This window comes from Talpa occidentalis, unplaced genomic scaffold (assembly GCF_014898055.3).
Source record: "Talpa occidentalis isolate TD23 unplaced genomic scaffold, MPIMG_talOcc4v2.1 talOcc4.9, whole genome shotgun sequence".
Lineage (NCBI taxonomy): Eukaryota > Metazoa > Chordata > Mammalia > Eulipotyphla > Talpidae > Talpa > Talpa occidentalis.
Genome location: NW_023605305.1, coordinates 71,526,338 through 71,814,102, shown reverse-complemented (window position 1 = coordinate 71,814,102; position 287,765 = coordinate 71,526,338). Strand labels below are relative to the sequence as shown.

The following is a 287,765-nucleotide window of genomic DNA, read 5'->3' as shown; positions in this document are numbered from 1 at the left end:
CTTCTAGAAGTTGGGAAGGGCAAGGAAATAGATTCTTTCTAGGGTCTCTGGAAAGAAGTGTAACCTTGCTGATTCCTTGATGTTAGACCCATTCGAGCTTCTGAACCACAGGACTGTGAGATAAAAAATTTTGTATTATTTTAAGCCACACATTTTGTGGTAATTTTTAATAGCAGCCACAGATAATAAATACAGTCCTCAAGATTCCCATCTTTTGGTATACATGCTCTGAATAATACCCTCTCTCTCCTTCACTGTAAGATTTGTGAATATGATGGGTTATTGCCTCTGTGATTATATAATGTTATATGGCAGAAGGGACTTTACAGATGTAACTAAGGTCTTTAATCAGTTGACTTTGGGTTATTCAAAAGGAAGATTATCTTCCATTAGCCTGACCTTCAAAGAGGCTGCAAAGGTTCAAAGTGAGAGAGATTCTCTTGATTTTGTTACAGAGCAGTCCTGATATAAAATGGGTTGCCTGGCTGGGGGTCCTCACCCGCGCGCCTTAAAAGGGACTTATTAATACTCCACTGCAGGCACACACATAAGGTTAATAAAAGGTTTATTTACAAGGAAGGGGAAATGAGGAAATGTACAACTCAGGGAGAAAATAGGGAAATAAAATCTTAAATGCTTCCTACCCGATCAGCCGACTTGGAAACCCAATGGCACTCTGAGAGCTGGCCGAGAGCCAAAAGGAGCCCCCCAAGACCCACGTGTCTGGTTTTATACCAAACCTGGCTGCTTAACTCCACCCTCAGGTTCCAGCAACCTTCCCTTTGGTGGTGATGGGATTTGTCTTTCCTAATGTCCTGATGGCTTTGGTCTGGAGTGGGGGTGGAGTCCACAAAGCCTGTATGGAATTAGCGTTAGGCCATCCTTTTCCCCCTAACAATTTGAAGGAAAAACAGTCATGTGGAAGGGGCCAACTAACAAGTCTAGCAACTAAGGGCTTCAGTTCTACACCCTTAACCTTTACAACCTGAATGAGTTTGGAAGATGGGTCCAAGTTCCAAATGAAAATGCAGCCTGGCTTTTATTTTGATTTTAGGCATTTGAGACCTTAAATAGAAGACCCAGGTACACCAAGCTTACAGCTTCTCACATACAAAAATTTGTGAAATATACAATCATATATGAAACAATAAATCAATATTTTAAGTTGCTAAATTTGTGCTAACATGTTAGCAGGAATAGAAAAGCATCAGATTTCTCCATTACTTGTCTTGGCCTCTTTGCTGAAGATTGGTTGAGCTTATAATCCTGGTCTGTTTCTGGACCCTATTCTTTCCCATTAATCTTTGTGTCTATCTTTTTCTTTTAAACCAAAACTACTATCATTTGGATTACCTTTGTAGTAAGTCTCAGAAGTTAGATACTAGGAATTCTCTAACTTCGTTATTGTTTTATAAAATTGTTTTGGCTATTTTAGGCCTTGTGCATTTTCATTTACATTTTAAACCCAATTTTTTATTTCTTTAGAAAAAAACACTAGAATTTGATCAGTATTGTGTTGAATTGAAGATAAATTTGGGAAGATTTGACAGTTTAACAATAGTGAGTCTTTTGATCCACGAACATGGCATACATTTCCATTAATTTAAGACTTCTTAATTTCTTTTCAACAATGTTTCATAACATTCAGTGTTGAGGTCTTATGTATCTTTTGTTAAAAGTGTTTCTATATATTTAATGCTTCTTATGCTATTATAAACTGAGTAGTTTTAAATTATTTATTCAATTTTTCTATCTCAGGCCTCCCCTGGTGGCACAGGCGGTTGAGCGCAGCACTGTGAAGCTGTCCACAGCCTCAGGTTTGATCCTGGCCGGCCGGGCGTGGCAGACCTCCCCTGTCTTGCCCGCTGCTCCCCTCAGCAGTGTATTTCGTCAGTCTGCCTGTTCTGTTCCCCGCTCTGTCTCTGGTGAATCCTCTCACCCTCCCCTGCATCTGGCCTGTACCCTGGTTCTTGAATAAATAAATAAATCTTTAAAATTTTTTTTTCTATCTGCTAGTAGATCAATGTTGAGCTTGCACTTGCATTTCTTAGATAGAATCCACATGGTCATGATTTATTATCATTTTTACATATTGCAGGATTTTATTTATTAATATTTTGCTGAGCTTTTTTGCATCTCTGTGTGTCAGATTGGTCATTTCTCTTCCATAAATATTTGATAATACAAACCAGTGAAATCATCTAGTTTTGGCATTTTCTTTATGGGATGTTTTGGTTATGGATTTAATTTCTTTAATCAACTTTGTTGTGGTAGATGTCATCTGTTTCTTCCCTTTCTGTATGTGCATGCTTCTACATGTTATCACCCCTCCATGAATATGGGGTGACTTTACAACTTATGTTGACAAATGGAATACGGAAAGTAATCCTCTCGTCAGTTCTAGATTTATCCCTTAATATCCCCTTTTCTCTCTTGCAGTCATGCACTATATAAAAAGTCCAAGTACTCTGCAACCATCTTGCTATGAAGAATTTCATGTGGAGAGATTAGCTGGGGGAGCACTGAGGTACCAGACATGTGAATACAAGACTTGTAAATAATGCCTTCTTGGGCTTTCCAGTTTGATCCTGCTGCCACCTGAAAGCAGCAGAGTGAGTCATCCTAGGCAATACTATGTGAAGAAAGAATCACCCCACTGATATCAAATAATCTAGTACTAACAAAATAATTATTATTTTAAGTTACCAAGTTTTAGGATTGGTTATGAAGCAATATTGAATATTGAAAAGTGGGGCTAGTCACATTTTCTTTTTTTGGTGTTAGTTTTAGTAAAGTGTGTTTTATGAAATTTGTCCATTTCAACTAAATTGTTAATTTTGTTGCCATAAGTTTGTTTATAACATTTTATTATTCTTTTACCATCTGTAGGATATGTAGGGAAATCTTCAGATTTTGTAATTTGTGTTCCTTTTCATGGTCAGTCTCACTAGGATTAAAAAAAAATTATTAATCTTTTCAAAGTACTATTTTTGGAGTTTGCTATTTACATGTTTTATAAAAGTTCATTGGCTTTGGCATATTATTTATTTCTTTCTCCTTACAGTGGGATTAACATTGTCTTCCATCTTAGATTGCTAAGATGTGAACTGGAACTATTGATTTTCAATTTCTGCCTTTTTTTCTCCTATAGACAATTTGTATTATAAATTTCCTTTGAGGCACTGCTTTCATAGCATTCCATAAAATTTGATTTTTTTTTGTTTTCATTATCTTTCAGTTAAAATGTTCTTTTTTATCTCCTCACTGATTTTTTTCCTTGTTATATTAGCTATTTAGAAGTATATTGTTTACTTCCCAAGTGATTAGGGGGATTTTCTAGATGTCTTATTTGTTATTGAGTTCTAATTTAATTCCATTTGTGGGGTAAATAGGGGGGAAAAGCTTCAGGCTTTTCCGCCCTCCCACCGTGCATGCATACTCGGCCAACCAGTGTGGCGTGGCGTGGCATGCGTGGTGTGGCATGCGTGTCGTGGTGTGGCACGGTGCCGTGTGGAGCGGTGCGGAGAATGGAGTAGTGCAGTGTAGTGGATGGAGGTGCATGGCGGAGAGTGGCAGAATGCCATGGAGTGCGGCGATGAACAGTGGAGAGCATGAAGACACCAACACGGCTGCTAGAACCGGTAATGGACTTACCCGGCATGCGATGGTTGCACTACATTTGGGTTAGATGGCAGGACGGTTCAAAGCAGGACGGCTGGATGCAGATGGATATGGAATCCTTTGAAACCTGGGGAGGGATTGCCGGGTGGCCGGCCACAAGCAGATGGTACTTGGTAGCCAGCCTCCTCTCCCAGTGGGCACCTCCCCAGGAATGGCCAGAGGTAGATGGATTACTGGGGCAGTTGGAACAGGCCCTATACAAAATAGAAGAGACCCTGGAGAGATACAGTGTCCGCGAGGCGGCAGGGGCTATGGGATGGGTGTTTCTCACAGCTCTGCAAGAGTCTAGGCAAAAAAAGTGACCCAGAATCCAGCAAGTACATGATGAGATGTGGGAAGAGATGCAGGAACTGCAACAACATTTGAGGATTCTGGAGGAAGAAGTTTGGAGAAACCAAGGCACCATTCCGAAGACACCAGACTCCTTTTCAGGAGAGGAGAGGGAGGCTGGCCCTCTGCCCGAGTCGTAGCGGGTGGTGGCAAACCAACCTACAACTCCAGAGATGCCAGACTCCTCTAGAGAGGAGGAGGAGGCTGGTCCCATGTTCTGGGCCCGCCTTGTGGTGATTCAGAAAATGAAGCGACAGCGGCCCATGGCCCCTGGGGGTGAGGCTGCTGGACCACCACAGATGACAGAATTTACTACATACCGACCATATACCCAGGCAGAACTGGTGGACTTGGGCAAACAGTTCTGCCAGAAACCAGGGGAACCCTTGGCAGCCTGGTTGCTATGTCTGTGGGACCTGGGGTGGATGGGATTATTTGCATGGCACAAGAGATGGAGAGATCGGCCTCAGTGACTTTACACCCATCCTTGAGACAGAGGCTGCAGAACAGCCGGTGGTATGGCCAGGGTATGATCATACCCTGCAGGAGTGGATAACGGCTGCCATACGAACAGTATGGGCCGATGCAGGAGACGTGCTGGAGACAGTGAGCAGATGGCAGATGTACGCCGAGCTGGTACAGGTTCTTCGGGAATTGGGGATGCGGCAGGCCATGTTCAATGTGAATACTCGTGGTCCTGATGACGAGCGTTTCACAGCTGGGATGAGAGACTGGGTATTAAAGAATGCCCCCTCATCCTCATTTGGATCCCTCATGGCAGATCTAGCACCCTTTGTGGGACATCAAATACACGACGTCACAATGATAGCTAGCTGGGGTGAAGTCGAGAGCCAGCGCTCTCAAACTCAGAAAGGAATACGGGTAGTTGTTGAACAATCAAAAGTAATGCCAAGGAGGGCAAGGAAGCCTCTGGGCATCACAGAACCTGTGAAAGTTACATCTGTGGACAGATGTAGTGAGAGCAGGTGGAGATCACACTAAAATACCTGCGAAGCCCAGTGCATACTTGTTAGAATTATGGGAGCAACTGCAAGCAGCCCAGAGGTTCGCGCCCATGAGAAGGACTGTAGAATATACGCTTCATCTTGAATTCTTTGTCTTATTTTAATATAATCATACAAATTTTTTTTTATTTTTACCATTTTACTTTCAAACTAGTGGTATTTTTGCATTTTATATTCACACTGTTGTTTATTGCTTTAAAAAATCTATTACAACAACAATTCCTTTTAACTAGCTCATTTATGTTTAGTTAATTTATACTAAATTATTGATATAATTGGTTTTAAGTTTAATATCTATTTGTTTTCTATTTGTCCCATTTGCTTGTGTTCCTCTTTCCTGCTTGTAGCCTTTTGGATGAATCAAATAATTTGTTGTGTATATATTTTTTTACCTCTTCTACTTGCAGCTAAGCTATTTTTCTTTTTTATTTTTTAGTAATTGCTTTAGGGATTAAAATATGTGTTCTTAACTTATAGTTTACTTATACTTAAAATTGTTTGACTCCACACATTACTATTTACTCTTCACAAATGCAAGACACTAATAACAGTATATACTCTGTTTTCTTTATCATTTCTACTTTTGTATTTTTGTAATTTTTATTACATGTACACTATATAATTCCACTTCCACTTTTGATGTTATTCTTTTTGCTTTAAATAGAGACTTACCTTTTTTTTTTTAAGATTTATTTACTTTTATACAAGAGCTGGGGTACAGGCCAGAGGCACAGGAGGGTGAGAGGATTCACCAGAGAGAGAGTGGGGAGCAGAACAGGCAGGCGACTGAAATACACTGCTGAGGGAAGCAGCGGGCGAGACTGGAGAGTCTGCTGCTCCATGTGTGTTTCTCCCCTGCCAGCCGGGATGGAACCCATACTGCAGAGGCTGCAGACAGCTTCACAGCGCTGTGCTCCACCCGCTGCGCCACCGGGGAGACCCTAGAGACTTACCTTTTAAGGAAATCAATGGAGAAGCTAGTAGTTAGATGTACATGTCTAGCACTTCAGTGCTTGCCATTCTCTCCTATAGGTCTGTCTCCGTCTGGAGTTAATTATCTTCAGCCTAACAACTTTTTAAAGTGTTTCTTGTAGTGCAGGTCTGCTGGCTACCAATATTTTGAACTTTTGTTAATCCAAAATATCTTTTTTCATCCTCATTTAAAAAGATTTTTTGTTGAATATAAAATTCTTAGATTACAGTTTTTTCTTCATTTCAAAGTTGTTCTGTGATCTTCCAGTCTCTATTGTTTCTAATAAGAAGACAATTGTTATTTGTGTTGTTTGCACCTCCTGATTTTGCCATTTTGCCATTTTGCTCTTCACCTTTGGTTTTAGCAGTTTGACTATAATGTACTTGTGGTTTTCATTGTATTTTTTCTGCTTGAGCATTCATTTACTTTCTTGCATTGGCAAACTGATGCTTTTCACTACATTTGGAAATTTTTCAACCATTATCTTTTCAAAAATTTCCCATTTCTCTGTTTTTTTCTGAGTGCTGAATTACCCTTATGTTAGATTACTTAGTGTTGTCCCACAGGTCATTGAGAGTCTGTTTGTGTTTTAAAATTAGTTTTTATATCTTTTTCAGACTAGAAATTTTGTGAATAAGTCCTGAGTTTATTTTCTCATACCATTTAAAATTTGCTTTTAAGCAAATCTAACAAAAATTCATTTCTGATATTTCATTTTTAGTTATAAAATTTCCATTTGCTCTTTATAGTTTCTAATTCTCTACTGGAATTTCACACCTGTTCAGTCATTAGGACCATTTTTTCTTTAAGTCATGAAATATTTCTAATAACTCTTTTAAGATCCCTGTATGAGGATTCTAACATCTGGGTCATCTCAGGATCTGCTTCTATCAACTGCCTTTTTTCCCATGATTATGAGTAATATTTCCTTGCTTCTTTGCCTGCCTAATAATTTTTTTCACTATATCTGGGCATTGTAAATTAACCAGTTTAGGGAATCTGGATTATTTTTTCATCCTTTAAGGAGTTTTTTTTTTCCCGCCTTGGCAGATAATTAGTTTACAGATGGTTCTCCTTGACCCTGTCAAGGTTTGGTTTTAGCTTTACTAAAGCAGAGTTGTTTTAGTTATACATTGTTGTATAACAGATTACCCCCAAAACTTAATACTTTGAAACAACAAAATTTATTACCACACACATTTCTGAGGATCCGGAACCTGGGAGTGACTTGACTTGGTGGTTCTGGCTCAATGTCTCTCACAAGGATGCAGTTAAGTTGTCATTTTGCTTTGCAGTCCACTGTGCCTGAAAAATATGCTTTCGTACTCACTCACATGCTTTTTGGCAGACCTCTGCTTGTTGTTGGCTATTGGCCAGAGGCCTCTGTCTGACGTTCCCACTTGGCTTCTTCATAAGGAGGACTATACAAGGTTATGAATAACAGGAGGTAAAGCTCATTTGGGGAACATTTGACAGGCTGACTATCAGCTACTGCAGGGGTCTAAAGTAGCATTTACTTTAGGGTAGAATTCTCAACCTTGACACAAGTGACATTTTGGACTGGAAAATTCTTTGTTGTGGCAGACCATCTTGAGTAATCTAGAATGTTAGCAGCATCATTGGACCCTACCTATTATAGGTAGGATTATTCCCAGCATGATAGTAAAAAAGATCTCTAGACATTGCCAAATGTTCTTTAGGAGAGAGATAAAATCACCTCTCCTCCAACTGAGAACTTTTTATCTAGGACATAGTCTTTATTCATGAGATATGGGATATATATTATGTTTTATCTGAAAATCTTAAGGCAGTGTCTTCACTCTAATTGAGCCAGAACTCCATAGTCTCCTAGCATAGTTCTGTTTTCAACTGTGTTAACTAATTTGTTTAGTCTTTTGATCTTTCTCTCTAGGTGTGCTGCTCAGCTCTCAGCCAGAAATCTGCAATAAACCTCTGTACAGGTCCTTTCTCTATGCTAGCTAACTCTTTAATCTTCAGATACCTCAACAGCCCCAGACTTTAATCTCTACCTCTTTACTCATCATTTGTGCTCATTCTGCTAGATATGCAGGAATCCATCTTCTTTGCTATGATCAGGAGTTGTTCTTGGTCAAGAACCAGGGTGATGGGGTCCACCTGATGTACTTCCTTCTCTCAGGGGTTGCAATTCTGAACTGGCTGTTGTCCAATCCAATTCATGATAAAATTTGCATTATGGATTTTGTCCAGTTTGATAGCTGTTTAGGGCATAGGACAAGTGTGATGCCAATTACTCCATCATGACTGGAGGTAGACAATTACAACATATTGTTTTGTTCTTTTCAAAAGGACTAACATTAAAAAAATTAGATTTCATTTAAAAACAATCTCTCTGCTACTCTTGAAAATCATATCTGTCAACAAGGGATTGACAAATGGTAGCATTTTCCCAGACTTCTGTTGCCATTCGTTTTCACACTTATGCTATTGTTTTTCTCATTTCCATGAATCTAAGTATTTCTACTCATCTCTTTTACAAAAATAGAAATATATACTGAGTTGAAAGTGTGATTTTTCTCACCTATGTCCAACCTCACTTGCTTTTGTCACCAGTATTTGTCACTATTTTTCCTGAAGTCCAAGGGCCTTGGTAGCTGATGAGGTCCAGAGAAAGAAAACATCCTGATGTCACCTGTCATTGTCCCTAAATAAATCTTGGTAAGCATTTTATTTGAGTAGTGCATCTCTCATGAATTCATCTGTTTGGCCACAGAGTCACTAGTAGGCAATTAAATGAACAGACTCCCTGAGAGTTTGGCTCTGATGTAGTTGTCAGAATCCAGTCAGATGTTATTCACCCTCCTGAGGGTTGTGGTAAGACACCCTTCAGTAGCAAGTTACTGAAAGAAAGAAAACTAAGAGGAAAGGGACCTTGTACACACATGTCAGGGCCATCATTCAATTCCTACCCTACCCTGACTAGAGGCTCTTAAGGAAAAGGAGTGACCTCTGTCCTAAATGGAGATCGTGTGACTTATTTCCTATGGGGAACTATATACAAATTCAGACAACCATTATTGGATCTGTAAAGGCAGAAAGAGGCTTATGCTGTGTTTAAGTGAGGTTTGCACATTTAAATGCCCACAAAGGCCAGATATGTGATGTAAATCAAACTAGATGCTGAACAAAAGGCAGTAGTTTGGTCTGTGGCCATCAGAGAGCATGTTCCCTGGTTGGGCAATCTGTTTCCAGAAGGTTAAGACATATTACCAATCCAACAGAGTCACACTTAGGTTTGCCTGTGCACTACCGATTCACAGATTCTGGGTCAAGTTCAGTTAGTTCGAAGAACGACACCGTTGCTATCCCTGGGGATATCAGTTGTCTTGTCAGGATGCACACAGTGTGCAGGGACCAAGTTTCGGTAGCTTAGGCCACTCTTGGGGGTTTGGAGGCTTATACCCCACTTAGGCAAAAAAAAAAAAAAACCTAAGTGAGCTCTATGGTCTGAGCCTGATGGCCGCTCTGAGCTGCCTCCCTATCACATGGCTCTGCCCCCAGGCACCCTCTATAATCAGGAGTTTTTCTTTTTGGTTGGAGCTGTCAGTACTCAGTGAGTAAAGGGGACTGAAGAGGAGCGAAGGGAGCTCGGGGACCACCAGGCACTGTGTCAGGCATGAACTTTCCTGCATCTCACCCTAGTGGGTCTGCCCCCAGTCTGTGCCCTTTGGTAGGTACACAGTGATGCTGTAGTTATGGGTCCTACAGTGGGGGCTATGGGGACAGGAAATGGTCAGGACTAGCCTAGGGGCCCAGAGGAGACCACATTGATCCCCTCTTCCCCATTCCATTCCTTGATCACAGTAAATGGCCCTCTTCTACCCTGGCAGCCACCATTCCTCTGTCTGCAGTCAGATATGTCCTCTTTTTCTTGCAGTTTTATTGTAGTTCTTCATATTTAAAGGCATCTTTGCTTCTTCTGCACTGGGTCCCCAGAAGGGCTGGAGAAGAGCCAGTAGCACAGGCTGTCTCATCTCCCTCCCTACCTAATGGTATCCTTACAGTGTCTTCAAGATTCCCTTCAATTTGTCTAGATATTCATGAGAAAAATGTGTACTTTGGGTTTTTATATATTTTATTTTTAAGAGTGCTGATTTTAGCTTCTTACTAGATTCAGGAAAAACCAGTCTAATATCTATGTACAATTTTAAAAAACTATTATAAAATGAGGCACAGACAGAAACGTCCTTAACTTCATAACTACTGTTTTCCAAAAGTCTACCACAAACCGGAAACTTGGGAAAGGTATTTTAGACCTCTTTGCATTGTGAGGAGGACAGGGACAATAAGGCCCACAACATCCACACTGTTCAAACCACATCTGGGGTCTCGGTTATGGCTGTAAGGAATGGAAATGGCATAAAGCCTGTCAGGATTGGAGGAAAAGATTAAATTCTCATTATGTACAAAATATAACATCATGCATATGTTAAATTCAACTAAATCAGCAGACAAAATAATAGAACTAACAGAGTTTAAACAAGTTTTCTGAATACATGAGCAGTTACAGACACCAAGAGCTCCCCTTTATATCAGCAACATTCACCAAAAAACTAAGTCATGGGGGATTCCAGCAAGATGTGGCTGGAATGAAGATGCCAAGTTCATCTCCTGGATACTCACAGCTAAGTTGCTGTACTGAAAAAGCCAAAATACCCTTGAGGGTAGGAAAAACTTGAAGTGAACTTTGTTAATAGTGATAACAGAGTGGTACAACTCATGAGAGGGGAGGCTGCTGTGCAGAGGCCCCTACAGCTAGCTGTTGACTCAGGCACGCACTGACACCAGGCACTCCTGAACCCTGGAGCAGCAGTGGATAAGAGGTGCATGCATTGGCACCCAGGATGGAGGAGGCACTGTGGGAAAGCTGCAAGGTGCAGAGTGAGGACTACTGGCTTGAAAAGAGGCTCTCAATATAGAAGAGTTGGAACCTGAATGGGCAGGGAGAAGCAGGTCAGAGCACCTGATATCCTCATAGAAGAGGCCTAAGCTGAGATATTCAAAACATCTGCCATCCCCACCCCAGACTAAAAACAAAAGAAAGGGACACAAGACAAATTAGAGCTCAAGGAACTGTCAGTAACATGAGCAGACATCCCAGGATAAGGCTCTGTGCTGGAAAAGAAAAGAGAATGAAGAGAAAAGACAGTATTATTTCAACTATAATCCATGTCCAGTGCCCATCTAGTGCTTAAAAATAGCCTACAGTAGACGTGGACACAAGATTAAAAGAGACACTAGAACTGAGAAGTTGACCTAGAGGAAGGGGCCACTGTGGACCCGCACAACACAACCCCAGCACCTGCAGCATGGCAGGAAATTCAAATTTCTGCGTTTAGAGGTGATCCTTTGGTGCCCTGTTGCCCCGGTACTCTTTCATGCCTACTACCCATCGCCAGTACCAGACCTCACATTACTTCAACAGGTACAAAACAACAGTTTGGAAACATACTTCTGAAAAAACCAAAAATGGAAATACCACATGACCCAGTCATTCCACTCTTGGATAGCTAGCTACCCAAGACTATGGAACCATGAACAAAAAAAAATTCCAATATGTTCCACAATGTTCACAGCAGTATTATTTCCAGTAGCTCAGACTTGGAAGCAGCTTAAATGTCCATCAGTGGACAATTGGATTAAGAAGATATGGTATATCCACACCATGGAGTATTATATAGACACAAAAATAATGAAATGCAGCCATTTTCAACAAAATGGAGGATATTTAAGAGAATTATGCATAGCAAAGTAAGTCAGAACAATGAAAACAAGTACTGGACATTTACATAGACAACATGGTAATATAAAACATTAAAAAAAAATGGTGGACATCAGTAAACATCTGGCGGATCCGAGGTTGAGAGAGAGGGAGAGGGAAAGGGACAAGGGCATGTCAGGGAAGGTTGTGGTGAAAATAACAATAAAAAATAAGTCACAGAGCTTTGTGGTTGATGAACACACTGAGGTGCTGGGGTGGGGTAGAGTACCTGGAGAGGACATGGTAACTCCAGATCCTCTCCGCAGACCTTGCCCATTCTACCCGGATACTCTATCATCTGATAGTCTATCTCTTTGAGTTGTATTCTTTATAATAGACCTGTACATTGACTGAAGGCAAAACTTGTCTAAAAACAAGAGTTTTTAAATTTATTCAATTTTGGAGTGGAAAATACAGAAAAGATTCCTTGACTTATACATGGTTTATACATGGTGAGAGAATCAACTCTTATAGGACTATTGAAATTCCAAGTATTGAAGAACAGCAGAACTACTCTGGATTACAAGTTAACAGGGTTTTTCTTCAAACAATCCCAAACCAGCTGACTGTCCAGTACAAGCCCTTCACTGGTCTGATCAAGAGATGATACATTGACTACCTAAATTACCCTTTTTGAAAAAATAAGATGAAGAAACATATATGAAAGCAAATATAGTAAAAATGTTAATGTCAAAAAATACCATTAAAAAAGCCTTAGTGTAGAGACTCCCCAGTGGCACAGTGGTTGAGCACTGGGCTGCGAAGCTGCCCGCAGCTTCTGCAACACGGGTTCGATCCCTGGCCACCGGCGAGGGCCCCACATGGCGCGCAGACCTCTCCTGCCGCCCGCTGCTCCCCTCAGCAGTGTACTTCGGTCCTTCTGCCTGCTCTGCTCCCCGCTCTGGCTCTGGTGAATCCTCTCACCCTCCCGTGCTTCTGACTGTACCCAGTGCTTGTATAAATAAGTAAATAAATCTTTAAAAAGCCTTAGTGTAACACAGACACATTGATTTTCAGTGACGCACAGCTGAAACTTACACAATGTTATAATGCAATAGTCAATAAAATGAGAAGTTTGATGAGAACTCTAGAACAAAAAAATCAGAAAATACCTTATAGAAACAAATTATTAATGAAAAATACCTTATAGAAACAAATTATTAATGAAAAGCACCCAAGAAATTGAGAAAAAGTCACTAAGTCACTTCATAAGTAGCATTGTGAAGCCAACCTAATGAAGACTGCACAGAACCTTTCTGTAGAAAAAAGGGAGGCTTTAGTAAAGGACATAAAAGGAAACATTAAAAGGAGATTTACTGTGTATATGGGTGATATGTCTTAATGTTACAAGGCTTTTGAGTCTCCCAGATTTATTTAGGCATTAGATGCAATAAGGATCAAAGTTTCAGTTGGTGTTGTTGAAGTTAACAAACTTGTGAAATTTATATAAAAGAATCAAGGTATAACAGGAGGAAAGTCAATCTTTTAGAACTGATCTCATGGCATACACACAGGTTGTGGTCTTGGTTATAGGATGAACTGGTATGTCAATAGTGTGGAACAAAGAGCTCAATACAGACCCAGTGTTGGTGGAAACTTGGTGTATGATACACAGGTGGCACCACAGATAAAAGGGCAACCGATACATTGTTTAGTGGATGAGGGTGGGCAAGCTGGCTCCTTTTAAAGCTCACCTTTCACTTCATCCCAATGTCAAGGTGGCCTTCAGATGGATTAAAAGTCAACAGATGGAAGGGAAAGTGTTAATGTTAGCAGAAGAATATGTAGGGCAATGTCTTTGTGACTTCGAACTGGGGAGAGACTTCTTGAACAAAATTCCCTTACAGCAAACCAGAAGTGAAAAATGAATGGATTTGGCTAAATCAGAATTAAGGGTATATGTTCAATGAAGAACTCCATGGCTAAGTCAACAGACAGAGGATTGGGAGACATTTGTGATGGCTGCAACAGCCATGGGATTACTGTTCAGAGTACAGGAAGGTCTTCTGCCAATCAGTTAGAGAAAGACATGAGGCCTGATAGAAAAATGGGAAGGGAGGGGAAGAGGTGGTTCTTAGAGGATGATGATGTCCAAACAGCCTGCAGATGCCTGAAGAGCTTCCAGTACACCTGTGGTCAAAGAATACAAAGGGAATCAAGAGGGCAATGCTACTGTACCTCCAGCAGAGTAGTGACACTGAAAATGTGGAGGACACCAAATGTTACTAGGGACATATGCTAGAACTTTCAGGCATGGCTGGAGGGAGCATGAACAGGTATAGTCATTCTGGTGGGTCATTGCATAGTGTCTGGGAAGACTGAGCATACAGGAGTCCTAGAGGAGCTTTCACAGGGATGTTGAGGGGACCTGCATATCTGATGGCAGAACGCAGGGGATAGGCTCTGGGTTCATTGCCACTGCAAGCCTACAGGTTCAAGACAGCAGGTGCAAATTGCAGTGCAGGAAGAAACACTGAATAAATTGTTCATGCAGCTGTATGGACAGATTTCAAAATGGCGTTGACAGCTGAGAGTGGAAGGGAATGGAGGTTGTGACCGAGTGCTGCTTATCTAGGCCCAAGCCCATATATCTCACAGAGAAGCTTGCATTGTAAAGTCAGAGCAGGTACTAGGAAATGTGCCTAGAGAGGAAAGTGCTTGGAGGGGGGAGATGGAAAGAAGGCACAAATTAAGTAGAAAAAAAGTAAGTTGGAAACTAGCATGCATCTGTGCTAACAAGGCTGTGATCCGAGGAGCATGCTTTTAGCCCAAATCTCTGCAGCTGAGGTTCAAATAAATAAAAAGAAATGAATGGTCAAGCCAGTTCCCAGTTTTCAAAGAAATTCACAAAATTATTCCTAGATAGAGAAACCATTAAACAAATGTAGGCAGGAAAATTGGATTTTAATCTAGGGAAATGGAGATCCTAATCCAATCATATACAGAATCATGATGAATTCCTTATTATTTCAAAGGTAATTAAAATTAAAAAAAAAAATGGGGGCCTCCCCTGTTGGTGCAGGCTGTTGAGTGTAGCGCTGTGAAGCTGTTCGCAGCCTCTGCAGCGCGGGTTGGATCCCAGCCCGCGAGAATCCCACATGGTGGGGCAGACCTCTCCTGTCTCGCCCGCTGCTCCCCTCAGCAGTGTGTGCTTCACTCAGTCTGCCTCTTTTGTTCCCTGTTCTGTCTCTGGTGAATCTTCTCACCCTCTGGCGTCTGACTTGTATCCTGGTTCTTGTATGTATAAATAAATAAATCTTTTTAAAAAATTTTAAAAAATGGAAAAGCAGTTGTAAATCACCTTGACTTTGGAAGGAAGAAGATGATGTGACAGTGGTGATAATATGAAAATACAGATTTTTAAAATGCTTTCTATGTGTTAGGACCTAGGTACTATATGATGAATTTTACATGGGTTCTTTTTGTAGCTCCCAGCCCACCAACCACTCCTTCCGTGTTACAGAGGATGCTCTTGATTCTCAGAGGGAGATCATGGAGCCAGGAGTCATCACCTTGGAACTCAGGCTGCCGGCCTCAATCTGTGCCTCAACCTATGATGGGAGGAGGATGGGGCCAACAGAGGTACTTTCGAGCCATAAAATGAAAAGGCAGGCAACCAAGATAAAAAGAAGCAACAGATGGGAAGCAACGAGTTCATAAAGATGATGAGGAAAATTAATATAAATACAAAGCTTGTTATGACTTATTCTCCAGGACAAAGTATCCACAGCAAGGGAAAAAATAATTTATTTAAAAGGAACAAAAGCAGTAAACTGAGTCATTAAAGAAACGCTAAGCAATAATGCACTACCACCTCACACAGTTATTAAGTTATAAAGAAAGAAGAGCCTGCCATCAAACTGCACACCGGGGGTGGGGGGGACACATTTGTGCATAGCTGGTGCAAGTCAAATGTGTATACAACTGGCTAAGGAGCAAACACCCCTTAAAATGGGACTAAAAGGCAAAATTACTTTTCTCCTATTGTCCTCTAAAATGTACAGTTGACTTGGAAGACTAAGCATGCAGGAGATGCTCAACACAAAGATTAGGGACACTTGAAACAGGGCAGCAAGGGGCACTAAAACTGGCCAAGGATGCTGCCCAATTATGTTATATGCTGCCCATAGCTTATCGGTCACTGAGTTCTTCACCCGCACACACACTCAGGTTTAGAGAACAGCAACAATGGGATTTATTTAACAAACCAGGGAAAAACACAGAGTTACTGGGGCCAAAAATGGCCATCAGAGGCATCCTTCAGGTGCCAGTACCTCACCTGAAGCAGTGTTCAGTGTTTTCAAGTCCTAAGCAAAAACAGCTAAGATGGCATCTTTCCACCACCGAGGACACAGAGTTCCTCTCCTGAACAATAGCCATGTGCCCAAGATGGCATCTTCCTGTCCAGAGCACACAGCAGCCAGACTATAGGCCGGGATCTAATTCACAAAGACAACAGAAGACACAACAGGAGATGCTCCCAGAGTTGCCGAGATGGCCCAGCACAGACAAGTGACACTCAAGACATCAGCTACAACAGCTGAATGACCTGACAAACAGCCACACTCACAGCTCAGGGAGGCACCCGGCTCCGGGTCTTCACCTTCCCTGCCAGGCTGTAACCGCAGCAAAACAGGGAACAGTTTCACTCACTCAGCTAATTGCAAAGCCTCTGAACTTCTCCCCTCTGAGGTTGACTGCTGGAGACTTCCACCTTCAGAGGCCCACAACAGCCTTCTGGAAGATCTGTATGGTGGGGGCCGAAATCGCAGACCCCGAAAATGCTGAATTAGCTGAATCCAAGACACTGCATCCTCAAACACTGAAACTGGAACACTAAATGAATCCACGGCTTCTTCTGCCATCCCTTATTTCACCCCAAAATGCGATGCTTTTTAGCATTTTTCCCTGGGGCTGTTTATCCTCACCAGCACCCTCCTCCAGGGGGCACCACCTGTAATAGTCTTTGGCTCCAGCCACCGGTTACACACTGACCCCTGTGCAGCTGAAAATCTGCATATATTTTTGACTCTCTAAAAGCTTAACCTCTGAAGGCCTGCTGTTGACCAGGAGCCTTATTGATAACATAAAGTTAATGAGCAAATATTTTGTATATTATATGTACTACATACTGTATTTTTACAATAAAGAAAGCTAGAGAAAAAATGTTATTTAAAAAATCATGAGAAATACATTTATAGAACTATACTATATTTATATCGATACCATAAGTTTATATCATCTGTTTACAAGAGAAATCGTCTGCCAGTACATACTTCAATATTTTCTTATATGATGCATAATACTGTAGTTTTTATACCTATTACTAACACTAGGCAAATGAAAAGATAATGTGAACAACAAATTCATGTATATTTATAGGTATAATGATTTATGTGCTAATAATATTTATTGAAAACAATCATGTAAGTATCTGCAAAGTTCAAACCTGTGTTGTTCAAAGGTCAGCTGTGTTTTGTTGAAGGAGGTTTTGCCTTCTCCAGATGGAGATGTGGCAGGTCTCTCGGGAGCTAGACTCTGACAGGATCCATTTGGAAGTCAGCATGTCTAGTTCAAGATAATGACCAAACACCAAATGCAGCCATGTGCCCCATCTTTTGCCTGTCCCCAGCTTCAGGCTGGAGTCCTGGCCTGGGAATTCAGTGGGCTGGCCTCCTCTCCTACCCCACCCTGTCCAGAGACTCTCCCTTGCCCTCAGCCTGCTAGGGTAGGCTGGTTCCTGCTCTTGGCCTGCTGGGTCTTGGGCTGTGTGTTTCATGTGGGCTGTTTGATGGTTGCTGGGTGTTTCCTCACAGGACTCTTCTTAGCCTCCAAGGCCTCAGGGTTGCTGGGATGCAAAGTCCCCGACATAAGGGTGCCTCAGGAGAAAGTGTTGCTCTCCCTGGGGAAGGGTCAGGTGTGGACGGGTGTTTTCGGGAGCTGCCATAGATACTCAGCCTCTGCCAGCCCCTTCTGGTGTCCTCAGGTTCTGCTCTCTGCAGGTCACTGCATATAGATTCCCCATAGCCCCTCAGTCTGGGAGTTCTAGGCTGTAACACATCTGGTTCCCAGGAACATCCTGCACCCTTCACCTCAAAGGACTTGGGGAGGCAGCTATTCTCAATGGGGCAGTTCCCTCCAGGTTGTGCTCAGCTGGTGTTTGTTCCCTTGTGGAGTCCAGATCCTAATCCATGGTGTTCCACAGTGGCCCTATGGATGAACACTCACTAGGCTAGGGGTGAAGGAAGTGGTGCTCTATACCCTCAGAAGGGGGGCCATTTATAACATGGCAGTGACTTTTTCCAAATAAATGCACCTCAACCTTCTTCAAAATCCCTCTCAGCATCTTTATATTATCCCAGCTATGAGAGGGGTCAGTAAGAATTGTATGCGGGCTAACTTTTGGGTAACTATACTTTTGAATGTTATATCAATTCTGTCTGGGAATGACCATAAGTTGGGCTCACACGTGCCAGCACTCTTGTGACTGGGACACCACCGGTAGGTTCTGTGTATGCAAGGTGCCTGTGGTAAGGTCTCTGTCTTGAGCATTCAAGGAAGCAGAGAATGGAGTGGGCAAAGAAGGCATCTTCTAGGTTCCTCTGCCTACGAAAAATGAAGCTACCACACGACCCAGCAATTCCACTCCTAGGGATCTACCCAAAGGACACAAAAACATTGCTTCAAAAGAACACTGTACCCCTATGTTTACTGCAGCACTATTAACAATAGGTAAAACCTGGAAAAATCCAAATGCCCAAAAACAGATGACTGGATCAAGAAGGTGTTTATATATACACAATGGAATACTATTCAGCAATCAAAAAGGAGAAACTCATGCCATTCACAGCAACATGGATGGAGCTAGAAGGAAATAAGTCAGAAGGAAATAAGTCAGAAGGAAAAAGAAAAATATCGGATGGTTTCACTTATAGCAGGAATATAGGGGAACCAAATAAGACATCAGTATAAAAAAACAGTACAAAACACAACAAAGCAAAACTAGACAATTATGAATCAGGGACATCCTGCAGGGGAGGAGGAGGGAGAGGAATAAGTGGGAGGGAGGGAGGAACACAGGGGACTGAGGTGATGGTGCACAGGTGCATTGGTGAAGGAAACTCTATGGGGACTACACCTGAGGAGGGGGGAGAGCAAATATTGTTTAAAAATGAACAATGATGTATAAAATAAAATAATCATAATAATAAAAAGAAGAAAATATCTGCTACCTCCAAATGTCAGGTTCATCCTTAGTGTGGCTCCCACTATGGAAATAAACAGCTGCACTTCCCAACCATCCACTCTCCGTGGCCCTCCTGGAGAAGAGGTCCATGGCACTGAGGACTTTCCATTCCAGGAACCCTAAGGCTCATGCTGGGTCATCGAGAAATTCCTGTTATGTGCTGCCTGTCTAGTGTCCTACTTTGTCCAGACTGAGGGAAATCGGGGGAAGGTACCCAGTCAAATGTAAGGGCAGAGGAAGCAACGAGAAACCTTCCCGTGATGCAGAGGGGTGACTTTACACAGCATCACAGTACCTCTTGACCCTTCATGCAGGCAACTGCTGAGCCCCTGAAGCCTCAGTATTTGCCCATGCACTGCCTCTGAATGGGTCCCCGAGGGCCCACCAGTCTAGTCTGGGGCACAGAGGTCTGAGACCAGGGCACAAAGCTACTAGCTTGGAGAATATGCAGGCATGTGGAGTGGGTACTGGCGTGGAACCCAGGAAGGGTGGTTCAGGCTGGAAAACAGGCCTTAAAGGTAAGACTATGGCTCTTCATTTTGCAGGGTATGGTGAGTGAAGGGCAGGTTTTTTGGTGAGGAAGTAAAGGGATCAGTTTTAGATTTTGGAGAGAGCACCAGGGCGCTCAGTGGGAGGTGGGAGAGCACTAAAGGAGCTAGATACGAGAGCTACGGCGGCCCCTGGAGTACACACCTGGGCTGTTTCCACCCACAGCCAGCACCTCCAGTTTGCTCAAACAGTTTGGAGGCAAAGTCTTTGCCCAGCTGGACTCCATGCTGTGCTCTGGGTATGGGGGGTGTGGTGGGTAGGATCACTTGCCACCCGGTCCTTGGTATTCCACACACCATTGATGCCTGGGGCGTGCATGTTCCTTGCTAGCAACCAGGAGGCATCCTGCGCCCAGCTCATGTTCTGTGTCCTGGTTCTGCATCCAGTGTCCTGTGCCCTGTTCTATCAGAGTCTCTGCACACTGCCAGCCTGCTAAGTGGAGGAGATTTTTCCCAATCATGCAAGATCTAGCATGTATTCTTTCCTTTTCTCCACAGTGGAGAACTGTGGTCAAATTTAGGACATTCAATCCCTGATCAAAAAAAATTCCAGACAAAAATTCTCCCAGGGTGATGTCCAAACCCCTTAGACTGGCTAGTCTTCCCCCTCCCCCTCCCTCTTCTCCAGCTTCAGCTACAGCCCCATGTGATTCCATATCCAAGGCTTTCAAACTCACTCCCCTCCCTTACTAGGTCACATGCTTTGACACCTGCCCTTCTTGGCACAGGTACCCCACCAGAGAGGGACCCTGCAGGGTTTGTTCTCTTCTGAAGTTGCAGGTAGTTTTATGGAACACCAAGCTCCTGCAGGCACAGCTCTGCTTCTGTGATGAAGGTCTTCCTCCGTTATATAACTAGGAGGTGAGACATTTTCCTGGTTCTGGGACAGGAGTATGAAGACAACTGTTCTGAGAGGCTTAAAAACAGCTTTATCCTTTGTAGAAAAAGTTGGTCTCTAGCGAGGAAGGGAGATTCTGGGTTAATGAGTATAATCAAGTAAAGCTTTATCTTTCCAAAATGAGCCTGCTTCTAGAAGATCTCTCTGCAACCTCTGAGGGGGCCCCTGCCTGTGAGCACTGGGCCTGGCTGACACAGGTGATTTTGCCTGTGTGAGTAGTACTTCCCCTCTGCCCCCACAGAAAGGTCAGTCGCTCCCTGGCGGGGGTGAGCTGTGCTCTCTTGGCCTTGCTGGAGCATTGGGCAGAGGTCCTTTGACACCCACACCTCCGCGGCTGCTTTCTGGTGGGGCCTGCAGTGTGGGTGCCAAAGGCCAGGCCAGAGAGGGCTTCCCTTCGTGACCACAGCCCAAACCCTGTCCTCAGCTTGGCTGCCGGTCTTGTCGTGGGCTTGTGTCCCCACTCCGGACCCTGCCCCACTGGCGCCCCTCCCATTCCAAACTCACCCTAGCTGGCTCCTCTGCCTCCTCTTCACTGCAGCGGGAGGACTTAGGTCTGGGGGAGCAACGAGGACCTCAGCACTGGCCCCACCTTTGCCGGAGGAGTACATCTGGAGCGACGTAGCCCGGGGGCCTGACCCGGATGTTATCTGAGCTTAGAGGTGCCCAGCTTGGAGGAACTCTGTGGATAGTGTGCGAGGGGGCTTCATAACTAACCATGCTCTCTCCTCAGTGAAGGCCTCCCTGAGTCCCGAGGAGTAGCCTGAAGCTTTTCTCCAGCACTCGCAGTTTGCGAAGCTGAAGTTGCTGTGATGAAATTAAGGCGCCTGGGCTGCGCCTGGCACTGTGAGCATGCCCGGTGCGAGCTGCGGCTGCTCCCCGGGGAGTCTCAGCAGCCTCGGACCTTCCCTCCCGCCCCCAGTGCACCCGATCGCCCTCCCCCCCCCTCCCCCGGGGCTCCGGGCCCTGCTTCTCTGCCTTGCCTGTCCTTGCCGGTGGCCCCTTCCCTGATTTCTCACATCCTCTCTGGCTGCTGGCCAAGCATTCTGCCATCCATATGGAAGCCAGAGTGGTATTTTAAAAACGTATCAGGTTAGCTCACTGTCCCGATGAAAACCCTGCAAAGGCTTCTCAGAATAAACCTCAGCATAAACCCCAACTCCAGTCCATGGCTTACCGCACGGAGCTCGCGTGGGGAGCGCGGGGAGCGGCGCGGAAGAGCAGCCACTATGTGTAGGGCCGCAGGCTCTTGGGAGGGCTCTGGCTTTTATTCCGCATGAGTTGGCGGGGTTCAAGTAGAGGGGTGACAAGGTCAGCCCTACATCTGAGCAGTTTATTTCGGCTGTTGTGGGCTGCGTGGAGTAGAAATGCGCGTGGGATGGGAGGTTATCACTCCAGCCCAGTGAACAGTGGGGGTGTTGGGGTTTTTTGCACGGGTTTTTGGCTTCTTGCCATCAGGTAGGAGGCCCAGGTTTGGCAACACTTTCAGGGTAGGGCCAGTAGGATTTTCTGGTGGACCGAATGTGGGTATGAGAGGCCTCAATGAGAGAGAGGCGGACTTCAGGGTTCCTCTCCACCTTGTGGTGCTACAGCTGGAGCAAGCGTGGCTGGCTTGGACAGGGCGAGTGAAGAATGGCTGAGTTCTAGAGAATGCATGCAGACAGACTCTGACCCTAGTCACGGTGATGAGGGCGTGGCAATGGGGACAAAGCAGGCTCTGGGCTGGGATTAGCCCAAGGAGAGAGTTTAGGGGTGACTGTTGCACAGCTGGCGTGGCCTTCTCTTGTGGGCAATGACGGTGGGACACAGAAGGCCAGACTCTGGAGCCCCGAGTGAGGACAGGGCTCCTGGTAGCTGCTACCAGGCATCACAATCCCTTTCCCAGAGTGCCTCCTTCTCCTTACCGAGGACCCCATCCAGCTATGCTTCTACTTCAGGTTCTTAACTGGAAATAATGTCTCAAAAATAGTTAGTTTATTAGGTAATAAAATTGAAGATTAGAACTCAGGATGCTGTCTGACAGATTCTACTCCGTGAGAACTGTTGCAATTAACATAAGCTTGAATTTAATTTACATATGTGGTAACTGACATTGAGAATGTAATTATAATAGATAGGAGGGACTTCTTGCTCTAAGCTGTTCTGGCCTAAAGATATGCTGGTGTTAGAGGAAGACCATGTGGAATTCACTCACTTCCTTCCTAAAGAATACACTGCTGGACTCAAAGGCTGGGTGCCTACTGTTAAATCTTCTTCACTTGGCTCTTTGGTCATCAGTGGGAATGAAAAGACTGGCTTTACCTCCAGGCAGCATATTCTTGCATAGGCTACATGGTGGGCCTGATCAGACTTTACTTTATGAAAATGATTTTGCCTTTGGTCTGCTAGGGCTATGATTTGACGAGATGCAGCCCTTCCCTGTTCCAAGCTCTAGGAGAACACCCTGGTCATCATCTGGGGCCTGAGACTCAGATCATGCAGTGTTCTCACGGGCTACCTGGACATCCTTACCACCAAGGCCAGGAACCCTTAGCCCTGGGGGTGACCTGCCAGGGTGTCTCCCTACTTGGTTAAGGATGTGGGAACCCTCAATGGGGGTGGCTTATGGACAACTCAGAAGCCAGTCCATAAGGAGTTGGTGCTTTCCTGGAGAGAGAAACCAGCCATACCCTGTGGATATGGTCCCTGGGGCTCCCCAGAGTCCAACTGAAGAGGACATAGGGCTCAGGCTATGGGACTTCATCTTTGGAGATCTGGCAGAGCCATAAGTTTTCGAGCTAGGATTTCTGGCAACCAGTGTTAGAAGCCAGAGCAAACCAGCTCAAGGGCTCTTAGAAGCAAACTATTTCTGAACTTAAGATCCCCGGCCCCCCGGCCCCAGCACTGGCATGCCCGAACTCCTCTGTCCACCTTTGGGGACTGCCCCAGCACCCCAGCGCCAGCACTGGCATGCCTGAACTCCTCTATCCACCTTTGGGAACTCCCCCGGCCAGCTCCTTTTCCTGTAGGCTGCTGGCACCCGCAGACACATATTTTATAGGTCTTCAGGAAAAAAAGTTCTTGTGCTGTAGGTCCAGTTAAAAAGCACTGGGGAGGGCCTCCCCTGGTGGCGCAGCGATTGAGCGCTGGGCTGCGAAGCTGCCCGCAGCCTCTGCTGGTTCGATCCCCGGCCACCGGAGAGGGTCCCACATGGCGCGCAGACCTCTCCTGCTGCACGCTGCTCCCCTCAGCAGTGTACTTAGGTCCTTCTGCCTGTTCTGCTGCCCGCTCTGGCTCTGGTGAATTCTCTCACCCTCCCGAGCTTCTGACTGTACCCAGTGCTTGTATAAATAAATAAATAAATCTTTAAAAAAAAAAGAAAGAAAAGAAAAGCACTGGGGAAGGATGCTTGAGCCACATTTCCCATCCTGCAGCAGGACACTGTGTTAGATTGACAGTTCCTCTCCAGACCAGAGGTAGGCAGCTTCCCAGAGGGCACGGGGCAGGTTGGGAGAGTTGGACTGCCTGTTGACTGTGCCCCGCTCCTGCATGCTCCTTGGCTTGTGGGGAGGCCCTCCTCACAACTGCTGGTTTGTGGGGAAGAAAGACAAAGAAAACCACTGACCCCATAATTGTCGCAGACACACTGGAACCCCGGACTCCTGGTATGAGTGTTAATATCCACTGGCAATGACTGAGCGCAAGCATGAACAGACCCTGGGCTGGGTATGTTGGACTCAATGTTCTGGTACCAGCTCTATGTAGTACCTTCCCATAGGTCTGTTCTCCCCATTTTTCCTAGGAGGAAATGGAGGTTCAGAAACTTAATGTGACACTAACAGGCTAGCTCACCAGACTGACCAGAGTCATATCTGGGTTAGAATCTGCCAGGCTCTCAAACCTAGGAGCTCCCCTCCAAAATACTGCCATGGACAAGGCCAAGTCAAAGATTCTTGGAAATCAAACAATGAATTGTAAAGCAAAGAAAAGAAAACAAGTAAGCCAGATGAAAGGAGTTAGCAGCTTCCACAATAAACGGCTGAGATAAAACAGGAAAAGAACTAAAGATTTAAAAAATTGTAAGCACAGAAATAAATAGCATTAGCTAATGGAACAAACTAGACTGAAGAAATAGGAAAATTGGGTAATGACAAAGATGTGTTTCCAGAAGGGGAGGGCAGGAACTGCTTGCAGTCCAGTCCAGAGCAGCCCAGAGCTCCTGCTACCACCTCCCCCCACACCTGGCATAGTGCCAAAGGAAGGTGCCACTCCCTCTAGGCTACCTGTGGTCTGTGTGTGCCTGGCCACACAAGTGGCTGCCTGCTAGCTGCTCTGACCAGACAGGGAGGGGGGCAGGCCTGGAGTCTCACCCCTCTGGCTTCTCTCCACGCACGAGGATACCTTCCGATTAAGTAGCCGCATCTCCATAAAGCATCTGGCACTTGCATCTATTTACAGACTCTTGTTGAATCTTAGCTGCTCTCCTACCAGACAGGTCTCTCTGGTGCTTGCCCTGATCCCAGATTAACTGCTCTCCAGGAGGGCAGCAAATCCAGGGGCCGGCTTGGTAGGATCTTTGACCTGGAGGCCTTTCTCAGCCACCCCCTATTGGGGATCAGTCTCCTGCCCAGGAATTGAGCCTGGATAGAGAGGCTGCAGGCTCGGTGGCTCAAGCCAGGGCTGGCAGGTCCCTGGCGTCTGAGGGCAGCATCTTCTCAGGAATCTGCCGATGAGGGGATGTGCATGTCGTTGCTGGGATACGCTGGAGCCCAGGGAAGCTGGAGACCCAGCTGCTGGCTGGCCATGCCATTGATTTTTACCAAAGGGCTCTGCAGGCTTCTGTGTCTGGCCAGGCCTGGGACCAGGGGAGCTCGGGCTGGTGCCTGGGGGCCAGAGGGCTCAGTGCTGAGCTGATCTTTGAGAAAGGAGTCCATTGGAAGGCTGCAGTTCTTGAAGGGCAGGGAACATGTTCAGGCCAACATGTCTGGCCATTGCTCCCTCACCCAGCACCTTCTCTATGCCAGACATCAGGGAGGAAGCAACCCACTCTTACTCTCCTTCTACTGGGGTTGGGGGGCAGACAAGGCATGTGCAGAGACAAGGAGATGTGTAGGTCCTGAGAAGGCAGTGCAGAAAACAAAGTAGCTGCAATGATGGGATGCTGGTAGCACTACGGCTGAATGACCTTGGACTTGTCCAAGGTCTTGGATACTCCGTTTTCTCATCTGTGAGATGACATGTAGAGATAGTGTGCACCTCAGGGAGTTGTTGAGAGAATTAAATAAGAAATAAAGCACTTAGAATATTGCTTCATACACCAAATGTACTCAACATGTGTTATGGGCTACATTTTGTCTCCCCAAATTCCTAACCCCATCCAGTACCTCAGAAAATGGCTGTATTTGGAGGTCATATCTTTAAAAATACAGTGAAGTTAAAGTGAAGGGTTAAGGTGGGCCCTAATCCCATATGACTGGTGTCCTTAGAAGAGGACATGAGGACGCAGACACACTCGGAGGGAGACCACGTGAAGACTCAGGGAGAGGAGGGCCACCTGCAAGCCAAGGAGAGAACTCAGAAGAAATCAACCCTGCTGACACCTTGATCTTGGACTTGCAGCCTCCAGCACCGCGGGGAATCATTTCTGTTGCTTACCACCCTGGTCTGGGCTTTGCTGCGGCAGGTCTGGCAGACACCTGCAGCTGTCATCACACTGTTGTCAACATCACGCCCGGCACTCAGTCTCGGGGCAGACGGCAGCTGTGAGGCATCCATGGACTGGACCCTCAGGAGTAGATTCCCTGACAAAGGGACCGGCCTCAAGGATAGTGAACAATAGCCTGTCCTGGGAGCCAAGGGCTCCCAGGGGTGTGGCCATGTAGCTGGGGGTGGGGGGAGAGAGAGGAAGAAGGGAATGGGAAGGAGGAGTGAGAAAAAGAAGAGAAGGAAGAGGAAGAAGAGGAGGAAGAGAATGAGGAGGAGGACGATGAACAAGAGGAGGGAGGTGAGAGGAGGGCAAGGGGAAGAAGGAGGATCAGGCTTCTGTAGGTGCATCCTGACGCCCCAGCTCTGCTATGTGCGTGCTCTCCTGGATGGCATGAGTGCCCATCTGGGCTGGTGGGTTGCAGGCTCTTCCTCTCACTGTGGGGGTAGCGAATTCAGCTGTTGATTGAGCTTCTCCCCTAGTCCTTCACTATTACACATAACACTGACAAAAGCAGTCTTGACAGGCTCCCTTGGGCACCCCAACAGCATTTTCTCACCAAGATTGGTATGAAGAACTGCTGACTCATGGGGCATGTAGATTGTTCATTTTAATTTTAATGGGTTTTTCTTTTAGACTCATCTTTTTAATGACTTCCTAAAACTCAGAGTAGTGGGCCAGCAGGACATCTGGACTTAGCAGCTTGGTGGAGGAGGGCCCCCATATCCCCGAAGCCAGGCCACTGCAGAGGGTGCTAGGAGGGAGAACTGCCAGCCCCTCCCCAATTCTTTTTCTATGATCCTGGTGGTGGGGGACCCCAAGGGTCAGGGAGGCACCCCATTTCTTCCAGTACAGATAGGAGAGGAGAAGAGGGGCTGAGAGAAAGAAACTGCTGAGGTTCCTACCTCTACCCCTTTAAAATCTTCAGCCTGGCCTGCGGAGAGGGAGGCCCCACATCCTAGCCCCACCCCTTTTCCCTTCTAGCTGGGCCACGTTGAGATCGCCCTGCTCTGGGCACAGTGCAACCCAGGGCGGGGTCCGTAACTGCTTTCCTTTACAAGCAATCTGTCAGACTCCGCTCCTGAGCGGGTGAAGTAGGAGACACTAACCTGACCCCGATGGGGAGCCAGGCCTTCACCTCCTGCATCTCCACGTTTGTGAAGCCAAAGTGGGCAGCATCAGGGACTCCTTGGCCCTGGGAAAAACCGAACTCTCCGGATGACTGCATGTAGATTTAATAGGGGAACGTGCCCTGGTCTGTACTCCCCTAGCAGTTTGGGAGAGGAGACACTGCCCTGACAAAGGGACAGGCCACAACAACAGTGAACAGTAGCCTTTCCTGGGATCCAAGGGATCCCCGGGGTGTGGCAGTGGAGCTGAGCCTGGGAGGAGGAGGAGGAAGAGAGAATGGGGAGGAGGAGGGGCAAGAGGAGGAAGAGAAGGAAGGTGAAGGAGAGGAGGAGGAAGGAGCAGGAGGAGCCCAGGATGTGGCGATGCTTTTCCCATCTGAGGAGTGACGACTGCTGGCTGGTGATTCTTCCTCGCGTCTGTTGGCGAGGTCCTCCAGCTTTGCCCAGGTTTATGGCTGTGGGCACCCTCTCCAGTTGAGGGTAGGGTTGGAACAGAAGCTAGAGGTGGGAGTTCCAGGTGAAAGACACACCCCAGGCCAGGCAGAGCTGCAGGGACATTCTAGCTGTCTTCTGAGAACAAGGACAATGCAGAGGGCTGGAAGGCAGGGCGCGTGGGAGACACAGGAAAAGGTGGCTGCAGCCTGTAGGTCTAGAGGGACCTGGGATCAATTCTGAGGACAGAGGGAGTGTGGGAGAGGGGAAGCGGGTGGGCTCCAGGGCTGCTGTAGTGTGGGTTGTGGATCAGGAGCTGAGATGAGATAGTTGTGACAACAGTCTGCTTGGAATTGCCAGAACATGAGCAGACACAGCGACCTAAGGAGTGGCCTGAAAGGCCATCTGGAGGCAACCCCAGTGGACCAGACAACTGGCCTGAGGTTAGAGGTATAGGTGGGGGGTGCCTAGACTGGCTGAGACATGATAGTAATAGGGTGCAGAACTGGCCCAGGAGGTTGCTCTGAGCTTCCAAGACAGGTGCTATTTGGGCCATCATCTCCACTGGCCCCAACAAGGCCAGCTGTGGTGACTGGCAACTCCCGTGAGCAGCTAACATATACCCTCAACTAGACCGGCACCCCCTGCATGAGGCAGTCCTCATTCTTGCCCCAAGAAAAGGAGAGAGGTCCCTGCCAAGTCACCTCTGGCCTGTTTATCCAGCAAAAGGAAGAGGAGAACTGACCTGGTTGGCTTCCTTGGCTCTGTAAATTTCCCTAACCAGCAGCTGGGCCTTGACATACCCCTGAGTCAGACTCCTGAAGCAGCTATTTTCATTGGGGAGACCCTGGCGCTACCTAGTGAGAAGAAGTGGGCGTGAGAGAAGAAGCCATTTGGGGAAGGAAATGTATGTTTGGAAACTGCGTGAAAATTAATAAAGGGAATCTCATCTAAAACTAGTCAGGAAGCCCCGTAGCAGGACCACCCTCCATTCTTACTTGCCATTATTTGCAGGCATTAGCCTTCTTGTCACCCTCAGTAGGAAGTGTAGGACACCCCCTGGTGGTCTAGTGGTTAGGATTCAGCACTATTCCGCATAGTTCAGCGCTCTCAAACAGGAAGTATAGTCTACTCTACAACCCCAAAGAAAGATTTATCTGCTCAGGGCCTCCCTGGTGGCGCAAGGGGTTAAGCACCACACTATGGAGCAATCCACAGCCTCTGCAGCATGAGTTCCATCCCCGGGCAGGGAGCAACCCACATGGCGCAGCAGACCTCTCCTGCCTTGCCCGCTGCTCCCCTCAGCAGTGTATTTCGTCGGTCTGCCTGTTCTGCTCCCCGCTCTGTCTCTGGTGAATCCTCTCACCCCTTGCATCTCTGGCTGTACCACAGCTCTTATATGCATAAATAAATCAATCTTTAAAAAAAAAAGAAAGGAAGGAAGGGAGGGAGGGAGGGAGGGAGGGAGGGAGGGAGGGAGGGGGAGAGAGAGAGAGAGAGAGAGAGAGAGAGAGAAAGAAAGAAAGAAAGAAAGAAAGAAAGAAAGAAAGAAAGAAAGAAAGAAGGAAGGAAGGAAGGAAGGAAGGAAGGAAGGAAGGAAGGAAGGAAGGAAGGAAGGAAGGAAGGAAGGAAGGAAGGAAGGAAGGAAGGAAGGAAGAAAGAAAGAAAGATCTATCTGCTCAGCAACAGAAAGGCCAGTAAGTACTGCAGCCAATGAGAAATCACTGCCAGCCTGGAATCTTGCTCTCTTCCAATGAATTTTCATTTAGAAAAGTCTCTCCCAGCTCCCTTCTTTCCTCTATAAAAGCAACTTTCTCATCTGTTTCTTTGGATTTGTCTGTTGTCCATCATAGCACGCATTTCCTGAATTGCAATCCAATTGGCTATTCTCAAATAAACTCACTTTCACCACGAAAATAACTGGCTACCACCAGTCAATTGTTGGTGGTCGACCTGGTTTCACCCTGGGTATTCTGTGTTAGTGTCTTGCCAGAGCCCATGACATGCTTAGGGAGAGGGGCCTGGGAGTTCAATTAGGAAGCTCTGACAGGTGTGGGAGCCTCACCATGACCAGGCTTGGAGGCAAGGTGACCGTGGCCTGGGGACACAGAGTGACCACTGGCTGGGCTGGCTCCTGCTCCCTCCCACCTGTGATAGGCCAGCAAGGGGAGGGGGTTGTGGTAACTCTTGTTGTGGTAACTCTAACTCACCCTATGCTGCCCCTACATTGAATTCTGGAGTCACAGATTCAAAAATCCCTGGGGCCAAGTGGCCCGGGAGGAGAGCATACTACTTACTTGTCAGTAGTTCTAGAGCATTCACCCAGAATGTACTTCTGAACTCTCTCTCTCTCACTGTGTGTGTGTGGTTACAATGAGTCTGGGGTCCTGTATCTGTGGACCAAGTGACTGGGGACGGTGACCCCTAGGCTCTCCCTACTCATGAGTTTACACAGGTCCCACTCTCTGAGCCAGAGGACAGTCCTGGGAGCCGGCCCTGAGCAGTCTCTTCAGTGGACAGACTGTTTTCCTAACTGCCTCTGCTCCTCAGCACCCCTGCATATTGGCCTGGGCCCATAGGAGGTGCACTTTCAGATGAGGACAGAAAGTGAGACTCAGAAGGTTTTGGGGCTGAGACAGACCAAGTGTACCCTCAATCTACCTCACTGTTGGCATCTGGAAGGCAAAGGTGGAGTGTGCTGGCACCCTCACCCAGAGAAGAGGGAGCTGGGAACAGCTGTGATCAGGCCTGTGGTACAGGCTCAGGAAGCGCTTGCTGAGACAGGGAGGCTCCACAAGTCACCCACTGTGATATCCAGTCCCTCAGAGCCTGAGATGATGTTGGTGGCACTGTTCTTGCCTGGATCCCATTCCTACACACAGTGGGGTCTCCTGGGACAGCTCAGCCTCTCTCTGCCGGAGCTTGGGAGACATGGATGGAAGAGAATCAGCTGCCTGAAATGCTGTCTTTGGCCTATTGGGGGGATCCATTAACCTCTTCACCAGTGATCCGGGTGACTGAGGAAGACAGGTCCGAATTAGTCCACTGGAGGCCCTTCTGAGCCTCTTGTCAGAGAAAATGCCAAGTGGTGTTGAGGCTGGCTGGATGCAGTGTGGTCAGGTTTGCGGGCAGAGCCGGAAGGTCTCCACTTAGGAGAACCTGGCTTCTAGGTTCAGGTGGACACCCCACACTGCTGACCATTCAGTTTGTTGCCCTTTTTATGTTTTTACCAGGTGGATCCTGTGGTAACAGAGTCTCATGGTCACTTTATGTCTCAAACGTTGTGTCTTTTCAATACCTTTAGATGTCTGTCCAGTATAGTTGTCATTTTGATCTTGTTCAATAATGAAATGCTTTTCTGCCTTCCTGGGGGGCTTTCTGCCTGGGGTCCTGCCTGCCTGGCTGAGGATTGTGTTTTTGTGTCACTTGCTCTTTCTCTTTCAGTGGGGAGCAATGGGCATCCAGCACAGAGGGAGCAGGCTAGCTGGGAAGAGTTACTGCAGAATCGGCACAAAGTTCACATATTCTTGGAGACTCCCTCCAGACCCACGGCTCCTGTAGTCCTTGTGGCCAGAAGTCTCCAGGTCCTGCGCCCCCTCTGACTGGCCGACCACCCTCTGGGCAGGACCCTACCTCAGCCTTATGGTGTCCTGTGCTCTGAGGCCACACTCTCATAAAACCTCCCTTTAGAGTCCCACACATTCACACTCTTGAAAGAGCCAGTGAGGGACCCAGGAGTCACGGAACTGAGCCTTTGAAATCGGCTCGGTTACATGGTTTCCTCTTGAGGCTCCCGCGGCCTTTTAAAAATTATCCTAATTAGTATTTCTATGATGGGGCTGCTTGTTCAGGCTTTTTACTGGATGACTCAGAATATCTTGGAGCTAAAAGAACTCAGAAGATCAAGTGGTCCAGCCTCCTGAACCTACAGATGGGGAAACTGAGGCTCGGAAGGGAAGGGGGATACCTAAGGCGATGGGCAGTTGGGGACAGAGTTGGTGTAGGATGGAACCCCTGGCCAGCTCATTACACCAGCCCAGGGAGCCCGTTCATGACATTTAAATGGAGAGCCAGGGCCACAGTCCTTGGGCGCTGCTCCTCTTGAAGCCAGCTTACCTTTCTCCCTTCCAGTCCTCCATTGCACTCACCCACACTCACTGCTCTCCTGAGATCCAGCTGTGTCCTCTGGATCCCCCTCTCCCCCCTCCCCTGCCTCTCCTCCAGCCGCCTTCAGTTAGTGTGCACCAGAGCTCCTGACTCGGGGAGGACTTCTCTGACATTTCCATACCCATAGGGTACTGAAATGATCCTCCCTTCTGGAGATCAGGCTAAAAACAATGAGGTGCTATGGTGAAGAATTAGCAAGGATTCAAAAGAGTAGTGACATCCTGGGTTCCCCCTGGTGGCGTGGGCGGTTGAGCGCAGCGCTGTGAAGCTGTCTGCAGCCTCTGCAGTGCTGGTTCGATCCCCGCCGGATGGCGAGGGTCCCACATGGCACGGCAGACCTCTCCTGTCGCGCCCACTGCTCCCCTCAGCAGTGTATTTCGTCAGTCTGCCTGTTCTGTTCCCCCACTCTGTCTCTGGTGAATCCTCTCATTCTCCTGCACATCTGGCCTGCACCCTGTTCTTGAATGAATAAATAAATAAATAAATAAATAAATAAATAAATCTTTAAAAAAAAAAGAGCAGTGACATCCTGAACTATGGAATGTGGGTGAAGGGCCACGCCCATCCTTTGCTGATAGAAGTGGGGATTGCTCAGCGCTTCAGAAAACTGTCTGGTGAGGTCTGTTAAGCTTAATGCTCTGGCTTCAACCTGGAAATCCCACCTGGGATTTTATCCTTCCTATAGAAATAAAAGCACCAAATATAAGGAAATAAGGATTTTTAAAAATGCAATATAAATATTTTACATCATTGTTCATTTTTGTATAATATTTCATTTTGCCTCTCAGGTGTAATCTCCATAAAATTCCCACCACCAACTTACCCATGAACCATCACCACAGTCTCTTGTGCTCCTCCCTCCCCTGTGTTGGTTCCTCTCGCAACCCCTTCCCTGCTATATGTCTCCGATTTATAGTTTGCCTGCTAGTTTTGTCTCTCTTTTTGGCCCCTTCCCCAACCCTTGTTTAGTTCCCCTATATACCTCCTATAAGTGAAATCATTTGATGTTTTTCTTTTTCCTTTTGACTTATGTCACTGAGCATAATCCCTTGATCCATCCATGTTGCTGCTAATGGCATGAGTTTATCTTTTTTTTTTGATTGCTCTAGTATCCCAGTGTGTGTGTGTGTGTGTGTGTGTGTGTGTGTGTGTGCGTGTGTGTGTGTAGACCACATCTTCTTGATCCAGTCATCTGTTTTTGGACATTTAGGTTTTTTCCTATCTTAGCTGTTATAAATTGTGCTGCAACGAACATGGGAGTGCAGGTTTCTTTTGAGTTAGTGATTTTGTGTCTATGGGTAGATCCTTAGGAGTGGAAATAATGATATTTATTACAAGATGGCTGGGCGTAGCATGTGCATGTGTATACACACCCTTGCAAGCAACCTTCTGACAGTAAGAAACGTGGGTGTGATTGAACAGTCACAGCTTGGAGCTTGTCAGGAGTTGTTGTGAGGGCGGCAGAGCCCCTAACTTTCATCGTGGAGGGCAGCCCTGATGGGTTAGCTGGTGAGAGCTGTTAGTTGCTGGGATCACAAATGAATGTCTTTTTGACATTCAAAGACCTGCCCATGGTCATTAAGGTGACTGAGCCAGGGCCACCAGAGGTATGGAAAGAGGCAAAAGATGTACGTGGCTTTGAGGAGGGCAAGGAGACTCCAGGTTGGGCTTCTGGACCAGACTCAAAAAGGAAGTGAGTGCAGCCACTGGGCTGGGGTCAGGCCAGGGTAGAGACACACTGCCCCAAACACCCCTCTTTCCCAAGGCAGTGGCAGTCCTGCAGCAGGGCTAACTGCTGGTGGGTGTATGGGAGGATGGATGAGGCAGGCACAATCAAGGTCATCTACCTTGACCTTCATTTCCTATTTGCTCTGGGATGGTTCCTCACCTCCTTGTTAAACTGGTAGTTTGTGGGATTTCATACCAGAGACACATAGGATCTGATGAAGATAAAAATCAACTAACAAGGTACCATGCTGGCATCTTGACCTTAGACAGCCAGCTCCCAGAGCTGTGTGAAAATGAATTACTGTTGTTTAAGTTAACCAGTCGTGGTATTCTGTGATGGTAGCCTGAACTCAGTAAGAGTGCCACAGGGAACACATTGTTTTTTGGCCACTCATGCTTTTCTCCTATGGGTCATGAAGTTGGGATAAAGCTGACCCAGCCCAGGCTTAGGGCTGACAACATGGCCCGGCTCTAACTGCTCAGTGAATCTCATCCTCTTGGCCATGGGCTGGGTGCAAGGATGGGCACCTGACCTCATTTGAGCCCATTAGATACCTGGGAATCCAAGTGAACTCTTGGGGAAGTAGTCTGGTTTCTCACGGGGCTTGAGGTTGTGAGAATGTGAAACTGGAGCTGTGACAGCCCTCACAGCACCATGAGGAGACTTTATTTTGCATGTAGAAAAATATTACATTTAGGATTAGCCAGCTGGACTCAGTTTAGGTGAACCTGATTTTGTTGGTGACATCCAAAGCGTCATATAGTCAGGAGCCAGTGGAACAAACGCCTTGTTCTCTCCATCAGGTCTGACCAAGGTGTTGCCTTTGGCCCTGTCAGTGTCATAGAGTGTCTCCACAGCCCGCTCTATCCGGTGCTTGTTGCCTGACGTCCACCGTGAACTCAATGTGCCGTCATTTTCTCTCTTCTTCATGCCTGTCTCGGGGGTCAGGGGGACCTGATGATGGCAGAGTGCTCACACTTCTCTGTCCTGGGCTCTCTATTGCAAGGATATCTGGGTGGCCTTCAGAGCCACGTGCCTTAGGCCTCCGGAAGTGGGGGATGCATGGATTTTTCTCCTGAGCCTGTGGACACCTCTCAGCACTGCTTTCTTTTTCTCTGCCTTCGGCTTTGGGAGGGTGGCTTCCTTCTTTACTTTTGGTGCCTTCATGAAAAGGGTTTCCCATGGGGAGACGTCTTATTTGAGAAAGGAGCAACCCAAAGGAAGGCGAGATGAGGGATTCAGGGAAAAAATGGCTCTGGGGACATCATTTCAGATGTACAAAGCCAACCCATCCCTGCATTTTTAATTTTGTGAAACAATAAATTCCCTTATTTGCCCAAATTTCTGTCACTTACCATATAACGAATCGACCCATCATTTCTTGTCAACTTCTGATCCTTCATGTGGCTAGACAGGGTCCCTTCACTTTCCTGGGGCAGGTACTGGCTTGGAGTGAGTGGGTCTTGACCCAGCAGATGGCTTTCTGGCTTCCACCCCAGCGCTGAAATGAGCCTGCCAGGGAGAATTGTATCCAACCTCTGAGAGCTTTGCAGGAGGAAGATGCGTTGTGGGAGGCTTATCAGAGCATTTCCCTCCAGGAAGGGAAGTCGAGTATTAAGTCTCCAGGCCCAACTTTAATTTAACTGACAATTTAAAAAATCAAAACCAGCATCTGGGGCATTGAGAATATCTGTCTTCCCAGGTTAATTTCACAGGGATCATGTTATGGCTTTTGATAAAATGTTTCATTTTAAAGAACTGGTTTCATCAAAGCAGGGCTTTCCTATTACAGGGTCAGCTCCACTGATAAAAGACATTTTCATTAGGGAAAAGCAGTGCCCGGCTTGGATTTAATTGTAGGTTCAGAGAACAGAGAGAAAATGCCTGTGTCGTTTGGTGATTCCCCCTGGTCCCTGAGGAAGGAATGTAGCTGAAGGGAATAACTCCTTGAACACACCATGCATGTTTATGCCTCTTGCTTCTGCCTGTGCCACGGTCTCTCCCTGTGTGCCCTTCCTCTGTTTCTTTCAGGTAAGACCCCACCTCACTGACTTGCCTTTCTTAATTAGGGCATGGTATTAACTGTCTCCTGGATTTTGGAAGCGTTACCATATTTGGTATAAAAGTTCTTCACTCGTGATTAAATTAAAGCTTTTGGGGTGAGGAGATTCTCTGGGGTTATCCAGGTGGGCCTTAAATACAATTATGGAAGGGGCCAGAGGAAGACTTGACTACAGTAGAGGAGAGGGTGATGTGACCACGGAGGCGGGGACTGGAGTGATGTGACCACGAGCCAAGGGATTCCATCAGCCACCAGAAGCTGGGAGAGGTGAGGAAGGATTCTTCCCTTGAGCTTCCAGAGGAAGTTTGGCCCTGACAATTTTAGCCGCCAAAATCGAAAAGAATAATTTCCGTTGTTTTAAGTCACTTAGTTGGTGGTAATTTGTTTTGTTATAGCAACTTCAGGATACTAATACAGAACAGAAACCCATCTGGATGGTCATGAGCAAACCAGGGACTTTGTGTTGAGGGTAGTGTAAGGGTTTGGGGGTTATTTGTGCGAAGTCCCTTCCCACCTCCTCGGGGCTGGAAGCAGGAGACTCCAGAAACCTGGCAGCTCTTCCCCGCTTCCTTCTTGTTCCTGCCCTGGCTTACCTGTGTATTATCTGCTCCACCTTCTCTAGCCACAAGGGCAGACAAGTGAGATGCTCACAAGGAAGAGATACTTGCTTTTTCTTGTTACACTTGTTAACTGGTTTCACTTGTTACAGCAGCTAGTACTTTTGTAACGGAAAAATGCTGAAGGAAGAAAAGTAAATCTCAGATGTGTGGGATTGCATCAGCACCCCAGCCTTCACCTATCCCTGTGCCCAGCACCTTGTTAAGTTACTTTGTGGCTTCTCCCTCTGCAATGAAGTAGATGGCACCTGGCCCATGGGTGTGGGTGAAAATGCTTGTTTGGAGCCTGGGTCTTAAGTGGCATTGCACTTTCAGGATCATTTTTCTAGAGCGTCTGACCTCTTCCATGAGATGAGCTTCTCTTGGAGGTGCTGCCCCCTCAATCTGGGCCCCAGGATACACACCCAGGAGCAGTGCTGTGAGCCTGAGATGTGTGATTGTATTTCTAGGTTGCCAGGTCCTCGGGTAGCTTGTATAGTGTTGTGATGGCAGTGCACAACTGATACAGTAATTAAGGGCTAGAATAGAAAAATGTGGCATTACCTTTGGAGGCAGAAAAGTGTAATAGGAGGCTGAAAAAGTAAGAGCCATGTTACAGAGTAGGGGAAAATTTGATGGACCGTTTGCTAAAACGGTCACTTGCAGCAACTTGGAAGTTGGAAAGTGCATCCTTGCACTCATGGCCTTGGACTGGAGGTGTTGGGGAGGACAATGAGCCCACTGGAGGTTTCCTGCCACTTGCCTTTGATATGGAACTATAGAGAAGACACAGCTCAAGAGCAAGTAGGCCAGTTCTCGGAATTGAGAGGGAATAAATGAGTCTAAAAAATTCTAGGATTTGCTGGGTTGGAAAATAAAATTACTTCTGATCTTTATCCAATAAAAGATTCTCAAATTAAGTTGCAATCTGGAAAAAAAAGTCAAGTCAAATGAGTGGTTGTTACAAAAAAAGAAAACTGCAGGCCAATCTCGCTAATGAACACTGATACAAAAATCCTCAATAAAATTTTAGCTATCAGAATCCAACAATGTATCCATAAAATAATTCACCACGACCAAGTAGGATTCATTCCAGGGACACAAGGATGGTTCAACATCCGAAAATCAATCAACGTTATCCAACACATCAACAAAAAGAAACATAGAAACCATATGATAATAGCAATAGATGCTGAGAAAGCTTTCGACAAAGTGCAACACCCACTCATGATAAAAGCCCTTGAAATTCTTGGGATACAAGGAACATACCTCAACATCATAAAGGCCATATATGACAAGCCAACAGCCAGTATCATTCTCAATGGTGAAAAGCTGAAAGCATTTCCATTACGATCTGGAACAAGACAAGGATGTCCACTCTCACCACAGATTTTCAACATAATACTGGAAGTTCTAGCCAGAGCAATAAGACAAGAGAAAGACATAGAAGGAATCCAAATAGGAAAAGAAGAAGTCAAACTATCACTATTTGCAGATGATATGATAATATACATAGAGAACCCCAAAAACTCCACAGAAAAACTAATTCAACTCATCAATCAGTTCAGTAAAGTGGCAGGATACAATATCAACACGCAAAAGTAGGTAGCCTTCCTACACACAAACAATAAATCTGAAGAAGAAGAAATTAAAAAAAACCATCCCTTTTATTATCAAAACAAAAAAAATCAAATACTTGGGAATAAATCTAACAAAAGAGGTAAAGGACCTATACAAGGAAAACTATAAAACACTGTTAAAAGAAATAGAAGAAGACACAAAGAAATGGAAAGACATCCCCTGCTCATGGATTGGAAGAACAAACATTATTAAAATGGCCATCCTACCAAAAGCAATATACAGATTCAATGCTATTCCAATAAAAATTTCAATGTCATTCTTCAAAGAAATAGAACAATTGTTGATGAAATTCGTATGGAATCACCAAAAAACCTGAATGGCCAAAGCTCTCCTGAAAAAAAAAAAGAAGGGAATGGAGGCATCACACTCCCAGACTTCAAACTCTACTACAAAGCCATAATCATCAAAACTGCATGGTATTGGAACAAGAACAGACACACAGACCAATGGAATTGAATAGAAAATCCAGAAATAAACCTACAGATTTATGGTCAACTAATCTTTGACAAAGGAGCAAAGACTATGCATTGGAGCAAAGAAAGTTTGTTCAATAAGTGGTGCTGGGAAAACTGGGTTGCTACATGCAAAAGAATGACGCTTGACTACTACCTTACACCATGCACAAAAACCAACTCAAAAATGAATTAAAGAACTAGACATAAGACCTGAAACCATAAAATACATAGAAGGAAATATAGGCGAAACACTACATGATATGCACATCAAAGACATCTTTACAGACACATCACCCAAAGCAGTGATAGTGAAGGCAAAGATAAACAGCTGGGACGACATCAAATTAAAGAGCTTCTGCACAGCAAAAGAGACAATAACCAAAGCAAAGAGAAACCCCACCGACTGGAAGAACATTTTTGCACACAACACTCATGATAAAGGACTGATCACAAAAATCTACAAAGAGCTGATGAGACTCAACAACAACAAAGAAAATAATCCAGTCAAAAAATGGGCAGAAAAGCTAAAAAAAAAACTTCTCCAAAGAGGAAATGCAAATGGCCAACAGGCATATGAAAAAATGTTCAACATCACTTGTAATCAGGGAAATGCAAATCAAAACTACCATGAGATACCATCTTACACCAGTGAGAATGGCACATATTAAAAAAACTAGCAACAACAAATGTTGGTGAGGATGTGGAGAAAAAGGAACTCTCCTGCACTGCTGGTGGGAGTGCAAACTGGTCCAACCACTATGGAAAGCTCTGTGGAGATTTCTGGACCTACTAAACATAGAGCTTCCATATGATCCAGCAATTCCACTTCTAGGTATTTACCCAAAGGACACAGAAATATCAATTCCAAAGAGCACCTGCACCCCTATGTTTATAGCAGCACTGTTTACAATAGCTAAGCTTTGGAAAAAACCCAAATGCCCAAAAATAGATGACTGGATCAAGATGTGGTGCATATACATGATGGAATATTACTCAGCATTCAAAAAAGATAAACACATGCAATTTGCAGCAACATGGATGGAGCTGGAAGGGGTCATGCTCAGCAAAATAAGCCAGAAAGAAAAAGAAAAATACTGGACAGTCTCACTCATAGCAGGAATCTAGAAAACTTAAATAAGGGACCAGGAAAAAGAATAACTATGAGAAAGAAAATATCAAAATCAACAAACAACTATGAATCATGAACCATGAACCAGAGACACTCTATGGGAGGTTGGGGACAGGGAAAGGAGTGATTGGGGTCAAAATAAGGGGGTTGTAATTGTATGGAGAATATAAAAATAAAATTTAAATTAAAAAAAATGAGTGGTTGTTAAGACATGGATTGGGGTCATGGTGCCAATTAAAGACATAGTCCTCACACCCCTCGCAGGCCTCTGGAAGAATTAATTGATGTCTACTTGTTACTGGAGAGATTGGTGGTGTGATCTTGCAGCCGCCAAAGCTGCCTGTACTACCTGTCATTAGGTATATCAAGAAACATGTTTTAAATTGTATGACTTTTATTACAAACAATCAAATCACAGGAAACTCCAAATTTTTGAGAGAGCTGTATTGGCAAAGCCCACAGAGCCAAACTAAAAAAGACCGAGGGTTTTTTTTATTTTAAGATTTGTTTATTTTTATGCAAGAACAAGGGTACAGGCCAGATGCACAGGAGGGTGAGAGGATTCACCAGAGAGAGAGCAGAGAACAGAACAGGCAGCCTAATGGAAACACTGCTGAGGGGAGCAGCGGGTGAGACAGGAGAGGTCTGTCACGCCATGTGTGTATCTCTTGGGCCAGTGGGGATCTCACCGGCACTGCAGAGGCTGTGGACAGCTTTACAGAGCTGTGCTCCACTGCCTGCACAACCAGGGGGGTGCGAGACTGAGGTTGTTTAAGACAGAAAAAAATCTCTGGGTCACCAATTTTTTATGGGTAAGAAACAGTCTGAGGAAAGGCATATTTTCCAGTGTCCTCTGAAGGAGAATGATAGAGAAGGAAAGATGACCTAGAGAGTAGAGGTGAGAGCCACTGACAGCAGAGGACAAAGGATCCAGCCCCAGGGTGTGGACTTGGAGCCTATAATGGAACATTCCCGGCCCTGAGATGGCAGTCCCTAAAAAATGTTTTTCCAATAGGCCATGAGGACTGCTATGTGTTAGTGACTGTTTTGCGCTTCCCATCCTGTTCCCTTTTGAATGAGAAGGCTTATTGGGTGATTCTTCGCCTGTTCTACCATGGCATGCTGGGAGTGGCTGTGAGGTGCCATGGCAGGGTGTGGGGGCTTTCTGTTCCATAGACCTCTGGGACAGAAGATGCATCCAGATCTGACTTAGAATTCAAAATTCTGGACTTCAAGCCTGATGTCATGATTGGGTATCTTGTGTGGGAGTGAGTGTATTTTACAAGAAGTGTCTTGAATAATTGTGTCCATTAGGGCAGTCTGTGGGAGATTTTATCATTCCCAATTCTTCACCTCCCCGCCCCTGCCCCATACCAGTTCCCGAGGGCTGCAGTAACGAATCACCACAAACTTGGATGACTTAAAACAATGGAAATGGATTGTCTCACAGTTCGCAATACCTGCAGTCCAAAATCAAGGTGTCAGTGAGGCTAGTGCCTTCTCTGAGGGACTAGCATCCCTCAGAGGCAGGCTCCGCCTCTCCCCAAGCGTCGGGGGTTGCCAGCCGTCCTCACCACCCTTGATTGGTAGTCCTGTCCCTCCAGCACTACCTCTGTCATGGCACTCTTCCTGGGTGTGTCTCTCTCTTTCCGCTCCTGTGCTTATAAAGGCATCAGTCACGTTGGATTAGGGGCCTGCTCTAATTCAGTATAATCTCGTCTTAATCAAATACATCTGCAAAGATCCGGTTTCCAAATAAGCTCCCTTTTGGAGGTTCTGTGTGTATATGCATGGAGGGGGCACTGTCACTCCGTGTACCCATACCCTTTGCTATGTGACTGCAGCTTCTCTTTCAAGCATGCAGACTGTGACCAGCCCATTCACAAGGGCTGTGCTGTGATCTTGCCTGGCTAAGGGAATGTGGGTAGAGGTAATGGTGTGTTCATTTTGAGATCTGGAAGCTTCTGACCTCCTCTGTGAGAAGAGTATTCTCTGGGAGATGCTGTCCCTGCACCCCGGAACTGAGACAAGTAGATGTGGGGCAAAGCTGCCCCAGCTGTACCACAGACTTCATCAGGCGAGCTTTGTCAGGATGACTGTTTCAGTTAACTTGCAGCGCTGTGAGCTGGGGACAGCAGTGCTGCCTTACGCCACTAGGTCCCCACGTGACACTGAGAAGGTTCTGGGGAAAATAGTTAACCAACCTGGGTGAAGAAGGAGCAGAAATAGAAGAGGCAGCCTCTTTCTTTTTTTTACAGATTTATTTATTTATACATGAGCTGGGGTACAGGCCAGAGGTGCGGGAGGGTGAGAGGATTCACCAGAGACAGAGTGGGGAACAGAACAGGCAGACTGACTGAAATACACTGCTGAGGGGAGCAGCGGGCAAGACAGGAGAGGTCTGTCACGCCATGTGGGTATCTCCGCAGCTGGCCGGGATGGAACTCGGCACTGCAGAGGCTGTGGACAGCTTCACAGTGCGAAGCTCAACCAACCGCCTGCCAGCAGGGAGGACCCTGAGGCAGCCTCGTCTTGCCTTGTTTAGCTGCCATTTTGGAATGCAAGCCCAGTTTCGCCAGAGTATTTTATTTTATCAAAAGTTGCCAAGGGCCTCCCCTGGTGGCCAGCGGTTGAGCGCTGGGCTGCAAAGCTGCCCACAGCCTCTGCATTGCCGGTTAGATCCCCGGCTGCAGGTGAGGGTCCCACATGGCATGACAGACCTCTCCTGCCGCGCCCGCTGCTCCCCTCAGCAGTGTATTTCATCAGTTTGCCTGTTCTGCTCCCCGCTCTGACTCTGGTGAATCCTCTCACCCTCCCACGCTTCTGACTGTACCCAGTGCTTGTATAAATAAATAAATAAATCTTAAAAAAAAAAAGTTGCCAAGAACCTAGATTTGTACTCTGAAATTTTCTAATTTTTATATGTATGTATCTATCTCAATTAAAAAAAAATCACTGTTCTGTCCCAACCAAACATGTCTGCAGGCGGGATCCTGCCTCCCAGACTCCTGCTTATGGCCTGGGGTAAAGAATCCTGGGCCTGGTCAGTCCCTGTGCTCAGCTACTTTCTGCCACATGAAGCATTCTGGGCAGATCCTGGTTCTGGGTGGAGAGGGTTCTGCTGTGTGAAAGGAACCCAAAGGAGCCCAGTGGTAACCAGTAATCCCATAGGAAGGAAGTGCAGAGGCCCTCTCTCTGAGTTGGTTGCACAAACCATGAGGGTATGTAGGGATTTGTCATTTGATGGCTTTCTGGCACTTAAAAGGGTATCTTGGGTTACTCTGTTAAGAAATATTTGGCAAAAAGATGCCCACAGAGTTTCTTAAAAAAAAAAAAAATCAACAGTGGGGTTTTGGGTGTTGCTCTAAAAATAAAACACCAAAAACTACTGGATAAGGGAAAATCAAACACCACCAAGTTGAAATTGATTTTACTGGACGAATATCTCACTTTAAATTTCACTTGAGTCCCAGTTCATTTTCTATCCCAGACTTCTAGAAGGTGGCATTCAAAATGTTTACACTTGTTTCATCTGCCTTTTTGCTAAGTCCTGGTCCTCCACCTCCTTTTCTTCACTTCACACTTGTCGTTTCGTCGCACACATATGCTCAACTTTATATTTACATATATCTAATTTTTATATATGGCTTGTGAAATATGCCAGACGAAGAACGAAATAGTCCTGAAAACAGCTGGAAAATTATGCAACAGCGGGGAGATTGGGCACATGCACATTCTGTACTGCAAAGTTGCACAACAGACCAAGTTTGTTATAAGTGAGACTAGGAGGTTTTTATTTTTTCTTCAGGATGACAGCTTGCTTCGTGGAGTAGGGCTTCTACAGAAGGCATTGCACCAGGAGCTGCAGCCTCCCTGAGGGAAGACAAAGCAGGCTACAGTGGAAGTCAGAGCCTGGTGGAGGCTTGGGGGTGTGGGGTGTGGGGTGGGGGGTGGGGTGGGGCGGGCAGGTTGTGAAGCACCAGAGGCATACCTGGGACTCCTCAAGGCTGAAGTCCAAAGTCCAGCGGGTTGAGGCTCAAGGTCCAGTAAGGCAAGGTCAGGGGTCCAGTGAAGCTGAGGTCCAAGGTCCAAGATCCAGCAAGTCTAAGTCCTGAGTCTAGGGAGCTTCAAGCCCAAGGCCAACAAGGCCAAGGCCTAGTTTCTAAAAAGAGTGAGGCCTTTTGGGAGCGTCCATTTCCCTGCTGCCAAGTGTTGGGAAGTCTTGGTGGATAAGTCTCTCTCGGTTCTTGAGTTGAGGTGCCCCTCATGCCTGCTGCTGCCAGAACTCAGGGTCTCTGTCTGGCCAGGACTACCTTGGCTCTGCAATTCTCAGGCTTTCTTATGCTCCAGGAGAATTCAGGACAGTCGAACCTTCATCCTTCAGACTCATTTGAGCTCAGGCATAACAAGGTTGATATAATGTAATCTGCTTACTTTGAGTAAGTTGGGGCCATAGAGTCAAAGATAACATTATGGTCAACTCTGACCTTCTGTTGGGGATCTAGCTGAGAGGTTGTGAGGAATAGGGGGCCTGGCAGTTGCTGGAGGAGGGGATCCCCATCAGAGCATCTGCAGAGCTTGTCAGGTGGAGATTGGACACTATGGTATATAGCCTGTGGGGAAAGGGTCCTCTGTGAAGCTGTCGCTTGCCCCTTGGCAAGGGGCTCAAGAATGCTGATAGGGATGGGTGGGACTCTGAGGCTCAATAATGATGGGGAGAAGCTGGAATCCTGTGCTCTGGGCAGGGATTGGATAGCCCGGAAGCTGCTGGGGCTCTTGGCTGCCCTAGCGAGCAGGAGGGTGGCTCAGACCATCACTGTAATCCTGGCGTGTGGGCAGCTCCTGTCATTGCCTTTGTGTCCAGGACAGGGCAGAGCCCCAAAGGTCAGCCAATCGAGGGCCTGCTCAGATGCAGACCCTGCAGAAGGTTGCTGAGGAGTCCGGGGCTCAGCTGAGAACTCAGGCTGCCCTGCTGCTGAGGCCATTCAGATGGGAGATGGGAAATCGCTGTGGGGAAACAGCAGCTGCCTGAGAGTCATTCGATTTCCTCTTTCTCATTTTCAGAAATGCAATTAGGGAGGCCAGGGCTCTGTGTGGGCTCCAGGGTGTGTGTCTGTGTGTCTGGGTCTGTGAGTATCTGTGGGTTGGGGGTCAGCATGCCTCTGCATGCCTGTCCTTGCACATATATCAGCACACATGCGTGGCTCTGTGTGTGCATGTGCACATCATGTGCATGTGAACCCTTTCTTCTCATGTCCTGGGACAACTGCCAGCCTGCTGCCCCGAGTTGGCATCCTGCTTTGCATCATATGAACTTGAACCCCCAAATATTGAGATGGCTGTTCTCCTGTGGCACCCCCATATCTGAATCCCAGGTCCCTTCTATTCTACCCTCCCAACAGCTTGTGTTTCCAAACTCATGTTTGGAGGGTCCTGTATCCTCACTCTTGGGGGGGTCATTTCTTGGTGGGCAATAGGGGGCCACTGGTGTCATGTAGGACCCTCTGCCTGAGGGCAGAGGCCTGAGTGCCAGTCTCCTATCTGCAGAAGGTAGAGGTGAGCACTACTGTAGAGAGAGATGGGGGCCAGGATATCCCTCAGTGATGCCTACTGGATGGGGATAGCGAGGGCAGGAAAGTGTCTAAAGGCCCAGTGTGGGTAGATATGTCCTTTTTTTTTTTTCTTAGAAAAGTCAGAGATACATATTTTCATGGGGAATCTTTTGATTAAAAAACTCTTTATAATAATTTGAGTTAAGCCATAAGTTAAAAGGCTACCAATTGGCAGCCTTTTATGTACCAGTTACAATACTTGAACTTACAAGCCATAGCTAATGACTCTGAAAGTGAGAATGTTACGGTTCCAACTTTAGGACATCTTGAGGATTTTGGGAGAGCCTTTACCTAAGAACTTTGCTCATTGGCCACAGAGCTGCCCTGAGTCAAACCCATCCCAGGGTCTTCACCTGTACACTCCAGTGGGAAGAGGAAACTGTGGAGCCCAACCTGACCAGTCAGCTTTGACTGGGGTGGTGGGGGGAGGGTGGCCTTGGGGGTCGGATGTAGTTGGTCCTTCTCCTGAGAAGGAAACTGGGAACCCCCTGACTAGTGTCTAATGTGGGTCCCAGTTCCCAAAGCACTTTGAGAAGAACACAATCTTGCTTTGTTCTCCTTAAATTCTCCACTTAGAACATCGTGCAACCTCCAGGCCATGGCCTCAAGGCCGTGTCTCATCTATGATCCCCTAGTTATGTGTCCCACTTGCTCTTTTTCTCCTCTCTCCAGCTCTCTCTATCTTCCTATTTACTCTTCTTGCTTTCCCTGGAGCAGAGAAAGCTCTTTTCTGCTTCAGGGCCTTTGCACATGTTGGTCTCTCTACTTCAGACGCGCCTAGCTTAGACTGCCCATTCCTTATAATATCTCTCTGATTAACTTTCCTGGAAGCATTCTTTATACTTACCACTTTTTATTTGCTTCACAGCATCTATTTTTTAAAATTATCCTATTTTTTTGATTCAGGATAAAATTATCCTATTTTGTTCATTAGCAAATATTTACTTAGCACCTACTATGTGTTGGACTGTGTAAATTGCAGTATTTCCTGCAAGCTTTCAGCAAAAAGTTTGTTTATCAATCCAAAATTAACATTGGCTTCCCAACCACCAACATCCTACGGACAGCCAGAGTTTGGCTTTAAAATCAAAATCAGTGATTATATTAAAAAGGACATGTGGGCAAAATGCTCCACAAAATTTCCAATGAAAGCTTTTTTTTTTTAACTACAGCACAATACTGTATTATATGTACAGCTGACTACGGGATTGATGGAGAACAATACTAAGTAAGGTTTGAGGGTCTGCCAGGCTGTGTGTTAAACCACTTGATTCTCAAAACTACTCTGCAAAGGTGACATTTTTTAAAATTTTAATTTTTTTAATTTTTAAAATTTATTTATTTTTATATATTTTACATCATTGGTCATTTTTGTACAATATTTACTTTCTCTGTTCAGGTGTAGTCCCCGTAAAATTCCCACCACCAATTCACCCATGAACCATCACCATACTCCCTATGCTCTTCCCTCCCCTGTTTTGATCCTTCTCCCTGTCCCTCCCCTGCAGAATGTCTCTGATTTATAGTTGTCTGTTTTTGTTTTGTTTTGATGTGGTTTTATTGTTATTATTTTTTCCCTGGCCCCTTATTTACTCCCTTTATATTCTTCCTATATGTGAAACCATCTGATATTTTTCTTTTTCTTTCTGGCTTACTTCACTGAGGATGATCCCTTCCAGTTCCATCCATGTTGCTGTGAATGGCATGAGTTTATCCTTTTTGATTGCTGAATAGTATTCTATTGTGTATATATACCACCTCTTCTTGATCCAGTCATTTATTTTTGGGCATTTGTGTTGTTTTGATATTTTACCTATTGTAAGTAGTGCTGCAATAAACATAGGGGTGCTGGATCCTTTTGAATTGAAGTTTTTGTGTCCTTTGGGTAGATTCCTAGGAGTGGAATTGCTGGCTCATGTGGTAGCTCCATTTTAAGTATTATGAGGAAACTCCACACAGCTTTCCATAGTGGCTGGACCAGTTTGCATTCCCACATCAGTGTAGGAGAGTTCCTTTTCCCCCACATCTTCACCAACATTTGTTGTTTTTAATTTTTTTAATATGCACCATTCTCACTGGTGTAAGGTGGTATCTCATTGCGACCAGGCCCAAACTAGATCGAGTAGTAGGGAAGGGAGGGACAGATTCCAGGGCTAATGAGAAGGTAGATGGTGGTAACTGCTTTCATGTGGAGATCAGGGAAGGGAGGAGCCCTAGATGCCCACAGGGCCCTGGCTGGAGAGCACAAGCCAGAGGGTGAGTCCTCCAAGTTCAGGAAGATAGGAGTAGTGGTTGCGAGTTTGGTGGCTGGGGCCTGAGCCACTGGCCTCTAATACCTTAACGAGATGCCTAATGGTTACATTTACAGGGTGGCATCACAGGCACCTAAACACTTGAATTTGTAGGAAAAGATGAGATTTCTCAGAAGCCCTATATATGGAGACAGAGTAGCATCCACTGGATAGGCCCTGAGGAGTAGGCAGAGGCTTTGGGGACAGAGGGAGCTGGAATCAGATCTCTAGAGACCTTGCAAGAACAACTGGGCACATGTACAATTTATTTATTTATTTGTATTTTTATTTATTTTCTTACATCATTGTTAGTTTTTAGAGAGTATATGATTTCTCCCCTCAGGTGTAGCCCATTCTCCCACTACTATAGCACCCATGACACATCACCACAGTCCCTTGAAGGCACAATTTATTTCACCCAAACCAAACACTAAGACAAAATTGCACAAGCAATACAGGTATATCTTTTGTTTTTTTAATTTATGGAATGATTAGAGAAGGAAGGCTACACTCTTTTGTAGGGAGCAGATGTGACCAGCTCCTCCTGAGGATGTGCCCTGGAGACTTTATTTCGGAGCTCAGCATTTTTGCAGTGGAGGAAGGACCAACTGGAGCTGTTGGGAGGGAGGTAGTGAAGAAGGACCCCTTACCAGCAAGGGGGCCTAGGGAGAGGCCTCCTGGCATCCCCTGGAAGAGCCTCGGGGTCCCTAGGGGCTGCAGAGATAACCAAAATGCCTTCACACCTCTGCCCAGGGTCTCCTCCAACCATGTCTTGATCTCAGTGATCCCTGGTCAGCACCAGTGGCAGCACCAGCAGGAAGCTTCTGCCCTATCAAAGGCCCACACCCTAGACGCTGTGGACGACAATGTCAGGAAGGACTGGATGGAAGAATTTGACACAAACGAAGGGTGGCCTAGAGGGAATGAATCCCTGGGGTCCTGGAACCCAAGGAGGCCGGGCCAGTGCCATGGGCTGACATTCCCGGATTGTGCCAAGTGAGGAAATACCCAGTTAGGATTACAAAGGATTTGAAAACAAAGTCCCACAATGTAACAGGATTGGGCCTTCACAAATTACACACAGGATTTATTATTTATTTATTTATTTGTTTGTTTGTTTGTTTGTTTTTTGTGGGACCCCAGCGCTCAACCGCTGCACCACCAAGGAAGGCCCTACACACAGGATTTATACGCAGTTGACCCTTGTACAACTCAGGAATTAGGGGCACTGAATCCTGTGCAGTCAAAAATCATGTAAAGGGTCTGTCTCCCTGGTGGTGCAGGGGTTAAAGACAGCGCTATCAAGCTATCCTCAGCCACTGCAGCATGAGTCCATCCCCAGTCAGCCAGGGAGCCACCCATATGGTGCAGCAGACTTGTGTCTCACCCACTGCTCCTCTCAGCAGTGTATTTCAGTGCATCTGCCTGTTCTGTTCCCCACTTTATCTTTGGTGAATTCTCTCACTCCCTGCACCTCTGGCCTACACCCCAGTTCTTGTATGCATAAATAAATAAATCTTTAAAATAAAATCACGCGTAACTTTTGATTCCCTCAAAACTTACTAATGGCCTGCTATTGATTGGAAATCTTATTGATAACAGAAATACTTGATTTTATATGTTATATGTATTCAATACTATATTCTTACATTAAAGTAAACTAGGGAAAAGGAATATTATTAAGAAATTACAAGGAAAAGAAACTATATTTACAGAACTGTATTTATTAATACTATAAGTTTGCATCATCTTTTTTCAAGAAAATTCACATCTTAGTGGGCTTGCACAGTTCAGACCCATTTCATTCAAGGGTCAACTGTATAAAGAAATCAGTCCTCCTAATGATGTCCTTTGGGAATGGGGTGCGAACATAAAGTCACACGAGGATGGGCTCTTTCCCCAGCAGAGGTTAGCCTGGGGTGGTATGGTGCTGTCATTCGGAAATAAAGGCAAATGAGGTGCTGGGGAATTGGGGTGACCCTAATGTCACCCTACCCCAGACTGAGCTTATCCTCATTGTTTCAGCAATGAGCTCATGACTCAGCCTTGGCCCACAGAGCAGAGGAGAGTCAGCCAGCACTTCTGGGAGGGCAGGGCCCCTACAAGTGGTTTGGCCATCCTTCTGCTTGGTCAGGGGCAAAGGTGATACTCTCAGTGCCATGGTTGAGCCCTGGATCCCGAGACCTGCAGACCCGGAATGTGAGAGCTTTCATTCCAGCCTCATGGTTTAAGCAGCTGTATTACTTACAGCCAGGGGACTCAGAGGCTGTAGGGGCCCAGCGGGAGAACTGGGCCGCATGGTCTTCCTGCCTCTGTGACAGACCAGACACAGGTGGACCAAGGGGTCTAGATCCTGATCCAAGTGGACCCAGTACATCCCTACTGGCCACACCCACACATCTGTGTGAATTCTTGGGTCATGCTGCCTCCTGATAGGCTGAACATTATGCAAGTGGATACTCGCAAGCGGGCACTGAGCTTTTCTCCTTCTCTGGGTCTTTACTGTTTAGATTGAGCCTGAGCCCATCCGTCTCCACATAGAAGTGCTGACTGAGTCTGGATCTCTAAGCCTCCAGACCTCAAGTATTTCATCTTTCACTTCCAGACAGAGCTGATCCAGGGGTGGCATGACACCTGAGTGGAGCAGGGCAATAAAGCACACTGCTGCTGGATGCCACCTGTATTTCCTCTTATGCCTGACACAGCTCCCTGGGAGTGTGAGTGTGTGAGTGTGAATGTTCAAGACACAGCATGAACTCCCAAAAGGCTGCTGGGCCACCACATTCTGTTCAGTGTTCCCCAGACATATTGCTTACCAGGCCGCTCCTGGTTGGAATTCTGCCAGAGCATTGGACAGGACAGGGCTACTTTACCCCTGTTTGCCGAAAGGGGAAGGGGACAGAGGGTACTGTCTTCTGAGGCTCCTTGACAAGGTCACTAAGTCTCACAGCTTGTGTTTTCACACAGGTTCTCAGGGCACTGGAAAAATCTAGGTCCCGCCTCTCAACTTCTCTCAACCCCTGGGAGCTTGTTTGTAAAGGAAGAGGACAGTGAAACCTTACTGCCTTCATCCGCTAGTGGCGGGCAGCGTGGGAGGGCCTGCCAAGGACAATGACCTCATCAAAGGCAGGAGGCAGGTGATCAGGAAGTCCTGTCTTGTCTACAAGTGCTGCCCATGTAAAGGATTTAACTATAAATTTTGATGCTGTGTGCCTGATTTAGCCACTCAACCTTGTAGGATGTTGCGGGGACTAAAGGTTGGGAGGTAACCTGCCTCCGACTCTTGGTGGAATCTCTCTCTGGGTGGGGCCCCAGCAGTCTGGGGGTGATGTGGGCAGAAACAGTTGTCAGTGGTACTCTGAAGTGTCAGGGAGACAAACTGTCTTTTCAAAAAAAATCTTTGAGTTGGTATTCCAGAGCATTCAGGGTAATTTAGTTATGTGAACCATCAGGAAATATCATCAACTAGCAGGCTTTCCAGGCTTCTACTGTATCAAGGGAGAGAGCTCTGCTTCTGCTCGTCTGTCTCACCACTTTTGCAAAATCTGCTAATCACCTTCAGCCTTTGTGCCTTTTGCAAATGGTAGTCTTTAGAACTGGATCACAATTTTTGTTGTCATTTTATTTGGTAATTATCTTTGATTTATAGAAAGATATTGGGCTTTTATGGTAGTATTTTAAAAATCCCTTAAAAATTGTAAGTACATGATTAAGTACTGTATATAGAAATACTCATGGTGATAGGAGGATAACGCTTCTAAGCATAAACCTGGTAGGGAAGTAAAGTAGTAGAACTTGTCCCTTCAAAAGGTGAGCTGCTGTAGGTGAGGTGGGTTTCATTCATCTTTTGAGGAGGCTAAAAACATGGGTAATCACAGGAGGAATGAGTAGAAGGGTGTCATAGGTTCTAATATAGCACGTAGCTGGACCCACTTCATCTGCCTGGCTTTTTCAGGCATCAGGTTTCAACCTACACCACCTCCTACAGGAAGTTCTCCCAGATGACTGCATGTGAATCATTTCTCTTTCCTATACACTGATCACCCTTCACCTTTCTCTTTCTCTGAAACTGGCTATATCAGAAGTTACAAAAGGGGATATTGGCTGAGGGTAGAGGGAAGGGTCCCTTATAGCTAACTGCAGGGCATATACCCCTTTTAATGGCTGAGAAGCAGAAAAGGGGGCTCAATTGGTCACACTTTGTAATTTCTCAAGAACATTCAGAAATCTAAATTTTCACATGAAATTTTGTCATTTTAAACATTGACAAGTGTTCAACATGCATGAGGGGTGAACCCTGTCCTGGATACCCGCAGGTGACATGGAGGAACGCGTCGAGGTGAAGAAGGCTGCAGTGCCCTCACACTCAAGTCCTGAAACTATGGAACTGAGGATCTGGAATCAGAGTTAGAACAAGCTGTGTAAGTCATGCATTTCCCTATAAGATGGGGGTACTCCTGGTTGGCGGGGAGGGACTTAAGTCATCATGCCCTGCCTAACTAAGGTCAACCCCAAAGCCCTGGTCACATAGGCCTGGTAGGAAATCCCCAAAGGGACAGGTGTCTACCCTTCTGGGGAAGTGAGGAAGGAGTTTGGAGTCAGAGCAGAGATGTTCTGATAGACATGTGCCTGGAGAGGGGCGGAAGGGGGGCCTGGAGTGTTCTCGACAGGGGACCTGTGGAGGGAAGGTCACTGAGTTGGGGGAGAGCAAACTGGTAGGATAGTGACTCTAGGCAGTGGGAGGCTCAGGACCTTGCTGGAGAGGAGGGATTCCAGCTGGAGACGGCCTTTGATAGCAAACTTGCTCCAGTCTGGAGAGAGAGGCTTGGATGTGGAGTTGGGAAAGCTAGGCAGAGTGCAGAGAGGCTGTTTCAGGCCGGGCCCGGGGGCGGTTAGAATGTACGCAAGGGATTCAGAGGAGGTGAGGGCGAGCACCTGGCTTTGCCCTAGGAGCTTGGGTCTAAGGGTGGGTGGAGAACCAATGCAAAGAGGCTGCAATGGAGGGGCAAGCGGACTTCAGGCAGAGAAGCTGGGGGACTGAGGGAAACTCGCCCCTCCCTGTTGATGTTTGGAGCAAAAGTTGGTCATTGGGGTAGTCACTGCAGGGCAAGCACCATCCTATAAAAAACACCTTCCCGCCTCTAGGGTCCCCATCTGGGCAAAAGGCCCACGTGGGCCCCGAGACCAAGCAATCAGACCTCGCGGGCTGATCGCTCCCCCTCCCCCCGGGCCCGCCCCAGAGCGCACGGAGAGGGTGCGGCGGGCCCTGGTAGCCCAGGACTGGTGGAGGGGGACCCGGTACTCCAGGACTCTCGGGGTGAGGACGACCTGCCCGGCGCGGGCGCCGCTCCGCGAGATCGTGCGCTGAGAGCGGGTGGCGCGCGGCGGGGCTCCCCGGGTTCGCCCCGTGGCGTTTCTCTGCCGCCGCCTCGGCGCGTCTCTGCTTCGCCGCTAGTGGGGAGGCGCGGCGGCGCGAGGAGGGGAGCAGGCGGCGGGGCCGCGCCAAGAAGAGCCGGGTCACCGCAGGCTGAGGCGCCCGCCGTCCCCGCCCTCCCCCTCGCCGCCGTCTCCTCCCTCGCGTCTCCCTCGCGCGGGCGGCTTCGCTCTCCCCGCCCCCCCCGCGCTCCCCGCCCTCCCCTGCGCGCCTCGCCTCTCCGCCCCGCGCCCTGCGGTGCTGCAGCTGCGGGCGGCTCCAGCTGCCCCCAGATGTGGGCTGGGCGGCGCGCGGGGAACTTTCGCGCCGCCTGCGAGTGCAGGGCCTCGGCTGCGGTCCGGCTGCCATGGATCCGCCGGCGGGAGCCGCTCGCCGCCTGCTCAGCCCCGCGCTGCTGCTGCTGCTGCTGCTGCCGCCGCCGCTCCTGCCGCCGCCGCCTGCGGACGCCCTGCTCGCCGCGGCCGCCGACCCCCCGGGTAGGTGCGGCTGAACCCCGCGGCCCGCCGCCCGGGCCGGCCAGACCCCGCCCCGCGTGCCCCGTCGCCCCCTCCCCAGCTGTCGTCCCACCCGACTTGGGCAAACTCCGCGCGCCCCGCCCGGGGCCAAGTTGGCCAACTTCGGGGCCGGGTTGGTCGCGCAGGGGGCGCCTCGTGGCGCACCGGACTCCTCCGGCCGGGGCAGCCTCGCAGCGCTCGCGGCTCCCGGGACGCGGAGCGTGGGGGCTGAGGGCGGGGAAAGCCCGCGGCGAAGAGCGCAGCGCGGCTGGTCCGGGGATCCGGGGTTCGTGTCCAGGGCGTTCAGGAGGAGCCGGGTGCCCATTGCACCGCCTTGGGCCCTGAGGACTGGTTGTGGCGCCCCGGAGGGGATCCCAGAGATCAGGGACCCTGTTCCATCCCTCCCTGCCCTCGGCGCGTGGGGAGAACCGGCCGGCGGCGGTCTCACCGGGAGCTGGTCACCGAGGACCGGCTACCCGTGCCCGGGGGAACCGAGTCCTGGCCGCCCCAGAGGCGAGCGGTGAGGGCTCTGGGGCGGCTGGGGCCCGCGGAGTGGTAGAGGCGCACGTGTAGGGGTCCAGCCGGGAATGGTTTTTGAACAGACCCAGGTTCTGACAGGGGCGGTAGGTCTGGGCCTTTGGGGGCCCAGAGGGACGCTCTGACGGGCTGTCCCCGGGGCACTGTGAGGAGCCTGAGGAGCCCCAGCCCGGAACGGGGCGGGAAGCAGAGCCCCACTGTCAGGGTCCCGGAGGTGGACGGCCCTCCCCAGCTGGGAGGCTGCCTGAGCGGAGCAAGGCAGTGCTGAGGGCTGCCGGTGGAAGATGCCCTTTCCTTCACGGTGGAGTCTGGAGGGATGCTGGGCTCTGTGGCCCGGCTCCGCGACTCCACCATCTGGGCGGGTCTAACGCCCCTTTCTGTTGCAGGCGGGCCCCCGGGGCTCCCAGCGGAGCGCATCCTGGCGGTGCCGGTGCGCACTGACGCCCGGGGCCGCTTGGTGTCCCACGTGGTGTCGGCGGCGACGGGCCGGGAGGGGGTGCGCGCTCGCAGGGCCGCCCCCATCCAGACCCCTAGCTTTCCAGAAGGCAACGAGGAGGACTCTGGCGGCCGCCTCTTCTACAATGTCACGGTCTTCGGTCGAGACCTGCACCTGCGGCTGCGGCCCAACTCCCGCCTCGTGGCGCCCGGGGCCACGGTGGAGTGGCAGGGCGAGTCGGGCGCCACCCGCGTGGAGCCACTGCTGGGGAACTGCCTCTATATCGGGGAAGTGGCCGGCCTCACCGAGGCCTCCTCCGTGGCGCTCAGCAACTGTGACGGCCTGGTGAGTTCCAACTTCTTTGGCTCCTTCCTGTTCACAGCCCTTGCTTGGGTTTCAGAAACCATTACCTGGGGAGTTTCCTGGGAGGGCAAGGTATGCCTGAGGAACTTCTCTGCAACCCTTGTGCTTTGGAGCCCAGCAGAGGAGACAGCAATGGAAGGGAGTGGCTGGAAGGCAAGTTATTCGCATTGGGTGGAGAGCAGTGATTTATGCAGGGGGAGGACCAGGGTCCCCTATGTGCTTATCTGGAAGAAGAGTGGTTTCCTTTCTGCCGGCTGGGGAAGGTCTTTGTCTTCCGTGCAGGTGTGTGCACATCTCTGTGTGTATGTGCACAGCTCTGAGATTGTGTGCATGTCTCTGAGTGTGTGCACGTTTCTGTGAGTGTGTGCACATCTCTGTGAGGGTGTGCATCTGCACATGTGTTTTGGAATGTTAGTGTGCACTCCTCTGGGTATTTGGGCACCTGTTTGAACGTGGGAATGTGCCATTGTGTCCTATGCATATGTTTACCTGTTGTTTCCTGGGCAGTCATGTGTCTGTGGAGTGGGATGTCCTATGCATTGAGGCATGTGTGCTATGTGTCTGGGGCACATGTGCTCATCTTTTTGTGTGCAGGTGGTGGCAGCCCAGGGAGCGCTCTGTCCTCCGGTTGACTGGGTATCACTGATTTTTGTGTTGTGGTTTCCTGTTGAACTCGAGCTAGTCATTTGAAAAGTTGGTTTTCTCTATTTTGAGCACTTGGAAATGCAGACTTGGTGCCTATGGGAAACTCCTGAAGGACAAGAGACTTGGGGTGAGTTCCCTCCTGGATTGCATAGGCCAGCCAGTGTGCGAGGTCTTCTCCTTTGGGGGCCCAGAGGGATCATGGCTTGGCATAGGGGGCCCCGGAAGAAAGCCTGGATCGATGCCTAGATAGTAGGCTGACATTGGCGGTGCTCTGTCCGGCTTCCCAGGGGCCTGGCACATGGCAGAAGCCACTGCAGTTTTCTATTTTGGATTGGGTGTGCAGTGGTCAGGCTGGCTGTGTTGGCCAGACATCTGAAGCCACCCACCATGGGTTCCGCTCTAATTGCCGTTCAGGGCACTCCTGGCCTGAGTTAGTGGCTTCTCTTCCAGTACTTCCAGCCGGGAGCCCCTCGTTCTACCTGCTGCAGAGCCGGCAATTACACCAGAGCCCTACAACCACTGGGAATCTTTTTATGGAGACACAGGAAGTGTCACTTGTTGCTTAGGAAAATCACTGCCTTTAGTTGGATTTGGTTAGAACATGGGCATGTTGCAAACAACTATAAATGTCCTTGGGGGAGCTGGGTTAACATGGGGTAGCCCTCTAAGTTTGTTTAGTCTCTGAGGACATCCTGCGTCTCATAGAAGTGGCTCATTTTACTAGGGAGGTGGTATTCCTAAGTAAAAGGAAGTCACTGCTGGGGACTCAGAGGGTAGGGTGAGGTGGGGTAGGGGGCTTGGCCTGTTGGAAGGTCAATTCCTGTGTACTGATTAATTCCTCATGGAGAGCATTCGAGGGAGGCTTTTTCATGGTATCATTTGTTCACTTACTTATTTGAGACTCATTTGTTCAGCCAGCATTCCTTAATATGTTTATCAGCTGCACGGGTGCCCACCTGGGGCTCACATGCTCAGGGCCACTGACAGGCCCCGGGGGCACTCTGACCAGGGCTTGGAGACCATGCTTCTGGGGGCTTTTGAAGAATGAGTTGCCAGTAGGCAAAGGTGCAGGCTGGCAGTCCTGGCAGACGGACGGGCCTGTGCAGGAGTACCAGGCGTGCATCGGGCTGGTGGGGGCGGGCATGCTGTGATGGCGCGTGTATATGGCACACATCGGCAGAGACATGAGACAAAGCTGGAAAGATGTCTCGAGGTGGAAGAGGGGCTGGGCCTGCCAGAGTGGCCTTGAATATTCTCAGTGAAGAGTGACCTTGAGACAGTGGGCTGAATCACTAGTTTTTCTTTTCCCTCTCTCCCTGGCTCCCTTTCTTCTTTTCTGTCTGCTCTGATTTTATACCAATTAATTCCTTAACCCTTTAAATCCCACAGTGATAGGCCTGATTGTTAAGGACTTGGGTTTACAGTGATCCTGTGGGGAGGGATCCTCATCTCTGGTTTACAGCCAGGTAGGTGAGGCTCTGACTTTGTTCTCAGGTGGAGTCCTTATGTGGTGAGTCAAGGGTCCCTGATTATGTATCCCCTTTTTTCTGATAATTCCAGCTGAGCTGTGGGTATCACTCTGGCCAGTATAGAGTCCATTGTGCCTATGAGAATCAAGGTGTGGGGTTCTTAGAATAATGTAGATAGAAAAGAGAGAGGTCCTGCTTCCCCAAATGATAGAAATTGGTACCCTGGACCTGCAGAGTACAAATTCTGCTGTAATCAGGTAGTGGTGCAGACTCTAGAAATGCTACATGATGTCATACATCATAAGGTACGTCATACACCATATTTCCAGAGAGATGGGTAAATGTAGTTCCCAGGATCTTTTGCAGGTGTTCATAATAGTCACAAGGGAAGGTTGAAGTTTGCCATCTCATGATGTATGAGAAAATAATGCTTCATGAAGAATGCCATTTTTGCGTGCTCATTAAGAATCCGATGAGAAGCCTGCTGGCACAGAATTAAGAACAGTAAATCAGTTTGCTGTGCCTGACCTTGTGCCTGGTCTCTGCTGAGACCCTTCTGCCCCATTGCTGTGTTTCATCCTCACCACATCCGCTGGGGTATGTCTTCAATTTCATCCCCATTCTACAGATGAATAAATTGGAGCTCCAAAAGCTGAGATAGCTTGCCTCAAGCTTCACAGCCATTACTTGAAGGCAAACACTTGGAGTCTGTGTCTGACTCCAAGACCATGCTCCTACATTTTATTGCTTTTTTTTTTGCATGGCAACAGAAAGAATACGAATGAAGCAATGCATTTTTTTTTTAAACTTGTCCTACCTTTCCTGTTTGACTCCTGGAGACCTCCTCAATCACGGGCATGGATTGTTATCAGTGTGAGTGGGATTCAGGTCAGCAGGCTTGCTGACCTCTGGGCTGCAGCTCCTTCCATAGCAGCCAGGATTCCAGCGGGACAGAAGCACCCTGTCTCCCCCTGCAGTGTCACTCCTTCTGGGGACCTCTCTGGTCTGGTGTTTTTGGCTGGTCAGGCCTCGGAGCTGGAAGCCTCCAGGGGTGGGCAGTGGAGGGGTTTGGCTTCCAGGGCTTGGTTTGATTCTGCAGCCTGAGTGGGCTGTGTACGTCCTTCTCTTGCTATGTGGGGCAGGTCATGTCAAACTCCCTCAAATCTGTGAGGCAGATTCCCCTATTGCATAGTTGAGGTTCAGAGAGACCAAGGTCTCAGGGAAAGAAGGCAAGTAGGGGGCCTCCCTGGTGGTGCAGCGGTTGAGCGCTGGGCTGCGAGGCTGCCTGCAGCTTCTGCAGTGCCAGTTCGATCCCCTGCCACTGGCAAGGGTCCCACATGGCGCGCAGACCTCTCCTGCCACACCCACTGCTGCCCTTAGCAGTGATTTTCGTCAGTCTGCCTGTTCTATTCCCCACTCTGGCTCTGGTGAATTCTTTCAACCTCCCACGCTTTTGACTGTACCCAGTGCTTGTATAAATAAAAAATAAATAAAAAATAAATAAATAAATAAATAAATAAATAAATAAATCTTAAAAAAAAAAAAAGACAGGTAGGGCTGCTGCCTTAGGGGCTGTGGCTCCCTTGCTGGGCTGTCATCTTGACCAGGTGCCCATTATGACTAGCATTGGTGGGCATTAACAATTGCTAGGAGTCACAGGGAGAAGTCCATCACAGGCCTAAGGACTGAAATGAGTTTCATTTTTCTTTTTTTTTTTTTTATAATGTACTTTATTTTTTTTTTTTAAGATTTATTTTTATTTATTATTTTATTTATTTATACAAGCACTGGGCACAGTCAGAAGCACGGGAGGGCGAGAGAATTCACCAGAGCCAGAGCGGGGAACAGAGCAGGCAGAAGGACCGAAGCACACTGCTGAGGGGAGCAGCGGGCGGCAGGAGAGGTCTGCCCGCCATGTGGGACCCTCCTCTGGTGGCCGGGGAGCAGCCGGGGATCGAACTGGCGCGGGCAGCTTCGCTACCCAGCGCTCAACCGCTGCACCACCGGGGAGGCCCGAGTTTCATTTTTCCCAAGAGACTGCTGCCTGGGAGATCACACACTGAGCTCTGCCTGGTTCAGATTCTGGGTTGGGATATGCAGGTGTTGACAGGCTGTGGGACTGGAGGGGTAGGGGCTAGGGGTGCCTGGAGGTTGCATTTGCTACTTATAGGGCCTTCCTTCTTCCCATCCTACCTTGGCACTGCCTGCAGGGCAGAAGAGGGTCCCAAGAACACCAAAGCAGGACTGTAGAAACTTTTCAGTTCCCTAGTTGTCAGGGCTCTCCTCAGGTCAGAGGAGCACAAACATCAGCTTGTCCCTGCACTTGACAGTCTGCACAGCTTTCCAGGGTGGTCTCAGCTTCCCACATGGTTTTTCACTCTCCTTATTTTTTAAGACTCATTTAGGTTAAGTGATAGAAAACCAACTTTGCAATGGATGGAGCAAACAAGGGAAGTCACAGGTCTTGTTATCATGTGGTCCTGAGAAGGGGCAGCTTCAGGTATGGCTGGGTCCTGGGGCTCAGCGCCGGTGTCACTCTATGCCTGCCACAGTCTGTGTTTATCTCCTCATGGCCCTCTACATGTGGGGCCACCAGCAGCTCCTGGCTTAACTTGTCTTCCACAGTAGCAATCTCTTAGAAGTGGAGATTACTTCTTTCTGCATGACTCTAGCAAAAATCCTGGGAGTTAGGTTACAGAACCATCAGACCCATTGCTGTGATGTGGGCCTGGACTGGGCTTTTGCCTACCTTTGGGCTTGAGGGTGAGGGTCAGACCTCAAAGCTCCGGAGTGGACTGGGGCTCTGTCATGAAAGATGAAGAATGAGTGTGCCAGGCAAATGAAAATGGTTGCCGCCACACACCACCTGGACTCCAGGCCCTGATAGCCGGCACAGATCTCCTCCTGGGCGCCACATCAGCCGGCCTTGCTGTCTCTGGGGCACCTTGCCTGGGCCGCCTAGTGTCTCTGACACGGAACATGAGTATCTTCACTCTCGTCCAAGCCCACCCTTCATTTGGGTGGGAAACTCAGGATCACCTCTCCCATTCTCCATGACCTGCATGTCCAGCCAGTCACCATCCAGCTATTTCTGGACTTCATTCCTGTTGCCATCTCTCCACTAGACTTGACTCCCAGCCCAGTATTTTGCTTCTGTATGCCTAAATTCTTTCCTCTCTCCACAGCCAGACTGACTGCTATAAGCCACATAATACATCACATCACTTCATTGCTTGATTCAATGATTTTAATCATTCTTATTACCTTAAAAAATTCCATACCCACTGGTCTGGCCTTCAAGGCCTCCCATGACCTGGCCTAGCCACCTCATCTGTCGCATCTTACCTGTGCTCCAGCCACACTGAACTATTAGTTCTTCTAACACCGGACACTCCCAGTTCAGGACTTTTCCCACCTGGGCCATTCTTATCCTTCCTTCTTTATCTGACTCACTCTGCAGGTCCCAGCTAAATGGCATCTTATCCAGAAAGCTGTTCTGACATTTACATGCCATGCCTCACCCATGCTTCTTGGGAGCTTGTAGCACAGGTCACTCACACCCGGCTATGTCCACAGGGCCCAGCTTCTGCTGGGCAGAGCTCATCTGGGAGCCACAAAGTGAGAGATCCTGGGGAGTGAGTCTGGAATTCTGCTGGAGAAAAAGGGTGAGGAGCTTGCCCCTCTAGACTCTGTACTCCCCTGCCTAGGGCTGGTCGACTTCTCGTCTCCTCTGCTGCCGGTCGTGGAGCGTCCACATTTGGTGGGGCAGAGAGGAAGGTTATATTTTGGAGGTTCTCGCCATGGTGCTGAGCTTCACTCTGATTAAATGGACTTAGGCCAAGGGACCTTTCATAGCCAATCACTGCGGTCCAAGGAATGGGATGTGCTGGTTGGCTCTGGCCTGAACATGCTCCACTCCTGGCCTGAAATGAATATGGGGGAGCAAGGACCATCCCCAGAGGTTAGACTGTGGCTCCCCACCAGCTGCATTGGTATGCCTACTCTCAGCAGTTGGTGGTCAGAGGATCAGAATTTACACCATTTACCTCTCTGCGGCAGGTACCCAATCCCCACAATCGTCCTGTTGTTCTTATTTTACAGATGAGGAAATCAAGACTCCAGCAAATTACTGAGATCTATGAGTCTCTCCCTGTGTGTGGTCATCTCTCCCCTTGGAATTCTGTAGGGAGGAGCCAGGAGCTTGAATCTGCCCCTCTTGAAGACCATCAGAGTTGGTTACCAGTCTGTGAGCTGAGCCAGCTCTTCGTGGGTCCTCCCATCACCTGCTGCCCCCCATCCTTGCTCTGCTGCGTGGCTTTATGTGTGTCTGGTTCTGGTTGCCAGTGTGCCCATTCAGGTGTTGGCAGGTTTCAGATTCTTCTTGCCCACTGGTCAGCCTGGCCATCCTGTCTTGAGCCCCTGTGTCCCCAGCATTTAGTGAGTGAGGAGTGACTTCTAGGTCTTTTGGGGGTATCCTTGCCCAGGCCTGCTGTGAGGGTCACAGTGTCATAGCCAGCATGATCAGAGGATTCATGGGGGGGAATTCATCTGCCCTGAGTTACAGGGACCCCCTCCCATGACCTGGCCCGTCCAGTCACTGAGACTGGATTTGCTATGTGGTGGCCTGAGCTCCATAGGGCAGGTATGTGGGGGAACTCTCCTGGGGCCCTGGATCTGTTAATACAGGCAGGCACATCCTTCATAGTTCCTGCTCTCTCCTTGGGGTTCCTTTGCTACTGCCAGAACACCATGGGCTGCTGGGCGCATGTGAATGTGCGTGCATGTCTGTGCACCCGTGCCTGTGTGTCTGTCTGGAAGGTGTGCATGTGCACGTGCTCATTTGTATGAATGTGATGTGTGAATGTGGGCGGGTGTCTGTGCATGTGAGTGTGTGTATGAGTTTTGCGTGAGTGTGCATGCTTGAGAGCATATGTAGGTGTCCATGTGTGAGCATGTGCATTTGAATGTGAGTGTAATGTGTTCTTGGCAGGGGATTCCTGAGGACTGAAGGGGAGTGAGGTGGGAGGGGCATTTATGGAGAGGAAACTCCCAGCTCCCAGGATCTTAGTGCTGCCTTGGACCCCTCCATCCTCTCATCAGCACACGCGCTGGGATGGGAGGGTCCAGGTAGGAGCGCCTCACTCTGCGGTGTGTGTTTCATATTAAATGTCAGCTGTCTACCAGGTCTGCGTGCTGCCATTAATATGGAGAAGTTATTACTGAGCCCGGAGCTGGCTCCTCGGGCTCATCCACGAATTTCAGTTACAGTGAAGGTTTTCTCCAGGGCCTTGTGGGGTGCACAGCTTCCTCTGAGAGGCAGAGGAAACCCTGGTGTCCAGGAAGCAGCCAAGCTGGTTCTCCGCTGCCCCAAAGGATGGGTGCATGACAAGCACTTAGTTCTGGGGTTTGGGAAATGGCTGTGTCTGCATTTCATTGGATCTAAGGCACCATCAGTTATAGGGCACCTATATGTTCTGCCAAGAAGCAGAGGACATTCCCAATAAAACCATGTCTACCCCTTAGCAATAGTGTTGTAGAGATTAGTCGGGCACCCACCCCTGTCCCTTGTCGTGAGGTGTGGACCACTCGCCTGCCTTGCTTGTTTTGTTTACTTGGCTTTGTTCATCTCTGGGTATGAACAAAGGGTCTTCCTCTCTTTGGCGAAGTGTGGGCTTGTGGTGCTTCCTCTTGGGACATTTTCCACTGATGCCAAAGCTATGCGCTCCCTGGCTTGGCACCTTCTGCACATGCCATAACTTTTGCCAGCACAGTGTGAATTTTTGAAGATTTTTTGGGTGAAAGATTTCTCAACATGAAGAAGTGCCCATCCTACAGGCAACTCAAATGAACTGGGGGCAATGAGCGATAGCACAGCTGAGGTGCTCCGAGTCAGGCAGGCCTCCATACTATGGCTGTGGCTGGCTGCTGCCTGTGACGAGACCCTCTGGTTTCAACTTGAGTTCAGAAGTGATAAGTATGACAAGCGTATGAGAGTCCTGGACACACACTTCGATGCTGCTGCTGCTGCTATTGTTACAAGTGCCATCTGGGCCCTATCTGAGAGCCAGCATGCGAATCCCAAGCTGGGGCAGAGGGCAGCAGCAGATACCAGGTCCTTCCTACCAAAGCAACTGGCTCTGTGAGCAGCACATTTAAAGACTTAGAACTGGAGTATTTGTCCTTTGAAAGCAGGGATTGGAAGCATGTGGTAGAACAAGGTGTATTTATGCAAGCTTTGTCGCGGCTCAGTAGTGCTCAGTGTGACCCGGACAGAGCTTCTGAAGGTGTGATAAGAAGCAGCTCAAGAGCGGACATGTATACACACACACATGCATTTCTATTTATTTTTATATATGTTTTTATGGATTATGCCACCTGTGATCTCCAGTTGCAATGAGAACTCCAGTTAAACACTATCATAGAAAAATTGTATTTTTCTGTCAGTCTTTTCTTGCACCAGTGCTGGGTGGTGTCCGTCAGCAGAGATTTAAAGCTCTGATAGCTGGAGCATTTGCGTTCTCCGTGGTAGCTTTGAGCCCTGTGAGTCCACCGTGTGCGCGTGACTTCACTCCTCAAAATATGACTTCACTCCTCAAAAACTTAGCTGCAGTCGTCTCTTGGTATCTGTGGGGAATTGGTTCTAGACCCTCACAGATACCAAAATCTGAGGATGCTCAAGTCCCTTAGCTGGTCCCCCTGATATGTGGATTTTGCATCCCAGGAATCAATCCCGAACATCTGTGGTTGTTTGATTCTGTGAATGCAGAGCCCACGGATAGAAAAAAATCCCCATGTAAGTGGACCTGTGCAGTTGAAGCCTGTGTTGGTCACGGGTCAGCTGCACCTGAGTTGTGGCTCGTCTGAATTGAGCGGTGCTCTGAGTGTGAAATATGCATCAGATTCCAAAGGCTTAAATAGATGTTGAAATACTATTTTGGATACAATGGGTTAAATAAAATCCAGTGCTGATATTAATTTTGCCTCTTTCATTTTATTTTAAATTTTCAACTTAGCTACATGTGAAATTCATATTACATTCTGCTGGACAGTGCTCCTTTGAAACATCTGGCTGGATACTTCCCCTCTTGCTGTTATTCTGCAACATTTTCTTGGCTTGTCACATCTGTTTATTCTTTTAGATGAATTTTAGAATTGTTTTGTCAGGTTGAAAACCATCCCTTGTGAATTTGATTGACATTAACTTAAACTTAGAAGCCAATTAAAAGAGAAACTGACGTAATTTACAGTATTTACCAAGAAGACGGAGTATTTTTCGATAGATTTATTTCTGTTTTGGTATTGCTTAGTACGTGTTATACATTTTTTTGAATCAGGGTCGTTTCAAGGATTCTTTTTTATTGTTGCCATTGTGAATTGAATCATTTCCATCTCTCCTTGGTATACAGGAAGGCTATTGATTTTTATATAATTATCTTTTATCAAACTGCTTGATTGAACTCATTAATTCTAATATATCTCTGTGGATTCCCTTGGGATTTCTAGGCACACAGTGGTACTGTCTGTAAACAATGATAATTTTGGAGCCTCATTTCCAATCTGCATCGTCTAGAACCTTCAGAGTAATGTTAAGTACCAGCAGCGTTAAGTACCAGCAGCGGCTTTGCGCATTCCTATCTGTGCCTGGCTCTGCTGGGCCTGCCCCTGGCGTTTCTCTGCTTATTATAATGCTTGCTTGTGGACTAAGATGGATTTCATATGAAGGCAATATCCTCTGCATTCTAGTTTTCTAAGATCCCATTTTTGTCAGCAGAAGAGCTGAAATCTAAATAAAAAGTGTCTAACAACCTCTCCCCACCCCCAAAGCTGAAGGCATTGTAATTCCCAGAGACTGTGTCTCCCCCTGACCTGGGTCTCTGGTCTTGGGGCAGCTGCCAGGTGCTCTAGGTTGCTGACTTGCTGCCCCCCAAAGCAAACTGGCTCCCATATACAGCTGTCAGAAGTCTTCACTGGCCAGAGGCATTTGTGGGGTGCAGGGAGCCTTGCTGAGGAAGGTGGACGCTGCACCACTCAGCCATGCAGGTGGTTTCTGGCAGAGCAGGACACGTGCTTTGAAGGCCCATGGATGGAGGAGTTGCCGTCTTGATGCTCCTTCCTCCACTTTCTCCATGGCAAAGCCCTGCTGTCCTCCTCCCGAATCATAGCGAGACTGTGCTCATCTCCTGGAAATTTTGGTGCTGTGGACACAAGCCCCTTGCATCCACATCACCTTTATTTTCACAGGCTTCTAGACAGCCTATCTCAGACAAGACAGTTTTCTTCTTGGCGGAAATCTGTGGTCTGTTTTGCAGAAATTTAGAGCCTGGCAGAGGAGGGCAGCTCCTTGGACAATCACCCCTAGGGCTGCGCTGTCCTCATGGCAGGCGCCTGCAACTCCTTGGGGCAGGGTGAGGACAGGGTGGTGTCCTCTTGGGCTCCTCCGTCCCCCCCTTCCCTACTCGCTTGCTTGCTCTTAGCGTTGATGCCTGACCACTGGCCACTGTGCAAGTCTACTGGCCCACTGGCCTGCGCTGGGGCTACTCCCGGGTGGCACGAGCGTCGTGAGCGTCACAGCACACGGTACCTTGTCCAGGCCACGCACCACAGGGGGAGGTGAGGTCCTAGCCAGGGCCCGGCCACTGCAGAGGGAGGACAGCTGTCACAAGAGGTACGGAGGGATGGGAGGGCTTGGGGTGGTGCTAGAGCCTGGCTCAGACCTCCTCCCATGGTCTTCCTTCCTGCCTCTCTCCTCTTTTTTTCTACTCCTTTTCTCCCTCCTTCTCCTCTCTTCTCTCCTTTTCTCCCTCCCCTCCGTATTTCCCTCCACTTTAATCAACTAGGACTCTTGGGTGACCCTTCCTGGTGGTAGGCCCTTCATCTCTCCTATCTGCTTCTATCACCTCCTTCCTGTGCATGTCACCCCTCCCCTCCCATGCAAACAGGCACTCTGGGAATGGGGGGCATCATCCCATTACACTGGGAAGAAGGCAGGGCTCAGAGAGGGAGTGACCTACCCCAGAACCCGGGGTTCCTTCTGCTGCACTTGGAGCTCCATGTGAAACCTTTGTCCTCAGAGGTGCCCCCCTCCAGCACGCATGCCGGCAGGGTTAGTTACTGCTGTAAGCGGGAGTCCCTTCTCTCTTTGGTGGCAGCATTGTAGGAAACAAGGTCAAAGCGGAGTCCTTGTGCTGCTGGAGTACCCTCACCCCAGATGGGGTGACCTGGCCTTTGGGTGCCCTCTCTCCTGTCATGGGGTCCAGACCCTCACTGTCCATGTCCTTATTGGGGAGGCCACTTGGACCAGGCTATGCTCTGCCCCCAGACTGCCACAGAGCATTGTGCAGGTGTTGTCCAGGATAAGGGCACCTGGGCAAGTGGGTGGATGAGGCCGACTTGTGTTCAGTTTCTGGGAGTGGCTGGAGTGAGGGCAGAGGGTAACTAGGTGGGTAGAAGATGAAGGATACTGGAAGGGTGGAAAGGTTATGCCAGGCGTCTGCCCCACTTTCAAGCTCACAAGAGCTGCTGCATTCTTCTCCTTAAGGAGCTCCTGGGTCCCTGAAGCTTGGAACACAAAGAACCACAGCATGGGTGACGACAGGGAGGTTGCTGGCCTTGGAGGCTGGCTCTGGCGGTAAGCAGACTCTCACGGCCTGTGCACGGTGTGGGAGGCCAGTGGTGGATTGTCCAGTTGCCTGCCTGTCCTGATGGGTCCCTGGCCTGGGGCCCTCGCAGCCACCCCCCTGACCTGCAGGTGCTTCTGTGGTTCCTGTGGGTGTGACTCGGGCTGGGGGCTGTGGGACCCTCAGTCCCGGGGATTCACTTTTGGTGAATTTTGGTGATTTGCATGGGATCCTCTTGTTGTGGAAACCTGTGTTTCTGTGTTAACTGGTGGGCCCCTGCCTCCTTTTTTTGGTAGTATTTATTTATTCATTTTTTTGTGTTGAAGAACTGGGGTGTAGTCCAGAGGTGCCGGGTGGGGGTAGGGTGAGAGGATTCACCAGAGATAGGTGGACTGACTCAGGGCAGCAGTGGGCAAGACAGGAGAGGTCTGCTGCTCCAGGTGGGTCAGCTCCCTGTCTCGGATCAAACTCAGGCCATGGCGGTGATAGTGCTGAGACTTAACCCCTAGGCCACCAGGGAGGACCCCTACCTCCTTTTCTTCCTCTGAAGCTGATTGGTCCTCGTGGGCTAGACATTGGCCTCTCATTAGCTTGGGGTGGGCGTCTATTCAGAGACCGCCCTTTTTCACTTCCCCTTGCTCAATTTCATTTCTTCTGCTCTGCCATGCCTCCCTTGTTGATTTCCTCTGTTTACTCAGGCTGTGGAAAACCACCAACTTTCAAGAAAGTGCTCTTTATAGGTTTGCTTTTATTTTTCCTGTTTCGACTTTCAAATATTTAACTCCTTTAATTCAAGTGAAGTGTGTTCCTGAGCTATAGAAGGTGTTGGTTTCGAGTATTGTTTTGAAGTCGCCTCGCTTTTCTCAGCAGCGGGCATTTACTAAGTCCCACCTTGTGGGTGACTTTGGAATCTGCTCCCTCACGTGTGAAGCGATGGCGCTGGTTTGGCTCTGGCCTCTGTTCCTCTTGCACCAGCCCTTGGCTCTTTAATTGCTGTCACTTAACCATGTGCTCTCACCCTACTAGAGTAGGTGCCGCTGTCATGGCTAAACAAACGTTTTGGCTGTTTTTGTCCACTCTCCACATGGATTGTAGATTTGTTTTCCTATTACCTTAAACAGTGTCAAAAGAGAATCTTTATTTTGGATATTGTCACACTCCTAAAATAGCGTCCAGGGTACAGTAGGATCTCAGTAAACCTCCGCTGAGTGAGTGAGTGACATCTTCATGGTGTTTGATTTTCTCAGGGAAAGAAAAACATTGAAATTTAAAAATATATATCCCAGTAGCAGTAGGTTTATTACTAAAAGTTTTAGAATTTTACTGCCATTCAGGATAGGTTCTTTTTCATTATATAGTATAGCAAGTTATTATAAATACCTGGGAATAATTTACCCGAAGAATATGAACACTCTAATAGCGAAGGACTGATACACTCCTGTGTTCATAGCAGTGCTGTCCACAATTGCTAAGTCATAGAACAAACTTAAATGCCAATTGAAAAACAACTGGATAAAGAACTTTTGGATATATACTCAGTGGAACACTACTCAGCAATTAAAAAAGATGAAAGTGCCTTTTGGGGAAAAATGGATGGATGTTGTGTTTATGTGAAGTTTATGTGAAATAGGCGAGAAAGTGAAAGATACTAGACGGTTTCATTTGTCCATGGACTATTAAGTAAGCAGAAACATACACTGGAAAGTATAGCAGACACAAATCTTCGACTCGGTGAAAAATTCACTGGTTAACAGAGGGAATGGTGGTGGGAGGGGGAAGGAGGGGAGAGAAGGGATTGGGGCACCTGCTCGGGAGGTGTGGGAAGGGTGACTGCACATGTGGGAAGCATGTGCGCATGTGGAGGAGTAAAAATGCTGCCTGAAAGCTATATAGACATATAAATGCCTGAACACTGTAATAAAAATACTAAATAAATAAAAGTATGGAGAAATCATTGGAGGTGACGCATCGGTCCATGGCATGGGTGGTTTCATGTATGTAAACTTCTTTACACATTCAGCAAGTTGTAAACATTGATTACATGCAATCTCTTTGTGTCAGATAAATACAGGAAATTGTGTCTCAAAAAGTAAAAAATAAAAAATCTAGACTATGGTATAGCTGGTCCTGACTTAATGATGATTTGACTGAAGATCTTTCCTCTGTGCGATGGTGTGAGAGCAAGTAAGCATTCAGTGGAAACTATCTTGAAAATGAGCTAGGGCACTTTGTTTTTCACTTTCAATACACTGTTTAAAAAATTACATGAGGGCATCCCACTCTGTTTTATAAAGTAGGCTCTGTGTTAGATGATTTTGCCCAACTGTTAGTTAATGTTAGCGTTCAGAGAACTTGTAACGTAGGCTGGGCTAAGTTACCATGTTTGGTAGGTCAGGTCTGGTAAATGCATTACTGACTTCGGAGGTGGAAGACGTTGTGGGTTTATGGGGACATACCCTTGGTGCGTTGAGGGAGAGCTGTACATGACGATTTATTCAGTAAACTGAGACCTCCTTGTTCCTGATGAAGAGTTTTGAGTTTAGATGCCTCCATTCCCACAGAGCAAACAGAAGTAAACCCAGTGTGTTGGTGTACGTTGGCTGTGTGTTTGCACCGCGGCAGCCACCGGCTGAGAGCCTGGCGGAATAATCCCTCCTCCCACCTCCACGCCCTCCCCACCCATCACTCGCTCCCGTGACTCATATTCCCTTTTGTGCTTCAGCCAGGCAGTTTTTCTTATCTCAGAGCCTGGATCCAAAACATGGATCTTTTTAAAATAAATCTCTTGCTTGATATTTCCCATGTTTGCATTCCCAGATATTCAAATCACTATATTTATTTTGCATCTAGGAGTTTTCCGAACTTCATTATTAGTTTCCCCATTTGTGGCTTTCTTTTTATGGGGGAGAGGATTTTCTAAGCATGCAGGTGTCTCCTGCGCTTCGTATTAATTTTGTGTCCTTTTTTCAATATTCATTCATTTTATGTCTTACTATGTTATTTAGAGTATGAAATTGAATTTCTGGGGCTGCTGCTATCTGGGGTAGAACCAAGTCCTGCTTCCCTTCCTGTGAAGGCTGCTGGTGGAGACCAAAGCAGACAAGTGGTCCCAGGGGGTCTCCTGTCTTCAACTTTCCACAGGGGAGAAGCTCTTCTCTCCCTGGGCTGTTTCCTCAAGTAGAGCAGTGAACCCAGGACATACGTGTATGACGTATTTTTGGTGGGGGGTGAGCAGCAGTGACTGATGGGGTTCCCTCATTAGATCTGTCCTAGCCCCATGTGGCCTAGTAGATGTCCTGTGCAAACCAAGAGCAGTGTGCTTGGGCAGACGCGGATTGCTGGCAGTGTTAGGGGGAAATGATGTCCTGAGTTAATCCCATGCAGGCTTTGTGGACCCCACCCCCACTCCAGACTAAAGCCATCAAGACATTGGGAAAGACAAATCCCATCACCACCAAAGGGAGGGTGGCTGGGACCTGAGGGTGGAGTTGGGCAGCCAGGTTGGATATAAAAACCAAACACGTGGGCCTTGGGGTCTCTCTGGCTCGCGATCGCTCGCCTCCTGGCTTCACCGCTCCTGGCTGGCGGCGAACTCTGAGAGCGCCATTTTGGGATTCCTGATCGGCGGATCGGGTAGGACTCATTTAACTTTGTCTCCCACTTTTCTCCCAGAGCTGTACATTTCCTCATTTCCCCTTCCCTTGTAAATAAACCTTTTATTAACCTTTCACGTGTGCCTGCAGTAGAGCATTGATAAGTCCTTTTAAGCGCGCGGGTGAGGACCCACAGTCAGGCACCCCGTTTTGTATTGGGGTTGCTCTACAACAGTTGGACAACTGCTGCCTTTGACAGGTGGTCCAGAGTGTCGGTTGGGGATGTGCCTCAGCCTTTTAGGAGAGGCTGGTAAGTAGATCCAGTTGTACCACAGGAAACTCCAAAGGAGGGACTTCAAAGCCTGCCTGTCTTTGCCTTGCCCCTTCCCCATGGAACAGTTTCTGAACTTCAGTGTTCTCATGGCACATGGCGGAGTCCCACAAGTGAGTTTTCTTTGGTCTTCCCAGTGTTTGACGAATTTCTCACAAAGCTCCAGTTTTCTAGTTTCTCTTGAGGGCCTGGGAGGGCTGGGAGGCTCTGTTTCCTCAGGTGGGAGCTGAGAGGCACAGAGGCCTCCAGGAGCTGGGGTCTCTACTGCTCCCCATGGCTGCACTGGCCTGTCTCACGTCCTTTTACCTCCTGGGTCATCCCCATGTCACACCGAGATTTTCTCATATGGTGAGGCGGTTGCTGGAAGGACTTTGAAGTTGGTCATTTCTCCCTCCCCCTTTCTTCTGCCCTCCTTCCAATGATTTCAGCCTGTGAACAACCATCTCTGTGCGAGGCCGGTGCTGAAACTAGACACCATCCTGGTTCGGTCCCATCACCAAGTGTGTTGGATTGCGAGTCTTTCCCTCACTTGCCGAGCCTCCTGTTTCTCATCTGTGAAAGGTAAAATGTTAATGGTAGTAACTCTGGTAGTAAATACTCCAGTGGGTTAAATGAAATAAGGCCTTGACTGGCACTTAGTAGCCAACAACCCTTATTATTGTGAGGTAATATTTCCCTCGTAGTGCTGCTAGGAGGATTCAAAGTGTGAAAATAGTTGGAAATGTATGAAATACACTGCAGATATTGATCATTTTTGAGTCCTCTGAGGGCTGAGCTTGGGCTGGGTGTGGAAAGGGGGAGGCAGGACTGGGGGGTGGGCAGGCCCCCGATACGATAACTGCCCCAGGACATACTGCCAGACGAGGCCGTGACTGTTCGGCAGTGGAATTCCTGGGTCAGAATCGGGGGAACAGATGTTTACTGGATGAGGCCAAGAGCCACTGACATCACCAGGAGCCCATCAGGACACAGGCTGAAGCTGAGGGTTCTATGGCCCTTCCTGCTAGTGCAGCATTCCTGGAGCAGCCGCCTAGCTGGGGGATGGACACACACACACACACACACACACACACACACACACACACACACAGAAAAGTGCGTGTGTGCAAGTAATCTGTTTCTATTACCAGATTCTCCCCACCTGAACGTAATTAGCTGGGATGTGGAAAAGATTTCCAGCTTAGAAGAAGAGAAGAGAGTCTTGTTGGCAGGCAGACTGGAGAGGGAGAATGTAAGCCTGGATGTTGAATGGACTATGTAAGATGGAGAAGATGCCTTTGGGGTATGGAGAGCTGTCAGGAGATGCTGACCAGGGAAGGGAGAGCACATGTCCCTTCATCCCATCATTCCCAGAGAGGCAAGTCTGTCATCTGACTTTAGCCATAAATCTGGTGGGTGTGACAGAGGTCACTGGGGCCTCATCCTGTTAGTGCACCAACACCTGTGCAGATGGTGCCTGCCTCCCTCTCCCTCCCAAAAGGTCATCTTCAGGTCCAGATTCCTGCCACTGTAAGTGACAGAAAACCCAGAGCAAATTGGCTTGGGCCAGAAGGGCATGGCCAGGCCTCCTTCTCTGTTTAAGCTCTGCCTTGGCCTAACCTCAGCCAGATTTTCCCAATGCAGGGTTTCAGGCTCACCTGGCACCTGCTGGCAGAGCAGAAAGACCTGTCTTTCTGCAGGGGTTTCAGAAAGAGTCCCAGGGCTGGTTCTCATTGGCTTAGGCCAGGTCATGTGCCAAGGGATGAGGGAATCATTGTGGCCAGGGGAAGGAATACAAACTTCTGTTGGCCAAGCCTGGTCACATGACTACCCCCTGACTTCAGGAGGTCATGCACCAAGCTTTGAGCAATCCCTGTGACTGGGGCAGGGAGCAGGGCTTAGTTGGCCAGGCCCGTCCATGTGACCAGTGGAGCCAGGGGGTGCATTCTCATCTGGAATGTTGAGACCCAGCAGGAGAGGAGAAAGGCAGGCTGCTCTTTGTGGGAGAGCAGCCAGTGTGCACTGCCTCCTATATCTCCCAGACCTCTGCCCATCTCCTTCTGGAGGTTCTCTCCCGTTTTTTCAGTTCTGGTCCGTCCTACTGTGTGCATCTCTGAGTGGCTCTGTTTACCCACGGGGTCAAGCACAGGCCTTGAGATCAGCATTCAAGGTCCCTCCTATCAGTGAGCATTTCTGGATTATTCTACTGACCTTATCTTCCTTCCCCTCCCTCCTAGAGACCTGGGGCAAGGCTCTGACAGCAAATGTAAGGTCAATGTAAGGTCAATTGTCAAATGTAAGGTCAATGCTTGTTGAAAACACTCGTAGAGTAGGATAGGAGGGGACCTAATATTCTTGGCTGCTGTTGAACCTAAAACCATCTGGGAGTGTGAGGGAACTGAGACCTAAATGAGTGAGGAATGCAACAGAGAGGAAGCTAGGCTTCTGGGGCCACCTGGGGTTGTATTAGCAGAGCAGATAGAGTGGGGATCCCTAGAGACTTTTGGACTTTGTTGGCAGTCCTGGGGATTCCACATGCCAGGCCAGTTCCTTCTCACCTTCTCTCTTCCATCTTCCAGAAAGACTTCCCCATCCTCCTTGTAATAGAGCAGGTACCTCAGCTGCGTCACACCACCTGCTTGCTGCTGCCTCCCCTGCGCCCTTTGCGGGTCATGAACCCTTCTGGCAGTCTGGTGAGCCCATGGACCCCTTTTCAGACTGTTTTTAATGCAGAATATAAAGTATGAAGGACACAAATTCCATTCAAACAGAACTATCAACTTTGAAAAGAATTTATTATGCAGCAATACAGGTGCTCTAAGTTTTATCACCATGCCCTGTTTTGGGCAACAGTTTTATTTGATATATAATTGACATACCATACATTTTACCCATTAAAAATACAAAATGTAAAGCTATAGTATATTTATAAAGTTGTGCAACCATCAGTAAATCAATTTGAGAACATGTTTATCACCCTAAGAAAGAAACCCCATTTGCCCCATTGGCCTCCAGTTCCTGCAACCACTAATCTACTTTCGGTCAGAATAGAGTTGCCTCGTCTGGGCATTTCACATAAAAGAAATCACATAACATTTGTCCTTTTTTTGTCTGACTTCTTTCAGTTAACTTGATACTGTTAAGTTCCTTCATAGTATAGCATGTATCAGAGTTTCATTACTTTATATTGACAAATAGTGTTTCACTCTAAGGATATACCACAATTAAAAAAAAAATCCATTCATCAGTTAATGGACTTTTCGGTTGTTTAAATCTTCTGGCTCTTAAGAGATAATGCTGAACCACTTGCGGACTCGTGTTTCAGGAGCCTTTCAATTAATGCATTAAATAACAAGATTCAACGGTGTGTGTCACAATCTCCATAATTTAAGTCTTGCTGAGTGTAAACACCGCTTGTTCTCTACATCGGTGGTAGTGAGAGACACACCTTCCATCATGTCTGTCAGGGTGGGCGCAGATGCTGCTAAGCCTGCTGGGCTTGCTGCTCCATCCAGAGCGAAGAAAATACCAGGACAGCAGATAATGAAGATGGGGTGTTAGACCTTCCTCATTTAAGGAGCCTGGGTGAAGAGATACCTGGCTGGGCTTAGGTGGGGATTATCCAGCTCTGTTCTCAGCCAAAGGCCTGTCAGCAGGGGCCTGCTTATGAATTTTGCTTCAGATACATGGGGCTTAGCTCCCTGCCACTGGCTGGGCTAGTGATTGCCTCAGGATGGCCTCATGCCTCTGCTGCTTCCTACCTGCTCCCTGCCAGCCGTGAGCTTGGGGAGGGCTCCTTAGATCAGGGAGACCTGGGTCCTGCCTTCTGTCTGTCCTTGTGGGATCTAGTCCTGCTGGCTCCTTATGAGCCCTCAGGAGAGAGATGCCCATGACAGGAAGATGACCCGTTGGGCACCTTTCCATGGGGACACCTGCAGTTTGGGGGTCGGGCTCCAGTTTTTGTACGAGAGACAAATTGTTCCCTGACATGCCCTCTAGTACCCCTACTGGAAGGAGCTGCAGTCTCTCCAGTTGTCTCTTCTGCCATACTTGGGCGAATGCCCCACCTGGCCTGCACCCCACCAGCCCATGGAGCTGCCAAGGTCCTTGCCTGCCGCAGAGGGGCACCCTGTTCTGCTTCTTATATTTCAGCGGCAGCCAGAGGCTTCCCTGAATCTGTAGCTGGCAGTGGCCTTGCCGAGCCATCTAGAATCGACTCCTGGCCTCTGCATGTCTCCGGGGTGTCTTCTGTGGCAATGCAGTTCTATTTCAGGGCTTGTGGGAGCACCGGGGTTGCTTCAGAGCTTGCTCTGATTAAGGGGATGGCTATGGCCTGTAGCAGAGGCCTGGGTGCTGAGAACTGGACTCTGTGCTCATTTCTGTGTGGCCTTGGGAAGGTTACTGCACTTCGTGAAGCCTCCAGGGTCTTGGTCATGGACTGCCAGTGGGGAGTAATTCACGACACAGAGTCAGCATGGCCTCAGATCCTGTTCCTGCCTGTGCTGGGTCCCATCAGATCCTGGGGTGCCTGGTGCCAGCAGCCCCAGGGTGGTTTATAATGGTTTACAAAGTTGTATTCTGGGTGTCATAAATCCAAGCATAACTGTACATTGAATAATCCAGAGCAGATGAGTAATCCAAAGGAAGAAAACAGAAATTCCTGTAATCCCAGAATCATTGCATCTGTGTTTTTCACATATATGCAAACATTTATATAAAAGGGCCATATTGTACATTCTCTGATTCGCTTTTATTCACTGTAGATCTAATGGACAGCTTTCTGGATTATTTAATTTCCTTTGTAAAGTCTTTGACCAGGGGCAGCATAATCAACTCAGGAAATGTGGGGAGGTCAGGCTCTGTCATCATGCGGAGTTGGTGTGTGGGCCTGGGGATGAGGGAGACGCCGAGGGGGAGTACCTCAGGCATCTGACCTGGGTGGATGGGTGGATGGCAGGGAAGGTAGAATGGGTGCTGGGCAGGGGAGAGGAGCAGCCCGCAGGGAACATGGTAGCTGGGCGGTCTCCTGGGAGTTCTGAGGCAGCTGGAAGGCCGGTTCCATGTGCTGGAGAAGGTTCTGGGTGGACTGAGTAGGAGTGGCCTGTGCCAAGGTCTGTGGGTGCCATTGCCTAGGGAGGTGGGCAGCAAAGGCGAGAGCAGTGCTCCTTGGCCCTCTACCCAAGGGCGGTGATGGAGTGCCGGGAAGGCCTGCTCCTGTGCTGGAGCATCTGCAATTTAAGAGGGAGGGCTCAGCAGGATGAGAGGTTGTCAGGTAGCAGAGTGCACAGGGTCCAAAATCAAGGGATAGACATTAAGGTCAGGGATGTGGCAGGGAGTGGGGTAGGTTGTTGGAAGCTAGAGTGAGAAGGTAAGGGCCAATGAGAGACAAGAAAATGGAAGACAAGAGTATATCACAGGGACAGGTGCCACAACAGGAGAGACGTCCGTCAAAGAGGGTTTTTCCTCTTAGGAAGATCTTAGGATCTTTACGTACAGCTCTTCCTCAACTTTCACTGGGGTGACATCCAGATAAAACCATTCTAAGGCCAAAGTGTTGACTGGAAGCTGTGGTTTGCTGCCACTGCCCCGCATCAGGAAGAGCATCGTGCCCCGCTTCCACTGAATGTGTATCGCCCTCACACCATCCTAAGGTGGAAGGAGTGAGGTGAAACATTGTGAGTCGAGCGCTATCTGCACGTTACTATCTCCGTGTGCACACGTGTCTACGTGCATTTGATCTCTGCTTCTTCGCATGGAGCATTATAGGTGTGGAGTTTGTCCTAAGGCTAAAGACAAGGCTCAAGGCAAGGGCGATAGTTGAAGAAATGAAAGTGAAAGGAGATATAAGAGGTCCTCAAAAACATCACTTTGTTGAATTTTGTTTAGTTATAATGTTGATGAGGAAAAAAATGGTGATTCCTGGTGGGATCCCCATCCCTGTGGAGACGGCTTGCTCTGTCCACTCCGCGTGCGTCTACTCCCACATCCCAAAGATGTGCATGCAGGCCTCTCGGGAGTGCCTCAGCGTCCCACTGAGAGTGAGGAGTGTGTGTGCAAGTGCGCGCTTGAGAAGTCGTGCGTTGTCCATCCCCCCCCAACTCCCCGTGATGGGGTGGGGTCCTGTCCGCAGTTGCTTTCCACCTTCTGCCCTGAGCAGCTGGGACCCTGAACTGAAATAAGTGGTTGGGAAATGAATGAATGAGTACAAATAATTGTTTAATATTAGAAGTGTTTGGGGCCCTTATTTTAGAATTTTGGTGATGTTTTTGTGACCAGAAATGTGCCATAGGAAATTAACTCTTGTTTCTATCCATCAGCCTATTTGGTAAAGTTGGCTTTGTTTGATTAAGATCACAGTTCCCAAGAATCTGCCTTATGTGAGGACTTACTGTGTCAGAAATCTAAAATAAACTGGCTTAAACAAAAAGGAATTTATTGGTGAATAAATCTGAAAAAATATCCAAGGTTACATCAGGTCTGGCTGGATCCAGGTGCCCAAATAAATTTCCAGCCTATCAGTTTCTCCAGCTGTAGAGGCAGGATGGCCACTGAGCAGGTTTTCTGATCCGGCAGATGGGTAAAGGAGAGTCCTGGAGCCCTCCGTGGCTTTCTCAGGCTTTTATTGCGCTTCACATGTAGTTCAGCAACCAGGTACACGGCAGGCAGGGGTGCCGGGGGGCCAGGAGGCGGCCAGGCCTCCAGGTCCCCGGCACTTCTTCAGTCTGGGCTCCCCAGGCTTCTTTTCTCGCGTTCTCTCTCTGCTACCTCTTCTCCTGCTTTTGCTTCTCTTCTCTGGTAGCTATCTCTCAATGTTTCTTAATACTCTGCCCATGGCCCAGGAAAGTAAATAAGATAGTTTGCAACAATGTAACAACTGAGGGTGCCCCATCAGGCAGGGCAATCCTAATGGTAGGAGGGCAGAAAAGCCTGAAAAACAATTTACCCTACACCAGCTCTTAGCTTTTCTCTCCTGGATATTGATTTCATTCATGTTCTTCACATGGGTAAGAAAAAATGGCTGTAGGCAGCTGCCACCTTCCTTCTCACACTTTAGCAACCCCAGGGGAAACTGCCAGGGGCTTGGAGGCCAGCAGTTCCTGAGTTTAATCTGAAAGACTAAACTTGTGGCATGTCCTCACCCCTGCACTGTGTTCTCTGTGCCAGGTTGACCCGACTTGGCTCTTATGCCCCTTTCCCCTTGTGACTCCAGGGGAGGAGGGGTGGCTACCAAGGAACACAAGGGTTGTGTTAACAGAAGGAGGACAGTGAGCGCCTGGCCTCCCCAAGTTTCCCGAGGCGACAGGGGTTAGAAGCCCGGCGTGATGGGAAGACAGAGGTGCAGTTCTGGCAAGAAGAGAGAGGGTGTTGAGGCAGATGTTGGGCAGGAGGGAATTTCCTTTGTGGCCTGCTTCCCTCACTGGGCAGCGTGGGGATGCCAAGGCTGGCCACCAGGCTCTGGAGCTCTCATTGGGTTGGCTGGCTATAGGAGGAAAACTCAGGCTGGGAGAGGTTGACTGGCCACTGGGTTTTCTGGGAACCCTCAGGCAGCAAGAAGGCCCTGAATGCAGAAAAGGGAGCTCTGTGAGCTGGCAGGGTATAGAGTAAATGATTTTCAGGCTTTCCTGCCCTCCTGCCACTAGGATTGCCCTGCCCCATGGGGTACCTGCATTTTGTTACATTGTTATAAGTTGTATTATTTACGACTGTGGGCCATGGCAGCAGTATTGAGATACTCTCCAAGAGAAGCAGAGGCAGGAGAGAGAAGGGGAGAAGAGAAGCCCAGAGTGAAGACTTGCCAGGGGCTTGGAGGCCTACTGGCCTCCTGGCCCCCCAGCACCCCTGCCTGACGTGTACCTGGTTGCTGCACTACATGTAAAAGCTCAATAAAAGCTCGAGAAAGCCACCAAGGGCCCTAGGACTCTCCTTTACCCGGTCTGCTTGGATCAGAGAAAACCTGCTCTGTCCCATCCTGCTGCTACACAGGGCCATTCTCCTACCTTAGGAGCTGGAGGCCAGGAATAGTCAGGGCCCGTCAGAGCTGGTGCAGCCTGGTAGGAATGTGCTGGGGGGCAGACACGCAGGCCAGAGTGCTGGATGCCAAGCAGATGTCTGCTGTGCCCCAGAGACTCATTGGAACCGAGCCCCTGCAGACAAGCATTGTTTGGCCCACCAAACAAGTGGCACACGAAGGTTTGTGCTGGGTGTAAAGAGGGTCACAATCTTGACTTGGCAGAGAGTGTGTGATGGATCCTATTCTTCTAAATGGGCATGGCCAGGGAGAGGCAGAAATAAGTATCATTTCAGATGGTGGTAAGAACCATGAAAGTATGTAGGCATATTGAGGCCGAGAGCAGCTCCAAGGGTGAGGGTACTTGCAAGCATGTGAGTGATCAAGTGGCCCACATGTGTGCCAAAGCACACGTCACATACACTTGAGACAATGCATGTACACATGCATATGTGTACACATGTGCGTGGAGGATGAGCACACACATGTGTGTTGGGGTACATGCATGTGAACCCATGAGGCATGTGCCACATGCACACACAAGTAACTATATGGGCAACAGGTGCCTGTTGTCCACAAACACATGTGATATATGTGTGATGTATATGAGGGTGCGTGGCTCATGTGAGTGCGTGTGAGTGTGTACATAAGTGTACACACACGAGTACATGTGGAGATGTGTGATGTGTGGCGCGTGAGTATAGGTGTATAATGTTTGTGTGTGCACACGTGTGTAGGGGACATAGCTGCCAGGCACCCACTGTCACAACTAAGAAAAACCTGTAATCTCTCACAAGAGATTTCCTCAGTCACGGCTGGAGGAAAACACAGGAGAAACAACACAGGGTGGGGTGGCAGGGGGAGGAGGGGGAGTAGAGTGCATAGCTGAAGAGGCTTTCCTACCACACACTCCGATTTGGGTTGGGGTCAGACCCTCCTGGATGGCCCGCAGCCCTTCTTCCCCACAACAGACTAGCCTCATTATCTCAGGGCCCAAGAGAGCCACCTCGGTGGTCTCCTGGGGAAGTGGCCCCGGAAGCTCAGCTCTACCCTGTGCCCAGGGGTCCTTGGTGCTGCTCCCCACCCAGGTCCAGGGCAGGCGTCGTCCGCAGTGTCTCTATGGCCAGATGCAGACAGATGCCAGCTGCTGAGTGGTGGTCCTGGTCTCTTAACCATCAAGATTTTCAAAAGCAGAGGCCTGGTGACAGCGGAGCATGTGCTCCCCTGTCCTGGTTTATTCCACCCCTCCTCCTGTTGAGAGCAGCCTTGTTGCAGTAGTCTTATTGCCATAAAGTAGCAAGCACATTCTCCCAGAAAGGGCTTGCAGGGGGCCTCTTCCTCCTGGCAGGGCTGTTGTGGCTGTCCCCTTCTGCCGGTCTCTCCCCATTCGCTCCTTGCCTCCTCTCCCCAATTCCCATCTGGCTTACCCCCCATCACCCGCCTTCTCCCTCTCCGGGCTTCAGTCTCATGCCATTTTAATGAGGTCTTGGCCTCCTGCGCCTGTGGCTCAGCAGCAGCGCATTTAATTAATAATCTTACACTGCAGTTCTTCAGTGTAAATGCTGCCATTTTATTTCTCACTAATTGGAAGAAGCTAGTTAAGCTCGGAGATGAATGGTCCTTTCTGCTGGGGATGTCTTAGCCAGGGATCTCTGTTGAGGTGGCGGCCTGGGCCGGGTGATAAGGGCCCTGGGGTGGGGTGCTGGGCTGAAAGGCTGACATGGTCCAGGGGGGACCTTGTCACTAGTGGCTGGGATAGCCAGCTGGCCCAGGCTGTCACCCTTTCCCCCTCCCTGCTTGCATGTGGGGAGTCTGCTGAGGGGTGCAGACTTGGACTTGTGCCAGGCTCCATGCCAACCCTGGGCAAGGACCCAGGGGCTTCAGAGGCCTCAGTCTGGCTTTCCAAAACCTTTCCCCAGCCCCATCTGTATTTGCGGCCCAGCCCTTCCTCCACTCTGCACTCCTGCACCAGTCTCTGCGCCTGGCCCTGGCATCCCAGCTGGCTTTTGACCACACAGCAGAGACTCAGCTAGACCACACTGAACGGGCGTTTCCCTAACACCGTTACGCTCCGTGCACACTGACCATCAGGGCGACGCCAGTTGTCCCAGTGCTGCAGTGCTGTGGGTCTGAGCTGCGATGTGTGGGGGAGGAGCAGCTGCCAGGTGGGTAGTGAGGGAAGTTTGTCCACTGCTCCAGGCCTCGGAGTGTCCCCTCAATGCGATGTGCACAGCACCATCCTATGAGGTGAGACATCTGAAAGCACCCCATGGGCATCCAGAGGAGAAAGGCCAGGCAAACCGTCTGCTGTGAATTGAGTGGAGTGCCTTCCAGAGCTGAGGTGGAGCTGCGGGCGCAAGGCTGGACGGCAGGGTGAGCTGCAGGGGTCATGGCGCCCTGCCTCACTCTGCCCATGGTTTGTGAGGGCATGGTGTGCAGACCTGGTTGGGGTTAGTGTCCTGTTTAGATTTTTTTTTTTTTTTTGAGGAGAATCTATTTACATAATATTTTGTGTAATTAATGCCAGAAGTTTTCTCCTAACTCTTGGGGCAGGTGTGGGTGTTGCTGCTGACAGAACTCCATGGCAAGTCCTGGGCTGTGTTTTCAGCAAGTGAGCACACTCGTGTTCCACAAGGCTTGGGTCTGGGGCACGAGCTCCCTGCTGTCTTTATTTGGGCTGAAGGAATTTCTAAGACCTTCCCTTTGGACAGTTGGGTGGCAGCAGTGCCATGTGAGGACAGTGGGGAGGGATTGTACCCAAGTTCATCACTGACTGGGTGTGTCTTTCTAGACATGCACCTGTTTGTGTCTCCCCTTCAACAAGCTACTTCTGGGGTCCTCACGCTCCTTCTCTATGGCATTGGTGATAGAGACTGGGTCAGAAGTACACCCTTCGGCAGGCTGACCTTGCAGGTGACACTGCTCTTAGCTATTCCTCCAGCCGGTCTCCAGGGAAATGGATGCCTCTAACCAAAACCTGAGTATGGATTTAGCGAGGAATTACCAGGAAGCCATCAGGAGGCAGAGTATTGGGGGAGAAAGCTGCCCAGAGGAGTCGGCCCTGCTGTTTGTTGCAGAAAGGCTCCAGGGAGCCCAGGGGCCTCCGGGCAGAGCTGGTAGGATGGCTAAGAGCAGTGGTCATCCCAAAGCCCTAGGGCTGGGATTCTGGCTTGTGCTTGCACTCCTGCACTTGGGTGTTGCGAATCAGCTGGACTTTCTTTTCTTCCTCTCTTGGTTTCTTCCTTCCATCTTTGTCTTAATGTATGACCAAGGGACAACCAGGGACCCCAAACTATTAAGTGATGCATGCTCTAAAAAGGATTCTGTCATCCTCCAAACAAAGACAAAGGAAGCAGCCTCTTAGATCTTTAATAGAGTTAGTGTGCACAGAAGGAAAGGAAGAGAGAATATTCCTAATGATATGTTTCCTATAAAATCCCCCAAGTTACCCATGTCCTAGTGGGCAAACGCACAGCCGGAAAGGGTCAGCCTGAAGTGGGGCTGCTGAGATTTGAAAGCTTGCCACAAGACTAAGGTACCTTCTGGAGGGAAAGAGCAAGACGGGGTTTAGGAAGGTCTTAGGGAGCTGGGGCAAAAGGAGATTCCAGATCAAGATAGCACCCACCATTGTCAGCCTCCCCACCTCTCTCTCACCCACGTGTCTCTCTCAAGTGTCTCTCCATGTCTGTCCTCCATGAGTCTCCTCAAAGTCCCCTTCCTAGCAGTATCAAGTTACAAGTTGGGCAGCAGAAAACAGATTGTCAGGGCCCATCTGCCTCCCATGTTATAGAGCTTCACCTGGCCGCTCGGTCCACTCCTAGTTCCCAGTAGCTCCCCCACTCAGGAAGTCCAGTTCTTGCCACACTGAGTGAGACCTGTAGTCCAAACAGCTGGATGTAAACAGGGGCAAGGAAAATGGTGCCTCCCCTTCGCAGAGATGTATCTGTAACATTCCCTTCTTGTCTTCTTTTCCACCTTCTTTCTCTTTCTTTCCTTCCTCTCCACTCTTTTATTCGGGGACATTTCTCTGTCCTTACTCTGCGCAGATCTGTGGAAGAGGCAGACGAGGCTGAGCCTAGCCCCTGTTCCATGGGAGCACATGTTGTTCTGGGGAGACACATTAGGAGGGTCTGGAATGTTATTTCAGGGAATAGGGGGTATTCGGTGGGAATGGGGAGCCCCCAAAGGACATGCCAACAGTAGTGTAAGCCTCCAACACCAAGACTGGGGCACCCTGAAGTCCCCCACCCCAACCATTTTAGGTGACCCCAAAGATGTTGTCCCACTGGGCCAGTAGGTCTCTTCTGTGCTGGTGTGGCCTCAGTTTCTGCATGTCTCCCGAGGGGATTCGGTTGTTCTCCACTGTCACCGTGGCTTCTGGGAATGGGCAGCCTCTTCCCTCTAGGTGACACCCTTTTCTTGAAAGTTTTTGCGAATGTTACTTCTGGTGTTCTTGTCTCTTTCTGATAACCCTGATGTTCATTTCATGACCCTGGAGTTTGATGTCCTTCTCATGCTTTTCTCCATAGTGATGTGTGCTTCTTCTCTTGTTAGAACTTTGTCTTGGGTTTCATTGTAATGTGTCTAGATTTGAGGTTTCTTTTAAGCTGTCTTGATCAGCTTTCTGTAAGTCTGTTAAAGTTGAAATCTTTCATCTAATTTTGGGCAATTTTTAGTCATTATTTCTTGAATTATTTCTTCAAATAGTTCTCCCCCTTTCTATTACTGGCGTTCATCCATATCACTTAGCTTTTCTTTATGCTTTCTTTCTCTCGATCCCTGAACACCCAGAACAAGTGCTCCTACTGAGTCTCAACTTCTGAGTTGGTTGCTTGGCTTGTGCCGCGGACCAGCACAGCAGTAGACGAGGAGGCCACCTCAGGGTTGAGAGAAGCGTGCAGGATGGTCAGGGCGTCGGTGAAAGAAATGACAAACAGACACACTTCAAGAGTGAAAATCTGAGTGTAATTTAATTTGAGTTGGTGACCAGTATATATATGTTTTCTAAAGGCATAGGAATGGCGAACATCAGTGAAGAAATCAGCTTGCTTATAGGTTTAGCTTATCATTGCCAGGGCAGTGATTTACATCTGGACCCAGGCGCATTCCTAAGTAGTTAGGCTATTAATTTTTCTTTTTATTTTATGTGATTACTTTTTTGTTTAAACTACTCACTACCACTAAATTACTATTAATTAGCACCGGTGAGTTTTACTTTTCACAATGTAATGTTTTTATCATTAAGATTAATACTAACAAGGCTAAGCATACAACAGAGAAATTATTAAGCTAACAGTTCTATTAGCACACAGAGTTTAGTAACGTTTTATTTGAATTAGCCTAGTTATTAGATTTCGTATGTTATTTTTTAATCAGCAAACCAATGACCTTTTAGACAGAGAAAGAGAAAAGATTTTAGAGAGAGAGAAAAGATTTTAGAGAGACAGTTGTATTAGAATAAAGTTTGTGGGCCTTGAGAAGGCGAGATAAGTTTCCGTGCGGACAGCATTCCTGTAGTGGCTCCTGGTGGTCTTTATCTTTCAACAGGCTTCCGTCTTATCTATGTCTTCAGGGAATTTTGCTGTTCTCCCCCTGCGCGCTGGTTCCTTGCCCAGCCCGACCTAGGGATTCCTAGAGGTCACTGTGGGGGGAGGTGCAGCAGGTATGTCTTCAGGGGGTTTTGCTGTTCTCCCCCTGCGCGCTGGTTGCCCAGCTGGACCTAGGGACCGTGACGCAAGCCATTAGCCCTAAGGGTCACTGCAGGGGGAGGTGCAGCAGGCTTGTCCATTCTGCTCCTCAATTTTGTGACTGCGTCCTTTTCCTAGTAACAAACGTTTGTCTTACTCAGTTCTTCCTTAGAGTTGCTCATTCCTGCTCTGTGTTGCCAGCGTTGTTATTCATGTCTTTGAGAATAGGTGTCGTGTTTATTTCAGTTCTCCCCCTCTGCGATAGGTTCTTCAGGGTATAGACTTTTTGTGTCAGCACATGTGCAGCTCTGATGGGAGGGTCCAGGGTCTGGACTGGCCACATGGGGTGGAGGGCTCACATCTCATCTAGTGCGTGGGACCAGGGCAAGGGCGCAGCTCCTCCGCAGGCTTTCCTTCCGCCCCTGTGCATGCCCATTGACCCCCGCTCCACTTCCTGACCCAGCATCCATGGGATGGGAAATACATTGTCTCCACACTTCACCCCCACTTCAGCAAGAATGCAGTCACCCCAGGACCTGACACAACCCTTCCACTGTGATCTGTTCTCAGTGCACTCCACAAGTGGGGTGTTTAGTCTTGTCCACGGTCCCCTCATGATGGGTGTCTGAGCAAGCTCTCTAGGGTGGGGCAGAGTAGTTGCTAGATGGGAAAAGGCCTGAGTTGGGGACTGGGGAGAAGTAAGCAAGAAACATGTAAGACCTCTGGAAGGACAGGGGAGGGGAAGTAGGGAAGGGGACAATGAGACAGTTGGGAAGTAGAGGGTTGAGGCTTGGGGTTGTGGGTGGGAGGGAAGAGGGATCCAGGACAACCTCCAGGTTCCTCACCTGCATGGCTGAAAGGAGGGCTCGTGATTAGGCTCTGGGAGAAGAGCAGCAACGTGGAGTGGAAGAGTTTGAGGCTTGAGGCCTCAAGACAATGAGCTTGAGGCTGTCATGGCCAGATCGAGGGGTATCCTTGTGTCCCTATAAGGTAAGGTGTGGAATAAAAGAAGTAAAGGAAGGTGTGGAGATAGTGCCCTGGGGACCTCTACCCTTGGCGTGGAAAGACTGCAGGTGTAGAGGCTGAGGCAGACACTGCCTGGCTGTGTGGAGGCCAGGAGGCTGGACGGAAGAAGGCAGTCTCCCAGGGCCAGGGTGTTGAATGCCAGCCGGCCCATCACCTTTTATGAGCTCTGCAACTAGGCAGGCAGGTGGACCTCTGCAGCGTAGTTTGCCCAGCGTCCTTTCCCTAATCTGTGAAACGGGAGTATAGTCTGGCAGGATGTGGCAGTGTTCATGCTGATGAGAGGAGGGGCACAAGCTAGGGGCTGTAGAGGTGGGGCTGTGGTGGGGGAGAACAGGTTGGAGGCTTGTCAGCCCCGGAGGTCTGGTTTCTGGATTCTGAGTGAAGCATGGTAGATTTACTACTTTTGTTTCAAAAAGAAAGTGGAAAACAGTGTCTGTTTGGCCCAGGCCAGAATGTGGAGGGGAGGAGTCCTGTCCCTGCCTAGCTCCCCGCACACCCTCCTGCACTCACTTAGCTCAGAGTTGGCGCCTGCCCAGCTCCGAGTGAGACGTGGCAGCCAGGAGGCTGAGCCTAGCCAAGCCCCAGATGGCTGGCGAGAGGTGCTTCCCCAGAGTTGAAGGAGACAAGGATGGGGCCATACTGGTGGGGAGGGGACAGGAAGGGACCAAGAGCCCAGTAAGTGCCATCACTGGCCCTGACTCTGGCTCAGCCCTGCCTACTGCAAGGCTGCACCCCATCGGAAGCCTCCAGGTCAACACAGGAGCATGAGGTCTGGGGTCTGAGAGTCCATAGCTGGGTATGTTTTAAGAGGCCCCATCAGTCCCTGGTCCCAACATCCCACTTGTGCCCAGGCTTCCCTCTGGCCCTGAGTGCCTGAGTGTGTGTGTGTGTGTGTTTATGCATGAGACTGACTTTGTGAGCATATGTTTTGAGTGTACATGCTGATGGTGAGAGTATGTACAGGTATTTGAGTGTGTGCATGAATGTATGAGTGTGAGAATATACACTGTTCACATGAGTGCATGAGAGTGAATTAATCTGCATGTGTGTGATAGAGCATGCTTGTGTATGAGTGCACACATGGATATGTAGTATGAAAATATACATGTGAGCATATGTGAGTGCATGTATGTGTGTGCATGTAAGCGTGAGGAGGCATAGTGTGTGGTGAGTATGTGAGGGTATGTGTAGATGTGTGATTGTGGGTATGCATGTTTGGGTGTTGTCTATGTTAATGTGAATGTGAGAGTAGAAGTGTGCACACATACACCCGCATGTACGTGAACTGTGAGCTTGTATGAGTATGTGAGCACTTGTGTCTGAGTTTACGTGAGCGTGACTGCATGAGAATAGGTTATGAATGTGTGTGTGTGTGAGTGCGTTATCTGTGACTGAATGAGTGGGTGAGTGTGGCAGTTCGTGTGTGTGCTGATAGGTGTGAGTGTATGGATATGAATGAGTGTGCTGGTGCTTGTGTGGGTCTTCCTCACAGCCCCTTCCCAAGAAGGGAGCTGTTGTGGGGTTTTAGGCTATGGTTCTGGCAGTTACTGTCTCATGTTTAAATAATAATCCTGGTGCTGTTTCTTGATGTGTCAGGCTTCCTGCCATAGAAGACAAGAATTTTGCTGCCTGTCAATCCTTGCTCTTCCCATTCTTCTAGAATGGTTCTGCCACCATTTTAGTCCATATCATGGTTCCCTGATCTGTCAATTTTCTGTGACTGTTGTAACAAATTACCACCAGCTTACTGGCTTGAACAACAGAACTGTCTTCTCTGGTTGTGAGGTCAGCAGGCTCCTGAGGCTTGCGGGAGAATCCGTTCCTGGCCTCCTCCATCTCTGGTGGTTGCTGACATCCTCTGGCTTGTGGCCACATCACTCCAGTCTTTAAGGCCACCGTCTCTCTGCCATCTTCCCATGGCCTTTTCCACTGTCTGTCTGTCTGCTCTACCTCTGCCTCCCTCTTCTAAGGGAGAGGGCATGCGATTGCATTTAGGGCTTGCTCTGATCATCCAGGATTGTCTCCCCTATTAAGATCCTTAACGTGATCACATCTGTAAAGTTCCCCCCTTTTTTTTTGCCACGTGAAGTAACATTCACATGTTCCAGGCATTTGGACTGGGACATATGTTTGGAGGCCATTATTAGCCAACTGCATCCCATACATGGTCTTTTAAGTTACCTATTTGCATTATTTGCACCTTTATTTCTTCTTCCATCAGCCCAGGGAAGTATGTGTGGAGACCTCCTTCATTTTGGGGGGCTGTCCCAGTGCTCCTCTCTACCCTCCCCACTTCCCTTCTGTATGGCACGGTGTATACTGTTCATATTCTTCATTATGCCGGACCTTTGTCCACAGGTTGATGTTACTCTGATTCTTTGCATTCTGTTCACAATATTCTGACCCTGGTCAATCCCTGTGCCTTAGAGTTATGTGGAACCTGCCCCATGAGCTGCAAGAGCAGAAGCAAGCACCCTGGGTCACCGGTGGTAGGCTCACAACCCAGCTCAGGCAGACATACAGGAGACCCTGCTGATGGAGCGCTGATGGAGTGTCGGGCCAGAACCAATTTCTCCTGGACCAGGAGGGCTGAGCCTGAGCAGAGTGGGCTTTGCTCTTCAGAGTAGGGGGAGTGGGTCAGCATCTGAGCAAAAATCCATTGCACACGCTACACATATTTCTCTTACATAATTTGGTTTGGAAAAATTGTTTCCCGTTGTCTTGAGATGGTAGATGGCAAGTGCTGGTCCTGACCTCAGGGGGGTACTTGGCCCTAGCCTGGGGTGGGAGGGAGGGGTGAAGGCCAGTTGGAATGAGCCAGCCCTGGGCATTGTTGGGAGGGTGGGCCCTGGGCACTGTGTGTAGGGTAGACAGCCTGTCTTGCAAAAGGCCTTCCTGACCCCACCTGTGGCTGCAGTGTGGCTTAGTTGTCCTCTGCCTGTCTCCAGGGGGTCGACCAGGGCCCTAGAACCCCCGTTTCTTCAGTTCTTCTCAGTCTGTACTTGGTTCTCCCAGTGCCTCTGCCAGGCAGAGACATACCCTTCACTTTACAGTTGGGTAAAGTGAGGCCCAGTGAGCGGAGTCTTATTACCAACCACACAGCTGTTGTGATGGTGGTGCAGAAGGATGGGTCAGCGACCCAAGCGTCTCTCAGGACCTGCTGTTGACCTTCTTAGGCCCCAGAGGGTCCAGGCCAACACCTTCCAGATTTCTAAAAAATTCAAGTTTTTAAAAAATAAAAATATGTGCCTAGTGTGTACTCTGTGCATACCACCAGAAGCATAGCTAAAGAGTTGTGGCATGTAGGCCTGTGCTGCCAGATGACAGGGGTGTGTTCTGAGTGATACTTTGTAAGGTGACTGCCTCAGTGTTAAAGTCACAGAGTGTGATTATACAAATCTCAAAGATATAGCCCACTGCACACCTGGGCTCTATGGTACAGCCTATTGACACAACTTTTGTACATATGGTCCATTGTTGAGCTAAATGTCATTAAACCACACATGACATATATACACAATGGAATATTATTCAGCCTTAAAAAAGAATATTTGTGATAACATGCATGAACCTGGAGTACATCATGCTAAGTGAAGTAAGCCAGACACAGAAAAAAACCTGTATGATCGCAATGATAAGTGGAATCTAAAATAGTTGAATTCTTGGAAGCAAAGGTGTAGTGGCAGGAAGGCCACAGAGCAGGTTATCTATGATCCGAGCAGACCGTGTAAGGAGAGTCCTGGAGCCCTCGGTGGCTTTCTCAGGCTTTTACTGAGCTTTTACATGTAGTGCAGCAACCAGGTACACGGCAGGCAAGGGTGCCAGGGGGCCAGGAGGCTGGCAGGTCTTCGAGCCCCCAGCAAGTCTTCACTGTGGGCTTCTCCAGCCTTCTTTCTCCCCTTCTCTCTCCTGTATCTCCTGCTTCTGCTTCTCTTGGTGAATATCTCAATACTGCCGTAAAAGACACAGCTTATAACAATGTAACAAAATGCAGGTGCCCCATCAGGCAGGGCAATTCTAATGGCAGGAGGGCAGAAAAGCCTGAGAATCATTTACCCTACAAAAGGGTAGAATGGTGGTTACTAGGATGGGAGGTGGTGGGGGAGGTGAGAAAATGTTGGTCAGCAGGTACAAAGTTGCAGTTAGGGCCAGAGAATGGTCATGGTTAATAATGCTCTACTGAACACTGACAGTTGCTTCAGAGGGAAAATTTTAAGTACTCCCCCCCCCCAAAGGTGAGTAAATTCACTTTAACCTGTATCAGATCCTCCAGGCACTTGTGAAAATGCAGGTGCTACATAGTAGGTCTGGGGGGACTGGACTGGGTTCAACACCTCTGACAAGTTCCCAGGTGAGGTCTGAGGCTTGGGAAGGCTGAGCGGGCCAGAGGCTCTTCTCTAAGAGGGTTTAGGGTTCACTCCCCCTTCTACATGCATAGACATCATTTGGAAGAATTTATTCTTTGAACATGGTTAAACAGGATTCCTCTCAAAGCATTTGTCTAGAAAAAGAAAATGAGGTACCATGTTGCATGGGGTCTGCAGGGCAGTTATCATGTGTGGGGCATCCTTGCAGCCCCTCTCCCACCTTCACTGTTGCTCCAGGAGCAGCGGTAGCCACCCAGAGCTTGTTTCCTGCTGGCCATGGGGCTCTGCAGCTCCCCTTCCAGCTGTTGTGCAAGGCCTTTCCAGCTGGCAATTTTTTTTTTTAAATTTATATATATTTTTAGATTTATTTATTTATACAAGCACTGGGTACAGTCAGAAGCGCGGGAGGGTGAGAGAATTCACCAGAGCCAGAGCGGGGAGCAGAGCAGGCAGGACCGAAGTACACTGCTGAGGGGAGCAGCGGGCGGCAGGAGAGGTCTGTGCGCCATGTGGGACCCTCCTCCGGTGGCCGAGGAGCAGCCAGGGATTGAACCAGCGCTGCAGAGGCTTCCGGCAGCTTCGCAACCCAGTGCTCAACTGCTGCTCCACCGGGGAGACCCCCAGCTGGCATTTCAAATGATCTTTCCTGTTGCCACTGAGTTTTGCAGATCCCTGAGGCGGGCATTTGTCAGATGGTCCTGGAGCCTCCTGACATCCCTGCAGGTTCTCCTGCTGCTAAGACAATCCATGTCAGACAGCTCCCAGTGCCTGTCTTCCCACCTCCAAGCAAGCAGGCACCTCAAATGTTTTATAAACGAGTGAAATGAGAGCACCAGGGTTCTCACTTGTTCTTGTACATGTTCTGCCCACATTAGAAGGCAGTGAACTTGTCCACTGTGTGGGACCTTGAGAAGGAACGCCCACAACATACTTAGTAGGGGAAATTGAGGCTCTAAAGGTGAAGCAACATTCCTGTATATATTGAGCACCAGTGAGTGGGGTGTCAGGCACTGGTCTGGGGCTGCATGTCCAGCAAAGAAAACTCTTCTCTTCTGAGGTGGTCTGCTTGGAGGGTAGAAATTGACCCCATAAAGAAGCCACATGTCAAGAGTTAGCACGTGATGATAGGAAAACACATAGAACAGGATGGCCGAGTAGAGTGTGAAGGGATGGGGCTCTTTGAGTCTAAGTCCTCCTGAGGAGGAGACATTTGAGCAGAGACTTGGACTTCCAGGAGGAAGGACCAGCAGTTGCAAACGCACTGGGGCAGGAATGAAGTTGAATAGTGCCAAGGACAGAGAGAAGATGTCTGAGACAGGCAATTGGAGGGAAGGAGTTGGGGGTCAGACACGCTGTGGGAAACTCCTGGAGGGTTTGGGACATGGGCAACAGGTCTGACTCTTATTCTGGAAAATACATTCAGCTGCCGTGTGGACAACGGAGGCCCCCCAGGCTCAGCTTTGTCTGTCCCAGTGGGATGCCCTGGGCATAAGAGGTACTGCGTGCCTGGAGAGCTCTTGCAGAGTGGCGGGCTCCAAGCATGTGGCTCCTTAGGGTGTTGAACCCTTGTGGGCAGAGCACCCTCCTGATGAGCAGTGCCCAGCTTGGACACTGGCCAGTCGGCTCTTTTGAGGGTAGTGATGCCTTTGCAGCATCTGCTGGCGGTAGATGGCAGTCCAAGGCAGGAACAGGCGACCTGGAGTGGGCAGGCTGCAGTGTGGGCACCCTGCACTGGTCCCATGTGTGCAGGGTAGGGGTCTGGGCTGGGCTCACCTCATTTGGCTGCCCCTGGTGAGTGCTCATCCTCTGCTAGGTGTCAAGGACTCAGGCCCAGGATTGACACTTCCAGGGTCATAACAGGCCTCTCGGGGTCCTCCCTGACCCACCCCCCACCCAGCAGCTGACTGATGTCCTATGTCCCTTGGATTTCTTGCCCAGCATGCTCCCCCAGCCCCTCAGGCCTCGCTCCTGCCAGACTTTGTCCAGGACAGTGCTATGTATGCAGAGAGGCCTTTTCTGAGATGCCCTCGCCCACTCTGCCGTCCTATGCCCACTGGAATGTTTGCTGAAACCAGAGACAATCTCAGCTCTGCTTCACGGGCATCAGTTCACAGGTTGGGCTGCTCTGCCTGGCCCTCTGGTGGCACAGGATTAGGGTTCAGTGAGGCTGGTGGAAGAGCAGGGCCCGGCCTTCCCTGTGTTGTGTTGGGGCCAGCTACTCATCCCTGGAGACCCACCGTCCCCCAGGATCACAGGGCTTGGGGGAGTGGTCGGTGGCCTCTTCCTGTTCACAGGCTGCCTTGACCCTGAGGATTTCTGAGTCCTGGGTGGGTGAATGTGTGTGAGTGTGTGTCTTGGGAGTGTGGGCAAGCATGTGTTTGGATGGAGCATGTGAACTGTGTGCTGTGAGTGTGTATTTGAATAGTGGGTGTGAGTGTGTATTTTTTGTGTGTCCTTGTGTGTGTGTGTTTGAGTGCTGTGTGCACCGTGAATGTGCATTTGACTGGTATATGTGAGTATGTGTATGTGCTTGTGAGTTTTTGTGAATGTGTGTTTATGTGTGTGAGTGTATATTTGCTATGTTTGACCATCTGACTGTTTTAGTGGTGTGTGTGAACCCTGTGAACGTGTGTGTTTGAAGGATGTGAGCGTGTATTTTGTGTGATTGCATGTATTTGAATGGGGTGTGTGTGTGTGTGTGTGTTTTAAGCCACCGGTCTGCACTGCCCCAGACAAACCAGAAGGAGCCAGGTGGTCTGGGGTGTGGCCTGATTCTGGCCTACCACTGTCCCTCCCTCCTGCTGCTCCAGCACCTACCCCGATCTTACTCGAGGTGAGGAAAGACTGGCAATCCTTCATGTTTGCACCAGCCTGCTACCTGCCTATCCCTTCTCACACCTCCCCCCAATCCCCTGCCACTGGAGTCAGCCTTGGAGATTTCGTGGCAGGATCTTTTGAAAAAATTTATGATTTCAATTAATTCATCTACTTTCATTGTATTTTAATCACCCAAGTCATTTGAATATGTTCTCTCATGACAGTGCAGATTAGATGGAGACCCAAGGCACCCTGCCCTTACCCCTCCCAGGAGCTGGGTATTGCGAAGACACCGTTAGACCCTTTCTGTGTGTTTGCATGTACCTAAATGTTCTGCAGGAAAGATGTGGTATTGTGGTGTCTTTTTCTTCTTCCCTTAAACAATGTTAAACATATGTTTGAAGCATATATTGTAATTGCCATCCTATAATTTGCGTTTTTCACTCAAAAATGTATCCTGGGAACCTAACTACGTAGATGTGCAGACTGAGCTCATTCTATAACCGCTACCCAGCAATGCAGTGCATGGACACCTCATCAAATATGTAATAAGTCCCTATGGTTGTGTCCTTGGGTTATTTCCAGCTTTTTACCCTTAAAAGCAAAGCTCAGTGAACCCACCTCCTGGTGCTCCAGGGTGGTGCTGGCTGTGGTGTGGGTATGGTGAGTGCACTTGCTGGACAAAGCACATCAGTGCTTTTCATGAGCAGAGATATGGATGGCAGGCTGGTTCCCACAATCTGACTTTACTTGTGTGGGGAGAAGGGGTGGCTGTCCCCAGACAACTGGGTATTTTCATTCCTGTCCTCCCCACCTTGTCCCTCCTTCTTCCATCTAGATCCATGTCTATGGAGGGAGGAGAGGTCATCAGAGTCAGGTTCTGAAAGTTCAGTAGGAGTTTGCCAGGCGGGAAGCAATTCAGGGTATTCCAGGAGCAGTGCAGGGGCAGCCGGAAGTTTAGCTTTCTGGATTCCAGGCTTGGGGAGTGCAGAGTGTGATGGCGCTCAATAGACAGAGGCTGGACAAGCAGGCCAGGCTGTGAACCTCCGGGGACTTGCTCATGTTGCCATTGTTTCTGGGTCTTGGTGGGCATAAACTGTATTCTCCTTGAGAAAGAGAATAGCGCAGCTCCTGAGAAAGCCACTGAGTGAGTGTGGTAGGATTCCAGGACATCTTGGATCATTCTGCGTTGGTTAGTTCCAAATCAATCAACGCTGTCTTTTTCATGCCTGGCCTCTCACTGCCAGCCATATCATCCTGGGAGTTGTGAACCACCACTGCGGTGTGTGGTTGGATTTCTCTGGGGACAAAATGGACTCTTGCCATAGCTGCTGCCTACTGAGCCCCTGTCAACCTCAGCCCCACTGATCTGTGAGTCCTCTGCCAACACTGCACTGTCTTGACTTCTATAGCTATGTATTAGGCCTTGATGTTGGGCAGAATGAGCCCCCCATTCCCACTTTATTCTTCCTTTTCAAAATTATTACAGCTAATTCTAGTTTTGTTGACTTTCCATATACATTTTAGCATAATCTTGTCTGTGTTCATAAAAAAATCTTGCTCATACTTTGAAAGAAATCATCTTAAATCTATGGATCAATTTATGGAGAATTGACATCTTTACTATGTTGAGTTTTTCAATCCATGAACATAGTAGATATCTCCATTTATTTAGGTCTCTTATATTTTCTTTTTTATCAACATTTTGTGGTTTTTAGGATATAAGTCATTTATGTGTTTTAAATATTTGTATCTAAGTATTTTGTTTTAAACTTTGTAAGTTACTTGCATTGCTTTTTGATTGTTTCCAAGTGCTCATTGCTAGAATATGGAAATAAGATTGGTTTATTATGTTTTCACCTTGTATTCTGTGACCTTCCTAATCTGATTTATTATTTCTATATGTTCCTTTTATAGACTCCTTGGGATTTTCTACTGACAGCTTGATGTGTATGAATACCAACACTTGCATTTCTTCTTTAGCAATCTGTATGCCCCTTGTTTATTTTTCTTGTCTTATTGACTATCTGCGACTTCCAGTGTGATGGTGAATAGGAGTAGTGAGGATGTTTCCTGTCTTGTGGTATGTGTTGAATTTTGTCTTTCATGATTATCCTGTTAACTTTAATTTTTTTGTAGCTGCTTCTCAGGTTGAGGAAGTTCCTTTTTATATTAGCTGAGAGTTTAAATGTTTTACTCACAAATAGTTGTTGAAATTTATTGAACACCTTTTCAGCATCATTTGATATGATGATCTTTCTTCTTTAGTCTGTTAAAATGGTAGATTACATGGATTTGAATATTGTGCCAGTATTCATTTCTGGAATAAACTCCACTTGTTTGTGGTGTATTATACTTTTTATATGTTACTGGATTTTGTGTCTATGCTCTCAAGTGATATTGAGTATATTTTTTCCCCTTGAAATATCTTAGGTTTTTTTTTTTTTTAGTATCAAGGTAATACCAACTTCGCTAAATGAATTGGGAATGTTATGTCATCTCCTGTTTTCCAAAGAGATGTCAGTTCCCTCAAATATTTGGTAGAGTTTGCCAGTAAAACCACCTGGGTCTGGACATTTTTTTTTTTTTTTAGAAACTTTTAAACTATGAATTTAACTTCTTTGTTAGTTTTAGGATTTTATATGCTATCTTTTTCATCTTGGGGGTGGCTTTTGTCGTGTGTGGTTACTGAGAACATCATGCATTTTGCCAAAGTTGTTGAATTTAACAGCATAGAGTTGTTCATGGTGTCCCATTATTGTTTTCAATGCCTGTGAAGTATAGTGATACCTTTTAAAACTCATTCATATTGTTAACTTGTGGTTTCATGCTCTTTTTTCCTTTGTCAGTCTTGCTAAAGATTGATCAAGTTTATTGATCTTTAGAAAGAACTGATTTTTGGTTTTATAGTTTTCAGTCAGTATTCAGGTTCATTGACTCTTATTTTTATTATTTTGATTTTATTTACTATTGTTATTATTTTCTTATATTTTTGTTATTTCCTTCCTTCTACTTGCTTTGAGTTTATTTTGCTCTTGATAAATACTAAGCATTATTTGTTATTCCATTTTAGTTTATCTATTGTATTTGATTAAGTCTTTGTTTAGTTGTTTCAGATGTTGCAATAAACATTTAACTATTTTCAGTCTTCCTTAGAATCAAAATTTCTACCACTTCAAGCTGAGTGCTGAAATCTTAGCATCATATGACATTTCTTTACTTCTCTCCCTATCTGTTGTAATCTTCTTTTACACAACAACTTACAATAAAAACCATATCAGGGGACTCCCCTGGTGGCACAGCGGTTGAGCACTGGGCTGTGAAGCTGCCTGCACTCTCTGCAGCGCCGATTCCATCCCCGGCCGCCAACAAGGATCCCACATGGCGCGGGCCTCTCCTGTCTTGCCTGCTGCTCCCCTCAGCAGTGCATTTTGTCAGCCTGCCTGTTCTGTTCCCCGCTCTGGCTCTGGTGAATTCTCTCACCCTCCCGCGCTTCTGACTGTACCCAGTGCTTGTATAAATAAATAAATAAATAAACCTTAAAAAAAAAAAAAAAACACACCAGGCAATGTTATAATTCTTAAGAGAAATGTCTTTTGTATTCTCCAGTTATTTACAACCTCCTGTTCTTTCCTTACTCCTGATATTCAAAATTTCTTTTTAGTATCATCTTCTTTGCATCTAGAAAACTTTCTTTTTTTAATAAATTATTTTATTTTATATAATTCGTTTTTAATCTTTTTTTTTATTTTTATATTCCCCATACAATTGCAACCCCCTGATTTTGACCCAAGTCCCTCCTTTCCCTTCCACCCCCCCCGCCCCCAAAGTGTGTCTCTTGTTCATAGTTGTTTGTTGATTTTGATTTTTTTCTTTCTTATAGTTATTCTTTTTCTATATTTTATATAATTCTTACATCATTTTCCATTTTTGCATAATGTATGCATTTTCATTTTGGTTATATTCCCCATACAATTCCCACCCCCTTTTTCTGACCCTAATCCCTCTTCTTGTCGCCCCGCTCCCCACTGTAGTGTGTTTCTGGTCTATAGTTGCTTGTTGATTTTGATTTTACTTTATTGCAATTAGTCTTTTTCCTGGTCTCTTATTTAGGTTTACTAAATTCCTGCTATGAGTGAGACCATCCAGTATTTTTCTTTTTCTTTCTGGCTTATTTCACTGAGCGTGATCCCTTCCAGCTCCATCCACGTTGCGGCAAATTGCATGAGTTTATCTTTTTTGATTGCTGAGTAATATTCCATGGTGTATATGTACCACATCTTCTTGATCCAGTCATCTGTTTTTGGGCATTTGTGTTGTTTCCATAGCTTAGCTATTGTAAATAGTGCTGCTATAAACATAGGGGTGCAGGTGCCCTTTTGAATTAATGTTTCTGTGTCCTTTGGGTAAATACCTAGAAGAGGAATTGCTGGATCATATGGAAGCTCTATGTTTAGTAGGTCAAGAAATCTCCACAGAGCTTTCCATAGTGGTTGGACCAGTTTGCACTCCCACCAGCAGTGCAGGAGAGTTCCTTTTCCTCCACATCCTCACCAACATTTGTTGTTGCTAGTTTTTTTAATATGTGTCATTCTCACTGGTGTAAGATGGTATCTCATTGTAGTTTTGATTTGCATTTCCCTGATTACAAGTGATGCTGAACATTTTTTCATATGCCTGTTGGCCATTTGCATTTCCTCTTCAGAGAAGTTTCTTTTTAGCACTTCTGCCCATTTTTTGACTGGATTATTTTTTTTGTTTTTATTGAGTCTCATCAGCTCTTTGTAGATTTTTGTGATCAGTCCTTTATCATTAGTGTTGTGTGCAAAAATGTTCTCCCAGTCAGTGGGGTTTCTCTTTGCTTTGGTTATTGTCTCTTTTTCTGTGCAGAAGCTCTTTAATTTGATGTAGTCCTAGCTGTTTATCTTTGCCTTCACTATCACTGCTTTGGGTGATGTGTCTGGAAAGATGTCTTTGAGGTGCATGTCATGTAATGTTTCATCTGTATTTCCTTCTATATATTTTATGGTCGCAGGTCTTATGTCTAGTTCTTTAATCCATTTTGAGTTGGTTTGTGTGCATGGTGTGAGGTAGTAGTCAAGCTTCATTCTTTTGCATGTAGCGACCCAGTTTTCCCAGCACCATTTATTGAACAAACTTTCTTTGCTCCAGTGTATATTCTTTGCTCCTTGTCAAAGATTAATTGACCATAAATCTGTGGATTTATTTCTGGATTTTCTACTCAGTTCCATTGGTCCATGTGTCTGTTCTTGTTCCAATACCATGCAGTTTTGATTATTATGGCTTTGTAGTATAGTTTGAAATCTGGGCGTGGGATGCCTCCATTCCCTTCTTTTTTTTTTTAGGAGGCTTTGGCTATTCGGGGTTTTTGGTGATTCCATATGAATTTCATCAATAATTGTTCTATTTCTTTAAAGAATGTCATTGAAATTTTTATTGAAATAGCATTGACTCTGTAAATTGCTTTTGGTAGGATGGCCATTTTGATAATGTTAATTCTTCCAATCCATGAGCATGGGATGTCTTTCCATTTCTTCGTATTTCTTTTAACGGTGTTTTATAGTTTTCTTTGTATAGGTCCTTTACTCTTTGTTAGGTTTATTCCCAAGTATTTGATTATTTTTTGTTTTAATAATAAAAGGGATGGTTTTTTTGGTTTCTTCTTTTTTAGATTTATTGTTTGTGTATGGGAAGGATACTGATTTTTGCATGTTGATTTTGTATCCTACCACTTTACTAAACTGATTGATGAGTTGAATTAGTTTTTCTGTGGAGTTTTTGGGGTTCTCTATGTATATTATCATATCATCTGCGAATAGTGATAGTTTAACTTTTCCTTCCCTATTTGGATTCCTTGTATGTCTTTCTCTTGTCTTACTGCTCTGGCTAGGACTTCCCGTATTATATTGAAAAGCAGTGGTGAGAGTGGACATCCTTGTCTTGTTCCAGATCTTAATGGAAATGCTTTCAGTTTTTCACCATTGAGAATGATAATGGCTGTGGGCTTGTCATATATGACCTTTATGCTGTTGAGGTAAGTTCCTTGTATTCCGAGAATTTCAAGGGCCTTTATTATAAATGGGTGTTGTACTTTGTCGAAAGCTTTCTCAGCATCTATCGATATTATCATATGATTTTTGTATTTCTTTTTGTTGATGTGTTGGATAACGTTGATTGATTTTCGGATGTTGAACCATCCTTGTGTCCCTGGAATAAATCCTACTTGGTCATGGTGAATTATCTTATGGATACATTGTTGGATTCTGATAGCTAAAATTTTATTGAGGATTTTTGCATCAGTGTTCACTAGAGAGATTGGCCTGTAGTTTTCTTTTTTGTGTGTGTTGTCCTTGTTTGGTTTTGGTATTAGTATAACGTTGGCTTCATAGAATGTGTTTGGTATTATCCCTTCCTTTTCAATTTTTTGAAAAAGTTTGTGAAGGATAGGCTCTAATTCGTTTCTGAATGTTTGGTAGAATTCATTTGTAAATCCATCTGGTCCCGGGCTTTTGTTTTTGGGGAGGTTTTTGATTACCATTTCAATTTTGCTGCTTGTAATTGGTCTGTTTAGGTGCTTTATTTCTTCTTTATCTAGCTTTGGGTGATTGTAGAGTTGTAGGAATTTGTCCATCTCTTCTAGATTGTTGAACTTGTTTGCATATGACTGTTCATAGTAGTTTCTGATTATTCTTTTGATTTCTGCTGTGTCTGTTGTGACTTCTCCTTTTTCATTTGTGATCCTATTTATTTGTGCTTTCTCCCATTTTTCTTTTGTGAGCTTGGCTAAGGGTTTGTCTATTTTATTTATTTTGTCAAAGAACCAACTTTTGGTTTCATTGAGCTTTTGGAATTTTTTTTTTTAATTTTGATTTCATTTATTTCTGCTTTGATTATTATTTCTTTTTTCTACTGATTTTGGGGTTGTTTTTGTTGTTCTTTTTCTAGTTTCTTTGAGCTTTGAGATTAGGTTGTTTCTTTGAGTTCTTTCTTGTTTCTTGGTGTGAGCTTCTATTGCTATATATTTTCCTCTTATTACTGCTTTTGCTGCATCCCATACATTTAGGAAATTGGTGTCCTCCTTGTCATTCAACTCAAAGTATTTTTTAATTTCTTTTTTGATCTCCTCATTAGTCCAGTGGTCTTCCAGTGGTATGGGTTTCAATCTCTATGAGGTAGGAAAGTTCTTGCCTTCTTTTTATGGTTTATTTCTAGTTTGATGCCTTCATGGTTAGAGAAGATGGTTGATATGATTTCAATCTTGGTGTATCTGTTGATGTTTGTCTTGTGTCTCAGTATGTGATCGATCCTGGAGAATGATCCATGTGCGCTTGAGAAAAATGTGTACTCAGAATTTTTTGGGTTTAGTGTTCTGTAGATGTCTGTTAAATCCATGAGCTCTAGATCCTTATTTAGAGCTTTCATATCCTTACTTATTTTTTGTCTCGTTGATCTATCCATTGTTGACAGTGGTGTGTTAAAGTCTCCTACTACATATGTGTTTTCTCTGATATCTGTTTTCAGAGATGATAATAGTTGTCTGATATATTTTGGTGCTCCTTCATTCTGTGAGTATATGTTACTGAGTGTTATTTCCTCTTGAAGTATTGTCCCCTTGATCATAATGTAGTGGCCATTGGGGGTCTCTTTTTACCTTTTTGAGTTTGAAATCTGTTTTATCTGATATAAGTATAGCTGTTCCTACCTCTTTTTTGGTCCATTTGCTTGTAGGATTGTTTTCCATTATTTTACTTTCAGTCTATTTTTATCTTTTGTAGGTAAGTGAGTTTCCTGGAGATAGCAAAAGGTTGGGTTTTGTTTCTTAATCCATCCTGGGACTCTGTGTCTTTTTATTGAAGAGTTTAGTCCATTTACATTTAGAGTTAATGTTGATATGTTAAAGCATCTGTATTTGTCATTTTGTTTGTCTTTCCTCTGATTTTATTTATTTACTCTTTTAATAACTTTTTTTCTTTTCTTTACTTTTTTTTTTTTTTTTTTTGGTTTTGTTTGGTTCTTATTCATCCCTCTGTTGGTTCTGGCTTTAGGACTCCTTGTAGTATTTTTTGGAGTGGGGGTTTAGTCGTAATGAAATTCCAGAGTTTCTGTTTGTCTGGGAAGGTCCTTATTCTTTCTTCATAGAGGAAGGAGAGCTTTGTGGGATAGAGTATTCTTGGTTGGCATCTGTTTTCTTGGAGTCTGTTGGCTATGTCCCTCCACTCTCTCCTTGCCCGTAGTGTTTCTTAGGAGAAGTCTGATGTCAGCCTGATTGGTTTTTCTTTGTATGTTATCTGTTTTTTCCCTCTTGTCAGCTTCATTATTTTTTCCTTGTCTTAGATTCTTGGGAGCTTTACTATTATGTGTCTTGTCGTATTTTTTCTTTCATCATGGAAGTTTGGTGTTCTTCTTGCTTCTTGTATGTCTATTTTCAGTTCCTAGTTCACGTTTGAGACGTTCTCTTCAACTATTTCCTTGAATATTTTCTCTGTTCCTAGGACTCTCTCCTCTCCTTCTGGGATTCCTATAACTGTTGTGTCTCCTTTCTTCATGGAGTCAGATAGTTCCAGAAGTCTTTCTTCAGTCTTTTTCATTCATACTTCTCTTTCCTTTTCTGTTTTGGTTCTTTTTATTTCTGTGTCTTTGAGAGTGCTTATTCGTTCTTCCATTTTATCTATTCTGTTATCACTTCTTTTCCCAGAGTTCTTTAGCTCTTCCATTAATCCTTTGATCTCCTGAATTTCTTGACTTCCCTCTTTAGAGATTAAATTTCATTCTTCTGATTGTTGTTTTCCTTAATGACTTCTGTCAGTTTTTTAATGACAGCAATTTAGATTCTCTTTCTGGAAGGCTCAGAAGTTCTACCAAGTGACTGTTGTTGCAGTCTGGTGGGTGGTTTACTTTTTGTGGTGTGTCTTTTTCCTGAGGACTTGCTTGGTTGCATGTAGTTTTTCCTCTCCCTGCTGCTTGTTTTCTAATTTGTCCTATGCATTGGGACACTGTGCCACTGGTACTGGCAGGCATCTTTTTGGTGTGTTCTTTCTGGGATGTCTGAAACTAGTTGTCCAATCAAGTCAAAAACTTTTATGTCTGAATTCCGGTAGGGCAGTAGTACTATTAATATGTTAGTGGTTGGTGTCATAACAATCTCCTCCTTCTGTATTTGTTTAATTCCAAGGAGGGTGTTATGGTCCCACAGTCTACCCTGTGGTGGCAGGATCACCCACTGGGCTCCAAATCGCTGGATCCCCCTCTGGGCTCAGACTGGTGGCCAGGCGGGGCTGGGCTTGTGGTGGCTTTTCAACTCACCTTTGGCTGTGGGGACAGCTCTTCCCCAACTCCACGCATTCTAGGTGTGTTGCAGACACACAAAAGGTCCCTGATCTAAAATGGCGAGTTGGGCTGGAAACTTTCTTTAGCAACTGTTTTAGGGTATGTGTTCTGGCAATGCATTTTTAGTTTTCATTCATTTGAGATGTATTTATTTGCCATAATTGTAGAAGGATATTTTTGCTAAAAGTGGAATTCTGGTTGATAATTTCTTCCTCTCCTCCACCCCAACATATTAAAAGTGTTTTCCTTTGCATTCCGTGGTTTTGATGTCATTTGTAGTGTCATTTATAGTCATTTAAATCACTTATCCTCCATAAAGAAGGCACTGGCTGCTTTTATGCTTTTTCCTTTTTCCTTTTCAGCAGTTTGGTTCTAACATGTGTGGGAGTGGATTTCCTAGGATTTATCCTATTTATTTTCACTATGTTGTTGAGTCTATAGGGTTGTATCTTTTATCAAGTACGGAAAGTTTTTAGCCGTTAATTCTTCAATTATTTTTTCATTGCATTCCCCTCTATCTGGGACATTGATAACATTAATATTAGATCTTTTGATATTGTCTGATAGGTTCCTAATTTTCATTATAAAAGTATTTTTTTTTCTCTCTGCTGTTCAAATTGGATCATTTCTATGTGTCTGTCTTCAAGTTCATAGACTTTTTCAAAACTCTGTAATCTCCATTAGCTATTGAGCCTATTCAGTGAGTTTTTTAAAAAGATTTATTTATTTATGCATCCAAGAACTGGGGTATAGGCCAGAGGTGTGGGGGTGAAAGGATTCACCAGAGACAGACTGGGGAACAGAATAGGCAGACTGACTGAAATACATTGCTGAAGGGAGCAGCGGGCAAGACAGGAGAGGTCTGCTGTGCCATGTAGGTAGCTCCCTGGCTGCACTCGTGCTGCAGAGGCTGCAGATAGCTTCATAGTGCTGGGCTTAACCACTTGCACCACCAGGGAGAACCTATTCAGTGAATTTTCACTTTTGGTTGTTGTATTTTTCAGTGTTAAAATTTGTCCTTAGATTATCTTTTAATGTTTTGTTTCTTCTTGAGACTATCGTTCCATAAAGTTGAAAGAGTTTTTGCCCTAATTTCATGGAACATTTTTATAATAGCTGCTTTAAAAATCTTAGTTAGACAATATAAACATATGAATTATTGCAGTGTTGATATCTGTTGATTTTCTTTTCACTTGTGAATTGAGATTTTTATGGTTCTTTACATGCCAATAATTTTGGACTGTATTTGGGACATTTTGATGCTAAGTGATATGACTTTAGGTCTGTTTAAATGCTGTGGTCTTATTTAAAATCCTATGACATTTATGTTTTATTGGATAGCTGACTCTGGTAGGCTTAAGCTGCCTTCTTTGGATTGTGATTTCAATTTTAAGTTCATTTTAAAAGTCTTTCCAGTGATTTGCATCAGTCCCACATGTGCACCTACTGGCTGGTCAGGAAGCTGAGACTTGGTTTATCTCCTAATTAAATTCTGAAAGCCTATGATATGTTGTTTAGGGTCAGATCCTCATATGCATAGCTCAGGGGTCAGCCCAATAGACTGTAAACAACTATATACCATTAGTCTATTGTGTTTACCATCTCTCTAGTATTTTCCAGTTTCCTGAGACTCTTTATTTAATGTTCTCTGACCAGGAAGTTGTCATTTTGTTTGTCCTGCTCTGTTGAACACTTCCTGCAAATGTACAAGAGAACGCAAAGAGAAAAAATAACAGGGATTTGCTCTATCTTCCTGGCTCCACAGCGCCTTCAATCAGAGTAAAGCTTTCTTCCATTAGAGTTTTAGGTCTTGTGGTCTGATATGGACTGGGGTGTGTGAGAATGATGAGAAGGAAAGGGAAATAGAAATAGAGGAGAGCCTTCTCTTGAGCCACAACTGGAGAACTTCTATTGAATGCTTTCTGTGTATATCCCAGTGACTGTTTCTGGGGTTTGAACTGCTGTATATCTAGGCTGAAGGATATGAGAGGATAAAAATAAGTAAACTAACTGCCTATTTGGTGGTACTTCAAATTCAGATCTTTCCCTTCAATTTGCATGTCATTGTTTACTATTCAGAGGTCCCAAGTGGCTATTCCATGCCCTCAATCACTCATATTGTCTAGCTGCACTCAGTGGGAGAGACGAGGTGGGGGTGCTCATTCCATCCATCTAGAACTCAAAGGGGTTCCTTACCTCTAGATTAACTTCTAAGTGTTGGCACCTTTATGCATAGAAATACAGGGATCATGAGGCTCCATCTGCAACAGGGAATTTCTTCGGGAGAGGGGAGGTGAGCATGTGCTTCTGCTCTCTGGCTCTTGCTTTCATACTTACTGTTTAGCAGTTCTTGCAATATACCTAGAGCAAATGAAATGGGAATCAGATCTCTTAGTCCATGCAGAAGACTCTCCAGGGGTTTCCTGCTACAGAGAGGAGAACTTCTGAACTTTAGTCATAGCTGATGAGGTTGCACACAGCTTGCCCTTGGCACTACTTTAGCCCCACTGCCCCCTATCTGCCATCCTCTGCTCTCCATACCTCAGATGCATTGACTTTCTTTCCCTTCCTCAAACACGGCAGCTTTATTCTGGCATAAAGACCATTGTTTTCACTGTTCCTGCTACCCCAAACCTCTTTCCCTAGATCTCTGAATCGCTGGCTCCTTCTTGTCATTCAGGTCTCAGTTCCAACATCATCTCCTCTGGGAAACCTTCCCGGCCCCCAGTCTCACAACACTGCCCTGCACTGTTGCCTTTAGAGTCCTGTCACTGTCTTGAATTTTCTTATTTCCTGCTGGCTTGTTTACAGTCCATTTGTCCCACTAAGAAGTTGTTCCCATGGATATCCAGCCCAGGCCACACCTACTGGCCATGTGAATACATGTGCGTGGCTATGTGAGTGCATCTATGTGGTGTGGCTGGTGAGATGGGTTTGGAGCTTTGGAACCATTGAACCACAGTTCCTTAGGGCCTTCCTGGTCCAGAGGACCTCAGTAGAGGTAGCTCTACCTTTGCCGAGAATCACACTGACCTTCAGCTTGAGGTGCCCTGGCGTCACATCTGTTTTCATAAGTGGGATTGGGTGAGAGGCAGACATTCCAGCAAGTGATCCTGCTGAGGGCTCTGCCCTTAATGCTGCCTGCATGAACTTCCAACCCGCTGTCCTCTTCCCTTCCTGAAAGTGGGCAGAGTTTGACTGTAGGGCCTGGCCTGACTTCCCAGCTCCTTGCAGGAGCTGGAGTCTGAGGGTTGCCCGAGGAGGGCACACACGGGCTGGTTGTGTGGCCCTGACTTCTCCCAGCTGTAGGACATCTGCCCTTCCTCCTTTCCTAGTGCCCCTCACTGTGTGCAGTTCTCTAGCTCCTCCCTCTCTTTTAAAAGTGAGAGGACACTGCTGGGAGGCTGCAGGTGGGTTGAGGCCCTATCTTAATTTGTACTCTTTTCCAAAGGTGTGGATTTGCTCCAAGGTCTGCATCAAATTCATAATTAAATGTGCCCAAACCCAGTGCATTCATGAGAAAAGACACTTTATATCTGCATCCTTCCTCCAGTACTCAGGACCTGCCCTGAGAAGGGAGGTCTGTGCACAACTTTGCATTTGGGTGGCATCCATCAGCCAGCAGGCAGCACCTGGGTACTCTGCCATCACATTGTGGGGTGGGAGGAAGAGCCCAGCTTTGGGGTCAGCAGATCTAGGTCAGCCATTCCTAGCTCTCTGACTTCTAAGGAGTCTTGTGACCCCTCTGAGCCTCAGTTTCCTGATTTGTAAAAGGGGACCCATCATATTGAACTCACTAACTTAGCCTTCCTATTCGTATTTTTATCCCTGACAACTCCGTGAAGTTAGTGCTACTGTACCATTTTAGAGCTGAAAAAGCTGAGGCTTTAGGTTTTGACCCTCCCCAGCCTGGAAGTGACAGAGTGGGAATTTGGTGGAGAAGCCACCTACACATCCTAACTAGACCTGACTCCCTCTTTCTGTCACCAGGGGGATTTGGGGATGACACAGACAAGTTGGACCTCTTAGCAAAGCTCTTTGCTTTCTGGTTTTTTTCTCTGGGAAGCAGGGACAGGTGAGGTCCCTAAAGCCTTGACCTGGGTCACATGGGCATTTTTTCAGTGGGGCTGGCTTGTCCGTCTTGACCAGGATGAGGAGCTGGGCTTTGGCAGGGACCGAGGTCTCAGGCAGTGACTGGAGGGGCCTGTGTTCAGGGCTGGTGCCTGTGGGGCCTCTGTAGGTTTTGGCATCTTTCTTCTGGCTCTGCACATAAGAAGTGTTTTCTCCAAAGCCTGAGCAATAACCCTTATCTGTCTGCTGGCTTGCCTTTCCCAGACCATTTCTGAGTTAAGTTTTATGTATGAGGACTTTTTAAATAATAACATCATTGTGTTTATTTGGATCTTGGCTTTAAAGTACATTTTTTAGTGTGCACATCATTCCCCCAGAACCAGCTTTATAAACGGGTTTATCCCAAGATAACAAGACATTTGCTTAAGTCTGCTGTCCTAAAAAGCCTGTGCTTGGTGCAGGGGTCACAGAAAGGAAACGATCTGTCCTGTATTCAGACAGAGCAGTCAGGAAGAGAACAAAGGGCCTACAAGGGCATTGCTAAGGCTAAAGTCAATAAAAATAGCCTGTATGATATGACCCCACTTACGGAAAACTGCATATATGCAACAGAATGGACAGTGGTCTCCAAAATATCAGTTGCTTTCTGTCATGTTCACAATTACAAGTTATTTTTTTAGCATATAAAGTAGATGCTCATTGTAGACAAAAGACAGCAAGCAGTGGAGAAAAGTATAAGGACACAAGTGGGAAACAGGAAATTCTGCCAGTTTGGATAGCCACAGCGGGAAGCAGAAGAATGTACCCCAGCGAGTCCATGTCCAGATCCCTGGACTAGTGGACATGCTATGTTAGAGGGCAAAGGGGGTTGTGATGCTAGTCAGCTGACTTTATGATGAGGAGATGAGGTTGCCTAGTATTCCAGTGTAATCACAAGGCATCGGACAAGCCAAAGAGGGAGGCAGAAGAGATCAGAGTCACAAAGAGGTTTGCAAATGGCATGGTAGCTGTGAAGGTGGAGGGAGCAGAATGTGTGGCCCCTAAAAGCTGGAAAAGGCAAGGAAAAGGATTGTCTCCTAGCGATTCTCCCACTTACACCTTGATTTTAGCCCAGGGAGACCCCTATTGGACTTGTGACCTCTGAAACAGTAAAGTAATAATTGTGCATTTGTGATCATTTGTTACAGCAGTCATAGAAATGAATAAAACGGCCACTGGAATTTTGGGGACCATTTTTCATCTTGTTACACGTGTAATTTTTCATAAATAGAATCTTATCATTCATGGTGTTTTTATTATTTACTTTAGGTTGATTTTTGGTCACTCATCTGTTTTCTTGAGTTGATGAACATTTCACTTATTTTCATTCTTCTCTGGAATTATAAGGCATTTACTTCTGGTGGCAGTTTTGTCTCATCCACAAGTTTTGTTGTGTCAATTTGTCATCTCAAAAAAGTGTTTATTCTTTTGATTCCAACAACCTACGAGTTACTTAGGGGAAGGTTTAAAAAGTTTCCTAGTGGCTGACTTCTAGCTTGTTAATTCCTAATATAATCCAAATGTCTTTACACTTCAGCACCTCTGGGTTTATATCAGGTCTCCCTCCTTCACCAATTCAGTAACACACACCTCTAACCAGCCCAGAAAGTTTCCTGCAAGGGTCTGCTCCCCTAACTTCACGCCCACCCCTGAAAAAAATTTCTCAGTGTTTGTGGGTTTTATCTCAATTCCAAATGCCTCTCTGTACTTTTTTGCCAGGTGTGTATTCTAGGTATCTATTGTCTCCCAGACAGCTCTGGGCTCTGAGCTGCTTCTAGCATCTTCTGCAGCTGTTAGACTTGGGAAGAATAAGGGTTGATCTCCATGGAGACGAGGCAGGGGTGCCCTGGTCTAGGCCAGTCTCTGAGTTGTGAGCGTAGCAGATGACGTGCGTACTCAAAGCTTTGGGGAATTTCTGAAATTGCTTTTGTCTTCTGGAGTTTGCTCCACTTTGTAAACGCTAGGTGGGCTTTTGAAGGGAATGTGTGTTTTGTGTTACTGGGTCAGCGCGGAGGGAACTGGTTGCCTCTGGTGCTGTGGAAACAGAAGGGTGAGAGAGGGTGGAAGAGGGCATGAAGGCCCTGGTGGCCTTGGGGACATGGGGCAGAGGCCATGGATACTGGGCCCTCAGGAATGGAGATGTAATAGGGGTGTCAGAAAGGGCCAGTGTCTGGGAAGGGAGTTACGATGGGGAAGAGGAGTTGCGGTGGTAACTGGAGGAGGAAGCAACATTCTCTCACTTAGAATTGGAGCGACAGCTCCAGGTGTGCTGCTGGGCCAGGAGAAAGGAGCCCTGGAGAGGTCACACTGTGAGCGACTTTATCATTGGTGGGGAGCAGGGAGAGTTGGCATTATGTCCCCTTGATGGGGGAGCCTGAGTGAAGAGGGGGTCTCGAGGGAGGGCCCTGGGAGACAGTCCAGGTTCAGAATGTTGGGGCAAACGTGCAAGGAGGGCACTGTCAAGAGACAGGCTTGAGGCTGTGCTGGGGGACTCCAGCCCAGTAGTGTGGGCAGGCGAGGGGCCAGGTGGAGATCCCCTTGCCTGTCAGGAAGCAGCGTCTGCAGGAATCTAGGTTATGCCTGTACCGGGTGTGGAGTGGGTGGTGGTGGGAGGGTGAGGGCCTGGGTAGGTCAGGATGACAGATCAGGCACTCAGGTTGAGCTGGCCAGAGAGGCCAGGATCATTTTTGTAAAGGTTCCCATGTGTTTTTAGTTATAAATGATCATGTCTGCCTGCAAATCACCCCTATGTATTTGCTGTTAAAACACTGTATGCCCTTATTCCGGTTTAGATCTGTCATCAGCTGAGAGAGGTGGTAAGTTCCCTCTACTACTGCCTTCTGGTCACTCTTATATTTCTAATAGTGGCGGCTGCTTCATTCAGTCTGCAAATTTGTGACTGTGCTTCCACCTTGCATTGTCAATAAAATAGGGGTTTTTCAGATTCTTTTCATGCTTCTTGATCTGAATTCTATTTTTATTTTTTAAAAAAATTTATTTATTTAGCATACAAGAGCTGGGGAACAGGACAGAGATGCGGGGTGGGGGGGGGGTGAGAGGATTCACCAGAGACAGAGTGGGAAACAGAAGAGGCAGACTGAGTGAAATACACTGCTGAGGGGAGCAGCGGGCGGCAGGAGAGGTCTGCTCTGCCATATGGGATTCTCTCTGGCTGCCTGGGGATCAAAATGTAGAGGCTTCGGATTGCTTCATAGTACGGTGCTTAACCCCTTGTGCCCCCAGGGAGGCCCCCTGAATTCTATTTTTATGATACTAAATATCATAATTTTTCTGTGTGCATTTTTCTTTTTCTTTGCCTAGCTCTCTTTTGGCATTTTTGTTTCTCTTAAATAGCATGTCATTTATTTTTTTCAACTCAAACTGAAGCTCATTGCAAGCAAAACTTTTTTTGTGTGATTATAATTATATGAGGTAGCAATGTTCACCAAACTTACTGGCGTCATCATTTTACAACATATGCAAGTTATTTTGCTGCACACCTTAAACTTATGCTGGTCTGCATGTCAGTTATATCTCAGTAAATTGAATAAAAAAGGGGAAAAAACAAACCCTCAAGTGGATCAGTCATTATCTGTAAAGTTAAATCTGTGGCTATTAGTGATACCCTTGGTCAGACTGTTGTCATAGTTTTCTGACTGAATCCTTAGGTCCCCCACTTCGTGCCACTGCAGTGGCCCACCCTCAGAGACACACAGGGGAGCCATCTCAGCAGGCACCTCTAGAAGCCACCCTCCCCTCCCCATCCTACTCCCTTGCTTAGGCTGCCCGCTGAGGACCCTGCCCACCCTGCCCCAGCTCCACCCTCCCTGCCTTCCTTACCCAACCCAGGCTCGCTGCCTCAGTCTTTGGCTTTGATGCTTCCCTGCACCAAACCCCTCTCACCCCTCTCTTTCTTGCCTCCAAGCGGGAGAGAGACCCCAATCTAACCGGCTCTGCTTTTAGGTTCCAGAGTGCAGGCTGCACAAAGGCCGGCAGTGTCCCCTCCTGGCAAACCGACCACTCTCACTTGCCTACGTGCTGCTCCCCTGAATCTCCTCTTGATGGTCATTCCCCTTTCAGTCTAGTCAGGCCCTGGCACTACTCCTACAAGGTGGCCCTGCCCCTCCCTGCAGTCATTGCCCCCTCCCCAGCTCCCTCAGAAGTATGTCCCGCACCTCCAAGTCTTCTACTCTCCCCTCCGGCCTCCAAGAATGACCCAGGGTTCCCTTTGACCACGGGTGGACATTCATCTGTCCCTCATCTTAGGCCTCCCACACTCCGCCTGTACATCACCACATCGCCCAGGGCACCGTGGCTCCTACTTTCCCCTACTCCACTGGGCTTTCTTCCATCCATCTTGACGTGGCGGGGGCCCAAGGGACACGTCTCCTCTCGCTGACCCACTTATTGCTGTCTCAAGGCCAGCAGCTCCAAAATGGGAGTCTTGGCGCTTTCCTTTTCATCCTTGGTCCCCAAATCAAAACCAAAAGGAGGCCTCTGCCTCCAACCTGAGCTTTTACCAACTTGGCAAAGTATGACCCCTCCCAGCACAGGGACTTCTGCCCCAGTTCCTGGCTTTGGCCTGGACCTCCCCCAACCCTGCCCTGCCCACTGCTGGTCCTTAGCACGTCTGCCCACACTGCCTGCCAGGGAATCTTGAACCGGTCCTCCCACAGCCGCCCTGCCCACACCCTCCCCGCTCTCAGAGGAAGGCCCTGCCCTCACATACCCTGCTGGCTTCCATTCCCAGGCCCTCCCAACCGCCCCCAGCCTTATTGAGACACCACCAGAGGGTGCTGCCCAGCAGCTACCCCCAGGCCTCACCTTCGTCTTCCCTACTTTCTGCTCTCAGCAAGGTGTTGTTCCATTAGTGGTTAAATTTTTTTGATCTAGTCCTTTGCTATCTAGACTGTGTTTTATCCATTGTCCCCCTCTCTTCATTTAGAAGATCTACATACATATTTTGATCCTACTAGACATTACCCTTCAGGTTTTAAAACCTCATTAAACTTAAATTTCTCGGGTCTCCCCGGTGGAGCAGCGGTTGAGCGCTGGGTTGCGAAGCTACCAGTAGCCTCTGCAGCGCCGGTTCGATCCCCGGCTGCTCCCCGGCCACCGCAGGAGGGTCCCGCATGGCGCGCAGACCTCTCCTGCCGCCCGCTGCTCCCCTCAGCAGTGTACTTCGGTCCTTCTGCCTGCTCTGCTCCCCGCTCTGGTTCTGGTGAATTCTCTCACCCTCCCGCGCTTCTGAGGGTACCCAGTGCTTGTATAAATAAATAAATAAATCTTAAAAAAAAAAATAAAGTAAAAAAACAAAAAACAAACAAAAAACCACTATTAAAAAAAAAAACCCTTAAATTTCTCTAGGAATTGCCATCGGAATCCAGAGGGCACATGTAGACCCCTTCAGTTTAAGGGGACAGGGCATTCTGGTGACCGGAGCTGCCTCCCTACCCGCTGCTACCAACCATACACACCCGAATCGTGCTATGTGGGTAGCTTTGAGCTTCTTAAGCTGATCACTACTTTAAAAAAAAACAAAGCAAAACAAAAACAACGTCATGTGTGAATTCTCTTTTCAAGACCTCTTTGACTTCAGGATTAAGTTTCATAACCGTATTCAGAATGACTTAGACCTCACAGGCTTGGGACAGCTATTTGCTGTCCTTGCTTCTGGACCAAGCCTTTCCTGTCTGTGTTCTTCATTCTCCTTCCTTCTTTGCCGGTGCGGCATCCTTCTGTAGCTGGGACGGTGATCTCTGAGGCCTGATCCCCTCCACGGTGGGTGCATGTTCCCCCAGATCATGCCCAGAAGGGTACTTCTTCCTAGGATGAGGTTGTCCTGGGTTGGAGGGGCCATCTCTTTTTTGAGGGGCAGTCCTCTCCCAAGGCCCATGATCTGCATGCCCCTTGGTTCCCAGCAGCAGACTCAGTAAGATGGTTCAGTTGGAGGTGATGTTTAGGGGATGTGTGTGTGGAGGGTGGCCTTGATGGGCCACTACTAAATTCCTTCCAGAGTGTCCAGCTATCCTACCCTGATCTTCCCCAGACTTTTCCCTTTGACCTGGATCATCCACAGCAGTAGCAGGAGGAGCTTGTGTGCCTCACTCAGAATGTTCCGGGCAGTGGGTTTGGGGTTCCCTTGCCTGGGTCAGTCATAGTTGCAGGAGCAGAGTAACTCTGTGTGCTTCGGGGTGGGAATCAGGGTGGAGTGTGGAAGTCCCATCCTGAACCTGAGAGAGGGGACCTGCATCTGGGCCAGGAGAGTGAGGGCCACTTTGTGGGCTCCACCCATCAGTGAGGGTCCCAGAGGACCCAGGGATCCACTTGATCCTCTGCCAGAAGGGAGGCAAGTGAAAGCATGCCTCATGAGTCTCAGGAAGGGCAAGGGGATCCACAAGGGTGGGTGGAACTTGGGGGCCACTGACTGGGAGCTGAGACTGTGTTGGACCTGCAGGCCAAACAGACAAAAAACACCTTTCTCTTTCTGCAGCCTCGTATTTCCTGTTGGTGCCTCCCTCTGCCAGGAGAGCTGGGGAGCGGCCACGCCCCTGGCCAGTCTTCCGTGCTGGACAGGACAGAGCTGAAGAAGGTTGAGTGGTGGGCAGGGAACAGCTGGTACTAGCACCAACTGGAGAGAAGCAGGGGACAGTCTTGTTGTGTCTTTTTTTCTCTTGTTTTGTTTTTATTGATGTGTAACTGTTTCTTGAAGGGCCTTTGGTTTTCACCAGTGAATCTCACACAAATTTTGAAGGAGCCAGGAACTGGTGTCAACTGAGGCGCCTTTGTTGTAGGTCATACAATAGGGGAGGGTTGGCATCTGCTCTGAGTCACACTCCTGAGTTGAGAGCAGTGGGGGTCCTGGTGTACCGGGTTGAACCCCAGGACAGGGTCGTGGGAAAAGAGGGTGCTGGCTGCAGTAAGGTAAATGAAGATTTCTCAGGCTTTTGCTGCGTTGATCTCTGTGGCTATCACCTGCGGCCTTGAATGTAGGAGGCGCTTGGGAGCATGGGCTTGGGGCACGCATGCCTGATTGTGGACACCTGGACTATGGTGTGGGTGTGTGTAAGTGGGCACACCTGAGCCGAGACTGAGGCCATAAGGGCAGCAGAGGCCCATGTGGCAGAGAGCAGCGGAAAGGCTCTGAGAGGAAGACACAAGACAATGTCAGGGAGAGCCCAAAGAGTAAATATCTTGCCGGGGGCTGGGAGGCCTACCAGCCTGCCTGCCCTGCACCTGGTTGCTGCACTACAAATGGTGTAGAAACATCATTAAAAGCATGAAAAAGCCACTGAGTGCTCCAGGACTCTCCTTTATCCGTCTGCCTGGATCCATAGAGAACCTGCCCTGTGCCTTGCTGGTGCTGCAGCTGGCCTGGGCTTTGTCAGCAGAATATTGGCCCTTTTCTAGTTTCCGGACCTTTAAGTACCCACCAGCGCGTTACCTGGTCTCATGTATTGTATACTCCCCTCACACACCCCCATATCCCCCACACTCCCCATTATAGGGGAAAACACATCCTAGTTTGAGTAGGTTTTCAACAACAAGAAGGTAACAACGACCAGGTTAATCCAATAGTACAGCCAAGACCAGGTTCCAGGGGAACTGTGACAGATGTACTGTGGGTTTATAATACTATATAAGTTTCAGAAATGTATATACAAAATCGCACCCACCACCAAAGACCTAGTTACCATTCCCCACCACACAATTGAGCCTCTGCCCGTTCTTCTCACCCCATCCCCTCCCCCACACAGAGACTAAGGCTTTTGTTGTGGTGGTTCATTTGCTTTGTGTCCCTGTGTTCCACATGAGTGAAACCATGTGGTTACTTGTCTTTTGCCTTCTGACTGATTCACTTGGCATAATCACTTCAGGTTCTGTCCATCCATTTGTCACACATGGCAAGATTTTATTCCCCCCCCAAGATTTTATCTTTTTTTATAGCTTAGTAGTATTCCATCGTGTGTATCCCACATCTTCTTTAGGTCACCTGTTGCCTGGCAGTGGTTGTTCCCATGTTGTGTTCCCATGTTGTGGTTGCTGTGGAATAGGGTTGTTGTATGAATTTTGGAGTTAGAAGTTTCATTTTCTGTAGACAGATATTCCTGTGTATTTCAAAGCCAGCTTTCCTTCCCAAGCAGGGCCTGTTTACTTGGCACTTGTGAAACTAGTAGTTTCCAGGCTGTGCTGGAGGCCTAGCTTTGGAACCCTCCAGGTTTTGCGCCCCTGCCCCATTCACCTGGAAGGCAGTAGACAGAGACAGACAGACAGGAAGAGTTTCAATGCTAGACGTCTACACACAGACTTTCTTTTCTGTGTTTTTTAGACTGACTGGGTGGTATTCCACTCTTGGCGTGTGAGAGAGTTTTCAAATTGGATGTCTACAGAACCCACATCTGGTCAGCTTTATGAGAATGGAGGGATTTGGGGGGTTAATCTTAACATTTCCTGCTAAGTCTAGAAGCCAGCCCCTCCTCCACTCAACCAGCAGACGTGCTGCCTGGAAGCGGGAGGGCCATGCTGAGGCCCCGGGTTCTGGAGAGCACTCAGCGATGTGTCGGGTGAGGGCAAGGCCAGGGCAGCCCTGCCACTTCCAGAGTCTGTGGTTCTGGTTCCCACCTGAGGCCACACAGGTGTGTTAGACTGGGTCAGCACCTACAGGTGTGGGCCTGCTGGTATGGCACTTAGCACCCAGATGAAGCTTCTAGCCAGGTTCACGTACGTCTTTCTTGTGCATGGACTTGAGTTGCTAAGGAAGAGGCATTAATTGAAAATAACTGGCTGGATGTGTTTCTAGTTTGTCAGCCTTGGTTCCCGGCTACACACCGTTCATCAGCACTCTGTGGGTCCCAGGCAATAGGCTGCCTGCTGGGGATGCAAAAGTGCCTTAACAGCCAACACACAACAAAATAAGAGCACCCTGGAGGGAAATTCCAGTACCTGTGCTGGCCCCTGTCTTGTTAGGCCATCGGGGTGTCCCGCTCCACTGCTGTGGAAAACTGATGTCCCCCCCTTGGCGCGCATTGGTGTCTGCCGCTATTGGTGTGCTGGATTCGCAGAGAAGGGAAGGGTGTTCCACATATGTCTGTGCCGTGCCCTGGTCACTGTAGTTAAAAGGGAGTGCACTTCACATTGAGATGTCAGCTTTCACTTCAGTATAATTTCTGACCTGTAAACAAAGCCTGAAAGCAGAAGAGGCTTCTCATGTGTGAATCAGCTAATTAACCTGACTAACTTAGAGGAACACACAGTGCCGCTCGGCATCTTTTGTGAAGATTAGCACTTTTTGAGGAATGTGCGAGTCTGTCAGGACAAAGCAACACAACGTCTGCCCTTTATTTTGGGAGAGCAGAGGCCAGACTCTCCTGCAGCCGCCCCCTGCACACAAGGAGGGAAGCTGTGGGTTAGCGCTTCCTCGGAGCACCAGTCATCGCAGCCAGGATCCCACAGGGGTGCCTAGGGCTGCAGCAGAGATGACCCGGGGGGGCCCCTTGGCACTTGGGCTCCTGACAACCTCTAGGAAGAAAGAAACAGAGGTTGGGCAGTGCTGGGTTTCAATCTATAGTGGCTGGCAGAAACTGGCTAAGACTCACTTATACAGAAGAGAATTTATAGCTAAGCTCTGGGGGGCAGGGAGTGGAGCTTGGAAATGGGGTACCTGAGCAGTGGTCATGGGGGCTCAGGTTGACCACGTTGTGCATCTGTCTCACATGTAAATTCTGGGAAGAGTCATGTTGAATGAGCTGACTTCCATCCTCTCCTGCCAGGCTCTGTATTAGCAGTCTCTTCTAGACTTGCCCCAGATGCCTCTAGGGTGGGCAGGGGTCCCCAGGAAATAAGTTTGGCAGGCCCCTGCCTATATGAACGATTTGATTAAAATTGCATTTCAAGGGCCTCCCCAGTGGCGCAGCTGTTGAGTGCTGGGCTGCAAAGCTGCCCTCAGCCTCTACAGTGCCCGTTCGATCCCCGGCCGCACGCAAGGGTCCCACATGGCATGGCAGACCTCTCCTGCTGCACCCGCTGCTTCCCTCAGCAGTGTATTTCATCAGTCTGTCTGTTCTGTTCCCCGCTCTGGCTCTGGTGAATTCTCTCACCCTCCCGCACTTCTAACTGTACCCAGTGCTTGTATAAATAAATAAATAAAAAAATCTTGAAAAAAAAATGCATTTCAAGATCCATGAGCTCATGTGGGTATCATGATCTATACGGCTGCAGATTTATGGGAATGGGGGGGGGGTGCACAGACCTGTTGCATTCATTCAAGCAGGCAAAGATCCTTCCTAGTGTTCAGGCATTATCTCTTCCTGTTCAGGCCCAGAAACCATCTCTTTGTGTTCTTTATTGTCGGGTGTGCTGTTCCTGGCTAATTTCATATTTATATTTCTCACAATGGGGAAAAGATAGCAATGTAGTTTTTACTTCTAATATATGGCTCTCTGGAATCTGCTTGTGGTTTATAGCTTAGACACTATTCCCAAATCTCTCCTACTTAGTGCTGGGTACTGTATTTCTCCTGGCTTTGCCTTGTTCATCCACCCGGGAACACTGGTTTATGGCTCTCTCGTAGGCTGTTAGCAGGCTTCATTGATAATGACCACTATTGCAGATCTGACCCAGAGTGTGCAGGAAAACATGAACCGTTGTTTCTGGTCATGTTACATTTATCACTGGGGACTTGTAGACAAACACGTGTGGCAGAATAATGTTTTGGCCGATGATGGATCACGTGTGCTTATACAACAGTGGTCCCAACAGGCTGTGCCACACAGCCTAGGTGTGCAGTGGGCTAGATCATCTGGCTTTGTGTAATTAACACTATGATGTTTGCACAATGATGAAATTGCCTAATGGCTCATTTCTCAGAACATATTCCTGTCATTAAATGAGCATGTCTGTAATGTAAGTGGAGGCTAGAATGGGTTCATATCTGACACTGAACCCAGGCTTGCCTTCTGCATGTTGCCACCAGCAGGCAGAGCGAGAAGAGTAGCCCTACTATGGGAGTCATGCCATCCTTCCTCAGAACAGCCTGGGAAAGCCTCATCAGTGTGGCTCAGAGGTGGGAGAGCACACAGGACAATAGCTCTGAGAGCCCTCAGTGCCAGTGGGTTTGGCCAGCCCAGTGGAGCCTGCAGGGGAATGGGGTACCTCCCTGAGTACGTAGGAAAGTGTGCCTGCTGCTGGGTGCCATAACCCAGAGGTGGCATCATCGTTGGAGCGTGGATGGACAAGAGTCAACCCACGAACCCACATATGTGCATCAAGTTCAAGGTTGCACCATCTGTGGGCATTAGATCCGAGTCCTGAATTCATTCTGTGTCTGATGTGAGTGGGAGTCACTAAATGAAGGTGTTGGCATCATTCTGGTGACTCAGTCCCATGTATGTCCACAAGGAAATTCCCTTCTGGTCAGTAGGAGTGGTTTGCTCACGCAGGCCCTGGGACAAACAGGCACGAGTCCTGAAGTTCCAGGAGCTGGCAGACTGCATGTAAAGGATGGTGGTTTGGAGCGTGCTGCCCGGGAGCAGTAGGGCCCCATGGGTCCAGGGCAGCTGTTGGCCTCTGCCTGCGAGCGCTGCCTTACCCTCACCTTTTTCTTGACTTTCTTGCAACATGCCAGATTCTCTTCCTTCTCGGGGCCTTTGCACTACTGCTTGTGCCTTGGGGCCTGCCGCTCTTGCAGGGCCCATCCAGGCATGCAGCAGAAAAGTGGGTGCCTCTGTTTCAGGGGAGATAGCTCATATGTGTCTAACAGGTGACCAGTGAAGGATGAAAAATGAATGGTCAGAGGTGTCCAGAGCAGCCTCGGGTGCCATTTTACTTATGTGTTAATTTTAAAAAAATTTAAAATAATCTTAGGCCTAGAGCTAAGTCTAAAAAACAACATAGAGATTTCCTGTGCCCTCATCCTAGCTTCTCCTGTTGTTAACACTGTATATAACCTGGAACAATGACCCGTGGTTGAAGCCAGGAGATTCAGGTGTTCTAGTACGATGGTCTAGAAATGGCTTAGACTCCAGGCAACATCTGAACTTTGTCCGTTTCCCCGCTCCCATCTCTTCTCCGGTTCGGGCCTTGTGCAGAATTCATGAGACCTTTTGTTGTGTCTCTCCTGAGATGGCGTGAGGTCTGTCCTTCCTGATGTGGACACTTTTGAAGAGGAGCTGGTATATGTAGAAAGGGCCCCTGATGGACTTGCTGATGTTCCCCCCGGGTTGATCAAGTTTATGCATTTGGGGCAGGAATCTCCAGAGGCAGCACTGTGAGCACAAGGGAGTGTGCCGGCCAGTTGCCTTAAGGTGGCAGTGGTGACCTTCACCCTGTGGTTAAGGTGTTGTTGCTGGGGTCCCCCCTGTGCATTTACTGTCTTTCCCTTTCTAATTAATAAACATCTCATTGGGAGGTATTTTGGGATTATGCATTCTGTTTCTCATCATAATGTTCACTCACCGATTTTAGCCTCTGTGGTGTTTTCTATGGTGATTTTCTATCTCCATTGTTTCTTCTAATTTAATGATCGAATTCCATTGTAAGGAAGAGCTGGTTCTTCTTCCTCATTTATTTGTTATTCAGTTATTTATTTACACCAGTATAGACTTAGGGCATTTTATTCTGTGGGTTTTAATCCATTACGATCATTATTTATTACCTTGTACATTTTATCCCAGATTTGACCTTTTGAGAACACCTTCAGGTTGGATCATCTGTCCTTTTGCTATGCTTGAGTGTGACTAAAATTTTTTTATTGTGGTAAAATGCACTTAACATAAAGTTTGTTATCATAAGCATTTTTAAGTGTGTAGTTCGATGGCATTATGGTTCCAGTGTTGTACAGCCATCGTCACCACCTATCCCTAGGACTGTCTTCATCCCCAAACACAAACTCTGTGCCCTTCAAACAATAACTGCCTATCCTCTCCCCCACAGCCCCCGACAATCACTGTTCTACTTCCTGTCTTTACAATTTGACTACTCTATGTACCTCATATAAGTGAAATCATACAATATTTGTCTTTGTGACTGCAGATTTTACTTAGCATAATACCTGCCAGGTTCATCCATGTCATAGTATGTGTCCTATTTCCTTCTTTTTTAAGGCTGAATAATATTCCAGTGGCTGTGGTCATACGCCACTTAATGTTCCCATAGACTGCGGATGGCACATATGATGGTGGTCCCTGTGTTCCGGCGTAGGTGTGTCGTGGGCTACACCCTCTAGACTTGTGTAATTACACTCTGTGATGTTTGCACAGTGACAAAATTGCCTAGGCATGTGTTTTTCAGGTCATATTCCTGTGGTTAAGTGAGGCATGAGACCATACACAACATTTTGTTTTTCCGTGCACTTGTTGATGGATACTTGGGTTGCCTCCACATTTTACTATTGTGAACAATACTGCTGTGGACAAGTATTCTTTTGAAAAGAAATATTTCTTTGAGGCCCTGCTTTCAGTTTTCTTGGGTAGTATCCAGAAGTGGAATTGCTGGACTGCATGGTGATTTTTTTAATTTCTGGAGGAATCACTGTACTGTTGTCCATTGTGCCTGCTCCATTTCACATGGGTGCTGAGGTGAGCTGTATCTGAGGAGGCTGCATAATTGTGAGTGGAGCCCAGAAGGAAGGAGCTGACCTGGGAATAGCCTTCTCTCCTGGATGCCCATGGGTGGGTGTGACCTGCACTTGCCAGAACAGACCAGCTTCCAGGGCGGACCCTGGGAGCCCAGGCGTGGAAAGATGTGGACTCTCTGCCTGCTATTAGCTTACACACTCTGACCCCTGCCACTATTTCCCAGTATGAGCCCTAGGGACCCAGTCTCTTGTGGGTTATAGCAACCCACAGAGTATCTGATCCCACATGCCAGCCTCCCCAGAATGTTCCACAGCATTCAGTGATGGGGGGCCCACTGAGCCTGCCTTTATGCTGGACGTGGTGCTTTGGTCATTGTGTAGGCTCCAGTGACCCACATGGAACCTAGGCCATGTGGACTGCCATCCTGACTTTGGAATTAATTAATAAACATCCCAAGGTTGCTGGCGCTGGGGCTTAGCCCCTCACCATGGATAAAAGCTTGGCAATCGAGGACACAGCATGGGCAGGATCTGAAGGCCCATGGAGCAGCCTGGCCATGGCCCAGAAAACCTGGCCTTCATAGCCTTGTCTCTTCCCATAAATAAACCAGACAAGAGCGTTTGTCAGATGGCGTGGCCTGGTTTTTGTTTTGGGAAATCTGGACAAGAAGGAGTGGCAGAGAGCCTCGGGCCCTAGCAGGGCTCTCCTCCCTGGAGAAGCAGCTGGGCAGGCGGGCAGAGGGCTGCTATCGGTCAGCTTGCTCCAGATACCGAGACGGGCTCTAGAGATCCTGGTAGGAAAGAAGCCGGATGTGAAGGAAACCCAAGCTGGGCAGGGCGACAGGTTGTCTGTGTGCTGAGATGTCTGGAGAGCGACTGGTGGCTGGGGGACCCAGGGAGGTGCGACCCATGAGAATGTGAAAGCCAGGTTCCTGGGCCTGGGGCAACTTCCAGACCTGGGCACCCAGCACTCGTGGGCGTGGAGACCCCACTCTTCTTTCTAAGTTTTTCTTTCTAACTTTCTAACGCTTCATTCTAACTCCGGGGAAACAGAGGCTCAGGTTGAAGAGCAGCCCTTGTTACACAGTGAAGGGCAGGTTCCTGCCTGGGTGGTCTGCTTGGTGGCCTGTACCTTCCCTCTCAGGGTACTTGTGTGTGCTCTGCCTCTGGGGGCACACCTGCTGGGCAGCTCTGTGAGCATGCTCCAGTGTCCTGCTTTCTGCTGTGGCCTTGTGGCCTTGGCTGTCTCCTCCCTGCCCCCACCCGGCCCGATCAGGATTGAGGCTTCCCATGGGGATGGGCTGCTCCTTGGCTCCCTGAATAGCAGCCCTGCCAGCCAGACAAGCCTTTTCCCACCAACCTGGTGACTGAACTCTTGGTGAGGCCTGTCTCCCTCTGGCCAAGTGGACCCCCAGGAAGAACCGTCTGTGTAGGAGGATGCAAGGTGCTATCTCCTGGGCTCTTGCACGTAGGGCTTCCTCTCTGGAGAGGATATTGCATTTTGTCTTGGATATGCTGTCCATGAGAAATTGTATCTTTCAGCAGCTATATAATCTCAGCCAGGGGATCCCCAGAAAATACTGGAATTCTATGGGCATATGGGGAGCCCTAGCCAACTTCTGGGGCCATAGTCATCCTGTCCACAGGAATGGAGGGTGGTACCAGCCTGGAGCTGCCCCAAACATGGCTCTGGGACGGGGCTCCCACTGGCTCCCAGAGAGAGAGTCGAGTTGGATTGAAAGCAGTGTCCTCACACCGGCTCACTGCCTCTTGCTGCGCAGCATCCCCACCCCTTCATTGGGCCTGCACTCACTGCTCTGTGAGGGAGCAGGAGTGTCCACTCCAGGAGGGAGAGCTGCGAGTCTCACGTGGCCAGCTTGTGGCTCTGGCTTTGCTGGAGTCCCAGTCTTTCTCTTTGCCTGATTTCCGGCCCACTGTGGGCATCCTGTCCAGGGATTGCCCTCCTCTCTGCTGTCTAGAAGCGCTCTCTGAGCAGCAGCCCTGCTCAGCAATGTCTGGCCACCTCACCTGCCAGCAGCTGTCTCCAATTCTGTGAGTTTGGAGCATGAAGGCTGCTCTGGATTGAACCGTGTCCCTCCCTCCTGCCCCCCTACCCCACGTTCCCCAATTCCATTCAGACATTGACGTCTTGAAGCCCCAGTACCTCAGAATGTGAATATATTTGGAGATATGGTCTTTTCCATCAGAAAATTAGGTTAAAATGATGGAGTATGAGTGGTGCCCTAATCCAGTGTGACTAGGGGCCTTGTAAGAAGAGGAAAGTTGGACACAGACAAATACAGAGGGGGGAACATGTGATGACGCAAGGAGAACACTGCCATCTGCATGCTGGAAAGAATGGACTTAGGAGAAGCCAGCCCTGCTAACACCTTGATCTTGGACTTCTAGCCTCCAGGACTGTGTGGAAATGGATTTTTTGGTGTTGAAGTTCCTCAGACTACACAATGTTGTTATGGCAGCCCAAGCAGATGAAGACAAAGGTGCGAGAGGAGGCACTGGCCTCAGCGCCATGGGGGAGGCAGTGCTGGTTGCATCCTTTGGGAGCACAGGAGCTGGCTAATGCCGGGGGAGATTGTGTGAAAGCCGAGGGAGTGATCTGGGATCGCTAGGACTGTGGCCTAGCAGGGGGATTTTGTGGGCTTTACTCTTCAGGGTGAGTGTCCTGAAGGTCTGGGTTAGTTGGGTGTGGTAGTGTCCGTAGGGCCTGGAGTCTGTGGGTGTAGGTGGCTGGTGACACCGTGGCAGGAGGTTCCTGCCACCAGTGACATTGTTTATGGAGGTATTAGCCCTCTCATATTCATCCTCAGCAACCCAAGTAACACACATAGAGGAGAAAAGCATATATTGGGTTTCCTAGACAAGTGCCACCCCCGTCTCCCCCGAGCCCAACCAAACTGTGCAGCTTCTATCTGGATGTGGCTAGGGGTGGCTGAGCTCAGACTTGCTGACCCTTGCTCAGCCAGAGGCTAGAAGGCTGAGGGAGGCTGGCATTAAGGTCAGCAGCACTAAGGTATGTGATTGCACAGACTGGGCTGCCCCAGGGCTGGTGCTTGTCCAGGGGAGGGTCTGCGGGCTGGACCTTACTCCGTGAGGTCTCCTTCATCTCCCTTGTCAAGGCCACGGTCTACTGGGTTCTAGTTTGTGAGATATGGGAGCTCAGAAAGAAAAATTCCACCTTTTGATATTTGGGTGAATGCTCCAGCAGCAACAGTCATTTTTCTTCTGTAATGAGGCGAACCCTGTTATTTATGTGAATGTTAATGTGTGACTGGGGACATTCCCCAACTCAGTCTTTATGCTAAGTGAGACCTGCCGAAATGTCAGCCAGAGCATCTGGTGGGGGGGTCTGTCAGTCCTTGTGATAGATGGACAGGCCCATGATGGTTGCAGGGTCTGGACCTGCTGACTCTCTGTCGTGGCCAACCAGGAGGTGAGCTTCATTTCCTAGAGGACCCCCAGCACTGGTGTGCTGCAGTCCGCCTAGTGCGGACAGTCTGGACTCTTGACTGCGCAGACCAGCTCCCACGGGGGCCAGTCTGGGTCTCCCTGATGTAAAGGGAAGGCGAATGGTAGTCTCCGTGCTGGTCCCCAGAGGCACTCTTGCTGACATCTTCATTCTCTTTTTCTCCCTTATCTTTCTCTCTTTGCACCTGCTTCCTTATTCCTTTCCTCAGTGTGTTTTGATAGATGCCCTTTATAAAAATCTCAAAACATACAGCAAATACTAATAAAAAAAGCAAAAACCATACCATAATTTGATACTATTAACTTTTGTTAGGCATTTCTAGAAACTCTCATTTTATGTTGATGGTAACAGGTTTATTGGGCGCTGTGCTGAGTGCTCTACCTCATTCAACCCCCACACCGACCGCAAATACCATTATATCTTCACTTGACTCAGGTGACACTGAGGCTCAGCACGTCCATATGGTTAGCGAATGCAGAAGTCAGCATTTAGACCAAAGCAGGGTGACTTGGAGCCCTTGTCCTGAACTGTTAGGCATTGCTGACATCAGGCACAGAGATATATTTGACTTTACAGAGTGTTGTTTTTCCTGGAATGGGTCCTGTCTTCCTTAGTTAACAATAAATTGGAGAGATCTGTAATTTTTTTTTTGCAAGGCGTAGACTTAAAAAAAATCTGATTTTAGGGCCTCCCTGGTGGTGTAGGTGGTTAAGCGCAGCACTGTGAAGCTGTCTGCAGCCTCTGCAGCACACGGGATCAACCCGGCCGGCCAGGGAGATACCCTCATGGTGCAGCAGACCTCTCCTATCTCGTCCGCTGCTCCTCTCAGCAGTGTATTTCAGTCAGTCTGCCTGTTCTGTTCCCCACTCTGTCTCTGGTGATTTCTCTTACCCTCCTGCACATCTGGCCTGTACCCCGGTTCTTGTATAAATATATCTTTTTAAAAAATCTGATTTTATTTCTGATTCTATTTATTACAACATTAGTATATATTCTATATTACCAAATTGTATATAATAATATGTAACTTAGCATGTAAAATGTTACCACTATATGCTATTGTATACTATATATAATGTAATACAACTGACCAATCAAATGTCATCGCATAGCTTAGTCTGCCTTAAATGTGCTCAGAATACTTATATTAATATAATTGGAAAAAATCATCTAGCACAAAGCCTATTTTATAATAACATGTTGACTACCATGCTGAAAGTGCAAAACTGTAGAGAGTGACTTGTCTGCCCTCTGATCTCAGAGCCAGGAGCTGTGGCTCACTGCTCCGTCCAGCATTATGCCAGCACTATGCATATTGCTAGCCCAGAAGATCAGAATTCACTTTCTACACTTCACCTTCACATCCTTGTAAAGTTGAAAGATCATAAGTCAGGGACCACCTGCATAGAAGGATAACCCCTACTTTTGCACAGGCCACCTGATGCCCCTCTTCACTTTGCAAGGGAGAGACAGTGGCTGTTGAGAGAGCAGGCTGGCGCACGACCAGGATTTGAAAGCAGATCTCTGACTATGTGGGTGCTTAGGGCAAAAGAGGGACTGTCTAGAGTAAGAAGAAAGGCCAGAAAGCTGGTCTACGAAGAGGCAGGGCTGCCGGCTGAACTCGGCAGGACTCTGTGGCCCTCAGAGACAGCCCTGTCTGGTCGCTTGGCCTGGAGAAACTTGAAAGACTCATCCCCGGACCACGGCCTCCCCTTCGACTTGGGAGGACAACTACAAGGGATGTGTGGCTCTCTAAGAGGAAGGAGGCTGTGGCACATGGCGTGGGCCGCAAGTGTTCCTCCCAAATGAGGAAGAAGGCAGGGATGTCAGTTGTTCCTCCTCAAGGGCACCCACTGGCAGGCCCCCCAGAAGGGGATGTTCGGAGAGGCACAGGAGAGAAGCAGAGATTTAGCAAAGGACTTGTGTGCACCTGCAGCTGGTCATCTCCCCACAGGTGGCTAGAGAAGTGGAAACTCAGAATGCAAAGCATCTTCTGTGATGCAGAATTGTGAAGGACCCCCCCCACTGACTAGGACACCGAGGGCCTTAAACCTGATGGGGACTTTGGTTCTCACCCCTGTGACTTCTCAGTGATGAGGGGTTTTGTTCCCATCCTTAGTCTTCCCCAGGGAGCTGGGAGGGGAAAGAGTGCAGCCAGAGCTGGTGGGAGATGCCTGGAGGGCATCTGTTTTGCAATCCATCAAGGTCAAGTGACAGACCAGGTTCTTGCCATCACACTTGGGAGCCTGCTGCTCGTGTGGCAGCCTGACTCCCACTGAAGGAGCCAGCGAGGACGGCAAACCAGTAGCATCATTGCCCGGGCCACTTGGAATGCTCCCCTGCCGGGAGGCTGGTCCCTGTTACCCAACTGAGTCTTGTGGGTTCATTACCAAAATAAGGGGAGAAAGAACATGGTTTTCTCAGAGCTAAAATCTTTTCAGCTACAGGAATTTTACCAGATGCCAAAGTTTTAGGTGCAAGGGGAGGTGAATTGGGTGTTTCAGGTCAAGGTTGAGTTTGGAGTGACAGGGAGCTGGTACAGACACAGGTTGCCTGGTCCTCTCTCAAAATTTGGATCTCTGTCTTTTGGTCCAGTTTCTTTTTTCCTTTTTTAAAGATTTATTTATTTTTATACAAGAACTGGGGTACAGACAGATGTGCGGGAGGGTGAGAGGATTCACCTGAGACACAGTAGGGAGCAGAACAGGCAGACTGACGAAATGCACTGCTGAGGGGAGCAGCGGGCGAGACAGGAGAGGTCAGCCGCGCCATGTGGGATTCTCGCCAGCCAGCTGGGACGGAACCCGCGCTGCAGAGGCCGCGGACAGCTTGTGTGCGGCACTTGACCGCCTGCGCCACCAGGGAGCCCCCTCTTCTTTCCTTTTGATTGTTGGTTGTTACCATTGCAACCTTGAGGGACTCCTGACCTCATCCAGAGGTTACGAGAATGACAAGGCCCAGTGACAGACTGGTCCTGCCTGCCACAAGCCGCAACCTGTGACTCTCATGGAAAAAGCAGGTGAAGTGGCAACCCGGGCACCTCACAGATGGGAACGGGGGTGCACACTGCGATTCCTGCACACCTCAGCTTTGAGTGTCTGTAGCGAACACTTTAAAATTCATCATCACAGGAGATATCTCTGGAGCCTTTGGATTATTATAGATATTAAGCTTTTAGTTTCTATTTCTAGTGACTACTTCATCACAAGCCAAACAGCAAAGGAACAGGGCGCAGATTAAAGTAGGGGCAGAACAGGGGTCTTTTCATTCACTGAGATCTGAGAACCAAAGGTCTAGTGGGCTCCCAACTGCTGCGATGGCACCTGTGATCAGGGCCAGTCCTTCTAAAAGCTCCCACAAGGCCAGGCTTGGCAATAGTCACAGGGTGAAAGAGCAGAAGGGAACTTGAGGTGTGAATGAGGGTCGGGTGCCAGGCTTTTTGGAAGATGCCAGACTGGACAGACATGTGTGGGCCTCTGATCGAGTGCCCTGCAGACCAGTGTTTTTCAGGGATTTCTTTAATATTTATTGAGTGGGGAAAGTAAACTGGTTCTTATTAATAAAAATTACATGGAAAAACAGATTTGCCGCTGGCATTGTGAAAATCAAGGTCCTGGGAAAAGCTTGGCAAAACAGAGTCTATGTCTGTGCTTCGGCTTGTCAATTTTCTTTTGCAGTTTTTTAGACAGATCATTTCTGGGATGAATGCTAAAATGCTTGAAAAAGCAGGCAATGGCATGACCCTCGATTTCTTTGTGGAGAGACCATTCTGAACATTACTGTGTGGTTGGGGTGGGGGGTGATCATCTCTCATTTTCAGGTGGCCATCCATGGGTCTTAGGATGGTCCGCACTGGTCTTGAAGTGGGTGGCCTTTGGTCTCAGGGTGATTAAGTGCCAATCTCAAGGGTGGTCACCACCCCTTGGTCTCAGTGTGATCAACCACTGGTCTTGGGGCCTGAGCCACCCATGGTCATCAAGGTGACACCCATGTGTGTGTTCTGCAGGCCTAACAGAGGTGAATGGATGCTGGTGAGGAATGTGTCTAACTTTTCCACTTGAGAGTACTGTCAGTTAGAGGCACCTGGTTGGTTGAGGAAACTGGATAAGTTTGGGTCTTATTTCTGATTTGTCTCTTTGTGCTTTAGTGCCCTTCTGATAGGTACCTGGGAGGGTCACTGCCTGGCCGCCTGGCCAGCTTGGTTCCTGGCTTCCTGATCATGGCAAGGCCCAGGACAGCACTTAACAAGTTTAGCACCCTAGAGTCAGTTCAGTGACCTTCCACCAGGAGGCCTACTAGGGAGGATAACCCAATTTCTGGTATGTAGAGAGACTGCAAACTGTCCCCTGGGCTTTCTCAGGCCAGCGAAGGCTATTCAACAGGTTGGATTCTGAGTCATTGTGAATCTGGATCCTTCCAGAATGATGACCTAGGGCCTTGGGCTATGGTTTAAATGATTCGGAGCCTGGGATGTAAGGATCACTCCAGAGAGGAGTGATCACTCCACTAAACCACATGTCCTGCCCTTAACTGTCACTATATGCCTGGCCTGGTCCAGTGGCCCACCTGGGAGGTATTCTTCTTACCTAGGGCTGAGGATCTGATTCTTTCACCCTGTGTGTCTCTGGCAAGCCTTTCCTACTCCCCAATCCCACCCTTGCCAGCCTCAGTTTTCTCATTTGGAAAGCAAGCAGATGGTTGATATCATTTGGATTTCAGGCATATGTACTCTGGTTCTGAGTGGCCCAGGCTACATATGCTTCTGCAGCAACCACTCAAGGTGTGGGACAACCGATCCCATTTACAGGGAAGTAATTGGAGGCCCAGGAATCTTTGGCACGTTGACTGAGGTCACTTGGCCAGACAGAAATGGTGCCGGGAACCCAGAATGCTGAACTCCTCCAACCATGCTCACCCACTGCTGGCCCGCTATTGATTCCCACACATTTTTGAATGAGTTCCATTAATAAGATAGGTTTGAGACACCAGTCTGCCCCCAAACCACAAACATGGGAAATGTCAGCAGTAGCTTAGAATAACTCTTGTAAATGCTGTCACCCAGGGGGTCAGTGGAAAGGGTGGTCACGTTGTCCCTGCCTCCTTGCCGGTGTTATCTTATAGTGGTCCATCTGTTTTGCAGGTTATTCAGTCACTTGACCTGCTCATTCCCCTCCAGGCACTGCAGGACTGGGGCCCAGGAATGAGTTAGTGTGTGGAGACTACAGGTTTCCCTTGGGCCTCTCCTCTCCTTCCTTCAAGGTCTCGTGACATTATTCCCCTGGATTGAGCCCCCAAAGTTATGGCTCCTGCCCTTACTCTGCCTCCTGGATCCCTTTTTTCAGAAATCCAAGATGCCACCTGTGTCTTCACAGGTCTCCCTCTCCTCCTGGGTCCTTCAAAAACTAGTAGCCCCCTTCATGCTTCCACCCACCAGGAACCCCCGCGTTAGTTTCCTATGGACTACTATAACAAATTACTGTACACAACAGAACTTATTCTCTGACTGGCCTGGAGGTTAAAGTCAAGGTATTGGAAGAGCTGTATTTGCTGTGGGGGCTTCAGGGGAGAACCCCAGGAACCCTGACTGGTCCTAGCTGGTATGTCTAACATGCAGTAGGGAATGCCAGCTTTTCTATTGTTTTGAGAGAATCTGGAAACCTGGTCATTTATGTGAAATCCTCTGCTCCTTAAGTCAGAGCATGAGGTCACCAAGTTGGCAAAGTAAGAAACCCCAGTCTTCAACCCCCAGCAAAAATCAACAATTAGATAGCTATCCACAAACAGCTTGGAGAGAGCTCAGAAGTCCATTGAAGGAACTTCAGCAACACATTAGAACAGTGAAATCTGAGAATAATTATACATAAAAAGGAAAAAAATAGCAACTATATTTTGCCTGCATCATCCCAAATGCCAAGAGGGAACTCCACAGCTAAACAGATCGTCTCTTGCCAGCAATGGGAGAGTGGGGTGAGTGACCAACTTTCCCTGACTTTATGGTTGTTGCATGAAGGACCTACTTTAGTTTTAAACAACCCAGAGACTCTCAAAGCTCAGCTATGTAGAAATTAAAGGAAAAAGGAAGAAGGGCAGGGCCTACCAGTATCTACCACACAATGGGAGTGGCCATGGCTTCCAGTGGTCTGCTCTGTTGATGACCTTAGGAACGTTCCCTGTTGAAACCAGTGGCCATCACAGATGCTGTGGTCCTCCTACAGAATTTATTACTAAGATATTTTACCTACAGGCATTTAATGGTAATGGATACCAGCCATCTGGGTCCTTGCTGCTCCCTCCCTAACTCCCCAACATAGGTTCTGTATGGGCTGCCAATCTTAACCTCTATTACTGTAAATGGCAAACTATCCACCATGATGTATAAGGTCTGGTAAAACCCCTCCAGCTATGCACATACATCTGCCAACCTGACACCCAGCCTCTACTGTCATGTGTGTGCCTGTGGCAAGATGTTGCAGTCACAAGCATACACATTAGCAGTTATGGTCCTGGTAGATTCCAGTGTGCCTGCAGTTGTGCCCAGTCCTCTTAGTTGGTCCTGGCCCTTATCACTACATGTGTGTCTGCAGCTGGCTCTTGTCATTACACAGGCATCTGAAGCTGGTCCCTGCAACTGAGTGTGTGTATACCACTAGCTCTGGCCCCCACTATGTCTGCCCTGGTCCATGGCCACTGGACCTGGAGGCACTGCTGAGGATCCCAGTAGCCCTTGCAGTTGCTGTTGTAGACCCTTTACAGTACTTGCACAGGACTATACAGTTGTTGATTTTGTGGACCCTAACAGTTTGAGCCACTGACTCATCATGCTCCCACCCCACCACCAACCCAGAACCATTACATATCCCCATACTTGGTACCTTGCCCCACTAGATCTGGAGTCACAGTATGCACTACAATACCTCTAGCCACAGATGAAGGTAATTTCTAACTGAAGCCCAGTCCATGAAGTCTGGAATGTGCAGATACCTGTGCCAGGCTAAAGAATCATGACGAATCATGGCAACATAACACCACCAAAAGTCACAGTAAATTCCCAGTAGCTGACCCCAAAGAATTAGAGATATGTAAATTGCCTGGCAAAGAATTCAATTCTAAAGATGCTCAGGGAGCTACAAGAGCACTTGGCTATGCAATATGACAAAATCAGGAAAATAGTAAATGAGAAGTTCAATAGAAATAGTGAACATATGAAAGAACCAAACAGAATTTTTGGAGCTGAACTGAACTGAGTATTTCAGTAAAGAGCGTTGACAGCAGACTGAGCGAAAGAGAAGAAAGAATCAGTGGACTTGAAGATAGGTCATTTGAAATGATACAGTTAGAGAAACAAAAAATAAAGCATAATGAAAAGGGGGGGAAGCCTATGGAAAATCAATAAAAGAAGAAATCAGTAAATCACGAGTTTCAGAAGAAGAGAGGGAGTAAGGGCAGAGGACTTATTTTCAGAAATAATGGTTAAGAACTTTCTAAACCTGGGGAGAGATTTATACATCCAAGTTTATGAAGCTAATAGAGCACCCTGAAATTTCCATCCAAAAGAATTTTCTTGAAGACATATTTTAATAAAACTGTTTAAAATCAAAAGACAAAAAATAATTTTATTTTTTCAATGGTACTTTATTTTTATTTTTTATAATTTATTTATTTATATATTTTTACATTGCTGTTCATTTTTGTACACTGATTTCTCCTCTCAGCTGTTGTCCGCATAAATTAGTACCACCAAGACACCTGTGAACCATCACCATAGTTTTTTATGCTCTTCTCTCCCATTTTGATACTTTTCCCTCCCTCTCCCCTGACAAATGTCTCCAATTTATAGTTTGACTGCTAGTTTTGTCTTTTTTCTCCCCTGATCCCTTGTATGGTTTCTCTGTTCCTCCTATAAGTGAAATCATCTTATATTTTTCTTTTTCTTTCTGACTTATTTCACTGCGCATAATCCCTTCCAGCTCCATCCATGTTGCTGCGAATGGCATGATTTTCTTTTTTCATTGCTGAGTAGTATTTCATTGTGTGTGTGTGTATATATATATATATATATATATACACCACATCTTCTTGATATAGTCATTGTTTTCAAACAATCAGGTTGTTTCCATATTTTAGCTATTGTAAATAGTGTTGTGATGAACGTAGGAGTGCAAGTATCCTTTTAAATTAATGTTTTTGTGTCCTTTGGGCAGATTTCTTTTTTTTTTTTCTCTCTCTTTTTTTTAAATTTCATTTTTATATTCTCCATACAATTGCAACCCCCTTATTTTAACCCCAATCCCGCCTTTCCCCACCCCCCCCCCATAGTGTGTCTCTGGTTCATAGTTGTTTGTTGATTTTAATTTTTTCTTTCTTATAGTTATTCTTTTTCCTGGTCCCTTATTTAGGTTTTCTAGATTCCTGCTATGAGTGAGACCATCCAGTATTTTTCTTTTTCTTTCTGGCTTATTTCGCTGAGCATGATCCCTTCCAGCTCCATCCATGTTGCTGCAAATTGCATGTGTTTATCTTTTTTGATTGCTGAGTAATGTTCCATTGTGTATATGTACCACATCTTCTTGATCCAGTCATCTATGTTTGGGCATTTGGGTTGTTTCCAAAGCTTAGCTATTGTAAATAGTGCTGCTATAAACATAGGGGTGCAGGTGCTCTTTGGAATTAGTTTCTGTGTCCTCTGGGTAAATACATAGGAGTGGAGTTGCTGGATCATGTGGAAGCTCTATCTTTAGTAGGTTGAGAAATCTCCACACAGCTTTCCATAGTGGTTGGACCAGTTTGCACTCCCACCAGCAGTGCAGGAGAGTTCCTTTTTCTCCACATCCTCGCCAACATTTGTTGTTGCTAGTTTTTTTAATATGTGCCATTCTCACTGGTGTGAGATGGTATCTCATTGTAGTTTTGATTTGCATTTCCCTGATTACAATTGATGCTAAACATTTTTTCATATGCCTGTTGGCCATTTGTATTTCCTCTTTGAAGAAGTTTCTTTTTAGCTCTTCTGCCCATTTTTTGACTGGATTATTTTCTTTGTTCTTGTTGAGTCTCATCAGCTCTTTGTAGATTTTTGTGATCAGTCCTTTAGCATTAGTGTTGTGTGCAAAAATGTTCTTCCAGTCGGTGGGGTTTCTCTTTGTTTTGGTTATTGTCTCTTTTTCTGTGCAGAAGCTCTTTAATTTGATGTAGTCCCAGCTGTTTATCTTTGCCTTCACTATCACTGCTTTGGGTGATGTGTCTGTAAAGATGTCTTCGAGGTGCATGTCATGTAATGTTTCGCCTACATTTCCTTCTATATAGTTTATGGTTTCAGGTCTTATGTCTAGTTCTTTAATCCATTTTGAGTTGGTTTGTGTGCATGGTGTGAGGTAGTAGTCAAGTTTCATTCTTTTGCATGTAGCAATTGGGTAGATTTCTAAGAGTGGAATTGCTGGGTCACGTGGTAGCTCCATTTTCAGTAATTTGATGATCCTCCACTTGACTTTCCATAGCTAATGACTAGCTGTTCAGTTGCTGTGGAGTCAGGGCTGGTGACCAGCACGGCTAAGGGGTAGATGGTGGGGCCATGGGAACTGTGGCCAGCTACAGTGCTGCATGCTCCAGCTTTAGCCTCATTGTAGTTTGAGCTTGTGTTTTCCAAGGAAAGCTGGAATTTCAGTTTTGAAACATGGAATCTCATTTTGAGTGTTGGGTTCAGAACTTTAAAAATACTAGTTAGGTCAAACTGCACAAGCACTAGTCAACCTCTTGACTAATAGTTTTGACTTTTGTTTTGGATTTGGGTTCCTGGAGGCAGCCCAGGCAGAAAGAGCCCCTTCTCTAGTCTCGACCCCAGCCAGTGCTCTGGGCCTCAGTGACTAGAAGTGGAGGCACTGGACAGATGGGGCCCTTAGAGCTACCTGTCCCTGCCCTCCCAGGCTCAGTGTTCAGACCTAAATCCTGGCTGGGGGCCTGAACCTGGTCATCTGGGGCGCTCCATGCTGCTCCCCCTCCTCGGTTTGAGCGAGCAAGATTTCAACCATCTCATCTCTGTTCCACAGGCTGGCCTGATCCGTGTGGCGGAGGAAGAGTTCTTCATTGAGCCCCTGGAGAAGGGACTGGCAACAGAGGAAGCTGAGCAGGGCCGTGTGCATGTGGTGTACCGCCGGCTGCCCACTTCTAAACCTCTCCCTCTGGGGGGCCCACAGACCCTGGACACGGGTAAGGCTGTTGCATGTGGGTGGGCTGCATGGTGAGTCCTCAATGTACCCCTGGGGAGTCCAGGCATCCTTCTGCAAGCCTGGGCCCAGATTGAGGCTGAACCCTATCCTAGCTGACCTCATGGTACAGTAGGGGTGTTGTGGTGCTCAGGGGGGCAGGGGTCTCTGCTGTCTGTGCACGTGGGCCACAAGTCTGCAGGTCTAGGGCTTTCACAGTGGGCAGTGCATGCTGTCAGAGGAGCTACCTTCTGCAGCCCAAGGGTAGGCAAGTGTCAGGGAGCAGGGGAAACTCATACCAGTCCTGCACCTCCAACTAGAGTCCTATGCCTGTGTTTGAGCCTGTGCCATTGAAGATAACATCTATTTGTATCCCAACCCATAGCTCTTGTCTCCTAGCCTCTGTGCGCTTATCTGCTGCAGAGGTGCCCACCCTCCCTCGCTGCTCAGGGAAAGGTCGGTGCGGTTCTGCCCCTCCCAGAAGCCAGCCAGCTACTGGGAGAGGGGGGGAATTGCACCATAAAGACCTGGGGGTGGTGCTCCCAGCAGCCTGTGCACAAGCTCTGGGTCTGGGAGTCTGGAAGGAGCTGCTTGGCGGGCATGGTGACAGCCCCTAGCAGCAGCCTTTCAGAACCCTCCTGGTGGAAGCGCCACCCCAAACCTCCCCAGCATTCTTAGAAACTCATATGCTCGGTTGCATCAAGGTCAGGTAGTTGGGGTTGCACCATGGTCCTAGCAGGCCTCATTGTCTCCAGGACCCCAAAGTGTGGATGAGGTCACCTCCCTGCACTTGGCTCTTGCTGGGTGGGGAGGCAGCTGTGAGGTGAGCCCTCAGGCTCTACCTGGGCCCCTGGCTGTGGATAGCAACAGGAGGTGGGCGACAGACAAGCATGGAAGCCTGGATTTGTTTATAGTGAGTCTCTGAAGGCCCCACTGGGCCAGCCCACCTAAGCTATGATTTATCAGGACACCCCAAGCAGCTCTGGCTCATTTATTTTAGGTCTCTCTAATTTCCAGACTTGACAGATAAATTGGGTGCAGTCTGGCAGGGCACCATTCTAATTTCAAGAGGTGTGTCAGATGCCTTTGCAAAGAATAGTTCTGTCAGAAAGCCCAGCATTCTCCAGAGCCAATCAATACTCCTGGTGGGTCCTTCTTCCCAGGTGATGAATTATAATCCATTCAATAGCCAGATCACAGGCGCTGCCCACCCACCTTGCTCGGCTTCAGTTCCTTCCACCTCTTTCCCACCCTTGGACTTCCATGCAGGGGAAGGAATGGAAAGCAACCCCATCGCATGCAGGTAGGAGTGAAAACAGGACAGGCAAAGTGAGCCTTGTCCTTATTCCTCACTAGCTAGAGTTCCTGGGCAAGTTTGGGGCTCTGGCCTCTGCTTTCTTTTTTGGTTATTGGAATTAGAAATGCCTGTGTTTCATATCTAAGAGATGAGGGCCTGACTACTTTGTAAATTGCTTGGTGCTTCTTGGCCTCCACTGGAAGGTACAGGTTGATTCCAGGGCCCCTGTGTGGGCTGGTTGAGGTGGAGTCTGCTGCCAGGTGCCCTGACCATGTCTCTGATCCCAAATTCCATGTGGTGCCTGGCTTCCTGAACATGGCAGCCCTCTCCTATGACTCAGTCAGCCTTGCCTTATTTTCCCGGTTTCTGCTGGTATTCTGGCATCTTCTGTGGAATCCTTTCCTCCATCCTTTGATCCATGCATCTTTGGTGGGAGCTTGAAAATTCAACATAGGAAAGGAATTTCAAACTCAGAATAAGTCTAGAAACCATTGGCCTTAGAAGATGCTGGGGAAGGCCATCTGCACAGGTCATGGGCTGAGGTTGCCCTAAATGATGGGGGAGGGAGAGGGAACCCATCGCAGGCTGTGGGCTGCAGGCTGTAGGTCCAGAACACAAGTCCAGGATCTGGGGCCAAGCTCTCTTTCCATGACACGCCTACCCAGGGTCAGCATGACACTGTGCGAGAACATTTCTCCCTGGATGTGCCTGAATGTTCTTGATCAGCCCAGGACTAAGACCCACTGGCTGGCTGGAGGGAGTCCAGACACATTTTATGCCGGCTGAGGGCCTGAGGTGACCTCAGACAGTCCAGCTTTCCATCAGCCTGGGCTTTGTCAGGGCCACTGGTTTTAGCTGAGATATGTGAAGGCAGGGTCCTTGATTGGGCCTGCTTGCTTCATGCAAGAGGATACAGCCCTCTGGGCACAGAACCCTAGGACCTCTGTGCAAAGGCTTTGGGGGGAGGGTGTGTGTGTGTATGTGTGTGTGTAAGCTAGGAAACTCTTCTGGTGAATTCTGATGAGAACCCTGACATCAATGTGGCGCAGGTGGGAGCACATAGGGGGCACTGATTGAGGACTTCCTTTTGTGCTTCCAGCGCAACTTCTGGAAGCAGATTGAGATGCCTTGGCAATTTGCTATTGATGAGAAGTAGATATGATGGGTCCTGTGTGGTTGGGGATACACCTCTGGAGTTGGGTCTCCTAGCATGTTTCCCTATTTACCCTTAGCAACCAACAGGCTTTCTGGGGTGATTTGGGGGGTTCTCACTAAGTCTCAGAGCGTTGTTGTCACTCATTGTCTCTGTCATTCAGGTTGGGTGCTGGAGCGCAGATTGCCCAGGGAAACTGATGGAAAGTGAAGGTTTACCATATCTCCTGCAGACTCAGGCCAGGCACTGAGATGTGCGCTGGGCAGCTCTGCACACGGTAGCATTGCCCTCGGCCTTGGAGGGGGCTTTACAGTGGGTGAGGTTTGAGGGGGAAGGAGGACTTTTTTCCTCCTGACTGGCCTTAGAGGTGTTGCAGGCGCTTCTCTGCTTAGCTCTGCTTAGACTGGGTGCCTAGCTGAAGCGGGAGAGTAGAGGTCTGAGGTCAGGATTGCCTTTTAGGGAGAGGTAATGGAGGGGGTCTCAGGACTTCTTGGGTTGGGTCTTTCTCAGGTTCTGGAGTGCTGTTCTCTGCCCTCCCTAGAGCCAGTCTTGTGTCTAGGGAAGTATGTTGATGGGTGACAATGTGTGACATGGGCCTCTCTGTATTGGTGTGTATGATTTATGTGTGTGAATATGTGTGTGTGCGTGTTTGTTTGCACTGAGACACATACATGACCAGAGCCTCACCCCAAGTTCCAGCTTGTACATGAGCCCTGCCCTGGCTGCCATTTGTCAGCCTATTTTGGGGTTAGGAGGGGGAGCCAGGCAGCTGGGTGAGGGACAAGGCCTTTAGCCCCGACTGGATGCCTGCTCAGAGCGTGCTCTGGTGATCCAAAGCTGTCACTTCTCTCAGTCACAGGCTTCCACAGCACGTTACACCATCTGAGTGGCTGGAAACAGCAGCAGTTTTTTCTCCACAGTTCTGGAGGGCAGAAGTTTGATATGAATGTCACCGGGCTGAAATGACTGTCAGCAGGGCCGCGCTCTTTCATGAGGCTCAAGGGAAAATACATTGCTTGCTTCTCCCAGCTTCTGGCAGCTGCTGGTATGCCTGGTTTGCAGCCCCTTTGCTCCAGTCTCTGCTCTATGGCATCACCTTCTTCATTTCTGTGCGTATGTCAGTCTCCCTTTACCTTGATGTTGCATTTAGGGCTCACCATGATGGTCCAGGATCATTTCCTCATCTCTAGATCCATAATCTAATATGTGCACAGTCATTTTGCCATATTAGGTACCATTCGCAGTCTCGGGGATTAGAACCTGCTATCTTTGAGGGCCCCTGTTCAGTCCACTCGGGAAGTGAATCAATGTCCCACTGGCTGGGCAGTGAATGGTGTATATGTGCAGAGAGGCAGTGCTGCTGGCACCCGTCACTCCCCAGGGGACAGTGCTCAGCCACGGCCCAGGCAGGTTTCTCACCCTGTTGTTTCTGCTTGGCCATCTGGCATGTGGCATGGGGAGTTGTCTGTTGTGCACACCCTGGTGCAATTTCAGTCGGACTGTGAGGTCTGAGGAGGCTGGACAGAGCTGTGCCTGGGCTGACCCTAACACAGAGAAGTCAGCCTTGATGTTGGCGCCAAGGCCTTGGCTGTCTGACAGAGGCTGTGCTTGGGATTCTGGGAAGGTACCCAGGCAGTGGGAACCATTCCTGGGTCACGTGCTGGGCATGTCATCTGGTACCATTTGCAGAAAGTCCTGCAAGCCCATCAGAGGCCTGTGGGGCCCGACAGGTACTGCCAATGAAGATGGTGGTGGAGGAGAAGGAAAATAACTATCTCCACCCTTGGCCTGGCTTTCACTTTCCTGCTTTTGATATAAAAATGGACACAGAGTATGTCTCTGCTAAAAGAAAAGCCGTAGGGCAAGAAATGTGGTAGCACGTCATTCGGCCCTGGCCTCACTGTGGGAAGGGAGCCCCTCCTCAGTGCCCCTGCCGCACACCTGGTAGGAGTGTGGGCCTGAGGCAGCCGATCCTCTTACTGTCAAGAAGCAGAACTTTTATGTGAACTGTCCTGATTTTGAAATGTTGTTTCCAATTTCTGTATAAGCAGAACAGAGGAAACAAAACCCACTCCCCCTTTGGCTGCCTGTGCTGTAGGGGACGCAGAGGGTCCTCTGCTTTCTCGCTCTCCTAGGCCTCATGCAGCCCCCAGGGCAAGGCTTGGGGCAGAGAAGGGATAGTGAGCACCTGCTAAGCAGGTACTTCCCATCCTGCCTTGCCTGGCCTTGCATTGGGACCTGGCTGAAGGAAAAGAAACCAGACAGCTCAGTGCCTGTGACCTTGGCTCCCTCCTCCTTTGAAGCAGCCAGTGCCAAGCCTCTGCCCACTGCTGTCAGGCTGCCACATCCTCCCTGGCAGGCAGAGGAGGCATGCTACCCTCGGGAGCTCTCTGCCTTGCTGCTGCCAAGGAAAGCCTGCTAGGAAAGAAAAGAACAAGGCCTGGTGTCTCATGGCTCCTCTGCTACCCTAGTGTGGCTGGCTTTGAAGTTGCTACCCAGTGGCCATAGCCCTTCCTCCTCCTGACCTGCTGTATGTCTCCATTGCATGGCCTTGAACAGGGTAGGAGTTTTCTGGGCTGCTGAAGATCCGATGTGTGGTGGGCTCAGGAGTATAGCTCCCGGAAGGTGTGTGAGGCCAAGAGATGGAGGGAGAGAGCTCATTTTGGGAGCATTTGGGGGCTGTAGCCTCAAATGTTCTGGATCCACATAGCATCCTGTGGGTGGTGGACAGACCCAGCAGGAAAGGACCTTAACAGATAGCTTTGTGTTTTAGTTAGCTAGATTAGAGGCTGTTGGGGTGATCAGAGCAATGCTGTGGGGAGAGACTGAGCCCCTGTGGGGCCAATTCATAGTTGGGAAGTGGACTGGACTCCATTTGATGGCAGGTAGATCACCAGACCTTGGTGATGCAGTGGGTGAGAGGGAGAAGGGTGAGGCATGGTGGGCAGAGGCAGGGATCACACACAGAATTGTTAATGCTAGCAGCTAGAAGGGGAGGCCTTCTGCCCTGTAGTGGTTGATGCTTGCCTGTGTTTCTTATTTCCCTATAACAAGTTACCACAAACTTAGTGACTTGAAACAACAAAGGTCTCTGACAATTCTGGAGTTTAGGCCCAAAATAGGCCCTAAGGTGTCAGCAGGGTTGTTTCCCTTCAGAAACTCTGGGGGAGCATCCTTCCTTACTTCTCCCAGCGTGTGGTGGCTGCCAGCAACCCTTGGCTTGTGGCTCTGTCACTCCACTCTCTGCTCTGTGGCCACAGCGCCTTCTCTGCTATGGTCTAATCTCCCTCGGCCCCCTCTTGGCAGGACAAGTGATTGGGATGTATGGCCCACTTGGAGAGCCCAGGAGAATCTTCGTTCTCAAGATCCTTAACTCAGTCAGTTCTGAAGATTAGGAAGTGGACACCCTGAGGGGGTTGGGGGGTATGATTCAGCCTTCATGATTTCTAAGTGTTGACGCCTGAGGACCTGATGGAAAGAGGAGAGCCCCTTCACTGGCTTTGTACCCTGAGCCCCAGGCCTGGCCAGACTCCAAGTGCCAGTGCCCCTGTCTGTGTCCACAGCTCATGCATTCCTGAACTGTTCACCAGAGTCAAGGCCTGGCCAAGCCCTCTCAGAGAGTGACCTCGGGTCTCAGCTGAGTTGCACCTGAAAGCCAGAGCACCTCAGTGCTCCAGTCCCAGGGTCCTCAGCTACTCCTCTGCATTCTGTCCTGGCTGTGCCTGCAGTGTAGGGACTAGAGGAAGCCCATGAAGAGGTACTGATTGTGAAACCCCAGGCAACTGGCCAGGCTCTGGAAAGTGTTTCAGAGCTGAGCACACCCTTGGCTGAGGCCTCCACAATCCTGCTTTGCAGCCATCCCCTGGACAGCTGTTGAAGATGCCAGTGTGGTGACGTGGCCCCAGACTGGGAGGGGTTGGTGGCCTGGCATGGGGACAGCTGAGGCTGCACATTCTCTGAGGCCTGCAGTTAGACTCGGGAGAGTGTCCCAGAGTTGTCTTCTGAATTGGGGGCTGTTTTGCCTGAAGCCTGCGGCTTAGGAGCCTTGCCCAGTAGGCTGTGAAGCAGAGGCAATGCCTGCAGCCAGCACAGTCCACCTCAGCCCCCAGTGGAGACTTACCAGGCATGCCCCCTTGGACAGACACTCCTCCTGGCTGTGCTGATAGCCCTCGAAAGAGTTCCTCTCCTCAGATATAAACTTAGCTGTCCTGAGTCTCAGGCCTGCCCTCCCCCTCCCTCTTGTCTCAAGTGTTTAGGGGCTGGTTTAGGTGTGGAGTTGGCCAACGGCACATGGCCCAGGAAGGACCTGCTCTTTAGTAGAACATTCTTTAATGAACAGATGACAGGTGTAGACAGGACATGGCAGCCTTGGTCTCAGGCTGGCCGAAGCCCCAATTCATGTGAAGACAGTTCTCAGACTTGGGCCTCTGGTTCTCAGAGGAGCCACCTTAGTGATTGGCAGCAGACCCAGCACTGTGGGGAGGGGCAGTTTGGTGTAGGGGTTGAGTATGCCCACCAGACTAGCTTACCCAAAACTGCCATGTCTCGGTTTCCTCATCTCTAAAATGGGTGTAAATGTTTCAGTGGATGCGAGAATTAGATAAACGAGTCCTCTCCTTGGAACAGTGCTTGCTCCATGCTTACTGTTAACATCCTTGCATTCTGACTGTTTACCTTGGGCCCAAAGTCCTCTCTACCTTGCCACCCCTTCCCCACAGTACTCTCTTCTGGAGACATAATTAATTGATGCTTTTTCTTTCCTTCCCTTGGATTTGTATCATTAATGTTCCCCAAAGTCCTTTCAGTTGACACATGGGAGCCACACCTGGCACCTGTTCTGTGCATATCTGAAGTTTAATTAGCATGAGCATTGGGCTTGGGTTCTGGCTCTTGAGTTCTGCTGGCCTGATCTTTGCAGGTTGCTGTGCACAGGGAGGATTCTGGGAGAGACATGATGTCTTCAGAGACAACTTTGCATGGCCCTGCCCTTTGTGTTTCAAATGGGGGTTTCAGGGGCTAAAGCAGCAGGCACCCCCATGGGACACTGTGAAAGAGAGGTCTTGCATGTGCGTGCTGTGTCTACATGATAGGGGACACGGGGACAGGTGTCCTGTGGCAGGTGCCTCTCGGACATGCAGAGGGGCCTGATGGCAGGTGTATAGACCCCAACCTCAAGGTGGTGGCACTTCGGGTACTGCTCCATGGACTCTGAAGGGGACAGAAGGCTAGTCCCCGGAAGCAGTGAGTCAGGGCCTGCTCTAGAAACTGGATTTAGGCCTGAGGTCCCAACTCTGCTGATACACCAGCTGAAGCCTCTGACCACAGGCCTCATTTTCTCTCAGAATTCTCTGCAGGTAGGCAAACACTTCAGCCAGTTCTAAGCCTGAAGTGTTTTCTATAAAAATTTCCAATTTTCCTTGACCCATTTCTCTTTGAAATTAATACCAACATGTGCCATGCACTTGGCCCTGAAGCAGCTTAGTGCTGGAAAAGGTCACAAAATTAGGTGGAAAAGTTAGTGTTGGGCTCTCCCTCCAACTCCCACGCTCGGGCTGTTATTTTCTCTCCCTCCGTCTTGCTCTTGTAAACACATATGCACATGCTTGGAACTTGGTTGGATTTTTGAGTGTGGTGTCTCTCTGGAGTTCTTGACTAGGCTCCACTGGCCTGGGTTCACCCTGGGGTGTGGCCCCACTGGGAGCAAAGCCTCAGGGAGTCTCCTGGAGTTGACTGGAAAACCTGAGGTGGAGTCCAGCCAGGGCACTTCCTGTGGAGTGTCCAGGTGGGGTGAGAGGGCTCAGATGAGAGCTGGCAAGATGGAATAGGGTTTGGAGGAACCAGGGGCCAGGACCTGGTGGAAGAGATTACCTGGGAGCTGGTCTTTATTGGGAGGGTAGGGGGTGAGCACCTGTCAGTGCTTCCTAACCATCAAAGGAATAACAACCGAGGCTCACAGAAGGCACCTTGCCTACTGCCACACATTTGTCCTCTCATTCACTCACTTGTTCATCTATCCATTCGTTCATTCATTCATTCATTCAGTGTCTTATGGGGCAGCCACCTTGTGTCTGTCCTGGACTGGATTGGGAGCTAGGGAGCCAGATGATCCTTGTTTTTCTGGAACCCTTTGGACAGGGTGGGGGTGAGGGGCAGGACACAATAAACATATACTGCAGGATGGAGTAACTTGAGGAACAAAGTAAATCTGGGAAGAGGGTAGTGAAAGAGGGCAGGTAAGAGAAGGTATTGCTCCTGGCTGGTGGGAAGGCCCAGCCCTAGGAGACTGCTGCAGACAGAGGGAGGAAGCTACAGAACCCTGAGGTGGGAGTTATCTCAGTGTGACCTAAGGACCCAAAGAAGACACTGTGTATGGATCTGAGGGAATAGGACCGTGGAAGGCTCTGGGCCTGGGGAGGTGGGGCAGGCCTTGATAATGAGGAGTCATGGTATGAGGAGGGGTTTGGTTCTCTAGACAGTGGGAAGTCTCGGCAGGTTCTCAGTGGAGACAGTGACAGCAGGGAGGGACTCTCGGTCATCCCCATGACCCATGACAGGTATTGGGAGAACAAGTTCAGTGTACACTGAGAGATAGAACCCACAGGACCTGTGTGAGGGAAGGGATCAAGATCAGTGACAACTGGCTTTCACAAGGCCTGAGCTATGGGGAACATGGTGGGTGACTGTGATACTGACTGAGCTGGGACACAGGGGAGGAGTATTGGGTCAGGGGGCCAGACCAAGTGCAGAGGCCAGAACGGTGACCCGTCCATCTCACTTTAGAAACATACCCATTCCATTGCTCCTTGATGCCTTGACTCAGAGGAAGGGTCTTCCCAAGAGAGATGGTGCTGGCCACAGGCCAAACCACTGGGGCGGGGGGATAGGGCTACCACACCTACCCTCATAGGCGGGCAGGCTCTAGGAATGCTCAGGTCCTCTTGGTCCAGAAGCAGAGGCCCTGCTCTGTGGGAACAGGTTGCCAAGACACTATAACATGCAGAGTTTCTCTCTCTCTCTCTCTCTCTCTCTCTCTCTCTCTCTCTCTGTCTCTCTCTCTCTCTCTGTGTGTGTATGTGTGTGTATCCTTGCCTCTCTGGCAGGCTAAGGCCTCCTTCTCTAGCCTGCCACTTGAGGGAGGGGCCTCTGACCTACTCTGGTGGAGGGAGACACAGGAGAGCTTGCAGGGCAGGCTGTCCACTCAGGTGGCCTGGGGTCAGAACTGACCAGCTGCCCACACAGTTGCTGCCCAGGATGGCTGTAATACAGTTGCCCTTCGTGCAACCTTGTTTGAAATTTGGGTTTGGGGACATCCTGGTAGGGGTCTGGGTTCCTTTCCTATGAACAGGTGCCTGTTACTGGTCCTGTAGGCCTCAGCCTCAGCCAGCCTCGAGCCTAGGGTTCCGTGTTGAGTGATGGAGCAAGTTATAGAATCCAAGCCCATGGCAAACTCAAGGCTTGGTTTCTCACAGAGGCTTCTGGTGTCTCCACGTCCTCACCAGCACAGGGGCTTTGCTGGCTGATATTTTGCTGATCTAGCAGTGAAGCTGGGTTTCTTCTTGTTGTAATTGTGCTTCTCTAATTGCTAGAGACAATGAAAAAACTGTGTGTAATTATTTTGTATGTCTCTTCTTCCTGTTTTAATCCTTGACCCTTTATCTCCTGGGGTCTTATATATTGGGCTAATAAGCCATTTATCTGTTTTAGGTATTGATTTTCTGTCACGTTTGATGCAAGTCTTTCCCTAGGCTGTAGTTCCCTTTTCCTTTTCAGTTTTGTTAGTTTTCATTGCACAAAACCCAATCTTTCCGTAGCCCAGTCTGTGGATGATTCTTCTTCCCCTGGAGCCATATCAATGACTCGGGGACATGTTCACTGAAGATGTGCACAGGAGACACCCTCTGAGTCCTGTGTCATTTAGGCACAGCAGGGGCCCCGGAGCACTGCTGTAAGAGCAACAGGAGTAACAGGGCGCAGACACAGCACTGGCTGAGGGCTTGCCTGCGCAGGTACTCACCAGAGTGCTGCAGTCACATGGTCTCATGTGGCAGAACCACATTCTCATCCAGGCTCACCCAAGGTCAAAGGGGAGCCAGAACTGTAGCTCCCAGCCAGACACTTTATATCCCCACCTCTGCCCCACCTCAGTCCTGCAGGCCAAAGGAGGTGATGTTAGTAGAATCATCATTGTGGGAGTACAGGCCTGGAAAAGTCTCTATGTGTCTGACTTTTTTTTCAAGGTTTCTGTCTAGATCTCTCTGGACTCAGCTTTGGGATGGATAAAAATGCCATCTGTGGCTTCCTGGCTGGGGGAAATGCTGCCCAGGGTCTGTAACCTTTCTTTGGCTGACTTCAGGGACTTCTGGGGCCTGCCTGTAGTCAACTCCTTTGCCCTCAGTGCTTTGACAGTTCACAGACCATGGTGAGGTGAGGGACAAATGGATTTGGCAGGGTATGAGGAGCCAACAAAAATGCTAGGAGCAGGGTCCCCAACATGGGGTCTGGGGAACTAAGGGCTACCCAGATCCCAGATAAGAATCCCCAGTGGGGAGTGGGACTCAGGCGGTCCAGTTGACTGGGGACCAGTCCAGACCGGTACAGTTGGAGGGCATCCTTGGGCCTCAGGTTAGGGACAAGGGGAGTGATGTCCTGCCTGACCTACATGCCCAGCCCAGAACCACAGTTGTGGGCAGTCACAGGCTAGCTATACATGGAGGCCTGTGCCCAGTGCCTGGGCTCGGGAGGAACAGAGCAGTGACACTGACCATAGATAATGGCAGATCTCTGCCGGTAGAGACTGGACAGGCAGTGTAGGCAGAGAACGGCTGGGCATGGGTTCTCATATGGCGTCAGCTGCAGGAGGGCTTCTGATTTCTCAGAAGCAGCTAAAACTCACAATTTTACACTAAATCTCTTCATTTTTCAAATGTTGTTAGTTAATTCCAAATTTTCACAAGCCGTGTATGGGCCAAGCAGCTCTTGGGTGTCTGCAGCAGGGGAGGAGTCATGGGTGTCTTTACTGCACAGGAATTGAGCCCACAGCCTTCCCAGGGCAGCTGGGACTGAGCTCTGGACGTGGCCAGCACTCGCTTGAGCTGAAGTGCACTTCAGAGGAATTTTTATTTTTATTTCAGTAATGTCATGAGAGACCATTCCAGCAATTTCATCTCTGTGAGGAGAGATCTGCGGTCGTGGTGTTTTTCTTGGAGGCCAGTGAGGAAGGCCATCTGCAGAGCATTAGCAGGAGGGGATGAGGGTGGAGGAGAGAGGCTTTGTCCAGGCCTCCAGACAGAGCCTTGGGTGGGGCTTGTTTTGGATCAGCCCCCAGATCTCTGAAAATGGCCCCCAGCCCATGCAACACTGGGATGGCCCCACCCCAGTGCTGCGTCAAATGGGCTGGAGTAGATAGGACCGGTCCACTGCTGATTTTGAGTCCCACAGACCTGAGGTTTTGCTTCCTCAGGCCCCCGAATTCCTGGCCGGCCAGGATGCTCGTCCATTCCAAAATCCCTGCAGCTTGGGGAGAAAATGGTCCATTGGTGCAAGAGGTGCAAGAGGCTCCTGGTTAGATGACCAAGTTCCTTCGTTTTGGACTGTGTCTCAGGAGCCACTTACATTCTTGGTCTTTGTAAGACCAGATAAGACAAAACAAACCGTGGCCTTGTCCCAGGTGGCATACAGAATCTTCACAAGCCTTGGAGAAGAGGCTAGCCCCACTAAAATAACCTTGGGGCACCTGGGAAACCTCAGTTTGGGCCCTTGGCAACAGAGACTCTGTGAGACAAGGCCTGACTCCCTGTGTTTGGAGTCTGCAGCACCTGAAATATGAGGGTGCTCCATAAGAGTTCTGTCCACCCAAGTGTGTAGGGTCAACTTTACCCTGTTTACTGGTCCCTGCTGTGGCCCAATCTCAGTTTCCATATGTAAAATTAGGAGCATTGGATTAAATCCAGGCTTCATCCCAGTGGCTGCTAGGCTGTATTCCCACAGCCTTCCCTCCCACCCCGCAGCCCATGTTTTATTTGATTCACACAGTGTTTTCAAAAATCATGAGCGTGCATGTAAAATTTGCAAAACCTCAATTTCCAGCTCCTCAGAAAAGCAACATTTAGCAGGAGAGGCCATATCTCTTCTAGGTGGGGTGCATGCAGTCCCTCCCTGGTTGTTTCCTGGTTGGCCTACCCACTCATCTGGGCTCAACAAGGTTGGCTTCCGGTGGGTGTATACTTGCATGTCCACTCTCTTTTACACACATTTGTGCACAGAGCAGACTCAGCTGCAGTTTCATGGAATGAACTGTGGAGGCCTGAGGGACTTCCGGGCTGAGTGCCAAGACACCTGTTGTGACCTACTCTGGCTGAGCCCAGGGCAAGTCCTGCCCCTGAGTCTCAGCACGGCTGCAGGCTCCTCAAGCTCCATGGATGGCCCTGACACTGGTTTTTGTAGGCGGGTCCCAGGACTTTTTCTTTAGTGAGAAGTCACAAGACCAGACAACCTGGGACATAGGGTCTCACTATGCCCTCTGCCGAGCTGGCCACTGGGCCCTCAGCCTGGCTTAGAGGTCCCTCTGCTCCCACCTAAAGGGGCTCTGGGGCCACTGTGAGGAGTAGGAGACCCTCTGGTCTTCTTGGGGAGGAAGGGCAGCTTCAGAGTAGTTCTGGGCTAAGCTGTGGGTGGGCTGGGGGACAGTGAGAGGGTTGCCAAAGCATTACCATGGGTGTAGATTAGGGGAAGAAAATAGGCAGGACCCTTCCAGGTCAGCAGTGGAATGATGGGTAGAAGCCAGTTCCCAGTGGCGATGCATCCTTACAGAGGGGTTCCACCAGGGCCTAGTGGCCTGGGGTGGAGGGTGAGTATACCCCTGCGGTCCTTGGTTGCACTCTGCACCCAGGCCCTGGAGCCTGGCCCTACACCTGCTCCTGTGGAAGCACCTGCTCCCCATGGGTGAGGACTCCCAAGAAAGGGTGAGCCCAGGTTCCGAACAGTCAGTGTTTGTATCAAGTACAGCAATGGTCAAGGGCCAACTCCATTGTGACATACTGGTTTCCCCACCTGCAGCCTCTTGAAAGGTGGTGGAATGAACTCCAGTCCCATGGTCTTGGCACTTTGCTAATTCACTTCTGAGCTAGGCCCTGACTGGCTGTTAGGCATATGGACAGAAGTGGCAGCCCCAAGTCTAAACTGAGATCTGACCTCACCAGTGGAGGGATGGAGTGGAGTTAGAGAATGAGGCTAATTTAAGTGCAACCCACTCACAGTCACCTCTGCCTGGCCTTCTCTCCCAACTTCAAACCCACCCTCCCAACTCCTTCCTAGAGATTCTCAACAGGTGGTCATGGAACGCTGACCTTGAGTCAGACACCCCAGGCCCAGAACCAAGCCCTGATTCTGAGCCACTGAAGTCTGCCTCTCCCTCTTCAGGCTCTGGTGGCAGCCTGCTTTGCCATTCCGAGTGACCAAGTTCAAGGAGAGAGGGACCTGCAGGGCCAGCGTAGACCATGTGCATGCCGGCTCATTTCAGCTTGAATCTGCCCCTCCCAGATGGGATCCTGCTCCTGCCCTGCTTTAGCGACTGGCTTTGACGTTGCTGATTCTGGCAGGACTGTGGTCTAGTATTTCCAGCTCCTCTCTCACCCTCTAGAACTGATCAATGGACAGTAAACCTAACCAAGTCTATCCCTAAAATACCTAGAAACGGCACTGCCATCATCCCTGACTTCGCTGCCAGGGGTGCAGAGCAGTCTGTTCATTCCTCCATCCATTTATTCACTCACTCACTCATGCTTTCATTTATCTACCCAACAAGAAGTGTTCAGAGCACCCTGTGCCAGACCCGTGCTGGACACTGAGTGTGCACAGCCTGGCCTCTGTCCCCGAGGAGCCTCGGGCGGAGGGGGAAACAGATAAGACATGAACATTAACACCTGCTGCGGACATGTTGGAGAGGTCCAGGGTGTGAGAGGATGACATTGCCCTGGTCTGGGGTGAACTCCAGCAAATGTCAGAGTGGGGCTGCTCTCACCAGGCCCCGGGGGCTTCTCTGAGGCTTTGGGGACCAGGCTAAGGCATACTGGCTCAAAGCAGAGACTCAGAGGTCCCATTGTCTGGTTTAAATCCTTGCTTCTTCCATGTCTCTGTGCCTCTGTTGCCTCATGGCAAAAGGGAGATAAGAGATAGGGTTGTGGGCGAGAGGCCAGCATGGGCCACGTGCATTTGTAAGGAAATGGTGTGCTGGTAGGGTGGGGGAGTATGGGGGGAGGCGCCCTGCTTTGATACCAGATAGCTGGGCTCCCTGCTGTGGACTGCTGTCTGCACATTATTGTGAAGATGTTGGCTGAGCTGCTGTCCTGTGCCCATCTCAGAGGGGTTGGGGTGGGACGGTCCTGGGCCTAGCACTGAGCAATAGATGCAGAAGTAGAGGGAACGTGAGGGCTGGGAGAGAACTGAGGTGGGCAGCCTCAAGTCTGCCTGGTGTACATGGAAGAGGGCAGGACTCGGTGGTCCTGAAAGATGGGGTATAGAACCTCTCTCACAGTCTACCCTATACACCTAGGACCTCTAGGCCTGAGTGGAAGATGAGAACTGCCAGCTTTAGGCTTTGTTGGATAGCATGTGATGTTTTTCTCAGGTGGTGTTGAAAAACAATTGAACAAATTGGGCTATTATTTAAGAGGGTTTATACACACATTGGATTTACAGCTTTCTACTGAGAAATCACATGGCAGTACCAGGCCTGGGCTGCTCTCCCTTAGGGCCCCAGTGGGTGGGCCCTGAGGTACCCTAGGGAGGGGGTATTTACTGCTTCTCCATCCCCACCATCTTCTTCAGCCTGAAGTCTGGGGCTCCGGACCTTTTATCATTGGGCCCCTTTTTTCTTTTTTAGCTGAAATAAATTTCTTTGCATCTTTGGCACTATCACAAGTTGGTGGGGCTGTCAGGCAGAGCGGCAGGGCCTCTGAAAGGGATAGTGTATGTGACCTGGTGACCTGGAGAGTATTTGTAAGCGCTTAATTTGCACCCCCTTGTTCTGTCTCTTCCAGATGTAAATCGCTGACCTGATCTATAAAAAACAATTGGGATGTAATTCATACAGCTTAAGATTCATCATTGTAGCCTTTTAAAAACACTGAATCCAGAGGTTTTTACAATATTCACAGTGTTGTGTAACCATCAGGACTATTTAGTTCCAGCACTTTTGCATTCCCTCCAGACAGAATCGGTACCTCTAGAGTCTCTTCATTCCCCCTCCCCAGGCCCAGCCATCCCTGATCTACTTACTGTCTCCACGGATCTGTCTTCTTTGGACACTTCGTAAAATGGAATCACACTGTGTGGCTTCTGATCTTCTTGCTGGTGTGCAGGTCCCTGGTTCTCCCATGTGGCCATGTTGATTACTTCTCTCCCTCCATGCCCCTGCCGGTCCATTTCCTCTCTTGATAGATCTTTATTGCCTTTCTTTGTGCCCTGGCTGCATTTTCCAGAGTTGCAAGGGTGTCCCCTGACCTCCAGGGACTGAATACTTGAGATACTGACTAAGGGGGAGAGATTATCTATCAGTGACTCTTCAGGCAGTGGCCTGACCCTCTGGCTTCTTCTATGATCATGGGGCGGGGGGGGGTCACTTGTCTACCGGTTTTAGGTTCCTCCCAGAAACAGGGCTGAGGGAACTTTATTCATTTCTTCAGAAAACATTTAAAGCACTGCCACATATATTTCCTAGGCCTCGAAGGACTCCAGGGAGGGTGTGCAGTGCCAGGTCCCCCTGTGGGAGCCTCAGGTGCCTTGTGAAATGAATAGTACAATAACAGGGAGTGGTGCCAGTGTCACTATTGCAGATCTGTCAAGTAGCTCTCAGTGGTGGGAGTTCAGGGTGCAGCTACCCCTCACATGCCTGTTCCTGAAGTAGCGCTTAAGATACTGAAACAGTACAAAACAGGGCTTGAATAGGGGAACGTACTAAAACAGAGTCAAAGGGCATGCGCAAGGCATGTGGACAGGCCACTGTCAGTGGGTTTTCATGCACATACAATTGCAAGGTCACTCAGGCTTGGGGCCCAACAACAACAGGGTTCATTTAGCAAACGAGATTAGGGAAAAGGACAGTCTCTAAGGCCACACGTGGCTGGCTGTCTCACTCCAGATAGTCCCAAGCAAAGGCCGCTCGTGGAAGAGGAGGTGGCACCGCAGCAGCCCACAGCAGTGTTTGAAGGCTAAGCCAGACCCTGACCAGACAGGATGGACTCAACAGCACCAGGAGGTGATGCTGGAAAACCAGAGGCTGCGGTCAGCTCTTTGAGATACTGCACTGAGCCCCACAGTGCATCTCGCAGGTGATGTCAGAGGCAGGGCTGGGGGCAGGTGCAGTGACTGAGTCTCTGCACAGGTCTCCAGAAATCTGGAAGTCATCTAAAAGTCTATGGAGGTGCGCAGAGGTCTTCTGAATCCCATGGAGATTGTTTGCTGGATACTGCTTCTTCAAAGGTGGTCTGATGAATCCTTTCTTTGGAGGCTAGGAGGAGAATCCTTCTTTTTTCAGAGGCCAGGAGCAGAATGAAACAAACTGGCTCTTTTTCTGCTTTATACCCCCTTCAAGGTCCCCCACCCTACCAGCTGGATTGGACCGTTTTCAATCCTAAGCATCTGATTGGATCTTTTAGCACCAAATGTTTTCCATTTTCAATCTGATTAATTAACTGATGAAGTGAGCTTGACCCCGACTGGCCCATTTAGCTCTCCTCTAATTGGTCCATTTAGCTTAAACCTGATTGGTCCATTTAGGATCCTAGAGCCAGATGTAAAAGTGGGAAAACCCCACCTTGGCCTGCTCTCAGGTCAGGTCACACTTGTGGGCCTGTGGGCTCTGGGAGCCATGGCCAGAGTGGGCCTTGCTGGGGTAGGGTTTGGGGGTGTAAGGGTGTGGGGAGGGGGAACACCTGCAGGCCACAGGCTGAGGCCCACATGCCTTAGTGTCAACTAAGTCACCTTGCCCTGTGACCTCTGGGTGCCTCAAGGGTCTGGTTACACTCCCATCTCTGGATACAGAGATGAACCCAAGGTCAAGTCTGATAGGTTCCTGTGTCCCTCCATAACGGTGTCTGCATTGAACATGTTTAGAATAGGCAGCAACGTGCATCTGTGACATCCAGGGGAGTAACACAGTAAAGAGCAATGGCAGTTGTGGTTAAAAAAAAAAATCCAGCACATGCTTCCACCAAAGAGTAGTTCCTTTCAACTCCTGGTGTGAACTTAGTATCACACTGAAGTAGCATTTGTGGTTTCCCCAAGATAGCATGCAAACAGGGACACTGTTCAAGTCTGGAGAAGCCCTGACCTTGGAAATGTGGGATCAGATAAATAACAACACAAACCTCCACTCCCATTCCACAAGTGAGGAAAGCAAAACCACAAGACGGCTTCGTGGAGATGGTCTGCAGCTGCAGCTCCACTGTGGTGTTGCTGCACAGCTCTGCATGTACACAGGCTGTGAATGGGCTGCAACCGGAGCTGAGCTGGACAGCACAGTCAAGACAGGGTGTGTTAGAGAAAAGTGGATACCATTTTTATAAGAAAAGCTAGAAACAGGAGCAGGGCCCCAAAACGAGACAAATGAAAACAATAGCGTGAGATGGGAGGTGCCTCCATGATGACTCAAGGGGTAAGTCTCAGCACTATGAAGCTATCAGCAACCGCTGCAGCACGAGTTCGATCCCCTGGAAGGTAGGTGACCCACATTGCGCAGCAGACCTCTCCTGTCCCTCCTGTTGCTCCCCTCAGCAGTGTATTTCAGGAGATCTGCCTGTTCTGCTCCTCACTCTGTCTCTGATGACTCCTCTCACCGCCCCCCAATGCCCCACAGTTCTTGTATGCATAAATAAATACATCTTTAGAGGAGATGGGAGAGACCAGCCCAAATATATCATTAATCAGAGTAAATGTAAATAGATAAAACTCAAAGATCATTAGAGAAATCATTAGAGAAATGAAACCATATTAGAGAATTAAAACCAAACCCAAATACCAAATAAAGATATGTGCTACCACCAGAGATACAATGAAATTGTCAAGCCAAGACAAGATTGAAAGTATTGGACAGTCAACGGCAAAAGCCGCTGCTGTTACATCAGCCTCAGACTCCGTCGATTCAAGATGTTGTCAGGGAGAGCTGGGTCACTGGCTAATGAGAACAGGTTCATTTCCCCAGGATGACATAGCAGATGGAAAGGGTCATTCATTCAGGCAGTTCATGTGTTTGATTTTATTTTGCTGCAAAGAGAAAAATTGACAAATCTATCATCATTTTGGGAGATTTCAGCCATTTTTTCCAATTAGTATTGGATTAAATAGACCAAAAAAAAAAAAAAAACCCAAAAAACCACAAACCCCACAACCAAACAACAAACATGAAGCCAAGAAAGTTCTAAATAACACAAATAATGAGCTTGATTTCACAAATGTAGATAAATTTTCATCTAACAGGCAGAACTCCCCCATACTTTTCAAGCGCAGTGCGGCACTTACAAAAATCAATTAGATGGAGGTCTCACAAAAATTAAAATACTGATGATATAGGCCCTGTTCCCTCACTATCATTAGAAATGAATAACTTCAAATTAGAAATGAATAACTTCTCTAGTAAAAATCCTCATTATTGGAAATTTAAAAAACCTTTCAGTAACTTTAACAAGAAATAATAAGGAAACTTTAAAAATACTTAATGCAGTATATACAGATATTGATTTATAAGTTGCATACCTGCAACTTAAATATAATAGTCTAAGGCAATGTTACTTCAATAAAAAAATTTCAATCTGAAAAAATTAAAGCTAGCACAAAGGAGATTTTTTTTTTGGGGGGGGGAATGTTGATAAAGCTACACCATATTAATTACAGTTGTGATTACATAAATTTATACTTGTGATAAAATTCTCAGAATTATGTACCACCATTCCCTTCTAAAAAAACAGAAGTTGAGTGCACATAAAACCTGGTGAAATTCAAATGCAGTCTATAAGTAGAATATTGTACAGATTATAGTTTCTTGGTTCTGATAGCTATGAAATATGTTGGCAATGGGGAGAGTTAGAATGGTAGTATGTGGGAGCTCTGCAATATTTCAGCAATATCTAAATAAGATTAAAATTATTTCAAAATACAAAGTTTTTAAGAAAAAATATTTAAACTGAATGATAATAAAAGCTTGAGATGGTGAAATTTGGATGGATGAAAATTAACATTTGGAAAGAAAAAGACAACTTATATAATGTTATAATGACATGTTTAATAAGTGTTATCTTTTCAAAAAAAAAGACTGCAGTTAAAGAAATAAATGTCCAGTCTAAAAAGTTAGAAAAAAGTTTTATTACTCAAAGGAAGTAGAAGGGAAACGATAATACAAACGAACATCTGAAATCAGTGAGACACAAGATCTCTCAATTCTGATGACTGTTGATGCTATGAGAATGCAGGATCCACATTGCCAGAGCTTTTGTTTTTTCCAAGAGAAGTCATAAATTTGTAATTCCAAAAGAAATGTCCACATTAGAAAAAAATATGGTGTGGTGTGGGCTCTACAAAATGTGGCTGTGGACTGAATTTTTCTATGAATCCTGCCTTGCTTTGCAAAGCGTTGCTTATTTCATATTTAACTAGAGAGGACAAAAGTGACTCTGTGAGAATGGCCAGCCTGACTCTGGCCAGGACCCAACCCCCAACCCTGTTCCTTGGGACGCTGTTGCCACTTGCACCTGATGCCACTCCTGGGCTGTCTTCTCTGTAGGCATTTGTGTACACATTTTCGTGTGGACATATTTTCATCAGCCTTGGGTACATAGCTTGGAGGAGACTGGTTGGGTCATATGGTAGCTATGCTTAACCTTTTGAGGAAAGTTCCACACTGTTTTCCAAAGTGCCCTGAATATGATGTCCCCTTTCCTCAGAAGCACCAGGACTGGTTACAATCCACAGAACACCCCTAGGTTTGAAATTGTATTTGTTCAGCTTGCTGTGAACTGTCAGACTTCATCTCCAGGGCTTCGGTGTAAAGGCTCTCAAGAAGGCCTAGAGCTGCTTCCTTATCATCAGGCGCCAGCCTCTGTTTGTGAGTGTCCAGCTGGTTTCTGTCTCCTTTGAGAATTGAATCTCCTCAGACTCCAATCTATTGATTTTATCCAGAAATTGGGATATGGTGGATGGGGTGTGAGCTGTGCTTCTTGTGGCTAGAGAATAATTTCCACATTGGATCTGTGGTAAAATGAGTCTCTCACTAGCAGAAATACAGTTCCTGAGGCTTCTCTTGGGCGGCAAGCTCCTTCCCTGGCTGCTGAACCTCATCAGTTATTGGGGAAGAGGGAGAAATTCTTGAAACCTCTCTGAGGTTCTTTTTGGGCAGATTAGTAGGAGAAAAAAAGAAGATTTAATTACGTATGAGTGGAGAATATATGAGTCTGTAAATTCTAGAGCAAATGGACAGACTGAGGACTTTTAATTGATAGTTAATTGATAAATGGGGTGGAGGCCTGGGGTGTCAAGGAGAGAGAAATGGGTCTCATATGGTGAAGTGAGAGTGACTCATGAAAAATGCTCTGTAATTACATATTTGCCCTGCCAACCATATAGATCGGTTTTGTATGATAAGAAGCTTGACCTTAACTTGGGTAATCTTAATTCCTTAAAGTAGTGGTAATATGTTGTCTTGAGGCCTTAAAGGTTTCTGTTGACCTTAGCTCCGTGTGTCCTGGCCTTAGCTCCATGTATTAGAAATAAGCCTGCTCTTGACATCTTGAACGAAACCTATCTAAACATTTTGGGGAGGCTATCCTTCCCAGTATCCCATGGATGTCATTTTCTCAGGTTATCTCATAGGGCCTGAAAAGATGGGAAGGACCCCATTTTATGGGTCAGAAGGCTCAAAGACTCTTCAATTAGAATTTGGAGGATCTGCGGCTTGAACCCAGCCTGTCTGATCCTTTATGTGGACTCTCTCTGCACAAGCTTCAGATGCTCTAAGAACCCCTGTGAGGGATGACTCAGAGAACATGCCGGTGAGGTCTTTGCCCCTTTCCCAGGGGAACGCTGGATATCTCTGTGTCTCTCCTGCCCAATCAGGCAGGAACCCACTGGCAGAAGCCCCCTGGGTTGGCTGGGTGCAAGGCACCCTTGTGCTCACTGTGCAGATATGGCACTAGCAGAGGGTCTCTATGTAAGAGAGGGCGGAACTCCCCTGCAAATCTGGGGCCAGGACTTTGCCTGGGAAGGACCAGGAGGTCTGTTAGCAGGTGACTAAAATGTGGGCAGTCACTTGGGTCACCACAAAGTGTTACCTGAGGCCTGGTCCTCACTGGGAATGACTGAGAAGTCAGAGGTCAGAGGCAGATCATTTTTTATTTTTATTACCTCTGTTGAGATATAATTAATTTATAATTTACCTATTCAATGTACATAATTCTGTGGGTTTTATTAGTATAGGCACAGTTATGCAAACATCACCACACTTCCGAACATTTTTATCATTCATAGAATAAATTTTTTACTAATCAGCACTCATTCCTCATTTGCCCTCAGGAAGTTTTACTTTTTCCTTTGTAATTTAGATGCCTTTTATTTATTTTTCTTGCCTAATTGCTCTGGCTAGAACTTCCAGTGCTGTGTTGGACTGGGTTTTCTTGTCTTATGCCTGATCTGAGAGATTAAACTTTTGTTTTTTCACCATTGATTATAGATAGGTGTGACCTTTTTTAAAAATATGACCTTTGTTGTATTGAGGCAATTAATTTTCATTCCTAGTCTATTGAATGTTTTTATCATTAAGGATATTGGATTTTGTCAGATTTAATTTCCATGTTTTTGTGAATTTCTCAGCTTCTGTTATTGATTTCTAGTTTTATTCAGTTGTGGTTGGATAAGACACTTCAATTAATTTCAATCTCAAACATTATGAAATTTGTTTGGTGGGCTAACATATGGTGTATCCTGGAGAATTTTCTGTTTTAAAGTAACTTCATTGCATTCATTATTTCATTACATCAATGAGAAAAAAAAAATCCTCACTGATGTTAAAGCAACAGGATTTGCTTTCATTATACATCATTTTGCTTAAAGTGACAGTTTCCAAGAAACTACTGATTATGGAAGTGAAAACTTATTATATAAGAGAAGAATTATATTCTGTCATTGTTGGGTGGAGTATTATGTATCTATTAGATCTAGTTGCTGTATAATGTTCAAATACTTTTATTTTCTTGTGGATTTTCTATCTGGTTATTCTATCCAATATTTAAAGTAGAATGTTGAACTATTATTGCTGAATTATCTACTTTTCCCTTCAATTTTGTCAGTTTTTATTGCATCTGTTGGGATTCTGTGTGTTTATAATTGTTACATATTCTTGATGGGTTGGCACTTTTATCACTATATGTTCCTCTTTGTTATAAAGTTTTTTGACCTCATTTATTTTGTTTGATATTAGTATAGCCACCACAGATCTCTTTTGCCTCCTATTTGTAGAGAATTTCTTTTTCCATCCTTTACTTTTGATCTTTTTGTTTATTTGGATTAATTGAGTCTCTTATATGCATATAATTGGATCATTTTAAAAAATCCATTCTGCCAGTGCTTTCAAATTGAAGAGTTCAATCCATTTACATTTAGAGTGATTATTGGTAAGTTACCCTTTGTTTTCTGTATGTCACATCTTTTTTGTTTCATAATTTCTCCAGTACTGCCTTCTTTTGTATTTGACTTCTTTTTTTTTTTTTTTAAGAGTTATTTGTTTATTTATACAAGCACTGGGTACAGTCAAGCGCCGGAGGGTGAGAGAATTCACCAGAGCCAGAGTGGGGAGCAGAACAGGCAGAAGGACTGAAGTCTTCTGCCACACTGCTGAGGGGGAGCTTCGGGTGCAGCAGGAGAGGTCTGCTCGCCATGTGGGACCCTCGCAGGTGGCCGGGAATCGAACTGGCGCTGCATTTGCGGGCAGCTTCGCAGCCCAGCGCTCAACCGCTGCGCCACCGGGGAGGCCCTGTATTTGACTTCTTTGTTCTGTTAATGTCAAATAGGTTACATATCTTTATGGTACAGGCCCACAAATATAATTACATATACATTGTTTTATAAAATAGCTTTTTTAAGTCAGTCAAGAGAAGAAAGAAGATGACATGTACTTATATTGCCTTTTACCATGGTATAATTATCTTAACCAGTGCTTGTTATATTTTTTGTATGTGTAAATTGGAATTAATATCTAGGGTTACTGGTTTCCAGTCTGAAGAATTTCCTTTAAAATGTCTTGTAAGCTGACACCAACAAATCTTTCCATTTTTCTATGTCTGGGGCTATATTTCATCTTCATTTTGAAAAATAACTTTGCTGGATATAGTATTCTTAACAGATTTTTTCCCCTGGCACTTTCAATATGCCATTACACTGCCTCCTGGCTTCCATTACTTATTAGAAGTCCATTGTTAATCCTATTGGATTTCTCTTACATATGACAAGTTTTTGTTCTTGCTACTTTCAGAATTTTCTCATTATCTTTCAGCATTTATACCACAATGTCTCTGAGTATGGGTCTCTTTGCATTTATCCTTTGGAAATTGTACAGTTTCTTGGGTAAATCGACCACATTGGGTAAATAACCTAATGTTTTTCATCAAATTCAGGAAGTTTCTGGTTACTGTTTTTTCCCTTTTCTTCTGCTTTTATCTCTGTCTTCTCTCTCAGGTAGTTCCTACTCTCAGGTAGTTCTCTCGCAAGTAGTTCCAGTTCATGCCCTTAATGACATTCCTATCTCTTAAACTTTGTTCATTCCCCCCCCCCATTTTGATTCCTTATTTTATTCATGAAAAATCATCCAATTTTTGTTTTTGTCCTTCTGACTTATTTTGCTACACATAATTCCCTTGAGCTCCAGTATTGTATAAATGGTGACATTATCATCTTTCATTGTAGCTGAATAGTATTCCATTGTGTGGACATATCACATCTTTTTTACTCAGTATTCCATCAGTGTATACTTAGGTTGTTTCTAGATCCTAGCAGTTGCAAATAATGTTGTAATAAACATTGTGGAACTTGTAATTCTTGAGTTGATATTTTGTAATTTTTGGATAGATACCCAAAAGTGGGATTGCTGGGTCCATTGATATATTCATTTTTAGTTTTTTAAGGGTGGTCCAGTTTACTTTCCAAAATGGCTGCACCAGTTTACATTCCTACCAGCAATATATTAAGGTTACTCTTTCTAGTGCTTGTTATTGGAGATCTTTTTAATGTATGTCAGTATCACAGATGTGAAATGATATCTCATTGTGGTTTTGACTTTTTCGTCCCTTGTTAAAATTGAAGAGCTCAATCCATTTACATTTAGAGTGATTATTGGTAAGTTACCATTTGTTTTCTGTATGTCACATCTTTTTTGTTTCATAATTTCTCCAGTACTGCCTTCTTTTGTATTTGACTTCTTTTTTTTTTTTTTTAAGAGTTATTTGTTTATTTATACAAGCACTGGGTACAGTCAAGCGCCGGAGGGTGAGAGAATTCACCAGAGAATTTCCCCATATATCTGTGGACCTTCTGTCTTTTTTCTCTGTTGCTCATTTTTTTAATTGGGATACTTGTTTGCTGTTGTTAAGTTAGATGAGTTCTTTGTATACCTTGGACATTAACTCCTTGTTGATTGTGTAATGTGTGAATAGCATGTCTTTTAAACCTACTACTGTTTTTTCATTGCATAAAAACTTTTAAATTTAAGGTAGTCCCAATTTTTTGTTTGCTTTTATTTTCTTTGCCACAGGAGTGAAATCCCCAAAGATATGTCTATCATTGATATCATGAAACATATCACCAATGATTACTCCTGTGTATGTCTATTTTTTTTTCATTCATTCTCTCTGTGTCCTCCAAATCATATAATGTATATTGATCTGTTCTGAAGGTTTTTTTTTTACCTGCCAGTTCAAATCTACTGTTGTGCCCCTTGATTATTGCATTTTTCAACTCCAGAATTCCCATTTGTTTCTTTATTTGAAAATAATTTTACCTCTTTATTGACATTTCATTCTTTAATGAGACATTGTTAAGTTCTTTACTTCTTCATGCATGACTTCCTTTAGTTCTTTAAACATTACTGCTTTGAATCGCCTCGCTTTGCCCTGTGAGTGGGCGCTGGATAGAAGAGGGGAGCTGCTGTCCTCCGCCACACTCACCAGGAATTTAACCTCTGCCACTTGGAGAGGAGGAGAAATGGTGGCAGCCAGCTTATTCCTGGGAAACACTTATCCCTGATTGAAATCTGAGAGGAGAAGGAGCCTCATCTTCTTGGCTGCCCCCTCTGAGGGTGTAGCTTCCTTTACAAAGAACTGGAGTCGGGGGAGAAAGGAGCAGGCTATGGGCCAAGTGCCACAGGCTTGCTGTTCTTACTGAGTTTTTTTTAAAAACCAAGATTTAGTAGATTTTCTTGAATAAATATTTCTTCATTTCCCATATGCCCTTAGAACAGTTTCCAGAGACTTTATTGCTGTTGGTTTTTGTTTTAATTATTTTCACAAGTTATGGTTGTTTTGTTAGGATTGGGTCTGTGGAGCTCCCCATGAAACCATTCTTGAAGTGGAACTCTTGGGACAGGCCATTCTTAACCTTCTTTTAAGGCCACAGTAGTGAGGAAGGTACAGAACTCTGTATCTGTTGGGATCTTTCAAGGTGTAAGTGGTGGAGATGTAAATCTAAGTAATCCCCAAAAGGAAATGTACTGGCATGTATACAGAGGTCAACTTCTCCAAGAAAGGCTGCTGTTGTTTGACTTTAATAAATTGAAATTACAGAACAGCCTTTGACATTGCAATTTTCATCTCATTTTGGACTTCAAATTGATTTTGACTCACTGTTTTGATGGCAATGATTGAGACACAGCACAACTGGCCCTTTCTTAAGTTGGTTTCCTTCTGCATAGTTGTCCTCAGATTATTCATGTAAACAGCCCACAGTCCACACTGTGAGATTGCCGACCCAGGAAGGGAATATTACTTTCTCAGTGCCCACATTTTGTGGCAGGTCACTAATTAACCTCACTCCAGTCACATGTCCACCCCTAGGACCAGTCACTGTGGCAAGGGGAATATGGCACCCGGTATGGGTTATGTGGCTCCCTGTAGCAGACTGAGGGCGGGATGGGCATGATTCACATACATACACCAGAGCTTCTTGGGTTGAGATGGTGCTCTCCTCTCTCCCAACAGAAAGAGGGGTGCCTGCTTGAAAAGTTAAAAACAGTCTCTGCTTGCCCTCTTTTCTTTTTTTTTAAAAAGATTTATTTATTTATATTTATACAAGCACTGGGTACAGTCAGAAGCGCGGGAGGGTGAGAGAATTCACCAGAGCCAGAGCAGGGAGCAGAGCAGGCAGACTGACGAAATACACTGCTGAGAGGAGCAGCGGGCGTGGCAGGAGAGGTCTGTCGCGCCATGTGGGACCCTCGCCCGGCAGCTGGGGATCGAACCGGCACTGCAGAGGCTGCGGGCAGCTTCACAGCCCAGTGCTCAACCGCTACGCCACCAGGGGAGGCCCTGCTTGCCCCTTTTTTAAAAACTGCATGCAGACAAGTGTAGACATAATTTTGTGTACAATTTTCACACATTGTATGTCTCTTTTATATACACTGAATTTGAAAACAAACTTCATGAGAGTCATCACTCTTTTAAGTGTATTTTTTGTGCGAAAATGAATAGTCACTTCCTGAAACACTGAAATAAATTCAAGTTGTACAAACAAAAGAAAGAGAAAACTTGAATCCTCACCAAAAGTCAACCTCTCCAAGAAAGTATGTGGTCATTTGACTTTAATAAATTGAAATTACAGAATAGCCTTTGACATTGTAATTTTCATGTCATTTTGGACATCAAATTGATTTTGACTTTCTGTTTTGATGGCAAAAAGACTGAAAACTGGCTCATGAAAGTTTTCAGCCTAGATTTTCTGGACAAGAGGCATCACCAGGTTGACTTGCTGAGACCTCATTTTCCACAAAAAAGACATCATCTCTAGCGTTGTATGTTTCGCATAGGTTATCTGGCGCAGCAAGCACCAGCCATTGGTTCAGGATCCCATAGGAAACCTGCCTGAAATGAGGGAGGTGTCCACACTGCCTTTTGGGATTCCTGACTGTTTTCACAGTCTTGGTTGACACAGTGACAAGACTCTGCTGTCTCTCCCAGCCTGCAGTGGCCTGGCTTCTGGCTTCTCTTCTCTTCCTTTTATGCTCTAGTTTCTTCTTGGCCAAAGGACATTTCTGTTCTACTTCATCTTCCCTAAGGTCCTGGGCTTACCTCATTCATCTCACTAACTCACCCCATGAAATTCTCATGAGCATTTCCTTTATATCAAACTTGAAACCCTCCCTCCCCGCAACTGGGCCAAGCTGGTCAAGGTGTCCTCTGGGAGATCCATAGAGTTCTGCCAATAGAGTCCAAGTCCACATTCTGCTTCCTTTTCTCGACAAAACCTTGGAAGAGCTGAGCTCCAGCTCTGAATCTGATAATGTTCATGGTTTCCACAGCAGTGACTAAGACTTGAGTCAGTGCTTCTGATGACACCAGGGTCAACGGCATCAAAGCATAAGGCCATGGAACCTCTGTCCTCACCAGCAAAACCCAAATTTTGACATGAATCACAGGAACTCATTTGACCAAGGGTCAGGTTCCATGAAACTTCATCACAGTTTGATGATGGCAGCAAGTTTCCAGAAGTAATTTAAGAACTGATTTTTCTTTGCTGACATTGTGACCATGTCCCAGACCTTATCTTGCCAATGGCCTCTGTTCCCGCATCATCGATGTCAACATTACATGTTGTGAGCACACCTTCTATCTTCCTGGTTCACTTTTGCAGGTGCCTTGACTCTGCATGTCTTCAGCCTAATCAGCCTCCGTCCCATTAAGCCCATTAAGACTGTCGCTTTTTCGGGCCTCCCCGGTGGCGCAGCGGTTGAGCGCTGGGTTGCGAAGCTGCCCGCGGCCTCTGCGGCGCCAGTTCGATCCCCGGCTGCTTCCCGGCCACCGGAGGAGGGTCCCACATGGCGCGCAGACCTCTCCTGCCGCCCGCTGCTCCCCTCAGCAGTGTACTTCGGTCCTTCTGCCTGTTCTGCTCCCTGCTCTGGCTCTGGTGGATTCTCTCACCCTCCCGCGCTTCTGACTGTACCCAGTGCTTGTATAAACAAAACAAACAAATAAATAAATAAATAAAAGACTGTCACTTTTTCACTGGTCTTCTCCCCATCCCTTACCCAGCTTCCTGATCTGAATTTTCATGTTCAATCATTATGAGCATTTTTTTCACACTAGATTTACAGTGCCCTAGTATAATATAGATACCTACTTTGAACCTGCCTAGGGGACGTGGGGGTTGAGCAGAGCTGCAGGTAGGCACTAGGCCTCAGGGATAGCCCAATTTACAGTGATAATCACAAGCCCCTCGTGGGGGGGATTGTGGGGGCAGGTTAGAACAATCAGACAGGACTGCCCATTCGTCCACCCTCTCCTCATAGGTGCCTTTTCCTATCTTTTGCTCTCTGCACATTACCCCAATGTTGCCTCCTTATCCTCATGCACACCCAGTCACTTCCCTATCAACTACGTCCCTTTTCTTGGCTCCCTTTTCAGGGAACATCCCCAGAAGGGAGTCCCAGGCTCCCTTCTGTCCTCTCCTCTAATTCTCTTTTAGCCTTACTATAGTTAGGCTTCTGTCCTGGCCCCCAACTCTACCAAAATGCCCTCCTCAAGGTCACCCATGAATTCCATGTTGCCAAGTCCCTTAGTTCTCCTTGGCAACACGTGATAGAACTGGTCCCTCCTGCCTGCTAGTGCACAATTGAGGGCTATCCAGGGACCTCAAACTATTCAGGCATGCAAACTGTGAAGGGGCCCAGCCATCTGCATGCACAGAGTCAAAGGAAGCAGACTCTTAGTGTGAACGATTGTTAATAGAATTAGTGTGCACAGAGAGAGAAGAAAAGAAAGGACATTCCTAATAAAATTTTGAAAGTTACTCATACTCTCATGGGCAAATGCCAAGCCAAACAGGCTTGACCCAAAGCAGAGCCATGGAGGCCTAAAAGCTTGCCACAAGTCTAAGGTATCTTCTGGTAAGGAATCACAAGAAGGGGGTTAGGGAGGACCCAGAAAGCTGGGATAGAAGGAGAGACTCAAAATTCAAAATATACTACATAATCCACCCTGAGGTAAAGATAATGGTTGTTATCATCTCTTCCAGCACTGGAGCAGCCTCCCATGTGTCTCTCACCCATGTATCTCTTCCAAGTATCTCTTCCCAGTGTCTCTACATGTCTCTTCCTATGTGTCTTCTCCCCTTATATCCATCTTGCTCCTTCACAGCTGCGCCCCGTTCAGGAAGTCTGATTCATGGCCTGCTAGAAATTGTAGTCCAAGGCATCTTTGTGTTAAGTGGGGGTGAAGAAAATGACACCCATTCAGGCCTCTCCCTTTCATGGTGATGTATCTGCAACAAATCAGCATCCTCAGTGTGGCTTACAGGATACCCTGTTTATTGGGTTCCAACCACCTCACTATCCTTGCTGACCCTTCCCTTACCCTTTGAGTGTTGGCGTTCCCGGGGCTTTGTCCTGGATCACTTCTTGTCTCTCTCCTTTGTGGTCCCCTGGTAGTCTCATTCATCTTGACGTCTTAATAGGAATGTTGATGGCTCCCAGATTCGTGTCTCGAGCCTGCATCCTAGACTCTTACTCTACTGTCTCCTTGACGCTTAGATGCCTATCAGAACTATCAAGCTCAGCATGCCCTAAGCTGAATCCTGAATCTTATAACAACACTGCTCCACTTGCCATTTCTCATCTCTGAATCCCTCATTCTCCCTTCATTTGCACTGACTTCTCTCTTCCTCTCACTCCTTAGGTACAGTCTTTCAGGAAATCTGTTGGCTTTACTTTCAAAATCTGCCCAGAACCTGACACCTATTACCACCTCCACCATCCCAGCCAAGGCCATGTCATTACCTAGACCTGGATGGTGCAGTAACCTCTTCACAGCTCCCCCTGCATCCTCACCCCGCCACTGGTTTATCCTCAGTGCCACAGAAGTGATCTTGTTTCCTCCCACAGCTTTACTGAGATATAATTCATGTACCATACAATTCATCTGTCTAAAGTCTACAATTCAGTGGCTTTTAATATATTCACAGTTGTATATCCATTACCACAGTCAATTTAGAACATTTCATCACCCCTAGCAGGTCCTGTACTCCTTAGGTGTCACCCTCTGGTTGGTGTCTGGAGACCACTCCCAGTGTGAATGTATGTGGGCCTCCCCACACCACCTACAACTCCCAGACACCATCAGGGCATCTGAGAACTCAACTAAATTCTGACTCTATGGTAGGTGGCATCAGGTCCCACAGGTAAGGGGCTTAGTCTTCCAAAATGGCCTTCCACTTCTTTACCTTTATCCCTTTCAACACGGAGGGAATTGTGAGCCAGGAACTGTTGATAAGGGCCAAATATGTGTGAGAAATATGTTTTGGTCAACTGAATGACTAAATGCATATTTTTCTTATAAATTACAATATTGCATCCCCCATCCCTTCCTCACCCATCCCTGGGAAACCAGTAATCTCCTTCTTGTTTTAGAATTTGCCTATCCTGGGCATTTCATGGAAGTGGAATCCTACACTGTGTGATTCTCAGTTAATGATGCCTTCAGTCAGATCTTGTCTGTCCTCTGCCCAGACTCCCACACTGGCCCTGCTGCATTTAGCTTTGGAGACAGGATCCTGATAATCTACAATCCTTGAGTGATCTTCATCCTGTCACCTGCCATTTTTCCACTCTCTAGCCACCTACCTCCGTGTCCACCACTGGTTCTTCTTCTGCCTTCTTCCGTCAGGTGCCTATACCTCTCTCCCTTACCCCTTCCAAGTCTTTGCTCACATGTGCCCTTTCCAGACCTGCCTGGCCACTTGAAAAGTGGTTTACAACCTGTCACCCTCCACCCAGCGTCCTGACCCTGAGTTTGGTACCCCAACCCCACCCTTTGCTCTTCATTCTCTTTCTCTTCCTAGCATTCCCTGTAGTTTACTTACTGCCCAGCCCCCAACTAGAATGCAAGCTCTCCAGGCAGGGTGTTGTTCTAGGCTGACTGATGCGTCTGGGAGCAGGGTGGGTGTGTCCCCACCCCTAAGACAGTATAACTGGGGGAGGAATCTATGCACACCAACAGGTGAAAGCTGGGACTATTTGTACAGAGAGTGTCATCTGTTTCACCCGATGCCTGCTCCAGAGGACGAGGCTCACTCTGACTTCTCTGCAGCATCCTTCAAGCTGAAGAACACCCGTGCCCCTAGAATGGATGGAACTGCTTCAGTTTCTTCCAAGCCATTAAGCACATTAGCCATTCCCAGTGCCCACAACTTCCCCAAGGTCTCTCTGCTAACAACCTGGTGTTTTGTGGTATGTCTCATGCTCCCATGGGGGCAGCTCCAAGTTCTGGTTAAATTCCTGTCCTTCGCCATGGACACTGTCGTGAAAGTGGCCACAGGATGCTATCACCTGAGCAACATCTCAAAGGGCCCATTAACGTTTGGAAGCGAGGATGTGGCAGGAAGAACATTTTCTTGTTCTTTCCTGTTACTTCATCCCATCACACATACACCTTCTAGAGATCCTCCTCCTGACTAGGGCTACTTGCCCAGAGACAAATCCAACACAGACGTTTCCTCCTGGAGCTCATGAATTTACAATCTCATGCGATCAGAGTTTTAACATAAAAAGCGCAGGGTGCTATGACAGTCTAGTTAAGAGAGTAACTTGCTCTATTTGCAGGGTGAAGAGCTGGAGCATGGAGCTGGGTTTGAATAAGAGTCTGCCAGAAAAAGCAGGGACAGGCATTTTGGGTAGAGTAAGCTATGTTTTCTGGGCTGAGTGATCTTTAAGTGCACTATAGGCATCAGCAGGTTTCCCAGGCAGGAGAGGAGCATGTGGGTTGATCGGCTGGTGGCGGCTGAGAAGTGCAGGCTGGTCTGGAGGCCCTGACCAGTGAGGCTGACACTGCTGGGTCTGGGTAAGCTGAGGCAACCACCGCAGGAGCTGATGTGGTGAGGTATGTGAGGAGGCTGCCAGGTGGAGGTGGGAGACATGACCTCACCGAAGACAGGGAGAAGTGTCAGATATCAGGGAACAGAGGATTGGTGCCACAGTTTGATGTCTCCTTGGATGTGGAGGGGAGATGGACAGACACTCAGTGTCCGCAGGCTTTGGGTTGGGAAAGGCGATGAGTTTGTCTGGGACTTGCTGGCGTGGAGGTGCCTATGGATATCCCAGGGAGGTGCTGGACAGCTGGGTGCTGGATCTAGGGCCTAGAAGGATAGTGCAGGTGCAAATGGGGTGAGCACTATCAGCACATGCATGGTCCTCAAGGGGAAAGTGAGGGTAAAGCCCCGTCCTCCATGGAGAACAGATACTGTGTGAATGGCAGAGTCTCCTGGGCTCTGTCTCCTATGAGGATTTGGCCTCCCTTACTATCCAAGTTTATTCTGCAGAGCTGGCAGATTTCACCTAGGGACGTCCCACCTGGACAATATGACACAGCACATTGGCACGTCCCTGAAAAGCAGTGGAATGGGACTGTGATGTTCCTGCGTGCCTACTGGGGATACTCCTGTGGTGGGCGGATTCTCTGGTGAAGGCTTCATGGTTGGAGTATGGCGGCCCTGAACCCTAGCAGAATGACGACGAGGAAGGAAGACTTCCATAGAGTCAGTAGGGGAGGCAGAGAGGGCCCGACTGGGGAATTATCTGGAATCCAGGGTGCTTAGGGTTCCAGTGGCAAGAGGGACTGGACAGCTATGACCAGGTGTTGATGACCCTATAGCCTTGTTTTCTCCTGACCCAAGTGGTTCAAGACCCCTGTCCACGGAGGGAGACTGGTTGGCTAGAGAGGACTGTGTGCAGGGTGGGAGTAGGGGACACCGGTGATTCCCAGGATCTAAATTGGGATATTGTGCCCATGAAGTAGAGACCGGGTACTGGACAGTTCCCCAAATCTTGTATGTATGTGGCTCCTCAGCACCCAGGGATCTCCTTGTGGATGAGTGTTTGCATGCATGTGTGTGAGTATGTATACCAGGTGCACGCCACGGATTTGGAATAGACACTGACTGGACTCCCCTATATTTTTTGAGAGCCCCACTTTATTAACAAATGAAGGAGTGCACATAGGTGCATGAATCATGGTGCATCATTTTAATTATAGCCACAAAATAAAGGAAGTCTTTATTCATCCTTTCTCTCTCTCTTTCTCTCTCTCTCTCTCTCTCTCTCTCTCTCTCTCTCTCTCTCTCTCTCTCTCTCTCTCTCTCTCCCCTTTATTTCTACACTACATCAGCCAAATCCATGGTCTCTGACCACTGGGGGCTCCAGAGACCGGACACCAGGTGAGGGCTGTTGGGCCTGTCTTCCCTCTCCAAATCCACTCTCTCTGTGTCCCTATGAATATGACTTTCCCAGGTGTGCTCCCAAAGTGCATATTTGATGTACCTTGGTGACCAGGTCACCCCTGACCTCACAGGGGCGGGCCCCAGAGCGTGGATGTGGATGTTAGTATCAAGACTGCACACATTTGTCATAGATGAGCCCAGGGGAGCATTTCAGGGTCACCCAAGGCTGGGGGAGCACCGCGATGTCTGCTGACCCAGAGAGGGCCAGACTGTACTTTCTAGTCATTGTACCTGCCCACCTGCCTGGCCCACTGGCCCGCCTCCTCCCACTAAGCCACTTAGTCCTGTGATCTATTTCCTCCGACAGGCCAGCCCATCGATCCAGACTCCCAGAGATTTGATTACAGTGCTTTCTAACAAAGTCAGAAGCAAATTTCCACGAGAGGTTTATAGTCAAGTAATTATGGCTTTTTGGTATTGTGTGCCAAGGTGCAGGAATGTGCGGGTAGGAATGTCAAGAGAAAAGGTCAGAAAATTAAATTAGAAAGAAGGAAGGTGAGCATTAAGGAGAGAGGCTGGCTGGTGGACGGGGGCTCCTGGCAGCCTGTAGAGGGTGAGAAAGGGGAGTTGTAATAATGAGCCATTTCACGCTTAATTACAGTTTCCCATGCGGTACTTGGGGAGTGATGATGCACACTGAACTTAGACAATTAGCGTAATTAAACATTCATGGTGCCTGCGGCCCATTTCCTGCCTGGGAAGTCTTTGGAAGCAGACGCTATTTTTTCTTTTTGGAGGTGATTTCAAGAACAGCCTGTGGAGGGGGATTGGTTCTTGACGGGTTGAGCTTGGCAGGGGATGCACCCCTGAGTCCCAGGTGTGGGCAGGAAGTCTTCCAAGAGTTTTTACTGGTGGAAGCCAGAGGCCTACGTTAAGCTGGATGCCACTGGCCTGTGGAGAATGGATAAGGGGGTCTGCGTTTGTACCCACTCCTATATTTTGGTCTTTTCCGAGCTATTTGAGCCTAACCCTGAGGGGTCTTAGTATATCTTGCTTGCTCTAAGCCTCAGCTGTTTTGTGTGTCTGAATACATACTTTGTGGGCCGTTGCCAAGATTGTTGTGCTTGTTTTTCACATGGGGAAACTGAGCTCAGAAAGGGAGAGTGGCTTGGTGGTATCTCATAGCTGGGAGGTGACCTTGCTGGGATTAGGACTTGGGGCAGGCGGCTTAGACTTCCAGCTTATCCACTGAGACTTCATGAGTCTCAGCACCTCCTTGGAAGGGGGCTGATCCTGCTTGGATCATTGTAGATGGTGAAGAAGCGACAGCTGTGAAGGCACCTTCCCTGGAGTCTGGAATCCCAGGGTCCTCCTGCAGGTGCTTGGGAATGTTCTGGTAGGGCAAAGAATGTCAGCTGGGTGTGGTAGGTTGGGATCCTGTTGATCCCAAGATCAAAGCCAGCAGACCGAGAGATGGCTGGTGAGTGCCTTTCTAGCTGCGGGGCCTTTGCTGTTCTGAGAGGCCTCCGGTGGATGCAAGGCAGTGGCTGCGCTAGACTGAGAACAAGGTCCTGTGACAGGGACTCCTCCTACCTTCCACCCAGGCCAGCCCCCTCTGGCACCTGGCTGGAGAGGCCTGGACAGTTGCCTGGTGTGCAGATGGGATCCCGGGGAATGGGCAGGTGTCAGTGGTAAAGCTCACTGTCTGCCTGGCCCACTCCTGCTTCAGTCACTTGGATGTTCCCTATCTCACGCATCCTGGAAGGCAAACCCTGGGCTTAATTAACCTTGTGCACCCAGGACTCCCAGATCACCCTCCAGCTCAGGTGTGCCCCAGACCTCTCGGACCTCAGTGCCTAGTGGTGATCTGTCCTCAGGGTTCCCCCAAGGATTCTTAGGCCCACCTAAGAAGAGTTGCCCACTTTGGACCCTTAGGCAGTGGGAAACAAGAGTCTTCCCTGCTCCTGCACATCAGCGATGCTACCTCTTAGCCCTCTGTCCACTTACTGCAATCCCTGCCCCACCCCCCATCCTCATGGACACTGAGGCTGCTCTAAAGAACAAACTGGGTCACGTATCTCACCATGACCTCAGGCTCAGGTCCTGCCCCTTCATGGAGCAGGTGTCTCTGATGCCTTCTGCCCTCCTCCCTGGCTGCCTTTCTCCTTGGCCTGGGCCTCCACACTGCACTCTACGTGTGGCTTCCTCACTCATCATGGTGGCCCTCCTCTACATTTTTATTTTGACAATCTGGTGCTTGTGTTTCTTCTATTAAGGGTGAGTTTCAACATATTTTCATATACAGTTGACCTTTGGACAATGTGGGAGTTAGGGGCACTAACTTTCAGGGAGTAAAAAAATCCACATGCAACTTTTGATTCCTCCAGAACTTAACCACAGTTGACCCTTGCTTTCCCCAGGAGATTGGTTTCAGGGCCATCTCTCCCCTCGCCCCCTCACTCGAGGATACTAAAGTCCTCGACTCCCTTATAGTCAACTCTCCATATATGGCTGTTCCAGATCCATAGATTTAGCCAACCAACATGTGAGGTTGAATGAATCCATTAATGCTTAAAAAAATTCAGGTGTAAGTGGGCCCTCGCAGTTTGAACCTCACAATTTGAATTGAAAATAGTAAATCAATTATTTGTTGATTTGAAGGAGCAATTTACTTATTAAGGACACCAATCCTTCACATGAAGTGCAGTGATATTGGTGAACCCTTGCTGTATATAGGACCTAGCCAAGACCTCTGACACATAGAAGGAGTTGGGGACACACTCAGTATTGGCTGCTGTGTGGGTAAACATTCAGCATTTATTAGGTCCCTTGTGAGGATCCCATGATAAACCTGCCCCCTAGGACCTGACTTTAAGGAGAAAAGGATGAGGGTAAGCCATGAGTGCTATCTGCAGCTGGGGAAGGTTTATCCATTGAGGGACTGTCAACATATGGCTCAGTCTGGTCTATCTGACTGCCCTATAGTCTCCCCGGCAGGTAGGGGGAGGGCTCCCAGGAATAAGCACCAGAGTGTGGAGTCGAGGTTGTGGCTGACCCAGGACCCCAGGTTTGGTGAGCTTCACATGGCAGCACAAGGCTTACAGTATTGTGAAATTGCTTTCTGATAGCTAAAGATTAAAGACTTCACATGCAAATCCAAAATAAGACCCAGTCACTGTGATTTCTCCAGCCCACCTAGGGCTCACCATGCCCCCTTTGTCCCTTGACCCAAGGCCATATTCCTATAAGGTTTTCTTATGGGAGCAAAATATTCCTGTTAAGAGTAAAAAATAAGGGGCCTCTCTGGCGGCGCAGGCAGTTGAGCACAGTGCCGTGAAGCTGTTCACAGCCCCTGCAGTGCCAGTTCGATCCCCACTGGCCTCAGAGCAACCCACATGGTGAGCAGACCTCTCCTGTCTCACCCGCTGCTCCCCTCAGCAGTGTATTTTGTCAGTCTGCCTGTTCTGTTCCCCACTCTGTCTCTGGTGAGTCCTCTCACCCTCCCGCGCGTCTGGACTCTACCCTGGCTCTTGTATAAATAAAATCTTTAAAAAAATCTTTAAAAAAAAAAGTAAAAAATAATATAAGCCAATAAGGCCTCTGTTTCAGGGAAAATGAAGGAGCATATTTCTTTCTGGAAATGCAGGCCTTTTCTCCCGATTTCATTCACAAGCAGGGTGTGTCTGGGGCAGAGAGAAATGGGGGGACATTGTGAAGCATGCCTAACCTAACCACCTGTTGGTCCTGCAGGGGCAGAGTCCATGTGACTGTCACAGTGAGGACCCCAAGGTTGGGAAGTCCTAATGATGCTCGCGTTGGCATTATGCTTGGTCCGCAGTTCAGACTGGTGGTGTGGCACCAGGTGGTACCTGTGGGATGTGCCTGGAGCCATGACAACAGCCCTCTCAGGAGAGGGAGCAGTCAATGGCAGCAGACCCCATGTCATGGGCACGTGACACGAATGTGAGGTGCCCAGTGACATGGCCAGGCTGGGTCATGCAGTTCTTTTTGCTTGGCTAGCACCAGAGGAGATGGGAGCAGTAGCCCCCAGCGGCCTTGGTAGTGCCTGTGCTGAGTCCTGGGGTGGTCAGGTGCCTGTGCTGTGATGGCAGGGCTGGGCAGGGCAGGCAAGTCATCCTGGAGCTCAGAAGCACAGTCCCAGGGTGGCACTTCATTCACAGCATCTCAGTGCACACCTGGCCAGGACAGATCTACCTTTAAATGAGGAAGGAGACCCCAAACCTTTCAAAGCAAACATATGGTTCTTGTAGTCTCTGCCCAACCTGTCCTTTGGAGCCCTTGGGGTGTCAGGGCAGCCATGGGCCTGGTGATCTGGGCCTATACCATCTCTCTGCAGGAAGGACGGTCTTCAGGTGCCACAGAACCTGGGCGTGCATTCTCTCTGCCTCCCAGCTTGTTAGGAAAGGCCCCTGTGAGGCTGCACCGTGGATTAAATTCATAGCGGTCAGCACCTGCTCCGATTTCTTATTTCCTCCCTTCTCTAAATGGGGCCGATCAAATTAAGCCCCATCAACATTCTAGTCTGATGGAAGGCTTGGTGCTGCGTGGGGAGCATCATAAGTGTCTCCGCATGGCTGCTATGGAGGCGTGGCAGCTCCAGGTCTCTGGGGACTAGAGGGAGCCCCCAATTTCCTCCTTGGTGACTATAGGCTATGATATTCCTAAGCCTGAAAGTCTCATGGAGAGAGACTTGTGGGGTGCACTGGGGCTAATCAGCATCTCTGTTGGACCCCATGCTTCAGCACCCATAGAACTCACACATTGTCTGAGGGCTGAATGATATGGCTGGGGTCCACATTGGAGCCAAACTGGGGGCCTTCAGTTTGCACTTTGGAATTTATCTGTGAGAGAGGTGGGTCTGAGGAGACACCTCCTTCCAGCGGTGAGGGCCCCTGTGTCCCTGACGCTCACTGGGAGAGAGGGCCTGTGGAAGCTCCGGGTTTCTTGGCCCAGCAGGACTCAGGCAAAGGATGAGCATTGGCCCATGCAGAGCACTCCTCTGGGCAGATCCAGTGTGCCCACCCTGCCCGCATCAGAGGCATGGGGTGGAGGGCATGGAAGAACCCCACAGGTCTCCCTAATAGTCAGGAGGCCTCAGCTACCAGATCTACCCCACTGCCCTTCTGGGACAAGGCATGGGGTGGGGTGAGGGCACTCCCTGGTCACTCCCTTCCGCTCCCCAAGCAGGCCCTGGACAAAAACTGAGAAATCCTGTCCTCTCAGACTTGCCTATAGGGTACTTTTGGGATCTGTCCTCCCCATTTTTTTGTAGCATCCACAGTCAGGCTTTAAAGTATAAGGGCCTTGCACATGGGCATTCCTGGGACATGTTCTGATGTGCAGAGTCCCGGTGATCGGTGCCCTCACCCTCACCCTGGAGCAGTGCAGAGCACCACTGTGGGCCCTGACATGGGTGTTCAGTGTCTCCCTCTTGTGGGCGGCACATGCTCCCATTTAGAGCATCTAAAAAGTCCAGCTCACAAGATACCGCTGGTTCAAGCTGTGAGGTCCTGCTGAGCTGTCTGACTCCTCTGTGCTGCCCTGGGGGCCACCCTGCTTCTCCTCCCTGTTGGAGCTTTGCATCTCAAGGCTGAGGGCGTGTAAGTGAGGTGGAATGTGGGACTTTGTGCTGTGAGGTCAGGACAGGTGGGGATCTGGGATGTGGTCCCCAGCTTGGTGGGGGCCCTCGATATTTTCAGTAACCCTCATCTCCAGGCCCCAGTACAGTGAGTGGCCCATCGAGGGCCTGGGGGCCGTGACCAGACTCAGCTGTTTTGCCTCCTCCTGCTCAGTGCTGTGTGGCTATGCTTCTGCACTGTGACCTTCCTGAGTTTGTTCCTCTAGCTGCCTTAGAGGGGGCCCGTTCCTGTCCCATGAGGCTGTTGTGCAGAATAAATAAAATATGTCCGATATGCCAGTGTCATCTTTGCTGTCAGCAGAGGGGACCTGACTGACAAGGGTATCTGGAGAATCCTCCCTCATGGGAAAGTGGCCTTCCTGTGTGTCAGCCAGGACAACCATGTGTCCCAGCCCCAGCACCTCTGTGTGCCATGCCCCAGCAAGGAGCAGTGTGGGAGGTGGCAGAGGGGGTAACAGCCTGGCCAGACTGAGGTAGGGCACAAGGTATGCTGCAGAGAGTCCACACGTTTAGGTCAGGGTCTGGTAGAAGGGGGGCCTTAGGTAGGGCTGGACTGTACCTCATACCTCCCATTTGTGTTGGCACTTAGCTCTTCCCAAATTACCAGGAACCCCAAGTGCCCTACGCAGCCTGGGTGACACAGGCCCAACATTGCAGAAGAAGGGCCTAGCAGGGAAGACTGAGGTTGGCAGCTAGAGAGAAGTGCCTTGGAACTTAGATTTGGAGAAGCAAAAGATCAATGAGGGACTGGTTCCTGGTGGAGACTCAAGCTAGAGCAATGGCAGAGGGGGTGGGGATGGGGTTCCCTGAGACCTTTAAGGACAAGGAGGGAGCGGACCAGGAGGCGGGGAGGGGAACAGGCCCTGATCCTGATATGTGCCTGTGTGGGTGTAGGTGCCACCTGCCCCCAAGAAGGACGGTGCAGCTGGAGGTTTGGGTAGGTACAGGGGAGGGGTTCTGTCCTGGATTCTGGGTGTGGGGAGCCAAGGGCCCTCTAGCAAGCGATGTCTAAGTGGCCGCTGTCCAAATCTGGGACTCTGGCATGAGCACAGGACTGGTGTGGGCTCTCCCTGCTGTGATGTGCTCGCACAAGCTGTGATGGGTGGCAGCTGCTGGGCCCGTGGCCCTGTGATGCTGGCTGTCAGCGCCCTCGTGCACCTCCACTTCCTCCACATTCAAAACGAAATCCTGGGGAATCCTCCCTTCTGTTGGGACCTGTGGGTGTTTGTATTTTGTTCTGAAGTTCACAGTAAATATTTTCATTAAGCGATCTGCCAGTCTCTCCATTGTATCCCACCATCTGGCAGCTGTGTGCGGGGGAGCCACAGTGAAGAGATAACTTGGGTCCAGCTCCCCTTCCCTTGGCTGACTGCCCACAGGGGGGACTTTAGTGCCCTGGAGGCAGCAGCTGGTTCCAGGGACCTCTCCGGCATTGGCTATGCTCAGGAACTCTCCAGGGCAGGCCCTGGGGATCTCCTTGCTCATGAAGTCCTCATGGTTCCGTGAGGGTGAGTGAGGGTGAGTGGCTTCAAATGACAGCTGGAGGGTGGTTCTGGGCAGATGAAGAGGAACCTTGCTCATTAACTGGTGTTGGGGGCACAGTGGGACAGGGGTAATTGGGACCCTCTGTGTGAGGGCTATAGGTAGTAGGCCCGAGACTTTCACTGGGAGCCGGGCAGGGGCTATGAGGGCTCCTGGCCATCCAGGATGGTTTGGCTGAATTCACTGCTGGCCCCAACACTTCTCCTGGGGCCATGGTGGCTTCAGGAAGCCTTCCTTGCTTTTCAAGGACATGTATCTTGGGCCAGAACCTGACCTCTTTGCCTTGGTCCCATAACAAATATCACTGGGGTCCCTCCAGAGATAGGAAGTGGAGCACAAGGCAGAACACAGAGGCACCAGCCAGTGCTCAGTTGTGCTCTCGCCACAGAACCAGTCATGTCTAGTTTAGGCCAGTGCATGTAATTATTTGTGTGTGTGTGTGTGTGTGTGTGTGGTGTTAGGATGTTTGTGGTTGCAAAGGACAAATCCAAATGAATTTATTGAAAGATATGGAAACCTTCAGGTGTGTAACTAGCCACAGCTAATTCAGGACCTAAACGGTGTTACCAGCTCTTGTCATCTCTCAAATATGCTTTCAGTTGGGGAGAGAAGGTGCCCAGTTGCCCCTACTTCATATTTTTTCAGCTCAGCAATCCCAGGAGAGAGACCAGAGAGTGTATTTTCCCATGTACTCCAACCAATGGTTGGCATTAGGACTTATTGGCCTGCCTGAGCCATGTAAACACTCCTGGATTGGGGGTTCAGGGGGGTTGGCTCCCTCTGAGCCATGTGGACTAGGAGTAGAGATTGCTGATCACCCAGGAAAAATCTGGGATCAATGCCCAGAAAAGGGGCAGGCATCCATGTGGCACAATACCAGGTGGCTCCACGGGGCAGCTGGGTGCTGGGCGGGCCAGGATGTCCACAGAGGAGCATTCGTTCCCCATACCCTAGAAGGGCATGTTCTGGGGGCAATTTCTTCCTCCTCCTCAACACCTTCTGCTTTCACCCCTAAATTCCAGAAGGGCAAGTAGGTCCAGGACATGAGGCAATTTACGGAACTTCAAGTTCTTGTCTCTAGGTTTCAGTGCAGCTGTGAAAGATGCAGCCCTCAGTGGATGTACTCTGAGGGCTAGCCTGGGCCGGCCCCATGAGCCCCTCCCCTCCCCTCAACCTTGAGTCGTAAAAATTTTACTGGATGGACTGCATCTGCTGGAGTTGCAAAAATTAATTCAGATTCAGTAATAAATTTATACAGGGCTGGGATGAAATAATCCTAATGAGCTTCTTTTAATAAAGCTCACCAGTGGGGCTCTGTGCTGATGGCCCCCCTGGGGCTGAGCCTCTTTCTGCTTCCCAGAGCCTCCAAAGAGCCTGTCTGCTTTCAGAGAGGACTTCTGCCATGTCCTGATTATGCTTCTGCATAAATATATTTTATCTTAATGATCATCTTTAGGGGAATTTGTAGTCAGGGAGGGATTGTCTCCTGGTCCTTAACAAATGGAAGAGATGACTTTTTCTCTAGATGACCCACTCTTGGTGGAGAGTGCCAGTATGCTTGTTCCTCAAGACTGCTGGTGTCCAGAACTGGTCCCTCTGAGCCTATCCTGAGGCCCCTGCAGTAGGCCTCCACAGCAGAACTGGATTGGCACTAAAGCCCTAGCAGAACTGGGCTGACATTGGTCTAGTTCAGTAAGTCTCACTCTCCCCTTCTGTGAAAGACAGCCCTTCCTGCTCTGCAGTGATTACACAAAGTTACACTTCAAGGGTCCCTGAGTCCTAGGGAAGGGAGAGTGATTTGTTCTTACTCAACGTGCTATACAGGTTGGGCAGCAGTGACACCCTCAGCAAACATACCCATCTGCTCACATGTGTGGCCAGTACAGGCCTAGAACGTGCATATCAGCTCTTGGAATAGGGACACAGAGGGAAAGCACACTGGCCTTGGAGTCTAAAGCAGAGATCATGAAAAAGAAAAGTTAAGGTGACTTTTCTTCTAATACTTCTATGACTTCATTTTCCTCACCCTGGTCACCTAGCAATTTGGATTTTTTTTTTAGGGGGGGGGGGGGGTGGGTTGGAAGCTTATGGTTCAAAGCCAGGATTTGATCTTTTCCTCTGGCATCTAACCAATTGTCCTAAATTGTTTTTAAAAAGGAACCATTTATCCCCACAACCAGCTCTTTCTCTCTCCTCTCCCCCTGCAATGAGCAAACATCCTAAAATGGTCATAGTGTATGGGTTATTTTTTTTTTTCAAAATCAGTGTTATTTCATTTTAATTGGCATAAATTGTGCTGTTTCTTACTTTTAGTACTCTGCACTATTTCTGTGATCCATTTGTCTATGTGAATGTCTGACTTCAGTGTCTGTGCAATACTATGTGGGGTATGCGGCTGTACACTGATGACACTCAGGTTGCCTCTAGCCCCCATCCCCACTCCATCCTACCCCAGCAACACTGCAATGACTAGTTCTCAACTCCTTCCTCATGGCCCCACGTAATCATGTCTGTCTGCACTAATAGTCTAGGGAATGAAAAATGGCCCTCAGGGCAAGGGTCAGTCCAGGACAGGGATTGAGATATCCTATTGATGCCTGATGTCCTTAGGATCTAGATCCAAGAGTGAAGTTACTGGCCATCAGAGGCTCTTATACACAATTGACGAAGAAGTGCCAGATGGCTAAAATGATCCATTTGCTCCACTTCCACCATTCATTAAATTACCCAAGTTTGAATTACTACTTGTCATTTACTATTTTTATTTACCATTTTATTATTTGATTCTATTTACAACTTACATATAAATGAATATTAAAGGTGATTAATATTGATTAAAATGGAGAGCTAGCACAGCACCATAGTGCAAAGAGAGGGTAGCGCTGCCCCCTGCTGGATGGAGGCTCCAGGAGGGGTAAGCAGAACAGTCTTTCTGGTTGTGGTCTCATATCTGCTTCTCTGGGAATTGACAAGACTCCTTCTTGGGAAGTTGCAAGGAAGGTCATGAGTGAGACATGGGAAACACAGGACTCTCTACAGTTGTGCTAAATTGGAATAAGCTGGGCCTCAAGTGGGGCCAAGTGCTGAACATGCAGTAGCAGTACTGTCAGAGGAAGCTGCTCTGTCCCTGTGACTGCTGAGTCTACTTTCAGCTCTCAATGAAAAGCTGAGCCTTCTATGAGTGGGCATGCATTTCCTCAGCAGAGCACAAGGGGAGACAGTCTCATTAGTAATAGTCAAGACAATCTAATTTCTGATGAGATTCTGGGCCAAATTCTTCTAGGCAATCTGACCTTAGGTTAAGATGGCCTAATGGAAATGGGGATCTTGGTGATGAAAGCCAATCTTTTGGGTGTTACTGCTACAATTTGGTTTACCCACTTTCTACATCCAGTGCAGAGCTGTCACCTTCCACTGTTCCCCAAGGGGGATAGCTCATGTTGAGGCTTTTGCTTTTTTTCTCTCTCGTTTTCCACTTTCTTGGTTACCTTTTCTGTTTTGAAAGAACATGATCTTAAGTAGCTTCTTGAGGAGGAATGTTGGACAGGTATAACTTTTGAGAGCTTATGTATCTGGAAATATTTTCTACTTTTTCATTTTTCATACTTGATTGAGACCGTGAGGGCATAAAATTCCAGTTGAGTAATAATTTTTTTTTTGAGACTGTTAAGGACTTTGCACCATTGTTTTCTTACTCTACAAGCTGCTTTGAAGAAGTCTGATTCCTTACTGGTCCCAGTCCTTTGTGACCTCTTCTGTAACTGCTTCCCCCAACTTCCTACTTTTCCCTGTGAAAGTTTATAGAATCTTCTCTGTGCTCTGAAATTTCATGACAATGTGCCATGGTGTGGATCTGTTTTTATCTACCATGTTGGATACTAACAAATAACAAAGAACCCTTTTGTCCTTCTCATTCTGTTATTGTCAAGTGAAGGTGATTTCTTCTAGGTCAGCGATTACTGGTGATAGGTTTACTACATCCTTGTGCAATCAGTTTCCTCCATTGCCCTCTTTCTAGTTGTTTTGCTTCATCTTGTTCTCTATCATCTATCATGTCTGGGACAAAGAAAGCTGGTGAACTTTGGCTGACTGTTCATGTGTAAGAGTGAGCAACCAAAGCAGTGACTGGGAGCTTAATGCCTGTAGGTGAGGGGTACGTTGGACAGAGATACTGCTTTTTGGTCTTTGGTTCATCAGAATACCTAAAAATGGCACCCAACCTCCTGCCGGGGGTGGGGGGGATATGGCATCTTGGGAGTGTGCTGGTGTCTAGGCATTGTTTGGTGTTCATTTTTCTTAGTGTATTAGCTATGCTCTTAACTATACTCAGTACTTATAACCTAGAGGTCTTCTTTTTTTTTTTTTTTTTTTTAATAGAGGCATGCTTTATTTATTTGTTTGCTGGTTTGTTTGTTTGTTTTGTTTATACATGCACTGGGTACAGTCAGAAGCACGGGAGGGTGAGAGAATTCACCAGAGCCAGAGCAGGGAGCAGAGCAGGCAGAAGGACCGAAGTACACTGCTGAGGGGAGCAGCGGGCGGCAGGAGAGGTCTGCGCGCCATGTGGGACCCTCCTCCGGTGGCCGGGGATCAGCCGGGGATCGAACCGGCGCCGCAGAGGCTGCGGGAAGCTTCGCAACCGAGCGCTCAACCGCTGCGCCACCGGGGAGGCCCAACCTAGAGGTCTTCTTTTCCACCTTTTTGAGAGAGAATGACCTTCCAGAGCTACCAATGTGGAGAAAGGGCTGTTACTAGGACACAGGGAGTGTGGAGATGTGGCATTAACTACTGGTCCTGATTTTTACAATCTGCCCTTCATTCCTGCTTCCAAAGGTACTTGGTGCCTTTGGAGGATTCTGTGATGTAGGCTGGGAGTCTTGGCTCACTTCATTGACAACTTGGATTCAACTTTCTTGGATATACTAAGTCTATTACCAGGTGGCCATCTGCTTTCCAGCCTCCAACAGTTTTGTTGTTCTTCCTCTCCTGCTCTCCATGTCCTTGTTGACTTGTGATTAAAAAAAGAAAGAAAGAAAGAAAAAGAAGTCCCTTACTAAAGTTATAACAGGGTTCTAGGAAGGAACTAAATTGGAATACCATTTTTTTTTTAAAGATTTATTTATTTATGCATACAAGAACTGGGGTGTAAGCCAGAGGTGCAGGGGGTGGAGGGAGGGGTTTGGAGAGGATTCACCAGAGAGAGTGGGGAGCAGAACAGGCAGACCTACTAAAATATACTGCTGAGGGAAGCAGCTGGTGAGGCAGGAGAGATCTGCTGTGTCATGTGGGTTAGCTCCCTGGCCAGCCAGGGATGGAACTTGCTGGTGATAGACTGATAGCACTGTCTTGAACCCCTGAGCCACCAGGGAGGCCCAATCTACCATTCTTTCTTACCCTGAAGCCCCTCATAAGCTTTGATCTGTTTTTGAACTTTGTTTTTATTTTTTGTTTTTTTTAATATTTTATTTTATATACTTCTTACATAATTTTTTATTTTTGCACAATGTACGCATTTTCATTTTGGTTATATTCCCCATACAATTGCACCCCCCCCTTATTTTGACCCTAATCCTTCCTCGCTCCGCCCCTTCCCCATACCCCCCCCACCGCAGTGTGTCTCTGGTCCATAGTTGCTTGTTGATTTTGATTTTACTTTGTATTAATTAGTCTTTTTCCTGGTCCCTTTAGTTTTTCTAAATTCCTGCTATGAGTGAGACTATCCGGTATTTTTCTTTTTCTTTCTGACTTATTTTGCTGAGCATGATCCCTTCTAGCTCAATCCATGTTGCTGCAAACTGCATGTGTTTATCTTTTTTGATTGCTGAGTAATATTCCATTGTGTATATGTACCACATTTTCTTAATCCAGTCATCTATTTTTTGGCATTTGGGTTGTTTCCATAGCTTAGCTATTGTAAATAGTGCTGCTATAAACATAGGGGTGCAGGTGCCCTTTGGAATTAATATTTCTGAACTAGACATAAGACCTGAAACCATAAAATATACAGAAGAAAATATAGGCAAAACACTACATGACATGCACCTCAAAGACATCTTTACGGACACATCACCCAAAGCAGTGATAGTGAAGGCAAAGATAAACAGCTGGGACTACATCAAATTAAAGAGCTTCTGCACAGCAAAAGAGACAATAACCAAAACAAAGAGAAACCCCACCGACTGGGAGAACATTTTTGCACACAACACTAATGATAAAGGACTGATCACAAAAATCTGCAAAGAGCTGATGAGACTCAACAACAACAAAGAAAATAATCCAGTCAAAAAATGGGCAGAAGAGCTAAAAAGAAACTTCTCTGAAGAGGAAATGCAAATGGCCAACAGGCATATGAAAAAATGTTCAACATCACTTGTAATCAGGGAAATGCAACTCAAAACTACCATGAGATACCATCTCACACCAGTGAGAATGGCACATATTAAAAAAACTAGCAACAACAAATGTTGGCGAGGGTGTGGAGAAAAAGGAACTCTCCTGCACTGCTGGTGGGAGTGCAAACTGGTCCAACTACTATGGAGAGCTGTGTGGAGATTTCTGGACCTACTAAACATAGAGCTTCCATAGGATCCAGCAATTCCACTCCTAGGTCCTTACGCAAATGTTTTTGAACTTTGTATTCAGCTCCACTGATCTGTCTTCATGACACTAATTTACTATTTTCTAGCTAATGTTAGATTGTAATATGTTCTGTTAATTGCAAAAGTAAATATCCTCCATTATTATTATCATTATTCAATTTTTTTTTCTGTAAATTCTCTTATATGTAGTCTCCCAGTTGAATTTTGGAATTATTTTGGTGGATTTTTAACAACTTTGATAGAGATTGTGTTAAATTTGTAGGTTGATTTTGAATAAAATCAACTTCCAATCTAGGATCTTTTTATTATGTCTCCATTTACTGAGGCGTTTTGTATTTCTGGAATGTTTTAGACTTTACTCTGTGTGTGTGGTCTTTATACATCCCTTATTTTTGTTTATTCCTAGGTGTATTGTGGGGTATGTTAATACTGCATATTTATAAATCCTTCTTTCCATTCTATTTTCTAGCTGGTTATTGCCATGTACAAAAAAAGCATTGTGCTTCACATATATAGTCTACATAAGGCAAGAAGTATTACTTGTAAGTTTAGTAAAACTCTTCTGTAAAACCTTCTTGGCTTTTCTTTACTTTTTCATTTTTAAAAAAAAAAGATTGATTTATGCATACAAGAACTGGGGTACAGGCCAGAGGTGTGGGGAGTGAGAGGAGTCACCAGGGACACAGTGGGATGCAGAACAGGCAGATCTACTGAAATACACTGCTGAGGGGAGCAGCGGGCGAGTCAGGAGAAGTCTGCTACGCCATGTGGGTAGCTCCCTGGCCAGGGATCGAACTCATGCTACAGTGGCTGCAGAGAGCTTCATAGGTTGCATCTTAACCCCTTGCACCACCAGAGAGGCCCTCAATTTTCTTTTTTATTCAGGTTTTGAGCTTGAGTCAGTGATTAGCATTTGTGTTTTGTACCTGGCCTATACTTAGAAGCACTGTGCTTTTGCTTTCCCGTGGTCAGGGCCTGAGGCCTTCCTGCTTACTGCTCTCTCTGATACTGTCTCATTGTTAGTGACTGTGGACAGACCTTGTGTTTTCTTTTTGTCCTAATATATACTCAGATTTGGATATTGTTCCATTTGTGCTTGAAAAGAGCACATTTTCTGGTTGTTGGCTACTAGGTGGTCTTAATAATTCAGATGCTCTATATCCCCATCCAATGTTTGATCTAACTCATACGTTGTTCTCTGGAATAAGTGTATTAAAATGCACCTAGAACTGTGACTTTTTCTGTTTCTCCTTCATTCAAGTTGAAGCTCTGTTAGCTGCATAAAATTTTATATTTTTTAGTATCTTCTTGGTGAACTGTTTATTGATGTGTTCTTTTAATGACTTGGATGATATTTTACCTCATAAAATGTTGTGGCTGGTTTCCTTTTGTCAATTACACAGCATCTCTCTATTTACCCCATTTGCTTGAACTCTTCCTACTCATTTTGTTTCACTTACCCTTTGAGTGAGTAAAGTAAGCCGTACTTATGGCAGCCTGTGTTCCGTGCTGTTCCCTCACCTTTGCTTATGCTGTCCCCTGCCTTCCTGACCCCGATGCACCTGCCTCTCCTTCCAGCTCACCTCCCAGTTCCCCATCTCCTTCTGCGGAGGCCTGTGCCCCCCCCCCCCCATTGCCGTTCTTCTCTGGATTCTACCCCTCCCAACCCTGTGGTTACCTTTGGAACATTGGGGAAATGGAGGCACACCGCATCCCATGACCCTGTCTTCTGCAGGGGCCTCCATCTGAGGTGGAGAGGCATTTAATGACCAAGCAGATTCACAAGTGAGATCAGAACAGCAACTGATAGTGCATTCTATGCAGGAAGAAACCAGCATGCTGGCAGGGAGATTGGGGGCAGAGCGAGCCTATTTTAATTTAGGATGAAATAAGGCAAGTGCCCCAGAGGAAGTGACATTTCAGCCAACACCTGAAGGATGAGTGAGAGCAGAGCCAGTGAGAAATGAGGGGAAGGCAGCCTTCTCTGTCACTGTACGGTGGCTTCTAAAAGCTCTTGGCCCCCTCCCCCAAAGAAAGGTGTGCAGTGGACTCTGTGGGGGAAGCAGGGGGGGGGACCAGAGACATCCCTGAGCCCAGTGTGGGTGGCAGCAGGGCTCTGGTACCAAGGGCCTGCCTCTGGGTGTTTTGAGGGACTCCTGCCAGCCTTAGTAGTAGGGAGCTAGATTTGGGCAGGAGTAGAAAGGGCATCCTAGGCCAAAAGACTAGCCCAGCAAAGTCCTGGGAAAGGGGTTTGTACAGGGACGACAAACACCCAGGCGCCCTTGAACCTATAGAACCAGTCCCTCCCACACCATGCTCCCAAAATATGCAAACTCAAGCCTCCCCCCTCCACCCCCGCCCATGTCCCCCAGTTCCTCTTCTCCAGGTTAAATGTGCTTGTTTCTATCAAGTTAGGTTTTCCCCAAACCACTGTCAGTGCTGGTGACGTTCAGGAGCCCCTTGGGGCATGTTAGCAACATTGGGTCCTGGGCCTAAGCTTGGGTCCCAGGTCCTCCTTTCTGTGGTGTGGTTGGTCTCAGTCACGTAATCTTTGCACTCGTGAGGTTCCTTGATGCCAAAATGGGAACAGTAATAAGGATGTCCTCCTACTGTGGGGATGGGATGACTACTGGGGGGTAGGGCTTTGTCACTGTGAAGGGCTGTGCATGCCCCCTGATTTGGGGGTGCAGGTGTTGCCCTGTGCTTCAATGGCTATGACTGGCCCATTCCTCTGGAGGCCAGGGGACTCTGCTTCCCTCCTCCCACCCATTTCTCGGTGTGTTGATTAACTCTTTGAGGGATCCTGTTTGTTCCCCTTAGAGACTCTAAAACTGGGGGCAGCCCTTGGAAGCTCCCTGCTGTGTCATTTTGTCTGTGACAGGGGCAGAAAGAGCCCCGCGCTTTGGCCAGAGGGTCTCCAGCACAGGGAGTAGCAAAATGAAATCCCTTGTGGTTAACCACTGAAAAGATAGGATTCTGCCACATATGCCTCCCTTTAGGGGAGCCTCAACTTGCCAAGGTCCTCTAGATCAGCCTCCCTGGGGAACTAGCAGTGGAAGAGGCTGCGCACAGGGCAGCAGGGCTGAGGCTAGCTCTGTCCTCCCTTCTCAGCAGGAGAGGGGCAGAGATGACAGCTAGGTATCCAGGCCAGTAGTGAGGGATGGAGCAAGGGGCTGGGCAACCTCGTTATCACCCAGGGGCTAGCTACAAGCCTGCAAGGGCGCCTGGGGGTGGCAGGGAGATGACAAAGAGCCTAAAACCTACAGGACCCACATGTGCACAGGCTTTGGACCTGCTAGGCCAGGAGGCGGCCACCGGTCCGCGCTCCCCACAGCAGGCTCAGCTTCAGGTACAGGCCATTTCGGATCAGGGTGTGGTTGGGGTTGCTGCATCACCTGAACTTCAGGATGAAACCCATTGTGGGGAAGCAGAGGAGACATCCAGGATGAACACAGTGGAATGCATTTCTTATGCCTCTTCAGAACACACTGCTACTGTTAAGGCACTTGCAGTATACAACATCGTGAGAAACGGTTGCTTAGCAAAAGCAGCTAGAGGATGTGCCATAGCCAACTCTGGACACAGCGGCTCCCTGGAGTAGGGTCTGGGGCACACACCGTGATGCCTTTGACAACCGGGAGGGCAGGAAGGGCAGTAGGTCAGGTCTGTCCTGTATTCTGGCGTGGCTGTCACTCCACAGCCCAGTGTTGCCCACAGTGACCCTATCCCCAATTCCTCACTGGTTGGTTATTCTAGACTTTAATATGAAACTTCTAATTTTTAAATACTTTCAAACAAATAAGACAATTAAAAAATACCACGTGACCCTAACAGATACCTCTGATAGTCTGGTTTTGCCCGGGGACTACCCGTCAGTGACCCTTGGCTGTGCAGGGGCAGGGGCAGAGGATGACTCCAGCTTCTTCCCTAGAGAAGGTTTTTATGGAAATTACCATTTCTCTGTTTCCCAAGGTGGTTCTGAAGGTGAGCTGTCCCTGCTTGTTGGAAATGCAAAGAAATAAATGTGTAAAAATAGAGCAGCAATTCCTCAAACCCCCTGTCAGGTTTAAGTAGCCGGATCTCCTCTGGGAACTGCAGGGATGGCCCTGAATCATCTCCAGGCAGTCCAGAGGAGTGCTCGGCTCTGCACAGCACTGCCTGCACATCTGCCGTCCTGTCCCCAGAGGTGTCCTGGGTGGCGCCTGCTGAATACGCGTGTGTGCTTGTTTGCCTTTTGGGGGCGCGGCGCACAGGGCTGCAGGACTGGGGAGTGGACACAACAGACAGCAGGTGTAAAACAGAGAGCTCCTGGCTGAGACTCAGCCACACTGGAATTTCACCAGCCTTCCCGTCTGTAAAATGGGGCAGTAATGCACACCAGAGCACTGGATGTGGGGACCTCAGCAGTAGACTGCGTTGCCTGTATTTCAACTGCCACAATCTTTCGGAAGCGCTGATCTCCTAGGGTCTGTCTTGTGCCACCTTTATACTGAGGGAGTTCCCATCCCTGTATAGAGAAAGCAGCAGACAAGAGGCTTTGGGAATGAGTAAGAGCCACTCTGGAAGACTCTTTGAAGAGAGGAGGCAGTGCAGGGGCATTGACAGTTGACCCAGAATCCCGCCCCACCTCAGCTTTGGGGACTGCAGGGCTTGAACACTACCCCCTGGGTTGGTGATCTCACGATGACCTGAGGTTTTAGGTCATTCCCAGACCAGGCATCTCTGAGACCCACCTGAAGAATGCCAAGGAGAATAGGACCCGGGCCGGTTATGACAGGCACCCACATGTGGGAGAAAAGCTCTCCGGCATTAGGCAGCCCTACAGGAGCAAGTGGGTGTGTGGGAATACGAATGAGCACAAGGATCTGGCTCTGCCCACACCCACTGCTTCCCTGATTGCTGGGTGCCAGGCCTGGACTCTGCAGTTGGCCCAGGTACTGGTTTGTATGCTTCTGGGTCTGAGTCAGCTTGGTGCACTACTGCTGTCCTCTCTGCCCCTCAGTTTGTTCTGTAAAATGGAGAGAAGTGTGTGAGTTTTCCCTGAGAGGATTGTCACGCCTGGTATTGGCAGGTACTGAGTTGCAGCCGAGTGGGATTTTGTCCTGCTTTGACGTCTCTGGTGAGTCGGACCCTGCAGCTGCTGCTGCAGACCATGTCCTCTGTCCTTACAGGGGCCTACCCTGGCAGCCTGGACCGCCTCAGCCGAGCCCTGGGCGTCCTGGAGGAGCGTGTCAACAGCTCGGGGCGCAGGACCCGCAGGCACACCGCTGAGGACGACTACAACATAGAGGTCCTGCTGGGCGTGGATGACTCTGTGGTGCAGTTCCACGGAAAGGAGCACGTGCAGAAGTACCTGCTCACGCTCATGAACATCGTAAGTGTGTGGGGGGTTGCGGGCAGAGGGACCCCACTCTGGGCTTTCCCAGTGGAGGGATAAGGGGCTTGGTTGACTTTGGGACAGGGAGATGCTACTCTCCACCAACTTCAGTGAACCTCACTTTTCCCACCTGCAAATGAGGGCCATTCTGACTTGGCAAGACTGTTCCCATGCTAAGCTAGTCTTTCTCAAGCTTGTCATTTGTGTTCCAGACCCACACTGTACCTGGACTGTGTATCTTCCTGTAAACCAACCGACTTTTTTAAAACTTAACATTATTTACAAAGGAAACATTACTGTGTGTAAAGTATCCCAAAATAAAATGCAAAACGATGTTATTCAACTCAAGCTAGATGGCCCTGCCATCTCTCAGGTCAACATGGAACCATGGCCCAATCTGCTAAAGAGAAAAAAGGGAGATTAGACTGTGTCAGGGAGGGGCCATAGCGAGCGGCACCCACCTGAGCCTCCTCCTCAAGGTGCTCAAAGGAATTGAAGATTGAAGAGGGGATCCATTTCCCCCTGTAAGGTAGGGTTATATAATGGGGTGTCTGTATGCCACCTAATTTTCTGGGGGCACCCGGGTCACCTTTCCCTTGTCTACACAATCCTGAGAGATTAAACCCCCCCTTTCCAGGCCCATCCCCTCACCCCTGCAGAAGGTTAGAGGACACTGAGTACGTGCTGGTCCTGGGATCGCCAGGCTCTGTGGGCTGAGCATTGCGGGGGAAGGGAACCAGACTTGTAGAGGACTGGAGGTGGGCAGGGAAACTTGCGAACTGGGTAGTCCTAAAGTAGTAGGGTTGTGCACCCCAGTTGATAGTCAACAGGCTCTTCTAGAGGTTCAGTTGGAGATGAGCAGTGGGGAACAGGACATCTACTCGACCTCTTGCTGAGCTCCGCTTCTCTGTGCCATATGGTGAGTCCCTGGGAACAAAGTTGTTCCCTCCAACTTCCCCCCCACTCTCCCAGCAAATCCAGGGCATTTGTGCAGAAATAGATCTGGGACAAAGGGGAGTATTGGACAGAAATGCCCTTGCCTGCCTGCCATCTTCTTTTTGACCTGCTTTAGGTAAGTCATTGGTATGTTACTAAGTACAGCCAGTCCTGTCTCGTCCATACATAACAAATGTTTATTCTACATTTACTCAAATGAAATTCTTTCAGACAATGATAAATTAAATGAAAGAAAGGACATAGTGAGAAGGAGAGGGGCGAAGGGCTGGGGTAGGGTCCACTTTAAATTGGAGGTTGGAGAGGCTGTTAGAGAGTCACTTCAGAACTGAGGCTTGGCTAATATGGATGACTGGAAAACATAGGCTAGAGTGTTCCAGTCTTGGGGCACAGGCTGTGCAAAGGTCCTGAGGCAGGAATGAGGTAGGCAATTTGGAAGAAAGTGCAAAAAGACTGGTATGGAGACCTAGGGGACCAAGTTGTAGGGGTGAAGTGAATCAAGGAACACTAATCCCTAGATGTGGAGAGAGACGTGGATATGACTCTAAGGCAGTGGGATAATAATGCTAAAGGTGCCACATCTTTCTAATGTTAATGGCTAAGATGTTTTATTCCCTTTGTTCATAGGAATAAGGGAATTAATATGTGCCTCTCTCCATCTCAGACTCTCTGGAGGTGCTCTCTGAACATCATAAGAGCCACCTGGGTCCTTCCGTAATCTTTCAAATGTGCCCACTTCAGACATGCCTTAGGACCTTTCCATTACCAGTGGAAGGTTTCACAGTTTTCAGGGATTCGCGTGACATAACATTGCACCATGTGATGGAGCACATTTGTAATGGAACCGATGATTTATATAATGTATTCATATAACAAAATTAATTTTGTTATTAAGATCAGATCAGTAATGAACATCCTTATAGCTGAATCTATCCCTCATCCTTCACTATCTCCTTAAACTTAGTTCCTAAAAATGCGGTGCCTGCTCAACTGGTAGGTGCATTTTAGAACTTTCTGTTTCAGAATGTTCTTTATGACAGTTTTGCCTATTCATGTTACACTGAGCAGATACCTACCTACACCCTCTCTTCCCCATACAAACACTCCACTCGGTCCCTTTCAGCTGTGGTACAACTGGGATAGACTCTTTGTTGTAAGTTGTATTTATTTGATGGCTGTGAAGCTGCATTTTTTTTTAAATAATAAATTTTATTTTTATATTCCCCATACAATTGCAGCCCCCCCATTCTGACCCCAATCCCTCCCCTCCCGCCCCCGCCCCCCTAAAAGTGTCTCTGGTTCATAGTTTTTTGTTGATTTTGATTTTCACTTTCTTATAGTTATTCATTTTCCTGGTCCCTTATTTAAGTTTTCTAGATTCCTGTGAAGCTGCATTTTTAAAACGTATTTTAAAACAGTGATCATCTGATGTTTTTATTATTGGGCCTACTCATGTCTTTTTTTTTTTTTTCCAGCTAGGATTTCAGCTTCTCTTTTGATCATTTCAAGAAACTTTGTATTAAAATAAATTACCTTTCTGTCTGTCACATGTGTGGGGAATATTTCCCCCACTTGTTTGCCTTTTGTTTTGTTTTGATTAGGGTGGTTTTCAGAGGCTTACATTTTTGTGTGCAGTCATATCCTGAGGTGTTCCCTCCCTGGTTTGTCCCTTGAATGACGTTGTCTAGCACTTTGTGTCCTCTGAGGCTCATCTTCTGGGCCTTTGCTTAGGCTGTCCCAGGCTCTGACTCCCATGGCCCACTGTCAGCAGCATCATTTCCCAAACTCCAGCCCCTTGACCCACTGATCATTTTTGCCATATTGCTTTCAGCCACTACAGCCCTACACCCAGAATATCCCTTGAGAAAAAAACTCCTGGGGCCAATGCAGATGAAATTCAGCTCTCTTGCTTAACAAACAGGAAAAATGCCCATTTGGGGACCTCGGGTCCAAGTCAGAAATTGGAGCGCACCCTGTGGTACTCAACAGCTGCTGCAAGAATTGGCCTGGAGGCTCTGGCGTTGTTGAGTCTGGTGTGTCCCTTCCCGGGGGCCCACTGCCCAAGCCAGGGCAGATGGACAAGCATCTTTACACCCCAGTACTGGGGTTGGGGTGCATAAGTGGTTCAGCCCCTAAGACACAGCCTCAGACCTGTGTGGGGTTGCCTGCCTGGGTGTGGTGGCCACTGCTGCTGGGCATAGGTGCCCACCTGCACCTGTATCTGGGCCCTGTTGTGGGCAGAGGATGGTCATGATCAGAGGATCACTGTGGGAGGCTGAAAACTTGTCCTGAGGATCTGGGGCAGGTGTAAGTCAAGATCTCACTATTCTATCAGACTTTACTTACAAAGCACAAATTCAAAAGTTAAATGGTGAAGCATTCCAAGATGGTTACCACAGAACATTAAGCCCCAAATGCGAAGCCCTTCTGAGTATGGACCTTGGTCACTGACCATGAACCTGGAAATGTGAGCCCCTGCACTGAGACCCCAAAGCCCAGCCTGATCATTCCTTGTTCCCTAACATGTCCTGAACTTCATGCATCAGTGCCTCATTCTCATTGCTGCTCCCCATGCCCTGCTTCTCCGGAAGCTCTACCTAAATCTACCCACACTGTTTCTGCCCAGTTGAAGAAAGCTGTGCCAAAAGCTGAGCCTTAGCCTCTGAACACTGGGGCCAGACAGTGGGCCTATGGCCTTATCCTCGGGGTCCACTATAGAGCGTTAGCTCTCAGGAAGCTGGAGCCCTCAACCTTCAGGGTTGCCGACAAACCCAGGAAGAGGCCCAGTACTTTGGCCTAAGGGGTCTTAGGGTGGTTAGAGAGGTTAGGACTCCAGGGGTACTCTGCCTGAGAGCCTCATTCACTGTTTGAGGGAGGAAGTGTCTCCTTCTTTAATGCTGGGAGGGCTATGAGGGTGGGGCTCTGAGACAGGGCAGATGTGTGGCTCCAGGCAGCCTTGCTGGCTTCTCCAGCTCCTATACCTGCCCCACCACGGGGCCCCAGGTGGGTTCCCTGCTAGACTTGGCGCCACAGCTGGCCTTCTTCATTCTCCCGCTTCTGCTCCTTCCAGCCTTCTACTAGGGCTCACGCTATACCTCTGCCCCAGCTGCAGCCCTGAGGTGAGGAGCTTCCTTCTGTGTGCGCCCTCTGTGCTGAAAGCCTCTGTCCTGAGTGATCCTTCCTCCTCAGAGATGTGCTCCTGTGTGGTGCTCCCAAGTTGGGATGCAGGCCACACTTGTCACATGCCTGCTGACGCTGGTGCCGAGAGAATGACCACATTTTTGCAAATTTGTTCTGCCAGCCTCTCAGCTAGTCTCTGCTTGCAACAGGGGGCCAGAGCCCCAATGGGCCACACTAGGACAAGCCCTGATGGTCACGTTATCTCTAGTTCCCCCCCACTGAACACAGCTGGTGGTCTTCCTGGTTCAGGTAAATGGGAAGCCGGGATGAAAGCCTTAGGGGAAGATTCGAGTCATTATTAAAGTAATATATTCACACATGCACTTTGAAAAGTAAAATCTCTCTTTTTTTTTTAAGATTTATTTATTTATACAAGCATGGGGTACAGTCAGAAGCACAGGAGGGTGAGAGAATTCACCAGAGCCAGAGCGGGGAACAGAACAGGCAGACTGACAAAATACACTGCTGTGGGGAGCAGCGAGCACGGCAGGAGAGCTCTGTCGCGCCATGTGGGACCCTCGCCAGTTGCCGGGGATCAAACTGGTGCTACAGAGGCTGGGGGCAGCTTCGCAGCCCAGCGCTCAACCACTGCGCCACCAGGGGAGGCCCGAAAAGTAAAATCTCTTTATGCCAAGAATTTAAAAAATGTAAAACATGGGTCCAAGACCAGTGTTTCCTATGTGGCTGTTAGCATTCTAACTAAGCATTGATTTCAATCTTATTTTTCTCCAAGAAAACCCCAGAACCATCTGTTTGAGCTGCTGGTTTGGTCGCAGTCATAGATGTGAGACAGACTATTGTAGGTGCAGGCCTGCTCCTGGGAAGATGCCCTTTGATTAACTCTACCCTGGGAATGCATACTCTCAGGAGACCTGCTGGAGGCCACTGAGACCACAAGACAGATGTGAAGTGGTCCCCTTGAAGTTCCAATTTTTTTCTGTATGGCAAACATTTTAAGACAGCAATTTTATATTAAAGGAAGCTTGGCCATATTGTTTAGTCAAAGCAAAATTCACATGAATATTTAACATGAACTGGAGATTCTAAAGCAGGCTGATGTCCACAGCCCAGGGCCAAATCCATCCTCTGTTTGTAAATAAAGTTTTATTGAGATGCAGCCAGATACAATCATTTATGAATTGTCTGTGGCTGCATTTGTGCTACAATGGTGGAGTCGAGACAGAGAACAGCTGGCCTGCAAAGCTGAAAATAATCACTGAAATGGCGCTAAGAAATAATTGCTGTCAGACTGTAATGAAATCTGTTTGCTAGTAGCCATCTTGAGCTTCAGGGGCATCCCATTTCAAAATCCTGGCAGTTCTTTTTTAACTCTGAACTTGGTTTCCTCCTCTTCAACCTCCCACAGGCTCTGAGCGTGCATAAAGGCTGGCATGGTTCTTGGCAAAAGGGGGGCCCCAAGAGACCAGCTCCCCTTACTTTCTTCTGTCTTCCAAGCCCCTGTGGCTGGAACAACTCTTTCCTGCAGGCCATCAGAGGAACTCAACTTAAGTTGAGCTCCACTTTCTCTCTATTCAAACCCTACCTCTTGTCTGCTCCCATCTTAGCATTGTCACATCATTTACCCTGTAAGGTCATTTTGGGGGTTCTTTTTAAAGTTATCAATTGAATGAGCAGATCTTAATGGCCATTTTAAAATAGAGAGCAGGAGGAGCAGATTTCTGGGGAGGCAAAGCTGCCCCGCCTAGATGTGTTAACTGTTCTTGTTCTGGAAGAATTCCGGAGCCCCCAAGGGACCTCTTCTGCTGGGACAGATGCTTTCTTTAGGCCCATAGAGAATGTGGGATCCAAAGGGGATTCTGTGCTTTCAAAGCTGAGGCCATACCCTTTGACTCTTTCCAGAATGGGGATGATCCTCTGTACAGTATGTTCCTAAACAACTTTTGTTGAATGAATGATTTCTCTCTGTGCCAGGATTCAGATATTTTTTCTCTTTTCTTTTCTAATTTAATCCAGAAATTGGCCTGGGCTTTCCAAAGCCTTGCCAGGGTTTGCAAACAATTGGAGGCTTACGGCTCCATTTCCCATCAACTTCCAAGAATGTTGGGGCAGCTTGGTAATGGTGGGGAGGCAGCAGCAGGACAGGAATGTTTTCTGCTGGTCCAGTGGGTGAGGGGAGAGGAAGGATTGTAACTCATGCACTGGCCACAAAACTGCAAACCAGCTGGGGGAATGTACAGCTCCAAGTACCAATTCATGTGTCTCTGGATCTAGTTTCTGGGAAAATGAAAAACATTTCTGAAACTGGACACTAAGACTTGGTTCCCTTGATTTGAGGGAAAGCAGGCAGGGCTCCCAGGCAAGGGATACATATTTGGGTTTGGGTGTAGCCATAGCACAGGGGTGGGAGGATGGGGAACGAAAGCTCCCCTGTCACATGCAGCTCTCAGGACCCCAGGTCTGCTAGTGCTGTAAGCCACAGAAAAGAGTTACTTCCATTGTTCCTGCTCCTCATCCTTGTCCCCCTGGCTTGAGAGCATGACCCTCGTGCCACCAGGAGACATGGCAGTCCCGGCAGCGATGCATGTGAGGCTGCCACGGCACTTGGAAGAAGGCAGTACTCTCGCATGCCCATGCGAAGCTAGAGGGATGGCTGAGGGCAATAGGGAGTGGTGGGGGCTGGAGTGACAGGAGGGTCTAGAGCTCTCCTCCTCCTGTTCCCCACTCACTTGTGGTCATGTAAGGATAAAGCAGACCCACTGTTGCCAGCTCCTTTTTTCTTAATGAGAAGATGGAAATTCAGTTTTTATGGGAAATCTGTTAATTTTCTAGTATCAGCAACAAGTTGAAGTTAAGACCCCAGCAAGGCTCAGAGTGGTTGGGTGGCACAAACGTGGGTCAGAACATGGCTGCAGGACAAGTCTGATCTCTGGGGGCCAGATTGCTCCTTCTGGCCTAGAAGAAAGGAGGTGACTGTCTGTGCTGCTATGTCCTATGATGGAGGATCATTAGGGCTGCCATGAGCATGACTTGAGCTGATTATCAGAAATGTGTTCAGGGCCTCCCTGGTGGAGCAAGGGGTTAAGATGCAACCTATGAAGCTATTGGCAGCCACTGCAGCACGAGTTCGATCCCCGGCCAGGGAGATACCCACATGGCACAGCAGACCTCTCCTGTCTCGCCCGCTGCTCCCCTCAGCAGTGTATTTCAGTCAATCTGCCTGCTCTGTTCCTCACTCTGTCTCTGGTGAATCCTCTCACGCCCCACACCTCTGGCCTGCACCCCAGCTCTTGTATGCATAAATAAATAAATCTTTAAAAAAAAAAAAGAAAAGAAACGTGTTGAGAGTGGGTGTGTGGAGAGGGGGACAGGATGAGGAGCAGGAACAGTAGAAGAGTTGGGTGTGTGGAGAGTCCCTTGAATGTGAGCTGTCTGAGGCACTTGCTGAACCCCTGGTCTTAATTGGGCCGCATTCTTGGCAGTGGGGTACAGAATGGAGCAGTCATGTCCCTATAGTCAAGGAACTCAGAGTATGGGAGGGAGGTGGGAAGGGGAGCAGGGCAGGGAGCACATAATTACACCCCAGTTAATGTGTGTACTAATGGTCAACTACAGGACTCACTGGGGTCGCAGGCAAGAGTATCTGGGACGAGGGCCACTCTACCTGCCCTAACACAAAGGAAGAAGTCAACCAGGACAGAATCCTGGTATGACTGGCGGTGCTGCAGATGGTATTGGTGTGCAAAGGCCCAGCGATGTGCCCATGTGCGTGGGCCTGGCTGGAGATTGCCGTGCTGGGGGAGGGGCAGGAGCCTTTTGTGCTGGGCTAAGGTGCCTGGCATCCATTGGCATGTTACAAGGAAACAATGAAGTTGGTTTGGGGTCTGATAAGATTGAAACATCTGTTGTAGGGAGTTTGAGGGTCTACCCCTTCTGTTGTGGTAACAGCTGTGGAGGCTGAGTTTTCACACAGGATGGCCCTATGGCAGGAGGCACTAGTATGATGATGTCGCCACATTGCTTCAGTGGTCCTGTGAGGCTCTTGTTCCTGGATGAGGTCACCAAGGCTCAGAGTGGTTGGGTGACACGATGAGGGGGTGGCAGATGGACCTCTCACACTTTGGAGGGCCACCCCTTCTCCAGGACCTAGGCCTGTGTTCTGGCCTGAGGTGTGAGTGCGCCCGGTCCCAGAGAATGCGCCAAGGCACGCGCTCACCCGGGCCCCTCTGACCTCCCAACGGCGTTCAGCACCCCGTGCCCACACCCTGGTTATCTTTTCTGTCTGCTTCTATGAGTCTCCTGGGTTTTCCCCTCGGCATCTCCATCTATTGTGTTGTCCTTTTTTCTCTAAGATTCACTTGTCCATTCATTGTCGGTGTCCTGTAGAACGCCTATTATGTGCCAGACACAGTTCTAAGTGCTGAAAATGTCATGGTAAGCCCGCTTGGGGTCCCACGAGCATGGTGTGCACATCCTGCGGGGAGTGTGGGTGGACCAGAGCACACCCCCAGCCCCACCAGGTGAGGCTGACGTCAGCAGAGAACATTCCAGTGGGGTATCGCAGCTTGTCACATTTCTGCCGCTTCTTCCCTGAAGCGGGAGGCTTCTCTCCCAGGACTCTCTGCCCCCGCCCCCCCCATCCCCAGGTCTCCATGACAGCTGATGTGGAAGACTCAGAGCGGACTGTCCTTGCTCTCCCTGGGGGGCTGATGGTTGTCAGAGAGGGAGCTAAGTCCCCAAAGACGAGGAAGGCCACTCATTGTCACTCCTCAGTGACAGCTTGAGACAGCTGAGGGTCGTGTCTCATGCAGACTGCAGCCAGGAGCTGACAGCTGAGCCAGAGCAGCAGAGAGAGTGATTCCCAGCTGGGTCTGTGGCTCCCGCCCCAGGCCTCTTTCGGGCAACCCTCTGTGCAGGGTTACAGTCAAGCCACCTGGGATCCTGCTGCCCTGGGAGAACCTCTGGGTTGGGGGTCCCCACAGAGGCACTGCAGTTTAACAGCAGACTGTGAGCATCTGCCTACCTGGGTTGAGTGCTCGGCAGCTGTAAGCGGTCCAGCACATAGGAGGTGTTGACTGAATGTCTCTTGAATAAATAACTTAGCAAAAGAATTCCTGTGAAGTGACTGTGGTCCCCCAGACTCCCATAAAAAATAGACTCCCCCTGTCTACGAAAATAAGGGTAGGGATGCACAGTTTTAGTCGCAGTGATTTACCAAATGTTTTTCCAAAGTTTCTTGTGCAATTCCTACTTCAACTCATGGGGGCTTCTTGATTTCACTCAGCCTCAGTTTATTTGCTGGCAAAATGGGCACAGAGCCCAGGTTCAGTGGAGGTGAGGGGACTTGAGAAGGTGGGTGCAGCAGAGAAACCCACCTGGAGTGGGGCAGCATCCAAGCTCACACGCTGAGCCCCATGCGGAGGCCTCTGTGAACATGTCAGGGTGATGGAAGGCAGCCAGGTGTGGGGGTAGGAGGATGGCCCACCCCCACTCTGCCCAGTCCTGCCAGTGAGGAGGGCTGGTGGGCTCCCTGGGACCCTTCCACCCAGACGTGATCTGGGAGAGGCCCTGGCACCTCCGCGAATCCCACCTATCTCTCATTGGTTCTGGGTTTCCTGTGTTTGTCCACCTTCTCATCCACCTGTTCTGTCCCCTGCTTCCCATTTCTGGGTATCTGTCCGGAGCCAATTTTAGACCAGCGACTGATGAGGGAGCCCCAAAATTTAGTCTTGTTGTGTCTGGGATGGGCTCGCTGTGTGGAAGGACAAAAACACTTGCCACCACGTGCCAGGAGGCTTGTATCGTCTCTGCTCTAAATGTTAGGAAGCAGCTAGATGATTTCCGCTTTCAGGGATGTATGTTAGCTGCAGCCACTGTCACAGTGCACTGCAGTGCTGCGAGTGGCGTTACCCTACACTTCTGAAGTTTTCTAGGAGCTCCGAGTCCTCCTGTACTTGAGGAAGACACAGGTGACAGCCAAGCTATCCCCGTTGGCATCATCTCTCCTGAGTGAACGCTTGCTCTGCAGCATCCTTTCTTCCTTGTCAGCCGGGGCCCCTCAGGGGCCAAGTAGCAGTGAAGAGGCCGTGGACCTGTCTAATTTTGCTGGGAGCAGCGTCAGTTATAGCTGGCTCTACCCCATCCAGGTCTGGTGAGGAATGATCATCTACTCTGTAGCATCTCCCAGTCTGAAGCCAGCTCTCCCCACCCCCAAACTGCAGAGATGTTTGGCAGCTTCTGGATCCCACACACACCCCTTTGGGGCTGGGGGAGGGGCAAACTGCCACTCACACGAGCCCCTCCCCTTTCTCACCTGCTCTTGTGATGTGCTCTTATGTTAGGGCTCAAGGTGGGAACAGGGCACATAGCCCCCAGATACATGTGTTTGACCTGTTGGGGTGAAAGGGGAAAATTCTCCAACTCCTCTGGATTTTTCTCAGGCAGGGCAAGTGAACAAATTAATATGAGACCAATTAATTACGTGTGTGGAGAACTTACATAGTTGTAAATTCTAGAGTAAATGTAACAGACAGGATTGGGGGTAGGGTGTTAAATACAGAGCTAAGCTAGGGTGTTAAATACAGGGATAGGGAACTGGGGTGTCAAGGAGAAAGGAGGGGGCTTCACTTGACGAGGAAGAGATGACTTCATATGACAAAGTCTTGCCTCTGAATGTTTCCCTGCTTTAAGAGAGGTTTCCTATACAAAGGTTATTTCTGCAGATGACCCTCGCTCTGGGTAATCTTCATTCTTTAAGCTCTGTCCTTTTGTGTTAATGGTAAGTTTCTCTTGAAGCCTTTAAGGCCTTGATTGACCTTAGTTCCACATTCCAAGGTGATGCGTATCGGGAACATCTTCTCTGAACATGATGGGAAAAGCCTACCTGAACATTGTCGGGGAGCCCTAGCCTTCAGTTCCGAATGATGTGTGTATGGGGGTATCAGGGGCAGGAGTGGATGCCGTAACCTTTGGTCTGACTTCTCTTCAGTCACCCTCCTCCCGCCTCCTTGTCACCCAGGACTCTTATCCCATCCCCAGGGACTCCTGTGTGCCCTCCTCTAGGCAGCTCTGCCGCTCTCTCTTTCTTCGGGTCAAAATGATGATAGGGCAGCAGGATATGAATGACAGCCTGGGCGTGGGGGAAAGTACATTGTTTTCAAAACATTGTGATGCCCAGGTGAACACAGGGGAGCAAACTCACTTCACAGGGGGTGGTGCCCCTCAGGCTTTCAGCCTGGGGGACGTGAGGATGTGGGAGTGTGGGGGCTGAGTTCTCCCCACTAAAGGCCCCTCCCTGCAATGCTATTTCTGGACATGACTTACCAGTCTCCCAGGGGCGCTATGGCCAGGGAACTCTGAGGCACTCAGAAGAGTCCAGGGATGCGGATGGTGTCTTTGGGCTCTCTGGGGCAAGGGCTGCTGCCATCATGTCAAGACCCCTGCCCTCTCTCTGATATTTCCCTGTCAGTGTCCTGCAGCCACAGTTATTGTCCTTTCGTGTCCTGTGACCTCAGCAACGTTCTTCCTCCCCTGTTCTGGAGCATTCTCTGTGGTGAGTTGTTGGGTGTGATGGAAAGATCAGTTCCCAGAGATGGCATGTCTGTCTGTTACGCCATGGGAGACTGCCAGGGAGGACCCTGGGTCTGAGTCGCACACAGACACATGGTGACACAGGTACCGGGAATGCGGGCAGGCACTGCTGTCCTACAGGTGCTTCCTGGTGGCTGCGCAGAGCCCAGGATGGGCCCAGGAGTGAAGGCAATGCGGACAGACCAAATCTTGGCATCCCAGGGAAATGGCTTAGGCCCTTGGCACCTCTGTCATCTGATGATGGCTGTATTGAGTCTGCTGTGTGCCTGGGATTTTGCTAGATGCTTCAAATACTGTACTGAGGTCCTACAGGTAATAGCCTGAGGGTAGGAATGAAGATGGCCTCCATTTCACAGATGAGGAAAGCGAGACCCAGCGGGCACAGTATAGTGTCCAAGTCATAGGGCAGGACAGCTGGAATCACCTCTGGAACCCTGGCAACCTGACAGGGCGCGGGTGACTTTTACTCCCACCCCCAGCTACTCCTGAATTTAGGAGAGACCGAGGGATAGCTTCCTGTAGTAATTAGTACTAACAAGGACAGTTTTTTAAAAGGCAGCTCTATTTTTGCATGAGTGTTTCCCTTCATTTGCACAGTAAACTTTTGATGCCCTCCGTGGGGTTCAAAGCACTGATCTGCTGGCCTCCGGTGAAGGAGCGCCGTCCCAGTTCCTAGGAGCTGCAGATTCTGTGGCCTGGAGTGGGATGGTATATGTGAACAGTTTCGTCTTCAATGGAGGAATTGGGGCGGGGTTCTTGGGGCTAGTTCTTAGACTTGGTGTTGAAGTAGGATGCTGACTGACGCCCAATTCTGTGTATGGTGTGACCTTAGCCATTCCACTCTGTTCTGCCCATTTGCGTTTCATGACACTTGGATATTTTGAGCCATGGCTACAGTCCTGTTGGCTCTTGCATTGCCTAGGAAGATAGGCTGAGATATGAGCAGGTCAAGAAAATCTGCAAAGGGAGAGTTTATTATTTAAGACCAGGCATTTGCAGCCACTTTTATGCATCATGAGATAAATTCTTCATTGAAGCCAGCAGACCACTGTGTCACAGCTTCCAGCACATTCCCTTCTCCATCTCCATCTCTACTGCGGTCCAAGCCTCCTCCTGAGGCCTTCTCCCCAGTTCTTTCAGGGGTTCCCAGAGAAGTCACACAACAAGCTGTGCACCTCCTCTTTTGAAGATGTGGCCTCTCCCCCAGCTGGTTTGCTAGGTGTGGCATGGGCTGCTTCCTAGTTGCCCAAACTTGCGAATTTGGAGGAGGTAAGAACTTTCCTGAAGGTTGGGCATAAGGCATGGGAACCCAGCCACCAGGTCTGCCTTCCCACCCCTGTCCCAATAGGGAGCCCTATTGGACTCCTGGATTTTACCTCTTCCTGGCCCCTTCTTTTCACCCTGGAAGAGGAGAAAGTCACCTCTGCCTGACAGCCTCAGGCCACCTCCCAAGCTCACAGCCCGGTGGAACTGTGCCACAAAGAAGGGCAACTTTTACATTATCATGCAGAGCCTTGTCCTTCCTTATTGTCTATTCCAGAACAGAAACTTGGCTGCATCTTTGCATAAGCAAAAGGCGCATTACAATGTATTTCCCCAAACAAGAGAGCACTTGGCCTCTCTCTGCATGGAGAAAGGCTTCGGGTTTGAACATTTTCCCCAAGGTTTAAAAGATTCCAGGATCAATTTCTCAGACAGGGCTCAAGGACGTTGGCCCGGCTTTCCCTCCCCTTGCAGTCTGGGCAGAGGCGAGCAGCTCACCCACATCTCTGGGAAAAGGGGCTACTCAGGAGATGTTGGACACTTAAGTGGGGACTTTGGTCATTACAGGACACTAGGGGCCTCCACTTTCATCATGTTTTTCTCATTTCCTATTGTTCCACAGTCTCTGAAGTTAATCACTCATGCATTCATTCAAAAGGCTTTGTTGAGCATCTGCTATGTGCCCTGCACTGCTGGGAATTCAGCAGTAAGCAAGGAGGTGAGGTGCCTCCTGCATGAAGAGCTTAGTTTAGTCTGGGGACTGGGCAGCAGAGAAACAAGATGTTCTAAGTGGTAACAAATGCTGTGAATGGACTAAAACGGGTGGACTCCCAGGGAAGTTCCCAGGGTGGACCTGATGGAGCAACTACCTTAGGAGTTGCTATAACTTTAGGGTTGCACCCCAAAAGGACTCCCTTTGAGGAGTTGACAGTTGTGTTGGGAGAACAGCCTGAGAAAACAAAGGCACAGTGAGTGCAAAGACCCTGGGGTTGGCATGGGCTCTGCCAGGAGCATGGGGGGCGGGGGTGGCTGGATTACCTTGAGCAGCCTAAGAAAAGTCAGCGGGATTCTGAATGCATTTCAGTCACAATGGGAAGGCCTGGGGCTGCGGGTGGAGGGTGAAATAGGGTAGTGATTATCCCTCTCCTTGGTGTTTATTGCTATGACTTTGCTCTTTTTCCAAATGTTCTCCAGATATTTCAAGAATTCAGGAGCTGGAGCTGGAATTCCAGGCACCAGCCTTTGCACAAGTAGCAGGAAAGGGCAGCCAGGTTTTGGAGAAGCCAAGAGTGAGGGTTCCTGGAGCAAATCACGAATCACGGAGGTGGAACACGGAGAAGCCAGCCAGGGCCAGCTTAGAGAGGGCCCCACATGCCAGGCTGAGGGACTGGGGACTGTTCTAAGGGCACTGGGGAGCCATTGAAGGCTTCAGACAGAAAGGAGGAGGTCAAATCTGTCGTGAGCAGTGGCTGAGAAGATGGTGGGTGTGTGGAGGGTGTAGGCAGGGTACAGGTGGGAGGTGCTTGGGAGCCCCTGCCTGTCTGGGAGACATGGTAAGGCCAAGGGAAGGGGGACATGTGAGGGTGACATTTGGAAGCCGCCTGCTATCTTCCCTGGCTCTTTTGCCAGGACTGTCAGCTCCCTGCTCAGCAGAAATGTAGCTGTGTCCCTATTAAGGATGCAAGGGTTTCACTGGGAATTTTCCTCATTGTTCCCAGAGTTCCCCACACTTTTTTTGGCCAAGGATGGCTTAGCTGGCCTCACAGCAGTATCTTGTAGGGGGTGGGAGGCATTTGAACCGGGGGTGGGTTGGAACTATGGTGGTTCCAGTCCGTATAAAACTGGTATGGATTGAGAAGGTGGAGCAAGGCCCACTCCTCAGGCCAACAGAGGACAAGGGACCCTTCTTTGCCTGCTGGTGTCTCACACAGCCCACCAGTCTGTTCCCGATGGATCGCAATGTGGGGACTGGGGTCTCACCCTGATGAGCAAGAAGACAATCAGGTCAGCTTTTCATCATGGGGGTCTCTTCCCAACCCAATCCTGGCCTCTTGAATGGAAAGCCAGGTGGAGGGCTGCCCAGTAGGCCCAGCATCCACAAGAAGGGGCCTGTATCACATGGCAAGGGGGGAGCCCAGTTTGGCCCCTGAGGGGAGCATGCTGTGGACCTGTGTCCTGGAGGGAAAGGGAGAGACTTTCTAAGGGAGAAGATGATGGGAGGGCCCCACAGTAGAAGGCTACCTTGATGGGCAGTGCTGGTGGAGCCTTGACAGCTACTGGGCCTATTTCTTGAAGACACGACCCGACTAGCACCTCAAACATCCAGGAGGCCTGGTTGGTCTTGCAGGTCAGAAATGAGGGCACCCTGCACAGCTGATGGGGGATGGCAGCTGACAGGCAGCTCTGAGAGCATAGCCCCTTCAGATGGGCCTTGCTCAGTGACAAGACACCCACCCCTAGTTCTGGTCCTGTATCTCCCCCAACCCTCAACTCAAACAGATACGGACTTGTGCCTTGCAATTCTTAGCACTGGGTGGTAGGGTTCCCAAACTGAATCAGGAATCAGGATCGTATCTGCCCAGCATCCAAGGACACAGGACAAATTACCAGAGATGAAAGCAGCTTCTCTGAGCTGGGAGGGCAGGGCCATAAGAAAGGAGGACCTGGGCCCTCATGGGCAGAGCTGGGCCAGAACTGGGTGTGAAGCCAACCTTCCACCTTGTGGGAACCAGCCTCAGTTTCCCCATTGCTCAGGTGGTGCTGACCCTCCTCCTGGCCTCACAGGTCTGTTGGGAGCATACAAGATAATCCTGTGACCTCAAGCCCTGATCTAACAAGGCTGGTTTCTGTCTTGCATAGGGATTGTGCCCACTGGCCTCGCCATGCACATGGGTGGTGGGGCCAGGTCCACCCACTGACACCAGCTCTGCGCTCGGCTTCACTGGAGACCCCGAGAACTCCAGTCAAAGATCAGGCTTCAGAAGGGCTCTGGGAACCCTAGGCCCCTTGTTTTCTTGGGGCTAAGCAGGTCCTGGGTGTCCTAGGGCTGTGTGGAAGGAGTCTCCTCACTCTGACCATGTCACTTCTCACATTTGTTCCATCTGTCCACTCACTTCCAAATCAGCCTCACAGCCCCACATCGCAGCCACTGCCATGGAAACTCCAGTCTACTTTCAGTAAAGGGTCCCTAGCAGTCTTTGTAAAATGAGGTGTCATCATCTCCTCCTGTGCCTTGTGCTGCCACCCAACATCCTCCACTGCTCTTTGAGTAGAGTAGGAACCCTCCCAGCCTGAACACCTGTGTGACTTGTCTCATCGGCCCCTCCCGCCTCTCCTGCAACTCTGCCCTCTTAGCTCCTCTCTGCGCTTGAGACATGCTTCACTTTCCTCACCCGAGGACATTCGGACACGCTATACCCTCTGTTGGAAGCACCACACTGTTGTGCTGAGCTAACTCGCACTGATTTCTCAGTTCTGAGATGAAATGAGTCCTTATGACTGCACATCCGGGGCCTCCCTGGTGGCGCAAGGGGTTAAGGCCCGCACTGTGAAGCAATTCGCGGCCTCTGCAGTACGAGTTCGATCCCTAGCTCCCCAGGGAGCAACCCACATGGCGCAGCAGACCTCTCCTGTCTTGCCCGCTGCTCCCCTCAGCTGTGTGTTTCAGTCAGTCTACCTGTTCTGTTCCCCACTCTGTCTCTGGTGAATCCTCTCACCCCCCACATCTCTGGCCTGTACCCCAGCTCTTGTATGCATAAATAAATAAATCTTAAAAAAAAAAAAAAAAGAATGCACATCCCTGGGAACCTACTTACTCCAAACAAGACAGACTCTCCATTAGTGTGTACTGTACATTCCCCACCTTTGCCAACAGCCTTCATCAGAGTCATCATGACTGTAGAGCTAGTTTTGTTTCTTACAAGTGTCTCTCTTTCCCTCCCAACAGAGAGCCAGCTCCATGCTGGTTCACTGTAGATTCCAAGTGCTAACACTGTCTTGCGCTCAGTAGGGCAACCAGTTCTCTGCTAGGCTTACTGGGTGTCAGCTGCTGGCCGTGGAGAGAGAGATGCCAGGCAACTCACTTCTTGCCCCAGGGGTGGTGGACTCAAGAGGCCAGTGTTGGCTTGGTGTGTGACCCCTGAGGGTCCCATCTGGGTTGGGGTGTGCATGGTGAAATGATATTTAAAAACACAACTTGCTTTAGTTTTTATATCCATGTTGCCCTCATCCTCTAACAAAATACCATGAAGTGGGCAACTTAAGCAACATACATTATCTTTATCAGTCCATGATCTAAACAACAGTGCTAACCAGCCTATTCAACATGCATTTATTTCTCACAGTTCTGGCAACTGGCACATCCAGGACCAAGGTGCTAGGTGCTTTTGCTCCTGGTGAGGACTTTCTTTCTCCCTTGCAGACAGCCATCTTTCAATGTCCTCACACAGTGGGAGGAGAGGGAGAACACAAGTAGTTTGAGTCTGATGATGTTTCTGCCTAAAGGGCACTAATCCCATTATGGGGCCCCAGCCTCTTGACTTTATCTAACCTAATAACATCCAAAGGCCCCACCTTCAAATACCATCACATTGTGGGTTTGGACTTCAGCATATGATTATCAGGGGAGACATAATCGGCACATAACCAGGCTGTTTGTCCCTTGTCCTGCCGCCATTGGGGTCAGGGTGTACACGTGACTAGGTTGTCCAGCATCTGCACATAGCTGCCCTGGACAGTGTTCTGCTAAACTGAAAACTTGTGGTTGGAGTCAGTTGGGGGTTTGTGCTTGCTGCCATGGCCATGCAAAAGGGTTTTCCTGATCCTCTGCATACGAGCATCCCTGGGATCTAAGGCCCAGTGGTGCCACCCAGTCCCAGTAAACCTACAAGCCAGCCCCCAACTATCCTGCCCACAGTCCCTGGATCCCCCAGACTTGAGTGGGGGCTGGATTCACTTTAATCTCTCTGAAGCCACCCACCCCTTCTTGATGTGAACCTGTCTCCTAAGGTCTCAGACAGTAGGTTCAAGCTCTCTCTGCTTTTGTCTTCTCCCCAAATATCAGGGCTGTCTTTATCCTCAGTAGGGATGGAGAGGAAAAATCCCCCTGCCCCTCTGGATTCTTCTCATGCTATTCAGCAATCAAATTAAGATTGGACAGATTACTAGGAGAAAAGAATAAATTAGTTACATCCATGTAAAGGATTGACATGGGTATAAATTCTAAAGTAAATGGGACAAAACAGGGCATTTATACTGAGTCAAGGAATGGGATGGGGTCCTGGGATTTCAAAGGGAAAGGAGGGGATCTCACCTGAGAAGGGGAGCTCATGACAAGAAACAGTTGCTCTGTAATTACTTGTTTGCCATGCCATATGGATAGGTTTCTCTGCTAGAAGGGCTATTTCTGGAGATAATCTGGGTAATCTTTCAATTTTCCTAGGTAGTTAAAGGAGTAGTAAAAAGTTTCTCTTGGGTGTGCAGGACTTCAATTAACCTCAGCTGGAAATGCGCATACCAGAGTGGTGGTCCTGGGAAGGCCTGTTTAGATATGTTGGGGAGTCCTGACCTTACATCTCAGCCCTGACCCGCCCTTGAGGCATGAGCAGGGGTCAGAGGTGAAGGGAGTAAAGTGAAAACAGCCTGGCACCCTGGCCATTCTCTCCCGCTCCTCTGTTCCACCCCCTCCAGCTGCCACAGCCTCCTGGTGTCTTTGCCGTCTTTACTTCTAGGCCTCGACTTTCATTCAAACTCCATGAACCAAATTGGTCAGGCTTTGCTAGTGAGACTCAAAGTGATACTTTGAAGACAAAAACAAACAACCCCCTGCTGTCTGGAAAAAAGCTGACTTTTAGGACTATTGTCTCACTGTGGATTAAAGAATCTAGTTTGACCCTTGCAGCTGTGCAAGGATGTTTATATTTCAGGGGTGTGCACCCCACCTCGTGACCTCACAGGGGGTGTGGGCCAATATGATTTACCAGCACTGACAAATGCAACACCACACCATTGACCATAAGTGGAGTTTAGTCCTCACAAAGCTTTATGAGTTGTTACCCTGACTGACAGGAAACGGCCCGGTTTCAAGCAGTGGCCTCCCCAGCTTCACCTTGTCAGTTGCTGATGGACAGGTAGGCCTGCCGGCACCTGGTAGCTATCAGGGGCAGGTGTGAGGCACTGACCCGCCACCTCAGACATTTGTTCCCTGAGTCACCGCACCCTAAGGTGCCCCTGTGTGTCTGATCAGTTGCCCCTTCCCTGTCGGAAGTCAGATTGCCACAGGGAACCAAATGATAATCAAAAGTTAGGTCTGCTGGGCAGGAGGCTCCTAGCAGGAGCCAATTGTAGGGCTGGATGGTGGCCTCAGCCTAGCCTGCCACGAGCATTAGCTCTGGCCTCCCAGTGGTGACATCTCAATACACAGCGGTGGTGACAGCAGCCACTTGTCTCACATCCCCGGAGTGTCTGCCCACGCCCCGTCCCTCACAGCTTGATTTTCCTTGCTAACTCAGATTTCTGGGGGTGGGGGTGTTCTACTACTGGTTATAGGTAGCAATGACTTGCTTAGACAAAGACTGTACAAGTTAGGGTTTATCTCAATGCTGGGCTGAGATGGTAGTGTGAGCTCTAGAAGGGGCCCTTGGCCCCATGTGCCCCCACAAAGGACCTGACTAGTAGCCTCTGGGCTTGTCTACACATAGTGAGGGGTCCCTGGCTTGTTGCCACCTCTCCACTCCACTGAGTGAGGTACATCCTGGGTGAGGTGCATCCTGGGTGCCTGCTGTGTGTTGTTGTGTCCTGGGTGCTGGGTTTACATCCAGGGAAAAGACAAGTGACCAAGTAGGGGGCACAGAGAGCTCAAAAAGTGATGGACACTGGTGGTTGCTGGGGAGCAGACCAGACCTGGGGAGGCCCCTCTGGCAGGAAGTGACCACTAGGCTGGGTCTCCAGGAGAGGTAGGGTTTGGTCAGTTAGTGAAGGAGGAGGGGCCCGAGGAGGGGGAAGGGAGAAAGTATGAGGGCGGGCTAAGCAGGAAATAAGACTGACAGCTCTGAGCCCCTTGATAACCTGACTGCAGTTTCTAAAAGGCCAAGCTGGCTACGCTGAGGGAGTGGAAGCCTCCTTTTCCTTTTTATTGACTCCTTTGACATGTGGTGAAGCCCATAGGTAGCAGCTGAGAATAATTCCTTTAAATGTAAGAAATAAAATACATGAGTATAAAAGGATGATTTTAAAAAAAAGAAGTTAATTATATGTGCTCAGAAATGGGAGACAGAAAATACCTTTGTAACATCGTAATATCTATGTGACATATTATTAGTAATTTAATTAACATTAAAAATTAAATCTGGTTGAAGGTCTAAAACAACCCCTCCTTCCAAATCTTCATGAGCATAAATAACTTTTCACAACCACCACTTGCTGCTGTGGAGTGATTTTGTTACAGGGCAGCAAGGGGCACTAAAACTGGCCAAGGACACTGCCCAAATAGTTTACCAGTCACTGTCTGAGTCCTTTACCCATGCTCACAATTGCAAGACTACTCAGGGATTTGTGTAACAAACCGGGAAAAGACAAAGTGTTACTGAGGCCAAAAATGGCTTTACCTCACTGGAAGCAGTGTTTTCAAATCCAGTGTTTTCAAGTCCTAAACAAAAACAGTCAAGATGGCGTCTTCCCACCACTGAGGACCAGAGCTCCTCTCCCGAACAAGAGGTCACGTGCCCAAGATGGCATCTTTCAGCCTGGAGGCTTCCACCTTCAGAGGCCTACAACAGCCTTCTGGAAGATCTGCATGGTGGAGGCCGAAATCACAGACCCCAGAATCACTGAAGATCCAAAAACACTGAATCCAGAAAACTGAATAATTCACTGCTGCTTCTGCAGTCCCTTATATTTCTTATCAGTCTCCCCATCCCCAAATGCCATACTTTTTAGCATTTTCCCTGGGGCTATCTTTCCTCACCAGCAACCCCCTCCAGGGGGCACCACCGGTAACAGTCTTTGGCTTCAGCATGGGTTACAATTTCTGCCACCATGTCCATGATGCTGGGATGTCTCACCTCTGTTCCTCCTTGACAAAAGGCCATGTTGCAGCTGGAGGGTAAAGCAAAGAGATGGGCCAGTGTCCCTGTCCAAGCTCAGTCTCCAGATGGGGGACCCCTGCACTGGTGGGAGGAGGGCTCTAGGAGGGGGTGATAATAATGCAGGAGGTGGTGGCAGCAAAGGGGCCAAACAGACAGAGGGAAAGAGTAGATGGATTCAAAGTTGGGAGTGAATCCTGCCTATAAATGTAAGAAAGGAAGGAATGAAGGTGAAGTGTCCCAGGCTCCTGTATCGGGCTGACATCTCCTTGGTTGTCTTTCAGGTCAATGAAATCTATCATGATGAGTCCCTGGGGGCCCACATTAATGTCGTCCTGGTGCGAATAATCTTGCTGAGCCACTCGAAGGTGAGTGAGTGTGGAGGGCTGGCTGTTGTCCTCAAATGCCTTCCGGACACATCAGGACCCCCACCTGCTGTGGGATGAATGGGCCCCTCTGGCGAGGCAGAGCCTCCTTTGGAAGTATTGATGTCTGCCCAACTGCCCCCTCTCCCTGGCTGCCCTGCAGGTCCTCTAAGAAACAAGCAACTATGAGCCTCCTCCATTTTCCTGCTCTCGTTTCACCTTCACCCAGTGTTTTCAAGCAGGTTCTGTTTTTATTCCGGGTGTGCTCAGGCCAAAAGGTCAGGAGGTCACCGCCACAGGAAAGGGGCTATCACTCACAGCCCCGGCGGGGCATGGCCACACAGGGAAGCAGGGGGGACCCTGGGCAAGAACCTGGGTTGTCGCTTCTGTCGGAAGGAATGGGCAGTGCAGGGAAGCAGGTTAGGCTGTCCCTAACTATCTGTTCATCTGGCCCTGCGGTGAATGGCCCTGGGCTACGAGAACTGACTGGAGTGGGTGTCTGGGGCCTGGGGCCCAGACTGAGTTGGTTTGCATTTGGAAAGCATGTTCCAGGTTAAGTCCTGTGCTACCGCTGAGAATGGGCTATCCCTGGGAGGGTCAGTCCCTTCAGGATCAGCAAGGGCCCCATGTCAAAGCATCAGAAACACAGTTATTCCACCTCTCACTTCCTCTCCCTTGTCTTCCCTTGTCCACCTCTTCTCATGGGTCAAACACGGGGCTATCTTTGCTAGCAGCACGCATGAGTCTACACAACAGAGATAGGAAGCCCCAACAGCCAATTACCTGAAATGGAAAGATGAGGGGGCGTTGTACAAAGAGACACGATGAGGAAGAAAGTCTCCTGGGTGCCCTCCAGCGTGGACTGGGCACCGTGTGTGTATTAATTTACTTCACCCAAGGATAATTGGTGAGGAAGGACTATGGCGATCCCCGTTTCACAAACACCAACGCTGAACGTGGTTCAGTGGTGGTCCTGGGAAGTGGGCAGCGTCATTTGCCTCTTGGGAAGTTGAGCTTCCCACCCTGGCAGCCAATTTCTAGAGTCCATGGGCTGACCTTGTTGCCGGTTCTTGAGTTCTCCAAGAAATAGAAATAATGCAGATTCTAATCCTGTCGGTACCAAGTACGACTTTATTAAAGCTTATGCAGTTCAGCATAAGAGAGCACCAGGAACGGGGGCGATGTGCTGCTCCCCAAAAATGGGTGGAGGTTCTTTATAAGCAGTTTAATCCTGCACAGTTAGAGGGCTAGAGTCCTCTCTTTGCTCTTCTTTCCATAAAGTCATTCCATCTCTCAAACTCATGATCTCCTGGTGTCTGTGAGCTTTATCTAAAGTATGTATTGGGGAAGTAAGTGCTCCTTCCTGGAGAGAGGGATGGCCGCTGTCAGAGAATGGATAGGTGACCTTGCCTCGCATCTTCGGTGGGAAAATGCTGCTTTTTACCTTGTAGTGACTCAGTCGGCCTCAGCCTGAGTTAATTTCCAGTATCATGGAGCTTGCTGAGACCTGCCGACCCTCTTTCTTGTCTTGCACAACCTCACTCAGGGTGTAGCAAATGAAACCATCATAATATCAGCATATCAGGTGTGGCAACTATGTAAGGGGCTAACTCCTTCCTCCAGTACCCATGATACTGAGACTTCCTTCCTTCCTTCCTTCCTTCCTTCCTTCCTTCCTTCCTTCCTTCCTTCCTTCCTTCCTTCCTTCCTTCCTTCCTTCCTTCCTTCCTTCCTTCCCTCCCTCCCTCCCTCCCTCCCTCCCTCCCTCCCTCCCTCCCTCCCTCCCTCCTTCCTTTTTGAAAGATTTATTTATTTATATACGAACAGGCCAGAAGTGAGGGAGGGTGAGAGGATTCACCAGAGCCAGAGCGGAGACCAGAACAGGCAGACTGACAAAATACACTGCTGAGGGGAGCAGCGGGCAAGACAGGTCTGCCTCGCCATGTGGGTATCTCTGTGGCTGGCGAGGATTGAACCGGCACTGCAGAGGCTGCAGACAGCTTCACAGCACTGCGCTCAACCGCCTGTGCTCAGGGAGACCCGATGCTGGGACGCTTTCAAAGCTGAATTCAAAAAATGTGCAAAATACCGTAAGTTCTGTAACCATAGAGGGAACTGAAGTTCTTCATCATTTTCAAAGTTATTTTAAAATTACCTCTAAACAGTCATCTATTTTTGAAAGTGCATTCTTATTCATTTGCAAGGAATTACTAAACAAGGATAATACAATGTCCTATAAACTGTTTCAGAATATGAACATATATTCTGAAGTGCACCCAATTCATTTTTTATAGCCAGTGTAATTCTTATACTCAGAGCTGCCCAAGGTAGCATGTCCTAGACAAAGTACAATCCGATCTCACTACTAAAAATAGATGTAAAAATCCAAAGGCCTGAAGAGTTTAATTCAATTATGAATAAAGAGAAACTCCCACCACGAAAAAGTAGGGTTTATCCTAGGAATGCTGCCTCTGTGTAGTGTCAGGAAGTCTATTCGTTTAATTCATCCCTTTGGTGTGCCTAGTGGCAGAGCTCAGCATCTAACATACTCCTCTCCAAAGGTTCCTGTGTGCCTGGTCCCTGACCTCAGGGGCTTCCCTGGAAAGAAGACAGACAAGAGAACAATCTGTGTCCCAGTGAGCTCTGTGGGGAAGATCCGGAGGGCAAGGCAGTCCTTATTTATGCTGTCTGGGCGAAAACTGGAGGAAGTAACCTTTCAGCTTCAGGGGGGAGTGACGGGAGACGAACCGGCATCAGGTTGCTGCACGTTCACAGGCTGGAAGGGAAGAGAGCAGGATGGACTTGCTGGAGAGTCACTGAGTCTATGCCTTGGGCAGCTGGCCAGGGACACTGACCCCTCAGATGGAGCACCCAGGAGAAGGAGTGTGTGGGGAGCGAGGCAATGAGCCGAGGTGTGACATGCTGAGGTTGAGTGTTTGAGGCCATCCATCCCAGTGGAGATGGCCAGCGGGAGGTGTCTGGAGAGAGGAAAGTGGTGTTTGCAAGGTGTGGGCGGGGTGCACAGGGAAGCATGCAGAGTAGGGGGCTCCAGAGAAGGAGCCCTTGGAGCTCCTGACGCTGTGGGTACAGTCAGGGCAAGGGATGTGATCTGCTCCACAGTTGCTAAGAAGGTATCTCCTGGTTTTTAATAATCTGTGAAAACCAGTAGCAGATGGTAACATGACAACCAAAATTTTATTTAAAGGTGGAGAAAGAAGCACATGTCCCCTAAAAGCATTCTGCATAGCTAATTCTTAAGATGTTCATAGATGTCTACAAAGGAAAATAAAGAGGTTTCATGGTCAAATAAGTCTGGGAATGCTTGTGAAATGAAGTAAAACAGGCAGGCCTGACAAGCTTAATTTCTCAGAGACTATGGAAATGTAGATGGTGAATTGGCAAGAGTTGGATCACTGTGCTCAGTTACTCAAACCCATTTCTCAATAGAACCTTTTTCCTCACGTAACCAACCTTCTGCAGAACTTGCTTTGGAAATGCTGCCCTCTGTGAGATAGTCACAGTAAAATTGGAAACAGGAAAGAGAAACTTAACTTTGTTACCAAAGTTCTGGAAATTCTAGACAATGTTGTATGATAAGAAATTGATATTGAAAAAGTACAGATAAAATTAAATTGTTCTCTGGTAATTATGTGCCTGGAAAACACCAAATAATCCACTGTGAAACTTTTTGAGTTAATAAAATATGTAGTGACGTGGCCAAATATAAGAGAGTAATACAAAAGTCAGTAATTCCTATTTAAACCCATAATGCTCTGGTAGCAGGGATAATAGTGAGTGAAAAATTCTCTTTACAATAGTAACCAAAACTATAATATTCTGGAACAGTCCTAACAAGACAGATGCAATATCTCCAGCAAGAAATTTGCAGATTGCTAATGATTGGAAGAAAATAAAGATTAATGAAGAGACATATATTGTTCCTTGTGAAAAGATTGGATATAGTAGAGATGTGGGTTTTACCCAGACTAATAATTGGAAATTTGATGAAATAATTCTACTACGGTTCATCTAGAATCATAAATAGTTAAGATCAACTGGAAAAGCCTTGAAAGCCAAACAAATAAAAAGGGATTTATTTCAATCATCTCATAAAGTGAAACTAAGTAGAATCATATTCTATTTGCATAAGCATTAACAGATCAGTTGGGTTAAATACAAAGCTCTGTAAATGCCCCTCATCTAGATAGCTTAACATGTGACAAATACAAATAGGTGATTATTAAGTGTTATAAATAACTTTATGATAAATACAAGTTTCATATAAGGTAATTTAAATATAACATGATAAATATAGGCCAATAAAACACTCAACTATTCAAAGCCAACCAATCAAGATAAAAATATTTGGTGTCCAGGGCTTCCTAAGCTTAAATCCCATAGAAGGAATTGTAAATGGGAAGACAGATATATTTAAATACTTAATATATAAAACTTCTCTTGAAAGACCTAATTAAAACACAAATGACAAGCACTAAAAACATTTGCAATGTGGCAAAGACATCATAATAGTTGGACAGTTTTCCTATATCACAGAAAAAAACAGAATTGGCAATGGAAATGACCAGTTAACAGAAGGAAAAATGGAAATGGCCAAAAAGGGAAACATATTTAACTTTGCTACAGGTCGAAGAAATGAAAGTCTGCCATTTTTGTAAGGATTTATTTTATTTATGCATACAAGAGCTGGGGTACAGACCAGAGGTGTGGGGGATGAGAGGAGTCACCAGAGACAGAGTAGAGAGCAAAACAAATGGATCTACTGAAATACACTGCTGAGGGAAACAGCAGGTGAGTCAGGAGAGGTCTGCTGAGGCTTGTGGGGTCAGCTCTTGTCGCAGTGGCTGGAGATAGCTTGATAGCGCTGAGTCTTTAACCCCTGCACCACCAGGGAGGCCCAAAAAGTCTGCTGTTTTTACAGCATCAACTTTGTTAAGAATTAAGAAGGGGAATAATTGCTGATTTGGGTGGCACATCCTGTGGTACAAGCACAAATATGTGCACATTTCTAGAAGAAAATATGTCGATAGTTATTCACTGCCCTTCAAGGTTTTTTCCCCATTTCTATGGCTCCATCCCAAGGCAGTTGTCAGAGCTATGGTCAAAGTATTAGGAACAATACAGTGGCCAAGGTCTTTTCTAATTGTGAACAACTGGACACAGTGTAAGCTGTCTGATAATTAGGGTCTGGTTAAATCAATTGTAATCTGCCTCTGTGGTAGAACATCAGACTGCCAATAAATCCCATTTTCAAAACACATTATGGGGATATGATTCCAGCATAAAGTTTGTTTGTTTTTTGGAAAAAGGATATGAATTTACAGTATGATCTCAATTTTGTGTACAAATATATACAGAAGGGACTGGAAGGAATATTGGAAGGAATGTGGGCAGTACTTATTTCTGGGCAGCAAGCCATGAATTTTTATTTTTTTCTTTGTACTTTACTGAATCTTCTTAATTTATGAGCAGAAACATGTTCCTTTTATAACCAAAGCTGTGTATTCTTAATCATGAAAAAAAATTTATATTTTGAAGAAATCATTTAAAAATGTCACAGTCCAAGTGATCCTGTTAAATTGGACTGTAGGACTCGGAAGAGGGTCCACACCGCATGCTCCGTCATACTCAGCATTTTATTCCTGACTTGAAGGAAGACATAGAAGGGCATCCTTGTGGTGGGTTGGAGGTGGTTGGGGAGGGATCTGAGTTTCTCTACCCTGAGGACACTAACCTACCTCTCCTGTGGCCGAGCCCACCACCTGCATTCCTAAGCTCGAGGCAAGCCCTCTTGGCTGTGTCGGCCACCACAGGTACGTGGCCTGCGGGTAAGGCTGTGTCACCCAGGTGTGCAGGTGTGTCCCTCTCAGTCTGCGTTGGTCTGGCCTCTGCTCTTCATATGCTGCCTTGTGGGAAGGGGTTCTGCTCTTCCCGGGCCATGATGGTACCTACCACGTGCCCCATTTGCAGAGAGAGGAACAGGGAGGGTGGACATCATCCCCTGGTTGGGTTGCAGTCTGCTCTTCCTGTGGAGATGTGCAGACCATGGGGCTGTGAGGAGCCCACGGCCAGTCAGGTGGGCAGCTGGAGCCAATCGTGGGCAGTGGGACACTTCAGCAAGACCAGGACTAGTACAATGAGATCCAAGAGGGCACAGAGGACCAACATCCTCCTTGACTCCCTGACTTGATGCTGGGAAGGGTTTTGGGAATCTATGATCAGGAGTTAAGCAGTGAGAACCAGGGTGAGAGCCAAATCTAATAGCACCCCTCAACCCCCAGTGAGCACTCAGCAGACTGGACTCAGACCTCTGCTGATGTCCTTGAAGGAGTCAGGCTAGAGGATATACTAGGTGTGAGGCCTTGCCCCTCCCGTGCCATCCCCAGTCTTCTCGCTGGGCCAGGAGGGACTCAGTGAGAGCCAGTGTATCTCCCGAAACAAAGCTCACGCCATGTTTTGTCCACCTTCTCTGCCTCATTCCACTTGGCCCCTGAAAGCCTGTGGGCCTGGGTCAGGCCCAGTGAGGCTATGGTAGGGGCCCATGGGGAAGGCTGGTGCCCACTGACATCTCCTTGTCCCAGGGGATTCCAGAAAGTTACAGGGTCAGACTGATGCTCTTTCTTCCTCTGGCAAGTTGCTGGGCTGTGAGGGGGAGAAGTCCAGGCTGTGAATCTTAGTTTCCTAAGGAGACATAGCCAGTGCCATAGCAGCATTAGGAAGTCGCAACCAGGAGTGCCGGGGCTGGAGAGCTGACCTGCAGGGGAGGAGCTGGCTGAGGCCCTACCAGGTCCTGCTGACCTGGAGCCAGCAGACAGCATGGAAAATGATGTCCCTAGAGAAGCAGCAGTGAGGGCACAGGGCGTGGGGCTGGAAGTAGCACTTTGGTGCTAAAGGCCTGTCACTGACCAATTCCTCTGGCCCTCTAGCAGCGTGGGTTTGAACCATGTGGGTCCACTAATGGATGTATTTTTTTTCCCCAGTAAATATGGAACTGCATTTTCTCTTCTTTATGATTTATTAACTTTTTCTCTTCTCTGTTTTTATTGTAAGAATACAGTATGTACTACATGTACCACAAATGTGTTTTCATGGAGTGTTTATGTTATCAGTAAAGCTTCCAGTCAACAACAGGCTACTAGTAGTTAAGTTTTTGGGGGGTCAAAAGTTATATGAGGATTTTCAGGGCCTCCCCGGTGGCGCAGAGGTTGAGCGCTGGGTTGCGAAGCTGCCCGCGGCCTCTGCAGCGTCGGTTCAATCCCCGGCTGCTCCCCGGCCACCGGAGGTGGATCCCACATGGCGCAGACCTCTCCTGCCGCCCGCTGCTCCCCTCAGCAGTGTACTTCGATCCTTCTGCCTGCTCTGCTCCCCACTCTGGCTCTGGTGAATTCTCTCACCCTCCTGCGCTTCTGACTGTACCCAGTGCTTATGTAAAATAAATAAATAAATAAATAATAAAAAAATAAACACAGAACTTAAAAAAAAAAAAAAAAAAAAAGTTATATGAGGATTTTCGACTGCTTGGGGCAGGGGTCGTGCCCCTAAACTTTGTGCTGTTCGAGGGTAAACTGTATCAGTCAGTGTAAAATGTAAAGTACATTTTAAAGAAATGATTAAAAAGGGAAATGTAACAAAATCCAAGATATAAAAAATGCCAGCCCTGGCTTTATGTTACTAAGTTCCATAAACATAACATCAGGCCGTCATCTCACTTTAGAAATTGCCCATATCTGCACTCAGACTGCTCACAGACTCCACTTTGCCCGGCCCTGAGGGAAAGATCCTGTTCTCAGGTCTCTGAGGGGTGTTCTGGGAAACAGAAGGAGACTTGGCCTGGAGCATCTGTTGCAGTCAAGCCTGACAGACCCGGGGCCTGCCTGCTCTCCAGGGAGGCAGCATGACTCCCCGTGAAGTGAACACGATAATTTCAAAGTGGTGAGCACCAGGGAGGAAACAGAACGAGGACATACCCTGGCTGGAGTGGCGAAGCAGGTGACTTCCCAGCCAGAATCTGAGGGACCAGAGGTCCAGCTTTGATGCTAGAGGGCAGGAACTCTTCGTGTTTCAAGAAAAACCAATTGGAGCTTCTGGATGGGGCTCTGGGGTGGGAATTATGCGCAGTGATTTCTGCTGAGCTGCTCTTCAGGGAACTGCATGTTTTCTGTCAAGAAGTGAGGTTCCGATCCCTGGAACGATTTAAGCCCAGCAAAAACGGGTACCTCTAGCCAGGACCCGTGCAAAGATAGGGGTCTTAAGCTGTGCCCCCAAAGTTGAGGAGTGTCTCTGGGGGACTGATCCAAGGCTGATACCCACTCTTGGGGCAAAAAGAGAGCCCAGATACACAGACCCTACTATTTATTCCACATGGTGTTGGAAATAGAACAGCTTCCCCAACTCTTCATTCCCATAGCCTTCCATCCTTGTCCTTAGGCCCCATCAGGGATAAAATTGGTAACACTTGTGTGAGTGATACGTTGTTTATCTTCTAGCTTATGAGAAGCCTGAGTTATCACAAGTTTTTCCTAAAACAACATTTTTCTGCACTCCTTAAAAAAAAAAGTAGCAAAAGAAAGGAGATGATCTTATTTTATACAATATGCCGTCAGCCAGGGAATGCAACACTTGAGGGTTGCATAGCAACTGGCTTTTCAATTGATTTTTTGAGGAGGCACAAGCTACTGAACTGTTCTGATTTTAAATATTTCCTCGGATGATGAAAATCAAAGCAAATGGAATCAGAGACTTGGGGACAGAGAAGAACATGAGGTATCTTGTGACAGAGCAGGTCAAGCCAAAGTATGGGATGTGTGTAGGAATTTGTCAGTGTTGGAGGTGAAGATTTGAGAGATTTTGACTGAGTCTTTGCGAGGAAGGTGAGGACAGGGCTGCAGGTGAGGATTCAACCAGGGGCCTCCATTCTTACTGTGTGTACCACACTCCCTGCTCTGCACCCCAGCTTCCCTGTTTGTCTGAGGGGGCAGTGCAGGGGATTGGTAGCATACCATATTTCCCTCCAGGCACAGCCTCCCGTCTTCCTAAAGTATGGTACTCAATCCCCAATCAGATGGGGACCAGTCATGGTAGCCAGCTTCTGGTCATCTTCCTGAGCAACACCGGCCAGCTGTGTCCGTTTTGCAGACAAGGAGCTTGGAACAGTGAGGTAACTTGTCCAAGGATTCAGAGCAGAGAGAGCTGAGCAGGCCTCCAACCCCAGGGCCCTGGTGTTGCTCAGGTGAGCCCCACTTATCATCTGCTCAAGCCCTGGCCAGAGGCTGGAAAGCCTTGGGGTCTTGGGGGTACCCTGTACCCCAAAGGCCCATGGCCAGTGAGATGCTGGGGTGACCTGCACCAGGCTACCATCCTGCTTCCTTGCTATCTTCTTGCCTGAAGAAGGGAAATGCATAAATAATTCAGCTGATTGGCACGCAAACAATGGAAATGTCAGAGAACAGCGATTGGAACAGAACTTTCTGTGCAGGTCTTAATTGACTGACTTAGAATGGGACCCTAGAGATCGTGTCTGGTCTCCAAGGGCATCCTGGCCCCTGTGCCTGGCACAGCTCAGTGGTTACAGGCAGGGAAACAAGGTGGCCACCAGCTAGCCCAGCACCAGTGCCGCTGTTCTCATAGCAGCAGCGCCACCTGGCGGCCACCTGGGCCTTCACCCTTCTTTTCCAGTCAGCCCTGCCAGCAGGGAGGTGGCCCCTGAATTAGAACTCCCCAGCTTCCAACTTGCACCTCTTTCTAGGTGGGGCAGGGGGTGAGTTATTTCAGTTGTGTGAGACACAATTCCTCATCTGGAAAATAAGGTAGCAGCACCTATATTTTATGGCAATTGTACAGTTTAACTTAATGATGTATGTAAATCCGAGTTGAGCGAACCCCAAAATCGACCCCCAGTCCAGGGTTCAGGGATGTCCCATCTTCTGTGAAAACAGCAAGGTCTGTGAACCCACTGCATCTCACTCTGGACCGTTGGCACCTGTGACCCCTGGGGGTGGGGAAGGGCAACACATCTGAGATTTACAGCTGGTTCAGCAGCCACCACCTTGCTGAGCCCAGGGTGCTGCTCCTGGGAAGCGGTGGCCCAAGGCCCTCGTACAGGGTGCCTGCCCAGTGTCGGTGGGATGGGTGGAGTCATGCAGAAGACTTTCCTATGGAAGTCACTGCAGGGGGCCAGGAGGCACATGCTTTTCTGGACCAGCAGGATTTACAACTGGCCACAGGGAGCTGTGGCCAGCTTTATTAATTTAATTAATAAATTATTAATTAATTTATTACATCGTTGTCAATTTTTGTACAGCAGGGGATGGGGAGGGAGTGTGGTCAAAGCAGGGGATTGAAGATCATATGGGACGGGGACATGCGTCACATGAGGGGCTTTCTTAATTGAAAGGAGTAACTTAGCTTCTCTCCATGCCTTCTGAAGGAGATACAGAGGAAGACATAGTCTACTCTCCTTGCCGTAGCTCAAGTGCTGTGATTTGTGATAAAGGCATGGAATGGTGTGTCTGAGGGAAGAGAGGATGGGCTGTTTGGCCCAGGAGAGGGAGGAGGTGGCATCTCAGCAGGAGGTCCCTCTAGAACCTGAGTGATCTGCTGGCCCAGACCTTCTTCTTGGGCCTCAGAACTGTCTGGTCACCCGCATGCCTCTGTTTGGACGTCTCTGTGAGGAGCCCTGAGAGTGGCCCTTGGGAAGTTGGAATAGCTTAAGGAGAGGAAGGACCTGGGGTGCAGGAGGCAAGATCCCATGGGTGGTTTTCCTGTGGGTTACTACAAGGCTACTGCGTGTGTCAGCCAGTTTTCAGTCCTTTTTAACCTCTGTTCCTCCACCCTAATTTGGGTACCAGGCCGGCCATGGGCAAGGGCAGGCAGATCACCTGGTCTGATGACCACCCAAGGGCAGCACACACAGGTGAGATGTGGGAGGTCTCCCAAAAGCCAGCGACTGTCAACCCTGATACCTCTCTTGCTTGTCTCCTGCGCCCCCGCTGCCACCCCCTCTCCCCGCCCCGTGGTCCTCACACTGCACCAGTTACGTCCCCATTCCCCTTTTCAGGTTCCTTCCCGGTTTCCCCTCCCTCCTCACTGATGCAGAAGGTGCTTTCCAGGATCCACCTGGGCCCGTATAAGGTCAGGGCTCAGGATGGTCGTGGACACCCCTCACCCTCCTGCACTTTTCAGGTCCTGCAAGGACAATGGCCTTTGGTTTCTCTGTGCCCACATGAGATGGGCCAGAGTCTTGAGAAAGTTGACAAAGAGACATGGCAGAGATTTAGCAGGCACAAGCAACTTCTTATCTTGGCTGATGTCACCCTCCGCCTCAACTTCTTGAGGCTCCTGGAGCCAAGGGGATGGCCGTTGTTTGCTAAGATCTGCTGCCCCAAGCCAATCCAACCCTGATTTAACCCTTCCCCTTGGGGAGCCTCCTCAGAACCCAAAATCCAGGAAGGAAGGAATCCCAGATAACTTCTGCACTGGACCCCAAAACAAGTTCCCGTGCATCTAGAGAACATAAATGGCAGGTTGCCTTTGTCTTGGAATAAATTAAGGAAAGAAAAGGCAAGAACAAAACACAAGTCAGTATTTCATTCAATATTTCATTAAACTATCCTGCCACAGCAGCAAAATCACTTTGGCTGCCAGGGGGAGCTTGGGACCTGGCTGAACTGGGAGGAAGGGCAGATCCATTGTCTGAAGACCTTTATCTCGGGGTTCTCAAACTGTTGACCTGGGGGATGTGTTTCGTTTTGCCCATGTAACTTATTTTAACTTGAGTCAATGCTTACTCTGAGGTAGGCTTCTTTGTAAAAGCCAGATTTAAAGATTGACCTGAGATATCCAATCTGGCAGTAACAGACTGATGCTGAGGGCCCTTGCCCCTTCAGCTGTGGGGGAGCTCCTAGGTTTGTCCCAACCCTCACCACTCCTTATTGCCCCCACCTTCTTTAGCATAATGGGGAAATATTGCTCTGTGCTCTTATCCTTCCTAAAGTGGCCAAATAGGACTTACTCTTCTTACAACCAGCCTGCGCCGCTGACTCCCATCACCCACCTTGGCCCGTCGGCACGTAAGATTGCGGCATGCTCCCAGTGCTTCCTATAAGCACCCCTCACCCCCACCACTTGGGATGCTCTCTGTGTCCCCAGCCTGCTGGTCCTTACCCTGTTATAGTCTGGCTCTTGCCTTTGGCGCTGCCCCTACTCCATGGCCTTACTTCTGCTCTGCCCCTGACATGGGTGTGCTTCTCGGCCTGGACTCCTGGTACCTCGAAGATGTGGCCAGAGCCTCTCTCTCTCTGGTGTGGGGTGTACTAGCTGCACCTTATAGACCAGACACTGGGTTTCATCTGCCAGCCAGTATACCCTTGGTGGGGTTCGGATGTTGCCCCCACCCCCAAAGGAGGAGGCACACTAGTTGCTGAGGTCTTTTGCAGCTGTAAGGGTGAGGAGGAGGGTGATGTCAATGTTCCATTGACATTAACACAAGTCAATCAACTTTCACAAGGAGGAATTTCCTGACACAGAAGTGGGGTGCCTAGCAGTACAGGGGGCTACTGAATAGCCCCGTGACCCTGTCTCCTTGAATTCACTCCCTAGTGTAGTTCCCGCCTCTCAAGTATGAACCAGACCAGACTCCTTTATAAAAAGACTGGCTTCTGTCTTGGATTTGTATTGACTTGCCATCTGTCCTCAGCCATCTGTGCTGGGAAGTACACGGGGTGGCCAGGCGGTGTGGCCAGGAACCATCCGTTCTGCAGCTGGTAAGGGACCCGCCCAATGGCCACATGTTATGTGTGAGAGCTGATCTTCCCCAATGGGGAACTTCAGAATGGACCATAGCCTCCCCTCAGCAACCTCATGAGACCTTTAACCAGAGCTCAGTTGCTTTTTAAACTGTGAAAGATATAATGAACATTTGCAGTTTGTTAGGCCATAAAGTTTCGGAATAATTTGCTACTTGGTGATGGCTGACAAACAGGCCCCTGGGAGACTGACCTCACCTGAGTGAGCCAGGGTGTCCCATGGCGGACACCAGCAAGCCGCCTCTTCCTAGCCCAGGGCTTTCTCTATGTTGGTTTCTTTCTCAGGTGGGGTCTTCTTTCATGCTGGTGATGGCACCAAGCTCTCAGGCTTCACACCTTTCCTATTTCTTTCCAACCCACTTTGGATCATGCCCTGGGAAAATGCAGAGCTGGTACTGGCCAGGCCTGTGCCCTCTTGCCCTATGCCTTGGTCAGACCCAGATCACCAGGAGGGGAGGTTTTGCCAAAGTGGAACCGTTACCGGAACCCAGCCGCCTCAGCAGTGGGAGCCGGCAGGAGCGGTGATGTTCTCTCACCCTGCTGCTCCACAAGTCTGTTGTGGCAGCTGCTCCTCAGAGCTCAGTGACTGCCTTTTTGTCAGTTGTGGCAGTTGTCCCTCAGAGACCTTTAAAAAAAAAAAAAAAGATTTGTTTATGCACACAAGAGCTGGGGTACAGGCTAGAGGTGTGGGGGTTGAGAGGATTCGCCAGAGACAGACTGGGGAGCAGAACAGGATGATTAACTGAAATACGCTGCTGAGGGGAGCAGCAGGCGAGACAGGAGAGGTCTGCTGCGCCATGTGTGTCACCTCCCTGGCTGGGGATCAAACTCGTGCTGCATTGGCTTCCTGAAATAGGATATAAGCCAGGGTCAGAGGGAGATGAGGAGAGATGATGCCAGCCCCAGGAGCAGGAGAGAGATGACTCCAGCCCAGAGACAATGATGCCAACTCCTGAAGAAAAGAAGACGGTTCCAGCCTCTGAAAAAAGAAGAAAAGAAGCATCCAGCAGCCAATCTCTGAGGAGGGAAGAGAAGCCGAAGGACTCTTGTCACGGACTGGGCCTCAGTCCTGTCTGTGACATTGCCTGAAAGGAGCACCAAAAGCCCTGGGCCTGGTGTCTCAAAGAGTTATTTGTTGTTGGTATAGCTCAACAACTCACAAAGAGCTGTTAACACCGGGTGTCTCTGACACCGCCTCTGCGGGACCACCCGTGGCCATCACTACTGGCCGGTGCTGTCCAGCACTCCTGGTGACTGGTGGCGACCATCACTGATGCTACCCGGACAACAGCTGGCCACTTGCGGATATGCTACGCTCTTTGTTTCCCGTTTGTAAAATAAATCCCATGGCTGTTGCTCTTGGAGTCTAACGTGTCTTGCAGTTGTGTGCGTGGGTGAGAACCCACACTGACCTGTCCTCTCATCGGGCTCTGTCCTTTGTTCAGCTGTAGCCCAACAGGCCCTATTGTGTGGGTGTTGTATTGCTGTAGCCCTTGATTTTGGTTTTTGGCCTTTGGGGGCTTTTTGGTCTCAGAGCCTGGGCAGATGGGTTGCCCCTCCATCCTTCCATCTGGCCTCCTGCCTTGTTGCCCTTTTGTACCCTCTCAGCCCGTTTCAGTTACACACAAGTCACAAGTCTGATTGGACCATTTATCAATCAGCCCATAGCACCTGACTGGTCCATTCCACAACCCAGGAAGTGCATTTTACTTAAAAGGGCTCTGAAGAGCAACTGCCACAACTTACTTGCGGTGCGAGGCTGGGTCCTGGTAACAAAGGTCTGATTGGACCATTTAGCATCAATCAACTCAGAGCTCGCACCTGATTGGTCTATTCCACGATCAAGGAAGTACACTGTTACATAAAAGGTCCCTGGTGATGCAAGAGGTTAAGTGTCAGCACTATGAATAATCCACAGCCACTGCAGCACAAGTTCAATCCCCGGCCAGGGAGCAACCCACAAGATGCACCAGACCTCTCCTGTCTCGCCTGCTGCTCCCCTCAGCAGTGTATTTCAGTCAATCTGCCTGTTCTGCTCCCTATTCTGTCTCTGGTGAATCCTCTCAACATCCACACCTCTAGCCTGTACCCCAGCTCTTGTATGCATAAACAAATCTTTTTAAAAAAATAATAATAATAAAAGAGGTCTCTGAGGAACAACTGCCACAACTGACAAAAAGGCAGTCACTGAGCTCTGAGGAGCAGCTGCCACAACCGACTTGTGGAGCAGCAGGGTGAGAGAACATCACCGCTCCTGCCGGCTCCCACTGCTGAGGCGGCTGGGTTCCAGTAACAGGACTGGGCTCTGTTGGCAGAAGAGCTGTAAGTCAGGATCTGTGTCTGAAAAGTAAATACATATTTCTAATAGATATGTCTAATACACATTTTTAGCATTTGGTTATCTGATTACCAAATACATATTTCTTGTAAATCACAGTATTGCAGAATGCAGTCTAGGCAGGGGGTTGAGTATAGACTTTGGTTTCAGGCTTCTTAGCTGTGCGGCCTGCAATAAGTTTGACCTTTCGGACCCTCAGTTTCCTGTCTCTCAGAGTGGTTGTGAAAACTGAAAGCCAGAGCAACTGCCAGTCCTGGAAGCAAGGCAGGCTGCAGTGTAGGGTCCTAGTGCCAGCCTTGCTGTCGGGTGTGCACTATGGTTTCGCCCAGTGGTTTCTTATCCGTGGTTAAAAAGCTAATTCTGTCGCGGAATTATCTTTTTGCCTGCATTCTTTATATGGCTCTTTTGCTATGTTTGCTGCAGTTCCCCACCCCCTCCTAATTATTGTTTTTTTTAAATACCTTCAAATAGGGGGGAAACACAGGGTTATCTCCCCTTCTCTGGGTTAGCATGCCACATTGGAGTTTTCATCTCTCTTGTTCTGGATCCTGCCAGACTGTGCGCTCTTTGGGATGAGGTCCATATTCCATTTACCTCCTGTTCAGTGTCTGCACAGACTAGGTGTCTGATCACCTGCAGGTACCTTGGAGATGAGGTGGGGTAGATGAACTATTTGAGGACTTCTTTGTTCTCAAAGTGTTGTTTCCTCATTTCACCCAAAAACTGCAGTGACTTTGTGTGGAAACTCACACTGGTGTGTAAGGCCAGGGAGCATTGTCATCCAGAAATGTGGAGCTGGGTGGGAGGTGGGTCCTGAGGGTGACTGGGCTGAGTGCCACCTGACCAGGTCCCCAGGTTGGGGTCTGGCAACGCTATAGCCAGCTCAGCTCCTGACTGGTCCAGCTGACTCCAACTCTTCACTTCCATCTCTCCTGCTCCCTACAGTCCATGAGCCTCATTGAGATTGGGAACCCCTCTCAGAGCCTGGAGAATGTTTGCCGCTGGGCCTATCTCCAGCAAAAGCCAGACACAGGTCACGATGAATACCATGACCATGCCATCTTCCTCACACGGCAAGACTTTGGACCTTCAGGCATGCAAGGTGAGCCTCTCCCCTGTGAGGGCACAGAGAGGAGGAAGGCTGGGTGGCAGCCTCAACTCAGGCCATGAGAGGTGTCGGGGCAGGGAGGGGCTATGTGCACCTCAGCCAGATAAAGGGCTAGGTAAGTGCTAGTGAGCCTCTTGTTCCAGAAAACCACCAGGGATGCTGCCATTTCCCTCAGGAAATGTAAGGAAGATGAGAGGTGGTGAAATGGGTAGTTTGAAGTAAATTTCAGAGTTGTTTCCTTACTATCCCCTCAGTTTTTGAAAAACAAATTTGAGTAAGTTTCAACCTTCAAAAGTTTATGGATTTTTACTTAAAAATTTGAAACTTTTATAAAACTGACTCATCTGATAGAAGAAATTGACATTCTACCATCACTGTTGAAGATTTTAATATATACAGTAGTACTCGATAGAGCAACACAGGAGTATATCAGCAAGGTCCCAGAAGATCTGAATTAAGCAATTTGACCTAATCAGCATCCAACTGGCCCTTAGACAACTCGGGTTTGAACTTTGAAGGGTCACTCTATGTGATTTTCTTATTAACAGATGATGAAAACTTACAGTGTTGATAAATACAGTAGAGTACGCTGAATGTATTTTCTCTTCCTTTTGATTTTCTTAATTACACTTTCTTTTCCCTAGCTTACTTTATGGAATACGTGTAACATACAAAATATGTGCTCATCAACTCTGTGTTATTAGGCTTCCGCTTGACAACAGACTACTTTGTCAAGTAAAAATCCGTACTGGAGAGTCAAGAGCCATATGTGGGTTTTTAACTGAATGGAATTTTGACTCATGTTGCTCAAAGAGCAACTATATAAGTAATAGAACACACTGTATATGAGTAATAGTGCACTTGAGAGTACACACTCTATGAATATAGCATGAAGCTGTACCAAACAGACTATGCGTGGCCACAGAGAAGTAGTAACAAAATGTATAGATTGGAATCACTCAGAAATTGTTCCCTGACCATATTGAAATAGACAACTTGAAAAATTACAAATATTTGGAAATTGAACAACATACTCAAATAATCCAGGGTTCAAAGAAGAAATAACAATAGAAGTTAGAACATTTTTTAACTGAATGATAATGACAATACAACATATCAAAACATGTGACTGTAACTAACATAATGATTAGATTGGTATTGGTAGTGTTAAGTGCATTTAGTAGGAAAAGGGTAAAAGTCATCTTATGAACTTCCATCTTAAGAAATAAAAAAAAAATGCAAACTCAAATTAACAAAAATAGAAGAAAAGAAATTATGAAAATAAGAGCAGGATTGTTACATGCGTAATGTTAGTAGGGAATACTAGGAAACAATGATAGGGATAATCAACAGAACCAAAATTTGGTTCTTTAGAAAACATGGATTAAAATGGAAAAACCCTTAGCAATACTAAAATAAAGAAAATAAAATTTATTAAGATAAGAAATGTAAAAGAGATATTTTTTGCAAGTTCTACTTTTGAAAGATAATAAGATATTCAGAAGGTATTTTGAACAGTTGCACATCAATAAATTCTTCAATATAGATGAAAGGTACAAATTACTTGACAAAACATAATTCTGAGGAAAAAGTACAAAATCTGAATAGTTTCATGTCAACTAAACATAATGAATTTATAATTAATTGCCTTCCTTCAAAGTAAACTCTAGAACTTAACAGATTCCCCAGAGAATTCTTCCTAATTTTAAGGAAGAGTAATATAAATAATTAACAAATGCCTACAGAACAAAAATAGAAGGAAAAATTTTCCAGCTAATTTTATGAAGCCTGCATGACATTGACACCAAAATCTGAGAAGGACGTTACAAGAAAAATATTACCAACCAAACTCTCTCACAAATACAGACACAGATGTCCAAACAAAATGTTAACAAACCATAGCTACATAAAAAAGAAACTATAGGACATGAATGTGGGTTTATTATAGGAATTCAATGTTAGTTTAACATTTGAAAACCTATCATTGTAATTTATGATATTAACAGAATATAAGAGAAAAAATGTATGTGATCATCTCAATTGACTCGGAAAATGTATTTGACAAGATCAAGGTCCATTTATTGAGAAGTCTTATTTAAGTAGGAATAGAATAAACCTTCCTTTATATGGTAAAAGATATATACAAAAAAACCTGTAAAAAACATCATATAAATGGTGAAATGTTGTAAGCCTTTTTCCTGCACTGGAGTAGATCAAGAACACTGTGATTACCACTTCTCTTCAACATTATAGTGGAGTGCCAGCCAGTGAAATAAGACAAGGAAAAAGTAAAATGATAAGGATCTGAAAGGAAGAAATAAAACTTATTTGAAGCTTATGTACTTGTGTACTTAACAAATCCAAGGGAATCTACAAGTAAATTGTTAAAAATTATCAAGTAATTTGCTTGGTATAATGTCAATATACAAAACTCTATTGACTTTCTGTGTTCTAAAAATAAATTTTGTTAAGCCTGGCAAAATATGACCAAGACCTAAAATAGAAAACCATAAAGCATTTCTGCAGAAATTATAAAATACTCTGTCAATGAAGGAGACACCATGCTCATGGACACGGACACTCACTATTGTGAAAATACTAGCTTTCTCCAAATTGAACTAGAGTCAATACATATGCACTTAAATGCAAGTTCAGATCCAACAGAACATTTCGAAGAGATTGCTAGGTGATTCTAATGTTTCTATAGAAATGCAACAGGTTAAGAACAGGCAAGAACAGCTGAATTAGATAAAGTATTCAATACTTATAAAAGTACATAGTTAAAGAGTATAATTTTGGTCCAAAGATATATATCATTAGAACAGAATATAGAGTCTAGAATTGAGCTTAGCACAACTACTCAATTTATTGCAGAGGTAGCACTGCAAGATGGAAGGAGAAGATGGTCTTTTTAAAAAATAGCGTTGAGTCAACTGAATGTACAAATTGGGAAAAAAAGTAAAGCCTGATACCTTTACTCTGTATGAAAATACCCTATTTGTGGATTTTAGATCTAGTTATGAAAAGTGAAATAATAAAACTTACAGAAGATAATATAGGAAAATATCTCTGTATTTCTGGGGGAAAAGGAGATTAAAAAGGATTATTTGCAAAGGAAAATATAAATAGTACCACATTAACATTAAAATATTTGCTTAATTGAAGGCACTATTAACCCATTGACAAAAATATTCATAATACATATATCTAATAAAGAACTTAAATCTGAAATCATTGAATACCAATAAATCAATGATGGTGTATACCAGTGTGTGGGGGCTTCTCGTGAGCTGTACCAGCTGAGGACAGTTGACTCTCTTCATTTGTTCCGGTGATGGTGGAGGTGGGGGTATTGGGACCCCCAAGGAGAAGCACCACTCATGAGTTAGACCAGGGCCATCGATTCAGTCAGGGCCATGAGCCTAGCAGTTGGAACAGCCTTCGTCTCTTCCCAGGATATGCTCCTGTCACTGGGATGTGCCACCCTGTCCGCAGCTGCACCCTCAACCACGAAGATGGCTTCTCCTCAGCTTTTGTTGTGGCCCATGAGACCGGCCATGTGTGAGTGGTGTCAGTGCCCTTGTCATCTGGGGAAAGTCACGGCTTGCAGGGGACCCTGTGCCCTGAGAGGGACTTATCTGTATGAAGACCACTGTGGGTGATGTTCTGACCTTCCTGTGCAGCACAGGGCAGGCCCGAGGTCCACTTTCTGCTGAGGGCACAAATCAGGGAGGAAATAGCTGGGACCAGGCAGGAAGTGGGGGCCTTCCACAAATTATGTCATTTAAGCTCCCAGGCAAGTGTCTCCTTGGCCCCCTTTACAATGAGTACCCAAGGTAATGAGGGAACGTTACTCATGAATGCAGAGCTGGGGTTGAGCAAGGGAGGCATCACTGCTTGACCTGTGTGTATGCCCTTCACAAAGCCCACCTGAATCTTGGAGCTGGACATAGGCCCCAGGTTTGTTCCAGGAGTATGTGGCAAGGGTGCCCAGAGAGTTAGGACTGCTTCACCCTGGGGTCAGGGTAGCTGAGAGCACTGCCGCTGGATGCCATCTCCCCAGGGCGCCCCAGCTTTAAGAATCCATCGCACCTGACTCAAGGCAGACTAGAACAGCTCAGGTGGGGAGGAGAGAGGCCAGCAGGGGGAGGCTCCGGGTGTCCTCCCAGCCTTTAAGTGGGGTGGAGCTGACAGGTCAGTGTGGTCAAGTGAGCTTCTAGAAAGGCTGCCTTGGCTTCCCACAGGCTGGGCATGGAACATGACGGGCAGGGAAACCGCTGTGGCGATGAGGTGCGACTGGGCAGCATCATGGCGCCCCTGGTGCAGGCAGCCTTCCACCGCTTCCACTGGTCCCGCTGCAGCCAACAGGAGCTGAGTCGCTACTTGCAGTGAGTACACCTCACGTTTCCCAAGGGCAGCCCCACAGATCTCAGGTCAGTGCCAAGAGGGTCCCTGTCCCAGTGTGCCTGGGCCACCAGACCTGGGGTCCTCCAGGCTGAGGCGCAGGGGAATGAAAGAGAGAGCATTGCAGGTGGCAAGCCTGAGAGCTCAGTCTGGTGTCAGGGAGGAGACCTGGTATCAGGGAGGGCCTGGGCCTTGAGTGGAATGTGGGCCACTGCACCTTTAGTGGGCTTCTAGGATCCCTGGGATGTGGTAGATCAAGCCCTGGAAAACTGGCTACCTCAGGCCAAGGGAAACTGAGGTAGCACAGCTGAGGGCTGGGGTGTGCAGGCAGACCCACCACCACTGCTCCACAAAGGACCTCAGCTGCTCACAGGCTGGAAAGCTAGTCCCACTAAAAGCTGCTGTGGCACCCTCTCCCTCACAGCTCCTATGACTGCCTGCGGGATGACCCTTTTGCCCACGACTGGCCGGCGCTGCCCCAGCTCCCGGGGCTGCACTACTCCATGAATGAGCAGTGCCGCTTTGACTTTGGCCTGGGCTACATGATGTGCACCGCGGTGAGTGTGGGAGGCCGTGCCACCTGAGTGGGGTTGTGTGGGGAAACCTGCCCGGGACCTGGCTGGCTTCTCCAGAGGAGGAGGCTGGTGTTGGGGTGACTCCTCAAGGTGGATCAGGGTAGTACTCCAGAATGGCAGCTGACAGCTTCCCTCCACACCCTCCGCTCACACCTGGTTGGCACCCAGAGCCCACTGGTGGGCGCAGACATGGCCCTGCACAGGAAGCATGAAGGTGACAAGGGGATCAGCAAGAGGCTATGGGGGTCTGGTGAGGCCCATGTGTTACCTGCTTCTGCCTGTCAGGAGGGCATCCTGGAGGAAAAGTAAGTGAGAGGAGAGGACATTCCAAAAGGCTCGAATCACATGTGCAAAGGCTGAGAGGTGAGGGAACATAGTATACTGAAGAGAAACCAATTTCGTTTCCTAGGATTAAGTGCAAGATCACAGCCATCAGCAGGAGCTTCAGTCATCAGAATTGTATCAGCTTATCAAGGCCTCCACCCTCCCTATGTGGGGAGCCAAAGCAGCCTTTCTAGACCTCACCTGGCCACAACTTGGCCAGACACCTGGTGAAAGCTTTAGTGTCTATCAGTGTCTGCCTCAGTGTGTATCTCAACTGTATGATGAAAGCAAGCAAAGTTTTAACATTTTGCAGATGAAGAAACTGAAGCCTGGGAAGTTAGGTGACCTGCTTCAATCCAGGCAGTGAGCAAGCCGTAGGCTCCGGGTCCTACACAGGCAAGCTAGCTTCCTGCATGACTGCCAGTGGAGGGCGGCAGGCTCTACTGTCACGTAGGAGGCTCTGGAAAGGTGTGAGGAAGGAGTGGCTGTATCTGTGTTTCAGCTGGATCCTTCGGCCACTCCTGGAAGAAACGTTATCAGAATAAGAAGCAGAAAGGCCAGAGAATTGTTGACTGTGGGCCAGAGGGTAGAGACCAAGGCTGGAGCGAGGGCAGGCCCATGGAGCAGAAGGGAGGTCTTTAGGACCTTACAGGTGGGGTCCACCACAGGCCCTGCAGCAATAGCTACCCTCAGCTGCTGCTGCCTCGACCAGAGGGACACCGTTGTAGTCCTCTTACTGGTACTCTTCCTCCTGGCTGCTGAGGGTCGCGGTGTCCAAGGACTGGAGCCTGAGGGTCAGCAGCCCACAGGTGTGCATAGCACCCTCACTTTACACTGGAGCTTCTTGCAGCCCCTGAATCATAGGGAGCTCAGGGCCTCCAGCAGCCACACAGCCCCATCACAGGCCACCAAGCCATGCCTGACTCCACAGCTGTCCAAGAGACCTTGGGGGACAGGGAGACAACACTGAGTCAGTCCAGCAGTGAGAGGCTGCCTGCAAGCTTCCGGTGCTCTCTTTCAGTTCCGGACCTTTGACCCCTGCAAACAGCTATGGTGCAGCCATCCTGACAACCCCTACTTTTGCAAGACCAAGAAGGGCCCCCCTTTGGATGGGACCATGTGTGCATCTGGAAAGGTGAGTGGAGCAGAGAGCACATACCATGAAATGCGCAGATCTCCAGGGACAGACTGCAGTGCCTGCAGCTGGGGCTGAGGGTCTTCTCCAGGGACCCCTGCCTCCTTTTTAATTCCCTACACTTTACACAACATAGTTGCTGCCCTGCGCTCCCAAGTCATGATTTCTTCTGTCTGCTCTAATTTGATGTCTTAAAGTTCTTCACTGTGTTTCAGGTGCCCCATTTGGGACCCTTCTTCTTTAGAGCAATTTTGGGATTCTGGCAGCCTTTTGTCCTTGCATATCAAGTGACTCACCTCACACTGAGGTCAGCATTGGAGTCTACTGGCTCCTTTGTTCCCGAGACTCCAATGTTTCCCCAGTTGCACAGACTTGCCTATTGAGGTGGCTGTTTAGCAGCCCGGGACCCATTCCTACCTTCTTGCATCTTGGCAGAGAGCAGGCTTCCCCCATCTGGTGGTTCTTTCCAGTGCTCCAGGTCTGATTCTCACTGGTTTAGATGACATCACACACCTACTCCTCAGCCAGTGACTTGCTGGGGAGCTGGCTTATGCAGATGAGCCTAAGCCTGAGCCAGTGTGCAGAGGGCACTGATAACCACTCAGACCACTATCTAGCATATGACATTTGGGGTAGAGAGTAGACTCCAGCCCACTCCAATGTCAGGCGTAGAGAGGTCCCCAGCTCATCTAGGTCTTTAGTGCCTTAGCCTCAGGTCTTAAACTCTGCCTTATTTTAGTCTCTCATGGAGTTTTTTTTTAAGATACAGATTCCCAGGTGCACCCTTGAGGTTTTTGATGTGGGGTGAGGATCAGGAATTATATGGGCCTTTTTTTATTATGATAAATTTCATACCACATAAAATCTGCCATTTTAACCACTTCAAAGTGTGTGACCAGTTTATTCGCAATGTTGGACAGCCATTACTGCTATCTAGCTTTACAACTTTTTCACCACTCCCAAAAAGGAGACCCCATTAAGCACTGGTTTCCCACCCCTCTTCTTTCTCCAGTCCTTAGCAACCACTAATCTGCTCTCAGACTCTATGGATTTGCTTGTTCTGAAATTTCATATAAGTGGACTCACATAAGATGAGGCCGAGAGTGGCCTCTCTGCTCTTCTCTGCTCCTCTCTGCCCTGACTCCACTCCCACCCCCTATGGACCCAGAAGTCCTGATCCAGGTCAGCTTTCAAACTGTGCTCCTTCGGAACCAGGGCTGGTTGAGTGGAGCCTTGGTGCCACGTCCTCCATAATATGTGACCTTTTTGTGTCTGACTTCTTTCACTTAATGTTTTCGAGTTTCATCCATGTTGTACCATGTATGTGGTTGGTTCCTTTTTATGGCTGAATAATATTCCATGGTATGGATATGCTACATCTTGTTTATCCATTCAGCTCTCACCTAGGGCTGTGTGATTGCCTTTCACCCCATAGGAACCATGGCCACTGGGAAAACTGGGCCCCAAAATGCCCACACCCAGACTGGCCCCCTTTTCCTTTGGGAGTGGTAGGGCCTGGCAAGAAAGTCTGAATTATTGTAAAGCCAAAAGATCAGGAGAAAATTGCCACTGAAAAGATAGTTTGTTCTTCATAGACCCCCAGAAGCAGGGGGCGTAGCATATAAGGTCTCAGATGTGACCAAAGGGCCTGGTCCTCATGGAAATCCCTGGCCTGGGCACCCTCCTCACTCCCTTTGGCGGTAAGACCCTCGGTGCATTTACTCCCGTAAATACAATTGCCATTTTATGTATTTCTAAAACAGCCGTGCTAGTGGAGGACGTGGCACCAAGGCTCCGCTCAGCCAGCCCTGGTTCCGAAGGAGTGCAGTTTGAAAGCTGACCTGGATCAGGACTTCTGGGTCCATAGGGGGTGGGAGTGGAGTCAGGGCAGAGAGGAGCAGAGAGGCCACTGCCAGCGTGGCCCTCAGGTTCCTCTGTCTCTGGATGTGTCTTACTCACTGTTGCAGTGGAATCTTATATTTGGGAAGGTGTCGTCCCTTATCTCCCCCTTTGCCGCAAGAAAAACCAGAGAGCCAGGGGAGTCGAGAGGAAACAAAGGAGAAGTTTTTGATTCGGTTGGAGGAATAGCTGGTGATCTGGCGATAGTGCCCCAGGGACCGGACCCCGGCTCCCGGTAGGGATTAGCACAGAGCCAGACTCCGGTCACAGCTGCCTGGGATCCTTATTGTCCACACTCTCCAGTGGGTCATCCCAAGCACATCCTCCCTTCTTGGCCTCTGCTGTTGAATCACACCCTGACTTGTTCACAGTTTTGGGGATCCCCATTTCCAAGAGCTAGAACAATCTATGTCTGTGTTCCTTACTAAAACAGCCTGGAAGGAAGGAGTGGAACATGCAAGTGTTTTTATGAACTCCTGAGGAGGACTACTTCGAGGCAAGTGTCTGGGCAATGGTTCCATGTGGCCCCTGTGTCCTGCCTCCTGCTTGCTCATGTTTGAGAAGTGACAGGCAGCCATGACGGCAGGGACAGCCAGGGTCTGGGCATGGCAGTTCAAGTCCTACGTCCCTCCTTTCTTGCTGTGATCTCAAGGCATCCTTTTTCTTTCGGCAAGTGACCTAAGTGTCCAACTCATCTATCCTCACACCCCAAACTCCTAGCGCCTGGTGCCTGCTAGGGACATGCTGGTGGGTGGGGGACAGAAACCCAGGACAGGAGCACTTCCAAAATGCCAAGGGTGCACTGCCCGAGAGAGGGCTTTCCAACTAACCCAAGAGACATCTTGCCCTTGCATGGCACGTGGTGCTCCCCACCGTACCTATCCTGTGAGGCAACCCCTGTCAGATTTGTCCCCTCGTTATGTGATGGACTCTGAATTCACTCAGGATGGGTGACTAGTCTCTAAGTCATTGTGGGCCAGACGGACCTAGGCTTAAACATTTTACATGCTTAAGCCTCTGAAACAGTTGTAAGCATTTAAATATTGTTTGTAAAACATTTTAATAACATTAAATATGTGTCTCTTATAATAACACTGAGCTATCAGTGCACGAAATTCTTTATTTGGGTAATGTTAAACACTCGTAGTCATCCAGGAGGAAATAAACCAATTAGTCATGAGTCGCTTACTAATACTTCAGTTAGCTGTGGGCCAGATGCATGGCCCAGTTTGAAAGCTGACCTGGATCAGGACTTCTGGGGCCATCCAGGTTTGTGAATTGCACCCTATGACATTCACACAGGAAGGAGCGGTCTAATGGCGCATTTCTCAAAACGCATCCCTGCTGATAAGCAGCGCAGGGCTGTGTCAGTGAAGCAGCTTCGGCGTGGTGGAGTTAGGGTGATACTCCTTTCTGCTGCTTTGCTTTGTTTCCTCTTTCCCACGATGCACATGGGTCACCTCTGTGCATTTCAACCGGGTCTGGGGAAGAGGTGGTCCACCACACTAGGGGCCACGGGGTGGGTGTCCTGACTTGTCCTGTGCCTGGACCCCCATTTCCAGAGTGGAAACCAGTTTGTCCAGTGGGAACAAGGGGTCTGGCCTCTTCATCCTCCTATCCCGTGGCCCCTTGGTGCTCTTGGCCAACAATGACTTAGAGACCAGGCCCAACCTGCCTTCACAATACCACGATCAGCCCCTCCCTCCCCATCTCCATCAACTCAGGCTCCTATAACAAAAATACCATGACTGGGGAGCCTAACCTGTATTTATTCCTCACAGTCCTGAGGCTGGAAATTTGAGATCAAGGTACCGTATGGTAGGGTTCCCGCGAGGGCTGGCAATGGCCATCTTGCTGTGTCCTCACATGTTGGAGAACGAAACCATCTTTCATGTTTTCTTATAAAGACACTGATCCCATTTCGCTCCATCCCCATGATCTAATCACCTCGAACAGGCCCCACATTCTAATATCATCATGTTGGAGGTTATACCTTAACATATGAATTTGAGGATTAACAAACATTCATTCCTCAGCATTTCCCTACTGGAGCATTTCCCTCCTTGCCTGTCACTCAGCCCCACTTGGCACCACCAGCTGAGGGGGTCATCAGCCAGCATTTCTGTGGGCTCTTCCCTTCCATGGTTGAGTGAGGGAACTCTGGGGTGAGAGATGAGGTAGCTATAACCGTGACCTAGCTTGTGACTGTGCTTGCCGGCCGTGCGCCAGGTGCCCACCCTAAATGTGGTGGAGTCCTTGACTCTTTCCCAGAGGTCAGGAAGGAGAATCAGAAAATGGCAGCCAAGGCCATTTTCTCTGAAACCAAAGCTTCCTGGTTTTAGAGTGGCAAAAGGCAGAGCCAGGAGCATGCGGTGGGACGGAAGAGAGGAGGTAGATTCCCAAGCAGAGATGTGCACAAAGGTAGGAAGACAAGGAAGGGTCTGCCTGCAAGGTAAAAGCAAGGTAAGAGCAGGAGGGATACAGGGGAGCCACTTGGGCTTTGAAATGGGAGCATGGCTCCCCTGGAAATGGATTTGGAGACAAAGCTCTGGCTGCAGGAGTTTTCCCATGAACTGCTCTCAGGTCCAACAGATCTGATCCCACCTGGAGTTCTGGCGGAACTGGGCTTTGAGAAGTGCTGCCAAACCCTTACCAGTCACTGGCAGTGATTGTTGGCAGGCCTGGGGCATGGCTGTGAACTAGGCAGCACTTGCTGAGGGCATTTCCTGGAGAGAGACTCGACTGTGAGCCACAAGCAACTCACATGCTCTTTGGCTGGGAAAGTGAAGACTTGGGTCTCAAGGGGGCTCTCTTCACAGTGTTCACTGCACTGGGGGTGGGTACAGGAAGTGGAGTGACGGCTCCCTGACAGGGGCATTATGGGGAAGAGAAGGAAATGCAGGCTGTTCAGAGAGCCATCAGAGCTCCCGAAGGCATGATGGAGGGAGATGGAGCAGGAGGAGTGTGTCGGAGCCAGTCTTACAGAGCGGGCCTTTGCTGCCAGGCCAAACGGTTTGGTCTTCCTCTTGCAACAGTGGGGAACCCACAGGTTCTGAGAGGGGAGTAGAGGCAGCTATGCCATGAAGCTCATGACGCACACCTCCGGGGCTCCTCACTTGCATGGGGGCCTCGGGAGGCCCTGGGGGTGCCTGGCAATGTGTTCACATGGTCATATATTTTCATAACTTTCACAAAGGAAGAGGCAGTCACGAGTTGCTTAATGACAGGGATACATTCTGAGAAATGTGACCTTGTGTGACCATAGACTGTAATTACACAAGCCCACGACATGCCCAGGCTGCATGAGCTAGCTGATTGGGGCCAGTCTGTTACTGACAAAGCATTATTAAGCCAGGCGTGACTATATTTTCACTATAATAAATTAGGATCACTTCTCTTTTTATTCCTCCTTCCTCTGATACGCACTTGTGTTTGGCCTTCGAGTGGCCGTGGGTGCTTTTGTGACTTTAGCTAAGGAGAAAATGTTTTGGAATAAATTTATTGGCTTATGTACATGGTCTTCAGTATCTTTCATGTATCTTTCTATTGTCCAGGTATAAGAATAGCTTCCAGAAATACTCCTGCCACCACCGTGCCCACTCACCCAGGGTTTTTATGGAATATGGGCTGTTATAGCCCCTCTTCTTGATTATTGGAGAAAAAGATGCCTTGACTATACAAAAAATTAAGGTTGTGACTGTGTCATTATTGGCCAGAGTTTATGTTTTCTTTGGGTGTTTGTGTTGTAGATGGGGTCCTTTAACACAGACCCAACTGGGATATTTCTTTAGAAAAGTTAAGTGTAATAAGGTGATCAACTTGTTTGAATATGAGGGGCACCTAGTAAAATTTTGGTCACCAGCAGAGAAAGCTAAATGCAAAAGAGATGCAAAAAAAAAAATGTAGTCAATGCTAATGAGGCCTTGCTACACCAGCTCCACTGCAGTTTTGAAAGTTGGTTTGGATTGCTTCAATAAATTGAGGGAGAAATTACAGACTTCTGATTTGGATGTACAGAGGAACCTTCTTTTATCATTTTCAATTTTATTTATTAAAGAGAATGCCGATGAGATAATGGAATATGAAATAAAAGTAAAACAAATAAAGTAGAAATAACACTGACTTCGAAAACTAGTTAAAATCAAAAAAGGTTTCAGTTGAAACTAAAAGCAGTCATCTGTTACGAGGAAGAGATAAAAAGAAGTAATCCACAGACTCCTGAAAAGTTTGACAATCCAATTAGTGAAGAGGAGTGAATCTGATGCACATGTTGGAAAAGTATTATGCCTTCTTCAGATTTGGTGTGAAATGTTGACAACATCAAAGACTTATGAAACTCAAAATGTCCCCCTGCCATCAGAATGTCGACTGCAGCCATTCTCGAGCATGGCTCATCCAAGGAGCATTTATACAGGCTCAGTGGACTTAGTGGGCACCTGCATTTCTCACGGGCTCTATTCCTTTTCCCATCCTTTTTTCTTTTTCTCTTCGGATTGCTTAATTTTGATTGCTTTATATTCAAGTCCAGAGGTTCTAGCTCCTACCGATTAACTCAAATAAACTTTTGGACCTGCTGAGGAATTTATCATTTCAGATTTTATACCTTCAACTTCAGAATATCTGTTTGGTTCTCTTCATAGTTTACGCCTTCTTGCTGGTGTTCTATATTTGGTGAGACACTTCTTCAGACACGGTCTCCTTATTTCTGTATTTCGAACAACTGCTTTGAACTCTTTATTGGCTAAGCTCAACACTAGGCCTCCTCAAGGAGAGTTTCTGTAGCTTGCTCATGCCCCTATATATGGATCACACTCTGTTACTTTCTATGTCTTGGAAATTTTTGTTGAGACTGAACATTTTAGATGATGCATTGAGGAGACCTTGTCGTGCTGTGGTTCTCTTATTCACTTGCTTCTTTGTTTAGTGACCTGTCTAGGAGCTTTCAATAGTGTACTCCCCAAGTGTGAGGCCACTGGTATCACAGTGTAGCTGTCACAGCCCTGGGCTTGTGCATTGTCGCCCTGACCACACAGCCCCCACCGCCCCCCAGGACCTCGCTGTGAACCCAACTCTCTTTGGTTCTTTCTCTGTTCTTCTTGCTAAACCTCTGACTTTTTTGCCTCTACTTGTAGCACACCCAAATGTTAGTTTTCAGTAGCTGCTAGCTGATTGCTCTATTGCTTTTGATAGTGTCCTGCACAGTAATTTTTCTTCCATCTGACCCAGTTAAATTCATGAGGTCAGGGTGTCGTGTCTGTAAGACTTGTTTGAACTTCAGGAGGACCTTTGCTCTCTTTTCTCTGGGTCTCTCTGCTACACTTCCAGTTGGTTTGCCAGTTTACTTCTTACTGCTAGTAATACGGAGCTACTGACCTCCTCTTAATTGCTCCCTACTAAGATTTCTTTTGTGTTTGACAGTAGCCTTGCTCATGATTTCCTGCATGCTCTGTCCTCAATAATCCCCTTAGGGAAAACTATCAAGTTCTCTGTCATGCCTGTCCCTCTAGGGAAAACCCCTGTCCCTCTAGGGAGCTAGGAGGGAGGGTGGCCGCTTCTCCCTGAGTGATGCTCCTGATCTACGTGTAAGTCACTGGATGGGGAACACAGTGCCAAATCTTTTTCCTTGGCCTCTTTCCTCATGGAAAGGCAGCCCTACAAGCAAACTGGAGAAGGAGGCATGTCATATGCTTTGCCTTCTCCAGTATTCTTTGCCTGCCACAGTTGGGGTAGTGTCTCTGTTTCAGACTGGGAAATAAAAAAGGGTGCCCGTTTTGTGAGTTCTTACCTGTTCACTTATGAACTTGAGACAAGACCCAAAAGCAGACATGCAGAGAGAACGGATAGAAAATAGATTAGTTGACCACATGTTGCTGGATATGGTCTGTCCTACTGGTAGTACCAGGGTGCAAATTGAACCTGAAAAAGCAAGGCAGTAATGCCTGCCTGTCTTTAGTGTTATAAAGTCTACCTGGCCATTTACCTCCTTCCCAGAAGCCCCCATTCTAAAAGTCAGGTTCATGGCATACTGGGAGTTGTAATTCTTAGTGCCCGAGATCTCATCAACATGGAGATGAGGGTTGGGTCTGTTCAGGACATCATTCATTGACTCCAAGTTTGTTGCTCACTATCCTTCTAACATCTCCACCCCGTGAGTGGGGATTGGTGAGTGAAGGCAGCCTCAGTCTTATTGGCCACTCTCTCTCTGCGCCCCCACCCTCCAATAAGCTATCCACAATACAGATTTGGAAAGTATAGGAGATGCCAGTGGACTACCCTTACCGGGATAATACTGTAGCCTTCAACTCAGGAGCTAGAAAGATTAGCAGGAAACAACTTCTGTCATGCTGAGCTAGTAAAGACATAGAAGAGGGTTATGGTCAGATGCCATGGGCTTTCACTGTTCTTACCAAGATTTTGTAGATATTATTGAATAAATATGTCTTCATTTGTTGTATGGGCCTTAGGGGAACTCCTAGATACTTTAAATGTTGTTTTTCAAACATCACTTTCCACAGTTAAGGGGTTCATTTACGGAGGAGAGAGTGTACCAAGCTGCTTTCACCTGAATCCCAGAAGCTTCGACTCATTGCCTGGTTTTGGAAACAAAGTTTTATTGGAACAGTCTCTCTCATTGGTTCACTTGTCCACAGTGACTGTCTTGCTCCAGTGGCAGAGTTTTGTATGTACAATAGAAATCAGAGAGCCAGCCTGGAGAGTCTAAAATAGTTACTTCTTTACAAAAGAAGTTTGCTGGGGAATGATCGCATTCTCTTTCCATGGAAAGCAAAGTTATTGTCATGTGGAGTGGAGATGGAGAGCATGCACAGAATCATAGGAAAAGTCATGTCAGTCGATCTAAAATCATTGTATTTCTGGTTGTAGTTGTTTATGATATTGGTTAGTTTTAACTTTTAATTTTTTGTGACATCTTTTCTTTTTCTAAATCATTATTCCATTTTATTTCTTGTTTTGTAATCTTCTTAAAGTGAACCCCAAATCATAGACGTTTCCTCCCACAGGGAGGGCGGGGAGCAGTGTGGTCGGACTTAAAGCCTTGCACGCCAGTGTTCTACTGATGACCAACAGTCCCTGACTTAACCCTGAGTCTACCTGCGATATTCCAGATTTACAGTGGTGCAAAAGCAGTACACTTAGAGCAGCAGAGTATGCACTTTAAATTTTGATTTTTCCCCTGGCCTGGCAATGTGCGGTGTGGTACTATTGTGATCCACAGTTTCCAGGCTGCCACGCAGGCCCGCGGGCAAGCAGCTGCACTCGACAGTGTCCTGGGTTGACAGTGGTTTTGGATGTTGTGTTTTATATTTTTGCATCCTATCATGTCTCTAAAATGCCCATTGTTTCCTGCTTCAGAGATAGTCACCACATTGCTCTAGAGTCAGCTCTGTGGTGGGTATGTGGCCTGCGTGATGGCTGCTGTCAGCGATCGGAGCACATTCCTGGGCTCACAGGTGATGTCCTGTGGGCTAGGCATAGTCAGACATTTTCAACTTGAAGTATTTTCTTTTGTTCGTTTTTTGTTTTTTAAACATTTTATTGATATTATACCGTAAAATTTCCCCCTTAACATCTTCATCATTCCCCAAATAGTTACCATTTCTCCTCCTCCTAAGCCTGAGCAAGTACTCACCTACTTTGTGTCTTTGTGGATTTGGATTCTGGGCATGTCACATGAATGGAATTGTACAGTATGTGGTCTTTTGAGACTGGCTTCTTTCATTCAGCATGTTTTCAAGGTTCTTTCGTGATGTAGTCTCTATCTGCTGATGTATGCAGATTCCATTTTTCCTTGATAAACTTATATGGTTCATACAAATTTTGTATGGTCATGTATTTTCATTTCTCTTGGGTACATGCCCTGAGTCTGTAATATGTTATTGTTCTTGTTGCATGATTTTTACTAAACTGCTTCCATAACATTTGTAATGTTTATCATGTGTGCCACTGAAGTCTCTGGTTAGCTTAATGGTCAGCTAATTATTAGGCAGAGCTTTTCTTAAATGCCTTTTAATAAGTCTTCCAAGCCTTTGCCATAGGACTCTGTTGGCATGTTGGGGTATGTCTTATCAACTTGACGCATTTTCAACTTTCATTGGGTATATCAAGAAATGGCCCTATCATAAGTTGACCAAGATCTGTATATTTGTATATTTTTCAATAATAACAGCATGTCATCTGTTATTTGTTTCTATAGTATTTCCTTTAAATAGCAATTTTTTTAAAATTTAAGTAGATCTTATGTCTTCTGAGTCATTGTCTTCATGTGCCAATATGTGTCTGTGACGCGTCCTGTGTGTACACGTGTGTTCTATTCTGGTGACGGGGTGTGGGGAGGCTCTGACTGGAGAGTAGGATAGACGAGTCTCTGAGGTGTGGGAGGACAGAGCTGTGGGGTCATAAAGGGGAGCTGGGTAGGCTTACACCTCACCGGGCCTCGCCATGGGGCCCTGCTGTACAGGTGAGTAAGGTCTGCTCTTGGGGCCTCCAGGGCCAGGCAGACATCACAAGCACTGCAGGCCAGGGGTCCGGGCCATCTGAGCAGCCCTGCTGTGAGCGGGGGGTCAATGGAGTGCTCTTCTCTTTCAGCATTGCTTTAAAGGACATTGCATCTGGCTGACCCCTGACATTCTCAAACGGGACGGCAACTGGGGTGCATGGAGTCCATTCGGCTCCTGCTCACGCACCTGCGGCACAGGTGTGAAATTCAGGACCCGCCAGTGTGACAACCCACAGTGAGTAGACCCTGACATTTCTCACCTTCCTGGTTGGCAATTTCTTTCACAGGCCCCTCTCTGGCCAGCTCTATCCCACAGGGCTCTTGTGGCCACATGCCATTTCTGTAGGTGGTGTGAGGGTGGGCAGCCCTGGGCCTTCCTCAGTCCCTTGGAAGAAGGGGAGATTCACAGTAGGGGGGGGCTCATGGCCTGGTAACACAGCCTGCTGGGAGTCTCCGGGCCTGTGCACGCCTGGGGCTACTCCCCCAGCTGACCTGCAGCCTACTCTGTGTCTAGAGTGGGTTAATCTCTCCTTATTAGTCAGAGAGGATAGAAGGCAGAACAGAGAGGAGCCCAGGGGGTAAAGAGGAGGTTCTCTTGAGGCCCAGAATACCAGGTGCCTAAGCAGGGGAGCCGCTGCCCAAAGTCAGGCAACAGTCAGGGTCAGTGATGTGTCCAGTGACCCCTAGGGCCACAGCTGTCATGGAACCCGCTGGATTTTCCCCAGCTGCTCTCCCACTCCCACATCTCCTGCAGGCCCAGGCCTGGTGCTTCCCTCTCCTCCACTCACAGTGCTTCCCTATCCACTCCCAGCCACAACTCCTGCCTGAACCCTTAGCCTTGGCCTTACCCAGTGCAGAGCCCATGAAGAGGACATAGAGCCAGAGCTCTGGACCCTGGGCCCCTGCAGCCCCCTATTACTTGGGGTATGTCAGTTAGCCTCCCACACTGGGCCTCAGTCACACTATCCTGTGGTGTTATTTGGGGTGTTTTTTTTTTTCTTTTTTTTTTTTAAGATTCATTTATTTATTTATACAAGCACTGGGTACAGTCAGAGGCGCAGGAGGGTGAGAGAATTCGCCAGAGCAGAGAGCAGAACAGGCAGTGACGAAGAACACTGCTGAGGGGAGCAGCGGGCGGCAGGAGAGGTCTGCGCGCCATGTGGGACCCTCGCCTGGCAGCCTGGGATGGAACCCACGCTGCAGAAGCTGCAGGCAGTTTCACAACCCAGCGCTCAACCGCTGCGCCACCCGGGAGGCCCTATTTTGGGTGTCTTTATAGTAGTGCGAACAGGACTTAGTGTAGAAAGAACTCTCCCCCACTCCCCATTAACATCAGTTCACTCTGGTCTTCTGTTTGCCCAGCAGTTCCCTCAGCTGGGGAGACGTGTGGCTGTTATATTTCATCTTTCAGCCTATTGAATGTCTTAAAGATTTTGACTTACATGAAATATTAAAATTCTGTAATTTCACATTCAAAATGAAAAAGACTCCTTGGTTCTAAATTGGGCACCATAACAATGCCAGGCCCAAATACAGCTGGTAGGCAATGATGCAGGCTCTCCGCTTTTTGGGCAACCCCACCCAACTGCCATCACCCACCTTCTCCACCCTCCTAGGCCCCCTAGGTATTTGGATTGGGGCCCTAAACCCAAAGCCTCAGTCCCAGTTTCCTCATCCTTCTGTAGGCTCTGCCATGGCCTCAGCAGAAATGATCTGAGACTTTCTGGGCATGTGGGTTTTTTCTGGAGGAGCAGGTCTCTAATTTCACATCAGTTTATCAGAGGAAGCTGGAAACACAAAGGTTAACCCCGCAGGTCTCTGGATCCCATGAGCCAGTTTCGATGCTCTATTTGGCCAGGCTGCTGCAGCTTCTCTTCCCAGGCTCTGAGTTGGCCACTGGGAGCCAAAAGGGGTCCACAGCTGTGGGAAGAGAAGTCAAGACCACCCTGGCCAGTCAGATCTGTGGGAGGGGACCCAGCAGTGAGAGACCCATACCTCAGAAACACCTGTGCTTGGAGCTGGCCATCTGAAATTGTGTCCGGAATTCTCTCCTCTCCCTCTGGCCAGCTCTTGCCAGGGCACTAGGCCAGCTGCAAAGGCAGGAAGGGGCCTCCAGGTCTGCCCCGGGACCCTTCAAGTACCCAGGGCCCTATTACACTTGCCCTGGGGGTGATACTGACAAGATAGGGAGTTAGAAGTGCAAGAGGGAATGGGGTACTGGATGAGGACTGCAGGGTTCCCACCCTGTGGTGCAGTGCCTGGCATACAGCAAGCACCCAATAAATGTGATCAGTTTCTGCTGCCCTTTCACGTGTTGCCGGAGTAACTCAGGCTCAGGGCATCATCGCCAGGAGACCCGATATGGCCTATGCTCTGCTTCTCCGTCCTGATTACTCAGCTGTTGTGCCCAGATCCATGCTCGCTGGCTTCTCACAGCCTTCTTGTCAGCAGCCCCCGGGGACCCCACAGGCCTCCCTTTCATACCTGCTTCCTGGGATGACCTCTGGACCTCACCTCTGCCCCATCTTTTAGTTCCTGCTTCCTGTGCTCATCCACAGCTTCTCCCATGGCACAGGGCATGTGTGGCAATGCCCACACGATTACTAGCTGTCTCTGCTCTGGGACTGAGGTCCCTCTGCTCTTTGCTTCCCCACTCTGGTAATTGGAAAGCTGCAACAGATGGCAATCTCCAGCTCCTCTGTCGCTCATCCTCCCTGTTCCCTTGAATCTCCAGCTGATATTGTTTTGGAGTTAGCAGGGATTTCTGTTCAGATCAATACAGCTTCTGCCTGGCCTGGACCAGCAGGGGCTCCAGCAATGCCCAGCCCCTTTCTGCTGTTTGCAGGACGGTTGCTGCACAGATGCCCCCAGCCCCCCACACCTACACCCAGGCATGTACCCCCTCCGGGGACACCTTATTAGTTTTCTCATTGGTCTGTGCTCCCTCAGTGACCAGTGGGGCCTCAGGCTCTGCTCAGTTCTGCCATGCCTGAAGATGGCAATGCGGAAGCCCCCAGCTCTTTCCAGAATGCAGTCCTGCCATGCCAAGTCCTGCCATGCCAAGGGCACCTGCTGGCCTGCCAGAGTCTTTTCTGTAGAGGTTTAGTATTTTGTGGATTGTGCTGTTCTCAGTAAAGTGAGGGAATCACAGAAAGGCAGTGCAAGACCTCTGAGTTGAGGAGAGCCAGTGAATGGAATATCCTCTGTCTGCCTGACATTAGTTGAAAACTAGTGCAGTGGACTCTGCTGACTTGAAATTGCTCTTTGGGTTCCCATCATGCATCCAGCACAGGCTCAGATGTAGGTGAGACTCATCTAGCTCCTGTGTCCTGAGGCTCACAGCTGGGAGGGGCCTAAGCTCACGCCACAGCCCACCGTCAGAGCAGTCAGTGGTGGGGGGTCGGGAGGGGCTGTCGAGGAGGGGCCGAGCAGATTACTCTTCTCTACAGGGTCCCTAAAGGGGAATTACCTGTCTCTTCTATGCTTGATGCTCTGAGGCTCAGGAGATTGGGCAGGGCTGGGTTCCTTCACTCAGCAGAGCTGCCCTTTGACATCTGAATCCCCAGATACCACAAATGGCAACCCCGCATTGCTAGTGGCATCCAGCTGCAAGGCCTTTGCTTTCTTCTCCAGTCCGGCCAACGGGGGTCGCACCTGCTCAGGACTGGCCTACGATTTCCAGCTATGCAGCCCCCAGGACTGCCCTGATGCCCTCGCTGACTTCCGTGAAGAGCAGTGCCGCCAGTGGGACCTATACTTTGAGCATGGCAACGCCCAGCACCACTGGCTGCCACTGGAGCATCGGGACGGTGAGCCCCTGCAGAGAGGGCAAAGGGGTGGTTCTGCAGAGGCCCCTCAGTTGCTCTGTGCCGCTGATACTGCAGAAACAAAGTTGCCAGCTACACTGGGTTGCCAGGAGAGCCCATCCTGGCTGGGGTGGCTGCCGGGGCCCACTCCTGGGCAGGAACTGGGGGCTCTTGGCAGAAATGCAGTCCCAGAGTCACCAACCTTGGCCTGGCCAAAGACGCTGGAAAGAGGGGCTGGTAGGAGTTAGGACCAGGCTCCTGCAGCTGCCACCTGGTGGGTGAGGCTGGACCGGCATTCTAGGTTAGATGGGGAACCCTGCCAAGCAATCAGGTTACCTCTGCCCTTCAGCTTGGAACCTTACTTCTTAGTGTTAGAAAGTGTGGTTCATACCAGTTTAAGCCTTAAAAGGCATTTGCTGGGTTGTGACACTGAAAAGTCTGGCAGTTTTTAACATGATAGTATATTTATTCCATGTAGATTCTTTCCCACTTTTGATGGAATTTTAAGCAAAGTTTCTGTACCTTCCAGATGTCAGGCAGTGGTGGGAGGCTTGGTGTGGGCTTGCTTGCTTCGTGGCCCACCTGCTGTAAGCAGGGACAGGGACCCAGACCTGACAGGTCCCGTGGTCCCCACTCAGAAAGAGGCTGTGGTGTGACCTGTGTTTTAGTGATCTCTGGGAGCAGAGCTGGAAAGGGAAGGCGCCAGTGGGCATCTGGCCTTACTTGGAGTTTCAGAGGAGAATGGCTGACAAGTGTCTTCAAGTGGAGAGCTGGCAAACAGCCATCTGTCCTTCATCCCTTTTCCCGCCTGCCTCCTCTTGGGGGTCTCTGGACAGGGCTCAGGGCCCTTGGGGATCTGAGACCCTGCCACACCAACAGTCTGCTTCAGCTGGAGAAATCCCTTCCTAAGTCCCATACCCCAGGGTCAAAGGTCCCAAGACACAGGGGGTCCCCTTCCCCTTCTCTCTAGAGCAGATAGGTGGAGGCGGGAGGGGTGAATTCTAAGAAGACCCTTGTGGGAGTTTCTTCCTCAGCTTGCATGGTGCTGCTCTTGAGAGAACTTGGGGAAGAAGCTGTGCAGTCAATGCCTCTCCTCACTGCATCCCGTTCCCTTCCAGCCAAGGAGCGCTGCCACCTCTACTGCAAGTCTAAGGAGACTGGGGAGGTGGTGTCCATGAAGCGCATGGTGCATGATGGGACACGCTGCTCCTACAAGGACGCCTTCAGCCTCTGTGTGCGTGGAGACTGCCGGGTGAGTGCCCTAAGGCGAGGTCGGTTTACCTCTCTGGTGCCAGGTAGCCTCAGGTCTGAGTGTGGCTGGGAGCTACCTGGGGAACTTGGAACCTCCATCTCAGAGATTCTGATTTTGTAAGCTGAGGCCAGGAGTGTGGGTCGAGAGCTCTCTAAGTGATGGCAGTCCTTGTGAAGCTCTGCCTTGCCCTTGCACCCCACTGGGGTGCACTGGACAGCATTCTTTTCTTGTTTTATTACCTGTTTTTTTTTATATATATTTTTTACAACATTTTTCATTTTTGTACAATGTATGCATTTTCATCATGGTTATAGTCCCCATACAATTCCCACCCCCCCCCTTGTTTTCATCCTATTCCCTCCTCCCCGCCACCCCCATAGTGTGTCTCTGGTTTATAGTTGCTTGTTGATTTAGATTTTTTACTTTATTATAATTAGTCTTTTTTCCTGGTCCCTTATTCAGGTTTTCTAAATTTCTGCTATGAGTGAGACCATCCGGTATTTTTCTTTTTCTTTCTGGCTTATTTCGCTGAGCATGATCCCTTCCAGCGCCATCCATGTTGCTGCAAATTGCATGAGTTTATCTTTTTGAATTGCTGAGTAATATTCCATTGTGTACATGTACCACATCTTCTTGATCCAGTCATCTATTTTTGGGCATTTGGGTTGTTTCCAAAGCTTAGCTATTATAAATAGTGCTGGACAGCATTCTTAACCAGGGCAACCCACAGTGGGTCCTGCTGGTTTGGCCCCTTTTAGATATGCCCAGCGTTGTTTTCTAGTATTACAACACTTCTGGTTTCAGTCTTAGACTGTCAAAAGAAACAATGGTGAGGTAACCTCAGCTTACGATAATAACACGATCACAGACTTAAGCCATGTCCCTCCGCCCCACCAGATTTCCTACAAACAACAGAAAGCCTCTCTAAAGTTTGTGTAGACAGGATTGATTGCAGGTGCCACAGAGGCCAACTTATCTTACCCTCCTAAGTTGTGAGTATCCTCAGGAAGTCTCTGGCAGAGAGCCTGCAGGACTCTAGAGGCCCCTAGAAGGGGAGGGTGAGGGTAGATGAGCCAGGAATGCTTAGGACTTCCCTTGCTTCATGTGGTTTCAGTAGGACCTGCCCTGAGGTGAAGGAGTCTCCTCCACTCCTCCAAGATGTGGCAATAGGCAACTAGGAGGAAGCTGGCTCAACTCAAGCCTGGCAGGGGAGCCAGGCCACCGTCTGCTAAGATGGTGAGATGCAATACAGTTTATCCACTGCTATGAACCTGTAAGCCAAAAATGATGGCAATGAAAGAAGGAATTACTAATAAGTTATATGGAACATTTTTTGAGCATTGATAGATTCAGAAGATAGCCTACCATATCATACCACATAAAACATGAAATAACACTAGCATATGGTAAAAGCAAGAGTGCTACGATAAATCCACAGCCTCTATGAAGTAGTTCCCAGGGCAGAAGCTTGGTGGGACCTGGTGCTTGAGGTACATGGTGCTTTTGGAAGTGACTCTCTCTATGCGAAACAAACGCTGACAGCTATTTTCACTCTTTCTTGTAAAATCACAAATTCTTTTCAAATCTCTTCCAGTTTGTAAAAACAGGTACAAATGCAGCTCTTTCGTAAAAGTGAAGCTTAACTGGGCTTTCAAAAAGCAGGAGAGAGACTTACACTTACCAACAAAGCAGTGTCACCTTTGTACCTGTAGGGGTTTACTTTATGGGCTGACTGAGCAAGACACAGAGAAGCCAGTGGTACAGTGATTTCTGTGTCGTTTCCCGAGAGCACCCGCATGACACAGGGTGACAGAGACAGCAGCTGCAGGAAAGGCAAAGCCCAGCAAGGGACCCCGCTCACAAATGGCCACTTGAATCACTTCTGAAGAATCTGGGGAAGAGGGATGAGTGATCTCTAATTATCTGGTACCTGGCCTTGGGGGAGGTGTCAGGGGTGGCTGGGAGTTTGGTTGGATGGGACATGAAAGCAGCACCCCCTTTGCTCTCTCTGAGAGCTGGAGGGGCAGCCGCTCCCCATCCAGCAAGATTTTTAAGATGCCGAAATATGAGACACAGGAAAACAGTTTAAATCATGACTAATATAGGCAGTAAGCATGGGAAACAGTAAGAGTAGCCTTTTTTTTAAGGTATTTTGCAACATACAACATAACAGACTCAAATGGAATAAAATCATATAGGTGACTAGAAAATAAATGGCCTAGAATGGCATGTGTTCATCTTACATGTATTTAAAGAATAATAAGGCAGCATCTGTTGTGAAAACGCATCTATCAGATTTGTTATAAAGAGTGAAACATATGAGAATGTTTATTATATAGGGATATATAACTTTTTCTAGGAATAAAAAGTTTTTATTCAATGTTATTAAAACTACTAATATCTTCACCTTCTAAATGAGGATACACAGACGTGGGAAATTTTCATATAATTTAATATAATTCTTGGCATTAAGAACTTGTATTTATATGCTTTTGATATTATTAGTAATATAGGTAATTGTTTATAGCTGTGCTAATATCATAAAAGCTTCATGAGTATATCTTCTAGAAAATTCAACTTCTGGCATAACACTATTAAAATAAACTTCAACTTTATTTTTGCCAGCACTATAACTGTATTCTCTCAGAGCGTTCTGCAGTATTGCTTACATGTAAGAATATTGACTTTCTTGGAATACAAGAAGTACAAGTTACTAACTTTCGTGTTACTGGTGCTTTTCATGAACACTTTATGAAAAATAAACATGCAGTTGGTGCCTAATTCACTAAGAAATGGAACCTGATGGACTTCATGACATCTATATTATGTACTTCTAATGTATTGGATGTGCAAGCTATTGCTTCACTACTAACACTGGCAATGAAAGAAATGAAATATTTCGTTCGTTAGTGGCGGTGTTGAATGGGTAACCGTAGGATGATGCCTTCTGCATAAGCACATGTTTATATATGTGTATATGCATATGTGTACGTAGGTGCTGTCAATTAGAATATCGACACCAGTGACTTAGGAGGTGAATTGACAGACATATAGGGAGAATCAAGACATACACACATACCCCTACACATACATGCCACAAGGCAGGGAATCAAAAGAGAATCAGAAATTAAAGAGGCTGATGGGGTCATTTTGCTTTAATAAAGGACATAATCCATTACCTTGATAAAATAATGACTTGGCAACCAAATAAAATTATTATTCAAAAACTGCGATAAAAAGGGGGAAACTGAATTAAGTTAGTTGTAGCAAAAATCTAGTAACTCTTTGGTAGGGTTTCACAACATATGGGAAGGAAGAAAAACAATACCTCTTTGGCTGTGGCCCTTCCCTTGCAACACTGCCTCACCTTCCTCCAGGGCTTGAACGGAAGCAGCAGATAGAGCCACTAGGAAATTGTGGTGGGGGGAGGAGGGCCCAACCTGCGCTGCCACTGACCCTGATAAAGGCCAATGAAGAAAAAAGTAGGAAAAAAACAGACCATGTTCATATCTCTCCAGATTTGACAGATCAAGTAGCTAATTTATTCTGTTTTCCTTTTGCTCACTTAGAGAAACTGTTAGAGAAACTGTTTTAAAACATGGCATGTTTTTCTTTATCTACAAACCCCCTTCTTCAACCACTTGTATTTCCAGTTAGTGTCTGTGGCTGTAAAGGGGCTGTAAGCCTTTTTAGGATGAGCCCATGAGTCAGAAACTCTTGTGTCAGAGCTTATATTCTCATATAAGGCCGATGCCCTCACATGAGCTGGTTTCTGTTAAGTTGGGCTTCAGAATCTGGGGGAGTGCCTTCCTATGCCGCTTCCATCTCTGGCCCCTTTGTAGACCTGTGTTAGAACCCAGCTACTTCTACAGCTCTGAGACCTTTTGCTCCTGCTTATTCCATGACAAGCCATGAACATTCACCCCTTCAGGTGAGAGGCCAGAGCAGCCCTTCTCCCAGGCGACATGTGCCTCTAAGATCCTGAACCCAGTTGCAGTGCAGGTTTTGGCTACACCACCAAGCAGTTCTCCTTAGACCAGTAAGATGGCCCATAATTCAGCTAAATTCTGGTACCATCTATCCAGAGATAGAGTCCACAGATTAAGAGCTCAGTCCCACACACTACCCCCCACCCCAGCTTCACATGTCTCAGTTGTTACCTGTGCTTCTGAGTCACTGGCTATATATTAAAGGCTCCCCTGACTTCCTCTTCCTCCTCAGGTTTGATTAATTTGCTAGTGGCTCACAGAACTCAGCAAAATGTTTTTCTTACGAGGGCATCATTTTGTTCTGAAAGAAGATAAATCAGGACCAGCCAGATGGAAGAGATGTGCAGGGCAGATGTGGGGAGGGCAGGCAGCCTCGTGCCCTCTGCCGATGCCTCACTCTCCCCAAATCTCCACTGACGTACCCTTTTGGGGTTTGATGAGGCTTTATTACCAGATTACAACTGATAAAATCTTTGGCCACTGGTGAGTGAACTCACCCACCAACATCTCTGTTCCCTGTGTGCCTTACCCATTGACTTTCTACCACACCCCATCCCTGTGCCCCCAGCCCAGGCCCCAGTGAGTGGAATTCAACTTTTTCAAGCAGCGTGCCCCGCTGCTTCTGCGAGAACTGAAAACAGGAACGAAAGCTAGTTAACCACACCCAGCCCACCCTGCAGACAGGTGGATTGCTGTGGCTTCATAGCCACACATTCAAAACTGATGTGTGCCTCTGTAGTCCTTTAAGGCTGCAGAGCCGCTGCCCTCGAAGGTGAGAAGCAGGCGAGCCCTTCTTCATCACGTGGCTCCCCTGCCCAACCTGCCTCCTTCCGAGTTATACAGCGTCACCTGGCGGCCCAGCTCCGTCATTAAGTGGGGCAGGGAACACGGTGCCCCTCCTTTACACACGGAGATGCCTCTTACAGTGGAGATGTTTCTGGGACGTGGCCACCGCAGGAGAAGGGGCAGGGGCTGAGCCTTTGATTTGTAGCCTTCCTCAAGGTGGAAGGAAATTTCCTCATCCCTCTAGGTTCTTCTAGACTGGCAAATGATTGGTAGGAGGAAAGAAAGCAAGAGGCTTCCTAACAACATGTGTACCTTCTGTACACACAGGAGAAACCCAGTAGAAAAAAAGAAAATGGCAGAAATCACACATTACAAGTTCAGCTAGAGACAAAGGTCACCTAGTAGAGCGAGGGGTGCAGGGAGGCACTACAGGAGAGGCAGGACAGACAAGATTGAAGTTGCTGCTGCTCCTTAAGAGTTAAGGGGACCAGGTCATCTAGGCACAGTAAGGGGGCTCCCTTACAAAAGGGGATCTTCTGTTACACATGTGAATGTCTCTTATGAAAGGACAACCTCCACTCAGCCTTCAGAGTGGAGGTGCGGAACTGGTGCAGGCTGGTGCAGAACTGTTCCTATGAAATAATCTTTACGTCAAACAGATGTATTGGAAGAGGGTGACAGGTTTTGTTCCCTTACACCATCAGAACAGAAGTGTTCATTTGGAAGCCAGCCTGCTATGCCAGGCCAGTCGGGGTGTCATTTTAAGCTGTGCATAGTCCTCTGAGGGTCATACTGTCCCGATGGGTGAAACAGATGCTGGGGGTCTCTGGGCCTGGGTGGGCACACGGGCTCTGTCCTGCTCCAAAGCCCTATCCCCTTCCCCTGTGCTGGGAACTGCTGGGAAAAGATGCCCAGACCTGCACTGTGATGGAAGCCAGTGCCAGGGCCCTGGGGCACCATGCGGCAAGAGCCTGACTGGGGAGAGGTCTCAAGTGTGCACTGCCCTCCCCCCTGCAGAAGGTGGGCTGTGATGGGGTGATCGGCTCCAACAAGCAGGAAGACAAGTGTGGCGTGTGTGGAGGGGACAACACCCACTGCAAAGTGGTCAAGGGCACGTTCACACGCTCCCCCAAGAAGCTCGGTGAGTGAGCCCCTTTCCCCCATCTGGGGTCTGCATGTCTGTAGCACTTGGTAGGGCGCCGGTGTGGCCAGGGTGTGAAGGCTTGGGGCTCGGTCTGGGTTCATGACTGTCCTAGGGCAGGTCTAAGTCAGAGCTGGCTTTGTTGCCAACCTGTGAACAGGAAGGTCTGTTCCCTGGTGATTAAAAGCCAGTGACCCAACCACCGGTTTCAGTAAAGCAGAGCAGGATCTTTATTGTGAGGCCTAAAAATGGAGAAGGGGGAACTCATGTTCCCAAGCACCTTCCACCCTGGGCTTGGGATGAGGTGCTTTTAGAAGGCTTTGGGGCAGGGGCGTTTCCAGGTTCCTCATGTTCTGGGCGGGGTGTCGGTCAGGCCTGCGTGGCTCCATTACATGCCTGTACACAGGTCACGTGTCTCAATGTAATGTTAAGTCTCCACCCCTGGACATAATATTTCACATTATAATGAAGCAAAGATCTTTTTTTAGATTACTCCAGTTACTCTTTCCCAGAGAGAGCTAATTTGGATCGTTACCTCTGGTTTCTGTTGTTTCAGCTGTCACCATTCCTTTTCCTGCAAAAGAACGTAGTGGGTACAAATAACAGGTTTCTTACCCTAGGGACTACACAGCTTGAGCCAAGCTTCAGGCTGGTGCAGAACTGAGAATGGTGGTCAGGGCAGAAATTACAGGGATATTGATGGTAATCATCAGGTGGGCCATAACAGTCTTTATTTGAGGGCAGGCGCCTGTGGAAGGCCCCTTTCCCACCTTCCAGGCTTCCCAACTGGCCTGTGGGTCCCTTGCTTCCTCGCCTGTCTACCCCGGCCCCCAGCTGACTGTCAGCAAGACCTGGTCAGGGCAGCCTGCAAGCCTAGGGGCATGGTCGGTCTGTTCCTGCAGGGAGGGTCACAGGAAGAGACTGGGGACCCAGGGTCCTTGACCAAGGTGGGCTCTGCTGAAACAGTCTTCTGAGTGAAATCATTCCAGAGCCATGCCGCGACCTGGCCCTTGGCTCCCCGGGTGGCCTGCAGCCTCCAAATGCACCTGTCTTAAATGAGGAGAAGCCACTTGGGTTTGAGTGTGTAGAAGACCATGGAGCCACTATATCGGCCCTTGCTCAAAACCAGTGCCACCATGCTAGACGCTGACCCTCTGCACAACCCCACAGGGGGTTGTGCACAAGCCTGGGGGACTTGCACTTAACAGATATTTACTGATGGAGTGGCTGAGGTCCAGGGAGACCAAGCAGTGCTGAGGCCTCCCTCCTGGACAAAGCACCTGAGCTTCACGCCCAGCGTAACTCCAGGGCCCTCCACAAGAACCCCCCTCAGTTTGACCCCTCCACTGGTGGAGGCCAAGGGAACAGCTGGGATTTGGAGATGAGCAGAAGGGTCCTAGCCAGCAGAGACTAGGTAGCTTTCCCGTTGGTCCCTCTCTGGGTGGGAGGAGCAAGGCCCCTCCTCTCATTGTATGCACTTCTCACTCCTTCCCTTCTTATTTGATTTTGTCTCCCACCTTCCAATAAAGGTTACATCAAGATGTTTGAGATCCCAGCAGGAGCCAGACACCTGCTCATCCAGGAGACAGACAGCACCAGCCACCACCTGGGTGAGTCGAGGTGCAGACAGCGTGCATCCGCCTGGCCTGGCTCTGGTGGAGACGGCAGAACACCCTGGGGTCAGGGGCTCCCAAACTGCCACCACCTGGCACCCTCACGGACACGTGACCAATTTCTCTCTTCCTTATTTTAAGAGGAAATTTTATATTGCTACAGCAAACCAGTATTGCTGGTCTCACATGGGAGGCAAATGTCAGTCAAGTCCAGGAAAAAGGACACTCTGACCTAGACACAGTTTTCTGCTAAAGGTTCAAGTTCCAGGCCCTGTTTGCACAAGAGGAAGAAGGGTTAGTGGCAAGCTGAGCACCTGCCTCCACCCACCGAGGCCCTCTCACTGATGTGGATGGGAGGCTTATAGGCAGAGAGCGGTTCCCACCCCCGTGGTCCTGTGACTGTCGTGCTCCGTCTGTGCCTCCGCACAAAATCCAGCAGTCCCGAGTGGCCTCGTGTCCCACTGTGAGATGAGTGGACTTCTGGCCAGGCAGGTTCTTGGCTCTTAGACCTTTGTGGATGCACCAGGTCGGGCTAGGCCTCTCTGTGCTGTGTGGAAGACTGGTAGCGCCCCAGGAATGGCCACTGCTACCACTGGGTGGGAAGACTCAGCTTTTCAGCTGGACATATGCTCACCCCATGGCAGGAAGCGCCCACTCACCCTATGCCCCGGTTTTCAGCAGCTACCCCGTACCCCAAGGTTCGTTGACTTTGAGTGTTCCAGGTAGACTACAGAGATGGCCTCTGAGTGGAGCCCCTGTGCCTCCAGGGCCTGTGGGGACACATTCAAGAAGGGCGCCTGGGCCAGACAGAAGGGTACAGGTGGAGGGAAATCTCGTGTCAGGTGGGAAGGAACCCGGTTCCCACCGAGGAGAAATATGCTTCTGGGTGGAGGGAGATTTAGTTCCTGTTGGGCAGCAAAGTCGCTTCGGGCAAAGTGAGATTCGGGCAGAGGGCAGCTGGGAGAGATGAGCAGCTCAGTGCCCCACGCTTTCCCCTCCCCACATCTATCCAAACCGGCTTACGCGTACCTGGGTCTTGCCCTCGCGCATCACGGCAGGGGCCTCCTTTTGCCATTCTTAGCCATCAAGAACCTGGAGACAGGCAAGTTCATCTTACATGAAGAGAATGATGGGGATCCTAATTCCAAATCCTTCATTGCCATGGGTGTGGAGTGGGAGTACCGCAGTGAGGACGACCGGGAGACCCTGCAGACCATGGGCCCCCTCCACGGCACCATCACCGTTCTGGTAAGTGGAGACGGGCCAGACCCCCACTTCTTGACCGTCCGGGTAGGGTCACGCAGTTACTGGGGAAGGGATGGGGACGAGTGCTTGCGAGTCCTGAGCCTCTCTGCGTCCTTCAGGACGTGCCCTGAATGGCCCAGGGCTGCCCTTTCCACCAGGGATCTCCATCCAGAGAGGCGTGAGGAATCGCGGCGGAGCCTCAAGTCAGGGCCTGCCCCCTGCCCGGACCCCTGCCCCCACCTGGGGCAGACTCTTCCCCCTAAGGGGTTTCAACTTCCCTTTCTGAATGATATTCACAGCCACCTTGCATCATGCTCATTTGCATCTGCCATCACATCCAAACCCTGTCACGCTCTGGGAGTCACCAGCGGGGCTCAGGAAGTTAGACCGCCAGACCCAGGTCACACCAGCTTTGTTCCCGAGCAGGACTGGACCCCAGGTATCCTGAGTCCAAGACCACAGTCTACTGATTATGGGAGAAACGGGGGAGGGGAGCGGGGAACCTGATTTTCTTTCTCTTTCCAAAAATTAACTTTAATCGCATAATTAACATTTTACTTGTAAAATATTTAAAACATCACAGACAGGACTTTAGTCCCTTTAGTCCCTCCACCAAGGTGAGCACACTGTCGTTGTCTTAGGCACCTGGATCCAATACCCCATAGCAGGGCACCTGTGGGGCCAGGGTGTTTTATGTGGCACCATGTCACTCTGCTCACCTCCCCTGCAGGGACTCTTTCACCCCCAGAAATGCTGTTGGCACCTTGGCTGTGTCAGCGCATGTTCAGCTGGGCCTCAGTAGCTGCGCTTTCTATCTCGGTGCATCCACCTACTTACTAAAATGTACTTGTGATCTCCGGATCAAATTTGGAGGTGCTTTTGAGGTAATTTGCAGAAAGGTGAGGAATTTGTCACCTAGTGTGCTTGTTCCCAGCTGAGGTAGCACAAGGTGATGGTCTGCTTCTTGCTTTGGCTCTCAAACCATAGAGAAATGTCCTTTTCGGACCTCCCTGGTGGTGCAAGGGGTTAAAGTCTCAGTGTTATCAAGCTATCGCCAGCCACTGCGGCCTGAGTTCGAGCCCCAGCCAAGGAGCTACCCACGTGGGACAGCAGATGTCTCCTGTCTCGCCTGCTGGTCCCCTCAGCAGTGTATTTCAGTAGATCCGCCTGTTCTGCTCCCCGCTCTGTCTCTAGTGAATCCTCTCACCCCCTGCACCTCTGGCCTACACCCAGTTCTTGTATGCATAAATAAATAAAAATAAATTTAAAAAAAATTAACTTAAAAAAAATGTCCCTTTCATAATCTACTTAGTGCCACATTTTTTTTTCATGTTTGTACTTTTTTGCTTTGGATGATTTCACTGTTTTAAATGACCCTTAAGTGCTTTATGGTGCTCCTCAGCCAGGAAGCTGCGATGTGCCCTGCAGAACATTGCCCATGTTTGATGAGCTTCCAGAAAGGATGAGTTACAATTCTGCTAGCCACAAATTCAGTGTTAATGAGTCAGCAATATATACTAGTACATACTGAAGCAGAAACACATGGAAAATAGAGCCATGTGTTGGTGGTTGATGAAAATGTTGTGACCATTGTTCCTAACCTGTGTTCCCTTGTGAGCAGTGGCTCCCTATTGGCAAATTAAATGTCCTCGGGGACTTTCCAGAATAGGTATTCTGTACATAATGAGAATTTGGCTGTAAGTGTACCTCATGCTGATGTTTCTAAACTGGCTGCTGAGGAAGGAGGAGAGTTGGGCAAACACATTCACAGCCATCTGGGGGTGCAGGTCATCCCACAGGGAAGTGCCCGGATCTCGCTGACATACAAATACATGATCCACGAGGACTCACTCAATGTGGATGACAACAATGTCCTGGATGACAACTCTGCAGGCTACGAGTGGGCCCTGAAGAAGTGGTCCCCCTGCTCCAAGCCCTGCGGCGGAGGTGAGTTGAGACCCTCGGGCCGGGCCATGCTGGCTTCATGTGCTTTTCCTGGACATGCCGTACTCCATGCCTGCGGCTGTTTCCCCAGCCTAGGAGCCCCCTCTACCACCTTCCCACTAAACTACACTCCTCCCTGCATCCTCTGCCCCCGGAAATTCCCACAGATGCCAGGCCAGGTCAGGCTGCCAGGGTGCATTCTCTTACGTGCTCACTGGGCTGAGATTTTACATCCTTGGCAACACTGACATTTGAGACTTGTAATTCTCTCTCGTGTGACTATCTGTGTACTGTAGACATTAAGCAGCATCGTGGCCTCTACCCGGTAGATGCCACTGGTACTCCTTCCCCTGTTGTGACAACTAAAAGTGTCCCTTTAATTGCCAAGCGCCTGTTGGGAGTGACATCACCCTGAGTTGACAGCTGCCACACCAAACAATTCCCAGTGGTGGGAGGAACCTTGCAGGCTGTGTTCCCTAGAATGTAGCCAACTTCTGCCTAAGTCCAGGTCCTCTGTGTATATTAATTCAAGGTGGAGTACCTGACAAGACAGTAGGAGAGGAAATAGAACCTTTTGCCCTGCCCCCCAGGAAACCAGCCAGAGGACCAGGGGAGAAGGTGGGCTCTCTCCCTGCCCTCATGCTCACACAGCCCAGGTTGCTGGGCGGATACCAAGCCAGTCATCTCCAAGGCTTGACTGGGGTACCCTGCCTAGCCCCCCATCAGAGGGTGAGGAGAGTGGGGTTGAGGCTGCCAGGAGGGAGACCACTTCTTCATGCCTCTAGAGGGACCACACCACCCCATTAAGCCCCTTGAGCTCTCTCATCTTCAGGGTCCCAGTTCACCAAGTATGGCTGCCGCCGGAGGCTGGACCACAAGATGGTGCACCGTGGCTTCTGTGACACGCTCACGAAACCCAAAGCCATCCGACGGACATGCAACCTGCAGGAGTGTTCCCAGCCTGTGTGAGTGCCTGGGGTGCTCAGCCCCCAGCCCATGTCCAATAGAGGAGAAGGCCCCTAGGGTTCCTGGGCAGGGTGGTGGGGACCTGGGCCTCAAATCCCCCAAGGGGTTTGATTTTTTTTTCCTTACTTACCACATTTCATGGAGCCTAAGATGCCATAGACTATAAGGTGCACCCCTCCTTCAGACCTACAAGATGTGCATCTTAGAAATGACAGCAATTGTCATACTGAGATGGTGAAATGTCAGTTCAGGAGGGAACAAGACATGCTTCTAGTCTTACAGCAGATGCTTCCAAGCGGTTCATTACAGCAGCTATGGCCTTGATCCCCTGGCTCTGAGTGGGCAGGACTGCTTTTCTGGTTCCTGGGTGAATAAGCAGGTGGGCTGTGTGGGGACAGGTGCTGAGGGAGGGAGTCCACGCTACTGCTGTGCTCTGCCCGGGACTTCAGTGCCAGCAGATGCTGAGGGCAGAGAGCACAGCCAGGAGACTGGGAAGGGAGTGAGGCCAGCAAAGCCCCTCAGCCTGGGTCCTCAGTGGCCACTCCCAGCAGGGTCTCTAGGAGGTGGGCACGCTGGGTTCATCATCTGTGAGCCCTGGGGCAGGTAGATAGGGAGCCCACAGGCTCCTCCTGAGCATAAGAACACATGTGCCTGGGGCTCAGGCTGCCTTCTGTCAAGCTGAGCCCGGCCAGGCTGGTTTTCCAGGGCCTACCGGGAGACTAATTGCACGTTACTCTTCCCTGGCAGTTGGGTCACGGGCGAATGGGAGCCATGCAGTCAGAGCTGCGGGCGGACAGGCATGCAGGCACGCTCTGTGCAGTGCATTCAGCCCCTGCACAACAACATCACGCGCTCAGTGCACACAAAGCACTGCAATGATGCCAGGCCTGAGGGCCGACGGGCCTGCAACCGTGAGCTCTGCCCTGGTCGGTGGCAGGCTGGGCCCTGGTCCCAGGTAAGCCGCTCGCTTGTCCCGGTGGCCTCAGCCCTTGGACTGAGTTTGGGTGGGACTGGGTGGCTGGGGTGTTCCTCCTTGGATGCAGCTCTTGCTCTGGGCCACATCTTGTAGGTACCAGTAGGTGCCACGTGGTGAGTGTTCTTTTAGGAGACCCAGTGGAATATGTGTCTTTATTCCATAGGCAGACACTCCTGTGTCTACAGGGACCTAGAATTCCAAAAGAGGGCAGCCTGGATTCTGGGATCAGGGGGGAGGCCTGTAGTCTCATCTCAGAAGGTGGAGGTTCTGTCTAGTAGCTGGCCAAACTTGCAGGAGGGTACAGGAACAAGGAAGGCCTACTTTGGCTGAAGAGGAAAGGAATGCTGTCTCGGGTTATTGGAGAAGGTTGGGCGGAACTGACATGAGCACTGACATCCTGTTTGCAGGCCTGGTGGGTCAGGCGTCTCTCAGACACGTGGACTCAATGATTTGATAGAACTCGTTGATCCCAGAGGTGGTTATACTTGTGGTCACAGTGTATTACAATGAAAGTACACAAGGTAGAATGGGTAAAGGGAAGAGACACATGGGTGAAGCACAGGCTTCCAGGGGTACACTTCATTCTCCTAGCAGTGACGTGTGACCGGGGAAGCCCACCCCAGCCCGGATTCCCAGTCACACATGCCTGAGGTGCCTGTGTGTAACATTGGTTACTGACACTCCAGGCCCCAAGGGGAATGCAGGTGCTTCCCATAAATCATATTGTTGTTCTAAACTTACTGAACAAACTGGTACAGTGTGACTTAACTCCTACCAGGCAGAACTTTCTGTGAAGTTGGTTCCCGGGAGCTATCCAGGCGTCAGTGCTGAATACAGGCTTTTCTTGGAAACTGTAGGGTTTGCGTAATGCCCTACAGTTGCCGCAGTGCACTCACCGTACACAAGGCAAGGATGTGATGATTGTCCTTGGGCAGCACTGGCCCAAGTGGGGAGCCCAGAAGGAGTCCGGCCCCTCCTCAGGTGGTGAGGTAGAGAGGCATGCCAGAGCTAGAGGAGCCGGCAGGGGGTGCCTCTGGCAAAGACCCCGGGACTCTGCCAGAGTGTCCCCAGTGGCCCCCAGTGCACAGCAGCCCTTCCTGGGTCTGAGGCCTCCTCTGGAGAGTGGCTCTTCTTGAGGAGCGCGGAGTGCCAGACCCCATGTCTGCCCATTCATTCTAAGTCACAATACAGAGAAATAGAAACATGCATCCCTTCTTCAGAGTCCCAGGAGATTGAGGTGGCTCTCCCAGGCTGGGAGAAGGCAGGGCAACCTCTAACCCACACTCTTCCCTGCCCCTGCCCTTACCACCTCCCTCTTTATGGGGTCACATGCCTGGGAACATGAGCTCTTCCAAGCCCAGCCTGGCATGGGAGGTGGACCCTGGCTGGTAACTCTTGCCCACAGTGCTCGGTGACCTGTGGAAATGGCACCCAGGAGCGGCCAGTGCTCTGCCGTACCTCTGATGACAACTTCGGACTGTGTCGGGAGGAGCGACCTGAGACAGCAAGGATCTGCAGGCTTGGTCCCTGTTCCCGTAAGCCTTTTGTTGCCCCTGGCCCATAGCATGCAGCAGGCCTAGCATGAGAGGTGTTGACCAGGCAAAAGCAGCTCTTCCCTCCACTGGCCAAACTCAGCATATGTGACTGAAGCAGCAGCTGCGCCCTTATGGCCAGGACTGGCCCCTTCCCTAGTGGGAAGCGGAGGGCACTCACATCTACCATGCTCACCTCCCAGCCAGGTCCCAGTGACGTGTGGACTCAGACTTTGTCATCTTAGCACTCCCAAGGAGACAGACATCAGATTCAATGACCGCATGAGGCAGCTCAGCCAGACAGGGGTGCCTAGCACGGGGGATGCCCACTTAAGCGGAGGGTCGCAGTGCTCTGTACTGAGAGGAACCAACAACAGACGTGTGTAGACATACTGCTGTACATATGTTCCCTTGCTGGGTCACCCAGGCAGCTAAAGGTGTAAATCCTGCCTTGAGTCCAGTCCATAGAAGGGGTGCTGTGCCACCCCAGCCAGGGAGGTAGATCCAGGGTTCACTGCTCCCTGCATTCCTGGAGTGGGCAGTGGGGTACCACTCAGCTGGGGGAGGGGTGGGAGGGGCCACCTAGGAGCTGTGCAGCGAGAAGGTGGTGGGCAGGGCATGTGTGAAAATAGTGGTTGTGGCTGCTCTGTGTAGCTGCTCCCCAAGGGTGGATGGGTAGGTGGGCCGGGGGGACTCGGAGCTCCTCTGTCCTGAGAGTGGGCCTCGAATGTTGCACTGGGGGTCGGGCCCTCCTCTTGCACTTCTCATGAGCCATGGAGCCCTTCTGCTGGAGTGGGAGGCAGGAAAACCCGACCTGGTGTCCCAGCAGCTGAAGCCCCTTTCTCTTGCCTCTAGGAAATGTCTCTGATCCCTCCAAGAAGAACTACATTGTTCAGTGGCTCTCCCGCCCAGACCCTGACTCGCCAGTGCAGAAGACCTCGTCAAGTAACCGGCCCGTTTATAACTCTGCCTCTGCCTCTGCCCTGCAGTGCATGCCCTGCGCCTTGTGGAGCTTGCCGTGGGCTCCTCTCCTCTCTTTCTATGGAAAACTCCCTTGACTCTTCCTGAGTGCTCTCTCAGTTGAATCTGTTTTCTCTCAGGCCTCTGTGCTCGGCCATCTCCTTGAGAATCACCTGGCCACCTGATGGGAGGGCCAGTCTCGCAGAGACAAGGCCTCGGGGTCACTGGCCTCTTGTGGGCGGCCAGGACCTGATGGTGATGGCTTGTGAAGGGGCAAAGATCTGTTGTGGTGCCGGAGCGGCCAGAGGCCAAAGTGCCAAGGTGTCCACTTGGTGATAGTCCTCCAGGCTGAAGCTGCAGTTCAGATACTGAGGGGGAAGCCCACCTGTCCCCTTTCAAACGCTGCCCACCAACAGGTGAAGGGACTCTTGGGGTGTGCAATTTTGTGCCACCGCGCTAGACGGCCCAGCGCTGAGTTCTTGGGTGGTGCATTGGGGCTTCCTGGCCACCTCCGCTGCTGCTGCTGACCCCTGCTGGGGATGTCCTCTTGACTCATGAGCCTGTGGCCTGCTTTCTGTGGCCTTCGTGTCCGATTTACACAGTTCCTTGGTCCCATGCCCTGTCCCCGGGGGGCTTTAACAGAGGAGGGTTGTGTCCCTCCAGTGGGACATCGGGACATCATCGCTTCCATTCTCTGACCATTAGCTCCAATGGCCTTTTCTTATCATGTGCACATGCACCCCTAGAGGGGGAGGAGATAGACAGAGAGAGAGAGAGAGAGAGAGAGAGAGAGTGGACTTGGCAGCCTGCCAGTGTGATCAACTACAGAATTACCTCAATTTTTATTGTTTTTTTGTTTAGAAAAACTATGTAGAAAATGCCTTAAAGTTGAAAGGTAACAGAACGGGCTGCTAACCCCAGCTTCTGAGGGAACGCGACCCAGGTAGGAGGCAGACAGCGTAGGTTTAGTGGGAGGTTGCCCGTTCATCCACCGCTGGCCAAGGCTGAGACTTCCCCATTCAGATGCCTGGCCCCCCACACCTGTGGTCTGCGCTGGGACCTAGGTGTGTTCGCTCCATCCTCCTCTGCCGAAAGGAGACCCGCTTTCATGCCCACGGCCGGTCGGCGCCGACTGTTGGAGGCCCCGTGATGCGCCCGCAGCGCTGCCTTACGCTGCAGGCCAACATGCCCGGCCTTGTGCCCAGTGTAGCTCTCCCACCTGCCACTCCACAGCCCTGTCCTGCCCTCCACTCCCTGTTAATAGTGTCCCTGCTGGACCTCGTGCCAACTCCCCTTCCCTGGCACTAAATACTGTTATGTAAATACTCAGTGTGTAACACATACTAATTCTCACGACTGTTAACTTCCAACTTTGACTAGGCGATGTGAGTGACAGCTGACTCTGGGAAGGTGCAATACAGCCCTGGGCATTGTGCTCTCTGTCTATATGCACTTTGGTTTATCAGGGATATTTTATTAGTGTTTTGTATGTACTTAACGATGTATTGTATAGGTTCCATTGTTGTCGCTTCCTCGTTTTTTTTTTTTTTATGAGAAACTTGGTGTGTGCCAAAGTGACTGTGAAAATGACCTTTTATTCTTACTAACGATGGAAACACTTCCTGTCATGCATCCCACAAATAAACTCAATAAAAGTTGCAAAAAACTGGGTGCTTGGGTTTGGCAGGCTGCTGGCTCTTTCTCTCAACCTCTGTGGCCAACCATGCTGTAAAGCTGGGGTGTGCGGGGAGGCGGGTGCTGTAGCACTACTTACTTGGTTTCTGATTTACAAGACTTCACGGCTCCCAGTCCCCATGCCCAATGTAGATTTAGCTTCCCTCCCACAAAGTGACACCATCTCCCTGCTCCCCAGGCAGTTTTCAAAGTGGGACAGCAGCCCGGGCAGATGCTCCACTGTGATTTCTTGCATTAACTCATTAGCACCCGCACCTTACAAGAAGGTACCGGAGTCCTCTCCTTGCAGATGGCGCTCTCACAGTCAGGAAAAGATGAGCTTGTCCCTGATCTTCAGGATCAGAGCCTGTAGAGTGGGAATGTGGGGCCCATAGCCAGGACAGTAGTGGTCCAAGTTACCATGCCCTGAGCTCCTGGCATAGCTCTCAGCCTTGGGGCCCCTGTGAGGGAGGAGAGATGCCCATTTAGCCAGGCGGCAGCCGGGCCAGCCCTATGAGAGTCTGGGTCAGGAGAGGAGAAAGGTCACAGTGGGTCTGGGGCATGTGCAAGGTTCACGCTCACGCCTGCATGTCTCCCATGCATGTCTCCCGCCCTCAGAAGCCACAGGGCTTGTGCTCACTTACCTTGCTCACAAGGACCAGACTGCGGGTCAGGTTCCAACATGGACCCCCTGATCTGGAGCCTGTGTTATGTTCAGCTGGTGAGAATCTCTTTCTACCCTTTCCCATGCCTTGAGAAGGAGTTCTGTGCCAGGAAGGAGGGAGATCATGCAAAAGAATAGCATGGGGTGCCCCAGCATGAGAGACAGCTCAGGGAACAGGGCCAGCCCTAGGTGCCAGCCTCTGTGGAGGAAGAGTTCCGGGAGCCGGGGCTCACTTCAGCCTCTCACAGTGGCAGCCACGGGAAGGAATCCCAACCCAGGAGAAACAAAAAATCCAAGACAACTGTGGTCTGACAGAACTGCAGCCACTATCTCCCTTCGCAGACAGATCAGGAGAAACCCTGCCACCCAAGGGGCCCCGACCAGAGCTGTATGCAGCCCAGGGCAGGGGATAGCCAGGGTGCATGGAGGGTGCAGGCAGACGAGGGGTGCTAACCACTCTTTTAACTTGTCGCGTGACCTCTGGTTGGTGGCATGGGTGCATACGGCTTGATTGAGGAGAGAAGAGAATGAAGTATCGGCATCCCAGTCTTTTCAGCAGTGATTTAGGTGGTGCGTAAATGTGGCCGAAGTTTCCACCATGTTGAGAGTTTCGAACGTGCAGATGAGGACCTGCTGAAGGAGCTGGCACAAGCCACCCACCCGCGGGCGGGGGGGGGGGGGAGGGGGGGAGAAAGGGGCAGGCAGCCCTCCACCCTAGGGCAGCAGGAGATGAGGAGCAGGATCAAGTTCCTCTGGATGGCACAGAGGTCACTGACCTCACAGGCTCAACTCTAAGCGGTTGCATTAACTGGTACCCTGGAAAAAGTGAAGAAGGTGGTGAGGTCCTAAGTTTGGGCCCTTATCTAAATATCTAGACTGTGTGTGAGCAGGTTGTCAGACTATAAAATGTCTAGGCAGCAACTTAGAAAAACCAGAGTTGTTTTTCCCATCATAGTCTTTTACTGATTCCTTTATCCTTTGTGACATTAGGGAGAAGTGTCACTTGACACTCGTTTTTGGTACATTTCTCTCTTGCTCAGAGCTTCGCAGGCAAAAGTGTATTTGCTAACTTAAAATTGGACTTAAGAGGACTTAAAATTTTTCTTTGTATTCATTTATTCTAGGGACACCTTTATGACTGTACTAGTTTGCCAGGAATGGTGGTAGTATAAAGCTTTCTTTTAAAATAAATTTTAAGTTATAAAAAGGAGTTAATTTAAGGAGGAAAGTACAAAGGAAATTGTAACACAGGTGGTGCTGAGACAGAGCCAGGCTGTGGGAGTAGCACACAAATGAATTCATGTATGAAAAATATACAACGTTTGCTGTTCACTAGAAGGCAAAAGGTCTTGCTACTTCATTGCTGCTGGGAAATGACTGAAGATCAAGTTTCATAAAACGGAAATTATCTTGGTAGAGCTCCTTTGCCAGTCAGTATCTCAGTGCACATGGTCAGCCCTTTGGTGGTATAATTTGCATCTCATGCAGCTCAGAGGGCTCTCTGGGAGTGATACACACACTGCAGACCCGAGAAGCCTTCCCTGGCCACCCCTCCTCCCTCTCATCGCCACCGCCAGTCGACCCTATCGCTCACCCGTAGCCATGGGGCCCTGTGCGTGGAAGGGGCTCAACCAGACAGACAAGGGGGAGGCGCCTCTTAGAGCCCACCCAGCTGAAAACCAAGGCCCCTGCCCCCAGCACAGAGGATGAACCATGGGTGAGAGACAACCACGCAGCTTTGTCATCTTTCCTATCCAATTCCGTGGGATTTGGACCCGAGAGGAGGAGGATCTGCCCGAGGACAGTCAGCACGGGAACTCTGAAGCCTGACGTGAGAGATTTCATGGCACAAGTTCTGTCTTCTTTGCAGCCAGGGATGGCACAGGAAGTTAAAACTTGGTGGACGGCGCCCGGCATGACGAGGAGGCTGCCGCTTCTGGACAGCGCCTTGTGGACTTCGCAGCGGTGTAAGGAACCATTTTTTCTGCTTCTTTGGCATTGATCTTCTGGGTCGAGAAATGAGGATTGATGCCTGGTTTCGCATTTTCCAGCGACCTTGTTAGCAGAGATGAGTGTTTACACTGACTTGGCCTGCCTTGTGTTCAAACATCTGCACAAACCTTCTGAGCAGAGAGTGAAAGAAGTAACTCCAGACACAGAGGACAGAGCAGGAGTTTCTCACAAAGGCCCTGTGGTGACGTGAATTGTACTTTCTTGAGCAGTATATTGAATTCATGGCTGACAGACTTATGCTGGAGCTGGGTTTTAGCAAGGTTTTCAGAGCAGAAAGTCCACTTGACTTTATGGAAAATCCTTCAGTGGAAGGGAAGAAAATGGGCAAGTATCAGAGGACGGGAGCGATGTCAAGTTCAACAGAGAATTCTTTGACCCTGGATGTCAACTTCTAAATGAACTGCAGATGTGCTCTTATTTTGATATTTTTTCCTTATTAAAAAAAACCCCAGCCAATCAAAGTATCTGAACGAGGCACACCACTAAGTCTGTGAACCAGCTAATGTCCACTAGTGGCATATGTAGGTCTGCATAGCTGCCTCGGTCAACCCTGTTTCTTACTACTGCTAGTGGTGTCCCCTAGAATGAAAGCAGAGACAAAAGCCACTGGATTCTCTCAAAGACACTAGTCTGTGTTTGGCTTTTGCAAGGCTGGCTGGCTGTACATGACTTCACCCTGACCTCTAACAGCTGCTATCATGGCTTCAAAGTGTGGGGCTTCAAGTAAGTGAGACACAGAGAACCATCCATTCAGTTACCAACCTAAGACCATCACAGATGCCAGTCTTACGCTTCAGAGTGGCCTTTAAGTTTATTAATTGGTTTGTACATAAAACTGCACTTCACACACAATTTCTGCTGTCAAAGTAAAATCCTGATATAACTTGGTTGGTTTCTACCTCAAATATAAAGTGTTCTATTTACCACTAGAGAGAGCCAATTCAAAATTTACTAGGTGAACAAAATAAGCCTGTGTAAACTCAAGATGTTAATTTGTACTTTTTTTATTTAATGAAATGTGTTCTAATCACCTTCCCAACCAGTCCTGTGCACACGTCTGTGGTAGCCAGTCTGCACGTACCACATGAAAGGCAGCTGTGTCTAGTGCTGGGTAGAATACTGTGGGGCAAGAGCTACAGGAGAGAGTAGCTGCTGATCCTACGTCATTTGAGAATTAAAAGGGACTAACAGCATGTGACATGGGTTTCTGGCAGGGGCAACAGCATTTTATTTCTCAAACTGTATTTTCCCAACTTCCTGTCAATATGCAAGACCCTTAAAGACTCTTCTTAGGTAGACTCTAAGATCAGATAGTGCTGTTCACTGATTTTCAAGTCACCTAAGATCTTGATCCTATTAAGTGATAAAAGCAGGCCTGAAACTGGCTTTCCTAAAAGTCGAGTGTTTATTCTTATTTGTTCAATTTGTGTGTAGTTAAATACTGTTCACTGATTAATCCATTTATATGTACTACTTTTAAATTTACAAATTTTCTTTTACTACTTAAGGTTAGCAAAGTCTTTTTACTATGTCCTTGATCATACTTTGAAATGTTACCTATCCTTATCATGCAGTTCATAACTGATTAGGTATTGTTTGGTGCAGTTACTTCTAGCATTCATCTAAATCTGATAGCACCTGGTGGATTATGAACCTTGGCATGAAACTAGTGGGCAGAAAACAGTATGAACTCAGTAGGGCTAGTTTGATTGATCTGCCTACTCTGTGTTCTGGGCCAAAAAGCCACATCGTGCCCTGAGGAGCCCGCGTGGCATGTTTGGTCAGCACCTGCTATGTGTTGGCGACACTGGTCTGTTGTCAGTTTTCTTTATCATTTGTTATATAAATGGTCAATGTTTAAACTTCTGTGATATGGGCCTTTTTGTATGTCTTAAATTATTGTTAACCTGATGTTAACCCAGCCTCTGTGGCCCGACACCCGTGTAGCAGAAGCTGTGTAGACACAGGCCTGGCTGGCACTGCTGGTGGAGGCTGGGTGCAAACTGTCACTCCTGCCTCCTGTTAGCCTGTCTCTGTAAGACTTCACTTCTGTTCACTCACATTTTGCTTCCTAATCTGTTTAAAAGAAAACAAGTTTTAGTCTAAAACATTTCAAGGTTTCTCAGGATTGAATATACACAAGTGTTAAATGATAAAAACAAGACTTCTTAGTTCAACTCAGGCACAACCATTGGTGTCCTTTGAAGAGTGTTTGGAAGTGGTTATTTTGATATTTTTCTAGGCTGATACTAGCATAGCCAAGTTCTTGTCCAGTGGCTTTCTCAATTGATATTCACTCATTGATTTATTTTAATATTTAAGAACATAGAGCATGGCAGCCCAATGTCCAAAGGAAATCAGACAGAGACATCCACTATGTAGGCCAGGCAGAAGGAAGCCACCCTGGAAAGGCAGTCCAGCCCTCAGGAGAAATCACCTGCCTGCCCCTGGCATGAGACCAAGCACTCACCCCATCTGTCCTTTTACTCAGTGATATTTGCCAAGCATCAGGCTCTTGTCTGGGCACTGGCGATGCAGCTAAGGACCTGACAGTCATCAAACCTTTCCTTTAAAGGACCAGAGAGTAAATATTTTAGGGATAGAAAGAAATGAATGTGCTAGAAGGATAAGTCTGTGTGAAGGGATCAAGTTGTAAAGTTAGGAAAAAGCCAGAAGTTCATCGTGGCCAGCCCATGGCATGGCAAGAACAGCGCCAGATTATGAGGCTGTGGGGTATGTTGAGGCAAGTGGCAGAGAGACCAGATGAGTACGAGTAAGATGGCAGCAAGTAGAGGGGTATGAGAGAATAGGGTTTGCTCTGATGGGTTTTAGGAATTATTTCTTTTAAGTTTAAGTTTGTTACTGTTTATAGATTATTGTAAAGTCAAACTGCCACAAAAGCTCATTGGGGTTGCCACTGGATATCAAATGTGAAAATCAGACAAAGTCCCAGAACAGGTAGTCTTCATTTCTCTCCCAAAGATTGAGAGCCACTGAAAAAAAATCTGGACTCAGCGGGGGGCTGCTTGGAGGAGGGGCATGTTGCTTCCGCAGGGTCCCCACCAGGCCCCATTCCAGAATAGCTCCGACTGTGAAATCAGGCTTTCTACGTGAGCTCGCTTGCCTCTGTGCTGTCCCTGGGCTCTTTCAAAAGCTTCTTCCAGCAAACTGCACCCTTTCAGGGGAACAATGTCCCTCTTATCTTGTTCTTTGGTTATTTGTCCCACTTTTCTCTTTCAGAGGGCCGCTGTCAAGGTGACAAGTCAATGTTCTGCAGGATGGAAGTCTTGTCTCGCTATTGCTCCATCCCAGGCTACAATAAGCTGTGCTGCAAGTCCTGTAACCTGCACAACCTCACCCATGTGGATGACAGGGCGGAGGCGCCACCTGGGAAGCACAATGACATTGAGGAGCTCACGCCCACCCACCCAGTGCCCACACTAGTCATGGAGGCACCCCCTACCCCAGGCACACCCCTGGTGGTTCCTCTCAATGCCTCCAGCACCAATGCCACTGAGGATCACCCAGAAACCAATGCTGTTGATGTTCCCTACAAAATCCATGGCCTGGACAATGAAGTCCAGCCACCCAACTTAATCCCTCGACGACCGAGCCCATATGAAAAGACCAGAAATCAAAGGATACAAGAGCTCATTGATGAGATGAGGAAGAAAGAGATGCTCGGAAAGTTCTAATAAAATGGAAAGATAGCATTAATAGCACTTTTTTTCTTGCTTATAGAGATTTCATAGGAGAGCAAATCCTATGTTCTGGAGGTGAAGTCAAATTTTCTGATTCTAAGAGGTTTTCGAAAAACAAAGAGGGAGAATGATACACATATATAGCTATGTGCGTGTGGCAACTAGGTTAGCACATGTGTTTCCCAGCCCCAGAGTTTTCTAAATCCTGTACTAGGGTGAGCATGGGAAAATACAGGAGCTCTGCAATCTCTCTACGATGTGGGGTGGAGAGCAGAAGTAAGTCAGAGGGAAAGCACTGGCCCTGAGTGTCTGGGCAGTGCCTAGGAATCTTCCTTTCCTTGGTGGTGACTACTCTCTGGGGATATAGGCCATTTCCCGCCAGTCTCTAGACTGAGGCACAATCCCTAAGGGGAAGGTCTTAAGGTAAATGGTGGTTTATTCACTAAACCACTACAATGAGCACAATCCAGTGAGGGTTGCGAATGCAAATTCCTTCCAGAACCAGGTTGGAGGAGAGGATGAGTGTGGGGAAGCAGGGGAGAGTACCAACCTGAGAACCACACTCAAGTAGCACTGACTGTCAGCTCTGGCCACTGCTGCCACGCGACCGCTCGTGCCAGAGTGTGCTCTTTCAGAAGAAATCTAATTTTCACGTAAAAATCTTTAAAGGCCAACTTAAAATATTTTAAGGGGGCCTGTGTGTGAGTCTGTTCGGCTCTAAAGTCTGGTTTCTAGTTTTGAGAATTAAGGACTTGAGTAACCATCTGACCCATTTGGTGCTCCTGGGCAGTATCTGCATATGTCAGCTGAGTTGGAGCTGTGAAACAGTCCATTTCTTCCTTAGAAAGTACCCAAGTTACTGTAACCAGGACATTTTCTTACTGAGAAGATAGTGGAGGGCTCCAGTAATCCTGGTCTGTTTGCCAACTCTGGCCACCTGGCCTCAACACCAGCGGCCCCAGAGAGGTGCTTTCCCTCCCCAAGTGCATCAGAAGGACAAGGGAGGCATTCACATTGCTGGAAAGTGCAGTGGGAGGTCAAGGCCTTGAACTCCCACAGATGGGGAATGTTACGATCAGGGTACCATGCCCACGCGCCTTGAGGTCTTGGACTTTGTGGACTTGGGTCTGACCCTGAAGACCAGATTTTCTTGCAAAGGATGGATGGCCTTTCCCTGTCCAGCCCTCTACCCCTTAGAAGTGAGCTGCCCCACAGGACCATTCTTAGACACGGGATGGGAGGTGTGAGAGCTTGCTTTATCTTTCACACTCTACAAACTTTAACAACTTCTGGCTTTGGCAAAATGGTGCCAAGTTGTGAGCAAGATGTGACTGAGAAATGAAAGGAAGGGCATAGGGGTGGATGGGAGGATGGTGGCTAATTTTCACTTCTCCCTGTGTTGATATTTTGTGAACATGTAGCTTAAACTTCTCCAAAGTACAACACTCAGGGGCACATTAGTCCTTCAGCTGGACTTCGGCAGACACATAATTCTGAAATTTTTCACGTCCAGGGAGGTTCAGATATCTTTGCCAGCCATAAATCTTAAAGAACTCTTTCTTTCTTAATTCCCCAATATATGGATGAGAACACTGAGGCTCAGAATAATACCATGATGGCTAATTTATGTTGAATTTAAGGTGCAAAGTATGCTTGTCTGAATCTGTGCATGTGTATGGGTGTCAGTGTGTGTGGTGTAGGAAACAGTGAGAAATATCTGGGATGATGCTTAATTTTTCAGCTGGGTGATAAGTAGCCTCCCTTCTGCCCTATGCACCCTGCCCCTTCCTTCTGCTAACTCATCCCACACGTGCTCATTGACTGTCCCTGTGTCTCAAAGGAGCTTGCTGGATCCTAAGACTCAAACTGGAGAAAGCATTTTGTAATACGTCTCATCATATTACTCTAATAAGATGTGGTCTGAAGCACTGTGGCAGTGCTATTGCTCTACAATCAGGAAATGGATCTCGGGGCTTTCCTGAATTTGAACCTGTAGCAGCTGGTGCTATGCATGAGGTGAAGGCAGTTCTTGCTTGGATCTGCCCTACAATGTGGAGAAAGTTCAGGGTTGACCCAAGCCAGAGCTTATTACTTATTACTCAGTGGGGACCTCTGATTTCAGCAAAGCAAGGCTACATGTCTTGGGTCTGGAGGCCTTCAGAGTGAGGCCCCAAATGGGACATTCCTAGGGGCACCTACCTTCTGCTTAAGGAAGAATGATGTCCTTTGGGAACTGTAGGCCAGCATGGCCATGGCCCCAGAAGCATACTAAGTGCTTTGGGCTGTATATCCAGAGTTCTCTAGAACAACAGTTCTCAGAAGCCTCTTAGTGTAAAGAATGGTGCAACTGTCCACTGAGCATGGGGCCTTCAGGACAGATGCCTTAGCCACAGTACTGAGCTTCCAGAACCAGGGTCTATTGCCCAAGGGGCTCCTGCAGGCTAGGAGACACAGAAAGTGTCTTCTAACTTGTTTATAACACCGTGTTGAGACTCAGAGGTCCCCTCTGTCCCTGGCTCTAAGAAATTCAGCTGAGGTATCTGAGAGGCACCTCATGCTCATGGGGAGACTCATCTGAAATAGTAAGACCTGGTTCTCTGCTCCTTTTGGAAAAGCCCATGAATTTCATGTATAAGCCTTTCATTTGTATTTTAAGGTTTTTGTTTGAGTATTAAATGGTGCACAATAGTGAAGTCTTTATCAGACGAAGCTTTATGCCATGCAGATGTACTCCTGTGTGGCAGGCGGCTACCATATGAATCATCATGGTGCTGAGCTCACATCACAATATTTTATCCTACTGATCACAGCAATCAATACATTTGCTTTCTGTATAGTAAAATATGACTCCTTGATTTTATAACTTATTAAAAATAAAAATGTCTGTGTTTTTGCACATAATGCCTGTGCTTGATTGTTACCTTAATGCCACGTGTCCCCACTACCAACCTGAACTTGGACAGAAGAGAAAGATGTGCTACCCTTGGAAGGCCAGGAGGTGGGGGAGGCCACTGAGCCTCAAGTCAGGACCTTGTAAAGGGTGAGTAACACCTGGAAGGGCTGTTCCCTCTCCCAGCTCCCCATGGAGCTGGCTCTCTAGGTGACATGACTTAGCCAATGGTTTCCAGGTAAACCTTTCAGTTCAGGAAGGACATGAATAACCTCCAGACACCTCTGTTCACAACTCCTTCTCTCCTATAATTAGGGGTTCCAGAAAAAAATAATAGATGCTGAGTTAAATTTAAATTTCAGAGAATTAAATAATTTCAAGATAATATGGAACATACTTATACTACAAATATTGTTTCTCTAAAATTCGAATTTAACCAAGTCCTGTATTTTTATTTGCTAAATTTGGTAACTCTACCTATTATCAGTATCCGACTTTATTATTTTTTTTTTAAAGATTTTTATTTATTTATTTATACAAGCACTGGGTACAGTCAGAAGCGCAGGAGGGTGAGAGAATTCACCAGAGCCAGAGCAGGGAACAGAACAGGCAGACTGATGAAATACACTGCTGAGGGGAGCAGCGGGCATAGCAGGAGAGGTGTGTCACTCCATGTGGGACCCTTGCCAGTGACTGGGGATTGAACCAGTACTGCAGCACAGGGTATATAGAGGCTTACTCTCTTGATAGAAGGGGAAATCTTGTAGGGGACCTGGGATGTTCCACACAGACTGGGTCCCTGGTAAAGAGAGTAACAGAGTAGGCATTTGGATCTGCACTACTCCTTTCCTGGGAAATGACTTAGTTTGTGAAGCACACTGAAAGCACAGAAACTGCCAAGTGCCTCATCCCAAACCCCAGAGAGAAGCGATATCAGGGTGCTACAAACATGAGCCAGCCCCAACATAACTGATCCTCACCAACATCTGACTCCCTCCAAGCCTCCTCCCACCCTGCAGAGTCAGCAACCACAAAACAAATCTGAATACATACAGTCACTAACAAAGGCTAAAATAAATAAAATATTGAAATAATAATAAATAGGGAGTCCTCCAGGAGTAAAATGGGCAAAAACATATAACACATGGAAATATGGTACTCAAGAGAGTATGCCATCACAAGGTGAGAACAATTCTCCAGAATCCAACACAAAAGGTGGTAGATTAGTTCTCCCTATCAGAGAATTCAGAACTGCTGTAATAAAGAAATTCAAAGTGATAGAAGAAAATCCAGAAAGACAAGTCAAAGTAATACAAGAGAATTCAGAAAGGCAAGTCAAAAAGTACAAAGGAACTCAGAAAAGTTAATCAAATACATAACAATTCAAAGAAACAAAATATATTAATGAATTCAGACACAAAATTAATGAAGAAAAGATATATAAAACTTTAGATAAGAAAATAACAGAAATTTAGGAGGTAAAGACCTCAATAAATCAGATCAAGACTTCTAGAGAGTTATGGAAGTAGAATAGATTAAGTGGAGAAATTAATCAGTGACTTCAGAGAAAGTAATGCAGCAAAGCCCAGGTAGAAGAAGAGAGAGAGAGAGAGAGGAGATTTTTAAAAATGAATATGCAATTCAAGATAACCTGACACCATCAAGAAAACCAACCTAAGAATAATGGGTGAAGGAACTGGGGCCTACAATGGGAGCTGGGCATGTCTCCGAGTTGGCCAGGGTCCCAGCCAAGGGGCTCCAACTCACCTCCATGCAATCTAAGCCAAAGACCAGGGGTTGGGGCTGGGCATGCCTCTGCATGGGGTTTCAGGGGGCACAGGACCCACCTTCACAAGGCTGGGTCCACCTCCAGATGACTGTAGCCATAGGGACCAGGGGTGGAAGCTGGGCTTGATTCCAAATGGCCCAGGTGTTGGGTTAGGGGCACCAGGCCCCATTTCCATGTGAGCTGGTGGTGAGTATTAGGCATGTGGGCCAAAGTGAAGGGTCTCTGCTTCACTCATTTTTGGGCAAGGCAGCCATAATTCAGGCACTCCTGCTGCAGGCTTTCAGGGTCTCACCTCCATAAGCGAGCTGAGAGGGACAAATCAAGCCTTAGCCACAGTCACGATCAGGGCTACATCCAAACAGAACATAGTCAGAACCATGGGAGATAAGACCACAGGACATGCTGGTGTGCACACCTCTCACATGAGCTCCTTCTATATCCCCAGGGTCTGAGGGAACTAAACCTCTGGTCCAGAGATGAATGCAACCTGAGTGAGGCTTACTTCTTTTCCAACTAGGAGAGGAAAACATCATATCTGTGACTGGAGACTCAGGGCAGGACTGGAAAACACAGAGACCGTCTGAGTTCTTCACCCATGCGCACAATTGCAAGACTACTCAGGCTCAGAGAACAACAACAATGGGATTTATTTAACAAACCAAGGAAAAACAAAGTTATTAAGGCCAAAAGAAGCCACTTACCACACCCAAAGCAGTGTCCAGTGTTTTCAAGTCCTAAACAAAAGCAGCTAAGATGGTGTCTTCTCACCACTGAGGACACAGAGCGTCTCTCCTGAACAATAAATGGTGCTGGGAACATTGGACTGCCACCTGCAAAAGAATGAAATTATACCATCATCTCATATTATACATGAAAATCAACTCAAAATGAATAAAAGACTTGGATGTAAGACCTGAAACCATTAAATATATCAAAGAAATCATGGGCAAAATACTTCACGGCATAAATCTCAGAAACAAATTTGTAAACTCATCTCAAGCAGCAAGAAAATAAAGGAAAAAATAAACAATTGGGACTATATCAAACTAAAAAGCTTCTGTGTAGTGAAAGAGGCAGTGACCAAAACAGACACCTTACTGAATGGGAGAAAATATTTGCACAACATGAATCTGATAAGGGATTGATATCAAAGATCTAAAGGGCATTTATACAACTTAATAAAAAAAAATCAAAACTGGGCAGAACAGCTAAATAGGCACTTCTCCAAAGAAGACATGAAGATGGCCAAGAGACATGAAAAAATGCTCATCATCATTTATCATCAGAGAAATATAAATCAAAACCACTACAAGATATCGCCTAATATTTGTGGGAATGGCCCAGTTAAAAAAAAAAGCAAAAAATCCGACAAACAACAAGTGCTGGTGAGGGTGTGGAGAAAACGGAAACCTGATGGGAATGTGGGCTTGTCTAGCCTCTCTGGAAAGAAGTGTGGAGATTCCTCAAAAGACCAAAAATGGATTTACCACATGACCCAGCAATTACACTCCTCAGCATCTATCCAAAGAGCACAAAAACACTAATTTGAAAGGAAACCTGCCCTCCTATGTTTACAGCAGCTCTATTTACAATGGTCAAGATATGGTAATAACAAATGCCCCAGAACTGATGAGTGGATTGAGGTGTGCTACATGCACACAAAGGACTACTACTCAGTAATGAAAAAAGATAAACTCGTGCCATTTGTGGCAACATGGATGGAAGTGGAAGGGATTATTCTTTTTATTTAATTTTCAGTTATATTTTTGCATTGTTGTTCATTGTTTGATTTCTCCTCTCAGGTGTAATCCCCATAAAATTACCACCACCGCCACACCTGTAAGCTGTCACTATAGTCTCTTGTGTTCTTCCCTCCCCTGATTTTCCCCTTCCTTCTCCCTCCCTCCCCTGCTGAATGTCTCTGATTTGCTGTTCGCCTGCTAGTTTTGTTTTTTTTTTCCTGATCCCTTGTATGGTTTCCCTATGTTCCTCCTATAAGTGAAAGCATTGATATTTTTCTTTTTCCTTCTGACCTACTTTGCTGAGCATAATCTGAAAGGATTATTCTAAGCAAAGTGAGCCAGAAGGAGAAAGATAAATAACCAGATGGCTTCACTTATAGGTGGAATCTAGAGACACTAAACAAAGGATCCAACAAAAATAAACTGTAAGACTGACCCTGGAAAGCACATCACAGCTCTGAGACACTCAGGGTGGCGGGGGAGGGGAGTGGGACTACTCAGGCTCAGAGAACAACAACAATGGGATTTATTTAACAAACCAAGGACAAACAAAGTTATTAAGGCCAAAGGAAGCCACTTACCACACCCAAAGCAGTGTCCAGTGTCCACATGCTGGGATGTGGTGAAGGAATGTGGACACTTTGGTGGAAGGAGAACTATGATGACTGCACCTGAGGGGAGAAATCCTATATTGTGAAAAAAATAAGCAAGGATATTTTAATACATAAATAATAAATAAACAAGGCCGTATGCGACAAACCCACAGCTAACATCATTCTCAATAGTGAAAAACTGCAAGCTTTTCCTCTAAGATGTGGAACACGACAAGGATGTCCACTTTCACCACCACTCTTCAGCATAGTACTGATAGCTACAGCAATTAAGCAAGAAAAAGATATGAAAGGAATCCATATTGAGAAAGGGAAACTATTACCACGCAAAACCCTAAGGACTCCACTAAAAAACTAATTGGAAAAATAAATCAGTAAAGTGGAAGGTCACAAAATTAATTTACAAAAATAAGTTGTGTCCCTACATGCAAACAACTGACTAGAAGAGAAAGAAATCCAGAAAACAATCCCATTTCCATTTCATCAAAAAGAATTAAATACCTATGTGTATACTTTACAAAGGTGGTGAAGGACCTGTACAATTAAAACTGTAATAGGATGGTCCCCAGGAAAGGGGGAGATTCCAGATTCCCTGCCCCACCCAAACGGAGGGTGGAGCTGAGCAGGGAGAGAAGAAGCTGCAGAGGAGACTGAGGAAGGAAGAAAGCAGGATGGAGATCCAGAAGGAGACCTGGAGGAGGCACATGGGGCCTAGAGACACGTGAAGAAACTGTGCTTGTCTTTTGGTCATGGACTGGGTGACACAGATGTGGGTGAGATCCGTGGGGAGGTGACAATGGCAGCTTTTATCTTGATTTTTATTTTGCTCTTTTCCTTCCAGGCGTGTCTGGTTGTTTCTGATCCTTTTCTGTGGGTCCCCACTGGAAAATGCTTTAGACGTGTGGCAGTCTTTGGGGTCTTGCTCTGGGCCAATCCCATTTGGATGGAGTTTTACCCACGAGGGGATGGGTAACTTTGGGTGTTTGATTTAGAAACTAGATTCCTTGCCTGTCCTGTATTGTTTCCTAGTTGTATTAAAGTTCCTTCCCATTAAAGTCTCATGTTTTGTGTTGATGCAGCAGCTGGCACAACCCATTTAGAATAGGCAGGTTTGCGGGGTTTGGGCTGCCCCTCTCCCTGCCCTGTAACAAAACCATAAGACATTTTTTAAATTGTTTTTTAAGATTTTATTTATTTATGCAAGAACTGGGGTACAGGTCAGAGGTGCAGGAGGGTAAGAAGATTCACTAGAGACAGAGTGGGGAGCAGAACAGGCAGATGGACCAAAAACACTGCTGAGGGGAGCAGCGGGCGAGACAGGAGAGGTCTGCCGCGCCATGTGGGACTCTTCCTGGCCAGCCCGTAATCAAAGCAGCACTGCAGAGGCAGCAGACAGCTTCACAGCATGGCGCTCAACCGGCTGTGCCACTGGAGAGGCCTCATAAGACATTTTCAAAAGAAATAGAAGACATAAATAAATTGAAAGGTATTCCCTGTTCATGGATTGGAAGAATTAACATTGTAAAAATGGTCCTCTTAACCAAAGCAATATGCACGTTCAATGCAATCCCAAGCAAAGTTTCAATGGCATTCTTCAAAGAAATAGAACAAACTGAAACTCCTATGGAACCACAACAGACCCTGAATAGCCAAAGCAACCCTTCAAAAAATGATATCACACTCCCAAACTATACTATACATTTATAGGAATCAAAAAAGTATGATATACTTGAATAAAAACAAAACCAAAAAAATTAACCCACAGTTACATGAATATAACCTATGACAAAGGAGCCAAGCATAAACATTAGAGAAAGGAAAATCTCTTCAATAAGTGCTGTTGGGGAGACTGGACAGCCACATGCAAAAGAATGAAACTAGATCACTATATCACACTACATTAAAAATTAACTCAGGGCCTCCCCGGTGGCGCAGCGGGTTGAGCCCAGTACTGTGAAGCTGTCCGCGGCCTCTGCAGTGCGGGTTCGATTCCTGGTGGGCCAGGGAGATTCCCACATGGAGAGCAGATCTCTCCTGACTCGCCCACTGCTCCCCTCAGCAGTGTATTTCACCAGTCTGCCTGTTCTGTTCCCCACTCTGTCTCTGGTGAATCCTCTCACCCTCCTGCGCCTCTGGCCTGTACCCCAGCTCTTGTATAAAAATAAATAAATCTTTAAAAAAATTTAACTCAAAATGGATTGAAGACTTGTATATAAGACCTGAAGCCACAAAATACACAGAAGAAAACAGACAACATACTCAGTGACAATAGCTTTAGTGATGTCTTTGTCTTCAGCATTAGGAGAAACAAAAGACTATACACAAATGGGAGTAGAGCCCATCATCCATTCATCTATTACATTGCTGCCATTTATTTCACTTCCCCATTTGTTTATAGTCATTATGTTGTCACTCACTACTAACAGCTATCTATTGAACTAATAGTTATCTATTAAAGAATATTAAAATACTTTAACTTTGTGTATTCTCTGCTGTTCTTCATTACATCCATCCAAGTTTCTGACATATTATTTTCCTTCTTTCTAAAGAATTCTTTTATATTTGTGCAAGGCAGTTCTATTAGTGGAATTTTTTTTTTCACTTTCTGGGAAAGTCTATTTCTCTTTCACTTATAAAAGATTTTAATGAATACATAATTCTAGGTTGGTGATTTTTTTATGTCATCTATTTTATTTCTGCCTTTCTAAATTGAATGACTTTTATCTTGCTTTCTTGCCTGATCACATTAGCAAGGATTTCTTAGTACAAGGTTGAATGAGGCACATTTCAGAGTGGACATGGATGACTTGTTCCTAATCCCAACATCATTCAGTTGAACACCAATAAGCACAATGTTAGTTGTGGGCTTGGGGCAGAAGCCCTTTATTTGGTTAATTTCTCTTGCTGCTAATTTTGAGCGTTTATCTTACATAGGCATTTAATTTGGTCATTCTGCACCAATTGATAGGATAATATATTCTTTTTTCTATTTCTTGTTCATTTTGGATAATTTATGTCAATCTATCTCCAGGTTTACTCCCTCCTTTCTCTATTCAACCATTGTGCGCTTTAGTTCTTAAATTTCCATTTTGTTCCTTCTTATATATGATCTATATTTCTGCTGAGTTTTGAAGTTTCCATTCAAGAATCACTACACTTCTTTTTTTTTCCTGAAATATCTAAACATGCAATGTTCATTGGAAGGTTCTATGTGAGTGACAAATATTGTACCATTTTTATTTTTTTTAATATTTTATTTATGTAATTCTTACATCATTTTTCATTTTTGCACAATGTATGCATTTTCATTTTGGTTATATTCCCCATTCAATTGTACCCCCCCCTTATTTTGACCCTAATCCTTCCTCTCCCCTCCCCTCCCCACCCCACACAATATATCTCTGGTCCATAGTTGCTAGTTGATTTTGATTTTTACTTCGTATTAATTAGTCTTTTTCCTGGTCCCTTATTTAGGTTTTCTAAATTCCTGCCATGAGTGAGACCATCCGGTATTTTTCTTTTTCTTTCTGACTTATTTCACTGAGCATGATCCCTTCTAGCTCCATCCATGTTGCTGCAAACTGCATGTGTTTATCTTTTTTGATTGCTGAGTAATATTCCATTGCAAGAATCACTACACTTCTTGAGTGGTACTATCTATAATAGCCATTTTACAATTTCATCTTGGGGTGGTATCTGTTGGTTTTCTCCTAATAAACTGTTGAAATTTTCATGATTGTTGTTTTGTGTAACTCTTCATTGTACCGTGAACATTGTGAGTACTATGCGACTCTGGGACCAGACCAGGGGTGAGTATAAGATTGCATATACAACTTCAAGTTCACTTTGTATTTCCTTTTCTTTCTCACTAGCCTGACACATTCCAGCTTCCAGGGGGCCACTTCCCTATCCTGGTCAAAATCCAAGGCTTTAAGTTCTTTTCTCCACTACACCTCAGGCACATATATCAAATAACAGAAAGCTCATGACAGAAAAGAAATATTGGGCATCCTCCCAATCTTTGGCCCACAGTTCCTCTGACCAGAGATACACAGATTTTCCACTCTCAGAGGTTCACATGCCTGTTCAACCAACACTATTCTCCTCATAGGGATGTTTAGGAGTGCCCAGATTGGTCTTCAAAATGTGGGTTTTATACCCAAATCTGCCTGGACCATTACTTTTCAGGGTCCTCAGATAGCTTCCTATGCATTCTTGGTTGTATTTAATGAGAGAAAGAAGATGGCATGTGCTTAATCTACTTAAAGTGAGACTATAACCAACCAAAATTCCTTTATTTCCAATGACTGCATCCCGAGAACAAACTCTCAAACACAAAATACATGAGAATATAAAGAAATTTGATTGAAAGTTTCATATTCATTAATCCAATCAATTTTACATAAGTTCATTAAATTTTAAACATAAAGTTTAAAGGATAGCCAATGAACATGTTTATATCCTCCAGTCAACAATAGCTGATTTTTTTCACATATTGATTTGAAAATATGCTATAGTCATCCTTCATTTTCAAACTTGAAAACCTGCATATATCCCCTAAGAGAAGGGTATCATCCCATATACCTCAACAACCACTTTACCTAATAAAAATACCAATTCTATTCTCAAATTTCCCCAAGTATCTCCCCACTCTCCAAATGTCTTTTTTTCTGAATCAGGTATCAATCAAGGATCACCTTTGCATTTAATTACTTTTTTGGGTACCTTCATCTAAAACAGTCTACCTTTTTTAGTCTTATTATACTAGCTTTTAAAAAAGTTCAGGCCAATTATACAATGTCTTAAACTCTAAGTTGGTCTATATCCACACAGTGTAATTCAACTTGTTTTATTCCTTATATTTCTTGTAAACTAGAAATTAAATCTAGATATTTATTGGAGTTTTGGTTGAACATTTTGGGCAAGAATATATTACAAATTACCATATGTGCTTTATATTGCCTCTTATCAGCCTCAATGTCAAGTTGTCCCATTAGAAGTAAAACTCAGTTTAAAAGCCAGGTCACTATTATAAATTAGTCCCATCTTTTCTTTGCAGTTGGTATCTGATCTTTTTATACCACATAATAATATCACTTAAAATTCTTTCACCTAATGGGTCAGTCTTACCATCCACTGAATTTCCCTGATTTAATTACATTCAGGATTATAAATCAGCAATTTTTCTAAACCCCAAACCCAGTACAGTTGTATTTATCAAGTAGGTTTATAGATTTTTTCCTACCCTGCCCCACTATTTTTTCATTATGGGCTTGATTATTTTAATGGTACTTAGCATGTTATAACCAATTACAGTGATTATTCTTTTTTTTTTTTTAAAGATTTATTTATTTATTTTTACAAGCACTGGGTACAGTCAGAAGTGCGGGAGGGTGAGAAAATTCACCAGAGCCAGAGCCGGGAGCAGAACAGGTAGAAGGACCGAAGCACACTGCTGAGGGGAGCAGCGGGAGGCAGGAGAGGTCTCCGCACCATGTGGGACCCTTCTGGTGGCCGGGGATTGAACCAGTGATGCAGAGGCTGTGGGCAGCTTTGCAGCCCAGCGCTCAACCACTGCGCCACCAGGGGCGGCCCTACAGTGATTATTCTTTTTGATGTTTATGTTCTCCAAAATTTGACCAGTGGGAATGGCTTCAACTTGGCACATTACCCCATTAGCCTTCAACTGCTCTGAAAGAAAATGTTTCATAAAGATATTCCAGGGCTCCCCTGGTGGCACAGTGGTTGAGCGCTGGGCTGCAAAGCTGCCCGTAGCCTCTGCAGTGCCGGTTCGATCCACCTGCGAGGGTCCCACATGGCGCAACAGAACTCTCCTGCCGCGCCTGCTGCGCCCCTCAGCAGTGTATTTCGTCAGTCTGCCTGTTCTGTTCCACACTCTGGCTCTGGTGAATTCTCTCACCCTCCCGCGCTTCTGACTGTAACCAGTGCTTGTATAAATAAATTAATGTAAAAAAAAAAAGATATTCCAGGTAAACATTTTCCTGTTTCACACAGGGAACAAGTCATTTCTCCTGTCCCCATCTTTTTTTAACTGAAAATGACATTTGGAAACCAAAAAATGCATACTAAGCATGTTCACTGGTCTTGGGTAACCAAACATGTTTTATTTTGCAAAAGGCTCTGAATAAGCATCACTTGTTTTCTAAATATACAAAAATACTTTCTAATAAGCTAAGACAAAACAAGAAGATCAATATATACTATGTGTATGGTTAAGTTTAATTCTACAATGTATCTCAGAAAGGTATGACTCAATTAGAACAATTTTAAAATGTTCTCAATTGTTAAAGCAAAATATACAATAGGAGGAAGTAGGACTTGGCAGATAAAAATGTATCTCACAACATGGGGAATATTTGGATAACCAACTTTAATGTTTGACTAAAATGCTAAATATTTACCACCTTACACAGAAGAATTCTTAAAAGTTGTATAATAAAAACAAAAAAGCAATCTGGTATGTGAAACCTCCAGAAGCAATTTCACCGTGAGGACCTGGGCTAAGTATTAAATTTATATGTGATGTACAGTTATTATTTTTAAAAAAGGTGTAATTAGGATTATGACTGTAGGTGAATTATTAAGATTAAAGGGAATGGGAACCTGTCAAATATTAATATAAAACTGGTGAAATTATTGCAGTTGTGCCCAACCCATTTACAAAAGGACCAGTACTCAACTCAGATTCTGGAATCCACCTAGTAAGTTCAATTTCATTAGTAAAATTAATTCAATTAGTAAAAGGCTATAAATAAAATTAAATGTCTCCTGGGTCAGATTGTGTCAACTACATACCTTCTGCAGTAGATGAATATTTGTATTACAGTCTCTCCACTGTCACTATTAGTATCCACCTTCTACAATACAATAGGAAGATTTTATTGAATGTAGAATCATGTCAAGAAATATAGGAGACTCCTCATGAACGAATATCTAATTCAAAAACTAAATTCTAATTAATACTTATGTTTTTTTTTTTTCCCACTCCTAGGTATTTACCCAAATGACACAGAAACAGTAATTCCAAAGGACACCTGCACGCCTATGTTTATAGCAGCACTATTTACAATAGCTAAGATATGGAAACAACCCAAATGCTCAAAAATAGATGACTGGATCAAGAAGATATAGTACATATACACAATAGAATATTATTCAGCAATCAAAAAAGATAAACACATGCAGTTTGCAGCAACATGGATGGAGCTAGAAGGGATCATGCTCAGTGAAATAAGTCAGAAAGAAAAAGAAAAATACCAGATGGTCTAACTCATGGCAGGAATTTAGAAAACCTAAATAAGAGACCAGGAAAAAGACTAATCAATGCAAAGTAATAATCAAAATCAACAAGCAACTATTAAACCAGAGATACACTAGGGGGGTAGGGGATTAGGAAGGAGCGGGGAGAGGAAGAACTAGAGTCAAAATAAGGGGGGGTGCAATTGTATGGGGAATATAACCAAAATGAAAATGCATACATTGTACAAAGATGAAAAGTGATGTAAGAATTATATAAAATGAAATATTAAAAAAATTAATTCTAATTAATAAAACAGCTTTTTTAAAAAAAGATTTATTTTATGCATACAAGAGCTGGGGTACAGGCCAGAGGTGTGGGGGATGAGAAGATTCACCAGAGACAAACCGAAGTACACTGCAGAGGGGAGCAGCAGGTGAGTCAGGAGAGGTCTGCTGTGCCATGTAGGTTGCTCCCTGGCTGGCCCAGGATCGAACTCACGCTGCAGTGGCTGCTGTCAGCTTCACAGTGCTGCGCTTAACCCGTTGCACTTTTGGAAAATGTATATATGTGCAAATGTGTATTATGTGTAACTTGCTGGTGAGCTAATTCATAAAAAGTGAGTTTGATTATTTCCATATGAAAAAATTCCTTTTTATCTGGCTTCTCTTACTGAAAAAAAGCACTTCTTATGTCTGCCTGCCACTTTAGAAAGTAATGTCCCGCAATTACTCATATTATTAATAACTCAAAGAAACTCTCAAGAAATGGAATAAAGTATAATGAATGAAATCAAGCTTACATTCCGCATTTTTATTTCACTAGTTTTTAAAAGTAGTTTTCACTTCATTACTTAAAAAAAAAAATGCCTTCTATATTTTTCATATGAATTGATTTTGAAACCTTCAAATTTAATGGTTCCTGTAAATTTTGAAAATTCAGTGCTTTTCATATTAAGATTTATTTATGTACACAAGAACTGGGGTGCAGGCCAGAGATGCAGGGGGTGAGAGGATTCACCAGAGACAGAGTAGGGAACAGAGTAGGCGAATTGACTGAAATACACTGCCAAGGGGAGCAGCGGGCAAGACAGGAAAGGTCTGCTCCACCATGTGGGTCACCTCCCTGGCCAGGGATCAAACTCGTGCTGCAGTGGCTGCGCATAGCCCCATAGTGCTGCGCGCCTTAACCCCTTACGCCACCAGGGAGGCCCCGCTCTTCATATTTTCATGGATCAATTTTATCATTAGCGGTAACTGAAGTCAATGCCCCAATTAGTCTCCTAATTATTCTCAAATTAAAGTTTTGTATTTATTTGAGAGAGGAATTAAAACTTGTAGGACTTATCTCCTTTTAAGAACTCTGATAGGAAGGAAAGAAGCTATCAATAAAAGGTTTCCCATATTCTTTCAAAACATAGACTTTTTCTTTATTATGAACTTTTTTATGTCTACTTTGTCTAACTTATTTATATCTAAAGGTTTGCTCTATAAGCTTTACCACAGTCCATACATTTATAGAGTTTCTGTCCAGTATGGATTCTTTCATGTTCAATTAGGAATGAATACTGGCTGAAAGCTTTTCCACACTGGTTACATAGATAATGTTTCTCAGCAGTATGAATTTTCTGATGTCTATGAAGGTTGGATTTGTAACCAAAGACTTTCCCACATTCCCCACACATATAAATTTTTCTCCAGTATGAATTTTCTGATGTTCATTAAAGGCTAACTGCTGGTTGAAGTTTTTTTCCACCTTCATCACAGTCACAGGGATTCTGCCCAGAATGAGTTTGCTGATGTTCAGTGAGGGGTTGAAATGTGTGTAAAGGTTCTCCCACATTCCAAGCATCCTGTATGAAGTCTCTGATGTTCACTTAGGTATGTAAACTGGCTGTAACTTTTCTCACATTCATTACATTTATAGGGTTTCTGACCTGTATGGTTTCTTTGATGTCTATGAAAATTTGCTCTACAATTAAAGGCCTTTTCACATGCACCACATTTATAGTTTCTCTCCAGTATGAATTCTTTGATGTACAGTGAGAGTTGAACATTGGTTAAAGGCCTTACTACATTCCTTACATTGATAGGGTTTCTCTGCAATATGTGCTTTTGTATGTTTGATAAGGACAGAACTGCTGCTAAATGCTTCCTCACATTTGCTACATTTGTAAAGTTTCTCTCCAGTATGAATTCTCTGATGGGTAAGAAGGATCTGTGGATGAAAGTTTCCCCATATTCACATTTGTAGGGTTTCTCTCCAGTATGGATTCTCTGATGCCTACAAAGGTAGGCTTTCCTGTACTCTCCACATGTATAAAAATTTTTCATAGTATGAATTTTCTGATGCTCATTAAAGTATGAATATTGGTTGAAGGTTTTCCCACATTTGTTACAATGATAGGGTCTCTGTCCAGTAGGAATATGCTGATGTTCAACAAGAACTGTATTTGTAAATAAGCCTTTCCCCAATTCAAGACTTGTATGGTTTCCATATCCATTGATTTTGTGTGTGTGTGAGGCTACCATTTGCCAAAATGTTTCTTCTGTTTCTCCTGTTCTCAAATTCTAAAACATCTCCAAATCTGTTCTCCTCATGACCAGACTTAATGGATTTTTTTTTCTTTATTATTTCCTGAGATGTTTCTTCTACAAAAATATCCTGTCTGGGAGGTAATATTTCTACTTCAGGCCAAGTCTTGAAACCTGGAAAGAATCAGAAGAATGAATGTCTTCTCTGTTAGAAGAGATACACAAGCATTAATGGGACAATACAATTAGCAATAATGCATAAAAAAGAGATTTTATATCATCTGGTCTCAAATATGGACTTACATATGGAGAAAACAAGAGTGTAATGAAAGGAAAGGTAAACAGGCCAAGGACTGGTGACAAAGAATATCACCAAAACAAAGACTGTCACATGAAAGAAGGCACCAATAGAAGCTAGCAGAGCAAAAGGTGTATGAATCCAAAAAAAAAAAAAAAAAATCTGTTGATTAGCTTCGGTAGAATATTATGAGCTATTTCAGTTAGTCATTATCTCCTATTCTGATTATAGAAGGCAATGAAACAGGTGACTTGTCTTTACTTTCTCTTACCCATATGCTGCTTTTACTGGAGGAGGGGGTGTGTGTATCTACTGAAACTCTAAATACACAATAATTTTTAAATAGTTGCAGTGTTTTTCTAAACTTTTTTGATTTGTATGTAAACATGATCTCATCTCATACTGTGTGAAAGGGGAAATGGTCTGTTAGAAAGGGAATGATCAGGTTTTAAAACTGACAATAGCACTGAAACTGATCATGATCTTAGTTCAAGATGCTAATTGTAAATAAGAGGAGAATACGGGGTAAATTTAATGATGTGCAACAGTTTATCTCACGTTATTGGGAGAATAATAACAGTTTTCAAAATATCTTGCTAACCTTTTCTCCTTTCTCTTTGATCATGATAAATAGACATACGCAATTTTTCTAGTAAGCTGCAACCAGAAGACTAAACTCTCTTTGTGGAATCTTTTGAAACTAATGAAAGTTTACAAGAGCAATGAGTCACTATGCAATGAAGTTCTGAAATATGCCCAAGCATCAAGCTTAAATCTGATTCTAAGTGAAAAGACTTAGCTTCAACTGACTCTAACTGGTTTTAACTGGTTTAAAAACCTTTCTTTTATTCAATTCACAATTGAAGATAAATTAAAATTTGTACTTAAGTAACTGTATGTATAGCTCTTCTAGTTATGAGGTTATGTCCCATAAACCCCATTGTAAGTTGAATACATCCTATTGAAATGCAATTAATACACTAATAATAATATGAATAACAGAAAGCACTGTATGTTCTTAGGTAATTAGTAATGAAAAAAATCATTTTTGGTAAAATGGGCCACTTGGATCAGAGAAAGGACAGAATTGAGCTGAAAAATGATGTAGTTGCATTGGGTCTAATATGACTGAGTACTTGATTTTGAGCCTCATTGGCACTAAGCTAGTAATAATTCAATTAAAAAAATATTAACTGGCCTCCCTAGTGGCGCAGGCGGTTGAGCGCAGTGCTGTGAGGCTGTCCGCAGCCTCTGCAAAGCTGGTTCGATCCCGGCTGGCCGGTGAGGGTCCCACATGGCGTGGCAGACCTCTCCTGTCGCGCCCGATGCTCCCCTCAGCAGTGTATTTCGGTCAGTCTGCCTGTTTTGTTCTCTGCTCTGGCTCTGGTGAATCCTCTCACCCTCCTGCGCATCTGCCCTGTACCCCAGCTCTTGTATAAATAAAAAAAAAAATCTTAAAAAAAAATAAAATACAGTTATTGTATTAACTGAATACAAAAAATTACATGCTAAATGCACAGAATTCAAAGACACAGAATTCAAAGACATGGTCTCTCTCTTAAATATGTGTGATCCAACCTTAAATAAATATTAACAAAATAACTGTAATTCATTATGATAGCTTCTGTAATGGATGTTTTTAAGGTATGCTGACTAAGATTTAGGAAAGATAAAGAAAACATACCAGACGGACCTTGAAAGATAAGTAGTTTTCTAGTTGACAAGATGAAAGAGGTTAACTCAAGCTGAAGGAGTAACACACAAATGTTAATGAGCATGCACATTTGGCCATAACATAGAAGTGGCCACTAATGGGACTGAAATGGAATATGCAGAGAGGCTATGAAGTA

General features: G+C 47.8%; 1 protein-coding gene across 2 annotated transcripts; it reads left to right on the top strand.

Annotated features, from left to right (window-relative positions):
- Positions 1-54,191: 54,191 nt before the first annotated feature.
- On the top strand, positions 54,192-271,709 carry ADAMTS2 (ADAM metallopeptidase with thrombospondin type 1 motif 2). 2 transcript variants are annotated; one of them, XM_037500623.2, is made up of 21 exons: positions 54,192-54,671; positions 132,790-132,949; positions 185,816-186,018; positions 207,332-207,415; positions 223,517-223,673; positions 227,135-227,240; positions 227,924-228,067; positions 228,508-228,640; positions 230,004-230,117; positions 240,621-240,766; positions 244,165-244,340; positions 245,456-245,589; positions 251,382-251,505; positions 253,035-253,115; positions 254,200-254,366; positions 256,151-256,310; positions 257,140-257,272; positions 258,021-258,228; positions 259,655-259,784; positions 260,637-260,726; positions 268,333-271,708. In XM_037500623.2, exons 1-21 carry the CDS (start codon positions 54,207-54,209, stop codon positions 268,785-268,787), a joined length of 3,570 nt encoding a protein of 1,189 aa, XP_037356520.1. In that variant the 5' UTR covers positions 54,192-54,206; the 3' UTR covers positions 268,788-271,708. The 2 variants fall into 2 exon arrangements, with proteins under 2 accessions (XP_037356520.1, XP_037356522.1); XM_037500625.2 differs by lacking the exons at positions 223,517-223,673; positions 227,135-227,240; positions 227,924-228,067; positions 228,508-228,640; positions 230,004-230,117 and having other exon boundaries at positions 268,333-271,709.
- The last annotated feature ends 16,056 nt before the right edge of the window (positions 271,710-287,765 follow it).

What these genes read in the sequence shown, in the direction of transcription:
- ADAMTS2 (XM_037500623.2), top strand. Translation starts at nt 54,207, where the DNA reads ATGCTGGGCTCTGTGGCCCGGCTCCGCGACTCCACCATCTGGGCGGGT. An exon ending in TCTTGCTGAGCCACTCGAAG is followed by an intron (nt 207,416 to 223,516) that starts GTGAGTGAGTGT and finishes TGCTCCCTACAG; the next exon opens with TCCATGAGCCTCATTGAGAT. An exon ending in ACGGCACCATCACCGTTCTG is followed by an intron (nt 254,367 to 256,150) that starts GTAAGTGGAGAC and finishes CTGGGGGTGCAG; the next exon opens with GTCATCCCACAGGGAAGTGC.